Here is a 288,358-nt window from a genome sequence, read left to right as displayed (position 1 = left end):
GATAATTAAACAGTGAAATAATCTGGATTGGATTTTAAAAATCATACACATTCAAAATCACTAATTCCTGCTATTTTTTCTCCTTCTGTTTACTCTGTTTCTCTTGTAGAGGTTTTAAACGCCTCTTGTGCTGTTTTACCCACAGACTATATAAAATATAAAAACATAGCAATTTTCTGCAACAGTTAATGGTAGAACTTCCCTTTGTCTTGGAAGCTCATTTGCTTTCTAAAGCAAAGGTTTTTTGTTTCACTTTTTAATTTTTGTGTCCTCTCATTTTACATGATCTGATAAACTGTGCTGTTTCTCCCCTCACAGATAACTGAAAGAGAAAGATTGCATTTGTATTTGAAATTGTGACTGAAACAGCTAAATTAGCAACTCACCTGGACTAAGGGTAACATCTATAACTGGAGTATTATTGCCATCTCATATTTAGAAAAGAGGAAGTGTGAGGGAGGTTCCAGTATCAATGCCTTACTAGGGGCTGATCTATGGTGGGTTTATCACAATAATATAACAGAGAGAGTTATACTGAAGATGAGGAGATGGATGCAAGGCACACAAAAACCAGGGCTAGTAGCAGCCCAGAGCAAACAAGACTATTTCCTGATCAGTATATTTAGAGAGATTTTTTTTTCCAAAAAATGTTGAAAGGGATCACACATACATCTAAGCTTCTTAAACATGCTGCTTTAGTCTTAAGTAGCTACTCTATGATGAGATAATGGTGTGCTAGCTCTGAAATGTAGAAAATGAATATGCTCTTGATACAGCTATTTTTATAAAGTAGCACATAATTTTTTCCTTATTCTAAAAGCATGCATGAAACCCTTCAAAACTGAACATCTTTTAAGATGATATTTTAAGCTATTCAATCAACTGGGAAGTTGTTTTCAGAAGAAATTATTGTTTAAAACATAAGAACAATGCAATGTATTCATAAATAACTTGCTGCCATTGCTTAATCTGGTAGTGATTTACATGCAGAAGGTTTCTCTCTGTTCATGGTGTACGTTTCTAATTCTTCTTCTATTAGAGGAGGAAAAAGAAGCTAAATTTTGACTCAGAAAGTATATAAAATGATAACACAAATCAATACTCTGCTTCCAATTAGTGTTTCTAATTTTGCATCACTTTTCTCATCATTTGCTCCTAATGAAAAAGCAAGGATTTCAATGAGAGTTTTGTTATTTGTTTGGTGATTCAAACTAGCCAGGATTTCATGCAGAGATAGTAAATTTGGTAAAATGATAGTGCCTGCTATTCCTCTGGGGGGACTGGGAGACAGGGACCTTTTCCCCCTTCGGATTTTGGCAATGGGGGTCTTCTAATACTTTCCATCCTTCTCTCTCTTTTCTGTGTTCAGTCAGTGGAACAGAAAATAAACCAAAAAGGCAAAATGTGCTCCCTCTGGCCTGGGTGCTGGTGTCTGGGAGGGACCAAGGCAGGAACAAGAGTTTGTGTGTGTTTGTGAGGATGTTGAGTACTGATGGACTTGTGAAGGGCTGTGCAGGGGTGCAGGGTGCACATCCAAAGCAAACCGGGATCTTCGAGTTCTGCTTCTTTAGAACCAGGCTTCTTCTCCATCTGGCTTGCTCCCACCAGTTCCACGAAAGGTGTAGTGCTGATTGTTGCCGGCCCCCTGCACCTTCTAAGGAAACAAAAAGTCCTGAGATATTCGGTACCAATCCTGTTTTATGGCGGCTGCAGTTCGGATGCTTAATTTCAGACAAACTTTATAGATAACAAAACCTTTTCCTCGGAAGTCGCAGGGAATGTTGGTTTCATTTAGGACACCCACTAGAGGGAGTACTGATAATGCTTTAACGTTGAGGACATTTTAACTGCATTCGTAGCATTCGTGGAAGTCTGGGGCACTAAGTAAAGATCTGGGTTCCTGCCTCTCTTGAAAGCCCTATTACATACTAAATCAGGATTCTAAAGGTTTCTCAGCGCTCTGGAAACACTCTGGATAAAATGGTTTTGAAGCAAGGCTGATGTTTCCTTTCTAACTCACATAACTGCATCGATGAAAGACAGCACTGAAGAGTATTTTCAGTGATAAAATGAGCCTTAATTGCTATCAGGAATGACTTAGGGGTGGAATGTAAACGATTTTTTCTTCATGGGTAAGATTTGGGTGTCAGAGTGTAGCCTTTCTGATCTTCAAGAGTAATTTTTTAAAGATGAATTTAGAATTTTAAATTATGTTGGCAGTCAGATATTTGGGGTTTTTCTCTCTGGGGTTGCTATAATTTCTAGTTGGAAAAGAGAAAATAAATGAAATCTTTCTTTTCTTTTGAACTGATTTTTTTTAAGCAAACAGTTTAATATTTATGTTCTGTGGGTGAAAAAGCAAGGCAGCTTCTGAGGAGTGCCTAGATGCTGAGGGGCTTGGGGACTGCAATGCCTGAGTGTTTATGTTTGTTATGTGTGCATCCAGCCCTCAGTGGGAAAGCTGGCAATCCAACGTGGGATACCTTCACTCCACACGAGGATAGGGGAAAAAATGATGAATTCAAACAGGAGCTGTAAAAATCTGGGCAGTGACTAGGAACCAGTTAGCACAGGTTGTCAGCTGCACAGTGCTGGTGGGAATGCACACGAGTAGCTGTCACAATAATTCTTTCTTTCACTTGGTCGAAACCCTTTTACATCTTTGGGAAGGGTTACTTATGTGAATCAATTTTTATTGCACTCTCGCACTTCTTTCCCATCCCTCCATCCTTTGGTAGTTGTGTGAAATGTGACTTATATACCCACAGCTATAATGCCTATTGGAGTGTCTTCTGTTCTTTCTTTTTCTCTTTTATAATCCCAACCCTATGAAACACAATTTTATTAGTATAATGCTGAGCAATAAGTGTGATAGCAATAGATTATTTCATGAGACAGATTTCTGTATTTTTTTAGATGCTCTTCTACAGCTAGCAGATGGGGGGAACAGTGTAATCAGTGATTTCTTGCCATGGAACTATCTCTTTAACCTGTTTGATTTCCCTTCCCCTTTTCCCAGGCTCTCTTCCTCTCTTATGATTTCTGTCTCTGGCAGTGTGCAGGCAGGGAGGAGGGGATGTGGTGCTGGTTGAGCCGTGCTCAGCCTGGCAGACAAGGTGGGCATTCTCTTGGAGAGGGGCCCCAAAGCACCTTGCCATACAGAACAATCCCAACCCCCTGAAATTTGAAGGCAGCAGTCAGGAAGGTAGAAGTAAACATGACACGGATTTTCACAGGCAGTGAGAGATGGAAAATAATAATTTGCTTGTCCTGAATTTTTTATATTTAAATTAATAAAATATTTTATTGTGAGATATGGAACAACTTTTACATAGTTACTGGTCTATTTTTGACCCTGTATCAAAAGTTACTGGTATGGAATTCTGTAGATAATAGCAATAAGTATTTCTTCATGCCAAGGAGCTTCACCTTCCTGGTTAGAGGTGGGAGCAGCATCTTCTTGCTTTTGACTCTTGTTTCTTTGCAGAGGTTTAGTCTGTCACCTTTGAACATGGATCAGTCAACAGAGCTGCACAGCATAGCAGAACCAAGTAAAAGCTGAGGCTGGCAGGGACCTCTGGAGATTGTACAGTCCAAATTTTTGTTGAAAGCAGGGCCTTAAACTGACTTATGCATGTTCCTGTCAAATCTTGCCATTTCCAGCCAGGGAGATCCTATAAGGTAACCCATTCTGATGTTTATTTTTTTTCACGTTGCAAAATTTTTCCTTATCATATGGCATTTCTTCCAAAATAATTTGCATCTACTGCTCATTTTTTGTCCCTATGCACCCTTGTGGAAGGAATTTGTGTCTTTCCTCTATAATTACGTTTCAGGCATTGGAAAAATGTGATTAGATTCTGTCAAGACTTCTCTAGGGTGAACATACCCAGTTCCTTCAATGTTATTTCATCTGTCAAGCCCTACTACCCTCTCATTATTTTGGTGGCCCTTCCCTCTCCAAGCTTTTAGTGTCTTCCTTGAAGTGAAGAGTCCAAACCGTGACCTAGTGTTACAGGTGTGCCCTAATAAGTGCCAAATGGACTGGAATAATCACACCCCTCAATTAGCTGTTTGTCCCCTTGTTGATGCAACCTGTGACAAGGTTTGCTTTCACTGCTGAGAGGGCACCCCGCTGAAACACATCCAGGTTGCCATCCATCAGGATCACCCAGGCTGTGCCTTCAGCTGCTGTGTGGGATTGCTGCATCCCAGGTGCAGCCTTTAGCATTTATCTTTGTTAAACTTTGTGCAGGCCTTCTTGGCTTGCCTTTTTTTCACACTGTCAAGGTATGTCTATGAGGAGGCTCTTTCCTCTGGCAGATCTGCCTCCTCTCCCAGTGGGGTGTCATTTGTGCACTTTGTGCATCATAGGCTGCTATATGAACGTGTACCCTGGCAGGAGGGGCTCTGGGGTGCTCACAGGTGAAGGTTTGGTTGTCTGAGTGGACAGGCAATACCCAGCTGGGTCAGAGCTGTATTGTGTGGTACTCAGGTGTGAGTTTAATGCTCAGCTTCCCTGAGAATTGGGAGAAGGAAGAGAGCATTTTGATAAAAGCATAATGGCCAAATAGGCTTTTATTTTCAAATCTGACATAAAGTGACTCAATTTTGCAAAACCAAAATACTGTTTGATAGCGCTGTCTTGGAGAATAAACTGTATTAGTGTAGCTTTCAAAACCACTAAAAAGTGTGCCGTTTTTCAGCTGCCTTTGTAAATGTACATAACATCAATCTGCTGTCAAAGACTTCTAATCATGAAAAGAGAGAACATGATAGATGGGGAAAACAGCACTTGGGTAAGTTATAATTTGAAGACCAAAAAAAAAATGTCACCGATATGAATAGATTGTGTGCCCAGAATAGACCGAATAAGTAAAAACTGACTTTTAAAAAAAAGGATCCCATAACCAAGCGTATGTTTTTGCAACCAAATCTAAATCTTTGCACAAAAAGTGGAGCATTCTAGAGTTAATAGCATAATAGGAATAATAGCATTAGGGGTGTTACTTTTCACATTCTTCTAGAAGAGAAGAAGAGAAAATGAGTCTATATGTTCAAGCCTGCTCATGTCACTAATTGTTTCCTTACTGTAAATTCAATCTGATCTGAAAGAACTGTAATCTGAGTGTCAGGTCTGCATTTTGTCAGAATTGCTGTGTCTGTTCTTGGAATCCTTGGAGTGTATCTGGTGAGTCCTCATTCCAGGCTGAGTGTCCAGTTGAATGAATGGTACATTTACCAAAACCACAGGCTCCAGTTCAGGCATGGCGTCTTGAGATATTTACTGTTTAAATTGCAGATAGATAGCCTGGCTGTTCTCTTTTTATTCTTTGCTTCCTTTTTTCAAAAACTCTGGATGATGTGTGTGGACAGCAAACAGGCTGTTGTGTTGCCAGATGGCATCTGACTGCCTACTTCCTTATCACTGCAAGAAGACTGCAACTTTGTTAAATGAAAGGAACTGGTTAAAAAGAAAGAGAATTATTATGCATTTGGAGGAATAAAAAAAGGTTAAATGCAATATGGCCGTGTCAATTATTGAGCTAATGATGCAATAAAATCTTTCTGAGAAATCTTCAGAGTGGGAGAAGAGGGAGTTTCTAGTACATCACAGGTTTAATATGGAATGAGAAACACTAATACATAGTAATTGTTCTGCAGCCATCTGTGCATAAGCTATATTTTAAAGCATGAATTTATTTGCTGTGGGACTAGTCATGCACGAAAACACTCCCTCTCATCTATTTTCAGAACAAAACCATGAGACTTATCAAATGTTTAACACTGATGCTTTGTGCTTAAACTAAAAATTCTTGCTGTTGTTGCTTTCTTCTTCCCCAGCAGATTTCATTGCTGTTTTCTGCTTCTCCTTATGGACGAATGTTATAAAGGTTCTTGGTTGCTTTAAGAGAATTGCTGTTCTAACAATAATTTGTTAGTCATGGTCTCCTTGAAGTTTTGAATGCCTTTGGATAAAAGTAGATTTGAAGCTGGTAGGAGATTAAAAACTCTTGCTAAATGTAATAACTTTGATAAAGGAAAAACGCAGTCTGAATTATTGAGTGTTATTAGAGATTGCTCAAGAAATCCAGCAACTTGTAATATTTTTTCCATTCACCCACATAGGCACACAAGTTACTGCTCTTTTTTCTGCCCCAGATTTCTGTGCAGCTCTTCAGAATGCTTCTCTCCATTGGCTGGATGATTGTCAAGACTTCCCAAAGCGTTCCTGCCAGAGCAGCCTCCTGCCCAGCCAGAGGACCTATGTGGCACAGATGCACTGTGACATCTCTGCTTGGAAATGTGTTAACACATTTGTCTTGTTCACAGAAATATGTTCTCCACTACACTGCATTTTGTTTTTAGAGGAACATCATGGGCCTGCTTCTCACCTCATATGAGCTAACAGGTTTAAAATATACCTTTAAGGCAGCTGATCTCTATCTGTTACATGATGAAACTAGAGTTTTGGTTTATAGAACACAACAATAAAATTCTTCTAAATACTAGATAACACGTATCATCTATTTTCATTTAACAACAGGCCATTTTTAAGGTCTATTCTTAAGTTAGGGCTTAGTGAAATGCCCCATGGGCAGTAGTGAAAGGCATAAACTGTACTGAGTATGTTGATGAGATGGGTGGTAAATATGTCTTATCTACATGCTAGATCTTTTCCTCTATCTCTGTCTTCAACAGAACTTTAAATAATCATAACAAGGTGTAAAAAAAGATTTTTCCCAGAGAAGAACTAAAAATATCTACAGATCTGTCAAATTGCCATTGCCTTTCACACTGAAAGAAGAAATTTCTAAGGAGATAACTCTGAAGGATATGAACAGGTATGCTGAACATGTCTCCATGCTGCTTTTCAAGCAGCTTTCCTTGTTCCTGGTGGAGGAATAGGGTGATGGCAGGGTTGTCTGTGCTGGGGTTATAAGTCTTGTACAGTACTGTAGCTTCCACAGATGAGTGACATGACCTGAGCAACACTGAGACAGTTATTGCAAAGGGTATTGAGAGAAAAAGTACTGTCTCATCTCTCAGCCCTAGTACAAAGAAAATGTTTATGCAGAAGAATGGATTTTCTACCAGAAAGACTTTAATGATCCCGAAGTTATATTCTCAAACTCTCAGTCTCAAAAGGTAAAGTAACTGTGTTGTCATTTGCAATTGTGATTTTTTTTCCTTTACTTATGTAAATGTACTCCCAATGAGATGAGAATGAGGTGTCCTACAGTCTTTCTTTTCTGCCTGACCATCTTGCAACAAGTAATAATATATAACACAAGGTGGACATGCAGTTTTTCTCTGTGCTTACTGGCTATGGCTCAGTCCCTGTTGCTTCATAGAACACTAATCAGAATAAAGGCAGTACTTTATAAACAGAATTTATGTCTGACCAGGTCTAGATGGTTGTTGATTTTTTATTTCTTTTGGGGAGAGTAATAGGCTGGCAAAGCCCCTGAAAGGCAGTATAAACAACCATACTGAAAGGAAAAAGGTCCCTGACCTTTTAAAGTGTACAAATAGACTTTTGATACAGGAGGCCATGTTATTGACAAGTTGATGTCTCTTTACACCCTCAAAAGTTGAACAAGAACACTTACCTTTTATCAAATGCAGAGTTTGTCTTGTTCAACCTAAGGGCTTTTGGTAGTTACCCTTGATAGGTGTGAGTGTCAATTAGAGGATACCTCATACCACAGTTCTTGCTCAAGGTTTTCTATGATCTAATGGTTCAAACTGGTGTGTAAATAGAAGTGGAAGCAGGCTGTCTGGCTTTCTGCATTGCACTTGGAAATGGGTTTGTCCAAGGCACCAGCATGTCTGACTCACAATCACCCCTTGTGAGGATTTGGGGTACAATGAGCACTGATGAATTGTGCAGCACCACGCTGCCCCCAGCTCATTCACACATTTGTTTTCTGATGGATAACTTGGCTGCAACCAAATTCAGGTACCTAGGGGGAGTTTGCTGGTGGTGCTCAGGGCTAGCTCCCTTTATGATGGATGTGGAGGGTGTGTATTTTATCGTTCCTAGGGTTTCCTTGGCTCATCACAGGGGTAGGGAGAGGTGAATTCTACAAGGTTGTTAATGAGCTCAGACTGAGAGGGGATGGAAAATAAAGATTTTGATCTGTGTAGTTTTAAATGTTAGGTGCAGAGGAATTCTGGAGTCTGTCCAGAAGACTAAGTGGCTTTCCAGATACTTAATAGACTACCTACAGTTAAACTGGGGTATTGCCATGTACTGATTGGAAACATAAAAATCTTGTCTCTGTTCACTAAAGTCATCCATTATTGTCATCTTCCCATAATAGTGTCTTGAATAAATGAAATCACTATTAAAGGAAGGGGAAAAAAAAGATTACAGTACTACATGTTCTGTTTTTTGTTAGACACCTTTGAGGTGGGAAAATGTTAACAGTTAGGTAGATCAGGGGATGATTTATTTTAAAACAGACCTTTGGCAAATAAAGGAGTGACATGCCTCCTCTCATAGAAAGTGAAGACATGCCCCAGACTGACTCCCTTCTCCCTGTGAAGTTGGGGTTCCCATAAGATGTCTGTTAAATATCATGTGGAAGAGCTGCTGTGTTCTGCTGTATGGGAACACAGCTGTGTGTTCCCTATGCAGAAAACTGGATGAGAATCATGGAGATCTGCTGGATATGGAAGGAAAATTTTCAGTGTGAGAGCCATGTACTATCCAAGGGCTTTATAACTCCTAGCATCTGAGATTTCTATTAGAAAGTATTATAATATTGTGATGGGACTTGTAAAGGCGTTTACAGGTTGGATGGCCCCCCTCACCACTTGAGTAGTTAATCAGTGCAGCCATCAAACCGTAGGAGAGCCTCTCTCCAGAGCAAAGTGTCAATTTACTGTCTGCTTAGTTGATTCCTTATTAACAAAAGAAGTTTGGAAACCTGCTTTAAGGAGAGGGGCTGAAACTTGATCTCCATTAGCAAATCTTACTGGAAAAATAAAACAAGGTAAAGTCTATTTTATAAAATATTGACAAAATGCCCACAGAAGACCTTTTTATCCTCTATTCAAAGGCATCTTGAATGAGAATTTTGGAGGCATAAGTTAATTGAAAGAGACCTCCAGTGTAAGCTGTGTCAGAGTCTATACTAATACTTCTAGAACTGCTGGTCATCTCTTATAACCTGAAAGCTGCAGATTTATTTCATAATCAGACACTGAGTACACAGGCAGGAGGATGGTTGCCAGTGCATAGGGATTAGTCCTAGACACTGTAGATGGATTGTGGTACTGTTAAATTCATAGGAAGGCTTTTGACAGCTATCAGTGGCAAGCAGATCTCTCTCAAACAATTCCTGAGCAGGGACCCCTCTCAGTAGGCAGTTTAGGTGGGACTGTCTTGCTTTGGAGGGTGGGAGAGATCAAGAGTATAAATGCAGGTGCTCCTTTGTACATTAGACAAGCTGGTTTTAAAATACTGTTAGACCAAATAGTATTTTAAAACTTTCTACCAGATGTATGTTCACTTTCATCTTGGATAATACTAGTACTAATACTAACACTAAATACCTAGTACTACTACTACTGCTGCTGCTGTTCCTACTACTATTATGATTATTAATATCATTATAATTATTATTAAGCAATAAAAGTAAACCGTAATGTAAATTTCCATACATTATGATTCATCCATTTTTCCTCTTACACGTAAGAAATGCTTCAAGAAATGCTATTTCTAGCCACAAACCAGACTATATTCATTTGCTTATTTCTTTGTTCTGACATTACACCTGCACTGCACTCTTTAGGGAATTATGTCCTCCCCTCAAGCAGCTTATTGAAATTCTGCCTTGTGGCAGAAAATATTGCAGTATTTGGGTAAAAAAATTATATCTTATCAGGAAATAGTTTTGCTACTGGTGGGTTGCTTGTTGTCCCATTCCATGACATCTGGTTTCACAGTGTTAAGCAGTAACAGTTCTCTGCATGAACAAATGTTGAATTTTTTATTTGTTAACAGAGATTGTGAATGTGATTTGAAACATAAAGATCCCAAAGTGCAGACTTGTGACTACTTTTGCCCTTGATCTTTCTCAGTGGTTTTTCTTCATCATTTTGATGTGAAAGCCACATTCAGTGTTTCTGCAGACAAGATATGTCAATGATGTGCCCTTCCTGTATACTTCTGAATCTTTGTGGCATAAACTTCTTTTTTATCCCTGTTTTTTTTTTTTTTTTATTCAGCAAGTAAAAGATTGATTGAAAAAAGGAAATCTAATTGTTTTGAAACTCTGGTCAATTTAAACATCTCTTGGTTCTCTAGATGTCAAAAGATTGTGTATTTTGTTAAACTTTCAGCAGCCAAACTGTTTGTAATGTACCAACTTTTCATATCCAGAAATCAATTTAACAGAAGGCACATATAGGAAAGTCTGCTTGGATTTCCTTTTGTCACCTCAGTGAATTCTTCATTCTTTCAGCCATTTTTTTACTCTTCAAGCAATTTGTCTGTTTGTTTGTTTAGTCTTTTTCTGGTATTTGTGAGTATCAAATGGATTGTAGAATCCCTTCGCGATGGAGAAGTCCTGCAGATTATTATTACTTGGTTGTTAAAGAGGTTATAACTTCTAATCTGTCTGTCTAGAACCTTGAAACAATGAATGATGTCATATTTTTACCCAGTTTCTATGTGTTTTCGCTTTTGTGCAACCTGAGTTATGTCAGAGACAGAAAGAAATAATGTCAATATCCAGGCAAATAGAATATATGTGTTGAATGCATCTTTTTAGGTGGGAAAATGCTGCGTATCAAGCTTTTACAGCAAGAGCATTTGTACCTGCAGCTCTCCTTATTGTGAGAGCTTCTTATGAATTTCCTATTCCTGGTTTTTCCTCACATGCATAATCTCAGCTAAACTCTTTTGCCATCACACAAAAGTGCATGTATTCCTTCCTCTGTTGTTTAGAAACAGGATCCCTGTCACACCTTTAGTGCAGCTTGCCAGGGGTACAGCTCACGGTGCTGATGGGGTTCCATGCCAAAGGTGATGAGCTGGATATTTTCCTGTGTGTCCACAAATACGTGAGACCATTCAGAGGGGATGGAATAAACAGCTGCTTCCAAGCATCTCCCGGGCTGTGGGAGCAGCAAGCCCAGCAGCATCTGGCTTTGCACAGAAGTGGTATCCCTCAATCATCTGCTTGAGTGTTTTATATTATTATCTATGAAGTGGGTGATCAGCGTACATAAACGTGTAGTCTGAGGGGAAAACTGTAACTGTAATTATTGCTTTCATAGATCTGTAATTTCTGTAAGTGGATATTTAATCTGAAATATAAGAAACCCCAAACTGTAGAAAGTCTGTATCTATTGGAGACATAGGCATTGAGAGAGGAGGAAAGTTGCTGTAGCTGTAGCTGTAGCTGTTGAACTTTCCTTCACTTCCATTCACTGCTACTGTACTCTTTGGGTTTATTTAATGTTATTTTAAATAGAGAAAAAACAACTGTACTGGGTGGATTTTCCCCCCCAAATTGAGAAATTTGGCAGTGACAGTACGCTGGCATTTTAAATTGCCCTTCTAGCACCAGGTGCACAGCCTCCAGTTGACAAGTTGAATGGTTGCCAAGAAACACAGCTGGAAGGTACCTGCTGTCACTGTGCTGCTTGAGCAAAACCAGATGGGGACATGTGCTTTCGGAAACAAGTGTCTTTGAGCCCACTCATTATTTTCTGCAAGCCAGTACAGCCAACTTCTGGGTGGCATTTTGCTGTCTGTAAGTCTGACTACTGCCAGCTTCACTTTTTTCTTCTCTGCGGTGGTGTCTTGGTTGCCTATTTCCTGTCAAATGGGAGTTGAATTAAGCTAAGCCTTTTTAAGACAGGTTCTTGTCAGAATGGGACTGTTCTGAGAGAGAAAATGTCATCTGTCTATGCTTTGCTATCATTTGACTTTTCCAGAAAGCCCTAAAGCATGTCTGCTTAACACCTGCAAAATACTAATTATAAAGCTTTTGATACTCAGTGACTATTCTAACAGTGCACACATTCACCAAACGTTTAATTAGAACTGTTTTAGTGCAAATCCCTTGGTCACAGAAAGAATTCTAATGATCCTTGTCAAATTACAGGAAAAGCTATTACACTGTGCAAATATGACAACATGATTGAAGTCCCTCCTGGAAATGCAACAGGGAAAGCCCCTCTGTGTATTATTATGGTATCTACATTTTAACATATAATATTGTTTTACCATAAAATTTTGATTGGAGAAGCTTTTCATAACGTGCAGTTTTGCAAAATGTTGGTTTCTGATGCTACCAAGCTCTGAAAACAATTACACAAAGTACAAGTTTATATCTTTCCATTTTACTAATCTTAGAACACATCCAAAAGCAGTTTAGATGACAGTTATGTATGCAAATGTTGATTAACTGCTGCAGTTTACTGTGCATTTTACTGTCGTTATTGTCTCACTCACATTTACAATGTTAAAGTGCCCGAAACGCTAAACTGAGATTTTGGGGACTAGATGAGGAAACTCCTTGATCTTCATGAAACTGTTCTGTGATGCTGTCATGAAACAACACAAAGTGAGGCTAGGCAGCCATTTGAGCTTGTGTAAGTCAGCATTTCTTTCATTTGATCCAGCTGAATGTACCAGTTTGCTTGACCTTCTGTTCCATGCCATGTGGTTATGATATTTTAATTGCTTTAGTAGCCCAGTAAAACATTGTGGGTGGAAACTTGCATTAGATCTGTGTCTTGCAGCAAGTGTGACAAAACTTGAACTTGACACAGAAACATTCTTGGTCAAACATGAGCAAAGTTTGATCAATCTTTTGTATAACTTTTTGTAGTAGCTTCCACTGGAAAACTATAGAAAAAAAGCTGGCAGCTGAGGGTGTTAATGACCAAATTATTGATGATCCATGATTGAAATTATGATGAAGACTTAGGATTAACTTCCATGCATTGTGGGTTAGACTAATTTGTTATAGAAATATGTCTACCTGTGAAGGTATAAACCTGTGTGTAACTGTGGATGACATCCCAGTACCTTTTTCTAGTGCTTACTCTTGTGTCCTCCTACGATACTGTGAACTAAGTATATTCTTCTCCATGCCTGCTTAGTGTGGTGGGTGCTTCGGGCAACATGGTGTCCCACAGAAATATCTCACAGAGGAGGGATCTTCTACAGTCATAATCCCACTAGGACAGGAACACATAGACACCAAGTGGAAGCAAGGTTGTCAAGGACAGGCTGCTTTTCTCACCTGTGTCTCATGGGGCCACGTAATAGCCATGTCCATTTGCTCTCCAGATGGGGAAAGCAGTAATACCCATGCACTCTTGCTATACCTCTTGCTCACTCACCAGCACCTCTTTCCTTTGGTCAGTGTTGCTTTTCTTTGGGATTCATGGCTTCCAAATCAGGTGTGAGGAAGATTTACATTGTGAGATACCAGTGTGGTTTTGAAGGCAGAAAGGCCTGGTCCAGGTCTATACCTTTCGGCTGCAGTTCCCCTATTTGAAAAACAAACAAACAAACAAAACAAAACAAAACAAAGCAAAACAAACAAACAAACAAACAAAAACAAAAAACAAACAAACAAACAAACAACCCCAAAAAAACCCAAAAAAACACACACAAAAAAACCAAAAAACAAAAAACAAAAACAAAAAAAAAAAAAAAAAAAAAAAAACAAAAACAAAAACAAAAAAACCCCAACAAAAAACCAAAAAAACCCACAAGATTTCCTTTTGCTCTTTTATTATTTACTTGGTTTAGAGGGGATTATATTTCCTTAAGGATTGATGTGACGGATTTTAATTATCTGAGAAACAAACAGCTGCCTCCTGCATGTAGTGGAGTTAGTTATATGATCCAGGAGAAATCCCCGAAGTCCCAGTTTTGCTGTTCCATGACTGCACCACATACACCTCACTCCCTTCACTGCTGGGGGACTTCCAACCACATGGCAAATGGCCCAGAATTTCCAGTGCTTTCTGCGTGGCTTTCTGCATGGCAAGGCACGTGACAAACATCCCATCTGGGATGAAGGAAAACCTGCCACCCGTTTGCTCCCTGTCTTCTCGAACAGGGGCTGTGCAGTCCTGCAAGGTGCAACCCCCTTCTCATCCTCATGAGGCTGATGGAAGCTGTGAGCACTTGAGAGCACTGACACACGGCTGGCACTCCACGAAGTGCTTGAGAAAGAGACCAGCCCATCACAGCTCTGTTCACAAAACCTTCAGCTTTGATTGCTACAGATACAGATCTGGTATTTTTTCTTTTACTTTGAATTTCATGCTATTTTCCAATTTTCATTGAAAATCAGCACTTCAGGAGAAACTCCAAGTTTCTAGTGCCTTTAGCATTGACACAATAAATTGGCATAGGCTCTGAATCCTGTGAAGGGTCCCAGAGGAAATTCTAGACTGACATACAGCCAAAGGATTTAGAGACTGCCAGTCTGCAGCCCTAATTTTTGCACAGCAAGTATCAAAACACCACTGTTGGAAAATTGTATGAGGAAGTCATTACCAGATACTGTGATAAATCACACTCCCTTTGGTAGCTTTCACGTAAACTTTTAAATCAGTATGAATCTAGTGGTGACCCTACCACGTTGCTGGTTATGTTTAAAATATTACCTTCATCTGCAGTCCTTGCCTGAGCCTGTTTTCTATAACATTTGAGTTTGCACAATGACATATGGGACTGGAATGCTGGGTTTGACACTTGCCAGTCAAATCCCGTTGCTGCCATCACCTGTAATGAGGTGCTCTCTGTCAGCCTCTCCTTTTTGTTCTGTTGTCTCTGGTGTAAACTGCAGAACACTGGCACAGAATAAACAATAAAATGATCACCACTCTTGGCAGCCAGACTGGCATGTTCCCTGTGCCACAACATTGTGAATCTCTGCCATTTTGAAGAGATAGATTTGTCCCTGGAAGGACCTGAGGAGTGGCAGAGCTGAAGCTGGGGAGGAAGCGGGACCATATGGGCAGGAACAGGAAATGGTGTGCCAAATATGTGGATGCAGCATGGTTCTCTTTTGGCAGCAGGGAGCCCCTGTCCTGGCTCTGCTGCCTGCTGAGCCCTGGCCTGGGGGCGTGCAGTAAGCACCTGAATCTCTGCAAGGCAGCTAGGAGGGCTGTGTAGCCCGAGTGGGAGGGAAAGGCCCTTTCCAGCAGCAGCAAGTGTCAAACAGTCTCAATTCATTCAGCTGGTGGTCTTGAACTTACCCCAAATTCTCCCTAGCCTCCAACTATTTCATTCTCTTAACTGAAACAGATCTGCAACAACTCTGAGCTCAACTCCAATGAGCACCTCTCTCTGTTTTCCATCACAGGAAATCTGTGTCCCTGCCTCCTAATATGTGTATGTACACAGCATAGACATCTGTCAACTGCGCATTCATTATCTCTCTGCGTCACATCTGTCAGGCAGATTCAATTAAGCGAACATGCTCCCATCTCCAGCGGGACTCTCTGTGCATGCAAAATGCATCAGCGCCAAATGAGCCTTTGGTAATCAGAAAAATGAGCAGAATGAACCAGGGGAAAACGAGGAGTCCACAGAGCTTGTTACTGTTTCCAGGTTTGATGCCAGAAAGGCTGTGTCCCCAGGTTTTTGGAAGTGTTCGCAAATACTGGGCTGTACAATGTTGTGCAAAGAGAGGATGCTGGAGACCAATCAGACAGTTGGAAACATTTAACTGTTTATATTCTGTCATTTCCTTCTTTTGGTAATTCTTAAAAAAATGCAGTTTAATCTTAGAAGCTTCCTCTGTTAATGACTAAGTGCTGTCCATCCTTTTGAAGCCTGAAATGCAGGCATGGTTTCGGGTGCACGTGTATTTGATTTATACACTTAACAGTCCAGTATTCTTGTAAACCATTGTTAATGTATGAGGTTGTGCTCTGCCTCCAGGATCCTTTTCCAGATGACATGAAAGTGAAAACAGCCTTTGCAAAACCTCACAAGGCAATACATTGCAGGAACAATGCTCCCTCCTCTTGAATCACCTTCAACTGAAAACATGATATGAGAAACTTTGGCACCTGGCTGAGCAATAATCGCTGTAGGATCACCCAGGGAGTGTGATGGAGACACACCAGCATGCACAAGTTGCCTGTGATGAGCAGCAATGCAGAAGTGTCTCTCTACACCTTCAGCAATCTCCCTGCTGCTTGGGGTGGCCACTGGTGCTCACCCCAGAGCAAGGCAGAGCAGCCTGGGACTACCCCAGCTTGTAGCAGGTAGGCCACGTAATGCCATGATTTCTTACTAAATTAACTTCTGCCTTGAAATCTGAAAAGAGGGAAATGCAGCCCTGAATGTCTGAGGAAGCAAATGAGCTAACAGGAGTCAAAGGCTCAGCTCCCAGCTGGATTTTATGTGTTTTGCATACCTGCCTCTACTCAGTGTTATTGCTTTGGACCTTGAATCCTAGCAGGAAAGAAATTCAGGTAGCAATCCATGATTAGGAATGCCCAAGACCCGTAGACAATATGAAGGCAGAATTTTGTATTAGGAGATTGTGGGAAGGAATATACTTTGTCAAATCATAGATTAATTTAACTCTGCTGAAGTCCAGCAGTTTTCATAGGTGCGATAATAACATTATTATTGTTGGAAAGATCAGTTGTAAACTGCCTTATATTCAGGCTGGTTTTAAATACCTTCCTTGGCTTGGCTTCCATGTGAACAAGATAAAGGTGCCACATTTCATTCATTTTATAATTAAATTTATTTGGCAAGCCAATTTTGTGTGTTGTACAGTCGAACTCAAATATGGATGTTCTAAAACTCTTTTGTAAAACTAATTTGAAGATCTAGAACTGCCAGGAGGTTTCTGTTTCAGGAAAAATAATTTTGTGGCATCTAATTATAATGCAATCTTAGTATTCTTCTAGGACTAGATAACTACTCAGAGGTGGGCACGGTAACTTAATTAAACAGTTTTTCCCAGTGGATCAGTCATGAAAAGGTTGTTAATATCCAGCAGAAAAATTCCTTTTGAAGAGGAAATGTCATTTGGCACATTCTTACATTCTCCACTCAGCTGGGACTGGGGGCTGAAGGACAGAGGGGTCTCCTGTTGCAGCAGTAGTGTCAGGAACTCAAGCAGTGTAATCTGTGGTGGTCTCTTTTTAAAAATCTTTAGTCCTGTGGTATTTGGTCTAATATTTCATAGTGTTATTTTTAAAGTTCTAACAGCTTAGTTCATGTTGTTATGTGAAAATCTCAGTCACAGAAGAAGCAAAATGCCTCTTTTTAAAATTATGATAGAATTTGAAGTCTGAAAATGAAACTTAAAATCATTACCTGAACCAGAGACTAACAGCTGCACTCTTTTCCAAGATTTTACCATTTTCAAATGTTCACACTTTCCAGAGCTCTCTCAAATTTTATGAACAAAAAGAGAAAAAATCGAGATAATTAAAAAAATGAAAGCTTAGCAGTACTGCCAATTTTATCTCATCCAAGTCACAGTTGGCAGAATTCTTGCTCCTGAACATATGTAGGGTTATGCTAACCCACCCTACCTTTTTTGCTGTGGCACAAAGATAATTTCACTAAAATGTCCACCTGCCAAAAAGCTCAGAATCTCTGATCCTCCAAAAGAAAACAAAACTGTGGAACAAACTTGTCCATGGCTCAGCTGTTCCCTGGGAACTCTTGTCCTGCTCTTCCCTGTGTCTTTCTGCTACAAGGCTCTTCTGAAAGTTCACAGGAGCTTTTAAACACAGCTCAGTGCCCTGGAGTGGTTCCACGTTCATCAGGAGAAAGAGATGTCCCATTTTCAGCTGTGATTTTTATGTATGCAATGTGTTATTAGGTAATTTCAGAACAAGCTTAACAGACACTTGAAATCAATATAAGTAGCTGTGCCAATTTGAGCTAAGGTGTTTTGACATCACTCCCAGCTTCTTCTGTGTCTTCACAAAGTTTAAAGGCTTAAAATATGAAGCCCAAGTGTTTATTTGTTGTAGGAATATGCATGTGTTGTACATACACTCATTCCTTTATGTCTGCAGCTGCAGCCCCGTGTAAATTGCTGTTTCTTGAATTCTCCCATTCATGGTCATGGTGGTAGATTACACATTTCCTTTCTGGAGGACTAATTAAAGTCATCCAAATTCTGAACAGTTAATTTCTAGGTAGTCTCGAGGCAGCTGCAGCATCTATAACCAAAGAAACACTCTTTCCTTGAATAAATGGTCCGTATGCTCTTTGATATTTTATCAGGCTGACTTGGGAAAGGCAGATGTTTAACACTCAGATACTGCTCTCATGGATGGGGTTCATCTGGTCCCTGCTGAAATCAAGAGGCTTCTGCTTAATTTGTGAAAATGTGAGATTAAAATCACAGGAGGAGGTAAGTGAGGTGGTCAATTCAGTACTTTTTTTTGGCAGAGCTCTTCTATAGTGGCAGGATTAGCACTTGGATTTCCATGGCTGCTTCGAACTAGGAAGCAGACCTGTAATCAGAGACTTCAACTGCACATCAGCCCTTTTTTTCTGATTTTAAACTTGCCTTTAGGGAGAGGGTTTCCACAGTCTCTTTCATTTGGTAGGTGATTTGCTTCAGTGAAACAGCTGCCTTATTGCAGGTGAAAGAAGAGATTAACAGAAAAGTGCACATATTAATGTTTAAATTTAGTTTTTAAGTTTTAAAATGGGTATATTTTATGAACCCTGCTTGCATGTTTTCATGAGATTCCATTCATTTCAGCAGTCTCTTTACTTCATGTTCTCCATTTGACAACAGTAAAATACCTGCTCTTTCTCCAGCTTAGATCACCATATATTTATTTTCTTTTCCCCTCTCTGTAGTGCCACAGAATAAACAGGGAACAACCAAGCAAGCTGTAAAGTGGCCTTCCTTGTAGTACATAGTTCCACTGCTGGTTTTTCCAGCACTGCAGCTGAGAGTAGCCCAGTAGCTATTCCCTTCTTTAGGAGTGAGTTGCTGTGAGTCCAAGGAACAGACTAATGTTCTTCAGTTTAGCATTCAAAAGGTGAATGTCCAGATTGAGTTTTCATCTAGACTCTCTCCCTTGGCTAGGCAGAGAAAGGCAATTTCCAAGGTGATCCAACACATCCAGAAAGAGGAGGGAAAATTTTCTGTAAAGTTTTCTCTTTCCTGAAAACCTGTTTTTTTTCAGTCTGGATGTTGCATTTCCTACCAGGGTCGTATTAGCAGGACGAAGGTTTGTTCTGCTCAGTAGCCAACATCTCCTGGAAATGGAGATGTTCAGTTCCTTCAGTCCCCCAGTAAAACCTTGTTAGGCTAGATCTGTCATAGCTGAAAGCAAAAGAGGAACAAGAGAAACTATTTTGTTTACTGCATTAGTGGAAAAATAAACCCTACAACAGAGGGATAGAATGAAAGAATGTTTAAGATTTTCAGTTCAGGTTTCCCCTGTACTTGCACCACTACATTCATCAGTGCAATCAATATAACAATTTGTATGAACTCATCAGCAACAGCATCACAAAAATCCCCACATGTCAGAGCTCTTTAGCCTTGCCCTCTTCTCATCTAAGTGGGGATAATGGAGTTTAATTTTTATCACTATGTATTGACACTGATACACTCCAACATTGCTTATAGTTTCTAACACAGACTACTAGAGATGATAAATCTGCTGGGAAAGATTTTAGTTTTTCCAGAAGATTTGTGATTGTACAGTGAAAACTGTTCCAGGCAATATTGATGTAAGAAAGTGCCTCTTTAATACAGTGTGAGGATTGAATTTCCTTACTAGGATGCCTGCAAGAAAGGGGATCGATTGTTTGAGGCAGAGAAAATACTAAACAAGGAAGCATAAAACACAAAAATAGTAAATCTGATAGGCTGTTTTACAGGTCTCTCGAGGCAATTCCATCTTGATACACAAATGCTTTGACTGTGAAGACACAAAAAGTAGTTGGTTCAAATCAGCAGATCTCCACTTGATGAGGCCACAAATTTTGATCTAAACTATTGGAGAAAAAGTTACATTTGGAATAATTTGCATTTGGCAAGAGCACTGCGGACATGCCTGGCGCTGATAAAGCAGGAGTGTTAGCCATGGAAGGGGTCAGGTTGGGAGACCAGTGGGGTAGAATAGACACATGGAGTTTTTTTGTATAGGTCAGCAGGAGATCTGTACGAGCACGGGTGCAGGTGAGTGAGGAGTAGTTGCATTGCCCTCTCAGTTCCCAAATGTGCAGCACAAGATTACTTAATCTGTCTATGTGTTGGTCTGCCACTTGCAAATGGGAGATAGTTTAGTTTATGCATCTCTCCCCAAGGTCTGAATTGGGACTATCTGAAAGCCATGAGCTATGTGCACTGGAATGTCTTGGGTGGATTGTTTTTAAAAGCCAAGGTAAATGCAGAAGTAAAGTAAGCTGCTAAGTCTCTGAAAGGAAACTTATGTTCATTTTATGTATTTGTTTATTTCTCTGAATATATTGAATTTGTGCTTTGTTTTGTATTGCAGCTTACACTGGGGCATATGCTTTACTGATTACACCAAGCTGAGCCTGCAAAATTCATCACCTAACAGAGGAAGGGTATTTACAGCAAAGGTAAGAAAACTGGAATGAAAGGACAGATATCCAGGTTAGTTTTAAATATGTCTCATTGAAAGATTAAGTTGATTGAGAAGTTCAGAGAACAAATCTGAGCCTACTTATTAGCAAATCTATTTCAAAAGGCTGAGGCGAATTTAAAGAATTCAATCTCAAAGCTTTTTGGTAAGGTTGTAGAGCTGTGCAAATATTGGCACTTAATGCTTTCAGGGCGGACTCAGTGGACTGATTCCTTACCAACCAGATGATCAACAATTCTGCAGTGACAAAGCTTTAGTCTGGAAATGTGCACCAAACCATCACAGCAGTGTGTTGGTGGTTACTGTTCTGAAGAAAAAATTGTGTGGCCATTTATGTCACCTGTACATGCCTTCGCTGAGTTTTTGAGCTACGTGGAAGTGTTTGGTGCTGAAAGTGGTAGTGTTCTTTGATGTCAGGGACAGGGAGGAGAGGGATGGCTCTTTGGCAATAGCAAGAGAAGCTAAGCTGATGGTTTCCCAAGACCAGCTCCCTAAAAATTTACAGTGCCTATAGGTCATTATGGCATAGCTGAAAGCACTGTGAGAGGCTGTACATTGCACTCCCAGGACAGGAGCTACCAACTGAATTCTTGGCTCCTTCTTAAAGAAAGATTAAAACTTCCCTTTCTATGCAATGTGACTCACCTATTAGTATCAAACAGCCTATTAGAATTTCTTTCTCTTGATGAATATGCACTCAGGGTCTTTTAAAACAAGATAATACAAGCACTGTGCACTATTTGCCTGATTCTGGGTCAACCTAGCAAAAAGGGCCTCTAGAAACTGGTATAGTACTGGGGACAAGGTGTGTTGCCAACACTGAGGTGTTACAAGCAACCCCACTGAAACCTTCTGGCAGCATGGTGTTTGTTGTTCATTAGAAATGAATGCCATTATGCCCACTGAAAAATATTTTCTTTTTCCTTTGTCAAGGCCAAGGTATATGTTGGTGTAATTGAACTTAGGGGAATTAGAAGTAAATTACATTCCTCAAGTCATTGTGATTTGATCCAAAAACCTGAAGGCACGCATCAGTTCTGATAATTAGATGCATGGGTACCATACACTACTGGAGTCCAGGCACTCTGTCCCACTAGAGACATCCCAAGTAGACCACCAGCAGGTTATAAAACTGAACCATGTCTTAGGGTTTAAATGACACCACAGAATACTGCAGGGCTATGGCAAGCAGGGTGATTAGATAGGAGGAAAAGTCTGACCTCTCTGCCTTCTTTGCTGATTGCTGCATGTCCCAAGGGCATTGGGAGGGGACAGGGTTTCATTAAGCAACTTTTTTGTGTTGCTCCATTGCACCTTCACAGCACTAATTTAGAATTTGCTGTTTCTGGCCTTTGGTCACTGAAAGGACCAAGGGGATCAACAGAAATAGCATCACTTTAATTAAAAAAAAACCCTAGTGCTTTGCAGGAAATGCTAATGACTTGTATTCCCTTCAGCCCAGATTTTAAAGGTGTTTAGATGCTTACAGATACAGGCAGGTACTTGGAAGATTTTTCCAAAGCAGCTATATTCTCAACTCCAATTATTTTTAATGAGACTATTGTGTCTCCTTATTTCAAAGATGTCTGATAGGAACATGTGTGAGAGCTAAAGCACTGGAGGGCCTTAACAAATCTGCTACAATGTCACTGTTGAAAATGAGACTTCATTATTTAAGCATTACAAGACTGATTTGCCATTAAGATGATCTGTCGATTTTACTGATGCCTTTAACATTTTAGTGGGCTTGAGGCATCCGACACTGAGTAGTCAACCTGGAAAAATATTTGTGTTTTCCAGCTACTCAGAAGAATGTATGTTGCAGTAATGGTCTGAAACTATGCAACTGCAAAATGCTGGGGAGGAGGAAGGGGCATGTGTATCATAAAACATGAGAATTTGTTTTGTGAGAGGGCAGGGAGCCATTCGTGCAGCTGTCTGTGGAGAACTGGAGCTCAGGTTTGAAGAATCTCCTTTCAGTGGCCTGAAGGTGACACTTGGTGATGTGGTGCAGCCCATGGGGCACAGACTTGGCACCAGGAGAACCAGGGTTCTGCCTGATCACAGATACTCTTCTTTGCTGGTCCAACGTCTGCTCCCTTGGCAGCTGGTTTGAGATCTCCCGGTGCATGAAGTTACTTGCAAAGAGTCACCTTCCTGTGGCAAAAACAGGCAGTGAAACAGGCACATCACCAGCCAAAGGGGCCAGGAAGGTCTGGCTGTCCCCTCAAGCATGGGCTGTGAGAAGTCTGCCTGTGCTTACCCATACTCATGGTTCATTTTACACTCACACACACATACAGAGATATGCACGCATCCTTTTCTCACCCCGGCATGTTCCCTTGCATATTTACCAGTGTAAATATGAATTTTAATGCTAGAAGAAAGCTGTGCTGATAATGATGCCATTAAATACTATGGCTTCTCAAAAGCATGTTTTTTTGAATGATAAATGAAAAGCAGTGATGGAGGTGGGGAAGAAAGATGGTTAAAAGCAAACCATACTGGTAGAATATTAACTCATGAGCCTACACAGGAAATGTGTGCTTTGATTTGGTTCTAATTCTTTTGTAAGAAGGGGATACTGAAAAAGAAAATACTGAAATCCAAACCTGAGACAAACATCAATATGCAGTTGACTAATAACAGAAATTGTTACAAAGATCAGGTTGGTAATGGCAATTAATGAGATCAAAATCATTGCTTTAATGATTTCTATCATAACTGACTTAATTTTGATGTGACTTTGAAGCTGCCTGCCACATTTCAACCTAAAAAAAATCTTTTTCCCTAATATAGTGACTGTAATATTGTGTTGCTGCAGTTAATTACTTAGTCATGAGGTTGCCATGGGTGCAAGATGTGCTTACAAATGAGTGGCGAGGGCTGTGGTATCGGCGTATTAGCGCTGCATGTGCCTGTGTGGAATTCGGTGAAAATTTGGATCAAATAGCCTTTCAGTCTTAAAAGATGTGTGCTTTCAGACTAGCTGAAAGAATCTGTGCAGAAGTCAGTGAATAGTTTTATCTATAAGCAAAAATAAAATTGAAAGCAGAACTATGGCTCTTTTTAAATAAAAGCACTGCGATACAACATGTCAAAAGTGCATTCTTCACAGCCTGCACGAGTGTGCCCCTGGAAAAGAGTGTGAGACCCTCCTGTCATTAGTGAAACTATTTGATTTTGTACGAAACAAAATATGAATAATATGAACATATTGTTTACAATTTTCTATCTTGATGAAAGCACAGAAATCATGGTTCTGTGTGCCAGAGTGTGTGTGTATGCAACAACTGAATTAAACCAGGTTAATAAAGAGCAATGTCTTGAAAAAGAAGGTAGGAAAAGTAGAACCTTATGATGGCTTAGCTGATGCTTTTTGTGTTTTGATTCCTTTTTGACATTTATTTCAGACCAAACCTATTAATTAGCTATTCCTGATTTGCTTTTTTATCTTTTGTCCGTTATCTCAGAGAGACTGTCAAAATATCCCTTTGAAATATTACAGTGTAAAAATACCTTTATACTTTTTCAGCCTGGTTTTTGTTTTGATATAATTGGCATTAACAAAAAATGCAAAGCATTTCCATAACAACAGTCCAGTGCATCTCTTTAATTCCAAGCACAAGGACAGATCTCTTTCCATTTCCCAGGGAACACTAACTAATCATTAGTGAAGGGCTGGAGATTTTTATATATCCATTAGCAGTAGTTGGTAGTTTTCTGTACGGGTAAAATCTGAGATTGTGGGCATTTGAGAGCAAGTAGGACATTGGAGCCAAGTTAGTCTTCAGGCAGTATTGCTTGAAAGCCCTGTGAGATAGTGCAGATCATTGACCTGGTAGGAACTGACATTGCTGCGATCTGGTCTAAATCTTAACAGATATATGGCAGTTTACAGCTTACAAGGAAAGGCATTTGCATGTTCCCAAGATAGCAGTGTTATTCCTAAAGACAGTAATCTGCTTCTTGGCAAGCTGGAGCAATAAACTCTGTAGCAAGAGATTTATATCCAAAATTGGAGCTAAGCCCATGAACACCTATCTGTATGCCAGAGAAGGGGGCAGGCAATGACTTCTGAGATGTGAAGAATTCTGTCTAATGCTGTGCTTTGAGTGTCCATAGCACTCATCCAGACGATGCAAACCCACCACTTTTCCACTCTGAGAGCAGAAAGATCACTTCCTTTTGTGTGGGGGTGAGCTGTCCCTCATGTCCTTTACTGATTTTGGGCTTTGATGCAGTTCTTATGGAACTAAGAGGGACTTTATGATGGTAGTCCAGCATTGTAGACAATGATGTCTGGCAGTTTCCTCTAGAAAATTATTGAATTTCACCTGAAAAATGTGTCCTGGCTTCTGCTGGAAACTAGTTCCACATTTCTAGTTCTCTGATGATTATAAAGCTCTTTTTTTTCCCCAGACTGTTTACTCATTGCCATTTTGTGTCCGTTTGCCCTGTTCCAATGTCGTCTTTTAATTTAAAAGCTCTTCTTTTTGATGGAGAATCAGATGCCCCTTTCCTCTAGTGTGATTATTGAAAGTAATCTTATTCCCTCCCAGCTGTATCCTAACAGTCTTCAAATGCTTGATACCAGGTATGATTTTTCTATAAAAAGCACCACTAGTAGTCATTGCAATAAATGACAAGGAAAAAACAGTTGGGCAACTCAGTAGAAGAAAAGATATATGATGCCATTACGACCTGTTTGATTAGTTCTTCAGTTCTTGGCAGAAAGATTTTCAAGTTGGCCAGATGTCCAAGTGGATTCCTCTATTCCAGCCTCTCTCTCCTGCACCCTTTCTCCCTGGCACTCTGTGTGTCATGGACTAAAGCTGCATTTTGCTAGCATCAATTAAGCATTAAGGGTCCACTTAGATTAATATTTTTGTTTGGATCAGAGTGATGTTTTAAGTGAACCTCCTGGTTTCTCTCACTTCCTGCACCTAATTTTGTACTATGGGGGTGCCTTTAGAGCTCATGAGCTGTGTTGTTTCAAGAAGAAATGAAGGTTGAATGTGTGCTGGAGTGCAGCACTTCAGCTGCAAATGGACATCCTGGCCAGGAGGCCAGAGTAGAAAGGGTCTGATAGTAAACCCAAGCACAGTAGGGTTGGGAAATCAGGTCCTCAGCATCAAGTGTTTCACTCTACAGGCCCACCCACATGGGTCACATTCCTCGCCATTGCAGATGTGGGCTCAGCCTTGTGCCCTGTTTCCTGGGTCTCTGGTAGGTGATAAAAGTAGATCATGCCTGCACAAAGTTTTCTTTGCCCTTATATCATCTTTGGATCAATCTTCATCACTTTTAACCTGCTACAGGGGTTATCCTACCTTTAGGCAAGCAGATGAAGCTGTCAGAGGAGTGCAAACCAGATATTCCTGCCGTGCGTGAATGCAGTCTCACAGAAACACATCACTGGTGATCGAGATTAGGATCCAGCAACACATTTGCCTCCTTGAAACAGATTCCTTAGGATGGTATCCATTAGTAACATACTGACTCATAAATAGCAATTTGAGGATAAAGAAGACAATTGTACTGCTAAAACACTGAGGTGGATTAATATTTAAAGACTTGAATTAATATGACAGATTTAAACACTGCATTTGCATATATTGACTTTTCTTCCCTTGGTGCTGAAAGCATAAAGATTTGTCTTTAAGTCTTCTTTATTGGCTTAAAAATGCTCTTTTAGCAGAAAGAATAACAAACTGGTTATCTGTCTTTTAGTCAGGTGCATTTACCAGAGCATGGAGTAGGAACAGGTATGGTATTGTATGTATACAAATGTATACATGGTATTTATATATTTGTATGATGGTTTTCCATCTCATTCAAGATGAGCTGTTCTTGTAGTCCCCACATTTGGTGATATACAGAAAAGGGCTTGCCTGACTGCAGTGCTCAGCAGCTGCATTAATGTACTCTGACTTGAAAAAGAAGGGCTACATGCTGAAGGAATTTTTGCAAGACTTGTACTAACAGCTGATTAATTAGTCTAAGACAAGCCAAGGCCTGTGGCTCTGGTCCTGCACGTTTATCAGTTTGCTTTTCCTCTGCCTGTCTGAAGGATTTGTGATAAGGTTTAAATGGAGATTTGAGATCTGTGTGTGGGCAGGAGTTGGTATTCCTGTGGCAGTAATGACAGGATTGTTCTTGGTGTTGATACAACAGCGAAGACAAGCCTGAAGCAATAACATTTTATACTTCTCTTAATATAGCTTCAGTGTGGAATGACCTCCACTTCCAGTGAAAATGAACCCTAAATGGAGTACATTGTTGGCTGTCTGCAAAGTTGTACTACCGGTTCCTCTTTCTTTTAGTTTATTAAGTTTGTGAACTTGGTTATGAGATGGGAATGAGTGATTATGCAGGATACGAACAAGTTGTATACCTCCATGTATATTCTTGTTCATGTAACTTCTGCTAAAGTAATTTATTCTTGAATGCAGAGAGCATAGGCATGGCTCTCTATAAAATATCTTAAGTTATAAGTATTGCCCAAGGTAACATCATGTTTAAATTTTAGGCTTTTATACAACTCTGTTCTTGGAGTATGCTGTGTTTGGCACACTAAATCTTTGTAGATTTTATTTCGTTGTTAGTAACGCTTTGAAGGGGAAGAGTAAATACTCTCGTCATGTTTATTGCAGGGGCTTGTGACAAAGACTGACGTACATATTTTGAAGAGCTCTCCTCAAAATCATTAAAAAATAATGAATAAAACATGGAAAATATGATTGTTAATCCCTGAAAAACTATTTCTTTTCACTTTCTGACCCAAAGCTTACGCATGGGATTTCTGGAATTTTGCCTTAGGTGAGTGGTTTCATCTTCTGTAAACCTGAATTATTTGTAAAATGTTGTGTGAATGTCAATGCATTGAATACCATAGGGAAAGGACTCTTCTTGGATGACGTACTCCTCCCTGAGTATTGGTTTGTACAATTTATGGACACTCAGAGCCCACAGGATGGGCTCCCATAGGAACAGCAGTGCTGACTGGCACCTGCTTTGGGAGCCTCTCAGAGCAAGACCGCATCACTGCTCTCTCACTGCCAAAGGGGAGGCAAAGGAAGAGGGCACTGGAGTGAACCTGTCCCTTCCTCATCCCCAGGACAGGAGGGGCAGGGCTGGTGGGGGCTCTGTGGACCTCTGCACTCTTGTGTGTTGGCTTTGTGGTTGGACAAGGAAGGAAATACAGATGTAGGAAAAGAAATTCTTCTCCAGTCACATTTTCCTGGTCCTTATCTGGTTGGGAATGGTTTTGCAGAAGCTGCAGTGAAGGGGGAAGGGCCTTCAGGGCAAGCCATACAAGGAACTTGGTCTGTTCAGCCTGGAGAAGAGGAGACTGAGGGGAGACCTCATTGCCGTCAGCAGCTTCCTCATGAGGGGAAGTGAAGGAGCAGGCACTGATCTCTTCACCCTCGGGACCAGTGACAGGACCCAAGGGAATGGCCTGAAACTGAGTCAGGGGTGTTTCAGGCTGGATAATAGGAGAAGGGTTTTGACCCAGAGGGTGACTGGGCATTGGCACAGGTTCCCCAGGGAAGGGGTCACAGCACCGACACAATTCAAGAAGCATTTGGACAATGCTCTCAGGCACATGGTGTGACTTTTTGGGCTGTTCTGTGCCAGGCCAGAAGTTTGATATTATGATCCTTACAGGTCCCTTCCAGCTCATAATATTCTGCAATTCTGTGATTGCATGGAATTGTTAAAACAGAGACTGTTCCTCTTTCCTTAGGATACTTGTTCTGGTTTAAGCTAACTTTCTTTCTTGTATGCTTTTTAGTGTAGACGACATTAATTCGGAGGCATCTCTTTAATGAAATGTTTCTCCTCTTTCCATGTAAAGATTCTTTTCTGGCTACTATAATCCTGTCGTCTGGCAGTTCAGAGGAGAACTTATTTTCTCATCTTCTGAACAACCTCAAAGATATATCCTTTGGGGTTACTAATAGGAACAGCCTAAGAAAAACAAGAGGGGAGGGTGCTGGTGGAAAAGAAAGCCAAGTGACACACTGGAGATGATGTCTCCCAATAATTCCTAGTTGTCCATGGGCACTTGGCTACCTCTGCTGAAGTTGCAGACTCAGCATGGGAAAAGTCCCCTTGTTTCTTTCACTGTTGCTTTGATACTCAGACATTTAGAAATGTCTTCTCATGAAGACCTACCTTCAGTAATTTTTTTCCTCAACTGCATGCACTAATTACAGCAGCAGAATTGTGAAGAACATTGGCTAAATATAAATTATGGAAGGGAATTAAATAAAGCTCTCAGCTGAGCTTAGATTCCCAAAAAGTCTTTTAATGTGCTCGTCTGTTTCACCACTTACCATACTTGATAATTTTATCCTAAGCTATATGTTTTCTTGGAGTTCATCCTACTGCAGACTTCGTGGAAATCTTTGCTTTATCACAAATCTCAAGTGCAGACTCTGGCAGACATCCTGCCTTTTATTCCAAATAAATACAAATTTACCACCTTTACTGAGCTCTCTTTTTACTAACATTACTCAGTGTCCCTGCCTGAGTCTCACCAAGTCCTGGAATTGAAAGTGGCAACCCTCATGTCATATTAGTAGGAAAAAGGTTAGGCATCCATAAAAAAAAAAAAAAAAAAAATCTCCTTGAATTAATGATTCTGCCACCCAGATGTTAACTTTCCTTCTGCCCCCTATGCCTTACTATGGCTAAGTTCTCAGATGAAAACCAAGATTTTTCAGAACTGATAGGTGCTTTTTTAATTAGGTATGTTGAATTTAAGATGACAATTTAAAAGGAATTAATTCTCAATGTTTGGCAGTGCTTCTTGGATAGTTAGATTGTTCCCAGGTTTCTCAGGCTGAACAGGAAAATATAAGTATCTGGTTTTCTACAGGTTTCTCAGACTGACATTAGATTTCATTTGTGGAAAGCTTTTCTCTCTCCCTTGTCCTTATACACTGGCTTCTGAGATGTGAAAGAGTGCCTTGGTTTGGAGAGACATGTGTCTGCCAGAGAAAGCCGGAGCTTCCCTTGGAATGGAGAATGTAAACCTCCTCCCTCCAAATTATTATAATTTTGCAATTAAGGGCTTTCAGGCAAAGATATGGGAATAGGAATAACAGTTCTTTGCTAGGAATATTAAAAATACAAATGTAGTAGTACAGAAAAAAAACCCCAAAAACAAGCGAACAAAAAAAAAATCCTAGAAACACTGACAGTCAGAATAGAACCTGACACGCTGTTGGTCAGGGTGTTGGTAGAGTCCAGTTAAGTCCTCCTGGAGTGACAGATGTGGTTCTGTTGGAGCAGAGATGGTCCTGTAGAAGGGTGTAGTCTCCTTCTGAAGGTCTGGTGGTGATGAGTCCGGTCTTCCTCTGGGAAATCCAGGGGAAAGAGGCTGCCCTGGTATTTCTGACTCTCAGTTTTTATCCAGGTAGGAATGCTTGGCTCCTCCCACTGGGTGGAGCATCTCACAGTGAGATGATGTAATGTTTTCTGTCATGTAGTGAGCCTTAATTGCCCATTAACAGAAGATATTCCCCTGGAGGGAGGATGGGTCATGGAAGCAATAAGGACACTGCCCCACCTGGTTTTAACATCTGGCCCATTAGCAGAAGGCACCAGCCCCCTTCCCCCTGGAGTTATGAGGAATGGATTATACAAGAGATAAAAAACACTTCCTCAACCGGTTTCAACAGATGGAAACTAGAGTACACATTTTTGGTTACATATTGCAACCCAAGACAAAAAGATATTTTGTTTTTTAATTTTTTTTCATATTTATTGTCAGCTGGTTGATATTTGATTTGGCCCAGTGCCCTGAATTTTACTTGTCACATTTTCATTTTCATTTTCAATGTTTTGTAAATAAATTTGTTTGTTTATTCGCAGTGGAGCTATTTTAAGAAAGGTGGTCACATGCCACACAAAGGGACACATGGCCCTGCTGTGCAAGTAATCTTGCAAAGTAATCTTGCAATCTATTAGGAAATGCATTTATAGCAGTGGTATTCATGGAGGGCTGAGAGGGAGCAGAAGTCATCTGTATGAACCATCTGGAGCAAGTCCCTGATCCTGAGTGACCAGTGCTGGATGCAGCAGCTGCTCACTGCTGGGGCATCATGGAGGGCTCCAGTCTGGGGCATCAGGCAGCTCCATGGGCATGGACATGGGGATAGGGATAGACTGAGCCCAGTCTGGGACATCAGCCCACGCTGCATGTTGAGGACAGGATCGCAGGTCCCATGGCCAGGGTGTTCAGGGCTGTGTGGAGCTGAAGACTGGCGTTGCTACACGTTAGGACATGGGGTAAAATGGGGTTCTGGGCCACAGGCAGAGGTAGGAGTGTCACCAGGAGAGTCAGAATAAGACAAAAGGGCTGTTCATACCCTCAAGACTCTACATGCAGCTCTAATGTTATCAAGAGTTACAGAGCCATCAGTAGTTTGGGATTTATAGATGTTTGTAGATAATATACTGGCAGTAAATCAGGTTGAAATTTGCTAAAGAAGTTGGCCACTATTAATAACTTCCCTTTATCAAATTAATGCATTTCAGGATGATAGCACATGGTAATCTCTCCTTGGAGACTGTTCTTGGCAGGGGATAGATGCATGTAGCCCTAGTTTCTCTGTGTCTGACAGGATGGGATGGGTGAGCTGCCTATATGTGGTTATATTTGTATTCCCTTGCTTAAATGAATAAACCCTTCTGCTTTGAGTTTGACATATTGGTGGTATTAAAAGTGCCTTATAGTGCTGCCTTTCTGAGTCTTTCTTGTAAAGATTATCAGGCTGTGTAGCTTGCACCCAGCAGTTGCTTTTTGCTGTATACTTCTAAGCTGCTGCAGTGTTTCACCCCAGAAACTACTGCTCACTGAGCTCTGATAGAAGTGACCCTGCTGTGGTGTTTCACCTGCCAGAATGTACATTCATCCCTCTGAGCCTTGTGGTAAAAAAAGTAACACAGCTCAAGCCAAATGGGTGCTCAGAGATGTCCATAAGGGACTTGGTTGACTTAAATACATGGAGTCTTCTCAGCATTTGAAGGTTTCAGGCCGATCTTAAGCACTGCATGGCCATAGATTTTTCAGCTGGGGCCAGAAGATGAGCAGGCTTATGCATCTCCAACTTCACTGTGTATTTTGATTCTTTGTAGCCAAACAGATTGAGGGATGTTAGTTATTGCCGGTTTATTGCTTTGTGTTTATTCCTTTTCCAGGTGTGCAAGGAGAATTGCTCAAACTTCAGAAGGATCTGCTTCACATTACATCCAGCAGAAATGCCACATTTCTGGCAAGTGGGTAAATACATGCAGTACTTTTAGTCCTGTTTTGCTGCCTTAACAGGCACAGACGCGTTTGAAGAAAAACCCAAATGTTTTGATGCACAGCTGAATTCCAGCCTTGAAATTTCTGAAAGTTCACAGCAATTAAGCTAAGCAGGAGAAGGAAATGCTTGAGGAGCAAGACATCTGGGCTGACCTGGGCTGTCCATCTGCATCAGTAAGTACAGTGGAATAGTAGTGGTGGATCTGCAGAGGAAAAGAGCAGACACTGCAGCCTCAGCAGGCAAGATCCACACATTTCAGGGGGATATGCCTTGGATTAGTCTTGTCCTGTAGGGTCCACATCTGTCAGTGACTGGAGTGCCTGCCCTACGGGCAGCTGTGGAAAGCTTCTTATAGGTAAGTTTTGTTTGAAAGACACCCAGTTTGTGTTCTCCAAGACTGCTCAGCCATGTGAACCAAAATGTGGTAAGGGGGAAAAATTGGGAGGTTCACTTCAAAAGGGCACTCTTGATCCGAACTAAAAGGCTAACACAGGCGGACCTGTAATCTTTCCCTGTCTGTCACGATTTCTAGTAAGTACTGTAGGAAACTGCTGCACAAATCTGAAAGCTCTACAGAGATCTCCCATTTATTTCTTCTAACAGTGCTGGCAAAGGTACTATTTTTTCTGAGCTAAATGTCCAGTCACGGCTCAAGTACTGTATTTAATTGGTGATAAAACCCACTGTGTGTGTTGGGGTTTTTAGAAAGGCCAATTTGCTGCAGTCTAACAGCCCACACAAACTGTTTGCTTGAAAGCCAAATTACTGGTTTTATTCAAGTATCATTAAAGGCATGTGAAAACTGAAGGAATTTCTTAAGACACAGGGAGTAGAGACTCTGCATTAAATGAAATTTACCAGAGGAAGAAAATTTTGGTTTATGTTTTCAGTGGCACTGTTTCTGCAGTGAAATTTCTAGGGGGATTCTTATGGAACTGTAATCCAGAAGCAAATGGATGAGCTTTAATTGTGTTTTCCTGTGGAGCAGAAGCACAAGCTCAAACACCCTCCAGTGTTTCTTGACTGAAGCTTTCATCTGTTTTATATTGTGGGTTTTTTTCACCAGCTGAAGGTGGACTGATTTGAAGAAGTCTTTCAAAAGAGCTGAGGGAGGTGAATGGGATGCAAGGATGAATTAATGTTTGTGTGCTGAACTTGCAGGAGTTTTGTGCATGATTACAGAAGGTTATTCTTTGTGTATCATGGTCTAGGTGGTGGGAGGAAGCTGAAGCCACTGATCAGAATTCAAAATGTAAAATTGTTTCTCTTCTGTAAGTTCAGCAGGGTTTTGCTAATGGCCTCTGAAAGCCAGGATCTCATGGGGAATATTTAGACGGTTCAGTTGTGGTATGGCAGCTTGAAAAAGGTGAAGTTAGCTGGGAAAAGAAAGAGGACTAGAGATAAGTAATCCAGGGGTACCTTTTCAGCAAAGACAGGGAAGGAGTTTGGATCATGTGACAAGACACTTTAAGATATCAGGACAAATATGTAAACTTGCAGTCCTTCCTCTGGAAAGATGAAGTCATACAGGGACAGTCACAGAAGGGGCGATGAGAGGAACAAAGAGCCTGATGCCAATGCAGAGGACATAAAAGATATTTTTTCTTAAGCAATGTCATAAAAGGACATTGTTTCTTTAGCCAAACAATACAAAAACATGGTGGAACATTAGCATGTCATTTCTCAAGAGTGTTAGTTCCCAATGAGAAGGACAAATCTGAGACAAGTGACAACAGAGGCATGTGAACAAATGGTTATTAAAAAGCCATAAATAATGTGAAGATACAAATTGGATTCCTAACCATCAGAAGCATGAGGTTCTGAATTAGCTTTCTGACAGTAGCAGGGGGGCAAAACCCCATGTCTAAGACTGAGCTGGATAATACTTTTTGACAGGAATAGTATGAGGCTGTGCCTGCAAGAGGAGGCAACTGGATACAATGATCCTTCAGGATGCTCCTTCAAGTTGTATGTTCTGATATACAGCTGTTCGAATAAACTGGAGGGAAAAAAAAAGGGAAAATTCAACTCATGTAAAAACATATATTTTTACAAATAAACAGGTCAATAAATGCATTTCCTTAGGATCATGTTGTGAATGTGAAACACAAAGTAAAGGCAGTGTTATTATCTGTGCTGATAGAGGTGCATTATCCAATACAAGAGGTCAAATGATTATAGTATTCTTCTTGTGCATTACGTTTGGATATGTTCTAGTTTTACTTGCCAGGAATTTTTCTTGAGATATGTACATGTTGTAGCAATGCTGCGTGTGCCTGTAAACAGGAAGAGTAATTATTGCAGCAATATGGATGAGGTAATGGAGTGTGACTGTCAGCAGTGCAACTGGAGAGTAAACAGATAACAGGCTAACGACTGAGACCTTGTCAGAAAAATGAGAGTGCTGTGTGAGATACCTGCAGTATTGTGCACGGGGGATATGGAGGCTGGAAGTGGCCAAGCAGCAATTGAAGACACATGGTTTAAGGTGAGCACATACTGCTGGTTATGACAGAGGCTCAGCTGTGTGCTTAATGAAATGAAGCATTTTAACTAATGGGAAAGTACAGGATGCAGTGTTTGAAGATTTGATTAAATATATGTAGACAGAAGCTGTGATCTGGCTGCTTTCTTGGGTAGCTGCATCTGGACCTTCTTATGTGCTGTTTGATCAGGCAAACATAGAATCACAGAGTCATAGAAGGGTTTGGGTTGGAAGGGACCTTAAAGGCCATTTAGTTCCAACATGGACAGGGACAACCTCCACCAGACCAGATGGTTCAATGCCCCATCTAGCCTGGCTTTGGTCACTGCGAGGAATGAGACATCCACAGCTTCTCAGAACAGCCTGTTCCAGTGCCTCATCACCCTCACAGAAAAGAACTTGTTCCTAATATCTAATCTAAACCTGCCCTCTGTCAGTTTGAAGCCATTCCCCCTTGTCCTATCACTACATGTGAGTCCCTCTCTAGCTCTCTTGAATGCCCCCTTCAGGTACTGGAAAGATGCCATGAGGTCTCTTCTCTGGACTAAACAATCCCAACTCTCCCAGGTTGTCCTCATAAGAGAGGTGCTCCAGACCTCTGCTCATGTTCCTGACCTCTGTACCCAGTCCTAGAGGTCCACATCCTTCCTATGTTTGGGGCTCCAAAGCTGGATGCAGCATTCCAGGCTGGGTTTCACCAGGGCAGAGGGGCAGAAATAACTCTCTTGACCTGCTGCTCACATGCTAGATGTTGAACAGACAAAGTCTTTCAGGTGAAGGTGATCTTCAGGGAAGACTGTGGTTAAAAGGGACTGAGGATGTAGGCTCTATCTCTTGTCAGTGAGAGAGAGAGAGAGAATTGATCCAGTAAGTGTGGCTAATGGGTATGCTATGTGAAAAAAACACATTATTACACAGCTGAGCACCAAGAGACACTGTGGAAGTGATGTATCCATCAAAAAGAAGACCTTGAGGCACATTTAGTTTAATAAGAGTAGTTTGCTGTAAAAGATGGCTTTTGTTGTCTCTCAAGGTACCTGCAGTTTTGCACTCTTGGTGTCTTGAAGCTCAAAATACACATAGAGCTCAGAGAAGCTTGTACAGAATTAACCTATATTGAAGAGGTCTTTCCATGATCAGTACTGTAGAAAGAGCTAAAAATAATTAAAGTAGGATAATAACCTTTACCTCTGACACTAGAGGAAATACATGTCTAGCATGTTACATTGTGCACAGATTGGATTATAATGATTGGAGCCCAACACAAATCCCTCATCAAACTTGTTAATGAGAACACTCCTTTGATTGAAATTGCTCAGTAAAGTGGTCATATGGAAATCTTAACAGGCAGCATGGCTTGTAAAAGGTAAATGAAAAGATGCAAAGCTTTTTTATCTGTTGGTTTCAGACAAGTCTAGTGCAGCACCTCAACAGATACAAGTTTGAAAGTGGCAGCACTGTCCCAGTAGGGGCAAGGCAGCTGTTGAACTTTGACAGTGTTATTATTACATTGCAGTGGTCTTGTGTCTTGTTCCATGAGGCAGAGAGGCACAAGTTCCCTTAGGGAGAGTGCTCCCAGAAGGTTGCTGGAGGAGCCAGTAGGGAGAGAGCAGCTGGAGAAAAATTCAGCTGATAATATGTGGAGCTGTGCCAAGAGCCTCTGGGCCAGGAGGAATATTCATAGAATCATAGAATGGTTTGGGTTGGAAGAGACCTTAAATACCATCTATTTCCAAGCCCCCTGCAGTGGGCAGGGACACCTTGCACTGGACCAGATTGCTCTAAGCCCCATCCAGCACCACCCTACATTGTAGCAGAGCTGTCAAGTGAATTGCCTGAGGAGGCTTCTGCAGGTCCAGACTATGGAAGTGAGGAAAGTGAAAACAAGGGCTGTTTGGGCAGCAAACCTGCATATATACTACCAGCATAGCAAGTAGGATGCTGCCTAGCTCATTAAGAGGTGAGTTTGGAGGCCTGCAGGTTGGTGTGATGCTGAACAAGCTGCTTGCTGGGTCCCACATGCCTGGGGAAGAGTTGCTCACCTGAGATAACCTTGGTAAGGCTGTTGAGATCAAAGACCAACCCTTTTTCCAGGGTTCAGTGAGTCACAGCTTTTGAAGTTGTTATCAAATACTCCTCAGCTTACAGTCCAGTAAGGAGTTAAAGCAGAAAATCAAAGGAGATGCAGCTTTCCCTTTTGACCACAGTATATCTACCAAATTCAAATCAGAAAGAAAGTGTGTGTGTGTGTGTGAATAGGGAATAACATCTCAGATGCATGAAAAAAAACCCAACCTCAAAACTTACCTTATGCTGGAAAGTGGATATTTAGTGATGGTTTTGGTAGTTTGGGTTTGTGGGTTTTTGTTTTGTTGTTTGTTTTGTTTTTTGTTGTTATTATTATTTTGGTTTTGTTTGCCTTTTTTGTTTGTTTGGGGTTTTTGTTGCTTGTTTTTTGTTTGTTTGTTGATGGGTTTTTTCCTTTAGTGCCATTTAGTAAAGGCTGCTTTCTTCAGCTATGCTAGGAGTGACAGATGCAATAGAGGCGATACAGAAAAACACATGGCCACCCATTTGTGACTTGAGATGCAGTGTGGAGGGCATTTTTTTTCTTAATCTACTCCATTGGCCATGTAAAGATAGGAGAAGTCTTGTGTAGAGCACTGGGATTTGAAGCGGAAGGACCATGTATGGATCAAGATCCCTCTGCAGCATCTCAGACCCCTTTTGTTATTAAAAATCCACATTGCTATCTACCCTTAATTCCATTCTGTGCAAATGTAAGCAGACACCTCTCCAGCCTCTGATTAATTAATAAAATGGTGCTTGCAGTGTAAGTTACAGCAACAGATGCATTGCAGTGAGGGAGAGAGTGGCAAAAAACTCTGCTTCCCAAGAATGTTCTTACAGGTATAACACTGATTAACTAAAGAAGCAAAATCAGTAGTTAAGTGTGGGAACCAGTTTATGAAAATTTGCTCAAATACAACATCCTGAGAAGACTGCTGCACTTTCTTTCAAATTCTAAGTATCTTCTTCCCTCAACAACATATTCTCAGTTAAATCCATATCCAAGAAGGATGCGGCAACACAAGCTTTGTATTTCATGGTCACTTCTTTGTATTTCATAGTCAATACTACAAAAAGTGCAGCAAATTGCTTCCTGTGTCCGCTCCTTGAGTTGGTCACTCTAAGTGTTTACAAATCATTATCCTGAAAAATTGACTCAGTGCTATTAGGACTTGAATCTTTGAACAAATGCTGAAATTCTGAACACTTGAGATGCATAAAAATAGTGACAGTGGTCATTACCATCAACAAAAATAAAGAAGACTGATTTTACTGATTGAGCATTTTGCCTCAAGACCAAAGAAATAAGTGTGCTGTTGCAGAACAGAATGTTCTCTGGGCATTGAAAATGATGCTTTTTAAATAAGAGGGGGGTGTTTTCCCTTTATGTTTCCAAGTTAAAATTAATGCAATCTCTCATACAATTCTTAATGCTTAATATGCCTTATGATACAAGGTATGTCTCCTTAAATACCACACTGTTCTCTATATTCCCTTCTGTCTCTGGCAAGGGAGAGACCACTGTGTGCAGTACTGTTCATGCAGTTTGGTGGCTATACCATACATTTGGGAAGTTGCAGGATCTTTATGTCTTGGACACATCCAGTGGTCTGTGACTGCAGGTTACCAGTGGACTCAAAAGGTAAGAATTAGAAAGATGTACAGTCTGATTACAGATTTTGGCTTCTTTTTTTTTTTTAGCAAATCAAGCTAAAAGCCCTCTTAATTTGTCCTACATGTAACATTTAAATTAGGTATTTTTAAGCAACATTTTGAGCCCATGGATTCCTACCATGTTATAAAACACCTGACTGCAACATAGAGTGACCTGAAGCACACATCCTGAAGCAGAAATGAGCATAGGATACCACCAAAGGAATAAATGATGGAGTCTGCTAAGACAACAACAAAGACTCTCTGATGTGAACAGTGCTATGAGGAACCTCATGGTATTTTGTTAAAAGGTCAGCTGTAACCATCGGGTTGTTTCTTCTCCTAAAGCTTTATAAATGTCATTGAAAAAAAAAAGATAAAGAACAAAAACTGCATGAATATATGCATTTCATCAGATGTGTATAGTGGTCACAGATAGTAGTCCTACTCTGAAATTTGGGCAATGGTAGCACAAAGTTTTGTCTAACACACATAAATGAAGAGAGACATCCTCTGCTCATAAAACAAAAATAATTACATCACAGAATCAATGTTAAACATAGGTACCTTGAAAGTACAGTTAAAGAACTGAAATTTCTTTCTTCCAACTGTAAGATTTCATGAGCTTTATACAGATACCTCGATGCTCTGAAAAAGACTCCAGCCAGTGCATTGCAGATGAACCAAATCTCAATAAGCAAGAAGCGACACCAAGTCTCTGAAGCCACTGCTGAAAGGATGCAACTTGGCTATATCAACCAGCAAAAATGACTCTGTCCAGTCCAGCTATGTAAGCACATGTTGTTGGCATTTAGTATTATGAGTCTTTTTGAGGGGTAAAACAACTGAGCAAATAAAAATATGTTTTATCAGGCTCCTTAATTTTTATATGAATTTCTCAAGTACATTTCAACTGTGAAAGTCTTGTTACTTGTGAAGTTTAAAAATAGTCAAAAGACCTATAATATTTCCATTTTAATTTCCATCTGGTAGGTGAATGGGGACCGAACGTGAATCCATTAAATATGAATTAACTAAAGTCTGTGTTAAGCCTGAATAAACCTGAAACTGAACTCTTTCCTCCCTTATTTATAATCCCAGCCTCTGGATATCCTGGCTCAAGACATCCTGGCATTTATTGCTCTCCACGGGGGCTGTTTGCATCCTTGACTTCGGTAGAGGTAAGCTGGCTCCTGTGGCCTTCACTTAGCAGAGCTCTCAGAGCATTTAACAAACCTTGCATCGCTTTCACAGGGGTGCATAAACATGTCTTTTACCCTTTCACTGAAGCCAAATTAACTCTGTGTTTTTTGAGATTCCATACATGTAAGTCCTTTGCTTGGTCATATGCAGAAGGGTGTGCTGTGGTTTAACCCCACCCCAGCAGCCAAATCCCACAAACTGCTTGCTCACACCCCCACCAGAGGGATCAGGGAGAGAATGGAAGTGTAAAAGCTAGGAAAATTTGTGGGTTGAGATACAGGCAGCTTGATAGAAAAAGCAAAAGCTGCACACACAAACAAAGTGAAACACAGGATTAATTCAGTGCTTCCCATGGGCAGGCAGATGTTCAGCCATCTCCAAGAGAGCAGGGCCCCATTGCACTTAACAGTCATGTGGAAAGACAAACACCATCACTCCAAACATGCTCCTCTTCCTCCTTCTTCCCTCCATTTTATATACTGAGTGTGATGTCAGATGGACTGGAATGTCCCTTTGGTCAGTTTGGGTCACCTGTCCTGGCTGTCCTGGTTCCCAGCCTCCCATGCACGCCCAACTCCCTGACCAGTGTGGCGGTATGGAAAGCAGAAAAGGCTCTGTGTAATCCCTGCAATAACAGCAATTAAAAAACCTCTCTATATTATCAACCCCATGTTCAGCCCAAATCCAAAACACAGCCCCACACCATCCACTTGGAAGAAAATTAACTACCCCAGAGAAAACCAGCACAGAGGTGCTGGAAGGAGGTTGGTTTTCCCTTTTCTTACTTTTTTTTTTTTTTTTTTCTTTAAACTGAGCTTTAGGGTGAAAAGAGGACATTCTGTTCTCTTCCCTTCAGCTTCATTGTATACTGGGAACCATAAAGACATTTTCTTGTTGAACATCTCAGACTCAAAAGTTGCACAGCCTTGTGTCTGTAAGCCCAGCCAGTCTGGTTGACTGGAGAAGGAAGGAAATTCTTGGAAGTCCTGACTCCAGGTTCAACCAGCTGATTAGGAAACAACATGCCAAAACTTTGAACTGTGTGTAATAACTGTTGGCTTAGTGTTAAAGAAATGATGACAGACCACTTAGTGTTAAAAGTTGCTGACAGATAGCCAATATTTTTGTCACATCAGCCAATATTTTTGTCACATCCTTTTGCCCATACCTTGGTGGGAAGAGAAAGAGGTGGAGGAAAATAGGAGGGACAAAACAATATTCCATTGCAGAGAAATGATGAAAAGGTTATGTTTGCATCTTAGCAACTCACTCCAAGATTGATGCCTAGCTGGAGGGTAGCTGTTGACTTATGGCAGTATTTGATTTGCAGCACTGAATTTATGTTACTTGGCAACAGTAACACTCATTAAGTAGGACTGCAGCACACCTCCTTGGTTGGGCCAGCCTGCATCCCTTCAATCATGCACACCAGCATGTGAGACAGGTTGGATCTGTGGCTTCTGCCAAATTCCTTGTAAAATTAAGTGCAGATGCCTCTCACAAAATTAAAGGTCATTTTAACTACATTTCTTTTCCAGAAATACTTGTCATAACATGGGGAAGACCTTATTTTTTTTCAAGGACATGAAATGCTTAGCACATCTGAGTTTATAAGGTCTCTCTGCAGGGCACAAGGCATCGAGTGGCCCAATCTCTCAGGATAGAACTGACCTTTGATGTGCTTTTGCCACCTTACAGGAATTTCTACTTTCCAGTGCAGCTGAGGAGGGAAATGTTTCTTATCGTGTTAAGGGACATTCATAGATGTAGAAAGAAAGTCACATAAAAAGGAAAAGTAAAGAACTCTAATTAAGAATAGCTGATAGTTTGTTGAATGAATTTTCCTATTTTTATGTTGGACCAATTTGCTTAGGTCCTGTTTTTAAATTTTTTGCCCAAAGTAACAAACAGCAAGCAAGCTAAGTTTTAAAATACCCACCATTAGCAGGTACAGCTCAGAGCAAAAAGGAGAAAATGAGTCCCATGCATCTCTAGATGAAAGCAGGTAGAGCAGGATCCCTCTACCCCCCCTCCACTCATCTCTCTGCCTGTGATGGGTTGACCTTGGCTGGCTGTCATTTGTCCCACAAGCTGCTAACTTGTTCCCCATCCTCAGCAGAACAGAAGGAGAAAATAAGATGAAAAAACTCCTGGGTTCAGATAAGGACAAGGATGTCACTTACCCGTCACTCTCTTGGGTGACTCACCTTGGGGAATAGCAGTTTAATCAATTGACAGTTAATAACAAAGAAGGATGATGAGAAATAAAACATAATCACCTTCTCCCCACACCCCACCTCAGTCTTCCCAGGCTCAACTTCAGTTCCGGCTCTTCCACCTCCCCTTCATTCCCCAAGTGTCTCATGGAAATGGGGAATGGGGATTGTGGTCTGTTGACAACTCTTCTCTCCTCTTCTTCCCCCTCTCCTATAGTCCCTATTTCACACAGGGTTCCACCTGTAGGAGACAAACCTCCATCACTGTGTGTTCTCCCCACAGGCTGCAGTGCTTCAAGAAGTTCCCTAACACAGATCATTTCTAGATGTCCTCTTCTTTGGGAATGGACTGCTGCAGAGTGGTAGGTCCTCTATGGGCCACCAGTCCCGGCAGAACGGTCTGTGAGCAGTCTTTAGAAACAGTCCTGGGAAAGGGGTTGCAACCATGCACCCTTCTGGCTCTCTGCCACTGGTGGAAAAGAGCTGCCTGCAAGGACAAGAAAGGTGCATCTGACCCTTCAGATTGGTTCAGTGTGGCATTTAGGGCTGTACAAAAACATGCCTCCTTCAACAGAAGAGGAGATAAAATTCAGGAGCTTTAAGCAGTGACAATTTCAGCAGTTGAGTGTATCCATGTCAGAGATTTAAAATGAGTGGGCAGAGAAAAGAAATACCAAAAACCCCTTCCACATGTGGAAAAGAAGGGGTATCTTGCCTCTCAAGCAAATCTCATTTGAAAACATTTGAAAGCTATTTAGTAGAGTTGCAACCTTTACTAAAGAGGTTGAGAACTGCAGTTGAAATGGAGCAAGGAGTGCAGAGCATTAACATTTCTCTCTTGTGCCATTGCTTGAACAAACATATAAATAAACTACATATTGGCAGATTGGCTTATAGCAGTGATTTAGAGGAAATGGAAGAGGAAAGAATCATGACAAAACATTTATTTTGCATTTGCTTTGCAAAATGAGAAAACTATGTAGCAGTTTAATAACATATAGTTTCCATTATAATTAACTAAGCTACATTTGCATTACAATACAGTGCAGCTTGAATAGTTTGCATATATCCTAAAGATTTAGTGAGAAAATCGGCTTTTAACTAGCTAAGATCCAGAGCTCTACAGTTACACTGAGCCAAAGTTACATTGCCAACGCTACTCAGTTGAAGATTTCTGAATGTCATTCCTATTACTCATTGATTAAAAAGCATTGCCTTTCATTAGTAGGATTAAGCAAAGCACTTAAAAACCAGAAATCTGATGATTCAATCTGAGGGATCAAAGTATCAGAATTTCCAGAGCTTTGCTTGCAGTATCTCAATGAAAGTTGAGTGTGTCAATTTAGTCTAGAAAATTAACTCCTTTTTATTTTATTTTATTTTTCTTTCAAAGAAAAATTCTGGTTAAATTCTGGGCGTTTGATTTTATGAGGATGCTCAGTAAATAAAATAAGAGGAGCAAGACAATTGCTGTGACACACTAACTTAAGAAGCCTTCCCACCTCAAGTTAACCAGGAACACAGTGAGAAAAGAGGGAAAAACCAAAATGCACACCACCTCCCCCAGTTAATATAATAGCAAAAACCTGATAACAAAAGGTGCTTCTTGAATATGTTCTTAATCTAGCACATCTGGTGGAAAAAAACTCTGTTTGAAAAAATATTGCAAATATGATGTGATTAGACATAATTCATGTGGCTATTTTTTGCTTCTATTCTGCAGAAGGGTATTGCTATATAAGTTTACCATACCTTAAAATGACCTCCAGTTTGAAACTTCTAAAGAAAAAGACTGGTTAGGAAAACTACTGAAAAGATGATTCTTCATGATATTAGAATTAGATTCAGATTCAATTTTGAAGTTATGACTAGATAGCCTTTAAAATAATGGAAAAATGCCAATCTATTCTTAAAATACAGTGTCTTTTCTGATAATACTGTTTTCACTGTGCTCTTCCTTACTCTCTGGCTGACTTCTCAGAAACGAAGAGATCAGGATAGGGGAATGAAAGCTGAATAACAGAACATCTTGTTCTTTGGGAAAGATAAGTGAACAAACAGTTATAGACTAGCTACAAAGATAGGGAGGGGAAAACTGTGAGAAATGTGCAGAAACCTATAGCAAAATAAAACCAATTAAAAAATTTTATAAAATTAATTAACTTTCTACCTTTTTTTTTTTTTTTTACATTTCTGCTAGGTAATAGTTTGTAATTGGAAAATTATTTATTATGGTGGCAATTGGGCACCAACAGAAAACAACACAACATGCTGGTGAATTAAAAATGCTGCTGTGTTTCAGGGCAAATTAAATTAAATGTCTCTGATAAGGAGCTCTGCAGCTTATACAACTGGTGTGAGTTCTGGGAAAGCAAAATCATACTGAAGTTGTCTTTCCCTGCTCAAAATCCTGTGCCTGCCTACTTGCAGTGCTCTTGTGGAAAACTCTCTTTGGCCACTAGCACCGGTGGAACAGTGACATGGTGGCAGGGCAAGGGTTAAGAGGTAGGACTTTCAGATGTCCATGCTGAGATGCTTCATGGTTTCACAGCTGAGATGCCTCTCACAGCTGTCCAAGCACAGAAAGGATTCCCTGCCTCATCACAGAAAGTGTTATGTCAGAAATGTGCAATAACTGGACTGAGTGGAGGTAGAGCAGGGAATCTATGATATGCACAGTTTCATCTATTAAGAGTACATTAAGTGGTATCAAAAGGTGCTTCCAAATATTCTAATGGTGGGTTTTCTTTCATTTCTTGGATGGTTAGTTAATAAATCTTTCTCTACGGTGTTTATTACTATTATGGTGTCTATTACTATTGTTTTAAATTGAAATAGTGTGTTGATCATAGATGGAGGCATTAAGATATATATATATCTAAAATCTAGTGAAAAAAACATATCCATGTGTGTCTAAAACCACGGACCAGCAGTAGAAAATACGCTGGTTTTTGCAGGATGGAATTGTCACCTACTGAATTTATTGGAAACTTTCCATATATTTCAGAAGGGCCTTTAGCTTTTTTTTTTTGGTGTTAGAAGGTAATTAATATTTTAATTCTGTATCTCCTATGAGATGCAGATAAAAACAAAAACAAAAACAAAAACAAAAAAGGTCCCTAAAACCGCAACAAAACAAAAAGAAAAATATCCAAATCCTTACCCATGAAAAATCCAGATGAAGGATGAGGCTGTTTGCATAAAGAGAGAAGACCTAGATGGTGTCATGGATTAAAATAGCTTTTTTTTAGGAGTAAAGGAGTAAGGAGTAAAGGAGTAAAGGAAGTGGATATGAAAGTGATTTTGGGTAGCATAAAACACATGTGGAAGATGGAGGATTTTTAAATAGAATTTACAGCTTGGATATGAATCTGGAAGTTTGCTTTGTTTAGATTTCAGTTCAATATGTGAATGGAAAAGCTCTAAACTGAGTAAATTTGAAGTGAATTGCTAAAGACGGAAGAGGAATTAGGAAAGTGTGTCCCTTTCAGTACAAGACAGAGAAATTCAATAAATAAGGATTACTAGCCTGTCATATTTTTGCTATCAGCAACATTCCCTCTAAAAATTAAACAGTTCTATAATGATCTCTAATATTTCTGGGCTGCTTCTGGGTGCAAACTGTCAAATATGTACATAGGCTGAGACCTTTAAATAAAATTCACCATATTTAAAATGTATCCTGAGGTATAGCTGAAGAAAATTACAATAATGTTTCTCCTATTGGAAAACAAATCACTATTTGTTAAATTAAAATCAGATGCATAAAGTATGTCCTACTTGCAGGAAGGTCAACTGCTGAGAGCAGTGTCACTTCACCTAGATAATTTCAGTCCTGTTAGGACTGCCAAGCACAGACCATTTTTACAGCTCGGTATGAATAATAAATGGGTGGTTAAAAGCCCCAGACGAGGGCACAGCAAATCTCGTTGTCTTCTCTTTGCAGTGTGTTGTTTTGTGCAGCTGTTCAGAGCATGTAAAAACAGCTACCATGCCATGTTGTGCTGTACATCGCTTCTGCCGTGTGCCTGTAACGGGCTGATCAAAGCACCAACTGGTGGAGAGGTAATGCCTGATAGCTGGAGTGTGAACCTTTCTGTTCATCACAAAAGCTCTCCAGAATGCTGCATTGGGTTCTTTCCAGGGTTGCAGACAAGGCTGCAGGCTTTGGTGGCTGAAACCCTGCAGATTCACACACTGAATGAAGCAAACTTTGCTGAAGCAATTTTAAAATTGGGCTTGCTGTAATTGCAGCTGGAACGAGCTAGCATAGAGCAGATGTGCAAAATTGCCCTGAATGTCTTGGTCTTTAGCTAATTGTTCACAGAGAACTGAAAACATGCTAATCCTGCAACTGCTTGGTCTTTATTCTTCATTAATATCAATATCACTGATTTCAGCTGATATTGGAATAATAGGCTAAAAACCTTCTGAAGTTAATTTAATATAAAAGCATAGGAAAAGCTGCCAACAGAAATCTTACTTGGAGCCTAATTCTGCTCTGAAATGCACCCGTTCTTACATCCTTAGGTGTTGTGTCTTTGAGGGGAAAAGGTTGTTCATTTTATATTACCTACAGAGAACAGGATGAGCTTTCCTTAATTGCAACCAGAACATCAAGGTAATTGCAAACATTTTCAGGCAAGCTTGAGAAGAACATAATTTTTGTTCCCTTTTAAACTTCACTGGGTTTAAGGAATTCACATATACCTGTGTTCTTGAACTAAAGGATCAGTGGGAGAACTAAGCAAAGAAAAGCTATCAGCAGAGGCTGAAATTCACTGAAGACAGTACACAGCTTTACTGGAAAACTTCTATGGGGTCTTCAAACTGAAAAATACCAGTGGCTTACATCAAAGACCAGAAAACATTTTCTCCTGGCCATTTCTCATTTGATTCATAGGGTTCTGCTTTATTTCTGTGCAAAGGAGGCTGTGTGCTCAGATTCATTATATAACTGAGTCTGAAACTCATTTTATGACTCACACTTTGATGCTGACCTCTGCAGCTGCTTGGGTTCTCAACATTTAAAGAGGGAGTATGAGTCAAAAGGCTTTCATTGCAAAGATGCTGTCACATTATTATATACTCAGGCTGAAACTAATTTAATGAATGAGGATGCTCTGTGTATCAAAGATTGCTTCCCACGGTCAGATCTGTTACCTCACATCACCAAAGACCAGCAGCAGGAGCTAGTTTTGCTAAGCTCAGACTTGTATATATATATATATATATGAAAATGGCAAGGAAACCCGTGGTCCTTCTTGAGCAGAGAGCAAGCTGCCAGTAACACACAGGAGGTGCCTTTGCGTTTGTCTTAATAAATGGAAATTACCTAGAGGTCTGTCAAGTTATCTGTGGGAAGTATCTCAGCCTGTGCTAGTGCTGTGTCATGTTTTGTAGACTCCAGGACATCTAGGCAGCTGATTTGTACTGCTGAGGTGATAAAAATGTGTGCATCATTAAGGGACACTCTGAAGAGCCACAGCTCTCCAAGAACAAAGCAGCAACTCTCTTCAGTCTGGCATAAAGAAACTAGCATGGTTTTTCCTTTCTCTATTACTTTCTACTTAAATTTTATCCCAGAATTAGGGAAAAAACCCTACAAAAATTGATGAATGACACGTCAAGAAACATGTCTCCTATCCTCATGGCAGGACAAATTTATTCCTAAACCCTTCCTGATAGATTTTTCATTAGCTGAACTAGAAAAACTCCTGTGATGAGCTTAGGTTACATCCCCAGGCAACCTATCTCAGAGATTTCCATTGCCTTAGAACTAGAGATTTTTTTTTGCCCCTAATCTACACTTTAAATTCTTGCTGCAATTTGTGTCCATTGTGCATCATCCCTTCCCACGTTGATGGATTTGAGGTCTGATTCTGTGTCTTTCTTCACTCACTTCCTCTCCTGATTAAACTGTTCTTTTGTGTCTTTGCATAGGCCACATGCCCTAAGATTTTGAGAATTTTTACTATTACAGGTTTTTGTCTTAAATCAGTGAAAAAGTAATTATTTGTGTAAAACAATTGTGCTAAATATTGTAAAGACCAGATCCTCATGGCTTGATGAACAAAGCCTTTTTAATGAAAGTGATGATTATGGAGGATTCTTAAACACCCTAAGATAGATGCTTAAACGTTATTTAAGGCAATACAAATGCATGCACACACAAAATACATACAAAGAATCCCACACATATGAAAATCCCAGGCAGTCTGGAAAGATAGAGACCAAATGTATAAATTCAATGTATGATTCCTGATTGTCTTGAATTGTTGCCCTGGAAAAGCATGAAAATGATGGGTAAAGAAGAATGGCTTATCTGTAACAGCTCTTAGAGATATTTAAGTCTTAAAGCAGTTTTTCACCAGCGAAAGCACTTTAGTGGAAGTTGAAAAATGAATGCTTACAGGAATGCCATTTATGCAATCTGAAAGGAATGCTAATAGAGTTTATTTTGTCAGTGCTATTTGTTGTTATCAATGGAGATTGGCCTATGTGTTTGATGGCTTTATGAATTTCCCTGAAAACATTGTTTATCCTGTAGACTTGGATGGAAATCACCATAAATGTCATCTTCCTTTAGATCCTGACTGCAGAACATTTAAGAACATACTAAATTCTGAATAACAGCTTCATTTTCACTACTTCAGTAAGAAACAAATATGTACTTATCATTAAGCACATCTTAAAGGACTTTTGCTAAATCGTGGTGTTATTTTCAGGTAGTTTCATTTTCTTTAGCATTCAATGATTCAGTGCTGCATGATTTATTGCTTGTTACAATCCATCTTTCATCACTACCTTTCCTGCTCCTTTGTTGTTCAGACGTGCATTGCTGCTATAAATAATGCTGTTGTGTGAGTATGAAAAAAGAGTTGCCTCCAGCAACTATCATTGTATGCTGTCACAAAGTTTGTGAAGGCTAAAGATTAACGCTTAAATAAGGTACTTAATAATGTTCACATTATGCATCATATATCTTCTATGCACTGGCGTTATTTTTTCCTCTTTTGCTAAGGGAAGATGTGTTATTGAATAATGATGGTTGCAACAGCTATTTGAAAACACTGAACAGTTGTTTTATAGCTGCAAATGATTCAGACCTTTAAAGTCTGGACCATTTACTGAAGCTGATGGGCTTTTCTTGCTTTGATCCTGTCTCTTACATAGATTTTCTGGATGGAGAATTCATCAGTGTGCTAAGGCTCTGATGCTTACCTACACCTAAAGGAGGGGCTGCAAGTTTTAAGTTTCTTGCAGCTGAGAATATGTAAATGTAGCTGAGGTTTAAGTAGCATTTTTTCCTCTCAGTTAGCTCTAGTTTTATGCATTTTGGTTGTTGACTTTTAAGATCTTTGCTCTAAGCACCTATGTGTTCTGTCACAATATGTGTGGACCTTACCTGCTGAAATCAGTGCTCTGTGCTCTCCTAGCTGGGTGTCATAAGGGCTGATGGAGCCACGCAAAGTCCTCCTGTGAGTTCATAATTGCTCTGACAAAGCTTATTACTTTTATGCTTATTACTGCACTGAATAGGATCTATAGATGAGCAGATGTTTCCAGCAAACCCCTGATTTAGGAGATACTGCCTTTTATGGCATTGACATCTTATGGACAGTAAAAAGGATCTGGATTACTGACAGTCAGGATTACTGACTGACAGGCAGAACTTGACAAAACAGCTGCTAGTAAAGTAGGAGGTACGATTCTCTTTTATGAGAAGGCAGTGATTTATTTGAAGTATTAGATCTCTCACACATCAGGCTTAGTGTGTGTTTTCTGAATCCCAGGCAGTTCCAGCAGGACCACGCCAGAGCTTGCAGTGTCTCTGTTTGAGTTTAGGAAATCGAAAGCTCATTAACTTTTGGCTCTCAACAGACAGCTGCTCAGTGAGGAGCCCTGTCAGACCTTTGGCTTGTCAATTTGTACAAGAGTTTGGAAACATGAAGTGGAAGAACAAGGACTTGGACAGTGAAGGGAAGAAAGTTTCCATGAGCTAGAAATCCTGCTTTTTATCTTCCTCCGTTTCAAGCTAGGATAATGAAATGTGTCTGTGCAGCAACTGGAAATACTTGAAGGTGTAGGTATGCCCATGGATACAAGACAGTGTATCCATGGGCATACCTTCAAAAATTCAATGATATGGGAGGACTAGCTGTGCAGTAGTGTGACTAATACTGTGGTGAGCTTTATGTCATTTGTCAGCTGTGTCCTTCCTCCAGCTTTTTGCTGGAACCATCTGGAACCCCCAGGACAGGTGTGTCAGTAACCTGTAATCACCTTGAGAGACCCACCCTGCTGTCTTCTGCATCTCCTGGGTATTTTCTTCTGGTTTCACTGGGCACTATGTAGGCCTGCTGTTGGAGATACTGGGGATAAGTGCTGTTGCTGATTTTTAAATATCAGCAGAGACAGTTGTCCCTTATCTTTTACAGGTAAAACTCATGGAGTACCTGCTCTTCCTGCTGTCACTGATAGTCTGTCAAGCCTCTATCAGCTTTTCAAGGCAACCCATCAATGTTTTAACTAGTTTTTATACGCTGGATTTATCCTCAAAGTTCCACTCGAGTTTGGAAACAAACATGATGCCTCACACATAGGGAGCAGCTGATTTCTGCCTTTTAAAGTGCAGACCTTGTACTGTGTGCTTCATTTTCAGAGAATCCACCAAAGTGGTCTTTCAAAAGCCATCTGGAGGAAAAAAATTGCCACAATAATGCAAAATGCTAGAAGTTGATCAGCCACTTGCAAGCTGCCAAATCCAAGGTTTTTTATACCTGATTGTGGTAGTGGGCTTCTGGAAAAGTTGGTTTTTGTAGCATCAATGTACTTTACAATAAAGGCAGGCCATAGGACAGCTGTGCCCATTGATTTTTAAAATATAATTATGGGACAATGATTGTGCACAAATGAAATTTCATCTTGTCTCATCAGGCTGAGGATCAAAATAAGTTTTCACTGTGAAATGGGGGAAAAAAAATCACATTTGTTTTGGTCTCCAGAAAAAAGGTAGGTGTCAAGAGGGGTGAAGCTTCACTTTAAAGCCATACTAGTCACAAGCAGCCTTTTTCCCACTGCACAGGTGTAGGGATACACCAGGGCAAGCTTGACAGTTCCCCTCCATGAGTGGATTTGGTTTGTTTGCTCCTACAATCAAGCTCCCTGTCTCCAGAGAGTCTCCTCTGCTGTGGCTGAAACCCTGCCATCAGCAATCAAAAGCAAATGTGTTAATTAATGAGGAGTCTTAATGAAGTGAAGTATATCACCAGAATGTGGCCACTCGGGCAGTGTGGTCACTTTACAACCTGGCTCCACTATCAGGCATTGCCTTGGGTGCCTTTCAGGGTGCTCCATGCTGTAAAATTAACTGTTGCCCACCTCTTTCCTTTTAATTGCTGGTGTCAAATTGTTGGGTTCACTCTTCCATTTGAAAGGCAGCACTGAAGGTGCAGAAACCACTTATAGCTGAACTCATTATTTATCCACTTCATAGTGTTCAGGAGGGACGTTCTGTGGTTTAATGGTCTCTGCTATAAAAAAGGCGTTTAAAAACCCAGTCACTACATTGATGCTGCAGGTGGTGGCCAAAACCCCTAACCTATCTGCCATTGGAACTATATCCCTAACCTTGCATGGCTGTGTTCCCTGAGCTGGGAAACTTGAGCCTGCTGGGGCTCACCCAGCACTGGAGGTCAGCTGTGGGCAAAGGGGCTGAGCCCAGGTGAGAAAGGTGGGAGGATTCTCCCTCTCTGTTATCCAGCCCTTCTTCAACCAAATCAGCTTGACTGATACCTGGAACAGAGGATAGGAGGAAAAACATTCTGCCTCTGACCTGAACAGAAGGGTGTTGCTCTTAAGTGATGACACGCAGATAAGATCTGGGTTCAATTGCAGGCAAACCACTAAGAACCAGTAAGAGGCCAATGTGATAAAACCTTAATGGTGTTTTTGCTTTCACAAGCAGTGTTCAACTTAGCAAAGACTTTCAGCTAAAATAAAAGGTCAGAGAAATTTCAACTTCTGCACTTTCCCTGTGGAATATTTAATTTTCTTCATTTTACAAGTTTTGAAACATTACAGTTTCACCTACTTGTAATTAAACTAAAAAAACCTGTTACCTAACCTAAAGCAACACAGCTGAATTTTTCTATTTTCATCGCACTGTGAGAGTTCGTACCTCCTGTCCTCATAGTTTATTAGCACAGTTCCAAAAAGTAGTGTAAGAGAAAAGCTACAGAAGGTGAAATGCATATTCAGTTTCAGCTAGACAGAGCTATGGATATGCTATGATGTGATACAGACTGAGGTTAACTTTGGGCAGGTACCACAGATATTTCAGTAGAACTTATTTAATGGAAATGCTAGTATTGAGTTATCTAGAGAGTCTGGGATGAATTAATAAAATATATCTTTTTCCTTTTTTCTTTTTTCAATTACAAAAATGGAACGAGAAATTGCATATATATATTATGCATATGTATAATTTATAGTTCTATCTTTGAAGTCTAATCTATTTGACAGTCTGGAATAGTGATTTTAGATTCACCTGTGCCTAATTATTTCATCTTCTCCTTTGACTCTCTCAACCTTCTTCAAACAGAAGAGATTTATCTTTGGAGCATGTTGGGATTTGAACAGAACAAATTAGATGTTGACAGGACTTTTTTTTATAAACATAATCAAAATTCAGGACCAAGTCACACTTCCATACTTTTAAGAAAACATTTTACTACATTAAATATTTAATGCTAGGATGGTTAATCCATATTCATCTTACAGGACCATGCAGTGACTGTAGAATTACAGGCTACCAAGCCTTTCTTGAGCTCCTTGAGTCTATGATAAACATTTGGGCTAAGATTGCCTTCTAAAGTTCAGGCAAACACTCCTTGGAGCTGAGCCATGTTTAAGTCAGTAGACCAGATCATCTAATTCTGTTCCCTATTCCATCCAAGAGGTGCTGTTCCCTGCTATACTAACTATTTGGTAATTACCTGCCTGTGCTCATCAGGAGGAGTATCATCTGCTTTTTTTGGCCTTACCTGTGCTGTGCTGCAGGGCAGAGACCTTGGCCACCTGAGCAAGGGACACTGATGCTCTTCAAACAGGGCAGCAGAAGCTGACAAGCCTTTGCCGTAGACTTCATGCAGGATGAAAGACAAAAAAAAAAAAAATCCAACTGAGTTACCAGGCTTTTAAGGACATAAGCTGTACAAGAAAATGTGTAAAGTTCTCCAGTAGAGCCTTTGGTTTTGTTTGCTTCTTTAGATCTTACTTTCAGTTTGTCACTCTTTGCTTCTTACTTTCTTACACTTCTGGTATGGGTTATGCACCTATTACATAGATTTTTTGTGTGTTTGGGTGGGTTTTTTTGTTTGTTTTATTTTGGTTTTTTTTTCTTTTTTTTCTCTTTTTTCTTTTTTTTTCTTTGTTTGCTTTGTTTTGTTTGGGTTTATTTTAGTGTGGTGGGGTTTTTTGTTGCGGTTTGTTTGTTTGTTTGTTTCCAAATTATCCATTCATTGTATGTCAGTGATTTTAAATGCAGGAAGCTCTGCAGTTTAGCCTGAGTAATTGAAATTTTTACTAATTATATATATATATATACACACACACATCTATATAATATATGTATATATAAATAATTATATATATAATATATATATACATTTATGTAAATTTGCCAGATATCTCATTTTAAAAAATGGTACAGTTACAGGATTGTTGGTGTCAAACTTCTCATAAAAGAGAAGGATAGTTTTGAAAAAAAGTTAGGAGTCATAGCTTTTTTAGTCTTGATGGCTCACAATGAATATTTTTAGCATTTTTTAAAATTACATTTGTTCAGTAAAATACCTATTTCTTTCATATCAGTGCTGGAGGAAATTCAGACATGTCTAGCTGCATTTTTATCATGAAACAAATAATGGAAGATTTTTTTTTCACTGCAACTGTCATGGATTGCTGCTTTATAGAGAGAAAGAGAATGGAGGGGGCCAGGCACCAGCAGGAATTCTACGAGATGCTCTAATTTGTGCCATTCCTTTCACAAGGTGGTGAAAGACATCACCAAACTTTCACACCCTGAGGCAGGGCCAGATTACTTGGATCTTCATCCAAGTTCTCTAAAACACCAGCTGCTAAGGTCTGTAAATAAATTAAAAAACCAATTATGTTTGGTGTGCACGCTTCAGCTTTCTGATGACAATCGAGGCCTGTTGTGGAAAGAGAAGTAAAACTTTTCACAATATGAAATTAAAAATGCAGTTAGGTCTATCACTAGCCAGTAGAGTTTCTAAACAATTTCACTATTAAGCATGGTGAAATATGTAGCAAAAGGACAGTTTTCTAGTGATGTTTAAGCAGGATTTCTTCAGCTCCTAACAGTAGATTTGCAGTTTTCTAAACGAGACCCCCATGATTCAATTTTTATGACATTTTGAAGGCATGTTAAAATCCCTTCAGAAAGTCCTATGAATAAAAATATAAAATTATTCATTTTTTGAAGAAAAAGATATGAAATGAGAAGTCATCAAATACATTTCATTTCTGTAGAGAAAAAATTCAAAAGCTCTATATGCATATGAAATTATTTTGCTCATCACCTTCCCAAAGAAGACAGATTTTAATTAATCCTTTCTCTGAGAAAGATATTAAATCCTCATCTAATCCCCAAGCAGCAGTTCATATAAAGTCTGGAATCTTTCTGCATGTTCATAACCACAAAAAACATTATTTTCTCCTGAAGCAAATTGTGCTACAAAGCTTTGAACGCTTCATTGTATAGACATTTTCCTTTTCCTTCATTTAATGTCTCACTGGCTTGATACATGTGGATGCATAACAATAATTATTTTCCCTTCCAATTCTCTTTCTGTTCCAAAGATAAAACCTAAGGAACTCTTCAACAGTTTTGGTCTTTTTAAAAGTTCTGAAAACTTAGCTCTGAGCAGCAGGCGCAGTGAATGTCTCCCACACTGATTTCTGGTTTGCTTCTAATGACTTCAGCAAATTAGCTATTGTATTTGCTATTTCATCTATTCCGCCCACACCATTGTTATGCACTCGAAACTTCTCGCACTCCTGCTTCCTAGATGATACTTATTATTTTATCCTGTATTGCTTTATTACAAGAACAATATTACCTGTTTCAGAGGTATGTTTGGACAAGCACTGGAAATTTCTCAGCTAGCTAAAGGAGATGTTGTTTTCTCTGTGCAGACAGTAAATCATCTCTGCTTATACATATACACATACCATTACTGATGTGAAAAGAATCCACAGATTACCTCCCAAATGTAGCAAGCCAGATCAGCTGCTCACATCCTTGGGCACAACCTGTGAGGTGGAAAAGGCTGATCCCATTTATTAGCATGAAGATCTGGTGATGCTGGTCCTCAGCTTACTGCACGTAGGGCAGCTGCCCTCAGCCAGCTGGTGAGGGCTGCCTGTGTGCAATGCCATGGTGAGGATAATCATTCCCACTCCAAAAACAACACCCTAGTTCACAGTTCTCTGAGCATTTGTATCATAATACTCACATTTACAACGGTGAGCAAAGAATCATTACCATGAGATATCCACATCATTGTCACCTTATTGCAATGTGGACGATCTAAGACACACAACAGTCTCAAAATGTGGGGACATAAAAATACCAGATAGAGTTTATTTGCCTAGTTAAAATTTGCTGCTTGGACACTTACATCAGCTGTATCCACAGCCTTAAACTGGTTGCTAAATTTTGTATTTTTCTTTAGACAGACTGGTTTCTTTGAACTGTGCTTTCTGCTTTCAAGTCAGCATGTGAGGCAGTCCTGCTTCACCTCTTCGTTGGATTGGAACTGTACTTAGATGGTTTTATTTGTGCAGAAATGGAAATTATAGCAGTTCATTTCCACATTTTTAATGAAAATATGTTTCATAATGTGGTCAGGAACATCAATGTACTGCTAAAGAATATCAGGTAATATCCAGAGAAGTATGCCTGAGAAATATATTAGCAAAAGGTTGTGTTATTTTGGAAATGAAGGTGTGTATCACAACAGACTAATCTACATCTACATTATAGTCTAAAAATAGCTGGCTTGCAGAAGACTACTTTTTTATATACAAAATATATGTTATAGAAGTTTTATATATATTTTTGCCCCTGCTGAAACTCCTTTTATTATTGGTCGAACACTAAAAAAAGGTTTTAAAAAAGGAAAAATTTTTAATGGCATTTGGTCTTCTGGCCAACGTAAGTTATTAAACACCCTGCTTGTGCCAGTGTGCAGTGACAGATAAGCATGAACAAAGCCTTAGAGGTCTGAGCTGTGAGAGCTCTCTGTGAAGCTGAGACAGTTTCTTCAGTGATTATTTCTTCATGTCTCTCTGGTTCCTCCTCCTTTTCACTGCTCTGCAGTTCAGTGAGTCCAAAGTAAGCACTGGCACAAAGCTGCTGGTGTTTGAATAACTCAACCCTTTACTGCCTGAAAATACACGTAATCCCTCTTCATGGAGATGACCTGGGATACAATTGTATATGATGGCCAATATTGTCTTCTTTCCCCTGTCCATGTATTAGTTCTGGTCTGGATCATGTCATGTCATGGGTTTATTTTGTCTGCACACTGGTTCTGTATGAGAGAGCAGGGGATAAAGTGCATCTTTTTCTGGAGATGGTAAAAAACTCAGCCTCAGTACTTGAGGGCATTACATTGTCCAAACTGTTCTTCAGGTGCAGTAATGATAACAGTCCGTACATTTATTTTACTCTCCCTTAGGCTTTTTTAGAAGGAAATTGGGTGTAACTTGTTCCCCTTCCATACAATGACTTTTTTTTTCATTTCTCTGTGTGTGTGTGTGTGTGTGTGTATCCATGTGAAGGCAGTGAGAAAGAAGCCTGCTACTGCAGAGCACTTTTAGTCTGCTCTCTGTAATTTCTTCAGCCTTTTTATAAGAGGAATTAAACCAAAGAGCAGTTAGAATTCAACTGGCTGCTTCTATATTTAATAAATAATAACTCTGCCATGAAATTGCAATTGGTAATAAAAGGTCCCGCAATTCATCTAATGGCTTTCTACCTCTGTTGTAAATCTGTAATTCCCCTCTGCTGTTCATCGCCACAAGACAGAGTGTATTCATTACTTCAGGTACAGCTTCCATGGAAAGGAGAGCAGGGATGCAGGCATTTAAATTTCTTTCTTCCCACACTTTCTTTTCTTCCCACCACCTCTCTGTGGATACATTTTTTGGCCTGCTCTGTGGTCCATGCTGGTCTTTTCCCAAGCTCTTAGTGTTGATGGATTAGACTAATTCCCTTTGTTGCCCTCCTTGATCTCTGTAGCATCTGTAGTACTATTTGATCAGAGATTAAAAATGGCAATGTAGTCTGAAAACCTATTCTTATGTATTAATTACCATATTTTTGCGATGTTTTGAACTTCATTTTAAACTTCAGCTGGACTTGCATTTTTTTAAAACCTGCTCCTGCTTAGCACAGTTTTTGCTCACTGCTGATTTCACTGTCTCCAGTTTGGCATTTGAGGACCAATGGTGTGCTCTCTTTAAACAGAGAATCAGGTCCCTGCATATAGAGGGTCTGTCAAAAATTGCTGTCGAACACCAGCTGAATGCTGCAAGTGCTCTGTGTGCCCAGAGCTGGGGATAACTGTGCGGGCAGGAGCATCCAGGTGAAAGAGAAATGACATAAAGAAGGGCCTGAGTTTCTGTCACATGTTCACTTTCCAAAGCTCTTCCTTATGGGAGAGGAGACCTCTTGGCCATGGTCAGAATGGGAATGTGCAAGGTGCTTACTATCTTACCTGATAGTCCAAGCCTGAGTCATAGTCATTGGATCACCTCCTGGAGAAGAAAAGAGAGGTTTATCAGATCCAGGCATAGTCTGAAATCTAATCTAATTCTTATATCAATGCAGGCTTGAATGGGAATAATGGAAATGACCTCTTGTGTGCACTCACCAGAGACTGCAGACAGAAAGGTAAGAAATGGGAAGAGAGGAGTATTTCTCTCCCAAAGCAGATACCATGTGGTTATCCATACTCTGTAGACTAAGATGAATTAAGCATTGGTATAGAAGAGACTGGACTAGACTATTTTCAACTGGAAAGGACCTGCAATGATCATCTTGTCCAATAGCCTGTTAAATTTGTTTTGGCTCAATTAAACATGGGAAAAGGAAAGAAAACTGCTTCTAAGCAACCATGTGAAGACAGAATCGTAAAAGATTCCTGTTTATATATGTTAAATGTCAGTAGTGGCTAAGAAGTTGGCTTGTGAAAATTCTGAAGCCAATTTTCCTCCACTGGCCTTCCTGAACATCGGAAACAGAGCTCTGGGGTGCTGGGGTTCTGGCTTGTGGCTCAGGAGATTTCCCAACAAGCTGCTGATGCCAGCTGTGGACGAAATGGGATCCAGTACCTGGGACTGGGCAGCCTCCTGGTACCTCGGTGCTCCTGGTAGTTAAACGGGGCCTCAAGCAGAGGGAGGAGCAGGGTGGGACAGGCAGATGGTTGGTGTTTGTTCCCTGCACTTGCCTTGCTGATGAGCACACAGTGTGCCGGGCGTGCAGGAGGGCTGGCTGCAGCCACTCCTGCTGGCTGTGCTGCGAGCTGGCCAGGGCTCACCTGCAGCCACCGTTCCCTTTCGGCAGCTTGGCTTCATCTCTGCGCCTTTGTCCCTCTCCAGCTGCAGTGCTTTGAGAGGGGCAGACACTGCCTTGGCAACTGGAAGTGGAAGATTTTGAAGGAAAAACCTTTCTGGTGGTGATGCGAGCTGTGAATTTATTCTACCTACTTATTGGCATCTGTACACACAATTACATGCCAGCACCTGATGGATGCCATACATCCTGGGCACCTGCTCAACTCCTTAAAAGTTAGAAGACTTCAAGTGACTATGTTGACTGCCTCAATATTTTATAGGAATCCACACTCATCAAGCATCTGTTTCAGTTCATGGGGTTTGGCTCCTTTTTGTGGAAGTTACTTGCCATTCCAGTCACAGAACAGGGAGACATTCTGCTCTGCAATGTGCTAAATGAATGGAGAATCAGGCCCTTGCAAAATATATGATTTCCTTGATGGTAATATTGAGGGGAACTGAGTGAAGGGATTTGAAATCTCAGGGTGTCTGACAGTTCCACTAACACAATATTCATATTTAATGGCAGTCCTCTCTGTGTTTTCTTTTTCTGCTTGCTTCTTTTCAGAGATAATCCCTTAAGGATTTCTCATTCTTCTGCAAAAGTTTCTTAACAAGAAAGAAGAAATGGCTGTGTATCCCTTTTGCAAAATGAACCAATCTGGAATAAGACTACAAACAGTAATAAAGATGAGGGGAAATCTCCTCTTTAAAGAAATTGTTTAAATTATACAAAAAAGAGAAACAACCAACTCGCATTTTATCATTTATTATAAAAATGTTCTGTGATTTTTACAACTCTGGTGTTTTACTACGGGTAAAGTCTAAGTGTTTGCGAAAGTTCTGATTCAAAACTGACATTAAGAGGAAAATTGAACTTGCTGTTGGTTTGGGGATCTGATTCAAAGCTGGATAGGGACTTGACAGGTGAGAGATCAGCCTGGAGCACAGCAGAAAACAGTTATCTCATTCTGTGATGCTTTTAATGTTTCAAAATTAAGTTTATTCAGATTCTGGATGAAAATCAAACTCAAATTTTTCCATCAAAGGGAACAGCTTTTCAGCTGTAGTTGCTAGCCTCTAACTCCAGAACCAGTAAATCTGGGGATGCAGGGAATGCAGTGTGGTGTTGATTTGCCCTGTGGCCCAAGGTGATCCATACAGGGCAGATGTGACAGAGTCACAACCCCGGGGTCACTGCAGAGTGTTGCTGATATTCACACCTCACAGAGAGCATCCTGGGAATGGCCAAGTCTGGCAGTGTCAGTATGTTGCTGCCAGGTCCTGCTTTGGGATGCAGATCCTGAAATTAAATGCTTGGGAGGAGGTTAAAACCTTACTTTGATTCCCAAATTTTTAAAGCCTAGTTACAGCCACTTAATTCAGGAGGGTGGAGAATGGATATTAGGAGTTTCTGTCAAGAAAAAAAGATCATTGCTATTTCAAGTCTTGAAGATTTAGAAATTTGATGTCATCTCCACCTGGAGGGGCTCAGAAATTGTATAAATGTGAGTGCAAGTGTGTGGTGGAATACTTGCACCCTAAGTACGGCACATATGTGAAGCCCTCTGTTTCACACACAGCAGTGACCTCTAAGGGTCCAGAAACATGGGCATCCCTTCCCAGCCACATCCCAGGCACAGGGACCACATGAAGACATTTTTGGTTCCAGATTTGAGGGAATCAAGTGGGCATTGCCTACCAGTGATGCCCAGGTCTACATCCCTCTGGAAGAATGGTGCTGAAGGAAGCCAACGCACTTGCTTAGCAGCTTGGTGAGTCAAAGGAGAATGAGTTTCTGACAGACAACAGGAATTGTGTCACCAGTGTGTCAGTTCTGCTCTCCTGTGCAGCAGGGATGAGGGCACACAGCTGTAAAGTGGTGCTGTGCTGCCAGAGCCAGCAGCCGAGTCCCTCTGAAATGCCCCAGATGTTCCACTTGTGGGGAGAAGAGCTGTGCATTGGGAAGAGCAGGCTAAACTTTCTCTTCCAAAGCTGGCATATAAATACTTGAATAAGCATGTTTTTTACAGGAAAGCAATTAATTTGCTGCTCTTTTAGAAGTAAGAAATATCTCATTCTCTTTCTTCCTAAGTCTTATACCATTATTTGTTCTTTGCATTTAATATGATTACGCCCAACTACTCCAGGGTTCCAAAGCTCTACAGAGCAAAACCCAAATATTTTTTCAATTTTTTCTGAATGATGCCTAAATACAACAAAAAGAAATCTACCATAAAGTCTCAGTAAAAAATAATATACGCCCGAGCACACCTTTTTTTTGCCCATTTCAGATGTGCCTAATCTTTTTAACAATTAGACACATTAGAATATTTAAATTAGCTGACTTTTGGCAGGTTATCAACATCAGCACGAAAACACTGCCACAAAACTGTTTCTGCCAGGGAAGTCAAGATACAGAAATGGATAGCATAGGAGGAACCAGATATTCCTGCATAGTCCCTCCTCCCACAGCTGATTAGATTTGGAGAGTAACATCCCCTGCGATGGCACCTCTGCCTGCCGCGGAGCATCCACAGTTTGGTGTACAAAATGACCCATCTCCACCTATTGCATTTCACAGCTGTTGTGCAGGAAAGACCAGAGTTTTTGTACCTGATCTTTAAAAACTTCGATTCACTGCCTTTTGTTTTTTCCATTTTTTAACCTTTTCTTTCCATAGTTACCTACCTACATCTGCCACATCACATCACATCACATCACATCACATCACATCACATCACATCACATCACATCACATCACATCACAATCACATCACAATCATATCACATCATCACATCAATCTCCTGGTTTCACTTTCTGCAGTTGCACAGGGTTTTCTCTTCTTTTCAGTCAGGAATGCCATGCCACTGTGGGGAGATAAAGGATAGGCAATGCACATCTGCCCCCATGTTTCTGCACATGGAGGATATCAGTTTTGTTGCACACAGCAACCACAGAATACTCTCTTTACCTTTCAGTGGAACCACTTATGCTCTCAGGTTTCTGCTCCTTTGGTTCAAGGTTTTATTGAAGAAAACTAAATGTGTGTAACTTCTGAGACTGTGATAAAGGGAATGGCAAATGAAAAGGCCTCTAAAGCAAGTTCTCTCTATTCTTCTTTGAAATAACCCATTCTTATTGCATATGGATTTTTTCAATATCTTTCCAACTTATGAAGCATGCTGTGGTGCAGTGCTACAGCACAGTGATTTTTTTTTAAAGAAAACCACTCTAAAGGTTAAGAAGGAGGAAGTATTTTTTATTATACATTAGATAAAAAACTGTCTTACAATAATAATTGGACAGCATTTTATATGAAAGCAGAGAGAAGACTGAATTTCTCTCCCTGTAAAACTGTCTCAATCTCTTAAAACATTGAAAGTTCTCAGAGAATTTTCAAGGTCCCAACTGAAGGAAAAAACCAAAGTGAGTTACTGTAATCTATCAGCTATTCCTTCAGCACAAAGGAGTTTCTAGGCTCTGATCTTGCCTTTTGTAAGCTTTTGAGATTCAATCATAAAAGTATTTTATTTTGCCATTCATATCAGAATTTGCTTAATCTCACCATGGTGAGTGAGGTAGGGAAAAAAATCTGAACACCAAATCTCAAGGAGTTGTAATGACTTGTAGTGGTTTAAAAACAAAATATTTTGTTCTAGAGAACTAGCTTAATTCTAGATGTGGTGTCATGGACAACTCATGGCTTCAAGTTCTGTGGCCAAACAGCATTTTGACAAAAGCAGCCTTCAACAAAACATGGCAATGACAGTAACTGAGAAATACACACAGGCAGAAAAGCTAATAGTGATGGAAAACCTGAATTAGCCCTGTGTAGACTGGAGAGTGCTAGAGCAGGTCTTGGTATAACCTTCTGCAGCACCATGAGCACTACTTAGAGAAAGTAGGCGTGTGGTGTAGATACTGAAAAGCCTCTCAGTGCCTGTAATATGCTTGAGCTTGACAGCTCTGTAGGAATGAAAGTGCAAAAAACCCACCAAACCCAAAATTCCAGTGTAATAAATTTTAACTCTGGCTAAGAGAATTCTGTAAATATGAAAAAGAAAGATATGAGGAAGGAAGAAGAGGAGAAATAATGATAAAATGTTTCAAGAAGCTTAGATACTACCTAAATACTTCTTAACGGAGTTTCAAAGTCAACCTGTACAAGCAGTCAGATAAAAATGCAAAAATATTTCCCCTTTCTTTTATGTAATATATAAATGAGCATTTCCCCAGCAGTTTTCATGCAAATATTGTGGTTCTATAATGTTTCTTTTTACCTTTTTTCTTTATAATATTTTTTTTCATCTGTTTCGTGTTTCAACCCATGAATCATTTGTCACTGTTAAATATTGATCACTGGTGCATGTTAGTCAGAGTTGATTGCATCGTGACTGGCACTGATTATCTGTGTTGGTCTAGACTGATTCTCTCCTCTAAATGACTCTGATGACTCCAGCATCTTCTGGAGAGTCTGAAAATTGCTCAGACACTCAGAGGTTTCTGCAGTCTCTAGAACAGCCTGGTCCAAAGCCCTAGATCCAGGCATGTCCTAACTTGGGAGGGTTAGGAGTCAAAATTTGGACCTGAATTTCCCTGGATTTCCCTGAATTTCCCCTGCTAATACAGGCCCTGGGAGCTGGAGGGCCCTTTAGTCTCCCTTTAGGAGACCCCGCCCTTGCTGCTCATGTGGGCAGGGATGGGCACAGTTCCAAGATCGTTGTCCATGTCAATGTGGGCAGGTTATGGAGACCCCTGCTCCAGCACCTCTGGAGAAGGTGTGCTGTGCTAGCAGGATAGAGGAGTTTAATAATGCCTGAGCTCATCCATGGACATCTGTGCCTCCATAAACACAGGGCTGGGTTTTGTCATGAGCAGGTAAGGGGAGATTGAACTGAGTGTGAAACGCATCAAGTGCTGCTTCACAAAGCAGGACAAGTGCTCTGTTTACAAGTGCCTTTGAGCTCTGGTCAGGGAAGGTGAGTGCACTCTCATCTGTCACCTTGGTGTGCAGCTGGGGTGATGCCACTGGAGATGGGTAAAAACATCTAAATGAACAGAGGGCATGTGGGATCGGTGCCCAGAAAATCTGTGAATAGAGAGATAATTGATTACCTTGTTCTGAAGAGCCTTGAACCTCTAAGTATCTAGGAGCTGTGCCTCTCCAGACAGCTTTTCCATACAGCGAAAAAAGCAGTGCCTTTCTGGGAGTGCAGCACAGTCCAGCTCTTTGCAAGGTGAGGGAGAGGTTTATTCATGAAGTCAGGCAGATATTGACAGGGAAATTGTGATACCTTAAGCCTACAAACTTAATAGGGTTTTGTTAATATGGGAGAGCGTGTTGGTTCTTGTTTATGGATATACCATGAGACCAAAGGTAATCAAAATCATAGTGAGCTTGGCTAAAGTAAGTAAGCGACGCTGCTGAGTGGAATACCCAGGCACCTGGGCTTAGTGCAGGGAGGAGCTCCATGCTTCTCCAGGTGTGCCTGTCTCCAGAGCTAACAGCTTGGGGTGCAAGGCAATCCAGAGTCGACAGAGCACATGGCTGGGTCCATGTGTGCTGACTTTGATACTAGCTGTTGCTGTTGGATAGAGCATGTGGATAGAGCTGTCGTCAGAGTTGTAACAAAGGAAAGCTCAAAGGAATGCCAGCTTGGCTTTTTTTTTTTTTTTTTTTCCCTTATCACTCAGCTGCACTGAAGCCCGACACCTCTGGTAGCCAGTGAGAAGCTGGTTTTGTGCTGCGCTTTTACGGGAGAAGCCTGGCTGCATTAACTCTTAGTGAAACAAGAGCCTGGACAACTTAATCAATATCCAGTGATGGAGGTCAACTCCACAGAAGCCAGCAGCAGCTCCCAGGGAGGCACCGGCTGTCTGGATCTGACCCTTGTCACCCACACTGAAACGGTGACTTTCACAGAAGTGGTGTCAGAAGAGGAGTGGGGATCCTTTTACTATTCTTTTAAGGTATTTCTTTAAGGCATGCATTACTTTTCTCAAATGCTTGCAGCTTTAGAGCATTTTCAGCACCTGTGTGAGGAGGCAGCTAAGACTGTTGAACGTTTTTTTCCAGATATTGGTGGGGTTTTTTCCCTGCAAAGCCAGCTGACAGCATGTGTGGGTCATTTACTGAAAAGCAAAATACATGCAGAAATTGGACTTTAGATTTACATGTCTTGGCTAACTCTATCCCCTTCCAAGAGAGGACAGTGCTGTTTTTTTGTAGAGGTATTGTAATTATACATGCATCTTTAGGCAAAAGCTTGTGTTATTCTTAACACTTTTTTTAAAGTAATTTCTTAGAGGCATCATCTTGACATAGGGGATTTCTTTTCAACTTTCCAGCCGTAACAAACATCGTACACAAAGTGAAAGGGGGTTTTTGTTGTTTGGGGTTTTTTAATCATGAGGGACATGTTCTAATTAGTTTGCTTGCTTGCTGGTTTGTTTGTTTGTTTGTTAGTAAGTTGAGTGGGGGTTGCAGTGTCTCTTGAAATCTGTTATTAAGAATGCATCAGATGAGTCATTCAGTAGTGAATGCTGCTGAATTGAATGGGAAGTGTATTCAGTCATCTCCAAAACTAAACATCACCCTAGCAATATGTGAATGTAGGGAAAAGATTAGAGAAGTTCTGAAGTTCTTGTTTCCTTCAGGTTTCTATGCCTGTTGCTACTGCTTAATTTTGTTCTCAATGCCACGTGTCTCTTTACTCTTATGGTGTGTGGTGCAAGTTCAAGTCTTTGAAAAGTCTGACTGGGAGCACCCTGCCATTCCTTCTGGAGCTCGGCACCAAAGAGATCAATTTCAGCTGGAAAGATACAGGCATTTATATCAATTGACATCTGAGGTAAAAGGGGACATAGTCAGAAGCAATTTTTGTGTCTGTGAGATTGGTAGTTCCCTGACATAATGCTAGTGGAATCAGTGGAATACAGCAGGTTCCCAGCCCTGATACAGAAAGAGATGATCCATAGTGTTAGTCTTAGTTAATGAGGGTCTCTTTCAACATGCTGCTTATAACAGCTAAGGTAGTACTTCCTTCCTAGGATTTCAAGGGTGAAAATTATTTTTTATTCCTTTTTTTTCTCCTCTCCATATTAGACTTCTAAAATGCTCTTGAAAAAAAATCAGAAGAGACAAGAAAAATATTTTAACATCTTTCTCTTTATCTCCTGTCTTCTTTTCCAAGTTAGGACTGTAAATCTGAACAATGTCATGGGAGCAGTATTTTATAATGGTAAAAGTGACAATTAATTCCATGATCAGAAAGTCCCCAGGCAGAAAAATGCTCGTTAATAGGAGAGATTGAGTAAATTATGATAATTAAGAAACCAAGGATAGTCATGCATGCTCATCCATTGCTACAGGAAAGGATTCTGTGTTTCTCATTAGACTTGCTCTTGAGTCTCTGCCGGATGCCTGGCTCTGGCACATGTAGCATGAACTTTGCAAGGAAACTCACTGATTTCACATCAATTACTAGCTGTTGGTAGGCATGGAAATATTTTGACTCTAGAGACGAGTGACAGCTGGTGCAGCTGTAGGAAAGGAAGGAGAGAGCACCTGCTCTGATGACTTCAGTGCAGGGAAGACAGGGCTCCCTGCCAGCAATTTCAGCACTCTGTAAAACTCTTGTGTGGAAGGTGCTGCCGATACCTGTTGACTCAGCTGGCCGTCCTCCACCACCTCTGCCTATGTTGTGGCTGCCTCCTTCAGCAAGGCAAGCAGGATCATCTTCCTCTTTACAATGCTGTTGTTAAGCAGCTAAAACAATTTAAGTTTCAGTTTGGAACAGGATGAATGAATTTGAAAAGCAGAGTTCAGTGTTCAAAATGTAGGTTACAAATAGGGTTTGGATTTTCAAGCACACTGTCGCCTGTGGCTGACTGTAAAGGCAGGGTGGGTGAGTGGTCACTACACAAGCTGACCTCTGCGTGCCAGGGTGCAGACAGAGCACACAAGCTATTTCTGCTTGGAAAATGCAGGTGTAACCAACCTGATCAAAGCAGTCATAGGAAAACATGATCTAAACTGATAAACAGAGGCTAGGGAGTGACACCCGTCCCCATGTTAATGACTTTTTAATGATTTTACCCAATGACAGCTGCCAGGGTATCTCACATGCTCCTCAAAGCACATGAGCATATGCTGGTGTCTTTTCCTCCCAAGCTGCAGGACAGCCAGTGGCCACCCCAGGCAGTGTCTGTGTTATGCTGTGGTGGCAACGTGACAAAAGTAAAATAATGTGCATTAGAGCATTTCAGTGCTCTAAGTCCTATTAAAGGCTGAGCTCTGAATGTTTCTCTTTCAGAAAACATTGAGCCTCTGTCTGTTCCTCTGCTGAACAACTAAACCCTGCACAGTTTCAGATTAGAGAGTGTTTTACCAGTTCACGTTTTTGTTGTCTTTTTGGGCGAAAGGCTGGGGGGGATTTTGTTGATTTATTTTAGCTCAAAAAGGGAGCATTTCCTCCACTTAAAGGAAAGCAGATTTTTTTTCTGATAGTCATTACTACAGAAGGACCACCTGCTCACCAAAGCTTTGCTAATGAAGTCTGATTTGGGTCTGTGTGAGCTAACTGGACAGACTCTTGGTGTATAGAATGGCAGCTTTTGGGGCAGGACTGGGTGAGTTCATGCACCACTCAACAAACAAGATGAGCTGGTGCTTCCCATGGAAAAGACACTACCTAATTCCCACTGCCATTCAGATCTTGCTGCTGTGTTATGGCGAATTGTCCCTGAAAACCCAGATCATCTTCCTTCCTGGGTGCCTTTCTGTGGAGCATCCAGGTAGGTTACTGTCTTAAACTACGAGGAATTCTGATGGCTGTTTCAGCACCTTATTCAGAACAGATGTGCAAATTGGTATTAATTGCAGCTCTGGCCCCCCAAAGTTCATTATATCCCTTTACAGTCTCCTCCTTGTGTGCTTAATCCATGTCTAAAAGGGCTCTAAGTAAGCATCAACTGCACCTGCCAAATACAGTAGACCAGAAAGAGCAGAAATCAACCTGTAGCCTTCTTCTACTTTATGACCTTCTTAACTCTGCAAACCTGACAAGGTAAAAGCCAGAAACCTGCCTGGAGAAAAGCTGGAATCTCAGAATAGCTTTGGCCCAATTTTGCGCAAGGTTTGGGAGGTTTTGTCAGGACTGGAGGAAGCACCTCCTCCTGCCAGATACTAAACTAAACAGCCCAGAAGCTTTCACAATGGTAGTAGCATGTGTTTATCCTCGGAAAGATTGGGTAGGGATCATCTCTGTTTTAAGAGCTCTGCTGAGGAAGAAGATGCCCTGCTTTTATGCAGGAAAGTAAAGGTTGGTGTGCTCAAAAAGAGAAAGGAACAGCCACTGCAAGTTTTCTCAGGGGGACTGTGTTTTCACCATAATTTCCTACCTACCAGCAGAGCTGGGGATCCATCAAGTAGTACATTTTGTTTCCTGCTGTGTAGAATCCTCACCTGTGCAGCGGGACACAAAGGTTTTGTTGTTTACATCCAAAGTTGTTGGGAACCCCAGTGTGCCCCCTGCCAAGTGGGAGCCCCAATCACTGGTCCAAATGTTGACACGCCCCTGCCTCTGACCCCATGGGCCCTGGTCCCTGTGCCATCAGCATGGCAGTGACACTGAAGGGTTACAGCTCTCAGCAGGAACTGTGTGCCTGTCAAAACCATCACAAATTATTTTAAACATATGTCTTTGACTGTCCTCCCCCCTCATTGTAGCATTCCGTGTACCTGCCTGTTTTAGCTCATGTAGCTCAGATATTAAACAGGACAGCACAACCTAGCTCAAGTTAGCACAACTCTAAGAACATGGGCTGCTTATCCATGGAGCTAATGCTCCTTACAAAGGTCGGGGTTTACCATCACCAGTAAAAGAGCTGAGGGGACCAATGTGCCGAGAAGTTTTCTAGGACTATCCAGTCACATGGATTTAGCTCCAGGTGTTCTCAGAGACTGCTGAAGTCACACTCTGATGTCCCTATCTTTTCATCCAAATGTAGGAGTCACGCTATCTCATGAAAAGCATTTGCTTATGCTATTGCTCATTCTGATTTTCAAGCAAATATCACAGAGCACCTCATCATTGAATACATAATAGGAAAATAATAATGGGTGCTGTCAAATTTCTGGAGTAATGTCTGCAAATGCAATCACACATTTTAGAAAATAGACGTATCAAATAATTCAGAGGTAACTTTGCTATCTTTCAGTGGGGGGAGAGGAGGAGGATTAAGTTTACACAAATAAGGTGTCAGGGACTCCTGAACACAGCCTCTGCAATATGCTGTAATGACAGTTGCTATTCCTGAGATGCTGTGCTAAGGATGATCTCCTTGGGAAACTGCTACTGCAGTGCTTTTGGCCAGGGTGGCCTCGTCCAGCAGCTTAAACAGAACACAGAAGTGATCTGGCAGTACGGCAGCCTAACTGGGAGCAGCTCTGAGCCCATGATTTGGGCTGTTCTGCACTAGCAACCCTCACACTACTGTTCCTGTGCTCCACACATGCAGATGGTTTACACCTGTCTGCCTCTGCTAGATAAATATGCTTAGAAAGTATATTTTTAAACTTTTTTGAGATATTTTAATTTTACCGATAAGGCATAATTAATCATTTTAAGTGATTAAGAAAAACAACTCTCAGAGTTTTAAATAGGACTGTCAAAACCCATAAAATTATGGATGGACCTGTGAGTGACCTAATAATATCTTTCCAGATTGAAAATATTCTACAAGAAAATATAGATAGGTATACCATTAAAAACTTATGTTTCCTGATGACATTTCAATGAGGAGTATCTGTCTAATTCTGTGGAATTTTCCTAGAGTGCAATGAGTAAAACCTCCTGCAATAACTGAGCAGTAGTGCCTGCATTTATTATCTGTCTTGTACCAAATCACAACAGAATGACATATAAAAACTACTTGGAGATAGAACTGAATTAGTCACATATGTTGCTGACTGTCACCGTCACACCTATGGAGAATTTTGGGGCAGAGTGGGGGCTTGTTCAGCTGTTGAGGTTGGAAAGATCACTGCAACCGGCATGCATTAGATTGTGTGCACCAAAGGGACCCTGCTCACTCATGGTGGTGAAGTCAGAGCTAAGGAATAGGTTTTTTAAAAAAACAGAGGTTCAGAAAAAAATAAAACCCATACAGCTTTGCTAGATTTCAAAAAGATGAGAAAGTAATCTTAATAACAAAACTGCCCCTTTCCGTGAGAAATGGTTCTGGTGTAGTGAATAGACTTTCTCAGCTTGTCTGTTTCCTTAAGTCTAAAAGGAAGAAAATATTATAGATCTCTCCTCTATGTAACACAAAAACATTACAGACTATGAGTGGAATACCTTATTGACACAAGCTCGTACAGAACTGCTTCTCAAGTTTTACAGAACAGAAAAAATCAACTCGTGTCCCTTCCAGCTGTGTGCCTTTTCCAACAATAAGGACTCCTTGGGAAGTGACTGTTGCCAGCACGTGTGATATGTTGTGAAGGTTTAATGTGGCAGTGCATCCCAGCTTTGCCAGAATGTTCCATATCCCTGGGCTGGGAGGATAAATCAAGCAGTCAGAAAGCATCTCAGTGAGGCAGCCTCTGCACAGGGCTATCAGGAACAACTGGTAGCATTTAAATGAGAGAACAGCAGTCCCAGAGTCAAACCTGGGGCTGAACTGCTGTTTATACACTTTGAATCAGGCTCCATTCCAGGCCACACTAATTTAAAAAAAAATTAACTCCTAGAGGGCTTGTTGCCTGCCCAAATATGTTTCTCTCAAAATCAATCATAATGGAAGCATGTTCAATGACAAAATATAAAACTTAGCTTTGAACTTTGTTTTCTTCCAGTCTTTCTTACCTTCACATGAGTTTTCCCTGGGTTTTTAAGTGTCAGTCAAATTGTTTTTCCAAAATTTTCTGGATTATCTTGTGTGAACTCTGTGTAGAAACATCATCTCAGTTTTGCCTTGCTGGATGGAGAACCTTCTTTTGAAACATATTTGTGTTACAGGGGTGCAGAGTACAACTTGCTGCTTGTGACAGCTAAGGCTGAAGATTTCAGTTACCTTCCCAGTTGTTTGAGCATGTTTCCTTCTTACTGAGTCAAGGCCTATAGCAAAGGAATCAAGAGCTTTTCAGACATTTTTTTCTGCTTTTCTTTTCTTGAGCATTAGGAGATGAGTTAATCACCTGAATCTTCACATTCAGGTCACAAGCATTTGCTCTGTGAAGCTTGCTTCTAGCCCAAGTATTCTGTTTGTTGTGCCTCTTTTTGTAAGAAGTTTGGTGCCCCTTACTTTTTTTCCTTCTTGACAGTCAGAACTGTTGTCTACAATTAAAGTATACGCAATGCACCTACAGCTCTTCCTCAAGCAGATTGCTGTTAGGTTGTGGGGCTTTTGCACAACCCAACTTGTGTTGAAAGTTTCAACACAGGAAGAAATATGGATGTTTCCTTGGAAGTTTAACCAAGTTTGTTCTTTTTGTGTATTAAAAAACCTTTATTTTGTAGGTGGTAAGCATAACCAGAGTCATGACTTCTTCAGTGGTATCACACTTCATTTCTGAAAGCCCACAGTTGAAGCTGGTCACACCTGGCAGAAATTTTTCATCTTAGGACTTGAAATGAATATAAGAAAAATGCTATCTTATACTTTTGAAGTCCTTTTTCCTAAGACTAATATGTTTTTGCCATTTCCATGCCAGTAGCCTTTACACCCATATTCTTTACTTGCACAGCAAATTTTAATTTACATAAAGATTCCCAGAAAGATCTTAGCTGTTCATGTCTCTGTGATATAATAATTAATATGCAACATGTGCAAAGCACTGATCTGATCATGACTGTTTAAGTACCTTTTAGTTTTAAGAATATTCTATAAGGAAATAGGTCTTATGTATACTTGTGTGCATAATAATACAAGTAGAGGACTTCTGGAGGTCGCAGGAACCAACCACCTGAAAGCAAATCCAAATGATGCCAGATTCCTCAGGGCAGTGTCTGCTTAAGTTCTGAATATCTCCAGGGATGGAAGTCCCACAGCCTCTCAGGATTCCCATGTGCTTGACCACCCTTGTGAAGCACACTTTTCTCCTAATTTCTTACCAAGGTGTCCCAGGTTGCATCCCTTGTTTGTGGACCCTTGCCCTTTCATGGTGCACGTCAGAGATGAATCTGGCTCCATCTTCTCTGCACCCTTCCCCCAGATAATTGTTGGCAGCACTTAGACTCCAGAAGCCTCCTCTAGGGTTTCTGCTGTGGAGGAATCTGGCAGTATGGAAAAGAGGTGGTTGATTATTTTTGCTTTGTTTGTTTATTTTAAAATTCACTGAATTATATCAGAGGTTTAGCCAGTACCTTTAAAACTCCCTAACTGGGTTAATGGGAGTATTTCTTTGATTCCCTTCAGTGTCACAGTCCAAACTGCAATTTGCCTTAGGGCTAAGCTGATCATAAATCCGTGACAGAAATCAGTCCAATTGCATGGCTCCTCTCTACCTTTAAAAAAATTAGTTTTCCATTTTCCCTTTTTTTTTTTTTTTTTACTATATTTTTGGGGTAGTGTGTGGGGTTTGTTTGTTTGTTTGTTTGCTTGTTTTTAAGGGTTTTAAGTTTTCATCCTAAATGGGGGATTTTAAAATAGCAAATGCATCCTGAACATTTTTAGTTTTCAATGTTCAAGATTCGAGATCTTCTACAGTAGGATCAAAAAAAATTGCTAATCTAGACTGCTCCATTTTTCTACATGGTCTGCAATTAATGTGATTAATTTAGAGAATGAGAGAAGATTTTTCTCTTTTTAACCCTCCTTCAAGAAAGTGCAATGCAATGCAATGCTACTAGTGATGAACCTGACCATGAGCATGACAGTTACCCAATTTAACAAGGGGATTTATATATTCTTCTTGTGTGTTAAGAACACTCTTACAAAATTGTTTGTCTTGCTCCATGATTGCCGCTCTCTTACAATCTCAATTGCTGCAATGCTAACCCCATAATTTTTAAAATATACCAGAGGCAAGATCATTTGTGTATTCCCAGAGTTTATCAACTATCAAGAAAAAGCTGTTCAGAGACTTAAGCTGCTACTGGCTTGTGATATGAGGGATCATGTCTCTTCTTCACCCCAGGAGACAAAGAACACAGTGCAGAAAGTCACCAGGTCAGCAGGACCAAGAGTTTACACGAGGCCTGAAGTCCTCATATTAAGAGGCCAGTCAGCCACTCCAGGCATGGAGTATGTCCCCTTTTCTTTTTCTATTTGCTCATTTCTTACTTGGAAACCTATTTTTTCCAGGTTGTTTCCCAAGCAGCCTCAGCAGCTAGAGCTAAACTGTTTTAGATTGGGTCCCTGTTCAAGTACAAATAAGTATTGTCCAGTGATACTTGAACTTCTCTTTCTGTTAGGCAACATCTCTAATATCAGACAAACGCTCTTTTACCTCAAGACATGAGGAAGAGCACCTCCACTGGAATGGGCTATCAGGTATATCCCCATTCCAGAGTCACAGCTGGTGCTCCCCAGCAAAAGGGATACAAATCCTGAGAGAAGACAAAGTAAGGAAGTTGGCTGGGGAGAACTAGAAGGAGGGATGGCATTGTGGTACCAAAATGCCATCCTACATCTCCAGAAGGATTTAACCATGGTCTTGATAAAAGGGGTTTGCAGGGGTGATCTTTGCCTCAAATATAAAGCAGAATACACCTGTGGTTAGGCTTATTCCAGCCTCTGGATCCAGAAATTTTATTAGAGAAAAAAAATGACAAGTCTTTTTTTATAGCCAAAGGAAAATGCACACAATCTTCAGACAGGTTTTCAGGCTTACATTTCACCCATGAAGAGGTATTTTCTTCATTGACTAAACCTGGTTTTAATCTTGGAGAAACATGGCAAAACATGAATATGCTCTCTGGATGTCAGGCACTTCCATGCTCCAAACACAGCAGCCTTGTGGAACAGCAGCATGTGCAATTGCTCAAGTCAAGCCAAGGAAATCCTCTTGACTTTCATTTGTTGGTGACCTTAATAACGTCAACAGCACCTCTAGCTTTTCTGACCTAACTGCTGTATGACACTAGTCTTTCATGCCATTCTCATCTAGTGTAATTATTAATGACCATTTCAAAAGAAGACGTTGTCAACAGAGGTTTGGGAGATATTATCATCTTCCTTTTTATCAGAATGCTTCTGATGTTTGCACAACATGTTATTGAGGAATGTTTTTTGTAAATTACCTCATCCAGGATTGTTATTAAGAAAGGATTTTTGTTTGATGAATGAACAAGACATGAATTTAAACTCTTCTATGTCTAAACAACCTGAAGATGATTAATAAAGCTAGAGAAAATTCAGCTGGAGTGAAATTCAAAGAGCCGTCAGTTATCTCTCTAATCTAATAACTATTTTTAAGGCCTTCACAGATGAAAGTTTTACTGGCTCAGTCTCTCTATGATATATTTTAAAGCCTTCTTTGTCTTTTAAAATTTTCATCCTGAATTCTGTACAGTAGTTTTGATTTTTGTCCAGTCTGCAGTGGATCTAAAGAAGAGATTAGTCCTTTACATTTTTATATTAGTCTTTTTTGTCCTCAGGGCTATGTTCATCTTTTCCTGCAGTCGACTTTTCCTGGACTTAGCAGCTTGTTTCATTCAGTCCTTTTGCCTGACTATATCCTTTATATCAACCCATTTGTATCTCTCTCGAAGCACTGTGCCCAGGAGTGGGCATGTCCCAGAAGAAAGATTTGAGCAGAGGTACATGAGCCTGGTGTTGATCCCAAAGTGGTGGTGGCTGTTGCTCTCATGGTAGTGCGATGCCATGATGTTCTGGGGCACTTTTCTCATGTGCTGTGTGTGAGGTTGATGTTTTGAAATCTGGTCCAACCAAGTGTGATTTCACTCTCTACACTGCAGTCCTGAATGTCTCCTTGTTGGACAGCATGTTGCTTTTTTCCCAGTACATATTTCCAATTCATGAAGATAATTTTGAATTCCAATCCTAGCTTCTGAAAAGGCCTTTATCACAGTGGGCATCCCATTAATAACCATGGAAGTTTTCATTCTGCAAGTTAACACAGACTGAGAGAGGCGGCGATTTAAGTTGCCTATTGTTATGGCTCCTTAATCCCCAGGAATGAGATCTTTTTCCCTTTTGTCTGAATATCAGCCCCCACAAATAGATTAATAGAAATTTTGGCTTTATTTCTTTGTCTGCCAGACACCTCTATTTTCAGTGTTTGCATTTTTAAGTTATCTTTGCAGTCTGGTTTAATTTCTAGAGTCTAACATTGCTTAGCTGTTAGGCACTGCTTTTAAATTGGCAGAAGGGATTTAATCTGACCATTTGTGTTGTGCTCCTATGGTGGGGAAACATCCTTTAAACACAGCCTCTGTTGCTCCACAGCTATTTCTTCAGTGGGAATTGCAATGTTTGAGTGTAAGATCCTTGTTCTGTTCCTATCTATATCAGTACAGTACAGCAATATAATTCCTTTCAAGAAAATGCTCTTCTGATTTTATACCAAAGAAAATGGGAACAAGTCTAGTCCCTTAGTTATCTTTATGTGAGAAATATATTTTCTGAAATGGAAAAACCAAAACAAGCCCTGAGGAGAAATCATTGATTTCAAGGACAAAAGTGATGTGCAGTCTTATCTTTTGTGATTTTGTTGTGTTGCAAAAAGATATTTCCTTCCAATTCCGGTACTAAGAAAAGCATGCCCATGAAATAGTTTCACCGTATCCCTCCCACACATTTTTAGGAAATTCGTTTCCCAGAAGTTCAAGAGACTTGCAGATACCCCCAAAAGAGCTTTTAGAAAAAAAAGAAAAAAAAAAAAAAAATCAAAGTATCTATCCCACACAGGTAGTCTCATCTAGGTCACTCTACATTCAGTGGAGACAACCCATCTCAAGGTAGGTGAGACGAGTGGTGACTCATCTCTGAGACACTGCCATTACCTAGACAATACTACGACAATTTAGAATAGTTGTGCCTCCTTGAAACTTTAAAGTTACGTGAGATGACATGAATGGTAGATTATGCTGGTGAAAATCATCATGGTGAACGCCCTCTCTACACGGCCTTCATTGTTTGCTTAAACTCATCTCTGGGCTCGGGCACAGAGTGCGACATCAAATTGCTCCTCATCAGGTCTTGCTTTCCCTGCAGGACCACGAGATCCACGAGGCAGTGTGGCTCCCTACCTGGAGCAAAGCTGGGGCTAATTCCCAGGAGAGGCTGCCCGGGGGGGTGATGGGAGGGATGGGGAGGGACAATGACTGCTGTCCGGGAATGGGGCTAAGTGCTGCGAAGGCACTAAGGCTAATTCTAAAGCAAGAAGCTCCATGTCCCTGCTCCATTCCTTTCATTTCAGCTTCCCTCCCTACGCTCATGTGAAGTGAGCTATTTTCTTTGCAAGCAGAAGGAGCTTGCAGGAGGAGGTTTCTGCTCACCCATAGTGGCTTACAAATGCTTTTAACGACTGTTCTCCCTTGGCTTTTGCTCTGTCAGCCCAGTCAGGTAGGTGGGGTCTCACTGACAGCATCCTTCCCTCAATCTGTTCAGGACAGGTCCTTGAGGCTGGCACCTGGCACCCCTCCTCGGCTGCAGCCCTTACCTGCCTCCTCCATCTTCCTCGAACTCCCACATCGTGGGTTTGCTCTCTGGAATGGAAAGATCCCGAACGACTGCGTGGACATTCCCTAAAACTCATCCCGGTTGCTAGGATGTAAAGACTGGGTGTGCACTCACCAAACAAGCAAAAGTGGACACATACCCTGGTGATCTTGCAGCCAGAGCATCCTGATGCTTTGGTAGCACAAATAGCTTTCTTACTTTATTTTCTTCGTACACTCACCACTAGGGGACGTTTTGTCATCACGTTTCAGTTGCTGTACAGTGACACTTTTCCTTAGTGGGTCATGCTTCCCATTCAGTCGTGGTACATATCTATCTAGATCATGGAGTGGATGTCTGAATTTCACAGGGCTCGTGAAGGACCCAGACTTACCGAAGTTGGGAAAGAGAGAAGTATTTATTTCCCCCATTTCTCCAAAGGAGCCCATCTATCAACATTCCTTATGAAGTGAGGCAGCTGGTTATTTCACAGCTTGCTGGAGCAGCACAAGAATGCTGAGAGCTGACTCTCGTTTTTGCACTAAGTGCAGAATACAGACACTGTTAGTGTATTTTGTGAAGAGAGAAGTAATATACAGCCACTGTAAACCAAACTGGAGTGAACTTTGCTAGCAGTGATGCATGTTAAGTATTTTCTGAAACAAACAAGGATGTCTTTTAGGCTAAATAGTTGAAATCAAATGGCAAAACTCAAATTTCAATCTCATCTGTTTTCCATTCTCATCCTATTTGTCTGAGGATAAGTGACTGTCTATCCAACCACCCATCTATATGCTTTTTTCCCTCCTTTCCATTGCAGACAGAGCAGCTGGTGACCCTTTGGATTCTCTTTATTGTCACAATTGCTGGAAATGCCATCGTGCTCTTCTCTACCTGGAGGAGGAAGCGGAAATCTCGCATGACCTACTTTGTTACTCAGCTGGCAATCACAGGTAGTGTATGGGAGGGGAAAGGGCACCTGACCTGCACAGGAATCACTATTAAAATGACAAACAAGAAAATGTGAGTTAAGTGGTGAGGGATTCAGTTGTGACCTAATGTCCAGTTGCAGTTTTCCATAAAGCAAATGGATGGCTGCTTATCCTGGGGCTCAGTCTGACTCTGATCCAAAAAGATATTGCTAGACGTAGTAGCATGCAGCAGCTGCAACTCACTGATGTCACTAAACTTTGTCTTCCAGTCTGAGTGTGCATCTGCATTTCCCAGAAGGTATGTATCCAGCTGTTGTCATGGAACTGCTTAAATTAAACTACTTTAAGATGAATCTCTTGTGTTCTTCTACTAAAACTACTCCATCAATTATGCTCCTGCAGTGAAAAGTGAAAATAACTTCATGTTGTCCAGTTTAATGAAGTAAGGGAAATATAACAATATAAAGGTGGAGACAAATGCATTCAGATTTTTTCTTAATGGACAAAAGGATGCTGATCCAAGAATTTTGTAGTTTTTAAACAGAATGTGAAATGTACAGAAGCCTGGTTTGTAAAATGTCGGTCTCAGCAAGAAGGAAAGGAAACAAGTATAAGCAGCACATTCTTTCTCTGTGGTCTTGAATGGACTACATTTGTGGGGGTTTAAGTTTCCCAAGGGAAAATATGTGCTGTTTCTATAACAGTGTCCTGCTACTAATCCCTGCTTACAAGACATCTGTATTGTACTGTTTGTGTATATAAGATTTATTTATATGTTTTCTATTGCTTTTTTTCCCCCTAAGCTGTGGTAGGACTTACAGCACTTTTTCACTGAAGAGCCATTTAAGATATGATTTTCCAACAATACCGCATCCTCCTTTGGTGTCTGTTGTACCTGTGTATAAACTGGAAAAACAAAGCACTACACGGCTCAATTTTCAACCTGCGTTTTTGTAAATAGATGAACTCCATGGTCTCAACCACATCTGCTCAGGAGCATGTTCAGTTTGAGGAACTACTCTCAGCTGAAACAGTTAGACCAGAGTGTGCAAACTGATGCAAAGAGGCAGGCCTGTTACAGGTGGTGTAAGAATCCTTGCAAGGTGAGGAGGTGAAGGTTCGCAGTGACTCCTCTTCTGAAGTGCTGACAGCTGGTTTTCCTGTTTGACTGAGTCATCTCTAATAAATGGATTGACTTCTTATCTCAGTCATGACTTTTATGCCACTTCCTTCATGTGCCAGTGGTATTTTCCATCAGGTAAGGCAGATCAATACAGCCTCACCCCACAGCTTGGAAGCATCAGTCACAGATCAAGCATTACAGTGTGCACAGGAGTTACAAAATAAACAGTCTCTGCTCAAAGAGTTCCTGATCCCGGGTGAATGGAATGTACTCAGGTAGCCAAGCAGAAGTACAGGCAAAGAACAGAAGAGCAGATGAAGTCCCAGATGGACACCATCCATTTTCTATTTATTGTCAGTTGTACCGGGAGGCATCTACTGCTGTTGCTGTGCTGGATAAGTGGGAATTTTTCAATTTTGTACACATAGGAAAGAGGACGTTTTGTATTAGAATGGAGGTGCATGGAGATCTATTCACTAGGGGTTTAAATACTGTCAGCATGAAGGGAGTGGAAGGCATTGCAAGTGCAGTTTTGAGGGAGCTGAAAGCATCAATGACAGTGGCAAAGACAACAAGGCAAATATACCATTAGATGTGGGCAGCAAATAGTGCTATACGATGATGTTATAATTTGACTGAGATCCGTGTGTTCCGCTTGCTGATTCTTCTGACTTCCCCATCCCTAAAATTATCCTTGACTTTTAAAATTGCCTGAGTTCAACCGTCTGTTCCATTTCATATTACAAAAATTCACATCGAAAACTCACTTGACATTCACATCTGCAACATTAAAAGAAGTAACTCCAGCTTGAACAGCAAGGCTCCTTTCAAGCAATGTCGATTTCTTTTTTGTGATGCAGGAGTCAGAGCTGCAATTTATCTTTCCGCACCAAGACTGCTTGTCAGTATCTTGGCACAAGGAAATTACTTAATTCTGAAATGGAGCCATTTCACTTTCTTATCTTTAAAAATATTATTAAGAACAAAGCAAGCTGGCAACAGCCACATCCTTTCACAACAAGTTATGAGGTAGACACAGAACATTATGAAAACACTGACTTGTCACATTGCTTTGACATGCCAAGCATATTTAAATCCTACCAACTAAAGCCTAATCTCCTGGCAAACAGTTTCTGCTTAGTCAATATTACTACTTCCATCTATTTTGAGGTTCTTAAAATATTTATTATTTCTGCCCAGTAGCAGAAAGGAGAATAATGGATATAGCTTTATTAATGCAGGCACTTCAAAGCCATTTAAAAACTTTTTCTCTATTGATCTGTGGCTCAATAGTTGAGTGGTGCTCTCAATTCTCACATTTTCCCACTAATGTAGTACCAAAATGAAATTAAAATACAGCCTGCGTGTTAGAATAAACAAGGTATTCAAAGCAAAATTGTGCATAATACATGAATAGGAAGTGAGTGCTGTTGCTTTTCTTGACTGTTTGCCAAGCCGGATGCAGATGAGAAGTAACTAACTGATTGAGGCTTCTTTCAGCACTTACAGAATTCAGTGGTTCAACCCACTCCACAAATCTAGAGAAGACTCTTACTGATCCTTTGCTACATCGTAATTCAACATGGTGCTCAGGGTTGCAGGGATCTGTAGGAATGTGAGTAATCCCTTCAACTTCAGGATGCTTAGGGACATTCCTGAAGCCTGGATTCACAGTATTTCACATTGAATATACACTTACACAATGCTTGTTTCAGTACCACATTTAAGTCAGTTTGTGCATAAATCTCTTTGAAATTATCTGGGAATTAAGTACTAGAAATCAGCTAAGAGCTGACAGCTGAGCTGAACAATAGTACTAATCACTCAGCATCAGCTAATTTAACAAAGAGGAATATTGCCATATTTGCCTTGTGTTCAGTTTTCAGTTTGCCTTTGGGCATATTCATTTGTAAAAATGTTCTTAGAAACAAGTTCTTCTGTGCAGACTGAATCTAAAGCTAGGCTTCCTACAGATTTCTATCTCCAAGGTAATTTAGTTCTTCAGAAAGAGTAAGCTCTGAGGATTACCCTGTGAGGAGGGTATTTCTAAGCACTTTTCCCAAACAGATTTCTTCTGAGTTTAGCACAAGTTATGCTCATGGCATAGCTCTCTCTCCTGGCAGGAAATCTCTCACATCTTCCCCTACCTGATGCCATTTCACGTAACTTCAGAGTCTTTGTGTCTTTAAGATAAACATCTTAAAGATGTTTCAGCCTCTGACTGAAATCACTGAGTGGTTCAAGATCAAGGAGTGGGACGAATTCACAGAAGCTGTAAAAAGCTGGAAATATTAAAGTGAAATATTGTTGTTCTCAGAAAAGATGGTTTATCCACAGATTTATATCTGTATAGGTCAGTTTACCCATCTCTACGAAACAAAAGTCTTCTTAAATTTACTCTCAAAATATAAAAGCAGTGGACATAAAGCATATATCAAACCCAATTATTTGAATAATAGTGGGTAAGAAAGGTAATTCATGGGACAAAGAGTTAACACAGTAAGAACTGTTATTATCTGAGCAATTCCAAAACCAATCAAGCAATACATTAAAAAAGTCTGAATTTGAATTAAAAGAAATGAATTGAAAAGAATGAATGAAAAGAAAGAATTTTGCTTCTCATTATTTTCCATTCATCTTTAACTACTACTCCCAGAGGAATGTATTTATGTTCCTTTTATTGACCAGAAATAGGTAGTTTATTTAGATCTTTTTCTCTAAAAAACCCTACATTAACATCTGGAAATTTCAAACTTGAAATGTCATGACCTTTAGCTCAGTGTGTTTCTATTCCACCATTTAGCAGAGATCAATATTTAGGAACAGTGTTATATTTTGTCTATTGTTAGGGGTAGAAATACATGTAGGCACTTTACTGCATACCACATTTTAAGCTCTTGTCTGGCAGTCTTGTTTGGAAATATGTGCTCACATGGGTATTTCTGTGGCTGTAATGAAGGGAGAAAATAGAACACCTAACTTCTATGGTAGCTTACAGATAAACATGAAAACAAAATATACAGTCCATATTATGGTATACATACCAAATCCTAAGGGATGACTTGAGAGTGACATGAAAAATACAAGGAGGTAATTTAAAAAGTGATGTAAAGATATTTGTATCATTGCCACCTTCTTCAGTTGCTCCCAGAAATCTGAAGGCCTTGGTCAGCTGCACTCATTTTGTTTAGTGTTTGGTAAGAAGCCAACACACTGAGAACCTGCTGCGAGAGGGCAGTGCAAGCATAGAGGTGGAAATGGACCCTGCTAAAGCAGAGTGTGCTGCTTTATTTCTCTGCCCAGAGAGAGCATGACTGTGAGACTAAAACCAGCTGGGCTCAATCACTGACTTCTAGGGGGACTTTGGATTAGATGACTGAAGGCAGAGACTACCAACTAATTTTCCAGTTAAATGCACTAAATGAGTGCTTCTAACTGTGCAGCTACAAGAGCTAAACATGAACAAACTTTGTCCTTCTTTTCTTCTTCTTTTTTTCCCCCTACACCAAAACCAGTAGGCCACTGACTGCTTTAATGGACTATGCCTGTCCTTCAGTGATTTTCTTCATTGTTCTATGTGACTAGGGTGAATGAAGATGACTTGTTACTCCATGATCTGTAGAAAAGCTTAATATAATAACACCATTACGAAAATTAACATGTAGAACATGATTAACAGATAATGGTCTCTGTTCCAGCTTTTCATCTGGAAAATGATACTTGGAATATTTCTGCACTTTAGAGAAATCATACTTACAAATTCATCAGTTTTACAAGTACCTTAGACATCACAGTGATTATGAGCAATGGAAGTTAATTGCACAGAGCTAATTAGCAGCTAAATCAGCAAGTCACCTTAATGGAGGTGGACTGTTGGCAGCCAAAAAGTCTACAGAGTTCCCAGTGATACTGGAAAACTTGCCTATCTTGCCAGCTGGGTCTTGGCTGGAACCTGACAATATGATTTACACAATTGTCCACCTAAGACACAGACACTTAATGCACAGAACTAAACTAATTCCCAGAAATCTCTCTTCCTCCTCTTTCCACACTAATTGTCTGCTAATTTGTTGGAAAAATATGAAGGCTGAAGAAAGGTGAGAGGTTTCATCATCCTACCTGAAAACTTAAAGGAAGTTACAATTGTACTGCAGAATTCATTGCTAAAACTGGAAGAAGAACATGTACATTTCTTATATTCATTATGTTCTAAAACCTCTTGAAAGTGTAGTTAATGTAAGGAAACTGTCTCTGCTAATGGATCATCTGTGTTCTGCACTGCATGCTCCCATCACTGCTGAAACAGGTTTGTCAAGATTGGGAAGAAAGAGTGTAATTTGTTAATATTCCCTCAGGCACAGACACATAAATTTCACAGAGTGCCCAATGACATCCAAATTCCCCACTTTTGCAAGCACCTTGATTCCCAAACACCTAGCTGGAAGTCCAAGAACTCTGCAAATCACCTGACTGTACATATGGCTTGATGAACAGGGAAAGAAATAGATTTCATCCACCTTTCCTCTGTAGGCTATAGAAACTACAGCATTTAGTACAAATTCCATTTTGCATTCACAGAATAAATGTGATTCAATTTACCAGGAGCAGAAATGGTCTCTGGGAGTAAACACAACAATATGAGTCTTGTTTATTCAATGCAGCCCATGAAAGTGTATGAAGAAGAAAATTTGTTGCATGGCTGCATTAGTTGCCTGGAAAAGAAACAATCATTTTTCCATCCTGATTCTGCCAAGAAGACTAATTCAGTAAGAGGAGAATAACATGGGATTTACTTTAGGTTAGGTATGTATAAGTGTGCCCCCACAAACTGAGACATAATGCAGGATAAGATAAATGTGGCCACAGCCTGCAATACCCTGTGGCAGCACGAGGCAAAACAGATTTGCTATCCATTGCCATTCCTGGCAATTTAATAACATCTAGGAGAAACTCAAATTCTCCTTTGAACTTTTACTCAGATTTGAAGATGAGTCATAGTTCCCTAATTTGTAATATGCAACTTGGACACTAGTGCTGTACAATTCCAGCTTGATATTATGAATCATCTTTTACTATACTCTAAGATTTCTTATGTAAAGAGCCACGAGTATTTCTGCATTTCTGTATGTATTAATTTATCTCTGCATAAACAGTTAGTCAAAACATAGTTTCTATTTTCCCGAGGAAAATATCCAATACATGCATCCCTCTTAAAATGCATTTTCTCTCAAACCAGTCCTGACATAGATGGGGTAAAAAGTAGAATATCCTCAGAAGGTAGGAAAAGAACCCAGAAGTGAACTTCAGCATCAAAACTGAGAGACAGAAAGAAGCTTTATGTGAAAGGAGATATGTTCTCTTTAGGGGTATCAAGGTCTTTATTTCACAGTGTTTGGTCCAGCAGCGAAAGGAAAATGCTCACAGAAAATAGAGCAGATGTCATGTTTTAGAGGTGAAGTAATGAAACAAGAGGTCTGACATAGAAAACTTGGTGTCCTGAAAACACCTTGTTCTGGTCCAGTCTAGCAGTGTGGGAACATTGAATTTGCGACTAATGCTCAAACAATCCATGGAGTTACACAACTTCCCTGTGAGGTGTAAAGCAAAAGAAACTTCTTTTGGTGCAATATTTACCTCCTTGAAAAGGTAAAGTTATGATGCCACAAGACTGGGACTATAAGAAAGGAAGGTAACCATGGAGACTTGGCACTAATCCTGGGGTCTAAGGCAGTTGGATCACCTTTGACTTTATTGTACGTGCCCAAAAGGATTGGAGTCAAGCAAGTACGTGAGGGAAGACAAAGAAGCAGCAGTGGTGCAAATCTTGATGCAGTAACCAGGGAGTTTTAGGCCAGAATGAGGTACCCAAAAAGCTGGCTGGGAGCTGCTGTAGAGATGGGACATTTGGAGAATGCAGAAATGAGCTGTAGTTTTGCTGACAACAACTTCTGCTTTAGAATCCAATTCCAAACAGAATCCCAAGTGTTTTTTACCAGCCCAGAGATGGAAGCCTGTTATGCTATATTTATCTTAATGCTCATGTAATTTTATATAACTAAATACTTTCTCAGAGGCTCACTGGAAAGTCCAGGGCTGGACACAGTATTTGTGTTTGCTAAGACTCTGACCAATGCAGTGGGAAGCAGCAGCACTAACACACACACACACACACACACAAAAAAAAAAAAAAAAAAAAAAAAAAAAAAAAAAAAAAAAAAAAAAAAAAAAAGCTGATGTGCAGTAACTGTAAGAGTAGAATGGTACAATGCAGTGTCCCTCCCATTAGTGGCAATATGAACATAATGAGCTCCCCTTAAAAACCCTGTAATGACTTTTATTTATATAGCCTGCTTTAATCTTACAAATGCAGGAACAAGATGTCCATGATTCATGATTTGTAATTAATGCAATCACAACCCACTAGGCAGACATCCTTAAACCAGTGTTCTTCATTCTGTTTTCTGTGAACAGTGGTCTTCAGATCCCTTTCAGGTAGCAAAAATCACCCTGCAGCTTAAACCCAGGTACAAAGCTGAGGTTCACACAGGTGAAGAAAACTCAGGAAAAAAGTATTTTCTTTCCTCAAAGTACAGTACCTACATGCTGTAGTAAATTGTTCTGGAAGGGGACAGTTTTTCTGTTCCTCAAACATAGGGACTCAGAGTGGAATTTTCAGAGCACCTAGGGATATAAACTGTATCTCCCTCTGCAAATGCAAAACAGCAGACACACACACTCTGCTTGTCAGTAGTTCCAGTACCACTTTTAGTGTAGAATATGGTCATATGGGGTTTTTTTCACATCCTAGTGGACCACCTGGGACCTGAGAATTTAGCAACAAAGATTATATGCCCTCATTTCATCTGCATCTCAATCACTTTAACACTCTAAAGCCAGATATATTCCTTTTTTAATTTGTATTTTTTTTTGAGTTATAAAATATTTTCAGTAGATATGTTGATTCTTGTACAAAGATTTTGAGTATTTCCTTATATGGACTTTAGGGATTTAATAGGCTTTAGTTCATAAATCCTCTTGCTTCTAAAGCAGGGGAAAACTAACTACAACATGCCTATAAATATGCAATTCAGTGTGCAATGATTATTCCTTTGCAGTGTATGTGTTTGTTTAAAATCACAAGCAGGCACCAGACTGTTCCCAAGTCATCGGGAGTGTTTCTGAATGCCATGCCTAAGGTTTAGGGCCCTGGACATCACCTGAAAGGAAATAAGAAATATTAATGTAACATCTTAGTGACAATCCTAGCTCCCCAAGTTCAAGCCAAACTACCACACCCCAGATAATGTCATTTTAAACCAAGATGGAATGAGTTGTTCTGTTTGCTCTTCCTGGCTGATAAGTAACTTCTGAAAGGATTAAAAGTGATGAATGGACATTATTTGCCCTATCTTTATCAAAGGCATAATTTTCTAATTTCAACAGACACACACAGCCTAAACTTGATTCCACTTACCCACCTACAGATTTCCACATAGGGGGTCCACATTTACCATTTCTATTCTTTCAAAAGAAGCTGTCATTCCTTCAGATCTTTGCACGTAAATGTTTTTCTGGACTAGATATCTGTGTGACTGAAATGAAAGCATTTCCTTTCAGCTGTTTAGTTTTTTGCCAGTAGCTTTTTACCTCCCACTTTCACCTGCAATATAATTTCTCTAACCCTGTGCTGAGACTTGCTCTGTGCAGCTGAATTACTGCACTGTCACAGCTCTGCTGATACCAGTTGGGCTATGTAGAAATTATAAAGGTTTGTATGGGCAACTACAGCACTTTGAGGGCTGTAAGACAAAAATGCAATATGTTCTGGGCACATATGCTACAGCAGCCATGTCATATTTGAAAGAAACAGCAAAAAGAACAACAAAATTCTAATCTTGGTAAATTTGCTAGTCAGCCACATGAAAAGTGTATTAGGCAAGTATCTTTAGACACCCCCATTGTCTTTCAGCTGGGTGGTTGACTAGTAGACGACAATTTACATTTGCAGGTCTTTGACCAAAGCAAAGACCAGTTTTAATCTGTGACCTTCTCCACCTGAGGAAGTTACTGTTATTTACAACATTACACCTTTTGCTTTATCATTAATGATGACATTAGCTCAGCTGGTGAGAATTTGATGCTAATAATGCCAGGGTTGTGGGTTTGATCTCCTTATGGGCTGTTCACTTAAGAGTTGGACTTGGTGATCCCTGAGAGGCGCTTCCAGTTTAGGATATTCTGTAATTCTGTGTAACAGCAGGCAGGGTGGAGGGCAGATGTCCTGTTAGCCTCTTGCCATGTGTACAGATGTAGGTCTGAAGAAAGCCCACATCTTGACATCTGTCAGTCCTGGGAAGAAAAGTGGGACACAGCTGTCACAGAGATAACTGGATTAAGTCTCGTGACTGCATTCTTGCACACTGGTGTTCATTTTAGGGATTATTAATGCCATCTATTTTAGGCGCCTCACTATAGGTATGTAAGATACAAAGTCACCCTCCCCATGCTCAATTTATAGCCAATAGAGCAAAACATTCCAAGCAGCTCTATAGCTGAGCTTAAGTTTCACTGACTTGTGCAGAAGGATTCAATTCCTAATTTAGATCTCTAAAGTTGACTATATAAATCTTTCCAGTGTTCATATGTCACCAATATGTCAGGATTACTATTCACTTTTGAAAACTAAGAACCTAATCTTCCTCCATTTCAGTCAGGCCTCAGAAGGCTCTGACTCAAATCCTATCCCCAAACACAAAGTTTTACACAGAAGGTCCTTCTCAGAACCTTTCCATTTGTTTATTTTTAAGGCACAGCAACGTTACCTGATGGAAAGTGCAGGATTATTTCTTTTGTGTTTGGATTTGTTTCTTAATTGCCTTCTGGAATTTGTCCAAGATTTTCTAGGTGCTGCCCAAAGATAATTTTTTCATAGAATCACAGAATGGTTTAGGTTGGAAAAGATCAAGTCCAACCTAACACTGCCAACTCCATCCCTAAATCATGTCCCTGCACATCACATCTACATGTCTTTTAAATACTTCTAGGCATGGTGATTAACCCCCTTCCCTAGACAGCCTGTTTCAATGCTTGACCACATTTTCTGTGAAGAAATCTTTCTTAATATCCAAACTAAACTTCCCCTGGCACAACCTGAGGCCATTTTCTCTTGTTCTATTACTCGACACTAGGGAGAATACACTGCCCCCCAACTGTCTACAATGTTCTTTCAGGTAGTTGCAGAGATCTAAATGGGATATGGAACAAAACTGTAGTTTAAGTGACAAATATTACTCCAGACCTGGGCATTGACACTACAGCTGCATGATTAGCCATAAAGGAGAATCTTTAGGATCATAGAATTGATTAGGTTAGGAAAGAACTCCAAGATTTTTGAGTTCAGCCCATATAAGTCCTGTGCCCCACTGTGTTTGTGGGAAGAACCACTTGAAATTACTGAAGGCTGCAATGTGGATGTGATTCAGTTTCTGCACACATGTAATGCACACACATCCACACCCACCCACCCACCCACACCATAGACCTGAAATCCAAAAGAGACTTGCAGGTAAGTCACACATTTCTCCACTCCTATTAGGTTAGCAGGCAAGCAAGAAAGAAGAGTGAAGACCTGCTTAACAAGAACAGAATCTGTCAAAATAGAATAGAAATTACATCTGGAAAAATCTCCAAATATTTAATTTACAAGTGAAACTTTTTGTTAGTTCTTAAGGAATAGGGATAACATCACTGAAAAGCAGGAGTGGTTGACTGATTATGCCAGTTTCTTAGAGGTTACTGAGAACAAACAAAAGGATTTTTTCTTGCATGACATTTTTACTTTCATTGTAAACTAGCAAAAGAGAACAATAGACAAAACAGTATTCAAATATGCCAGAAACCTGAACACTAGAAGAGGGCAATAAGGGGTTCTCTGCATGAGGAAACAGTTTGTTTGAAATTGTGGAAACTTGAATGTACATGACAAAAATGAGATTTTTTTGTTTCCTAAAAAACCAAACCAAAAACAAAAACCCATATATATTTTGAGATGGTATTGGGTTTTTTGATGGACATTTTCTAGTCTTGAATGGAAAAATGATTTCTACACCTTTTCATTTTCAGCTCCCATAGTCAGGGACAAAATCAGGAGCTGATGCCACATATGGAAAGAATGAAGAGCCCTCTTAGGAAACCGCCTTTCCATGCTGCAGATAGGGACTGTACAATTACTGACTTTATAATGTGTTATGTGAGTGCTGGAGTTACTGCTATATTCCTAGTAAGTCCAGAGAAAAAACTTAAGGTATATTAAATATGGTAATTTCAATGCTTGTTATGAAACTGTCTCTCCTGTGATATCTGATAAACCAGCTGAAATACAAGAAATGCCATCTGCTGCTCGGTCATCTTTGTTTTCATGAAACATGCAAAACTTTTAGAAATCAAGGGGACATTCTCTCTTATTTAAATCCTTTTCTTAAGAACTCCAAGGTCACAGCAATTTGCTCATGAAAGTCGGTAGCAGATTCCCTCTGAAAGGGCTGAAAAGCAGAGTGGCTTTTTTCCCTCATCCTTAGCATGGAATCCAGAGTCACCACTCCTGAGGACAGCTTTGTACATAACCCTGGTAAAGTAAGGGCCTTTCAGTGTTTTGTTCATCTTTTTGAAAGGAGTATACGATGAACATTTCTTCCATCTTTCATTCAGAGAATCAGTGTAAATTTGGATTTCTGCTCATCGCTGCCAGAAACATATGCAGACACACAGCAAGCTTGACACATTTTAAGAACTGAGCTTGTTAGATGGCACACTCCCTTTGAAGTAATCCTCACATTACTGGATGCATGAGACCCGTGAAGACTCTACGATAGCACCAGCCCTCTCATGGAATTCATGCATTTGCAATCTCTGATGATCTGCTCTAATGAGGTTTTACAGTGTTGTGATACTCAAATATCAAATAAGTTTCTTTGTGTCAAAGAGTTATTAGTGGCAAATCTGATTGCTCTAAGACAGAAACTCTAATGAAACTTTAATGCACAAAAGACAGCACAGTGATAAAACTAGCCACCTGGAATCTTTGCTTTGCTAAGGTGTCTAATCTAATATTAATAAGTGACAACCACATCAGTTGCATATCAACCTAGTTTCTATGGAGTGTCCTTCCATAATATGCTATAAAATCTTCTCTCTCAGACACTGAAGCTTCTTAGACAAACGAATCATTTATGTATCCTGTGCCTTTGCAATCTGGCTGCAAGTGAAGACCGTCTCTGAGTCTCCCTATGTGGGCATGCTGGTACTTACAGCTTGCCAGGTTTAATGGGACACCACAACTTGGGACTCATCCAGTGCCTCCCAAGTTCCCAGTTTGTCTTCTTTGCAGTAAATAAACCCACTGGGCTTGTTCAAAATAGAGCACTTTTTGCACCCATCAGGTGTTTCTCAAAGGCAGTTACATGTCTACCAAACATTTGTTAAACCAGCTATTTTTGAGTAGTGTGGGCACGTAGCACCTCAGCTTGCTGGGACCTGGTTGTAGAATGAGTGAGACAAGGTTCAGTGTTGGCCATCTTCTGAGGCCTTGGAGAAAATGGATGGTTGATGGAAATGAGCATGGAATTGTTTTGCACTGTGTCTAGGGCAGGGAAAAGTGTGTGTATATTGCCTCAAGTATGGAATTTTTTTGTCAGTAATGGCATTAAAAGCATGTTTTTCACTCTGAAGTTACCTTACTGTAAATGCATAACATGTCCAAAGGCATGGAGCACGAAACAACTTGTATAATTAAAACTGAATTTCAGCCCTCTGCCTACTAGCTTCTTTTGGTTATGGTGGAGGCATAAACACCACCACTGAAAGTAACTTTCAAGTGCTCTTTCTGGGAGGAACACTCACACCAAAGTTATCCAAATTAAATATCCACATTCAGAACTCAAAGTGGAGTATGGCGAGGGGAGCAGTGGAGAAGAGGAAATGAAGGCAGTACAGTTTACTCACTATTAAAAAGGAGTCCCTAATACACCAAAATACACCAGAAGAGAAAGTAATTTCCATTTTAGCAGAAATCATGAGCCAATAGAGAAATTGTCATTTGGGATAAAGATCTTGAGGCCAACTGAAAAAATAAATAAAATGTTGACAATTTGATACTGACTAGAATGGTGCCTACTGTCTGTGTGAAAATCTTAGATGTTCCAACATATCCTGCATCCTTTAAAACTGCAATTTGCAGAAATATTTCCTGAGGCCACAAAACCTGCACCCTTTAGACAATATAAAGTTAATGTTTAGTTTACAAAAGAACTAGGCAAGAGAAGAAAATGATGAAGATAACAACACCAACATCTACAGAAAATAAAAAATGGTAGAAGAGTTCCTCAGCACACTATAAGGACTAGTAATACTTATTCAGCTGTTGAAATCTACAGCAAGTCTTGTTGCTCTTCTCTTTCTGGGGAAAGCTCCAGGTCACTTTCACAGGTTCTGATTTTGAGAGAAAGCACATGCTCAGATGTGCTCCCAGTTCTTCAGGTAAATGAGAAAACTCATATGTCTGAACATAACATTCAAGGATGTTGCCAGCCAAGGCTCAGACTCCTGGCTTCTTGAACTGGAGGGAGGGTCAGAGTCAAACCAAACCACGGTGACTGGCAGGAGAGCACAAGCTGTCAGCTGGAAAGCCACAACACCAACTCCAAGAGAGCACATCTCAATATATTACAATGCAGTTGAAGTATTAAGGCACTTCAGCTTGTGTAGTTTGGAAGTTATGAGCACCAAGGGCATTTGCCTTTTAATAATGTTTTTATGAGCTGCCTGAGTGGCTTGCAAGCAGTTCAATATCCACTGCTGCATACCATTACTGCTGTAGCTTCTAGAAGACTGCTTGGAAGACACAAGAAAGAAAATTACTGTGATCAAATTCAAATTGCAATACACAATTGCATTTCTGTGAATCCTCTACCCAACTAATGCAAATAGACTGGAAAAAATCAGTTCTACAAGATCGTTGGAAAAACAAAGCCATGCTTCCAAAACCATACCCCTTGGAGGTATGCTTTTAAATACCTCTGTGCTGCACTTACAGTTTATAATGTCAATGTGAATTTGAAAGGATCTGTAAAAGGAAATGGGTTTGAGTCCTTCTGTTGGACCTCTTTGTGGGCGTATACTATCACAAACAAAGTGTTTTGCTCTTGCTCGAGACTAATTTGATCGTTCTGAAATATCACAAATGAATGGACTCCTGCAAGAGAGTGTTTTGCATTTTCAACTCTATTTCCAAATCCTTAAACACTCACTCATTAATACACCAAATACATTTTCAATATGAGTGCTTTGGTAGGTTTGCATTGTTTTCAGCTAACAATATTTCCACAACACATTTTTTGTGCCTTGCAGAAAATGTTCTTGAAATTATAGTGGCTATAAATTCTTCATATTGCTGAATTTATGAAGTCTGTTGATTATGCTATTTATTCCTCACAAGATCGTTGCTAATCCAAATAATTCTAATTCTAAGATGTTTGTAAAAATAATGACACCCCTTTCGTGACCATTCATTGCTTCAGATGTAGATAAACATACTTGGATCTCTATGAATATTTTCCCACAGTTACATTTTGGTGTGAATTTTAAATAAACACAAAGCTTCATATTCATTCATCATTTGGGAAGACATTCCAATTTCAGAAGAACTTTGCTAGGATGTTGACTGACAGGATGTGGAAGAGGCACAAATCAATCGATTTTAGCTTTTAAATTAGAGTTGTTTACACTCTTTATAGTGAATCAATCTCAGTGAATTACCTCCGGGGAAAATCCAAGTGTCTGGTTATTAATCTCAAAGATGCTTGTGCATTTTTGGTAAGGAGAAGAAGCCAGACATTTTGAAAAAACTAATGTCTTTTATGATTTTAGCATGCTGAAGTTTCAATTTTGGGTTGTGATTGCAACCTTGGCACAGCCTCTGGCTGGCTGGCTTAACCCTTAAACTAAAATTTAATGAAATCCAAATACTTTTGACACTGGTGGGGAACTTTGACTCCATTATAGCAAAGCTCGTGTAGTGCTTGGAGGTTTTTTGTGCCCTCATATCAGTCTCAGGTTGAACCCTTTGGGAACCCAGGGAAGGAGTGTCTACATCCAGCACTGTCAGAAAGGTCTCACTTGGCCACACTGACAACATCTGGTGCACAGCTCCATGCAACACCACAGTCCAGATGTGGTGCATGGGGGGCACGGGCACAGCCCTTATCCAGATCAGTAACACAGTTTGGGAAAACAGAGCAGCAGCATCTCTAAGTCTGGCTGGAAAAACAATGGTCCAGTTTAATGCATCTTTTCACAAATTACTTTCTTCAAAACACCACATTTTTCAAACAAGGCAGAGGGCAAGAACTGGCGGGGTTTTATTATTTTTGCATGTAGTGAGGCACAGGGAAACATGAAGGGCAGGAGGTGAACTCGGGATTTTCTATGAGGCTCCAGAGCAAAACCAGACTTGAGAGTGGTTTAGGAAGGCTATTTGGATAACCTTAGGAGGGTTATTTTGATTGTCTTTCCTGTGGCCCAGTAGTGGCCCATAATATCTTTTGTAGATACACTTGACAGTCAACAAAATGAACCATGCATTTTCTACATCAGCAGCAGTCAGCTTTTGCTGTGCCAATTTATGTCAGTTTATAGGAAGCCTTAATTCTTGTTTTGACAGCTACAGAATTGTTATGTGGTCCTGAAGGACTGATTATGGTTTTCCTATCTTCAGCCTGTTTCAGACATTCAAATTCTAATGACAGTTGTGTTATGTTTGTTTTTGGTTTTGTTTTTAATGAAAGGTGCTTGGCAGATAAATTGTATGATCCTTTGGGTCCAATATTTCAGCATTAAGGGGGAAATGGATTTCTTTCTGAATTACTTGCAAAATATTACCTCTAGATTTTATGGATTCCTGTTTGATTCCCTGATGGATATCCAGGCAGGATTGTCACCTGAAATAGAGGACATTTATTTTACAGTTACTCTATGTGAGAGTTTGACTTCTATTGTTAAATATAGGTAGGTGTGGGGGGTTTGCTACCTGGCTTCTTCATGTACCAGCAGTAAATGCTGAGAAACAGGACTGCACGAGTGTGGTGCTGTCAACAGCATGGCCATAATGACTATGCTTTACTTGGAATCACCATTCAGGATCTCATTAGCTCCCATTAAAAGACATGACTCTAAACTTTTGACATTAAAAGAACAAATACATCCTCAGCACCTTTTAGTCCATCATCTGTACTGCAGCACATCTAGTTGCAATCGAACAGAAATTATTCTGGAAATATCCTTTGCATGCACTAAAGTTACATTAAGAAGATCAGAGTTTTTCTATTCCCCTCTTGCATATTAAAGCAGTGATATTTATTTACTTAGATTGTCTTTGTGTCACTAACAATAACACTGACACATTCCCCCTTACCCATTTTTGTGAAGGGCTGTAGGACAACACACCCAGCATTTTCACATGATTGTTCATCACCTGCCAATCTGTTCAACTCATATTCATGTGTTTTATACGTTTTCTCTGGAGAGTCACTTCCCTTAACTCCATTGCCTAGCTGGTTACCAAATGTTTACAAATGATTAACAGGATTTATGGAATTCAGGTCAAAGATATCATGTGGTGCTACAGAGACTTAGTTGCTCTATTCAGACAAAATGCTTAGAAGTCCATTTTGGCCATGTTCAGCTCAATTACAAGACTGAGATCCAGACCACATGTAATGAATTTTCAGCCTCTTCTGGGACTGCAGCATATTTAATGGAAAACAGCTCAGTTTGCCTGATCTACCTTTTCCACATGATGATTTTACATGGGAACTCACCAATAAAACTTACCAGAGTGCTTTTGTTCATGGTATGAGCAAACACCAGGGGAGACGAAGCAGGTACAAAAATGGGAATGAATACTATACTACAATTCTGTAATAGTAGATGCCTTGGGAAGGCTGACCTGAAGCAGAGACTGAACAGAGCTAGAGAATAAAGTAGATATTTATTGAAAGGCCTTTAAGGGTACACCTTGGGCAGGACAAGAGCCTGACCAGGGCTACACCCAAGGTGGACTTAAAATGGTCAAAAAAATGGACAACCAGTCACGAGGTCTTATACTTTTATAAGTTTTGGTCCATTTGCAAATTGGGGATTAACTGTCCAATATCAGCTTCAGGTTGTGAGGTCTCATCCTTCTTGTTTCTCCCTTCAGTCCACTGTTGTTTGTGCTTTTGGGCCTGCAAGTTGTACTCATTGTCCTTGGCCTTCAGCAGGAAAAGGATTTGTTTTTCTATGTACTCTGTGAAGAGAGCTTACTGGCACTTAATATGAGGCTCAGAACTACACCCCTAGGCAGCACAGAATCTGAAAACATGAAAGCTAAAACTTAAGGCATCAATGGAAAGCCTAAGCTTCAACAAAAAATTGAGCTGCAGCATGCAATGTCACTGCTTGAGCACGATGGGATTTACAGCTTGCTGTGAGGGAAGAAGGAAAGCTTTACCCTTACCACGCCTACTTAGACTAAAGTATCTGCATCAACAATATCTGAGCCAACTAAGGCTATGTTGGAAGAAGTGTGGGCAATCCATTACTATATTGACCTGGGCGCCTGAACTACGCCAACAGAAAATACTCCTAGGATAGTCCACATTTTTAGATGAGAATTACCACACAGTTTCTGTTGTGACCAAGATATGAACCTGCAGTCCTTCAAATACTGGAGGCAGAGCTGGCAAAAAGATCAGTATAGAGGATTCAGAAGAAATAGCAGAAGCATCTATATACAAGATGTTGGGGAAAGAAGTAATTAAAAATGGAATTGTTTGGTACTTGGTATCTCAGAAGGTGATTTTTTTCTGGAAAACTCTACAAGTACAGGCACTTGAAATATGCAGCAATGAATTACACACAGTGTGATTCCTTTGCCTTTTAGGAGGCATATCTTTGTTTTTCTGTGTTTAAGTAAGATAAATTGATCCACAGGAGTGTGTCTTCTGCATTTACACTGAGACTCATTCTCCTTACACAGAATGAACCACTGAACAACTGCATGCAACAAAATAATATTTTGTCTAGTAGACAGTGGCCTCATCTATGTGCAAGTAGCACAAGATGGGAAGAGGAAACTTTGTCCTAGGATTCAGAATTATCACCAACTCCATCTGCCCCTGCATATTCCCCCTAAGGGCAACTGCCAATCCCAAACCATAGTGTCTGCAGAGGTCTGAAGAAAGGGACATCTGAACAAACATTACTTCCCTTTACTGTCCTGACTGGTTCATAATACATCCTGGTTTTACAAGAAAACAATTCTCCAGTCATTTCTTCAGCTCTGTGGGAGGAACCAGTTTTTCTGAATAATGAGGCCACAGCTGGTGTGGTGACCAAGCCCTCCTTTCTGCTCACCCTGGCACTCTATTTGATGTGCTGCTGCTGATCCCTTTATCCTGCCCTGTTTTTGTGGGTACCATGCTCCTTCTTGGCAGAACTGCTGGATCAGTCCGGCCCCTTCCAGCTGTATCCCCAGAGCAATGGTGCAGTAGAAAATAATGGTAGGAAGAGCTATATTAATGAAGGCAAATTAAAAAAAACACCACTGTACCTTTCACAACGGCAGAGCACACTGAATTTTAATTCCTAGAGACCTGATCTTCAGCTCTCTTGTTAGCGTTGTTTCTGAAAAGGTTGGTATTTGCAGTATATGCAATTGTCAGCCTTTCATCTTTCAACCTGGATGAGCTATGGAGTGATGCTGGAGCCTCGCTGCATCCATCCCTTACAACATCCAGCCTAACAGGGCCTGCCTCATCTCGTGAGAAAGTGGATCTCAGAGCAGAAATATAAGAAATTCAACAAATAAATTAGATGCTCACACAGTTCAACAAAATTTCCTGTCACTTCCTATGAGTCAGAAAGAGAAAGAAAGCACCACTTCTGCCACAAGAAAATCCACATAGCTTTAACAGGTCAATTCAAAGGTTTTCTCTCGACAATTTTCAAGCGGATTTTGCTTCATACATTACATTAGGTGTTCTGTTTAAGGCTGCCAGGCTTGAAAGAGAAAATGCCCAAAAGGCATTTTGTTGTTTGACAGTACACATTGTTGGTACCTGTGGCAAAACTGCTCCTGCTCCAGTGCAAAACATGTGCTCCAATGCAGGTGCCACAATGGAACAAAGCACTTGTGGGTGTCCTTGCTGATTCCCCACAAAAACTTGGTGCACCCCAAAGGGACACTTTCTGCCCCTTTGCCAGAGATTCTCTGGCAGAGAGCTGGGATCCTTGCACTGCATAAGCACAATCATATCTGCTTCATATCTAAAAATAGTGCTAAACACTGCTAAAATTGTGAAAACCAGGACTGGCAGATTCATGGCAGCTCGTGGTGTTGCCAACCATCCTCCCTACTGGCCCTGTCTCCAGCATGGTGCCCAGATGCTCTGCAGTGCTGGAACAAGGGGCTGCAAACCACCATAAACTCAGACAAATTCACCTGGAGTGGTTGTGAAGAGGAGGAATAAGTTGTCAAAGCATGAGGGCAACTCCCAGGCCCCTGCACCCACCCTGCTCCATATACAGCCCCACGCTGCACCATGACTGCACGGAGAGGCCACGCACCAGGCTCTCATGGCTCAGCATTTAAAGAGTTAAAAGGTCATAATTTGAAAGGGCATCTTCTAAGTATGTCATAAGTATCTTGTCCTACAGATACCCAGATCAGACATACAACCTATTTCACTATCAGCTCCTGAATGAGAGCAGAGGGCTTGGTATATTTTTTAGAGAATGTGGTTACAAAATTACTTCTATTGCAGTGAGTACATGCAAAGCCGCCTGTGAAATTTTCAGTGTAAAGCACAGACTGTGGGAAGAGTGGGAGAAAACAGGCTGCAGGGGTGTCTGCAGCAGGTAGGGCAGCTTCTCCTGCTCCCTCTGCCCTGTGCCTGTACTAAAGCCAACATTCAGGACTCCTAAGAACACCTAATTTAAATTGCTTGCACCCACAGGCCTGTAGATATATCAGATATGGGTTTTGCTAACTTGAAAGGCAAATTCACAGCACTGACTGATTAGCTGACAGCACATCAACCATGATACACCGCAGCAAAGTCAGAGGGCAATGGCTGCCTCATCAGTTCAAAAATCATGGACAGTACCTTATTTTTGTCATAGGGCAGTGATGCCACTTCTGTTTTTAAGGATAGGTGTTTGTTTTTTGCGGGCAGGTGTTAGTGAACTGCTGCTTCTGGTGCTTCCAGAGGATACGCTCCTTGGGGAGTGGTAGGTGATGGCAACGTACATCACAAGATCCAAAGAAAACGAGCCATGTGAAATGCTCAGCCCTGACCAGGAGCTTTGTCTTGCCATGCAAAATGTTGTGTTGCCTTGTGCAGCTTGGTGCTGTCTATGAAGCAGAACAAAATATACCTCTGTAAGTGGCATGAAAAGAGAGAGGGTATTTTAGTAAGAGGCACAGCTTCACCAAGAAGTCATGGATCAGCACATCCAACTTAATAGAACTGTTCTCATCAGGGGAAAATGACACTCCAGCTGAGATGACATGTGGAGCTTTTTAACCCATCACAGCTTACCAGCAATCTGCTTTCCACTTCTGACAGAAAAGTCTTTCATCCTCAGGGCAGAGTGTCTTGAGGGAAGAGCGGTGTCAGTACTAATAATAAAATGATAGAGATATTTTCTTGTAGATTTGCTAGTGCAGATTTTTGTCTGAACCTCCTTAGCTGTAATGAAAGGAATATCCTGCAGTCTGCACAGGTACATCCCTTTGACAATACCATCAAGTCAATGAATTTCTATGAACATGCTATCTGAGAGGTTGTAACCTGTCTATTCCCATGCCAGATTGCTAATTACCTCCATTTGCTTTCTATAATGGACTTCTTTCACCTCCTGAACCAAGTCGTTCCTGGGCCCAAAAGTGTGGGCCTGATATTTCTGGGTCTGAGAGATTTTAGCCTGCTAGCAGCTGCTAACTTTTTCCCAAGGGAAAATTTCTCAAGAAAGCTTCTTCTCAAAACAATCTTGGCAAACAACTCTCCTTTCTCAAAACAATCTTTCTCTGGGTGGTGTTTTGCCTTTCTAGTTCTCAAAGAAAACATTTTAGCTGTTTCTCTAGCTTAACCAATAGGGTTAGAGAGGTGCCGTTCCTATATACCAATCATGTTACATCTGTATCAGAACACCTTATAAAAAGTAGTAGGAATTTAGACAATAGTTTTTTCTATACTCTTCTGAAATATTTGGAGTCTCTCATCTTTTTCGTGTCCTACAGCGACACAAAAGTGTAGAAGCAATGCCTGCACTCAGCCATGCTGTAAAATAATCCAAAGGCATTTTGCTGAATGTGATGGAAAGCTGGGTTATGTTGGCCTTTAGGGCCCAGGGTTTTCACAGGTTGTTTCAGGACCTGACATATTTCCCAATAACAGATGCTGTAGCTCTATATTCAGCATGTTTCAGTCTCCTCTGGGGACAACAGTGTGCTTCTCCTTCTCAGGCATTTTCTTGGCCTTTTTGATAAATGCTGTTTAAAAATGCTGCATTTTGAAATGCTGACGGGTTTGTAAAGACAGACACTAGTTCTGCCTTTGAGGACTGGCTGTGGCCATGGTGGTGACAGGAAGGAGGCAAATAAAGGTTTGCAGACCTGTCCAGTTGCACAAACCCCACAAAGCTGCTCTTCTCTCCCTCTGCCCAGGCAAAGCCATCTTTATTCCCTACCTCCCTCTACTTTTTATTACTCTTGAAATCTCGTGGAATTTTTCTTTTACGTTTGTCTATAGAAAATCCACACTCCCTCAAGTGCAAACTTCTTCCATTCTTATCACACTAGTGCCATATCCTCACTTCAACAAGGAACTGTTTCATCTGTATCCTTCTCTGAATATACATTTGGCTTAAAAGTCACAAATTATCGCTTGCTGGTATCTTTATTTTGTATCAAAAGAGAATATATTTCATTAATTGAATTTCTGCCTATTTTTCTGTGTAATTAAATGGGCCTATAACCCCACTGTTGCCTAGCAATGCTGACACAGTACCACAGTAAACACACCACTGCTTAGTAAAAAAAAAATTCAGAAGACTATGAAGAAGGCAGTAGCAATGACAAGCTTGCACACAGCTGTGAGTGGAGGTTGTTTAGGACAGTTTTCAGAAATTATCTTGGTGCCATTGGGCCCAGGAACATTCACCAGTGAAAGTAAAAGTAACACATGAGCCACCAGCTCTGTAGGGAGTGGAGAGGATACTCGATGTAATGAGGACACTGAGGTTCAGAGCAATGTATTTGCCATGCCAGTTTTCTGTACCTGACACTCATCACTTAGGATGGCACTGGTGCAATCCAGAGACACAGCTTGAGGTGTAAGCTTGCCAAAAGCAACCAGAGAATGTGTGATCTGCTGAGATCTCACTGCTGAAACCAGCTGACTTCCACGCACTGACCTCTACTACAGCAGTTCAAATTCCATGGCAAATAAGGATTTCAAGATGCTGTGGTCATGAATATAATTGCATCTAAGAAGATACAAGGGTGAAGAGGATTCATCTACAAGTGGCAAAAGGTCTGCTGGCAATTCATTATCTCTGTACCAGGTTCACAGTGCTGGCACGTTGGGGCTTTGTGTAAAAAGAGGCTTGCATGAAAAAATGTTGTGAGGGTGTGAAAAATACCAAGTCTAGTAGTTGAAGGTAAGATGAGCATAAGATAATAGATTAATGAGCGGCACATTTAGTGTCTAAATTACTAATAAAGGTTTGCACTAGGTACTTGTGTCTCTGGAGAGCATATAGCAATCTTTTGGCATGATTTGTAGGTTTGCTGCATTTTCCCTTCATGCTGTCTGATCACCGTCACAAAGCACATTATTACTTGGTGAGCCTATGTAAAGTCTGCAGGACAAAGCCTCGAGAAATGTGTGGCCACACTGAGAGAGCCTGGTCTTTTGCAGAGATGGGATAAGAAACACCTTCCGGAGCAGGCAGCAGAGGACTGAAGGATTCTCTGAGAAAAGTTAGTCTGGTACTTCTAGGATTGAAAAGACAAGAGATATTTCCAAAACCTGAGGAGGGCACGAGGGCATTGAATGTTTCTCTAAGTAAAGGGCATTGAGAAATCTGGCTAAATTTGGCCCACAGGTGCAGCTGGGAGCATTGGCTTTGGTACTCATGAGTGTGTTGTGTTCAGGGGCAAGTTCTTGGAGGCTCCTGCCCAGCCCTCCACAGCAATTCTGAAATTCAGCACAGGGAGCTCTTAACACCTACTGCTGGGGAAGAGGAGCTGAGGCTGCCAGCACAAAAAAAGCTGTGAAGTTTAAGCCTCATTGAAAAGCCTCTGCAGTCACCTGAAAAACCTCACTTAACAGCTCTCAAGGGAAAGACAATCCTGAGCTGTCTTTAAAGCTGCTGAAGTACTTATGGCTATAGATATATTTGTAGGTAATGACACACAGTGGGTAGAGACTCCTAATGTGAAAAAGGCAGAGCTGATATCCACATTCCATAGTTCTGGAGAGAGATCTGCTTCTACTGCATAAACTTTGCCATGGCTCCTGAGCCTGAGCACTGGCTGGTAGCTGCATGGTGTGAGATGCAAGGAGGGCAGCCCTGGAGAGTACTTTTGGGCCAAGCACCAGCTGAACAAAGGCTCATTCCCCTGTGTATCTCTGTCACAGAGTGAAGTGGGGGCCATCCACAGGTTAAAACCGCACTCCTGATGCGAACTGAAAAGCTGATGTTGGTGCAAGGTGAAAGTGTGTTGTCTGGGACTGCCGAAGTTCTCACCTGAAGGAAACCACCAAGATGCTGTCCCATCTCCCGCCACAGCTGCAGGATGCACTCTAAAGCACTCTCCTGATCCATTGAAAAGGGATAGGAAGAGGGCTGTGAGAAGAGGGAAATGAGGAGACAGCTGAGGTGCTGTCCCTTCTCCCTCTCTTTGCTCTTCAGAGCACTGAGATTGGCAGGAGGGAGGGCAGGCTCTGCAAAAGCTGAGCCCTGATTTAGCACCTGCTTGACAGATAGATGCTCAGACCATCAAAAGCCGGAGGATACCCTGAGGTGAAGCACTATTGATGTGTAATACTTTGAACCAATATATATTTCATTACTGTAGAGAGAGAGAATAAGAATCAATAATTCAGGAGTAAGAAAAGAGAAAGGGATAGGTTGGAACTGCTGCTGGAGGATGCATTTCACTTTTTGAAACACTTAAACTGTGTTTTTTTCAAAGACCACCTTTATTATATACCTACAGTCTTTTCAGTAAAGTCTTAAAGCCACTGTACTCATCAGAGAACAATAATTTCTTACCCCATCACCCTAATCAATGAACAACATTTAACTTAATGTTTCAAACCACCGACTGCCTCCTAGAGATTGTCTCTGATCCAGCCTCTCTCTGGAGGCAGAGGAAGAGAGAAGAGAGAGAAAATGGGGCTGGGAAATGCTGTGAGAATAAAGAGCAAACCAGTATTAATTGAACTATAGTCATAAGGAGGGAGGGAATGTAGTTACACTAATTTAATTTTGAACTGAGCCTTGAAGAGGAAGATAAATGAAAGGAGAAAATGAGGCAATAAAGGATTACTGATACAGAAAAAATAACTCAGATTTTCCAGTGAACCAAACAGGTTGCTTTTTCTGAAGCATTAAGCTGAAATCTCAATTTCCAATTAGAAATATCTGGAATTTCTGTGATTTCAAACGTCTTAGAAGAAACCTAATTTGCAAAAAAGATGCCTATTTGCTTGGAAATATTGTCCTAAATTGTTTATTTCTAAAAACATTTTTTTTAAATTGTTGAAATATCTTGTTTCCAAAGGGGTAAATTTCAAATTAAAATCTTCTAATATGGGGGTTAAAGTATCATTATCACACTAAAATTTAGAGATGGTTTTAGAATGTGTAAAATGGTGGTAGCAAAATGAAACATTTACCTTACCAGTTTAATTTTTTCTTTAAATATAGATTGAAACTTTTTCCTCATATTGCTTGGTTTAGTCCTGAAAAATTGCACAAAATGTTTTCCTAACCTGTTTTCTCCCTTTGTGGCAATCTGTGCAAGAAGAGCAATGTGACATGTTACTTGAAGTGGCAGCACATTGGACTGGTACCCATTTTCTTCTGTGGACTGCACTGAAAACATTCATCTTGTCCAAGTGAGAGAAGCTGGTTTTAAAGACAAAACTTTCTATCACCCATATGCAAAACAGGAGTACCAGTTCTTATGATTCGTTTGTAAAACCTGCATCTCTGTGAGCACTCACTTGTTCAATTAGAAACAGAACAAAGGTTGGAATATCTCTTTAGATTTTCTTGTGGGAGAAAAAAAAAGAAAGTGAAGAAGAGAAAAGAAAAAGACAGCCTGAGGTGTATTTAATTTGGCAAATATAAAAGTACAGGCATAAGCAGGTTAACTTTAAGCTGACAAAGCACAGTTAGTCATTAATTAATTAAGTTTGCAAATTAACTCCTGACAAAATATACACCAACTTTAGCAGCATTTGGTTGCCACTCCAGGTGATTTCGCAGGAGACATTTTAAAGTGAAATAACAGATAAAGAATAAAGGACGTTAAGTGGTTCAGTATTTGTCACAGCTGTAATCAAGCTGACACACTTAGACACTAATTGTGGAGTGTTTTCTGAGGCTTTCACAGCTCTTCTAGCATACTGAGCTGAGTGGTCATGGCTTGACCGCCCCTAGGACTGGGGAGCTGATACATCCCAAGGGTCCTACTTGCCTCTATGGTTCACCCAAAGTCATGTATTTGCTTCTTTCAATGTTTCTTCACTTAATTTCTTTGTAGATTCATTCACAGGACTCATCAACATCATGACTGACATCATTTGGCGCTACACTGGAGATTTTATGGCCCCTGATATCGTTTGCAGGGTTGTTCGCTACTTCCAGGTACAAAAACCTCGTCCTTTTGCCCCCATAGCAGTAAACTCTGGCAAAAACGCTGTGTAGAATTTTTTCTAGCAGCAAAGGTGTTAAATGTTGAAAATATTCATTTAAAGGAGAAACATGTTAGATAAAGCATATTAAAACTTTTAAATTTTGTGGGCAGGAAAAAGGAAAAATAACTGGGTGAATACACAAAGAGGGGTTTCCTTTTTTTTTTTTTTTTTTTTAATTTAATAAGGTTTGCAACATTCCTAGCTCAGAGTCCTCGTTGACATCACCTTCTACAACAGATGTGTCTCAACTGTTGTCTTGTGTTACTTTCTGCCCCAGGTGGTCCTTCTCTATGCCTCAACTTACGTCCTCGTGTCACTGAGCATCGACAGGTACCATGCCATCGTTTACCCCATGAAGTTCTTGCAGGGAGGTAGGAGAATTTCAGTACCCTGTTATTGCTACAGATATTATTGGATAATTTTTTAGTTTTCAAAATTCTTAACCTTGTTGCTATGAATTATTCATTCCTGCTCTAGCTACATTTGAACTCTGTTACAATTTCCAAATGACAAAGTAGCTGTGGTTTCAAGATTTATTAAACTCCACTTAGCCCTCAGCGGTTTTTATAAGTATTGTGTTAGCAAAGAATGAAATCACATTTTAAAAGTATAGTGGTTTTCACTTTATTCCAGCATTTTCAGAAGGTTTTAATGGACAAAAGCTATCCCATGTTCCCCTGTACTTACTGTAGGAGCTGCAACATCTATACTGTCTATTTATTCACATTAAAAAATAGCTTGGGTGGAGGATGTGGTACCGAGAATTCATATAATAGTTTGATGTATCTTCAAAAGAGATAGCATATAAATTAGGCTATCTATTGTTTCTTATAATTTCCTCTGTTTGTTTGGTTTCAGGTTTTTTACAGCACTCAGATATGTCCTGGCCTCTTAGCAGTACAGTTTAAACAAAATTATTTCTTTCCCACAGAGCCAAAGTGGGGCATTAAGTATGTTGCACTGAGTGAAGAAACAGAGCTAGCAGGTGGGGAGGAAGAAGAACAATTACGAGAACCATGAGGTCTAGAGGATGTGCTTTAATCAGATGCAAATATCGCTCTTGTTTTGGAGTGATGATGGCTTTTGCCAGACAGCTCTGTTCAGGGGCTCAGATTAATGGTCTTTCCTGGCCTTAAAAACCTGTGAATCGATCACAGCTGAGACAGCAGTGCTGCTTTGGCAGATGTGAAGGTCTGAAAGCTTCAAATACTTGTGTGAAATTTAGCTTTATATTCCCCAGGCGCAGATCAACTCTTTCAGAACAGGGAGATGGATACTAAGGTTTTCCCAGAGGCTTTGGGAGGGGTGGCATTGCTTTGCAGCTCCTTCAGGAGGGCTCGTAAACCAGGCAAGGCGGGGGCTCATAAACCTGCTGGCTGAGCAGGATGAGCTGTGGGACAGACCTGCTGGCATTTCTTCTTCATGCATGGTAGAGGAAAAGCAGCTCTTGTTAAATAACCACCTGGGTATAGTAAAGAATTTGATGGGTAATCTTTGAAAAGCACTTTGAAGTTGAAAAAGAACCCACAAAAAATCACATTGAATCTTCATAAAGGCCTTTTTTTAATCCCATTTCCTATACTCATACCATAAAGTTTTGTTTGTTTGTTTTAAACTGGAGAAGAGAGGACATTGTCCCCAGTTGAGGATAGCAAAGTCATCAGCTGGGTGCAGCTCTGGTCAAGGGAAAAAGGTCACAAGCAGAGAGAACACTGACAAAGCGCGTCTGCCTCTTGCAAGGTCTGGCGACACACTGATGCGCAAGTAAATACCACGTTCAAAGGAAAAAAGAAGGCAGCTGTAAACCCAAAAGAAGGGTCTAGAGAGGTATATTTATCATAGCAACTTTCTGGAATATACATAAAATAATCACCTTTTGCACCCAGCTATTCCTTGCAGAGGTGCCGTGTGGGATGCTTTTGAAATGCCCTCTTAGCTATTCTACAGATAGAGAACAAAGAGATTTACAAATCTTTGTCATTGGTGATGACACAGAGGAACTTCATGAACTGAGTCAACCTGTGGCAAATTTCTTTGCAAAATGAAACACTCATCTCCCCGAAATCCTTCAATCAAGAAACAAAAGAGTTCTTTCTTCTTACTGATTTGAAAAATTATGTTTCCATGTAACCTTGAAATATCATTTTAGAAAAAAAATATAAAACATTCCACTTTGGAAATGTCAAACTTTTTTTTAATTGTGGTTTAGCTACTAGCCCCAAGTCCTGTTAAAAAGTATTTGAAATGAGCTGTTCTTAGCATGTTTTTTAAGAAAACAAACTTCAACAGCTGAATGTTTTGTACTTTGCAAATACATGAATGACCAGAGAAAGTGCAGTATGGGAAAGAAATATGCCTTGTAATCCTAAAGCTTTTACTATGAGACATCTAATTCTACAACAAAACGGGTATTAAGAAAAAATTGTAAAATAAAGATCAAAAAGAAAAGAAATTGAGAAGTTACAGCAGAAAACATTTTGTGAATAGTTCATGTTGGAAAGGTACATGCAAGCAACATGCAAACTAAACAACAGATAAAAAAGAACTACTCATGTAAATGACAAAACTCAAAAAGGTGCAAGCTGATCTTTGTGTGGCTTTGGGCTGAAAACGTGCTATCACTGAGATTCTGGAACAGCTCTGCCCTCTCTGGATTTAAAACCTAATTTTAAGGTGGCACTCAATTTATCAAAGGATTGCATGGCATTGACACCCCTGATGGCAGGAAGCAAAGTGCCTTCCAAGAGGTGACTCCCTGCCCCACATTGCTGGGAGCAGAGAGATGTGCTCAAACCCATTGTCACAGTGCAGGGATGGTGGGAGCACAGCAAAGGGGACAGTCACATCTGTGACAGCTTTTAGGAGAGTCAGAGCCAGAGCTCACAGCTCAGATGCCCACTCCAACCCTGGGAGTTGATCTTGGCCACCACAGTCTGAAAAGCTCTAAAGGAAAATGCTCAGATGGGTTCAACAGAATATTGTATTTAAGAAGTTATTTGTTTGATTTAATTTAAAACTGATACAGCTCTAGTTACGTGTTTTGCTGGCTTTTAGAGCATATTAGAGCAACAATTAAAAATGCAGCATAAAAGAAGCCCTGCTGGTGAGGCAGAAAATTAACATTATTCTAATAAAACAAAAATCTGCTTACCAGATTTTTGCACTGTTCATCAGTGCCCTGTAAAGCCCTTTAGACTAGCAAGGCCATATTCTACCAAATACAAGGGACATTTAAAATAAAAATAAATTAACATTGCAGGAAAAGTATTATGAAACACAAAGAAATACTGCCCTTTCCCAACCCAAATTTCTCAGTTCTGTTCAATATACAGTATAAAAAAATAAAGTTTCTTTTGCAGTTCTGATCTTTTTCAGTTAGAAAAACACAGGTGGGCCCCACTGAGGCTTGCATGATTGTAGTTTAAGTGGTTAGCTCACATTTGAAATGTCCTTTCTGTCAGGAAACATTTTGCAAAATTTATTCTTAATATTCCTTTTGCTAGGTTTATTCTGTTATGCTTTCAGAAACTTCACAGTTCTCTTTTGCCTGTACAATATTTATAGTCTTAATCTAACCCTCTCACTTATGCAGATGTCATTAGAGTTCCCTTAAGCCCTAGATTAGCAAGACCATACTTTCCCAAACGTGGGTAGCATTTAAAAATGAGCAGGATAACTGAGTATTTGCAACTGATGTTTTATAAAGCATAAAATTACTTTTTGAATGTTTCGCCCACATGCTTTTGTATTGCTCTTTGAGCTTCAAGGAAGAAAGACATTCTTCTTGGTATGCATAATTTAAAGTGATTTTCTATTTCATACACAATCTCGGGTATTTTTTAGGACAATAATGTATTTGAACACTAAAGCTCCCCAGATTAAAAAAAAAAAAAAGAAAAAAAAGAAAAAAAAAAAGAAAAAAAAAACGAAAAAAAAAAAAGAAAAAGTCCCCATCTGTCCCTTTTGCAATCTGGCTGAGGAGGAATAAGTGTCACTGAAAATCATGGGTACTCCACAGATCACTCCTTTGCCTCCACACTTTTCAGCTAGAGCTAACTGGAGTTTAGCCAGAAGATGCAGGTTTTTGAAAATTAAAGCCTTGGGACTTTTTCTCCAACCCATTGATATTTACAAGATCTTGTGGGTGCCACCAGACATCCTTTCGTTTCCCACTTGTCTTTCCTCTCTTGACAGCAGCCAGAAACCAAGAGGATGCAGTCACCCAAACCTGATGGAGGTTTTGGGGTTGTTTAGCTCCTGTTCTTTGCCATGCAGTCCAGTAGGGATCTATTCCTATTCCTGTATTTTTCAGCAGATAAAACAGGGCTGGGCACTTGAGCACTGTCATCTGCCCACTCCTGGCATGGCTAATTTGATCCCCACCCTTATACAGAGAAGTGCAGGAGATGCCCAGGCTCTTCAGGCCCTTGTTTCTTTGGGACAGTAAAGTTGCAAATGGAGTCAAAGGCAGCTGGTTCTGCAGTCTTGTTCTGATCCTGAGCTAAGGCATTTTCTTTTTCCTCATAGGAAATGTTTTGCAATCTTTCTCACTTCGAGGCACATCACTAGGCATGCAGTAGGGCAGGTCTGAGGTCCTTTACAAGCATTAGTGATGTTCTCTCGATGGCATAGAGGTACCATTTGCATTTCATGTTTCTGACTTGCTGACCCTGACCAGTGCCTTTCTCATACTGTTTCAGATTCAACAGGCCCTAAGCCTCCTTAAATAAAACTTGCAAAATACATGCTCATAGCAACATGACAATTTATCATGAGAAAGAGATGAAATCCTTTCTCTCCTTTGAAGTCTTTTCAGCATCAGCCAGCTGCAGCCTAAAATTCCCTTTCTTCACAGAACTTCCTCCTCCTCCCTGCCTTTCTGTCAATAGTGCTGCAAGGGTTCACTTGCACCAGCAGCCCCACTGACACTGTCTGTTTGGCTCTGTTACACAGAAAGGCAGGCGAAAGTGCTTATTGGAGTGGCCTGGAGCCTCTCTTTCCTGTTTTCCATACCAACTCTGATTATTTTTGGGAAACGGCAGCTCTCCAATGGGGAAGTGCAGTGCTGGGCTCTCTGGCCTGATGACTCCTACTGGATCCCCTACATGACAGTTGTGGCTTTCCTGGTGTATTTCATTCCTCTGATCATTATCAGGTAAGTCTGAACCCCAGTCTGCACATGTGCAGTGAAAGCTGTCAAGTGTGCAATCAGCTTAATGCTTTAATTTCTACTCCTTCATAACAATTTCATTTCCATACCTGCTGCATAGATTCTTTGGTTTTTATCACATAATACATGGATTGTTTTACTTGCCCTGGCTGCTCTCTGTGTGGTATTAACAGCCAGAAACATTTTCTCTGAAATAAAGAATGAATCTCTAAGTGTGTCCACTTATCTCCACAGCTTCAGGCTTGAAAGATATCTTTATAAACCCAGTATGATTATTTGCCCATTATTACAAAATATAATTTTAATAGAGGAACAGGAAACTGCACTTAACACTAATTAAACTTAAAATTAGCTTGAAGTGCTCTTAAGCTTCACAGTACTCCACAAGTGTTCCTTCACCAGGGCTGGAAAGAAATCTCCCATCATTGAAGTTGTCAACTATTCCTAAAATATGAACAAATGTAATTCTTCTGGTTTTGTAACAGGAAATCTAAGCTGCAGATATTTGAGACAGATTTGAGACTGTGCCTCAAATCACAAAGACAATCTGCAGAAACTGTATTAAACTGAGGTCAATCAATATTGCAGACTGTGCACTGTGATCAGCCTCCCTCAAGAGCACTGCCATTAGCTGCTGGTAAACAGAAGTTAACTAGCCATGAGGAGCCACCAGTGCAAAACAGCAGACAAAATCGGATGTGGAACGGGAGTGAGGCTTCCCAGCTGCCTCAAAATGCTGCCGGTGGCAGTGACAGATCTCAGAGCCTTATTTTTCTTTCTTTCACCAGCAAGGTTAAAGTCATATTTCTTGGTGTCTATCTCTTCTTGTCAGCAGGAAGAAGGACTTGCTGGGACTTCTTTTTTCCTGCCATAATTTGGTGACAGGCTGCTTGGACTCTGAGAGAAGAGCTTAGTTTTGCAGTGTCCCTTAGATTTATCTCTTGGTCCATCTGCTTTTCCAACAAGTGATGAGCCAGGAGCTTCCTACTTATTGGTACCCTGGGTGAGAGTGGGGTGGGCAGAGGCCGACCTCTGCTAGGTGATGACAGGACTCATTACATAACCTAAATAAATGCCTTGAAGTTTATTACTGTTTTATCACAGAGATGAAGTTCTGCAGCTTTTAATGGCAACAAGTTTATCTCTGATAGAATCAAAACTATGTGGTGCTTGAACTCATCTCGCTGACTTTTTGATATGGATTCAAAATGGACAGGTGTTGCTCCTTAGAGAGAAGGGATGACCTTTACACTTTGCTCATAATATGTCAGTTTGCTAAACCTTCCATTTTTTGGTGCCAGATTGCATAGATATAATTTTAAAAAATCAAGAAAATTCTCCTTAAAGTAAGGACAGGGTGATGAGAGGAAAAACTGCTCCCAAGTTATCCTTCCTAGGTGGAATCATTTCTCTGCATGTTTTCCTGTCTCTGAAAGCCAGTCTAGTTTTCAATATACAAAAAAATATTCTTGGGAATATCTAAATAGAAATGTGGGTAGATCTGCAGCCCAGCAGTAGCAGCAAAAACAATAAACATACACTGTACAGAGAAAAAGCAATTTAAGAGTGAAAAGAAATGGCACCAGAAAATTTTGAGGCTGGCTGTTACTGTGAAAGGGGTTCTTTTATGAGCTTTCTCAAATAGCAATTGTGAAATTCCAGCCAGCAGCTTAAGTGTTTCAGGAAAAAAAGCCCCCCAGCCTGCCCAATTACCAGTCATTCCATAGGTGTGTGAAACATCTCTTTCACACTCACACCTACAGATTTGCATGGTTTCTGCTACAGACCAGCCACTCCTTTTACACGCCATCTATACTTGTTTGGCAAGAAAAGGCAAGCTACCCAGTAATAAATATTTCAGAGCTGTTGACATTATGTTCCCCTCCTCCCTGCCAAAGAAAGATATTCAAACCAGATCAGCTCTGTGACTTGCTTTACAGTAAATCCCCAGAAGCAAGAAGGTGATGAAGAACCAAGGGGAAAGAGAAAGGCAGTGAAACTGGCATTTCATGAGATTGCCCTGACATCTGAGACATGAATAAAACATCCTAAAGTTTTTTGTGGCTTTAACCTTAAGCAACATTCACACAAGAATTTATGGTAGGACAGGAACTAAAACCACTGGTTTTGGAGCCAGGGGCAGCGCAGTGTCCATCACCTGCCCAGAAACATTCCTGGTTTCTGTGTTTATTAACACAAATGCCCCTGTGTCCTTGCCAGCAGCAATCAGATTTTTGACAGGTCCAAAGTGGTGTCTGGCACTGGAAAGAAGGAAGGGGAGTGGTGCAGGGAAGGATTTATTTTGTTCTCATTCATTTCTAGTTGTCAGTGATACTATTTTCTTCGGAACAGAGAGGATTGTCGAAAACCACAGAAAAAGAGGATTAGTACCAGGGCAAGGTCAGCAGAGACATTATGAAAAAATGTTATGCAATTTGGAAGGAAATGGTTATTTTTTAGAACAGTTTTTTTAGTCTCAAGCATAAAATTGAAAGTTGCAACTTCCCAGCTGATGTATCTGTAAAACATCTGGCAACATAGTCTGAAGGTGTGCCATCTATTTCTTTAAAATTCGTTGGCAGTGCAGGAGTTTAAAGCTAATCCACCTGATGTGGCTGCAGCATACAAATACTCTGGTAAGCAGTTTGTGGCTCAAGAACAGCAGGAACGGCTGTTAACATCTCCAGGGATTCGGTGTCTCTGCAAAAATTTTGTTCCACCAATACTTTCAGATGCACAGGAGGCTTGATGATAAATGAGATGCTGTTTCATAAGGGTGAGAGAGATCATGTACGTTCTAGTTGTGTGTCCCTCTGCCAAGAGATTATTTATAAAATGAAAGGTGTTATTTAATAAATGTAGGAAGGCATTTTGTGATTTTTTTTTTAATTTAATGACCTTCAGCCGAAGATGTTATTTTAAAAAAGCCACAGCATAAAAATGGAGAGAAGAGCCATAAATGTGCAACTGAAAAGTCAAGGATCAGTAGAAGAAGCCATGAATATATATAAGCCAGAAGCCAAGGCATACACCACACTTAGTGAGGAAGCAAGGCAGGGTGCACACAGGGAAAAAAAATTAAACCTTTTCTGCAAGAATTCATATTGTTTGCGCAGCTACTTTATTTTTTCCTGAAGCACTCTGATTTAGCTGCATGGCAGGTGTCTGATGCAATGTGGGACACTGGCTGGCAGAGTTAATTCTTAATTAGTTCTGCTGCCTGAATCTGCTGAAAACCTAACCTCTAGAGCAAAGCAGTTCACTGATGACAGCACTTTTTCTGGTGCTGTTCATCTGAAGTGCATACAAAGGATAAAATCTTACTTTTCAGGTGCAGGACTTAATTCCACACTAGATATGCTGCTTTGGCTGAGCTGTTTTCACTTGTTACAGTCCAGACACCATCATCTTTTAAGCTTCTCTCATCCAGCCCCCAGCTCTCTCAGCAGAGCTGATTTCACATGTTCCTGACAGCCTTCAACAAACTCACAGGAGTTGTGTTATTCATAACACTGCAGCCCATGGAATGAATTATTTAGCTGATAACCTTATGCTCGCCATGGAAAACCCTTCCACTGACAAGCTAAACGCCCAGATGTGGTGTAAACCCCTACAGATTCCAAGCCAAAACATGAACCAGAACCAGAAGAGCACAGCATTCTCTTCCCCTCAGCGCCTGCTTTTAAAAAAATGTATATGCAGAAAGGTAATTTATGAAGAAAAGTGCAAGGGCCTGAAAGATTATAATATTTCTGAGATCTATTCCTACTACTTCTTCACAACTAGAGAATCAGCAATCAGTTATCAAAGAGCTTGAGGTTTTTCAGCAAGTTTTTTTTTATCTGATTATAATACCAGTGAACAAGACCTGAATAATGAAAAGTAAATGAAAAGCTATGATTGGTATTTTTAACCCAAGTGTGTGGATATCTTTGAGAGCTGAAAAAAGTGGAGAATATTTGTTCTTTTCACATTAAAATTTCCCTTGTCCCCACTGTCTCAGTGCTGTACAGGAAGACCCACAGATCCTGACTCAGGTATTTCTATACAGTGCTTAAAAAATTGGTCTGCTCCCTCTTATTTACATTATTCTACCACTTCTTCTGCAAATGATATTATTAACCTATGAAACCTCCCAAAATTCAAAAAGAAAATTAATTAGGGAACCTGCAGTAATTAGTTCTCTTCTCTTCTGGGACAAGTGTCATCAGCTATAACCAAAGCCTTTTCTCCTATTATGACATACACCAAGCAAAGCTCAAATGGTATCTGTGATAGCTGAAAACCTCTGGGGCACTGTTGAACAGAGGTTAAATACGGGTCAAATCAAGATTACAGGTCGTTCTCCTGCAAATAATTGCACCTGGCCCCCTCAGAACGTGTCATGGAGAGGCAGAAAAGCTACAGTGTTTCTATTCTGCATTGCTACTCTGTGCCAAAACCTAATTATGTCCTGGCACTTGAGTATCCAGAAATTCAGAGGTTTTTTAGCTGTTATTCATGATTGCTAAATATATTTTTGTATATTTTAATATTATAAATATAATACATAGACATTTTGCTAATATAATTACAAACTCATGTTTTAAAAAAACTAAAGCTAAAAGCTCCTCTTGAAGCACAGAGGAAGAAGATATCCATCTGCTGTTTAAAATCTGAACTCCAAAGAGAACATTTGCTTTGGAGCAGCTGAAAAATAATTAGAAGAGAAAAAAAAACCCCAAAATCAGCTAAGAGGAAAAATATGGAATTAAACCCAAGGCATTGCAATGAAATAAAAAAGAATAGATTAAATAAAAGGTATTCCTCTGAATTAAATCAAATAAAGGGACTGGAAATGCCATTAATAAAAATACCAAAGGTCATTTTTTGAACTTGATTCAGTGAGGCCATTCTTTTTTTTGCCTGCAATTTCCATTTCTAAATAAAAACCCTAGATCTTGCACATACGTTCTAATATCTGCCCATCTCTTCACGTACCCATTACATGTGCCTGCAATGGTTTGTTCAGATGAGGCTACTTCTCTCTTTAGACAAACAGTGCTGTAAATTAGGTGCCATAAAACAAAGAAGCTGCCTCACTTTGCACAAATAAAGTATAAGGAACAATAGGCAATACTGGGTGATAAATACAAGGAATTAACAGGGAGCTTAGGTGCTCTTTTGCTCATTTTACCAAAAAATACAGAGGCTGTGTGGGACGCTGTCATAGTGCAATTATTTACTTAAAAAAAATCTGCATTTAAAGAGTGGGCAGATCAATAACTCTTATGTTTGTTAATACCAATTCATAGCTTTACCATAAAATATTTTATTAAAAAAAAAAAAAGTGGTCTGTGAATTTAAAATACAGATGGAGTGTGATTATTCACAGTTGCATTTGTATGACTAACCATAACTTACATATTTACATGGATAAAAATGCTGTCATTACCAATGGGGCACATTAAACAATACCATTAACTAAAAGCAGGCTATGATGAGCATGCCTCTTAAACCTTTATAATTTGGATCAAGCTAAATTGTTTTTGGAGATAGGAAGAATTTAATTTCTCAGATACTATCACCGTGGAGGCCCAACCAGGAACACAGACTGGGGACACAGATCTGGGTGCAACAGAGCAGCAGGGCAGAAGACCTGCCCTTAGTTTATTTTTCCATTTTATATCTGTGTCAAGGTGACCATGGATTGGAGAAGGGTATCGCCACCTCTCCTGCCACATTGGTCCAGGAGGCTGTCATTCAGCCTCCCCTTCTCTTGGAGAAAGTATTCATAACATTGCCAATATTTACAAAACATGGTCCTGTGTTTACAATTCACCAGCGTGAGAAACTGCACGTTTCTCCTTTAATATGAACGCTCAGCAAACCAGGAAAATTCATGGCAACAAGATACATCCATAACGTGAGCCATATTTTTGTATTTTCCTGCCACCTCTTGAGATATGCATTTTATCAGAGTTAGAAAAATCATCACATTTTCAGATCAACAGCATGTCCTTGGTCCATATCCTATGGTCTTCAAAGCCTGAGTAGCTACTTTTTAGAATGGCTTGGATGAATTTTCCATCCAGGTTTAACTGTTCCACCTTAGTTAGTATGTTACATGGGTTGGAAAAAGAGCTTTGCTTTTAGATCTTGCCAGTGAAGGCTGAGCAGTTCAACATCCAGAGAGATTAGGGTATGGTTGGAATGGTGCAGACTAATTCCAAACAGTCTTCTGAATATCAGTTTGTCATCTATTCCCTGCTACTCTTTGCTCATCTGCCACTTCATTTTTCAAGTGAGAATTTCTTTGAGATTTGACCAGCCTCTCCATCCTCTGCCAACCACCTTTTACAAGAGAGAAGGGAGTTACAAAGGTATTCTGAAAAAAAAAAAGCTGCTTTCCCCCCATAAGAATAATATTTCTCTTCCGTAAGAGCCCTCTTTTTACTTCTGTGGCCTTGAAACACACATGCACTTGTCTGTTGTGATCCTGTGCTTTAGGTAACATGTTTCTGGAAAGTCCAGTGTCTCAGCTCCATGGCAACATTGGTGGGAAAAGGAAAAAAAAAAAAAAAAAGGGGGTTTGGCACGACTATGAACTGGAGTCCCAGAGAGATCAAATCATAAATGAATAAATGTGGCTGGCACAAGAGTTGCTCAGAAGTTTACCTGGCATGACAAGTGACTCGTCTTTCCTGACACCCACCCTGAGCACCTTTACACCACCTCTGGTCCACTCCTGAAAAGGAAGGCTCCAGTGGCTTCAGCTGCAGAGAAAAGAAAGATGAACAGACTAAAAACACCCACACAGATCCACTATGTTGGCATCACTTTATAAGCTGCTGGATGAAAACAAGAATTCAACTTTCCATGGGAGTTCTAAAAATTAAAGATTCAAATGAATCAGCATGTAATCTCATATGTGAAAACCCAATGAGAAGACAGATGCTGTAACTGTATCTGACAAAAGACATGCCCCTACCAGACTCTGCAGCCAAGAAGGCATGAATTCTGGGGTCAAAGGGAAAGCAAGTGAGAAGCCTGGCTTCATAATTCAATCCTTGTGGAATTTGGCTGAAAGTAGGGAGTCTGAATATTTTGACTACAGAGTTAGACTCCTTTGTCCTGATGCTTAAGAAACTCTGAATGTGTCCTGCTGGACAAAGGAAAATCTGCATCAGGGAGGACATTGTCTCAACGGCAAATAAATAGGTCAGGCTAGAGACAGCAGGCTAGGAAGAAAATAGAAACAGGACTTTTAAGAGCGAGCTGGTAAATTTTTTGAGATGACAACAATTATCATTATAATAAATTCTGATTCATTGGAGCAATCAAAAGAGAAACTGTACGTGAATTTTCCACCATTGTCTGTAAAAAGTACAAAGAAACTCTCAAGTGTATGAGCTGTTAAATAAACAGGCTCTTGAAAAGCCAGGAGATAAAAGGAAAATGTTCAAATCAGCTAGGAGCCAAGCTGGATTTTTGAAAGGATTAAGAAGAGCGAGTCGCAGTCCATGGCAGATGAGAGCAAAGCCCTCACCGGGCAAGGAGGCTACTGCCCTGCTGCACAGCCCAGACTGCACTTCGAATTCACAGCTCTCACCTACTGAGCCTGGAAACCAGATGGCTCAAAATTCCACCGAAAGGAAACCTCCAAACCTTCACAGTTTTTTGAGCACAAATTCTGCCTTTGCAAACATGTCTAGAAGCTGAGGGTGCTGTGGCAAAAACTCATATATCAATCTGAAAGGACTAATAAGAATAATGCCTCTTCTGATAACAAAAAGAAGCCACATAACAGTAAGACACATTTTTGCCTCTATAAAATACCCTGAAATTATGTCCTTCTTTGCACCTTTTTCACATAAAGACCATTAAGATTTATGGCAATTAAAATCCTCAAGCAGGATTCATCTTGAAGGAATTATTTTTATCTATTCTATATTAAATCAATAGAAGTCCAGATTGGCTATTGCATAAGCAAAGTCCATAACAATCCAAAGTTATTGTATACCGGGGCACTTTTCATCTTTCCTGTTGAAAGTACCTAAACCTCTCTAAATATGAAAATTGTGGAGGATCCGGTTTTGAATCGTCTAACTCTTGCCATTTATCTGACATTTCTGTCCTCCTTGACTTCCACCACAGGACCATGAGACCCAAACCTGACCACTGCTGTATTTATTTGCATTTGTCATGGATCTTGTCCTTATCAAATTCCCCAGGGTGAAATTTTATTCACCAGCTTCATACCCAAAAAGCAACACCAAAATCAAAGTGTACATATAGCAAAACCAGGTCCCTCCCTTGCTTCTTTCATTAAAGCTAGTGCTCTAGGGCTGATACTTAGATGGATTTGGTGTTGGCTGGCTCAAAATCACCAATGAGCTCTTGCCTGAAGTATTTTTGGCTGAATCACTGTATTCCTCTGCGCCTCAGATTTGACACCAACAAAGCCAAGTCAACCATAAGGACTTCCATAGTGAAAAGTCTTCAGATCTCCTTCTGAAAAATACTGTGGGAGAGTCTTATCATATTTATTAATATTATTGTCATTTACTGCTATTATTCGTATGCAGTCACACCATTTCTGTGAACTCCTCACACATAGAAAAGTGTATTCTTAGAGCACAAATGACCGGGTTGTCTGTTAAATTCATTGTGCCTAACATCAGCAACTCTTCCCCTTCTGTAGTGTCATATACTCAATTGTGATTCGAACCATCTGGATGAAGAGCAAAGCTCAGGCTGTCATCATATCCAGCTGTCCTGGTGAGTCTCTGCATACCTGTGGCTCCAGCTTTGTGATTCAATTCCAGCTGATCCTCACAAATCTGGGAGTGCTTGGACATGCAGTGTCACGGTGGGCCCCCATCGCTGCAGTGGGAATGGAGTTTTGGTGTTTATTCATTCATAACTCATTTCTACATTATTTACCTTCCTTTCTTTGGCACTAAATTCTCTTTAGAGACATAATAGGAAACATCTGTGAGAAAATTAATAAAAAGTAAAACCTACTTATTCTAGAAGTTAGAATTCCTATTCCTATAACTTTGGCCATTTCCAGAATAGGTTTTTTTGTGACATATACTCTGCAACACTTTTTCTGTGTCTTCGCATGTCCTTGCAAGTCTGAATTTCACTCAAGATCAGAAATTCCTGGCCACAAAAAGCTATAAAATGATCTGAGTATTCTGTCCCAAGGTTACACGTGCCTCAATGCTTTGGGAGGATCTACTCTGCTTACTTTTTCCCTCTGTATTTTGGGTGGCTCTGGTTTTGACTGTCTAACTTGAGCAGACTTGCAAGTGTCCAAATTTTAGGAACTACTGAGGTCCTGACTGATGCCAGGGAAAGATGGGATTGTGTATTCCTGTCCTGCCTGTCAAGGTATACACTGACACATCCACACACCAGTCCTATTCTTTCACTAGCTGAACTGTTCTTTTCCCAGGTGGCAAAACCTCCAGTGGCTACAGCAGTCGTGGGTTCATATCCAGGGCGAAGGTGAAAGCCATCAAGTACAGCATTGTGATTATCCTTGGTGAGTGAAAAGCCCCACAGCTGGCAGCTAGCGAGGATGCTGACATTAGGAAGCTGCTTTTCCTCAACAGCCTCTATCATCTGCAGACAAAGTAGATGGTTTGGAGAAGGAGCTTGACTCAGACACCTGACTTGCCTTCTGAACTTGTCCTTCCCCTCTCTCCTGGTGGATATATTTCTATTTTAGGAATCTGACATAAGCCTTAAATTAAATTAGATGCACAGTCTCTCGTGTGCATAAAGAAAGTAAAGAGACAATGTCTAAAAGGAACAAAGAAAGGGGTCATATCTTTCCTATCCAGACTGCCAAAAGATTTGGCAACTGAGTTGTCTTTTAGGCTTGGAAACTCTGAATGGCATGTGAGCTGCCGGGGTGGTGCAAGGGAGAGAAGGAGAGGTGACATGTGCAGCAGTTGTATTTGATGTCACAGGTGTGTTGCCAGCTGAGATGGAAAAAAATGAGCTCTCCTTTCCCAAGTGGGCAGCAGATGACACAGTGCAGGTGTTCTCTGTCTCCCAGGGAAATGACATTATTGTGATGCAATTAGGATGCTGATATTCTATGTCAATGAATAAAGGTAGCGTCACACAGAGCTTGTGATTAGCTGCCAGAGACATGCAGGAAAGGAACCAAAGCTGTTTACTCCCAAGGGCTGACAGTCATCCCTTGACACTGAAAAGGAGACTGCTTCTCTTTCCAACACTGTGCAAAATTCAGATTGGAGAATATTGTGATAACAGCCACTTGAGTAGCTTAGCTCACTGTCTAGTGGCAGCATCTGCAGACATGAGAGAGGCCAGTGTGATTCATACTTTTCATAAGCCCAAGAACAGCTTCTCTGTGTCTGAACTTTTCTGCGTGGCAGAGAAAGCTTTTGTCAGACACAACTACCATTGCAAGGCCATCAGGTCTTGAGAGCTCACATGGATGTTCAAGTATTTCAGCAGGCTGTGATAATATTAGGCCCCCAGCATCTCTTGATGTGTAAACAGATTGACGTTTGTGGATTTTTTTTAAGTCACTTCAAGTTCTGCACAATGAGTGCTATGATCCGCACTCTGACACTGTGTATTGCTATTTTGCATATATTGTGCATAGACCCTCCTGTCTGGTTGTTCTAGAAAATAGGAGAGGAGCTTACCTCTTCCTTTTAGTGAGCACTCAGCTTACTGCCAGCAAAGAAATTCTGATTAATGTGACAAGGAAAACAGGCACAGTTACTCTGCTGTTTCATCTGGGTCAGGATGTGATTATATGGGTCAGGATGTGATTTCACGATTACCCATATGTTTGCAACCCAGGTACTTATAGCTTAGTTCAGTGAACTGCCTGTCCCAGCATTTCTATGCAAATCCTGAATCAAAAGCCTTTGTGAGAAGAGATGGCACAGAAATTTGCGAGGGACAGATTAATTCCCTATGCCTGCAAATAAAGCTAGATCTGTGGCTAACCCTTTTTCCCTGCCACCTCTGAACAGAAGCAGAGGCTATGAGCAGTACAGTCCTCTCTTCCCTTCCTCAAATTCATCCCTCAAATGGCAGTACAGGAAATTAGGAGAATCTTCCTGCACACTCTGTGTACACAGCACGTCCAGCCAGCATGCCAAATGACGTGTTGGTATGCCATAATGCAGTGTGAAAGAGTGTCATTCCTTGCTCCTGGGTGTCTGAGAACCTTATTTTAATAGGTGGCTGTGACAGGCAGCACTGTCACGGAGCAGCACTTTGGCTGTGTGTACATTTAGATTGGCTGCTCACTCCAGGGACCATTAAAAGAGCACTTCACTATAACTGATGATGCTTTAACTGGCTACCTATTTACCCTTTATGTGTTGTGTAGTGTTCAGAAGTGTCTCAATATGTCTAGAGGGAGCACTCTAAACACTTAGAGAAACACACATAATATATTTTATAGGCATTAAAATAAAAATAAAGACAAATAAAAGCACAATCTAATAACTATTCTCTTAAATAAGATCCTGAATGGGGAGAAGGTATTTTTTGCATGAACAAATATTTGTGTGTTATGACAGTCACTCCATGAGTGTGTAATTACCTCCTTGAATTGCCAAACTATCCAGTGTCAAGCTGTTCCTCTCTGTCTCTTCTGCAGCATTTATTCTCTGTTGGAGCCCTTACTTTCTTTTTGATATCCTGGACAACTTCAACATCCTCCCTGAGACCAAAGAGCGCTTCTACGCGTCTGTGATTATTCAGAACCTGCCAGCCTTGAACAGTGCCGTCAACCCCCTCATCTACTGCTGCTTCAGCAACAGCCTCTGCCCCCCTTCTGAGTATTGCTCCTTTACTGTCACTCTGACTACCCTTAAGAAGGGAGGGAACACAGAAACACAGTCCCTAAACTGATTAACTATTTTTGACTCCTTTAATTCTGACCGTTCTTTATTTTTTGTAGGGAAAGAAGAACTCAGAGGCTGGGGGGCACTTTCCGGGACAGGAGCGACGGAGGGCAGGAGATGCAGGTCCTGTCGAAACCAGAATACATCTAGCACAGACAGTGTCCTGCAAAGCCACACTGGCACCTGTACAGAGGAAAACAGAGGCCTCCCACCAGCCCTGTGCACCGTGAAGCGGATGGACACTGACTGGCAAGAGCCCACGCCTTGTGCCCCTCACAGCACATATATTCTGGGTGGGCACTGCAGCTTCATCAGCTGCAGGCTGCCAGTGCCAAGATCAGTATGAAGGGTTTGCATGCCTCTGTTGTGAGGCTTCTTCTTGACCCTCTGTTTAAAGCAAGCTGTAATCTATGTGCTCCAAACAGAAAAAATAATTGTAAAATGGTATCTTTTTGACTCTGACTTCTCTCTTTGAGAGAAGTCAGAGTCTTCTCTCTTTTTCAGGAGTCACTAAAAGCCATCTACTGTATCATCTGGCTCTTGTAACTGATAGAGTGTTTGCAAGCAATTACAGAGCAAGGAACCCAGTTAAAATGAAAACACAGGCACTTTTCCAATGAGAAAACACCATTGTCACTCTCTGTAATTATATCTGGGTTTCATACAAAACCATTACAACCATACCCAGAGAAGAGGGGAATGAAGGGCTGGGATACTGCCTGCCACATCACCTGGCCCAGAGTCTCAGCTCACACCAGTGGCACTGTCCCTGTATCTCTTCCTCCCCTTCCAGTGTGATATTTCCCTGCTTTCCTGCCCTGGAACATCAGTGGCACCCCAGTGTCCCAGCAGGACTCACACATGACACATCTGGACAGCTATTTGTCTCTGGGCTACTCGTAAATGGTTCACCAGCCCCTCACAGACCTCATGGTGCACCCCATGTGCAGATCCTTCCACACTCCTGTGGCAAAGGCCCTGAGGAGCCTCTTCAGGATCCTGTGGGGTGCTGCCATGCAGGGCACTTAGCCAGTGCAGATCTATCTCACCACCCACACAGCAGCATTTCCCTATCCCATACCCCTGTAAATCATCCCTGTCACTTAAATTATGCAGGGAACCACACGCAACTTTGCACAGACTCAGAGCTGGAAAAAGACCCAAGTGAAACCACAAAACTCAATTAGAAGAAAATAATCTGTTGATGGTCCAGTCTTGTGAACTCATTGTATGTTTCACAGAGGACCAACGGTAGGCAGAAGTTTGCTGCTGAGCACCCAAGCACTTGGGCATCCTCTTTCCTCATCCCTCCGGGCGTCTTCCCACCACACTGTTCTCAAATGTAAGGAAAAATTTCCATGCAGGTGGGGGGGTTGATATTAACTTCAGTGTTCATTTTACTACAAAGCAGCTTGAAGTGTTTGTATTAAAAATGCACTCTAACCAGCTGTATGGCAACTGAGTTTGTTTTCTCTCAGTGAAAAAATTATTTTTACTTAAGCAAACTCAGTTTAAAAAGGGGTATTTATTATTATGATCTTTTGCAATGAGTTTGTTCCTTGCAAAGAAAGAACTGAATAAAATTTATTTATAATTGTCTATATTACAAAAATACATTTTCCTAAGTAGGAGATGTATAAAATCATGGGGCTTTATGTTCTCAGGAAAATAAATAAGGTATCTCTTTTTATTACCATGAAGTTCTGTTATTTAGACTCTATGTCTAAATTTTGCTACTGCTTAATTAAAACTATGAATCTGCAGCAGCCTTTACAGCAGCGACCTTGGGAAGGCTGCATATAAGAACCAGACAATATTTTTTCCCATGGGCATGTAATAACTTCCCTAAAATTGGACTGCTTTGTTTAAGCTTTATAGGTTGTAGATTTTAGCTTTTTCATCTGATAAATGTGCACTCACTACCTACTTTTGAACAATTAATGGAGTTTTTAGACTTAATACTTGGAAATCTGATAACATTTCTGAGCAGTACTTTGATTTGCAAATTTAGTATGACTCAATCCCACCAAAATTTACATAATATTCACTGAGGTCATCACATGAATTATCCCATCCATCTAAATTAAGCATATGCATGAGCTAATGTAGGACTGGACTGAAATAAAGTCATCATCCATTTATTTTCTAAGAAACAGCTTTTTGTTTCATTCATTACTGTACTACGTACCATTAACAAGTTGTTCTTATCATTTTTCCTCTGGACATGATTGTGACGCCTTTCCTCATATGAGAATCCTTCAGTTGAAATGGCCTCACACTGCTTTTGTCTGCATCCCTTTCAAGTGTTTAAATACTGGAATAAATAATTCATCTTATTTTCTATGCTGTTTCCTTACTGTGCAAGAGATGGCATTTTACTACCATTCTCTATTCTCCACATCTTCTGTTGTAAAGCTGAGTTTTTCCAGTAGTCGGAAAACATTTGCATGGTCCTCCTTTGTCTCTGGGGAGAGAGATTTAGGGAATTTCATCTGTCTCTAGTTAGCTTCTTATTCCTTGTCTGCAACCTGTTCTACATCTGTTGACTCTTCAGTTGTTTAATGGTGCCAGAGTTGTTCTGACAGAGCCCACGCTTAGGAGGGGGCAGTGAAAGTCAGAGTCAAGGTCTGATTGCCCAGAGAGGGGACACAAGAAGAGGGCACCCAGCTGGCTTGTCCACAACAGCCCAGGAGGAGATCCGGTTTTCAACAGTTTTAACACTTCAAGGAGCATCTGTGAGATCCTTCTGACATTCCCGGAGTGAACAGAAATATTCATATGCATGACTGCTAGGACATAAAGCCTTGTATGATGATAAAGTCCGATTTGACTGTAGATTCCTGAGAAGCATGAAAAATCAGATACTCATCCCCTCAGAGAAGTCACATCAAACAGCATAGGACTAGGATACTTTTCCAAACTAACACTAATCCAAGAAAACATGTATGCTTTCTGTGCAAGTTTCAAATAAAATCTGAATGAGAGAGCTATTTAATTCTCTTTTGGATATTTTTGACTTAATTTAAAGTCCAGTTATCTTAGACCAGATTTCCATCTCTTGCTAAAAGTGTAAAGCAGCATTTTGTCTTTCAAGTTGGTTTTGCCTCAGAAATTTCTGTCTCCTCTTTTTGTTTTTACTTTGAAAAAACTAATGCAAGGCAGCAAAATTCAACCTTGCCTATTGTGACCACTGAAGAACATCAAAGCAAAACTTTGCCTAGAAACATGTTTCAGCCCCCTGCACACTGCCAACTCAGCACTTAAAGGTGCAGAAATTACCAGTCCAATAAAAGAAAAATATACTACTTTGTTCTTTATAGGTTTGGGGTTCCTATTAAAAGATATTTTTCATGGACAAAGAATTATACTTTTTGAGATGACACAGAATGATTTGACTTCCACAGAGTAACAACAAAAAAAATTTTTATTACATATCTCCCATTTTTGCAAAGCATAAATGAATGAAGGTACATACTCTACAAGCTACCTAAGAACTTAAATATGAATTGTTTTAGTGGGAATCAAGCACGTCATTATAGAAGTGGACTTAAAAAACATGCTTTTGGAGTATAAGGTATTGCAAGCACCAGACCCCTCCTAATAGCAGTCTCTAAAGACACATAAGCAGAAGTAACAGCAAGTCTAATATTTATTTTAGTTCAAGCCCTGACATTTGAATACCAGAAATCTTTATGTCTATTCAGGTTTCATGTTTTCTTGACAATATAAGATGCAGGAAATCAGGAAAATCCCCTCTAAAGCCATAGGGCTCTATGAAAAACATAAGAAAAATAACCCAACTGAACCTCCCAAGTAGCAAAGAGTTTCTCAAGAGATGAGGACTTTGGGGTATCTCTGAGCCAAGATAGCTGAGAATAGTCTCTTGGCACTCTTGACAAGGAACATGCTTGCTGATAAGAGGCCTCAAGTTCAGTGTCCCTCCAGAAGTCCAAATTCTCTGTTTGTGCAGATATGTTTCAGACAAGAGCACAGCAGGCGCCACGCTACCTGCCACTTCACTTTACCCCTCACAAAGACTGCAGGTACTTTTCAGAAACACTTGATGGAAAAAGAACAACAAAAGAAATAAATTACAGAAAGCATACTAAAAAGAATTACTGTATACATGTACGCTGTGGGCACAAGTGCCTTTTGTCAAGAGAGTAATCATTTCACAAATAAAAATAAAGTGGTGTAGAAGCTATCTATGTGTACCTTGCAACACAGAGCCTTGGTGCTTACAGGAGCAGAGATTTTAGTTTATTCATCAATCTTGACAAATGGGATTAATTTGTGGAGTAAATGCAATTTTTAGTGAAAGGTAAAATATACTTCATTTTCTTTAGCATACTAATTTATTTTACACAGAGTTTAATTAAGATAAGCATTATGGCTGAGTGGCTCATTAGATTGTCATTTTTGATGGCATCTTATTCTGAGTATTTATAAAATATGAGGGTAGAGGGTTAGGCATACAAACATATGCATGAATTTACAAATAGACATCGCTGATTCCTCAGACTGAGTTGGTTACAGTGCTACATAATTAGAATCTTTGTTGGTTTAGTCTCAAGCAAGGCAAGTGAAAATGCGTTAAAATTCAGCAACTTTAATAAACTCAGTAAACACGAACAGAGTCTGAGGCATCACATTGAAAGATGATCTTCAGGACCCAAATAGCAGAAATGTGGTAAGTACAACACTGTGTTAATAAACAATTACATCAACTACAAGAAAATCTATTGTAAATTGGGAACTCATCAACTGGTGGTGTCTGAAGAGAAGAAAGCCTTGAGCATCCTCAGCCAGAGGATGCCTGGTTACTGACACCACCATGGCCAGCGGGGTCAGGGGGCTAATATGATCTCCACAGATGTCTGGTGAAGCATTTGTCAGAAGAGCTCTGAGACCATGTGAATGTCACTGTTGCTTTCTGATGAGACCACTCGGTGTTAAACAAGAGAAAGAGGGAACGTGGAAAAGAACAATCTGAGCTTTTGGTTTGTTGAGGCTGGAAAACTGAAAAGGGGTATTTCTGCTGCCTGTTAGATAGTCATGTTAAGGAAATAAGTCAGTGGGAAAAGGAAGATAAGGAAAAAACTACTTAAAAACATAAGTCTGCAAAAAACTCTACCCTCTGGAATAATCTCACAATAAATAAATTTGAATAAATTAATCTAACACAATGATCAGCTTACCCAGACCTTGCTGCATGGGTTGGAAGCAAGCTTTTGGGTTACAAGAGAGCTCTTCTGGTTTCTGCTATGGCTGTTTATTGAGATCTAAATCCACAGCAAGGCAAGGCTTTCTCTACAAGCTTATCAAGGGGACCAGGAGTTGTCCCTCTCATTTTGGATCTTGCTAATGGCCGTGCCTCTTTAATGGTGCAGCCAGGAGACCTAATATGAATAGTATCAAAGGGGACTCCTATTTGGAGAGATAATACCCTCTTCAGTCAAGCTGAGAGAGCTGGAAAAGCCAATGAACTTTCAGGCATGAACATGCTCTCCCCATTGCTGCCCCGCCAACTCACATCACAGGTTTCAGGAAAGTACAAGGTAGCAGCTGGCCTTTTTGCTTGTGTTCAGGCTTTCAGGCTGAAATCAATACTGATGAGAGCAGAGTTATAAAACCAGTGCTTTTTGAAGTATAATGCTCTGCCCTCTTTGCCCAAGACACCCCCAGTCTTTGGTCTCACATGACAACCTTGTGTTGGAGCAGCAGCCCACGGATGCAGTGGTGGCTTGCAGACAACCTGGATCCACTCACCACTGTCTGGGTTCCCACTCTACCTTCACACGTGCTCATAGTTTTACAAAGAAGTGACTAAAAGCCTGTAATTGTATAAGTTATGTATGGAGTGACAGCAGAACTCAGCCTCCTGGGCAGGAAAGACTAATGCCAAAGGGAAAAATTCTTGTAACTGTAAATTGATGAAGTGTCCTTAACTTAAAGGATTTGGGTCCCTTAAATGCTTTACACAGAAAATTAAAGATAAGTCAGACTCCCCTGATCATGCTAAAAGCTAAAAGGCACTTCATGTAGCTTCTAGGGAGTGAAAGGAGATTTTAAAGTGATCAAGTAGCAAAATATCACCAAGTCCCATTTGGTCCTCATGGCTTAATCTTCTCATTGGGAGGATTATTCCAAGAGAGTTTTTAAGAACCTAGACAGAGGATTTATTGATTTGTATATATGTAATGTAGGTGGAAGAAGCATGCTCAGTTTTAATATGGCACCAAACCAGCAATTTAAAGGTGACTCAGCATTATGGTGTTCATGAGATGCCGTGGGTGTCAGACAATTCACAGAGAAAACGTCATCAAACACTTGGCAATTCCCAGAACATTCCCCAGAGAATAGGCTGGTAATGTGGGACAAGGTGTAGGGCCATCTGGAAATAGTTATTGTCAATCAAACTCTCTCAGCAAATTAATATTTTTGAGAGAATTTTGAAGTTTTTCGCATGAAAATAACATTTCTGGAATAGGGAGGAGAGTCAAAAGTAAAACTTGTAGGGCTAAGAACAGTTCAATAATTGAAATGAAGTAAAATATAATAATAATAGTAGTAAATTGAAAAAGAAAGAGAGAGAATGCCCAAGAAAAACAAGTGATCCACAACAGAGTTGATCACCAATGTCAAACCTCATCCTCACAACCAGTAATCCTGTCCAAGGCACTCCCCCAGCCTAAATACTGGGCATGACATTCTATGGTACAGAGCATCCCTTTGGCCACTTGGGGTCAGCTGCGCTGGCTGTGCCCCCTCCCAGCTTCTAGTGCACCTGCTCAGCAGTCAAGCATGAGACACTGAGAAGGCCTTGACTCAGGGTAAGCATTGCTCATCAACAGCCAGAACATCACTATGTTATCGACATCATTCTCATACTAAATCCAAACCACACCACTCTACCAGCTACTTAGAAGAAATTCATCTCAGGCAAAACCGGGACAAGCTGCCTCTGCTTTCACAACCCTCTGCAGCTCCCCCCCTCGTTCTTAGCCTATCTTCCCTCCTACACCAAAATTTCCATGTGGCTTGGGGTTTCTTGTTGAGTGTGGAAAAATGCCTGCATTCTTATGAAAAGAGAAAAAAAGAGAGAAATTTCATGCAAATGAGTGTAACCTGGTTTGAAAGGGAGGAAATGGCTCTGTCTCAGTTTTCTTAAAGAGCACTATTTGGCCAGGAGGAATCACTGGAACACACCATACTGCATGACTACAGAAAACACTCATTTCAAATCCCAAAGCTGTGGGTGAGATACCTAATTAACAATATATGGAGGCAAGCTGTTGATAAGGCTCACGCAGGGACTCAGTGAGATATCAGAAAGGGCCTGGTGGGAATTCAGCATTACACACTTCAACCTGTTTAATATTTGGAGCCAGGTTCTCTGTTTATGTATCTCAGCAGGTCTTTATCACCTTTCATTGAAGATATGGTAGGTTCATTAGATGAGGCCCACATCCAAATATTGAGGAATGCGAGTGTGAGCCATTCTGAACCATGATCAATCACCAGAAAACAAGCATAATTTTAATTTTATAATTATGAGAATAATTGCAAAAGATTAGTAGTCTAGCCAGCTGGAGACTTTGCAAAAGCCTGAAGGCAATTAAGCTGCTCTATTTTGAAAGTATCTAATCAATTTAATTTCTTTTCTTAGATAAAGCAGCATGAACTTCAGTTTGCATTGTTGGAGGGGGCCTATTGGGTGATGAATAAATATTTCTGGTAGATTAACCCAGTGCTATCACAAGTCAGGAAGATTCTTTTTGTTGGTTTCAGTAGGAGTTGATCAGGCTCTGTTCAGGAAGAGCACAAGACCTGTTTAATGTGTTTACATTTACTATTTCAGGCAGGACTGAACTGATTTAACTGCCACCTCAAAACAAACTGACATTTAAAAAACAGGTTGCAGAGACTTCTTTTCAGGTCGGCCAAGCAGAATGCAAGGAGAAAAATAGTGCACACTGACATAGAATTATCTAACAAAACACCTAAGAAATGGGATGGGAGGAACCACTGAAAAGGCGACAGAGTGGTGAAACAAGTAATGCTCCCTTCCTATTTCACAGGTCATTCCTATTTCTTGAAAAAATGCCGATATCCTACTGAAATTCAGTGGATTCAAATTACACTACAGACAGGAGAGACAGGAATGTCATACAATACTGACAGTCTTGAAACAACATATATTTGATGACACTATGGGACACAAATCTTTCCAGGATTTTTGCATGAATCTCAGACATCTTCTTGAGATTTTTATGTGTTTGGCAGTGGTATTACATAATTCCTGGATCGCCAAGTATGCTCAGAGTCACATCTATAGGAACCAAAGGCAATCTCAGGGAAAATACAACTCTGTCTAGTCAAGATCAGAACTCTGATGAATTTTATTCCTTTCCACAACAAACTGGGATTGAGCAGCATAAAATCCATGCTTGAAAGGTCCCAAAAGACAAAAAAGTCTTAAACTCAATAAAATGTGCTACCCTGCCCTCATACTGTGACAAAAAGTCACAGATAGACTTTCAAAAGTGGGCTTGGAGTATTTCACAGGTGTCACTCTCTTAATGGAGAGTTTGGGCATTCATTGTCATCTTCTATTTCATCTTCTTTCTCATCTTCTCACCCTGGGGAAACCCTGGTTTCTGTGGGGTAACTTGTACCATGTACTTGCATCTGCAGAGAGAAGGAATCAGACTGGAAAAAGCCCAGGAAATATTTATTCATGGTCTAAAGCCATGTCCAAACCCATCATTTGAGTAGCCCTCCATATGGCACTCTTGTGCACGCATGAGGTTACAGGCAAAAAGCCAGAGGCCACAGTATCCTGGTCATTCTACTGCATATTCAGAGCCAGTTTAGAAACCTGTGCATGCTGCTGCACCCAGCTGCATCCTTAGACACTGCCTCTGCATATATACCACCCTTCTGTCTAGGAGACAGCCACACCAACTCTGACATCTGTCTTTTTAGCAAAGGAAAAGCTTTTGGATAAAAGACTCAGCATGCCTGATTGCTTTGCTATTTGTTCAAAGAGAAGGTGAGCTTCAGGGTAAAAGTGGCCTAAGTGCTTGTCTCTGCCAAGACATTCTCATTTAAGATTAACAGTATAGCAGTCTGATTTTAATATTTCTATGGTGTAATAAAATCCGCCCACCACTCCATTTCTGCTTCACAAAGCTAATATGACTCAGATAATTAACTCAAAGACAAATGATTATCAAGCTACAAGACATTCACCAGTGGAGTCATTAAACCATTTAAACACAAAACCACTGCTCTATTGAGTGACAATATTTATATGATTAGCTGAATTCATTTCATGATCTTTTCAGCCAGCAGCACAAAATACGACTGCAGTTTCCCAGTTTTCCTCTTCTGAATTGCTACATTAGCTGCCTCTGAAGTTTGAATCACAAGGATTTGTGAAGCTTCTGCTGTTATCTATTATAGTGATTTATGGTTCATACTATTTCAGGTGGCATACCTGAAAGCAGAGACAGAAGTGGCACTTCTGCTCTAAAACTGCTTTTAAATTCTTTTAAGCATTGCTGAAAAGCAAAAAGTCTTTTCAAGTAGAGTGACTATCAGGAAAGTTTGTTTACTACAACCCACAGCTACGATCAGAACTGCAGCATAACATTTTTGCATACCAACCCCCCCTCCCCTCCCCCCGCCCCATTTAGGGCTTTCTCCTGCCATCCCATTGCAGCTTCATAAATCCCATACAGTGCATCAGAAATTCTCCTGTCACCATGTTGCAGTGTGTTGAAATCCAGAGCAATACCCACACAATCCCTGATGGCAGGGGTCTCCTTTCCATCTAATCCTCCTGCTCCACTTGCTGTAAAGAAAAGAGACCGGAGGAAATGTGGGGGATTTGAAGGGGACAGGCAGATCTGGCTGCAGGTGCCCTCTGCCAGGACTGTGCAGGCAAGGAGGGCATTGAGGAATCACCTTCCACTGAAGGTCCTTTCCCCAGGGCTCTTGCAAATGCTTTGCTACCAAGTGTTATGCAATCTGAACCCTGTAGGCAGATCAGAAAAGAAAGTGGAGAAATATCATATTGATCTGATTCAATATACTTACCATTGATTTGAAAACATAAAGGAAATCACTTCTGCTAAGCTATGCAGATGTCAAACAGATAAACACTGATGGGGGCTGAATGTTCACAAAAGCAGGACAAGGACATTCAGTAAATTAGTCCTATACAAAAGGTGCATGAGTACAATCAAGCACCAAACTATGCATCAAGGGGAAAAGAATGCCCCTCTATCTAGGGAAAGTGGTGCTGTGGATGCAAAAACTAAAAGGACTAGAGATGATAATAATAATGAAAAACAAAGCATGAGCTCCCAGTGTTATCAGGGGATCAAAGGAGATCAGGGAAAAGAAACAAGGGGTCATTCAATACCCTTCCACACACAGTGGGAAGGACACACATAAAAATCACACCTTTTCCAAAAAACCTTTACAGATTTGGGGTGTTTTTAACTAGTGGAGGGAATTACCATGAGGAGGAAATACTGGATTCCTCATCTTGGCTGTTTTCTTATCAAAGCTGAAGAACTTCTTTTTTGTAAGCACAGTTCAGCAAGTCCTCTTGGTATTTGAAAAGCAGTTATACTCTGCATGGCTTTATCTCATCCCTTCTAACAATAATTAGCCATAATAGGTAATGGAAGAAACAGAGATAAAATGGTTGTCCAGCTTCCAACATGATTTTTGCATCCTTGGTTTGGGATAGAAACATAATAGTGATTATTAATACAGAACCAAAATCAGTCAAGTGACCCAGTATGTGTCTTCTAGGACATGTTGAAGTGGCACAGGGAATGCAGTGGCTGGGTGAAGTCTGGGTAAAGCAAACTCCTAACCTCGTCCCAGCAGGACACAGAGTAAACAGAGCATCTTAACAGAAGGGATTGAAAAAGACTGTGGTTGGGTAGCAGGAAGAAACTCATGGGACTATGAAGGAGATTTCCTGTTCCTATTGTCATCAATGGAAAATCTGCTGTTGAAATCAGAAGGAACACACAAATATTGTTTAGTTTATCTGGGAGAAAGCTAGAATTAGGACAACATCCTGATACTATTTATGCACTGTTGGGACAGTTACCTTATGAGACCAGTAATAAGATATAAAAAAGAGAGACAAAGAAAAGACTATGAAACCAGGTGCCTGAATAAAATACACCCTTCTTAACACTAAGTTGATGTTAAGGAGTTTTATTCCAGTTTTCAGAGATTCGATGACACCCCTATCTATTTTGTCTCATGGCCAAGGAACAAAGAGAAGTGGATTCAATGAAAAGGACAATTACACTTGTACACAATCACTACAACTGCATTATCGTAATTAGCATATGTGCTGGTTTTTGGTATCTGGAATTCATCACTCCTCCTTAACACTTAATCAGTTTAAATCTTTGTAAATTCTTAAATGCTTGACTGAAATGAGCAGTACCTGCTGTTACTGTAGCTCTGGGTGGATTTCAGATTAAAAATACCATGATTGCTATCTTTGGAAGTAAAAAATATCACAGAAAAGTGGTGAAATACCACTCCCTGCCACATTCATCTGTGAATGAGTGCCCTGTCATATATTGCTTTTGAGTCTGTCTCCTTTTTCCTTTTCAGATAAACCCAGCCAAGATCACAGTACTGGTGAAACAGGGAGTTGGGGGAGATGGTTTCTAATCCCTTTGTGGATGTCAGTTCCTCCTTTTCCTCTTCTAGCGACTGTTCTAGCTTGATGTAAATCTTTGCATGTGGTACTTTGCACGTAGCAAGTAGGAAAAGAGTGATTTTACATTTTCACAGTGCCGCACAATGATATTACCAATTGCAATTTTAATCTGCAATATGGACTGCTTTTGGCTCTACAGCTGAGTCACTGTGACTGCTTGGATCTGCTTTTGTAATTTTGAGAGGGATTTATTTTTCTAAAAAAAAAAAGAAGTGCAGGGAGGGAGGAAAGGACTAAACTGGCATATTGGTGCTTGGCAAACACCTGAGTCTTTTTCTCTTGAATGGAGGATTAGTGGGCATTAATCCTTCCTGAAGGCAGTGTATTCAGCTGATCCCCATGGTCCACTGTGAAAATTGAGATGTACTGCCTCAGAAAAACTTGACAACTGGTCTTGTCTAAGTGCCAGGATGCCTGTAGCCAAGCAGCAATGGGCTAGGCTTCCCCTTGAGACAACCCTGGCACTTCGACCAACAAGGAAAAATCTATTCCCTCCACCACTCCAGAAACAATACTCGGGCTCCAGAGTGCTTGAGTTAGGCTCATGAGACTGGCTCTCTTTGAAAGGACCTGTATGTCTGTCATCATCTCATGTATGGGAGTGCAAGCACAGGACCTGCAAGCACCAGGCAAGCCTGGTAAGGATCTTCACAAGAGTTAACTGATATTAATATTTCATTCAATTTTCATCTCAATTTTTTAAGATCTGAAATTGGAATCACACAAACTAATGGCAAAGTTGTAGTAGAAACCAAATACAGAATTAACCCTGTTTTCATTTTTTCTAATTGGATCAGGGAAGAAATATTGTGACTGTTCAGGGTTTTTTTTTAAATAATCTCTCTGTGTTCAACTGCATCCAAGTTTAGTTTAAATATATTGCTCTCTCTTCACCTCCAAGCTCAGATGGTGGTATTTTTTGTTCAGTAAGACAGATGTGAAGATAATTCATTACCTGATGTAACACTGGAGGCTGAGGAAATGCATTTATGAATGCTTTAGGGAATTTGTTTACATGCATTCATTGTCTGTTTTACCCAGACTGAATGTCCTTTTTTTTTATTCCCAAACAAGACATTTGGAGACATTTGAAGGTTAATTTAGCATTTCTCAAATGTCACCTAAACTCTGACTGATAAAATTGATCTAATTTTTTTTCCACCCTTCACCACAGCAAACTCTTAGCAACTTATTCACTTAAAAATTCTTTGGGCCGTAGTCTCTGCAAACTGCAGGCATCTAGAAGCATGAGCAGAAACCTTGGCTGTGATGGAATAAATCCCACTTCCTTGTTTTCCTTTGCTTTCTTCTTCATTATTTCCATAGAAGATAACAAGAGGGCAGACAGTTCCAACTACATCTCCACTTACAGACAAGGGTGCTGAGAAAGAAGGGATGGGCATCCTGTGACAGAATTTAGGCTGACAGCTTGTTAAACCTTTGGGCAGCAACTCTCTGTGGGGTTTGATGCCAATGGGTTTTCTCAGCTGGAGAGCCTGGTGACAAAATTTCTCCAACACTGCAAGTCTAAGGCAGAATCAGGCCCCAGTGCCACTTCAGACTTCTCCAAAGTGAGCCTCTCACTCTGCGCAGGGTCCATCTGAGACCAAAGCAGTGCATGAGACACCAGCTGGTGAGTGTATTGCTCTGACCTAACCAGAACTTCCCACCACAACTCCTAAAGAACAACTTCACTGCTGACAAACCTGCCCTGAGGATGGGGAGTTTTGGTCCAAAGGCTTCTGAAACCACTGATCACCACAATTCAGCTCTCTGTGCTTGCCATGATACATCTGCAGTAGTCCAACAACATCAGGTCATCACCATTGCAAAAAGAGAGTCTGACTTCTTCATCTGCCAATACAGAGTGGTGGGAAAGATGAAATGAAGTTGCCTTCCCAACATGTCCGATCCATCCAAAGGTGTACTCAGGCAAGCTGGCCTGAAACAGATGAGGGCAGATGGTCAAACTTCAAGTTTTGGTTATTTACACATTTATCAGAAAAACTCAATCCTCCCAACAATTCCTACAGCAAATTCCCAAACAATATTTCTTTTGCTGTTGAATGTGACTTTGTTTTATTTGGAAATATCAACCACAATGAGCAAGCTCTGAAATACCAGAGTCAAACAATAGCAGGATGAAGGGAAGGAAGACATTCCAAGTTACCAGAAGGGACACTGCAATTTTCCAATCAGCTCACGAAACAGGGTTCACTGACACTCTGACAACTAGAGCTTCAATCAGCCTGCAAAGTCTATTTAATCTAATTTGCTGATGAGATCAGGCCAAGCCTTCCTATTCGTTCTGTTCCTTGATCTAGTGCTAACTACACATATTGCTGTAGCTTGTGCCATCCACCCCTGCACCCTTGGGACTCTCCAAGAACAAGTGTGCATATAATGCCTGTTACCCTTTGGTGGTAGCACAGAAAAATCCCTTTTTTTACAAGTCAGTGCTAGTCTAAGCAGACCAAATTAATTACCAAAAATGCAACAGTGATAAAACAGCCTTACCATGGCCCAACTTTAGAGAGAAGGGGGCTGATATTGTCTCTGTAACTATATTTACATAAGAGGCATGTAAAGCATCAACATAATTACTCAGCCCACACTGTAACTGTGCCTTGGAATCGCACAAAATTGACAGAAAGAAAACAAGTAAAGGGTCACAACAACACACGCAGTTTCCAGGTGAGGTACAGTCAGTTACTATGTAAAAGACTAACAAGGCAGAGCAAAGAGAATTTGCCATGGGGAGGTCAGACCTTGGAAGATTTGGGTCTGTGCCACATTCCCCTCCCAGATGGGAAACTCTGAGTTTGAGTTTGACAGCTCAAAACTCCCACAACCCTTGTTTAACCCAGTGCAAATGATGGCAATGTGGTTTATCCCCTGCTCATCTGCTCTCCTCATTGCCAGGCAAGGAGGGAGAGGAGGAAGGATCATGAGCACATTGCCAAGAGGACATTGGACATTGCTCCTTGCTGGCTGTGTTTTTCAAAGTGAGCCAGACACTGCCCTTCCATACATTGGATCAATGCAGCACCAGCAGAGCTCTAATTCAGACGTAATTAAAAATGCAACTTTATCTCACCAGCTACCCTTTCTACAGAAGGTCATGCTACCATCTCTCCAACCCCATCCTCCTGCATTCCCTGGGACATTTGCTTCAGGGGGATAAGGTTTAAGAGCAGGGACACTCGTTTGATATGGTGGCATGAAGTTAACTGCATTGTCTGTAACACCACTGATGCCAAAGGCACATTTAGGTGTGTATTTGAATGGAGACAAGGCTGAGCACCAAAGTGCAAGTTCAGTCCACTGGTTCCACATACCAGACAAGGAGTTGTCTTCCCTGGGGGAGCCCCTGCCTCTCCCTCACCCTTCCAGCCCCCTATCCACAGCACACTCTATACCCCATGGCTAAACATCTCCCAGAAAGTGAGGAAACCCCTAATCTTGCTAATCAGAGAGCAGAAGCACAAAAGCAAGAGCAGGGACACTTCAGGCAGCTCAGTAAGAGGCTCCATGCAGGGCTGAAGGAAAATGGTGCCAACAACACATCTACAGAAAATCCTATCAGCCTCCTCTGCCAGGAGCTATTTTTGCTCTGCCACGTAGACTGTGACTTGCACAGAATGCTCTGAATTCCATCCTCAGCTTTCTTTGGGACACGGATGGACTTTCCTAGAGGTTTGTTGAGCTCACACAGTCACCAGTGTTAATGGAAAGCATCCAGAAAGGGCCACTGTCCAGATTGCTACACCTTAATCCACAGAGCAAGAGGGTCAGTTCCACCACAGCCCAGCTTCCTCAGCTGGGAGTGAGTCCAGAGCAACATGAGCAGAAGCATGGCTATAAGAAGCAGATTACTGAACTTTAAATATTAGATACCTTTGTGAAGCAATTTTTGACCTTCTAAAAATGTCATTTTTATTCATTCAAGCAATTTGCAACATGAAAGTTTAAATATTATTCAGGGGAATCCTTTGTCCTTTTCAAAATGCCGTTATATTCATCAAGACACACATACTTGTTATTTATATGCCGCTTTTAAATTCTATTTCACTGTAGTACTGATAGCAAAGTTCATGACCTTTAACTACACTTCGAATTCCTCTTTACTTGCATTGCCTCAAGAATTTACACCACACTGAGCTTGCTGCAAGGCTCTGAGGCTGTTCCTTTACCTTGTTTGGAATATACTTGTCTAGAGGTAGGAACCAGGGCTGTGCTTCCCAGCCCCCTCGCAATTCCCACAATGTCGCCAGTTGTTCTCTGGGCTGCAGGACATGAGGGACCCTTAGCCATGCCTGGGCATCCCTCTGCCCTCCCTCACACTGACAGAGCAGTGCTAGGGATGCAAAAACCGCTGCACACATGCACAGGAGGTGGCTTTTCATCTGACCGGGCAGGATACCAAAAGCACTGCAACTCAGAGGCGAATCTGCCTAAATATTCAGGGCCAGCGCTGCTGCAGCTACTTTGCCTTTGTCATTCGAGCTATCGAGATGAAAGCTTTACACCTCTGCTTTTATGCCAGCTACGATCTTTAAATCCCTGTCTGCAGAGTCGATATGCTCCCAGCCCTTTACCTGCCCCGTCCTTATTTGTGCACAGGCAGCAACACCACGTCAGGGAGCATCAGTGCTGCAGGTTTCAGGCTCACTCCTTGTCTCTAGCTGTAAGCCAGCGCTTGAAAAAAGAGAGTGCTTAAATCAGCCTAAATCCAAAGGAAAACAACTATTTCCAGAATGGCAAAATTCCATTATTTTTGCATTTCCATTTAAAGTGAGAATCCTTTTCTGGGTTATATATTAACATCTCATCTAGTTATACAGCTTACAAAGGATAAAATATTGACATAAGAAATTTTACACTGAAATGAGCTGTTTCTGCAGTTACCTGAGCAAAAACATATGGAGAATATGAAAAGGCAACAAAAGCAATTTTCTAGAGCTCTGATATACTGAATTAATACAGATAACAGCATATGAAACATCCAACTGAAAACAAACCCCAGCCACTTTGGACCATTACTAAGAGCCCTTGGATTTAAGTTGCTGATGCACATTCCCTCAGTTCAGTGTTTCCAAATTCCTTGTTGTGCTGAGCTTCATTCCCAGTCAATTAGCAGATGATACACTATGCTGCCAAGTAACAAACTGATAGCAAATAAACACTCCTTCAATCAGACAACTGTAATTCAGGTCTTCCAGGTGCCAGGTATCCTGGATGTGCAGGATGCCAGAAATTCCTTCAGGCCTTTGCATAATAGGAGGGCACTGGATCTGTCCCACTCCATATGAGCTGCTACTGGGTACTGAGTCATGTTCAACACATCAGTCATTATTTTTTCAGCACTTCAGTGTCCAGGACAACAACTGCTAAGATCTTACAGCTCTGTGCTAGGGAGGTTTAGATTGGATACTAGGAAAAATTTCTCCACTGAAAGGGTTGTTAAGCACTGGAACAGGCTGCCCAAGGAAGTGGTTGAGTCACCATCCCCAGAGATATTTAGAAAAGGCATAGATGTGGTGCTTAAGACCATGCTTCAGAGGTGGACTTGGCAGTGCTAGATTAGTAGTTGGACTCAATTATATTAAAGCTCTTTTTCAACCTAAAAATGATTCTGTGATTCTAAACCACTTCTGCCCCAGGACAGACACAGCTGAGCAGTGCCAGGGCTGGCAGTCTGTATCCAGTACCCGTCCTTCTGAGTGATACAGGTGGCACCTACCCATAGCACTGCAAAGCCTGCTTGCTTTGTTCAACACAACCATGTACCATAACCAAAAGGCTTATTATTCCCATACTTCCTATCGATTATCTCCTGACTCCTCTCCAAATCTCAAGCTATTTGAGCTGAAGACTGGAAATTTTCTTCTCTCATATTTGGCACAGTTCAATCACTTTGCATTTTGTTCTGGATTTTTATACCTATGTCAGTGTTAGCTGTTGACAGCACATGAGAAGGCATAATGTTGTTCTCCCTCTTTTTAGCCATTCCTGCAGTCTAAGCCTTTCCTTTACAGGTCACAAAGTTGTTTTCTTCTTTTTATATCTGAGGAAGAGTAGGGGGGATGCTAAATAAAAAGAAAAACCTTTACCTTAGACAAGGTATCTCAGACACAGATAGAGCTCCACCCTACCATTCAAGCTCATGCCCTCCATCTGTGTGTGCACACTCAGGCTGGTGACAGCTCAGGTGATGACCTGCTATGTACCTTATTATATTTGTCGTGCACCTCTCTGTCTCCTCCTAATCAAAACAATGTGAATATAACTTTGATCAACTGTCATGAAACATTTTATAAATTATGGGAAAAAACTATCTGCAGCTCTAATGTGGAGTTTCTCTCTTTGCAACAGGAGAGCTCTCAAGCAGAGCTGGTGAGGTATTCAGCTGTGGTCAGTTCTCTACCCAGGACATATTCACAACCTCACAATGCTTATTTTCACCGATACCCAACTTTGACATCAAAACCAGTCCCCACTTTTCACAATGTCAGGCTTTAGGGTGTGACTTTGTGACATGCAGCAAATGTAATAGAGGGCTTGCTAAAGGTTTTCCAGAGTGCATTTTTCCTTTACCTTCATCTCCCAGCCCTTGGCTGCACATGTCTACACATAATTTGCACAAGCACTTCAAAATTAGCTTTAATTTCAGCAACACTAAGTATTACTTTGACCTGTTCCTATGTCCTGTTCCCCATAAAGCTGCAGGAATGCCTCAGCTAACCAAAGGAGAGGGTGGAGGAGGAGAGCCAGCAGACCATGCTTTCTGGCAGCAGCAGCGGTTTGTGGAGCTGCTGACATTGGCTTTGTACTCAGAAAGCAGGCAGCCTTTCGAACTGCCAAAGCTTTCCAAAACAATGGTCTGGTAAAATGTACTCTGAGGACAAAGCACTGTGGGGGTACCATGAACGAAAACTCTGATCCAGCATTGTGTCTAACAGCAATCCACTCTTCGGGTGCCCTCGGAGCACACAGCACATGTGTGCACGCCTAGACCTTGGAAAACCCACAAGTGTGTCAAAATTAATGCAAAACTAGCACAAACCAAAATTAAGGTTGTATGTGAAAGCTAATTTATTCATTCTTTCTGCATGTGGACATAACATGTCATAGAACAGAATTATAACCACAAAGTATATTTGATTTATACAGCACATGAAATAGGCTACTCTGATTAATTCTATTTCATTAGTTTATCTTATCCCAAATGTTCAGTGCATGGCCACATTCTTTGCTCCACACTTTTCAGATATGCTGCCTTTGGTTTTTATTTCATATCTACCATTACACCACAAGTTTTCCTTAGACACATCAATGAAATTCTGTCCCCAACACCCTTGTGTGGAAGCCCATCCCTCCATTCCTATGGACACAGAGGAGGAATCTTGTATCACCTGGTCTAAACTGAAAGTTTCCAGTCAAATTTCCTAGTGGCTTCATGGACACCTGCAAGTGCTCAGCCCTTTACAGCAGATTCTACTCGCATGGGTGGAGGGGCCTGAACTGGGAAAGCCTGGTTCACCTTTCAGTTTGGTTGACTTTGTTAAACTGTCAGCAGATAATAAAGGGGATGAGATACAACTAAATCACACCTTGGGAAATAACCCACTACATTAGAAAAGTACACATCACTGCCTCCTCCAGTGCTGTGAGATTCTGCAGGTCAAGTGCAGACACAAACACTTCACATCCTTGCGATCTGCAAGCCAGTCCCCTTGAACCTGTGCACCTCACAAGACCCACAGAAATGCCTCAGCTACACAGCTGCCTTCCAAGCCTGTGCTGATACTTGTGCCTGCAGGCCTACAGGACCTTGGGCTGGACCTACCTGCAGCCCCCTCTGGCTTTTTGTTGTGCCCTTGGAAACAGGACTATAGTCCCTGTATGCCAGAGAGTGATTTGCTAGAGTACCCACAGCTCTTTAAACAACCTTCAGACAGCCTCCTTGGTGCTCCTTGCAGCAGGTGCTGGTCCCACCTGTGCTGACTCAGGAAGGGCTGGGAGTGATCTGTAAGGGCAGCAGCTGGAGCCACCACTTCCAAGCTCTTGAGCTATGGGGGTGCCATGAAAGGGGCAGGGATGTGCATACACTCCTTGAGCACAGCCTGCAGCTATGGGGCAGGAGAGGGGCTTTTCTGTCTGGAGTATGCGGATGGGAATGATATCTTAAAATCAGGCTGATGCAACCAATATGCCCTATGGATACCTTGTAGGCATCTTGATCATTCCAGTGAAAGGTCTTTCTCTGCCTCTTATGTGCAGAGCTGTGGGAAAAAGCTCTGAAACGTAGACACTTTCCAAAGGAAAAAACCTAATTAATAGCCCTATAAGCAGTAAAGGCTGCTCTCCTTAGCTTTCCCTCCTTTACCATAATAACCCCCTTTTCCCCTGTCCTCACTACACCTGCACAGGGATAACAGTGTTTTGGACAGAGATACTCAGGCAGCTGGGTTCTGCTGCTTTTGCAATGTAGAAGGAAACACTGACCTCTTTTGCCTTCCTCCTGTTTACCAGTTTCTCCAAAACCTGTACAAAATATCCTATTAGAGCTCCACCTCCCCGTCAAATTTCACTGAACTTAGGTAAGAGCTCAGGAGTTTTTTGGTAGCGCCTGAGAGAGCAGGGCCATTCTGAAGGTCCAGCATCCCAGGCTTCTATCAGTCTTCTATCAGTACCAGCCACTGAAAGGCTGGTTGACTGTCTGTGGATTTCTCCATGATGCCTTTTCTCCTTGGTCATTTGAAGGTTCCTGTTGCAGTCTGATGAATGAGACTACAAACTCAGCTGATGTTTAAAAAGTACATTTATTTTCCCAGATGAGTTTCATCTGGACCAATTCCTGATCTGGTTTATGGCCTTGACTGCATGAAATTTCATGCTGGCATGCAAGCTGGCTGGGGGACAATGAATTCATCAGTGGCACTCGTGTTTATGCTGTCATGCATGTGGAAACACAGCTTTAGCCAGACTAAATCTTTCAACCATTTTAATACCACTTACCTTAGAAAGGCTTTAGAAGAAGATTGTATTTAACATTCTCATAACTGTATTTTGCATCAGTCGTTCTCTCAAATCAGCTTTTAATTTCTTCAAATGTTCATCCTTCATATCTATTGACGTTTTTCTCTAATTGAATGTGGTTGCTGTGTCTCTCCTCAGCCGTTCAATTTTTCTCAGTCCCAGAATAGTTCTGGGAGGTGGTATTACAGCTTGTACAAATTGTGAGTTTAGACTTCAGTAATCCCGAGGAAGTAGAAAATCTCCACCTCAGGGAAAGTTTAGTTTATCCTCCTCTAAATCCTTCCAAAATCAAACACACATGCTAGTAAACGGATAGGGAATTTTCATCCATGAGATGAGACTGAACCCAACTACTCATGAAGCAAAGCCTGAGTAAATGGGTTCCTGGATACTGGAAATGTAGACTAAAACCAAGGGCAACCTCCCTGAAATCACTGAATAGTACTTGAATGGCATCTCACCTGGCAGTGATACCTGCCTCAGATGAAACTTGCCTGAACTTTGGCATGCCAGCTGTGCAGGTCAGCACGCTCCATGCCAACAGCCCACAGCACAGAATGTGACTGCTCTGGGTGTGTGTCCTACATGGACCTTGCTGGTCACTCTCTGCTACCCATCTTGTTCTCTCAGCTGTGATTTGGGCAGTCACAAAGGAGTCAGTGAAACTCATTTATGGAGTCTGCGTCCAAGGGTGTAAGTAATGTCCAGAAAGATTCCCTGCAATGGCCCTCTGCCACTGACTGTGCAGAAACAACAGACAGAGAACTCAATAAGCTGAGCCAGGAAGAGGCTTTGGCTCCTCTGCTTTTTACCTTGAAATTGTCTCTCTGCATAAATACCCTCTGCTATCAGCTCAGATGGCAACAGAGAAGGGTGCCCACAGTTACGCAGTCACCTTACGTAAGACAGTATGAAGGCCTATCAGGAGACCAGAAACTGATTAAATGTGTCTGTCCTCAATTCTATTTCAAAACTGTGTGCTTCCCTCATCCTCGGTTCTCAACAAATGTAATCTGACCCACCAAAACAGATCAGTGTCATCTGAAACACTGTCAGAGAATATCTTCTGACATTTTGGCCACTTTATCAGAGGAAATTGCCCTGATGTGTGAAGTGTACAGTAAATTTTTCATGTGTGTTTTCTGTAATTTCTTGTCACAAATCTGGAGAAAAAAGTTCCATAAGGAACGGTAGGCATTTACAGAGCGGTAGCAACATCAAAAGGTTCACCACTGTTGTTACTTATTTGTGGAATTTAAATAGGGGAGCACAGAACAGGTAACCCACCATTGTAGTTGCCTGCTCTGCACAGACAGCAATCCCTTTAATCCCTTTAGTCACAGTGTGGAATATTACTTTTAATACAAAAGGTGAAGTGCAGTGGTAATAAGAGGGTGAAAACAGGTGGGGGAGGAAGGGGAAAGCACTGTGAGGCAATAGGGAACAGAGGTCCTGTGCCTCATCTCACTGACAGCAAAGGCGACAGCAACCATGTGCTAAGAGGGTCTACATGATTTGAAACAATTCAGAAAACACACCTGTACAGAGCTAAACCAAGCAGTTAAACTGGTAAACAATAGTGCTATGAAGTGACATCACCAACCACAGACCACTCCAATTTTGTGGTTTTAAACACACTGGACATGTCCTCTCCTCTGTTTCAAAAACTCTGGCAGCAGGAGTGGGCATTGCATAGGTCATATGTTCCTTAAGCACAGCTCTTCACAAAAGCTTTCCAACTGAACTGCTTAGCACAGCAGAGCAACATCCTCCTGTTGCTTCTTCAGTGACTTGTCTTAATGTGCTTTAACATCAGTCTTGGAAAGAGAACAAAAAAAGGAGCCTCAGAGTGGAAGGATTGTGCATTTCTTCATGTGGCAGCAAAAGTCAATGCACAAACACTAGTCCTACATCCAAAGCAAAAGGGGAGCTTGAAGCTGTGATCATTGAGGATCAGGCAATCTTTTTAAAATAAAAAGTTATTTCTTCCTTGAAATGCTTTCAAGATTTACCATTACTACTACTCTTTGTAACAACTATTATACACATAGCCTGGAGTAAGCTACTTGTAGGATCTTCCTTTTAGGGTGGAAGCTTCAGTTTAAGTAGACTGTTCTGAGTGACTGATTTGACCAATACTTTTTTTTCCAGAAGTTGGGCCAGGACTGCACATCCTAGAATGAAGGCACACAAAATAATTCACAACTTTAGAAAAGCCATTCCTTCACTTCTTTTGTACTAAGCTTTGTTCATTGTGTTCCCAGTGATTAAGAATCCAAACAATCTCTCATTTTGTCCCAAGTGCCTCCTCTGTACATTGACTTGGTCACATTCATTAGTCAGACAAAGTCATACTCCTTTCATAGGACTGCACCTTGACACAATATATAACATTTGTCCAAAGTGCTCTTAAGATGAAATCAAAGTCCTCGAGAAACTTGGTCAAACCACCAGCCACTATGGCCTAAAAAGAGATGTTATGCAGATTTCCAGCAGCCTGAAGAAATTCCTCAGTAAAGCCCATGTCTGGACGTGCTGCTTAGGGTAGTAGCAATGCAGTCCTCCCTAAGAACAAATCCAGCTCCTACTAACTCACCAGCTCAAAACAGCACAGAAGACCACAAGCTCTGATCATTGGCATGAGCCAAGCATTTTGACAAGGCTTACTAAAACCAGGTCACTTTTGGAAGATACAAACAACTTCTCAGTTTCAGCTATACAATTTTTCTCAAGTCTATTCTGTTCAGTTTTATCCCATTTCCCAGCACCGAAGAGAAACAGAATAAAATAAAATGGAACACAGGAGGAAAAAAAAAAAAAAAAACAAAAAAACACACCACAAACAAACAAAAAAACCCCAAACAAAAAAAAAAAAAAAAAAAAAAAAACACACAAACCCACACCCACCAAAAAACAAACAAAAAAACCCCACCACCAACCAACCAGCCAAAAAACAACCCAGAAAGAGACATTCCAAATGAAGTCTGACTTTATTGAAAATATGCTTCCATTTGACAGTCCGCTTGCCCCTCAATATTGCAAATATTTATGCTTTTCAATTTATTTCAATTGGAACTTTATTGCTTCACTACTTCATTAAGTGTAAGGACAACCTTACAAAACAAGCCTTCAGTGCTGACAGGTTTCTTTCTAAATTCAAATAAGAATTCAGTTGTGCATCGAGGGTTCAAAGGAAGGCAGTGAGACAATACATGTCATAAGCTCCTAATTCAACAGCTTTTTTACAGTATCTTTTTATTTCAGGCAAAACCTAGTGGATGAGACAATTCTGTAGTTCTTCAAGTAAATAGCCAAGACCTCATTAGCTTAAAATGAGTTACAGATTCTGTAAGCACCACTTGCTAAGTAAAGTTTCAATCGTTTTAACCATGGAAGGTAGTAAATTCTAAAATTAAAGTTCTGAATAAAGAAGTTGTGGAATACAACTTCTTTTGATCATCTTGTTACCATTTATTCTTTCTCAAAATAATTGTTCCTTTTTCAATGTCAGGCTGGTTGAGGCTTTGAGAAACCTGGACTAGTGGGAGGTATCCCTGCTCAAGGCAGGGGGTTGGAATTGGATGATCTTTAAGGACCATTCCAACCCAAATCAATTTATGATTAAATTATGTAGTAACACAAAAATAGCCAAAGTGTATCAAATCCAAGATTCTGTATGCAGCAGCCAGTAGCATAAGTGCAGCTAAATCCAGCAAGGATCTAGAACAAAGAAAATTAAGGTTAAGGAAAACAGCTACACCTTGTGCTTTTATACAACTCGTGCTTTGAGTCGAATGGCGTTTGAAATACTCCAGGAATGTAAAAATTTCTACTCAATGCATTTACTAAGCTTGATTCTAACTTTAGCTTTTTCAAATTTTTTTTTTTAATAAGCAGTGGAAGATAAACTTCTCCAACTATAGTTGCACTACATTTTAACATTCCAAATAAAAGCAAGATAGCAATTCATACACCATCATAAAGCTAATTTAGGAAAAAAAAAAATAGAAGGCATCCTACTCTGAGCTATTTTCAGGCTTTGCTACCTTGCTTAAGCCAAGAAAAAAACAGGATTTCAGAAATAGTTGAACTATAAAAGCCAATACTTCAGAAGAGGCTAGGATTTATTTTTTTTGCAGAGCTCAGGCAGAGATACCTACACCAAAACACTAACTGCCTGCAAATAATGTTTGCTAACAGCATCTCGAGACACTCCAGGGACTCGTAGTCAGGGAAGCTGAGCAACCGGTTGCTCAGTAACATGAAGATGATACTGTTCAGGTGCTCGAATGCAGGAATTACTAGTAATGGAAGAATTTGGTGCACTGGCTTTAAAAATAAGCTTGGTCAAGCCTACAGAATGAACCACAGTGATTTGTCTCCTTTCAGGTGAACACTTAAAGGAGTGAGCTTTTCCTGTTGCACACTCAGTATCACCTTTAAATGTGATCCAGTCAGTGTTTTCCTACCCTTCAGGCTAAAATCTGAATCTCATCCTTCCTACCAAATGGGCAAAACAAATGCTGCTTGCACTCAAGACTCAATTTAAACACTTATAACTTTGACAGGGTGGAAGACTGGCCACAGGGATCCTCCCTGAGTCCTCAGCCAGATATGCAATCAATATTACTCATTCACTTTGTGTTTTCTACCCATATCTCATGATCTATTGGCAATAAGTGTTCTATATATGCTGTAACAGGAAGTAATAAAGTTGTTGAACTATTACATGATGAACCCACTCAAACAGCTGATGCTTTCAGACATTATATGAATTACATCAGTAATGGAGAATTACAGCACGAGATCAGAAACAAGCCAGTTTACTGAGAAGGAGATTCTGCCTTACCCTGTAAATCCTCCTATTACTCTGTTCCAACCTAAAAGGTCAGCTTAAAGCTCCACTACAAACAGTTCATTGGAACACTCGACTTTGATTTTGTACTGAAATAAAAGTGCTTATATCCTACAGCTACAGCTGAGAACTTATTATAGCACTGAGAGGTTTCACTACCCAAGCAAATTCTGCACAGCTGACCAGCTGTCATATTTAGAACTTCTGCATGCCATGCAGAAAAGCGATGCTGATTTCTGACAACCCTGTGTTTTACTCCTCCTTACATATCTGCTTTTGCTAAAGGAGTTTTCTTCACTTGGAGTGAGTCCTGTGTTTTGGAACTCCATGTCTTAATCATATAAATTCAAGAGATTGATTCAAGTTCATTGTTGCAACTGAAACAGGCAAAAGAGCATTTTTTAATGGTATATGAATAGAATGAAGTGCAGGGCAGTACTGAATAGGATTTAGCACCTTCATTTCACAAAGGTGCTTCATTTAGATTCCATACTGAATATTAAGAAGTTAATTATTTAATTAACAATTATCAGAAGTTTGATACCAAATTGTATCAAACTTCTGATAATTGACAAGCCCATTGTACTGAAGAAATTTAATGCAAAGCAAGCAGTATTTCAGATTCTAACAGGCAAATCAGGCAGATTATCATGGTTTAACCTAAGCAAGCAGCCAAGCCCCATACAGGGATTTGCTCACTCCTCCACTAGGACTGGGGAGAGAATCATGAAAGCAAAAGCTAGAAAACTCATAGGTTGAGATACAGACAGTTTAAGAGAGCAAGCAAAAGCTGCACACACACGCAAAAAACCAAGGAATTAATTTAGTGCTTCCCATGGGCAGGCAGGTGTTCAATCACCTCTGGGAGAGCAGGGCCCCATTACACACAGCAGTGACTTTGGAATACAAACACCCTCACTCCAAACATCCCTCCCTCCCTCCTCCCTCTCCCCACTTTGTTACACACTGAGCATGATGCCATGCTCTGGAATGTCCCTTTGGGTCTCTTGCCAACCTCCCATGCACTCCCAACTTCTAGGCCAGTGTGGAAGTAAGCCTTGGCTCTGCCAAAACACAGCCCACAGCCAAAACCAGCACAATGATCCAGTATTACTAAAATGTAATGGAAACTGTCCTCAGGTATGGAAGTAATTCAGTCTTGTGCCTAAATTACTTCAAGGTCTGCATGTATTTAAAGCTGAACTCACTTGTGCTACACACTTACTGATTAGGATCTTGCAAAGAGAGAAGCAACTTCAGTGAGAGCTCAGAAACCTCCAACTTGTGGTTTCTGGTTGAGGTTGCAGTGATAAGCATAATGTTAACATGGTGCTCCTATGTGTTAAATGTTGTGTTATTTAAACAAAAATTCTTTCCTTTGAAACTGAGCAAATTACTGAGATGACAACAAATTCTTGACATGACACCTGATCCAAGAATTCACATATTTCCTCCTCACAATCATATACACCATTTTTTACTCTGTATTTTTTCATTACTAAATTTTATCACATTAGTATCAAAAAGATGAAAATAATTACTTGGGTTTCAGAGCAGTTCAAAGAGAGGGACAGCATAATATCCCTGGTGAAGAAAATTTGCAGTGTCTGGCCATGTACTGAGTAACAGTCACCTTAACAAATGATGAACATTTTTACTAAAGCACATCTTTGAACCTTGACTTTCAAATGTTTCTTCATTCCACCAGTCTTTTCAAATATTTCTGCACTGATATTTTGAATAAAAAGGAAGCCAGAAAGAGGTGTGTGAGTTTGGTTTAATCATCTGCAGCCCTTCTGTGCATTTCTTTAGTTCAAAGTTCAGCTTCAATCGTATCTGCTGTGGTAACCGTGTTAAGCTTCAGTTTAACAGACATAAGAGAAGTGTAACACCTACCGGAAACATGAGAACGATTTCCATCTTTCTCTTTTTTATTTAACCACGTTAAGTACATGTCAACAGTTGGCATAAACTTCATAAAAATACAGTACCTTTTTGTGCCGAAACGCTAGTCACAATGTTTATATAAAGACTTTTTTCCTGCTTCCTTGAATTCAATTAACATTTTAAAAAGTGACTTCCCAAAAGCCCTTTTTTTGTGAGTTTCCTTATAGAAATTTTTCCAAAATCTATTCTGTAAAAGTTAAAAAGCTAATGCGTTTTCAGCCATTCTGCCTCACTCTCTCAATAAAACAGATTATAAAAAAATAAGACGTTTTAGAATACTGATCAGTTGTTATACTACTACTTTATCACAGGTTCCCATTTAACTGACACTGTTACAGGCGTGATGGATGGTGTCCCTATAACATCCAGGATCAATCATCAGATGCTATTAGGGCTAGAAAGACCAGTCACAGCAATTGACTGATGTGAACAAAAAACCGGAATTGAAACAAATCCAAACCATGAATGACACACGGCGAAACATCAGACCTTACACGTCTTATGATGCTGTAGAACCACAATTACTGTGATAGCTCCCAATGGCAATAAACATACAAAACTCTACCAAGTCAGTTAAACTACTAAAGGGTGTTTTTGCACTGGGTATCTCGGAAAGAGAGTTCTCTATTATCTAGTTATAATACTGGTGTGACACCAAGATGACAGAAAAACAGCAGAACCAGTCTAATAGTGCTGGAGCAATTATACCCACACAACTGACTACACCCATAGCACGACTGGGATACATTTCATTTTTCTGTAATGCTGATGAAAAAGTCCAGGATCTAATATATGGGGAACGGAAAAAGGGCATTAAATTTTGAAAGTAATTTCTTATCAAGTTAGGCGCTGAAGGTCTAGTTAAGGCAGTGAAGGATTTATTTTAGTATCTTTCTAAGGCTATGACAGATTTTTCCTGAATAAAGCATTTTCCCTTAAAAATTTCATGTATATTATGCCAGCTTATTCTGAATGCATAAGAATGCTAAAAACCCTTGGACACTGAGAAGCTAAACTATTGCTTACTGCAAATATTATCCTTATTAGTCTTCTTTTTTTAATATCAATAGGATTCCAATAACATGCACCAAAAAATGAAGTTTCAAGTCCACCTATGAACTTTCCCATAGCTACTTTTAGCTCGTTTTGGATCAGTGTTAAATAAAATGTGCAAACATATAATCATTTGCATAGCAAATCTCAAGGGACTGACCCTGAAATAGAAATCCAAACTGTTAGGTTTAAGATATTTCTATAATCAGAATTCACTTAAAATGGTAAAAAATAAAATACATATTTTTCCATTTTAAGTCTAGTAAAAAAGGTATTTCTGACTTCAAATTCTTACAGTTACTAGTTTAAACATTTGAAAGACTGATGCTTCATTGCATTGAAATGTTATTCCTTTGGAATCTTCAAGACTCTGTAATTGCTATTTTCAAATACTGTGATGAAATATGGCCTGGAATCCTTGCTCATAAGGGTACATAAAGGAATTTTTCCTCTATTAGCAGGATCTTCGACATCCCAAATTTCAGGCATACTGCAGCCAGGCCTAAAAAATAGGAACACGAAAAGAGAAATGAAGAAATGTCATAAAAAACCCATGAAGCTTGTTTCAAGTGCCCCATGAATACTTGATTGTGCCATCTGTATCTTTTTAAGTTTGCTTTTATAATAGGAAAATGATCAGATTACAAAATCAATAAATATAGTAGCAATTCAAAAATAGTATTGAGAATGTGTAAAAGCATCTGGCTTTTGTGGTTACATAGTTAATAAAGAATTAATTTGGAGGAGGAAGCACATAAAACAATGCAAATTATGCAACACATTAGACATTACCAGGGACCCTTAAATCTTCCTATAAAATGGAGGGTGATATACATATTACTAACATTTCTAAAGAAAATTCAGGAAATAAAACACCTTAAAAAAGTAGTAACTCCTTGCTTTTTATAAAAGATCATAGCCAACACAAATTCCCTGTACAGCTGCCTTTCCAAGTTACAGTAACTGAGAATTTTCTAATTTTATCAATGATAATAGCAAAAAAAATTGAACAGTTACATTTTATTTTATTCTAAATGAAAATAAAATAAAAATTGTGTTCTGGAGGACAGAAAGAGAAACCAAGGAGGGAGGAGGGAGAAGAAAAAGCATACCTCTTTCTGAAGAACACGTTAAATGTGACAAAATTTTTAGTGGCTATTAGTGGTCATATCATTTTGGTGCTCCTACAATCTTTTACTCTGCACCTTTTATTCATACTAGGCTTTCATTACACACACACACACATCTGTTCTTGCCATCAGAGAACAATTACTTCTTTCTTTGTAATGACTTCTTTCCTTCAGTGTTTTCCAGTGAAGTTTAAAAGCCCATACAACATAGCTTTCCAGGTTCACACAAAGAACATGGGGCTGCTAACAAGGGTAAAGTCAATTATACCAATTACTATCTACAGACGCTGGACAAAAATGTATTTTAGACACTTCTAATAAAGAAAGCACAATTCAACATTCCAAAACCTGATATGAATCTTAGACTACATATTTGAGGGGAGTATTATTCTTGTGAGAAAAAGGGAGATTACTTACTTTTTTCTGCTTACACACAATGACTCTTCAAGGATGTAGTAATTCACTCCTAGTTTTATCAAATCTCTTTTTACTTGGCTTGCAGGTTTTCGACTGTACATGGAATACACTACTTTAGTTCTGGCCCTTCAAAAAGAAAAATGTGAGGGTTAGTGGCAATAGAGCATGGAAATGTAAGCTTTAAGCCTAGACTGGAGAGGAGGGCTTTTTATTTCACAAGGTAACAATGCTAAAGCAAATTTTGCATTAATAGTGCCATTTGCTTAAGGATGATTATGTCTTCACAAACATAATGCATCCAAGAACAAGCTATACAGCTCTTCCATTTTTCTGTAGCAGGAGACAACTTTGCACTAAGACCCATGGTTACTGTGAACTGAAAGTGTAAAGATGTCAAAGCAATGGATTCACTCTGTAACACTCAAGGCTAGAAATGACCTTGCTTGGACTGGGCTGACCAGGAGGAATCTGCTGAGTCTCTCCACAACGGATCCCCGTGCATGTACAAAGGTTCAACAATGCTACTAAAAGCCCATTCATTTTCTGATCCTTAATATGGGTATTGCCTGTACCTTATTTTTCCCAAACATGCCCTGTCCCATGATTTTGTAACTAGGACAGAACATTTCAGTTGAAAGGGACCTATGGTGACCATCCAAGTCCCACCGTCTGACCAATTCAGGGCTGACCAAAAGTCAAAGCCAGTTAATGCCAGGCACAGAACTAAGGACATAAGGCATGTAAAATGAAACCCTGCCTGCCCTTTCTCTTTTATCCCTCTCTATCTTGCTGCTTTCTTGTAGTGTTGGATTTCTTTCAGGCAGTTTCACCAAATTAACAAAAAGTGCTACATATTAGATTTAGTAAAAGAAATTAATGACCTTTTCAGATAAATCAGTTTCTATTTAGGCAAATATCCTGATTTTGAAAACAACATGAGTACAAATCTTAGCAACTCTACTACAAAATTTCAGCTTCAGTAATTGACCATTTATGACAAAAAATGACAGCCAATCACAGAAAGCTAACAGAAATAAATACCCTGGCTGTCTTGGAAAAAAAAAATGTATCTCTCTAAAATGTCAGGAGTAACTAGAATGAAGAAAGGATATAACTGTACAGATTCTTGTATGTAACTTGGAAGCCCTATCTGTCCCTAGAGTATATCCTTTCTGATGAACACAAATCCTCAAGAAATAATGCATGTGTTTTCAATCTGACTGAAATAACAAATCCAGTTCTATGAGGTTTTAACAAATTTTACAATATAACACAATGCCATTCCTACTGTGTATTACAATCATTACGAGAATCAATAGCAGATGCAAATAAAACTTCAACTGCAAAATTTACCTTAATCCTGCATCTTCATAGTGAGGATGATTTACAATTGGACGAAGTGTAGACAATTTAACACTTGCCATTGTAGGCATTGCTCCTGCAAAAACTGCATCTGAAATACACAAAGGCATTTTTTGAAACCAGGAATCAAACAGTTAGAAAAGCAATTCAAATACCTGAACACTAACCCTCTAGAAAAACCACGAAGAGGGTAAGGTACCCCTTTTAAAAAGGTTGTATGTGACATCAACAGGAAATCAGTGTTTTAGTTTGGGTTTTTTTAACCTTGAATATAAGCCATTAGATAACTAAGCATCCAAGAATGGAGATTTAATGCATTTTTCTTGAATTGATAGAATAACATACTCATTATAACAACACACTTTTGTCACTTCTTTCATCAGTGTTAAATGGGTAACAAAATCTCAGTCCACTATGGTTTTAACCTATTTTCCTTCTAAAAGGTAACTACATTTCCAGGTAACTGGTTTCCTACCAGTTTTCTGACACATTTTAGGAAAAGGAGGAATGCGGCCAACAACACACAGAGACATTTTTAATTCTCTTCTTGCAAAATGGTGACCATGGACCCACATACAGGATGAGTGTCATTTAAGACCTATTTTAATTGGACTTGGCAAGATGCTTGAAAATACTCCACCAGTGGTTAGAACGTGCAGATCATCCCCGGAGTCTAACAAAGCCAGCTTTTTGTGCTTTTTTTCATTGGACACAGCTTTTATGTGGACAAGCAGACATGCCAGAGCCACAGATAACAGCAACACCTCTGCAGTCATTTGTGACAGGTTCTGTGGTTTGACCTCACAATAAATGGGGACATCCTACATTATTAAATAGTTTACCTTGTCTGGTATTGACTTTTATCCACTCTAAAAGTTCTTCCTGTGGCAAATTGCTAAATTCTCCCATGATGTTCCACTGAGTTCGAAGGTTTGCAGATCCCTCTATTGTCATCAATGCTAAAATAGCAAAGACCAATGTTTTGGGCTGGATTTTATAGAAGAGCCATCCAAACAACTGAAATGCAAGAACCAATTAATTCCAAGACAACAATTGTGTAATATTACATGCAGAACAATTAATTTTTATTTCTCTATGAAGAACCTAACATACACTGCACTATGAAACATCTCTGCTATTTCTTCTCCACTAAACCTCAGATTATAATTCACAGTATTACAATACAGTTCAGAATATAATAATATATATTTACAATACATATTATATTTCAAAATATAATTCCTAAGTATTATTCATGTTGAACAAATATTGCAATTACATTTGCAATTCTAAAGAAACAGAAAAAGAATTAAAAAAATCACATTAATATGAACTTTTAAAGTTGTAGATCAAATGTCAAAATCTGCAAGTAAAGATGATTCAATAAAGCTAGCTGGATTTTTACAGTATTTTATCTCCTATTTACATCCAGAGCTTTTCTCTGTAGCACACAGATCTGAGAACTTCTAAAACATATTAGAAAAACATAGTACTTCGAGGATAGTAAGTTTAATGCTGCTTTATATCCTAATCTTTCCTTTCTTGAACTGGTGCTTGCCTTGTTTCCTAAAGAAAATCAGATGGAGGCTCTAAGCAAATATTCATACATGCATGAAAATGGGCATTTAAAAAAAATAGTACTAAATTTGCTGTGTTGAAGCTTAGTTTGAGCAGGAACATTTTATCTCATCCATATCTGAACTAGAACTTAAATAAGAAAGTATAAATTACATTTTTCCCAAGCTATTTTTAATTAGAAGGTTTCACACTTCAAAAATATCAAACCTGCACTAAATGAATACATTCCATTCATTGTAACATTACCTGGATTTTTTTTAAATTAAAGCCTGAAACAGTAAAATCAAATCTCTCAGTAGAAGCTCCCACTGACTACACCAATTAGGTAATGTGTGTTATCTTTCTTACAAACTAACCACAAACTACCTGAGATTATTAAAATTCTCCAGTCACCTCTTCAAAAATACAGTGTACACTACTCTCATCCCTCAAGACTCACTAAATACACTGAGAATAGCAATACTATCCAGGGAAAGTTAATATCCCAAACAGGCCTGGCCATTGTGTGGATCTGGAAGGATGAAGAGAAATGAATTCATTTGTAGGCTGCTCTGCATGCACAAACCTCCTTTTTACCAACAGTTACAAAAATGTCACTTTATGGACATGTTAGAACTTTGACATTCCACAGCTTTTAAAATCAAAGAAAATTACATTACTGTCACGCTTTTATAAAACCTCATTCATATTCAAAGTCTCTGAATTTAGCACTATTTTGTTTACTTAAATAGCCTAGAATGTTGAATACATATGCACTGCAAAAGAAGCATTTCTTTCAATGGATGCTGCTCCTTATGTATTTTTTTTTTTTATTTATCAATTCAAGGTTTTGGGTTATTTTGTGGGTTTTTTGGTCTTTTTTTGTCTTTTCTTTCCAAATGAATACTTTAAGTCTTTCTCCAGCTATTTTATTTTGTTGTCAAAATTTCCACCAGGACAATAGGAAAAGAAAGAGGAAATGTGTGGATGTAATGGTCAAAAGTCTGAATAGAAACAACAGCAGACATGAGTCTAACTTGAAGCACGAACAGTAAATTAAATGACAAAAATGAACTGATCTCTTATTTGATTACTCCTCTTTCTTCAGCTTAAGAGAACACAAGGTTCCAATCAGAGGTTTCTAATACTTAAAATGCAGTTGTACAGAAGAAGGAAGTTAGTCCCTTTGCAAAGATGCAGCTACTTTATATTTTTATTTCATTAAAAAACCTTTCTTGAAAATATGTTATGAAGTGAATTACTTTCCAATGAAAATCAACATTAGGTCACTTCTTTCCATCAGAATGCATTCCAGATAATGAAAATATTCTTTATTAGAAAAAGAACATTATCATTTTTATTGCCCATCAGCTGCCACAGGCTGCTGGTAACAGAAAAATGGAAAGTGCGGGGATTCATGCAATGGACTGAAAGAACACAACGTACAAAATTTCTTTTCCGTGTGCAAATAATGATTTTTAGCCTACAAATAAATTAACACTGCAGACAAACTTTCATGTTCTACTAGATGAAAGGCTAGTGTTGACCTCAATTACAATAAGATAACCACCTATCTTCAATTTGCTTAAATTTTTCTTGCTTCTGTAAAACCAAATTGTCACTTATTAACTTATACTTCAGTCAAACATGTAAAACTTTATCCAATGATAAAGTGTACTAAGTGGTAATCAATCATTTGGTCACAAATCCCATCTTCCTCCACCCATGAAATTCTGGATCAGTATTGCACATACAGTTGGATTTTTCAGCCTCAAAAAACTAATTCTCCTTAGCAGCAAGTAGGATAGAAAAAGCTCATTAAAAACCACTTGATATTTTCCTGCTCCTACAAAAACAAACAAACCAACCAAAATAAAGAGGTTTTCTTATTGCTTGCTTAAGTCTTAGAAGTGATCTGCTCAGCGGCGGCTCAATAGCCTTATGGGCCACTGTTTCTCTATCGTGCCATACTGGTTTGGCACAGCCTGGTTTTGGGTAGCAGGGGGCCACAAAGATGCTGGAAGCTTCCCACCATGTCCAGCAGAGATACTGGCTGATGGTTCTGAAGATGGACATGCTGCTGGCCAAAGCTGGGCAAACGAGAGAGGCTGGTAACGCCTCTGTGATCACATATTTAAGAACACAATCAAACCAAAAGTCACGGGTTCTGCTTCTAGTCACAGAAGAGGAGGGGATGAGGACATGTGAAGGAAACAACATGGAGACAACCAAGATCAGTGGAGAAGGAGGGGAAGAGGTGCTCCAGGCACCAGAGCTGAGATTCCTCTGCAGGCCATGGTGAGACCATGGTGAAGGAGGCTGACCCCCTGCAGCCTGTGGGGATCCATGGGGGATGCAGAGATCCACCCACAGCCCGTGGGGATCCATGGGGATGCAGAGATCCACCCACAGCCCGTGGGGATCCATGGGGATGCAGAGATCCACCCACAGCCCGTGGGGATCCATGGGGATGCAGAGATCCACCCACAGCCCGTGGGGATCCATGGGGATGCAGAGATCCACCCACAGCCCGTGGGGATCCATGGGGATGCAGAGATCCACCCACAGCCCGTGGGGATCCAGGGTAGATGCAGAGATCCACCCACACCCCACAGGTGAGGTGCCCATGCCAGAGCAGGCGGATGCCTGGGGAGGCTGTGATCCAGTGGGAGGCCCAGTGGAAAAAGGGGGCCCCGCTTCCAGGCTGGAGCAGCCTGTCCTTGGAGGACTGCAGCCCGTGGAAAGAGAGACCCATGGCACAGCAGTTTTGGGAGGGCTGTGTGCCTGTGGGAGGGACTCACATTACAGCAAGTGTGGCATGGCTGCTGCTGGTGAGAGTGGAACCATGCTGGGGCACTTCACGGAGAGCTGTGTCCCGTGGGAGGGACCCCGCAGTGCAGCAGGGGAAGGACTCCTCTTCCAGAGCAGTGGAAGAAAATCTCGGTGATGAACTGACCAAATCCCCTATGCCATGTCTCCCTGTGCTGTCAGTGGGGAAGAGGGAGGGGCTGAGGAGGGAGAAGTTGTTTTAAGGGCTTATTTTACTTCTCATTATCATCCTCTGATTCTGTTCGTAGTAAATTTCACTTTGTAACTAAAGTTGAGCCTGTTTTGCCCTTGAAATATTTCTCCTGGTCCTTATCTCACTCATGAAGCCTCTGTTAACTTTTTTCTCTTTTCCCTTCCTTGCCCAGCTGTGGCAGGGGAGGGTGAGCAAGCGACTCTCGTGGGTGCCTGGCTTTGGGTCAGTGTCCAACCACGACACACACTGAAGCCACTTTTGTATTACTTGGAAGATTATCAGCCTCTCCCTACTAAAGCAAGCACACATCTCTCAGACCAGAAAAAAATCCAGCTTGTCTGGATAGGTACAAATCAGCACCAATCTAGGGAACACACAGAACCAGCCAAAGAACCTTCATTAATAATAGGACAAGAAAATCGATTTTATTTTCACTTACGCTGTTCCCCTTAAAGTTGGGCTTACTCAAACACTTCTCCTAAGGCCCAAGCCAGGGCTAGGATATTCCCAGACTGTATTATATAGGGCTGCTGGCTATACATCCTCTTCTGCCCAAAATGTCTGACCTACAGCAATATAAAGCCCTTTCCTAGCACTCAAGACCTATTTCTTTCAAGCGAACTATGCTTCCATGATGCTGCAATAAAGGAAGGAAAAGTCACTTGACCAGAGTGATCTGGTCCAACAGGGGCAGCTCCCAGAACAGGTTATCATCTGCAATTGCAGCCCTCTGAGAAGCTTACTTTCAACTCTACAATAGGAAACAGCAGAACAACCAACGGGCCAAAATACAGTTGGAAGCAGCAGATAAAAAAGTATTGACAAAATACTCTGAACCTGTCCTCCCTTCCAATATTTACAACACATGGCTTCCTCTAAAATCAAACACACAACAATTATAAAAAGCACCAGCATTCACTAACTGGCCTGGTGACCTCAGCTGCAGTACTAAAAACCCCCAGCAATCCACTGAAACGCTATTACTGAGGCGCTTTAAAAAAAATACCATGCAGCTAAAAAAAATAAGTATAGATTTTACAGAAGTACAAAATGTATAACTACTTTTAGTTCTGAACTTCACTACAAAACTGTACTACTACAACAACCAACAGGGCAGAAAAGCCCATCAAGAAACACACAGTCAAAAAAAGAAGTAGGAACAAATCAACTTTGGACAGAATTAATTTAAATCGTAATTGTTATCCAGAAATTGCATGTTAAAAGAACATTTTTTCATTTTGTTTTTCTGACTTTTGAAAAGCAGCTTCATTTCAAATTATTCAGAAACATGTTATGAAAGTTCACTTAGAAAAATAACCAGGGCAACTGCTATTGCTTAAACAACCAACTACAATGATGCCAGCATTTCAAGAACAAGGAAGAGCTGGAAAACCGAACGCCTGTGAATCTTCCAGAATAGCAACTATGCAGAGGAAGTTCCTAACTCCCAGTACTCAATTACAAGGTGGCTAAAGAAAGAGGTTTTGATGATTTGTTAACATTTTATATTTTACCGGTACAGATTCATTTGATGTTGGCAAACACACAGCACTGTCACCTAGGCCAAATAAATCAGGCATCAAGAAAGGGATGAGCACAACATTTAAGCAGACTGGTACTGTGTAACCTGTCCAGTGTTATAAAGAACTGCGCTTCTTGAGAGAACATTCAGCAATTCAGTTTCCTGGAAAACAATTATTTGTTCAGCTGGCCTAACATGAGACAGCTTTCTCCTCTTTGCATAAATCTGTCTCATTCACTCATCCTCCAGTTGTTTGACACAGGTATCAGTTGTTCCACAGACAGGAACTGCCTTCACCTTATCACCCTAAATTTCCCTTTAGACACTTTCTACAAAATCACAGCACAGTGCAGGGTGACAAGGACCTCTGAGGATCCAGCCCTGCTGCTTGAGCATGATCACCCAGGCCAAGTGCCCAGGTCCATGTCCAGACAGCTTCTGAATACCTCCAAGGATGGACACTCCATCACTTCCCTGGGCAACCTGTGCCTTCCTCAGAGTGAAAAAGCTTCCACATATTCAGAGGGAATTGTTTGCATTTCAGCATGTGCTCATTGCCTCTAGTCCTGTCACTGGGCACCACGTGAAAGACCTTGCCATTCCTCCCAGTTTCGTACCATCAGCAAACTCGCTGGGGCTACACTCTGCCCCACCGTTCAGTCCATTAACAAAGACCTGAACAGTCTTGGACCCAGCACTGGTCCCTCAGGCTACTGGCTTTCAACAAGACCTGGCACCACTGATCACCCCTCTCTGGGCCCAGCTGTTCAGACAGTTCCATCCACCTCCCTGCCTGCTTTCCAAAATAAGGACTACTTACCCTACTTTTGCTGCATGTTCAAAACTTCTAAACTAGCTATTTAAATAGAGATTTAATCATACTCATGTCTCAAAAACACAGATAATGAAACATGGAAAGCCTGTTCTAAGACCTTTTTTATCTGGTGCAAATCTAGTAACATTTGATGTTATAGATGATTTCAAAGTAGAAAGATTAAATCTCAGTTAGGCATATGAGTTTTGATTTTTAAGACAGAAATGTTTTCAACATGCAAGACTTCAAACAAAACTTCTGGAAAGAATTAATAGACAAAACATATGCAAGGCAATCAGCTCTGAAGAGCTGTGAAAACACAGTGTAAACAAAGACAAACACTGGATAAAATTAATAGTCAATAAAACTTGCAGTGGCATAGAGGTGTGCAAACACAGTAAAATCTAAGATATGTCTCCCTGTGCTCAGGCTCAATACACAGCATATTAAATTGTGTAATAATGCAGTTGGACAAGTTGCATAAAGCAAGCCTTTTGCTTTATTTGGGAAGAAGGGAGAATGGAACCATTTTTTGACAGGCAATATAATCTGGTTTATTTTTATCTGGTACCCTCAGATTCAGCAATTACACACGGAGAAATCTGCTTTAGGATAAATATCTGTGTAAGACTCCAAGTACTGAGACAGCTACAGGATAGAAGAGACCTTACCTGTTTTGAGCACACCAAGGAGGCCATAATACACAAATGTGGGGTTAAAAACAGTTTTAGTCTCATGATTAAAATCGCTAGGACACTGTATGCCAACAGCTGCAATGCATGGAATACCAGCTGAAAAGAAAAAAAAAGAAACCACAAGACACAGAAGCAAATTTTCATACTTTTCATTTCTGCCTTAAACACATTACTTCATTTTCAATATAGCTTAAATGACGAGCTTGTCTGAAAGAGTTCAAGTCAAAGTAAAGATATTCATATTTCAGATGGTGATAATGACTCTGTTATTTTTTATCTAAAGTGCATGTAGTATGCTAAAGAATGGAATAACAAGAAGGAGAAACATCATCAATAAAAGAAAAAGGAGCCAGAGAAGCAGCTAGCTATTTAAAAAATCCTTAGACATTAACAGTCAATTATATATGTAAAACTTCTTGTATAACCTCTTTATAGAAGTAACAAGACCCTGCTTTTTAGTGCCCAAAACACCCAAGTATGGAATAGAGGAAGCAAAGATCATCCTTGATAATCACACAATCAGAGGCAGCTTGCTTTAGTATTCTAAAAAGCATCAGATATGCCACTCACTATTCCCAGCATTAATCTATGTTACTTGTCAAAGTGCTAAACCAGAGGCATTTTTGCAATCAGTGTTTTTATCTGATTGATTATCATAGGTTTGAAAAAAATCTCTAAGATCAAGTCCACTCATTAATCTAACACTGCCAATTCCACCGCTAAACCATGACCTCGGTGCCACATCTACATGTCTTTAAATGCCTTTGGGATGGTGACTCAACTCCCTGCGCAGCCTATTCCACTGCTTGACAACACTTTTGGGTATTTTTCCTAATATCCAATCTAAACCTCCTCTAAGGCAACTTGAGGTTAAACCATGACAAACATCTACCAACTCTCTGGGCCACCTGATCCCAGTGTTTCACCACTCCCATTGTAGAAAGAGTTCTTCCTTATAGCTAGCCTAAATTCACCCGATTCTAGTTTTAAGTCATTATCCCTTGTCCTGTTGGAACAGGCCCCACTAAAAAGTTGTCCTGGTCTTTTTTACAGGTCCCCTTTAAGCAATGAAAGGCCCCAATAAAGTCTCCCTGCAGTCTTCTCTTCTCCAGGCTGAACAATCCCAACTCTCTCAGCCTGTCTTCACAGGAGAGATGTTCTATCCCTCTGTTTTTGTGGACGTGCTCTGGATCTGCTCTAACAGGTCCATGTTCCTCCTGTGCCGAGGGTTCCAGAGGGGAACACATTTCATTGCTTTGCAGTTTTACTAAAAAAGGCCATGTGTACTACAACATTCATCAAGGCATATCTCAAAACAGAATTTGAACATTATTGGATATGTGAAACCTCAGTAAAGGAACAAATCTCCTTCTCAGTCTCTATGTGAGAAATGGAAGGTCCAGCCTAATTTCAGTGTCTTTTGGAACAGCTACAGTAAAAGCCCAAGATTCCTCTCTTGCACAGTCACCCCCATTAGCCAGTATATTCCCTTGTTCAACATTTCAGAGTTATTCTGGTTAGCCAGCTTAAGATGAGGGAAATAATGATGCAAATACCAAGCTTCAAATAAATCACACGTATCAGCATCAGCCCATTGCAACCTGCATTTCAATACTGAGTATTTGCATTAACACAGGAATAAAATTTTGCAGAAAAAGGATCTTACCTCACCATGGTTAAAACGTTCTTCTCTGAAAAAAATAACCCCAAATCCACCATTATTTATGTACTACAGAAGCACTGGTTTTATTTTAAAATCATCTCTAATGGCATTAGACAATGCAACTAATCAAGTAAGTATGAATCAAGTGTCAGAATTTTTTTCACCATTATGCAAGTTTTGAAATAAATTGCAAATCATAACTAACTTCCTCAGTCCCTGTATCTATTTGGAAATCCTGAGTATTGATTTTAGCAGGTTTTTAAAATTACTTTCATGAGATAAAACTCATACTCAGGTATCTTTATAACCTGGAACAAAATAATGGGGAAAAAAGAATTTGCATTCACTATTTATAGTAAAAAACACACGTAAATACTGGTTTAGGAACAGAGCACAAAAGTAGATCATTAAATATAAAATCTAGGCATAAATGGGTTAAGATGTCTAAAACAGGTTTAGCAGATAACTTTACTTTTAGTTATAATATAAAAATACCATTTGTAATACATCTATTCAGTTACTGAACTACACGTAACTAATCCTTCAAAAAGGACTTATATAATGTAGAATTTGGAATTATGAAGCATACAGCAAATCAAATGAACTTCCAGCAAAAATAACCAGTTTTACATTAAAAAAAGAAGACAATACTTACTTTTCGTTTCGGCCTGTGTGTGATAAGGACCACAGAATATATTTAATTGCCTGAAGAAAACAAGAGACAACAAAAAGTATGTACATACTTTCAAAGCCATTTTGAAGCATTTTCAACATTTGCTAAATTAAACTAAGCCTGGGTAATCTCATTTTGAGATAATGCTAAGATAAAAGACATGCAATGTTTTAGCTAAAACTTCTTTAGAGGATGTTTAATTAGCCAGGCAGTTAGTAGTTATCCCATCTGTTCCTGTGCAAACTGTAAGTTTTCACACAAATCATACATAATCAAATGTACAAAAACTGTTATAAACTCCAGTTTTAGTATTCATCAGCTAAATAACAGAATTTCTTTTGGTATTTAGCATCAAGTTTTATCACTGACTCAGGACTGGACCTTTGCAAAAATCTTTGTGAAGAGAATACAGATTTTTAAATACATGTTTTTGAAAACCTGTATTTTTTCTGACTGTATTGGGTTTACATGCCAAGGTTTCAGTAGCAGGAGCATTGCAGGGGTGGCTTCTGCGGGAAGAGACCAGGGGCTGTCCCCATGTCAGAGAGAACCAGCTCCAGACAGCTTCAAACCAGGTCTAACACTGGCCAAAGCTGAACTCATCAGCAACAGTGGTGGGGCCCCTACTGATAACCTGTTTACAAAAAGGTAACTCTGCAGCAGGTTTAAGACAGAGCCCTAATAAAATTAGGAGTGAAATGACCCTGAAGCCACCAAAGCCAGTGAAGGAGCGGGAGGAGGTGCCCCATGAGAACCACAATATTGCAGCTTTTGGAGAACACCACGGTGATGGTTTTTTTTTTCCCCCTAGAGGCCCTTGAAGGATTATGGTGGTGCAGACAGAAATTCACCTGAGACCTGTGCAGGACCCCATGGCATAGCAGGTGCACACGCCTTGAAGGATGCTACAACCCACAGAGAGCCCACAAAGGAAAAAGCTCCTGGCAGGAACTGCAGCTTGTGGACAAGAGCCCCCAAAGGAGCAGGTTTTCTGGCAGGAGCTGCAACCTGTGGGGGACTCACTCTGGAGCAGTCTGTTTCTGAAGAACTGCACCCCATGGAAAGGAGCTATGCTGACCCAGTTCTTAAAAGAACTGCAGCCTACAGAAGGGACCCATTGAGCCTGGGGATGAGGAGAAGACGGTTTTAGTTTGGTTTTGCTTCTTGCAGTCCTACTCTATTTTTAATTCACAAAAAATTAAATTTATGTTCCTCAATTCAAGTCTGTTTTGCTCATGACAGTGAATCAGAGTGAGGCCCCCATACTTATCTTGACCCATGAGCTTTTTCTACTCTTCTTTCCCCATCATACTGAGGGTAGGGAATGGCAGCATGGCTTGGCAAGCACCTGGCACCCACCACATCAATTTCTTCCCATCTCAAATAAATAAATAGCAATCCCTTAAAAAACCTGAAATGTAAGTTCAAGGTAAAGGAGACTCACTAAATCAACCACTTACCCTTTTGATGATTACCCCAAAAACCACCAGAACAACCGGTAATAGCAGAGTCTTTGTGTATCTTACTGGTGTCTAAAATGGAAATCAAGTTCATTAATTGCTTTCCTTCATCTATAATTATTTCAATAACCATTTTAAAGATGTAAGGAGATCTTCCTGGAGTAAAATGGAAATGTAAACTCCACCCAGCAATCATACTAAAGACAATACTAGGGGCATCAGTTAATTATTTCCAGTTCTTTGGCAAGCCATCCAAAGATGAGAAAGAGATTGTATCTCATCTGAATTTGAGCACTATGGATTGACTAACCCATAAACATTCTAAACGCATATCTAGGTACTGATAAATTAAAAAAGGCTATTAATGCCACATTATGAAGCTTCAATGCTGTTCTGTAGTCTAAACCTATCACATAAGGCCCTTGCAGCTCTCAGTACAGTTTCTATACACTCAAAACCAGGTACTGAGAGCCCCATAAATTCATGTTTGCAGAACTGTAACCTTTCATTTATTCCTGAGGAAACACTTCTTTCATTCAAGCAAGCACATTTTTTAGATCTAACATCAAAACACTGCTTCAGTTTAAGTTCATTTAAATGCAACAAACCCAATTAAATTTAGCTTTAGTTCATTAATTTCTCTTTTCACAAGTATGCACTTGAACTTATGATGCCAGTAGGAGATGTGGTTCTCAAATGTTTTAAACTACAAATAGAGATAAAGCAAGAAGTTCCCTCTTCCACAATCACATATTTTGACCAAATTACCTCTTTTTCCATGAAGTCAAACTCGGCAGCGCAGGTGTACATTAACGTATCAAAATCCTTGTAGCCAATAAATTTAGACTTCAATATATTTCCTATATGAGCCTGGTAGGATATACAGGGAAGAAATACCATACTGTAAGTAAGCAAAACCTGTCCTGTTTTCCATGACAAAGTAGTATAAATGTGAGAAATTATACTGTATTGAGAATTATTTTTAATTAGAACAGAAGTTTATACCACTTACAGTATTGTTACAAGTGCACCAAAAATCTACTTCCAGTGCATTAAATAACATCTTTGAGTCTAACATAGATTGTACAGTGTTAAATAAAAAGCAGAAAACAGCAGAAAAAAGGGTCTTACCATTGTGATTGTATTCAACAAGAGTATGGTTTTGCATAGTCATATTTTAAGGCATGACCTTCCTATCTTTTACCCCTAGATACACATCTGCAGACAGGTTTTTAACAGTAGAATAAAGGGGCTGAAATACAGCAAAGGCTATACTTGTTACAACAAGCATTTCCAAATTGTCCTGAAAATTAGTTTCAGAGAAGAGTGAACAGTCAAACTGAGTAAATAAAGGTGCAGGTAGAAGATACCCAAGACAAACAAAGCCCTATAAATCCACATTTAAAAACAAACACATAGAGCATTCACTAAGACAAAAGTAAAGATATTTGTGTTTTCACAAATTTTGGTAATAACATCTCAAAGTGATAATACATAATGAAAGAAAAAGCAAACATACAATCTCTCCCACTTTTGCAAAATAAATTCTGGAAATTCAGGAAAATGTAGCAGTAAGATGTCAATATCAAATATTAGGAATGATAAAATATTTGAAAGACACCAACCAGATACTCTGAGAAGAGAACTTACATCATCAGCTATTCCAAACACAAGGGAAGTCAGGTATTTCAAGGTGACTGTCCCAAATAACCAGGCACATCCTTCAATGACCTTGAAAAATATATTTAGAATGAAATGGATATCTTTAACTTTTATAATTTTTTTTTCTTTTTTAAAAGGCTTCTTAAATGTAGCTACTACTTATAAACTATCCTATGTCACAGCTGAAATAATTTTGTGCAACTGATTTACACTACAGCTGTACCACTGCATAGAACATTGTAGCAGAGGCAGTACCAAAGTTAACTTTAAACAGGGGCAGCCTCACTGTCTGTTCTATCTGTTTTGCACATATCAGTGTGTAGGGATTGTTTTTGGACAAGAGCTGCTCCATATTATCACACTGTGTTAGCTGGGTAATTCAAATCTCTGGAGGCATTTGCTGATTTATAGCACAGTCTCAAGATGATCTAAGGTTAGAAGTTGATGGAAATACAAGCAAAATATGTACAGTTACTACTTTTAGTTCTGAATCAAGTTTATTCCTGTAGCAGGAAAGGTTAAATTCTTGGCAGTGTAGCTTATCTAGCTAATACTTTATAAAATTGGATCAACTGAATAGGACAACCTGTCTCAGTATCTTGTATTTAGGACTCACAGCAGTTGCTTTCAGAGAGAATGCAAAAAGCCCTGATCTTTGCCCTAATGTAACCAGGGTTTTTATGAGACCATGGGCTCTTCTAATGGCTGCTAAGAAACCTAAATACCTAGGAGGTATCCTAATCCTTTACTGAATGCCTCTGGGTTTTTTTCTTCCACAGTAACTTTCTTATTCCTTATAAGCTTACTGCTGCTAGCATAAGGGACACTAAAAAAACTATAATTATACTCTACTTCTATTCACTGGTTTTGTCATATTTACCTTTATTTTACAAGAAATAGACTTCTAACATATTTTAAAATCTCAGCTATTTGGTGAATCTACATTAATAATTATCTTCATACTCAACTTAATGGTAATAGATTTTGGGGGAAGGCATTCTAGTTTTTTAATCTTAATTAGGTAAGACACATTGACTGAGACTACATGCAGTATTTACAATGTTACACATGGACTTACAAAATAAAAAAAGAAATTCTGCTTTCTCTACAGGTCCTTCTCTGTGATTTCCATCAAGTATTTTCCTTTCTGGTGCCTGCTCAGTAATGAGTTTGTGTGCTTAGAGAATTTTGTGTAAGAATACTGAGATTTCTCTGCTGAATGGTAGCACCTTATTTGGGATCAATTATTTTATATACGCTTTTAGGGTCGTGGTGATCTTTAGAAAATTTACCATTTAATCCCACCCTTTGTTTCTGACCTTCTAACATTCATACCTCATCTCATGGAGTTTAATTTCTTTTATAGTTCCAGTTAGACAACTTCTCCAAAAAGTTCCTGAAATTATGTACATTACATTTACCCACACAGCCTTATCTCCATCCTTCAGAGAAGTCAAACACCTTTGCAAGGCGTGACTTCCACAAAGGCTGCACTGGATGTCTCTCATTATGCTGCACATACACACAGCTTAACACTTTCCTGATAGTACAAGTTTTTATTCTTTTACACAAACCCAGATTTATTAGTTTGCCATTCCACAAGTGCCTTGGATCTTTATTTCAGAAAACTGACATGAAATTTGCCTACACTCTGATTTTCCCTGGTACTACAGCCAGGCATGTAAACATTCACTGCAGTTTGCTATAAATATTTTAATTCCTTTGTATTCTAGTTCCTTTATAATAACTGTATGAATTTCATCCAGTTTTGCTAACAGCTTACCCTTCATTTAATAAGAATGCCTGTCTTAAGTCTGGCATAGTCTTGGCTAGGCTCCCATTTCAGGTGTTTTTACATGTTAACGTTATGTCTTAAGCAGCAAGTCACTTCTCATGTCTTCTACAGTGTCACATTTTATTTGTAATAGTTTTGGGAGTGTTCTCTCTGTTTGGACATGACTTCTACTGCCCTCCAACCTCACCCACACACCCCACAGTGTTTCACTCTGACTTGCTTCCCTATGTTATTTTAAGATGTTTGCTGTTGTCATAAAAATATCTTTAAAAAGTTATATAGATATCCACATTTTAGTGAATATCTAATGCAGTACCTTAATCTCCATTTCTGCAAGCACTATTAGTCTTTTACTTGCTTTTTCTAAATCGACCTTTAATTTAAAAGGATTTCCACACAGATCTCCATACAAATTTTCTAAACATATCAAGTTAGCAATTAAAATTAAATTTAAAGGCTACTTCAGCTTTCTGACATAAATGTGTATTTATGCTCTCTTTATTTCTTCAGGAACTCAAGACTAATTGCTGGGAACACTGACAATTTATTAAAGACAGTAGTTCAGCTATATTCCTTGATTTTCAATTATTAGAAAGGAAACCAGAAGTTGTTTCTGAATTTGATATAAACAAACAAACAAAAAGTCATAGTTTTTCATGAAATTCAAAATATACGAAATTCCTTACCCATACATAGACTTCTCTTTTGCGCCTTTTCAAAACTTTTGGACTCAATTCAAGAATTCCCTAATAAAAAAAAAATAATAATGCATATTTTTAAGTAATGTATTAACAACAAGTTATTCCAGTACCCTGAATGAGAGGCTTTTCCTTTGGTAAGCCTACTGCATCATGTATTTATTTATTGAAAATTCTTCCATAATTAATGCAACCTGAGATATGAATATATATATATATAGTATGATTTCACCTTGCACTGGCAAAACTTGCCAACATAAAAACTCTTACTGCAGTTCGAGTACAATTAATGGAAGAGTACTTTCTCCTGAATGAGCAAGGAGATTCTGTATAATTCAGCTCTAAGCTTCTTTAAATCAAAACCTATGGGAAAATGAGTTCTGTCTGCTTCTGTGAATGACAAGAGGCTGAAGCAATAAATAAATTACTGACATAATACAAACGATTTTCAACTAAGGCAGCAGAGCACGGGGAGCGGTAGGAGTCACTCCTTTCTGTTTCACACTATGTTCATTTTATGACATCAGGAAGATCCATTTTAGGCTAATTTGATGAACAATGTAATTAAAAGCTTTTGGAAATCCAGTCCATACGTGAGGCTGAGGTCAACATAAGCATCCAAATAACACACAAACAAGAAACACTTTTCAAAGCAGAAAACAGGCAACAAACTCAACAGGTTGAGAACTCGACTCAATCTGTACTTAATATATAATTACAAAAGCTGGTACGAGAAATTAGAATAGATTCTGTCTTGGGTAGAAAAATGTAACCAAAAATGTGTAGTCTATTTTCATCTGTTGAAGCCGGTTGGGAGACATTGTTCTTTATCTTTTGTAACTCAGGGGTGGAAAGAGGGTGGATGTCCTCTGTTAATGGGACACCTGATAACACCAGATAAGGCAGTGCCTCCTTATCTCTTCCTCCACCCATCCTCCTCCGAGGGACATCACCTGTTAATGAGCCTCTCATATGACTGATAACATCACCTCATTCCATTGTGAGATGCTCCACCAAGTGGGAGGAGCCAAAGCCTTTCCACTGAGATAAAACCAGCAATCCCAAACAGCAAGATAGCCTGTTTCCACTGGATTCCCAGAGGATGAGTGGACCCTTTCTTGAGGATCACCTCTACTTCAACGGAGCCACAACTGTCACTCCAGGAGGACTTACTTTGGACTGCTTCCAACACCCTGACCAACAGGGTGTCAGGTCTGCATTCTGACTCTGTCAGTGGTCCTTTATACTATTGCATTTGTCGTATTTTATTTTTACCCTTTTTGTTGTTTGTTTCTTCTCTTTCTATTAAATTGTATTTCTGACTTGGAGTCTCACTGGTTTTGCTTTCAAACCAGCACAGATTCATAATAAGCAAACTATACTACAGCAAATATGCAGCCAAAGCAGTTTACTGTTAGTATAAAAGAGAAATTGCCCCACATTTGCTGACCAACAAAATAGAAACAGGTAAAAAGAATCAGAAATTAAGATGGCTTGCAGTAAGCTAAATAGGATCTGTTCACAACACTTTATCTCCTGTATCTTATGTATGTAAATCCTTTGTGAGGAACTATACAAAACTGAAAGAGGTTGTGGCGTTTTTTCCTATTTAAAGAAAAATTAAGAGAATGAATGGTGAGATGATGCAGCTTCAGTGAATAATTTTGCTAACACAGCAGTATGATGTAGCAGTTTCCAACAGTCTTAAACCACTGTTATATATAGTTTAGTCATTTGTTCTGCACTAGAGGATTTACTATCAATAAGAATCATTTAAATGAAGCTTCTCTTTGCTCATGTTCTTCTTTTACAGTAACTCACATTGAGACAAAAGTTTGACTGTTTTACAGTCAAAATTACATACATGGTAAATTTTATATTTTTATGAAAGGAAGGGAACTATAAAAGTAGGAGAGCTGAGTCTTAACTGAATTTCTGTTACAAAGAGGTTCTGGTGTAAATCCATGACTTCTTGAATTAGAATTTACCCTTCCACCAGGTACCTTTATGGTCTAATTCTGTTTCTCATGTGAAAGGTTTCTCATCTGTCTGGTAATGCAGCAGTTTCACATTTTACATCAATACATATATAACAGTACAGCACTGCAGTCTTAGCACAGCTTATGATTCTTAGGCAACTTACCGAGATAACTACTAAAGATGCAGCATAATATGATGTCAGTAACATCGAATTACCAAACATCAGAATAAAACACACCAGAAGAGATACCTGAAAGAAGAAAATAAAAATTATTCCATTTAAAATAGAAAAGGTAAGGATTACCTAATGTGTTAACAGCTTTAAATTTAAAAACACCTACTTTACAGCAAAGTGCAAGCCTAATACTCATACTTGCAGATTTGTTCTGAAAACACTGATTACAAAGACTTAATGGCAGCAGGTAGCCAAGCATAGATCACTGTTTTAATTTATTTATTGAAAGTATGTAAGAACAAAGTCTGGTCATAGGGTAAATTTATGTAATACAATTTCTAACTACATTTCTGAAGTTATTTCTAACATACTCAGTTTTTTTCTAAATTACAGTATGAGTTCTCTCCATCCTGTTTGTTACCTTTTAGAATTCTGGACAAACATAAAAATGAATAGAATGTTTGATGTCTTCTTTCTTCCTGACAAACATGTGTTCAAAATACCATCACCATCAAAGTCAAGGAAGCAGAATTCTGACTGTTTGATCATATTCACCTCATTATACAAGTTCGAAAGTCAAGGTTGAAATACAACTTTTATCCACCATCCTCATCTACTGTGCTCTCTTTTTTAACAGAAGGCAATCTGAATTACATTTTCCTATTTGGAGAGCAAAAAAAACAATAAGCAAGCTCTGTCTTCTTTTATACATAGGAATAAGGAAAAAATAACAGTGATTTTCAGACTTTTCTATTCCCCTTTTCACATAGTTAAGACTTTTATTTTCCACAGGATGAGGGTAGGATGGAGGCAAAAACTGAAAACATCACAAAACAGACTCACTTACAGATTACCCAGACTCACTAAGCTGTCTCTGTAATATAACATGACTGTTTATCTATCTGAAAATGAACTATTTATGGTACTTCAGCACCTAAATTATGCTATAGCTATTGACATAAGCCTGAAAGCTTAAGTATGTCATCCTGCTTCTGTCAAAAACTACCAAACAAATCTGCTTATTTTGTCCTTGCTTTATATGAGAAATAAGTCACATAGAACTTACCACTGCCTTTAGTTTACCATTTACAGTGTTTGAAAAAAAAGTTTGCAAACATAGGAAATACAATTTAGTTTCTTTTCTGGGAAAATATTCTCTTTTCGCTCACTGAGTTCGCATAGTACAATTTTAGCAAAAAAAAAAAAAAGAATCAACTTTTAAACATCACATTTCTTAAAAAAACTTGTCTATATCTTTCTTTATATTTAAAACTGTAATATCACTTTAAAAAGCCAAGCTTGATCATTATCTCAACTTTACAGATTAAAATCAGGTATTATGAAGAAACTTACACATCTTTTACTTATTTCCCTTCTTTCCTGACTTTCTCACTCAGTGTTGAAAAAAAAAGAAAAACTGGGTTTCAACTTAAAAGTTTATTTTCTTGTCCTTCTTTCTGAGTATCTCCCCAAAAAGTTAAACCACAAGATCTTTGCATGGTCAGGACTCCAGCAGTTTTCAAACCCCCATTTTAGTTCCAATCCAGACTCCTCCCTCCCTTATCACTGCGTGTTTTCAACCTCTGTGCAACTAAGGAAAACACTTCAGACAAGTGGTCTCTTTTCATGCTTTGACCAGTTTGAGAAGACTTAAGGTTTTTTTAACAAAGCATTACCATATGAGCAGACAGTATCTTCTGTAATTTGCTGGAGTCAATATAACCCATAATACACACTGCAAACAATGAAGCTATCTAAAATCAAAAGTGAAAGAGAAGTTAGAACAATTTGCACTGGTGTACTCCTTCATCCAAAAGAAAAGATTATTCAAACAATCATTAACTTTTATTGCTACGTTTTTCTAAGTACTTAGGTGTTTCATAATTACTTCCTTCAGAAATCCTGTTGTGGTGCTCTGAATAAGAATTATCAAATATAGTTGAATATTTAAGAAATACGTATTCAACTTTATAAAAATGCAAGTCACCAAAATACAGTACTAACACATTACCTTTCACCTTTAAATTTAAAACACCAAACACAAAAAAAAGACCACACCAAAAAAACCCAAAAAAACAAACAAAAAAACAACAAGCAAAAAACCCCAAACCTACCAAAACAAAAAACCCCAAAATATATAGTCAAAACCACAAAAGAATTACTCATTAATTTTAAGTTTCCAGCAAAGTATGGAAACATCCACACATCCACACATCCACAATTTGCTCCAGAGGAAATTAAGACTTGTTGACTTATTGAGTAGACAGCCACTTAAAAGTCATATGGGAAATTAATGAAATTATGAAGTGAACCTGAATTTCCAAATCTCAGGCTCAGCATCTTTAATGGGTTATAGGGATGAATTTCCCTCAACATTTTACAGAATTTATTGGTTTCCTCTTATGCAGTTAGAAAACTTGCATATCACAGCTTACATTGATTGTTTAAACTATCAACTCAAATCAGGCAGCATCTGCTTCAAGTAAGGCAAAAAAATGAAAAGGTCTGAAGACACAGATGGATTTCAGTCAACATTTCAACCAATTCAAACACTAAGAAAGTTGCTGTGTGACAGTATCCTACTATCCCAATTAGCATTCACTAGATTTCATTGCTAACTACAGTTACCTCAACTATCCAAAATCTCAGACTACAGCACTACTCACAGAATCTTCACAATTATATAGGAAATCATGCAAAATCATGCCAGATATTACATGCCATGCAAACACTGGTACGCTTAAAAATTTGTAACAGCCTGAAGAGATGCAAGATGAATGCCTTTTTTTATTTATGTCCTTCAAAATACAAAGTTTTTTTTCTTGTTCTGATGTACTGATCTCAGGCTAGAGGCTTCTTATATGGGAATAGTAAATCTTTTTAGTCCTGGAGACATAACGGTAAATGGTGTAAATGGGCAACTTCTAAACTCAAGACTAGAAAAATACTGATGTGATAAATGGTGAGACTCTTTCCTGACAGCAAGAATGAAATCCAGCTAAAAGGAAAGCACTGGTATAGTTGTGAATTCAATGGCTATTATACAAAGCAGTCAATTTGTCCAGGTTAGACAAAGAGGCTATTTAGAGGTAAATATGGACTCACCTGAGTTAGAAGAACAAACTGAGCAAACTGCCAGGGAAGCATGAAAAAGATATTAGAAACACACAGTGCAATCAAGCTTCCTGTATTAATATTCGGAATCCTTGGGAAAAAGAGACAGAATAGGCATCAGTAAGTACAATTACACAGGTGTTTGCATATAATTGAAAAGTACAATAGAAAATGCAATAAAAACACAGTTACCTTGGAATATAGCTAGCAATATTGATCAACTACAAATAACACTGCTCAAGTAAATTTAATATCTTTTCTCTTGAGTTTCCATGACAACAGCTCTGATGTTTAACATCCCTTAACTATTTGATGAGTCACTGACTACCAAACAAGTCTTCTCCTGGCAGTACGCAGTAGAGCAGGCCAAAGTATGTCATTTGCAAGTGCTTCACCTTCTTGAGACAACTCTACAGTCAAGTCACAACCATCTCCATTTCAGCTGAAATCACACTGTTTCAGAATGGTTTCTGCATTTGAAAGTTATTTAACTCCTCTCTCTCACATTTCTTCCATATTTACTTTCTGCAACTTTCTGCTAGCAGTCCTGAGTGATGTTTCAGGGAAGGAGGCAATGTCAAATACATGAAACTCATCTGTAATTGAAACCCCAGTCTATTCTCCGTAGAGAATATTTCTTCATATTCCTATTTCTCTGAAATAAATGATATTTAAAATATTTAATCCTGTGTTGATTCAAGTTCAGTTCTGAAACATGTCGTGTTTCAAATTTCACTAAATTCCAGAGTACATATCTTTTCCTCATATAAAAAAACCACAAATTAGTGACAAGCTTGAAATACTTTAGCTTTAAACATCAGTAACTACAAATCAGTATGACCTAATAAAGAAATATTGGTGGTTGTAAGTACTAAGTTCAACTAAGTCATAAATACATTGTAAATCTGATGCAATGGAGTTGGTGGAGAAGCCCTTAAGTATGAATGGTCATGCTTATTTTCTGAAGCAGAGGCAAGACAGTAACATAATCATGTTGCAAGCCAGAAACAATCATGTAAAAGCAGGGCTAGAGGATCCCTGCCTTAATGTAATTAGACTGCTCTAAATCATTGAACTAGTTAATGAGACTAGTTAATTAGTCATAGAAAACTGCAAGAACATACTAGCTTATGGGTGCCTATAGCATCCTCTGTTGCAAAGCACAGGCTTACTCTACGTGCAGCCAACATACCACTCTCCAAGAGGGACAAAACCAATTGATGGAGCATCAGCTTGTTTCTCATGGGAAGGAGGGGACATCAACCAAAAATTCTGATTTTTACTTTAGATACGTATCTGCCAACACAGTAATTCTGATTTTTATGTTAATCATGTCTTCAAGTTGCAAAGTTTTTCCTTTTAATAAGTGAGTAATATGACTGCAGTTCTACTGGTGCAGCGTCTGCAATGTAACAGCCACAGGAAAGTTTCTCTGTTAATGATACCATTGTTACAGCATATGGAGGCATTTAAATAAATGTTTAAATAAAGGCACTTAAATAAATGCCCTGTGACATTCAATTTTTTTAAAGCATTGTAAAGACCCAGTATAAACTGAGAGTACCTGAGAATATAGGTCAAAAGCAACATCTGCATCACAAGGAATGGATACGAGAAACTTTCACGAAGAGGTGGAGTCCACATGACACGAGTGCACTAAAAATAAGAACTGGGTTAGATGGTAACATTCACTGACACATTTCCATAAAACCAAACATTTGTATTTCAAAATGAATGATTACAGATGCTCCAAAAAGCAAAACCGAAACTATATGAGGTTTTAGTCAGACAGTTAAAAAAACAAGCCAAGAAGCAGAAAAGACGAAGGAAAAGGAAGTGGCTTCCACACTTGAGGCCTAATACACATTGTTTAATTGAAATAGATCACTTCTTTTCCAAAATTAAATGTGGCAACTAGAAAATATCCAGGAAAAATACTGGACACCAGCTACCTGTCCCTGGTTCTCCTGAAATTATCAACTCTTCCAGGTAAATCATTCTCAAATTCATGCAGTGACTTGCCACACTTAGACAGAGACACTATGTGGGGACACAATGTGAAGGATAAACCAATATATTCCTCATTATGCTAAAGTTCTTTAGGTTATCAACACTTTGCATGTCTAGTAGCAACAGCACATTAAATATAAAATCTGAAGCTGCTCTCCAAAACAGGCCAGTACACTAAACTCATGAAATTAAGTTCACACAGACCCTATACTACTTATACGTAATTTACGTATTCCACTCTTTAACCCTAATAAAGCAAAGCATAATACAGTGAAGTCAACTGAATAGTTTTTTCACTATTTTTTTAATTAATGGGGTTCATGACAAATAAATACTGGGCCTCATGGCAAATGGCTCAGCTACAATTGTTTTCTCCAATGTTTATATTCAGCTCTTTATAAAGTGCTTGCACTGACCATCAAAAAAGAACAAATACAACTTTACAGGAGAACTTTGACATACAAAAAACAGGCTCAAACTGGCTATCAAGAGATTTGCATTAAAAATCAGAAATAGGTTCTTTCAAACTATAGGAGAAAAATGTAATTGAACTTAACATGGACCATAATGAATCTATGAAAATCTTGTAGGATACTGTTGCCAGGATGTTCCTTCTCCTTTGCTTCCTAGAATCTTTAAACCATCTTTTTAAAATATTGTTTTACCAAACAAGTCACTAAAATCAACATATTCTAATTCCTTGCTTATTGTGTCGCTATTTCCCAAGTATGTTAAATTAATAGTGTAAAATAAAAGCAAAGAACAGAAACCCATCACATTAATCACAGTCCCTGACGTCTAGAAGCACTCTTTGTAAAAGCTGCACCAATTATCATTAAAATAAACCTTTCATAAATATATGTATTAATGTGCTGTCCTCAGTTGACTGCACAGATGTGATGAGTTAATTTTTTTTAATAAGCAATAAATATAATCATGATTATTCTAAAGCAGTGTAGTCATTTTGAATATTTTTCAAGACTGCAGCAACATTTGGTTTACCAAATCTTATGACACTGGAGAAAAGACAGGAAAAAAATGATGAGCATTTACAACCATAAAAAGGAAGCATTATCTTAAAAGTGGACTAACGGGGCCTATGCTACTTTTCTATATTTGGAATGTAATGCTAAACTCAATCATCTGTGGATGATTTATCAAGGCTGTAAACTCACTCTGCTGCAGGTAGAAATAGAGCAGATTTGTCTAAGTTTGAAATCATTAAAACACAGTAGCACAAGTGCAGCACAAACAAAAACATACAGCCTTTAGGGTCACTAGCTCAAAGCCAGGGAGCATTTTTACATACCACTTTTACATAGCATTAGGGCTGAGACACCAAGGCTTACAGATCAGGCTTACTCGTGTAGCTCAGTCCTATCCTTCCCAAACAGGAAAGGAAATTTTTAGCAGCTAGTCTAGCTCAACTGTGTGCACTGTTGACCCACACAAGATGATTTGCACATAATCGCAAGTGCATCGAAGAGCTGGGCATTTCTAACACACTGAGGCACACCCCCAGCATGGGATTCAACAGGGCACCCAGTGAGGAGAGCCCCCCTGTGCACCTGTAAGTAAGGTACTATCATAACTTTATACACAACAATATCAAAGGAGTCTGAGTGATTTCCATCAGCTACAGTCCAAACATCAAGTGCCAGCTGAGATCCAATGCTGCACCTCTGCAAGTATTTCCTATTGTTCTCCATACAGAAATCCATATAGTTCAGCCTGAATCAGGGTCACCTTCCTGAAGCCCTACCCTAAGCCCAGACTACATCTGTGTACAGCCATGCAGATCTGATTTCACATCATTCTCCAAAATACATTATTTGTGCCTTTTCCCCAGGTCAAGTCATTCACAGAGAGAGAGAGAAGCTCTCCTACAGTCACCTATGGGTACAACTGCAGTGTACCACAGTGAGATAAATCGTTCCCCTGCTACCACTACCTTGAAGTTTTCAACACGTTTCTTTCTGAAGTTACACTTACCACCTTCACAGACTTGGCAAAACAGTGCCTATTCTATTAGCAAAGGATGAAATATCATTTCACTCCAGGGTGCCATTTAGAATAGAAATCCACACAAAATGCCATATTTACACTTGCAGAGCACAAGAAAAGTTTAGCAACTCTATTGTTTACCTGTTCTCAACCAGACAATTCAACATCCACGGGTGACAATACTTTACTATGCTTCAATTCTTTAAATATTTAAAGGCATTTCAAATGCAACTTGAAAATAAAATAGCTATTTCATCACACAGATTTTTGTTTTCTAAGGGAACTGTCAAAGCTTAGTGAATGGAAGCATCTCTAATTCTGTTATGTACAATACACGTTCTAAAAACTCAGTGTTCTCTACCAAGTTCAGCTCAGTAAAATAAGAAAACAAAACATAAATTCAACCCTAAACTAAATTATAAGGTAGTTTCCATTTAGAAGATCTTTACAAATTTCCATTCATAAAATGAGCACTAAGGAAAAAAAAAACCCCAAAAAAACCATAAACAAAGCAGCCCAAGGGAATCAGAATGAAAACTATGAATTTTCTTCCAAAATATGAAACAATGACATGAACATGGGAAAACCAGGAGATGTTTTAAGCGAGTTTCTTTTTTTCATCTTTCCTGCGATGCAGCCTACTCAAGTTTAGCATTGGAATCCTTTATATACACACAGTATCTCTACATTCTGTGTATCCTGGGTATAGTATATAAGTAATACAAAGGTTTCTTTGTACTTCTCTTTGTATTGATGATTTTCCAATAAAATATATAGCAATTTAAAGAAGCTTCTGAAGCTTACTCACATGGTACATGTAGCCCAGTTATGCGTGGTATTGGGCATGAAAATAGAGTGTTCTGATGTTTTGAAACTTGAAATCATTGTGCTATTAAGTTTCAATCTCAGGACCAATTTACAATATATTTCCTTTCTGATTTTTTATTTTAAGCACTAAAGTGACATTGGACTGTGCTATATATTTTCCAGTCATGGTCTATTTTGCTTTCAACTGTCTTATTCATTTATTTTATTTGAATTTAAGTTATTTAAATTCAATCTCAAATAAATAAGCAACATCACTACATTTAATGAAATGAGAATTAGCTTAAACTTCAATAGTAATTAAGAAAAAATGGTGGGAGAGGGAAACCTACCTCTCCATGATTGAAAAAGAAACACAACACAGTAACAAGGCCTCCTAGACGACTCCCACTGTGAAAAGAAGAAAAATAGGTACAACAGAATCTTATAATGGTCAATGTTGCTTAAAAAATGTAAAGCAGCACTTGTGTACAGCTAAGTTTAGGGGGAAGGGAGGAAAGCTTTCAAGCATCGAGGGAAGGCAATCAACTGAATACATACAGTATTAAAATATTAGTTAGACAGTGCTTATTTCAGAGCAAATTAGTCCTTCATACATCAACCTTTTTTCGCAGAACACCAATTTTCATGTTAATAACTTGGAAAACATTTACTCCACTGCTCACAAATTTCGGCTTAGACCATTACATCCAGTGCTTTTAAAAACCAGGCAATATAAATGCAGTACTTCTTCCCTGAGATGTTGAACAGTAAATTTAAGAATCTGCATGCTCAATCACCCAACAGGAAATGTTGGTCTGGATCTAAAGAATAATTTAGGGTATTCAAATCAAGGGCATTCAAAAAACATACTTAAAAATTAACTCGTTATATGGTCAGTGCAAGATACAATTGAATTTTCATGTGAAATACTGCAATGTTAACATGAGGAAGCTTTTTAAACCCTTAAGTATTTTTTACATTTCCATATCAATCAAATTCACCTACTGAACAAATAGCAAAAGTAAACCCAAAGACATTACTTAGATTTTTCCCATTTCCCAGTACATAATAATGTTCCTATTTGTTTGAACAGATTTGTAATTACTCAACTTATGTGATATAAAGCAAAGAGCATTTTTGTGCACACAAGTTCACTACTACTCTGAATGACAGATGATACCATTTTTGCCACCGAACAAAAGAAGCAGCCAGCTGTTAAGATTCTTAAAAAAAAAAACCCCAAACCAAACAACAGAAAAAAAAAATCAACCACACACTAAAAAAAGCCAGCCAAAAAAACACCCCTTCAAATCCTCTCAGACTCTTCACCCATCACTAATACACAAGTCAAACAGAATCAGTAGGTTCTGGGTACAAAATCTGAGGATTAAAGATACCGAGCACTAAAACAATCTCCAGGAATTTGTGCATTCTTGCACATAAAACTCAACCTTACATCACATACATTCGAAAAGCTTCAAGACTAAAATGCAAAATGACAGAAAGAATATTAAAAATGTTAGTCCTAGAAACAAAAATTAAAATTTGCCAAAAAACACCCCAAACCAGAAACAAAACTCAAAGTCTATGCTTTCTAAAGAAAGTAGTGAGAAATAAAGAGCTCACTGATTTTTCAATTACATTCATATATAAAACGTGGATTTCTGTATAATTCCCTTAAAAGAAATATTACAAGTTAATGACACAAATATTCAAAGTTTACCTACTTCCTCAAAACACGCACTAGGCAACTTCCTGTTTTTACTGACAGTGTATATGCCATGGGCTATTCCTTATTTTAATTATCAGCACATGCTTGAGAGAGAGAAAGAAGAAAACCCATGACAATGAAACCAGAAAATGAATGAGGGGGAAAACCAATCACATCTCTCAGAGGAAAATACAGCTGCCTTTGACTTTTTGGCAAAACCAATACATGAAAACAGATGTAAACAGAAAACGTATTTCCACTTCTGCTTTTCTGCAGAGTGTGGAATCTAGTTTTGTATGAAAGTGTATTACAGTTCCTGAAATGTAAGGACAGATACTGAAAACACAAATCTGTAGAAAAAGGGAAGTGCATACAATTTGTCCAAAAGCATGCATTATGTCAAAAAAAATTTTGCCTTCTCAGTTAAGTTAAAATGGAAATACATACAAACATGACTTGAAGCAAAGCACTGGGTAAACACCAATCTTGGTTAAAAGACACTGTCATTCAACTTAGCATTTAAAAATGAGTTACGATGATAATTTGAAGAGCAGAAATATGTCAAAAGCTGTTTAAAACACATACAGCATCTAGTTTTATCCACAACACAGTGGAATCAATGAGATACCACCTCAATGAAACTTTCCACAATTTTTTTCCAGCATCATCATTTTTTTAAGCAAAAAGCTTCTTCTCTATTTCAGTAATTTTTAATGACAACATATGTGTAAAAAAAAGCACTACTCTGTACAAACAAATAATCAATATCCCATAAAAGTATTTTATGCTCACTTTTTCAAATTTTGTCTAAAATCTGCTAATAGCCCAGTCTCAACTGCCTTACCTGAGGTATGTACCGTATAAGAAGAACAGTGACATCATGAATCCATTCAACAGAAAAATCACAGCAACATAAAAGGAAGCAGGGTCTCCCAACCCTAACAAAAAATGGTTAATATATGTTGGCAAATATAGAATAAAGACCACATTGGTTATTTAGCACCATACAATCAGTATGCTATCTAAATAAATCTGCATTATATATAAACTCTCTCAGTATAATATCTCAGTGTATCTACAGAAAGAGATAATTTTTAAAAAAGTAAATGTCATTATAAGACTGTTGTGAAGATTCAATCAAGAGACCACAGCTTTGAAAAAATCCAGGAAGAGTAGGGATAGACATAACACTGGGGCAGTCAGTGACAAATAAGCCAAGAGGGATGCATTAACTGCAGAGAAAAACCTCTGAGGTTTAGAAGGTAGAAGTACTGCTAAGAATATTCTCCAGACTACATTTTGACTTCATAGAGCTTTTTAAAACAGGTTTGTTAATCCTAGACTCTCAGTTCCCACCTCTTGCAGGAGTAAATCCATCTATAAACATATCACACACAACGCTCTTTGCTTCCTTTGTTTCATTATAAGCCAAGATATTTTCCAGTAACGCAAGTCTTTCAATTTATTCATCACTTCTGCGCTCGCTCTTCTGCTGTTATTCTCTTTCCCACTATTTCTTTAAAACCTCCTGGCTCTAATCATTCCAGCAACACAGCATAAAAAGCCTTATTCATTAAAGTGAATGGCAGCAAAACTTCATCGTTTCGTATGCAGAACTGATTATTCCCCACTGCCGAAAGTACAGCAAGACAGTTTTCTAAAGTAAAATGATGATAGGCTCACCAAACACAGCAGTCACAATAGCTGGTGCTTCTGCTGGTTTTGTTTTTACAAAAAAGAGGAATGAAAGGTTGTACACTGTTTACTGCTTCTTAAAAAATTAGAGAAAGTGAACCATTCAAGCTCTGAAGTTCTTACAGCCTTTGTGCAAAGGAAAAATACTACCCTGTCATCACACAAAGGCATTCTAAATGATAAAATGAAACAACTTCACAAACTACCATCTATTATTCAGCTTAAACTGACTGTAGAACACCTTGAAAGCACTTCTCAGTAAAGTACTTTTATTGTTTAAAACTTACTTGACAAGCCAATATTTCAAATATGAGGGGGGAAGTAGCAGAGTCCTTGCTTTGGTATCAAAATCAAGATAAAAGGTTAAAATTCTTATGCTGAAGAGTAGCTCATGAGAGGAAGAGGATTTTTGTCAGCAGCATCACTACGTAAGGTTTCTCTAAAAAATCCCCAAAATTGAGGGAGGAAATTTTGAAATGTAGGAACTTGGAATGTATTTGGGATCCTTCAGAAGTTACTAAAAATTAATACATGTACAGTAGGCTTCCAATTACATTTAGGACATCTTATTCTTTGTAACAATCCAACATTATGAAGGCTCAAACCGTAACTGTGAAGTTTTGAAGTCCAGGACAATCTAGGCAGGAGGAGTTATCTAATAAGCAAACCCCACATTTTCACCCTTATTATTTCTGAAATACATAAAGCCACAACTGTATGCTTCCAAGGAGAAACCATGGTAAAACAGAATTTACCTTCACAGCTTTCAACAGGACTGAGCCCTTTTCCTCTGTTTACAGTCCAACACGTCTTTGTTGGTACACCAAGGAAATCCATAATGGTGGTATATATGCGGTACCAGCTGGCAAGGACCACCTATGGGGAAAACAGGATTAGAAGTTTCTGCCCAGAGTAACCTCTCATGACAGCTGACCCTCATCCAGCATAATTTTTAAACTCAGGATTTATCTCAGCAACCTAAGCACTTTTGACCACAATTTCCTAGAGGCATCTAAAAGACCAAGTGTTCATTAACAGACTAAAATTATGCCTATTGATATTTAGATGCTTTACGACAGAAATAATTTCATGCACCGAGCTGCAATATTCAGGAAAAAACCCCTACGTATTCCATTGTCTGGAATGTTTCTCATTTGAGTATTTTTGTTTATCAGATATTAAAATCACAGATGCTGTTGACAGAGGACAGCTGACCAAATTGAACCCATTCAAGCCAATTAATTTTTTTCCACCTTGCAAGAATATTAGTGGACCAAATCTTTAGGATTTTAAGTCTGTTAAATTTTGATAGGTTAATTTTAAGAATGAATTACAAAGAACTTCCAGATGCAATATAAGAGAGCATTTCCATTTTCCATGCAAAGGTTGTAATGTTCTTATAACAACAACTCAATTAAATCTCAACACCTGACACAGAAAACATCAGTACTTTAAACACAGCAAAAATGACAACTCATCTCACAGCAAAGTCATTAGTTAATAACATTACCAAGCTATTCTGTCAGGATATAACTGACTTTATAGAGTTCATAAATGAGTAATGTGGCCATTCCGCTTGAGCTGCTTTGAAAGTTATAACCCAGGGGTTCCCAGACTGACAATATGTTTTACCACTGCAGTATTAGCTGCCTCTGCCCTGTGTCACAGAGAACATATATAAGAAAGATGATTCTCTCTTCTCATTCCCCATATAATTAATAAAACTCTTTGTGTCACTTCTATCTTCAAGAAGGGCAAGAAGGAAAAACAGAAATGCGTGTGAGAATGTGATGGAGTAAATCCTCCTGGAAACCACTTCCAAACATACAAAGGACAAAAAAGTGATTTGAAGCAATCAGCATGGATTTACAAAGGTGAAATCACACCTGCCCAGCTTTATAACCTTCTGAGATGACTGTCTTGATTGATATGGAGACAGCTGAGGATATTCTTTTAATCTGGTACCAATCTGTTCTACATCCTAAGACTAGATTTGAACATTCTCAACTAGTCTGCAGGATAAACACTGCAAGGATTGACTCATCCTTGTGCTGCCATTCAGAGGGACATCAAAATGCAGGAGAAATGGGCCAACAGGAATCTTCCCAACAGGGAAATAAAAAGTCCTGCACTGGGGATGAACACTACCGTGCACCAGTACTTGGAAGCTGACCAGCTAGAAAGCTTCTCTTGCTGAAGAGAACCTGTGAGTTCTGGTGGACAATTTATACCTGAGTCAGCAACAAGCCCTTGATGAAAAAAGACAAATATTTTATCAGCTGTATGTCACCAGGACAAAAGAGGAGACTCTTGCCCTCCACCCAGCACTGCTGGAACAATATTTGCAGTGCTGAGCCCAGTTCTGGGCCGCCCAAGACAAGAAGGACACAGAATAAAGATGACCGAGACAGATTCCTTTTGGCTGACAAGCAAAGAGACAATGAGCACAAATTCAAGTACAGGAAGTTCCACTCATAAACAGCAAAAAAACTTTTTTAATTTGGGAGCGGTCAAACATTGGAACAACCTGCTCAGAGATAGTGTATATTCAAATTGAAACTAGAGATGACTCTGAGCAACCTGCTAGTTGACAAACTTCTAGTTTGAGCAATGTTGAGACCAGTCAGTCTTCAGACAGCCCTTCCAACTTCAACTGTTCTGGGAATCTAAAATTCATGAATTTTTAATACCAAGCCTCCAATCATCATGGCTCACTTCATCTGTGGCCTTCACAGATGTATGTACATCCTCCCAATGTGAATCCTGTATATTTAAAATATGACTACATCTTCCTGGACCAAGACTCTGTGCCACAACATTGTGCCTTACAAAGTATAGTATCCTGAATTCCTGGAAGCATTCTAAACATCTGTGCCCTGGAGCTTCTGGCAGTGCATATGTGCATACATGAACCAGATACCTGCCCCACCATCTCCAGACAGACATCAATAGGCCCGGAAAACCAAATCAATGTCTTTCTTCTTATCACCTGAATGTGCTCTGTTAGGGACATCTGTCGGGCATATTTGCTTCACCAGCCCTGAAGCTGACGTTACCCAAGCACATAAAGCATTCTTGCCTAACCAATGTTGCACCAAAAAAAAAAAAAAAAAAAAATCCAATGATTAATTTAGCAACTTAACCATTTAACCTGTTTATGCCACAAGTGCCTGTGTCTGCTGCAGATTTTACAAGTAAATACTCCCTAAAAAGGTATCAGGCTAGGTACTTTATGCAAAAAAACCCCATTTTTTGCCAGAAGCTACTTCACATGAAACAGTTAACACAGGCATAAACATGGAAACAAATCAGAAAGCAGTAGGAAAATTGCTAGGTCAGTTGGAGCACAGTGATGTTTCTGGAATTTCTACTGGAATTTCAGTATCAGATAAGGCAGTAAACACAGAATCTGGAAAACAAAAGCCTAGCTTTCAGACCCACAGAGCTCTGTGGACCGGACCAGGCCAGTCCTTTGCTGTAAAAGAAAATGTAGAAAATTCAAGCCCTTTCACTAGTTGCCTTTGAGTGTGCACTTTAAAGCCAACTACACAGATCTTTGCAATACACTCCTCCTTTCAACTCACATTTTCATTATCACCACCACACACAGAAATATCAACTGTTCCATAACAATGAACATCCAGAGAGCAAACTCAACACATTATCTCTCCACCACAGAAATTAACACATTATCGCTCTGCTGTTTTTCGTCAGAAATGAAAACACCACAATTACTAGAACAACCTGACTATGGAGCAAATACTTGGAAAATCAACTTTATTTGGATTATAACACTGTACAGCTACAAGGACTATCTTGTTGCTTTCGATAGGTTTTTTACTGCTTATATGTGTAATTTACATAAAAGATGTATTGATTGCCACAGACTCGCTTTACTTTATTTTCCCTTTTTTTAAGTGTTTAAGGCTAGTACTGGCTGTACATGCAACTGAATTGTTTTACTTTTCTTAATTAATTTAACATCCTATTTAGCAATGGGATTTCCAGATTGGTTTTGATGAATTTATTTTTAACATCCACTAAACAAACAAACATTTTATTAGAATTTGGCCTTAATGCTACTAATGTGCTGAAAGAGCTGGAAAGATCCCAAAATATCAAACAGGAAATGAAACACTTTCAGGAAGTATGACTGTATACTGAGCACCTGAAAGAAAAAATTTACTGCCAACAAATAAATCCACAAACATCTTCTTACCACCCAGACCCATTATAATCATGAGAGAATTCTACAAATTTGGACAATGTTATTTCAAATATCAAGTTGCACCTATGGACAGTTTTGTCAATACAGTTCTGTGGAAACAGGAGTACTCAAGAAATACACTTAAAAAAAACCCCAAATCACATTTACAGGAAGGCTAGACATTAAACAGTAAATGGCTGAAAGGAGCAGAGATTATCTGTCTGCTTGGCATGCCCACACAGGCACAGAAAAAAAATGAATTAATTCATACATTATCACCAATTTTTGCAAGCCAGTATAATCCTAGAAAACTGAATGAGCAGACAAGCCTACACACTTTGCACTGTAATCAATCTAGTGTTCTTACAGAATGTCAGCCACTATACCTGATTGTTCTTGTTTTGATTTCATTATCTAATTTACTTAATCATCTTTCAGGATGATACTGATGAGTCCTTAAGAACAAGTTCATTTGACCAGTAATCTTTGATTTTTGAAAGTCAGACTATAGCTAAAGTCAATAAATCTTTATCAGCTAAAGGAACTAACTCTTTAGTATTCAAATGATGTTTACAATGGGGCATTTCTAGAATTGAATTGCAATCCTTCTGGAGTTAGAAAAAAAATCCAATCAAACCCCAAACAAGTGAGAGGGCAACAAAAAGTGCTCATCTATACAGCATTTAGTTCTTCCAGAGCAAGGACTTCAGAAGCAAATGAAACCACTAGGTGCAACTTGTACAAATATGTGCACACCAAGAACTCTTACACATACAGTTCCTGAAAGCAGCTCTGCTCCAACAGAGTGGGAGAAGGAGTATAAAAGCTAGTACCGAACAATCATAGCCATTATTAGTTGGTTCTCATAAAAATAAACTGCTGCTGACACGTGAAATTACAGAAACATACATTAACCAAAGGAATCCTCCCTTTGCAAAATGTTTGGGACACACTGGCAAAATCTTCAAAGACAGAAACCTCAACATTTCTTGTACTTAAAACACTTGTTCTTTTTACTGACAAAAAAGCAGAGTAGGAATATGATCTAAACAGGTAACAAGTCCAACATTAATATGTACAAGACAACAGCAGTCAATCCTCTACCGAGGAAGTTCCTCTATACATCTAAGTAAACTATTACCACTCGTGGATTTCACAGCCACTGTGAACTGTGCTTAGTTCTGTCAGTTTTGTGTGTCCTACACAAAATGGAAAACAAAATAACCTCTTGCAACCTGTATCACTGCAGTCATTATTGTCACATACTACATTATTTCATACATCTTATTTCCTGAAGTACATAATGCCAGCAACCTACTTGCCTTCAGGGAAAAGAACAAAAAAAGGCAGGAAGTACAGAATTGGTCTGCAACTTTTGGGCACAAAATTCTAAGATCTAGGAAGGTTTCACAGTTGATTGAAAACAACTGAAGTTTGGAAATTGATCACAATGTATGAAGTAACTTTCTCATTTGAAATCTGGCACTGAAGTACAATATTTAGGCAACACTTCATCAGTCACTGTATCTTTACAACCACATTTTCCAGAGTAACTTTTCTTACAAACTTGTAGTCAAAGCTGAAACAACCAAAGATTTGCAGAAGTTATTATATTTAAAACATAGCTCACCTCTGGGTAAAGATTGAACCTTTGTAAGGTGTTAATCACTAAAGGATATTCAGTCAGTTTGTCATTCATAACTGCGCATACTCCACTCCAAAATGATGGTGCCTCAATAATGATCTTGAAGTAGGAATAATAAAGACCCTACAGGAGAACAGATTTATTATTTACAATTAAAGATGTCACTTCTGCTTCATACCAGCTTAATTTTTAAACAAATTTTGTAACATAACAAACAGGACAGGCTTATTGAAGATGACTATCCAGCTTTCAAATCTCTTGTACTACTGCCACCAAAACAAGCAATGTGGCTTTCCTTCCACTTTGTTTCACAGCATACCTGGTAATCAATCTCTCATTTGGCCTGGTAACTATGCATTTCATAGTGTTTCACAATTCTCAAAATAAAAGCAGGGAAAAGGTGGGGGGTGTATGTACATATATACACACCAATATATATATTAATTGAAAAAATATGTAGGAAAAAAGGGTTCATAAGAAAATTATAACTGAAAGCAAGGTATAAGGTACTTGCAGCTTTGTATTTTGGGTCCTCCAGAACCATACTTTTAGATTATATTTTAAGTGACCTGTGAAGTGATACACTCATAGGGATCAGCTGCAAGTCACACAAATACTTTGCACATGCAAGTGCAATGCACAGTAGTTGTAAGAGATCAGTATGTATACTTATGCAGAATGTATTAAGAAATTTTGGAAAGCCTGTGATCAGATTACAGACAGGAGTCTTCCAAACACTGAAACATAATCTACCATTTCCGTGCGAAAAGCCATTTCTCTTTCTAGTGTCGACAGGTGAGAAAAATGACGGTCATTTTCAAAAAGAGTTGTTATGTGACACCTGCCAAAATATAATAACAATTAAAATGGAATAAAGAGGTTTAGAATATGTGGTAAGTCATAGATACCAAAGAACATCCAATGAATACCCGAAGTTTACTTACAAACTGCTACCGTAATTTACTCCAATACCAATATTTTCATCTATTCAGATAATTTTAAATTGAAAAAGTATGAAGACAGAGTATTTATTAAAGTTTGTTATGGCGTTAGCAATAATACTATAATGCTATCTATTAAATATAAAACTGTATTTTAATATGTAACTGTATTTTAATTTAAGTGCAGACAATTAATGATTAACCAGCAATTTTTCGCCTGAAAAGCAGGCTTCACTCTTCTGTGAGCAGGCTTAAGGAACCATTCATGTCAGCCTCACAGGAACAGAATTATTCAGCTCAAAGATAATTTAGTCTTGAGAGGAAAGTTCTAAATATAAATTATCCCAATATTGTCTCTAAAAATAACTAAAAATTATATTTTTGTTATTTTAAAGTACTATATTAATCTGAAGCAATGAGTTTAACCTTACCAATGCAGGACTCCTGCAAAAACAGCTGTAAAGGAAACAAAAGGTGCAAAGTTACTCAAATATTTAAATAACTGAACATGAAATCGTGTTCACTGCAGTAATTGCAGTACTACTTCAGAGATGCATAGAAGGAGCTCAAGACCCCAGCAAACAGAAGAATAGGAACATCTGAATTAACCTCCACAGCCAGGTCTTGGAAAATTTTCTGTGGTATTCAGCACTAGGCAACATCTTGCATTTCCACCTACATCTTGCATCACTCAAGCTGTCCCATCAAGATCTAATGCACACATTTTGGTTATCAACAACAAAACTGAACTACAAGCATTTTTTCCAATAAGCATAAATATTTTTAGAATTGTTATGACACCTACTGCGACTGTTCACTCAACTCCTGCTCAGATTTTCACTAACTCATGCTGAGGCATGAAGCACACTCTGAGCAGCGCTGCCAGGTCAAAGCAAGGGCAACCAACATGCAGGACCAGGTGGCCTGAAAGGGCTCAAGGTCACTCTAGAGCCATTATCACCTGCAGCCTGCTGTCTCCTGCAGCCATCTCCTGCACCTCCTCGTGTATTGATTGTCTGGCAGCTTCTTCAGAATCTGCTAACTCATGGAAGCGCTACAGACTAAACTTTCATGCTTTAAGGTGAAAACACATCAGCTTAGCCAAAAAGTTTCTGAAGCAGACCCAGCAGCAGCTGGACTCCTGAGGCTTTCTTGCTTCTTGGTGTGATACAAGTGATAGAGCATCATAATGAAAAAGGAATGATGGACACTCCCACCATCATCTAGGTAATTATTTTGCAGAGAGGTGCACAACTTACAAGTTTCAAGTTGAGCTATGAACTAGGGAACTTCTGAGTTCAAAACATCATTCCTTAAATGATTTAGTGAATTCCTGTGTTAGACTAGCCAGTACAAAGTGGACTGGCCCTTGTTTGTCACGTTTATTTGCTTTCTTTCCTAATGGACTCATAAAATAAATTAAAATAAATTTTAATTATAGAGCACACTGCGCTGTAAATATGAGAAATCCAAATGGACCGTGACAACCAACACAAATCTAATTGAGACTGTAACTGCTAAAAAGTGATAGACTCTGAATACATTAAGGTTCCATTTGAAGAACATCTGCACTGCTGCCATGCAGGTACAGAACACGGGAAGGTAATCTGAGGGACAAAGGGAAGAGGCAAATGCTGATAAAGCAGTGGGTTAACAGTCTAGGTCTCTGAGCTCTTGGGTATGACAGGATCCAGAGAGCAGGAACCACTGCATTTTGTTTGAGCAGCACTGACAACATATGCAGCTTACCACAGAAACAAAGCCTGCACGAAGGAGGGATAATGGGAAGGCATTTAGAAGGGCCACAGTGCTCCTCCTAGACTGACGGTGTCTCAGTTGCCCTCTAGGCTCTCTGCCACAGAAAGATCTGTCAGACAGCTGTCTTTAATCCATGAAAATCTTCATGGTTAATGAGGAGCCCTCTTATTCACACAAGCTGAATGGAGCAGGGAGAAAGTGGAGAGGACAACCACCCTCAGTGCTTAGAGCCAGCTGTGGCCAGAAAGGTGCTGAGCAACAGTCCCTCTCCAGGGTGCTGACTGGCACACACACCTTCCCTCATTCCGGCACCCAGACACTGCTGGTGCCTGTCTGAAGACGTGGAATGAGTCATGTTGCTTGGACATTGCTAAAACACACAGCAATGCCTGCACAGTGATGTAGAATACAGCCTGAGAGTTAGTGAATGTACATTTGTTCAGGTTGCATGTTACAAGACTAGGTTGTCTGTTTCTGGAAAGCAGCAGGGATAAGAGAAAGAAAAACATCTTTGCAAACCCACTAAATTTCTGTGGAATGGGAGTGGACTTAATGTACACTTCATGCCCTAGTATATATACAAAATATATATATTCCATAGAATTTTTTTTCCACATATTCCTCCAACACAGAGCCTGGAAGTGCTGCTGCTGCTGACAGTACTTATTATCGTGGTCACAACAAGGTTCCTAACTGTAGTGTGTTACATTATGACCTAATTTTAAAATTTAAGTTTTGTATGTGAAGAGATCCAAGGTGAAGGTGGGTAAGACAAAAAATAAAAATAAAATTTAAAAAAAAACAAAAGCAAAACAAAAAAATTACCACCACAAAACAAAAACACACACACACAAAAAAAATCCTAAAAAAAATTCTAAACTAGCTGCTGGTACAATTTAATAACATTGACCTCATGCTAAGCACTTCACACAGCAGGTGAGGTGATGCTATACCACACTGAAACTTCCCTCAGCATTTTACAGCTCCACTTCCATCACTGAAGTAGGTTTTTCAAAAACAAGCCTGTGTTCCAGTTAGAAAATGAAGACCACAATCTTTCAATTAAAACTTCACCTTTTTATATGCTTTCTAGAAAAAAAATCACCAAAGTTGCTTGGTGTAAGCAGAACTTAATGTTTTTGGAAAAGTTCAGGAGCTGCAGGGGTTATTTTTATACTAAGGACATTTACATTAGTTCTCATGGAAAGCTGCAGATGTCTTTTTCAGAAGAGCAGGTATTGATATGACATGGAATTCCAGGTAAGTACATTAGCTCTGTCAGCAAAGCAGCAAACAATATTCCATACAAAAAACATATTTCGCAGCAATTGTATGGAAAGCAACAGAGCATCCCATACCTTTCTTAGTTATTGCTTATTGAGTAATAGTTAAATATATACACAAGGCATTATTTCATTTCTCAGCAACATTCCCAGTAAGATTAGATCCTGAAATATGTTTGCATATACACACATATCAGCTATGAAAAAAATAAAAATTTTAAGACATATCACATGTTAGGTAAGGATATATAGTAAAGTCCAATGCATATTAGTAACCAGGACTGCTCATTAACTCAGATTCATGTGGTTCCAAATAAGGCAAATATGCAGTATTTTATTGATGCAAATAAATTATCTATTATTATGGAAATTGCATTTCACATCCAGACATACCACTTATTTTATAGAGGAGACAATGTCTTTAAATCTGATTCTTCCCTTCAGTAAATGTTTTATTGAAAGTCAATGCAGTAAGTGTAAATACATTCACAGTTATTTTGGAGAATTTCATATACACTTACACAGTAGCATTCTATTATAAGTACAAAGTGAAGACCTTTCATAATCACACAGAAATTAATGTTAATTACTCATATTTCAAGAGACAATGGGCTTAATTCATACACTTCCACTCTAAGTCCAAATCAGCATTTTTCAACAGACTGCACTAAGCCAGTTTCTGATGGAACACATGCAACTCAGCTCTGTTAAATTACCACCCTTTGATCTCAATAATGTCCTCACTGGAGAGGGAATGAAGGAGGGGACAGGAAAGGAATACTACAGTCCTAATGCTATAGACACTTACACAGCTACTATGTACTTGAACTTGCAGATGCCATTTTCTCACCCAGCCTAAGAAGCCCTAAAAGCAAAGCATATGAAAAGATTTTTGCAGACTAGGGCTATTATGTAAAATCTGATAGATTTCCTATTTTTGCCTGTGTGTTATTCTAAGAAAAGCAATATGAATGGCATATAAAAAGGTTTCTTAGTCTGGAAATTAAATACTGAAGAATACAGCCATTCATTGGCTTTATTTATCAAGAGAACAACAAATGCTGAGACACTATAATCCAACAGGACATGAAGGATACAAAAAACTGATTCATATTTTGCAAATATCCACAGAGTGACCAGGTAGAAGTACAGCAGAACTGGAAACAATGAGGAACCTGAAAGCATTGACTACTTCTGCAGCTTAGCCAAGTTGATACATTTTGAGATTCTGTGCAATGTAATAAGGATGTCTTCAGGAATAAGGCCTCAAGTCAATGGTCATTATGAGAAAAACCCAAACAACATAATAGGGCGAAATGTTGTATAAGAACATCCTTGAAACTCTGACATTACTGCTGCACATAAATTTGAGATCATTGGTAAGAGAAAAAAATTCACATTCTATAATTAAACAAGCTCCAGCTGTGGGAGCCTCTGTTTTTAAAATACGGGCCTTAAATCTTAAGCAAAGCAACAACAAAAATTCAAATTCCAGTAAACTTAATCAAAACTCACTATTTCATATTTAGTATATGTACGTTCTCTGCTACTGCAAATACTGTATGCTAGTACATATATAACTCTGCTATTAACGTTTTACTCCAATTGGAAAAAACCTCCCTGAAATATTTAATAGGTTATCTGGGTTTCATGGACAAATTCAAATTCCAGAAATTATAAAGCTCTCTCCATAATCTACTCTCAAATTTTAATCAGAGGAAAACATCTTTCAATTCTGACCATCATTTTAGCATTTCTATGCCATTTAAGTAACTAGTCTAGGAAATGCTGAATAAACAGATGTAAGTAAAGCAATTCAGGAACACTTTGTTCATTAATTAGTTTGCAAGCTACGGGCTGTTTCCCTGCTACTACTTTGCAATGTAATTCATCAAACTGAAGAATTTCCCCCCGGCAACCAGGACTACTGGTGATGTGATTAACAGTATCAGCATCTTTGGAATACCCTGACAGTCTTTCAGGTATTTAGGTATATATAATATAATATACCTTTAGGTATTTCGAATGGTGCATCTGACAAATATGCTATTACTTAACATTAGTTAACTTCAGGAATGCATCTCTTAGCTAATAGTTTAGGTGGTTTTTTCCAAGACTTTGGTCATTAGCCATTTTATTGTTTAATCAAAAATATTCCCAAAGACAGTAGCATCCAAATTTACATCTCTCTACAACTGTATGTACTTCCACTCATAATTCTTCCCAAACAAGGTGTTGCGATTACATTATTTAATAAGAGTTGCTGCCTTTTTATTTTTTTCTCTAGAAATTAATGACTGGATAGGAGAAATCCATAAATATCTGGAAATTTTTTTCCCTATAAATATTGTGATACCACATCAACTGCTACAGTAACAGCTTTACAAAAGTTACCAGGTAGGAATTTATTTCCATTAGCTGTTTTTTTTGTCTTTTTCCAAGTTGTATTTCCAAATATATTTTGACACAATTCACTATTCCAGAGAAAGACAGGTAAAAAGATGGGTATTTCCCCCCTCCCCCGCGATGTATTCCTTCTACTTACCCAGAAGGAACGTGAGCCATATCTTGCCATCAGCTTTTGTGATGAAGGCCTTTCTGTCGACAACAAATACTGCCAAAAGAACACAAGCATCTTAAGCATCACTTAAGCACAGCGTCTAAAAAAGAAATCTGAACTCTGCAACGTTAGTTTTATATGAAAATCTTACTTAGACCTCAAAAATGCTGAAAGAAACTTCATACAGCAAGTTCATAACTACACACAAAAGCTTTAAACATCACAGATAGACTAATAAGTTGACTATATAAATCATCAGGTTTTTAATTTCTGAAATAACTTTTACAGAATTTACTTGTCAAAAGGGAATTTCTACATAGCTATGTTACTGGCAAATTTGCTCCAGCAGAAAGTCAGACTTCTAAAGAATACACAGCCCTCCATGCCTTCCAGCAGAAATAAGCTGGTCATGCCAGCACCGCAGGCTGCGATAGTCAACACCACCAGTCAGTTTTAACAAGAGTTAGTTCCACAAACAGCACGTTTCCCCACTTCTCCCCCAAAGGAGGCTGAAGCGGTAAGGAGCCCTTTCCCTCGCCCCCGTTTCTCGCCGATCCCTGTGTGGGTTTTGTCAGCTTTTCTCTCTCTTTGCCGTCCCCGCGCTGTGACAGGCTGGCGCACGGGCCCGCCGGGGCGGGAGCGCGACCCCGCCGCCGCTGCCCCGGGCAGTGCCAGACACCGCCCGCCGCTCCCTGCCTCCTTCCCGCCCGCCGGAGGCACCTTCCCGCCCGCCGGACCCCACCGCCGCTTCCCGGGGAAAGACGTCCCGGCGCTCCCCGGCAACAGCTACCCTCCGCCACGGGGCAAGGGTACCGCCGCTCGCCGGAAAGAGGGACGGGAAGCGGCGCTCAGCCCCACCGCCCTTCCCGCGGGCGGAAGGGCTGGCTCCCATCCCAGCGGGGGCAGAGCGAGCGGGGAGGGCGCAGGGTTCGGGGCAGGAGCCTCACCTCGGAGCCGGTCTCCGCAGACGCGCAGGAGACTCAAGGGGCCGCGGCCCAGCACGTCCCGCTCCCCGTCCGCCGCGGGCCCCTCCCGGTAGGGTCCCCGGGGGTCGCCCCTGGTTCCCCGCCGGCCGCCGCCTCCCTTCCGCATGGCGCGGGCCCCGCCGGAGACCTGCCTGCCGGGCGAGTGCGGCCGGCGGCCGCGGCTGGGGCTGGCGCCCGGCGACTGCTGCTGGTGCTGCTGCTGCTGCCCGGGCTTGAGCGGCGGCGACTCTTTGTTCCTGCCTCGGCTCGGGACGACCATCTCCGCATAGTCCCCGCCGGGGCCGGGGCGCCGCGCCGGAGGGGAGGGGAGCCGAGCCGAGGGGGGCGGTGCTCGGCGAGGCGCTTCCCCCACCCCCTGGCAGGGCCCGGAGGCCACGGGGCGGAGCCGCAGCCGGCGGGCTCGTAGTAACGGGGCGAGGGGGCGGCCGGTCCGCGCTCCGCCGCCGCCGCCCGCTCCGCCCGGCTGGACACGTGGGGGCGGGGGCGGCCCCCGCGGCCCCGCTCCGCCCCGCGGCCCGCTCCGCCCCGCCGCTCACGGACGCGCCGCCCCGGGGCCCGGCGGGGAGGAGGAAGAGGAGGAGGAGGCGGGAGCGGGGCTGTTCCCGCTCACTTCTTCCCTGTTCTTTCCGAGGGATGGCTGAGGTTCTCCCGCCGGTCCCCATGCGGGCGGGCTTGCCGTGCCTTCCGCGCTGCTGCGGCCTCGTCCTCCGGCACCTCTCGGAGTTTCGCTCAGTTGCTTTGGTCGTCCCTGGGCCCTTCAGTTTTGTAACATCATCCGCTTAAACTGAGTCCAGCCCAGAAGTGCCCGGCACCTCTCCCCCCGCCCAAATTCCCAAAATTTTAACTCCCAGAAGGTAACTTGTCTGTGTTGCTATGCCCTATATGCTTCCGCACCACAGAAAGCACCCCTTCTGCTCCTTGTTCTGGAGTGTTATTGTGAGTCTGCCTTTGCAATGCGGCCTCTTTGCTCACGAGCACCCTGCAGATCCAGCCAAACCCTTGCTTTGGGTCCAGAGGTTAAAAGGCCCGTCACACACAAACTGTGTAAGGCAGACCCTTAAGCCATGAGGTGTTTAATGACTTTTCCAGAGCAATTATCTTGAGGAGCTCCCAGTTGCAGTCCCTGAAGCTCCTGCTCAAACCCACAGCACAACCGAGGAACAAGACCCAGCTACAGCAAAGGCACTGTTCCTCCTTCTTGTGCTCTCTGCTCAGCACAAAGAGCACTCCAGCAGCGGCTCATCTGATAGGGATGTAATAATATATTAATTTAAATACCATTTTTTGATAGTGTTGATTAACTGTAGCAGAGTATAAACTCTTCAGTAACTGCAACCTCTCCAAACAGATCCATTTCACCCCTTCCTACCTGATGTCTTTTTATTTTTGTCTTTCTTGACTGTATCTATTCTTTGCCTCCCAGGTGCTCCTCATTGCTATCTTCAGGCTTTTCTTTATCCCTCTGCACTCTTCATTTTGTGTTTCTGCTCCCAAGTTTTCTATGTTTGAATTTTCCGTTCAACTCTGTTTACTTTTCCTAGCCTTTCCACATTTTTTCCTCTGACATATGTAGGTTTCTTCTATAATGTTTACAACCTCTTTGTGTCCATCTCCTTTTCGTAATTATTTTTATGAATCCTATCATGTAGAACCACAAGGTTTGAATCTGTGGCAAATGCTGGACTAAGCATTTAAAAAAATTGTTTAACAGATATATAACTAGCACATTGTAAGCACAGAAAAGTAATTTTGGTTCAGATTCAACTACTGAGGCAATGGAAGTGTAAGAACAGGATGTCTTTTGCTGTCTTTGTGGTAGCAGTAAGGCCTCTTACACCCCAATAAGGGTGTAAAGATACAAACTGGTACTAAACAAACCAGCCTGTGGGAGTGACAGAGATCCTGTGCATCCACAAGCTCTCTTGGCCCAGTATTTCTTTCCTTGCTGGGGGAGAAGCACCCTTCTACCACTAGCTGTTTTGGGGGGATAACTGCAAAGGACGTGTATTACACTGATCTCAAAAAAGCAAGCAAGGAAGAAATACAATTTTTCATGTAAGACAGCCAGTCTCCTGAGTACCCAGGCTCTTCTTCCAACATGAATTATGTGTGGCAGTTTCATATTGCAAGAAACATTTATCTGTGCTTATTACATACTAAATATAAATGAAGGCATAAGAGGAACACCCTTCAAGTGTTTGAAGACTACATACTATTTTCTCCACATGCTTTTCGGGAGAAAAAGTCCCACAGTCTGCTCTTTTTTGTATTTGATTTTAATTGAGTAGCCTTGTTATAAATTCAGTAACCAAAGGAGTCTATTGTTGCTGTCTGAGTGATTGAAGGGTACAGGCTCCAGAAGAGTTTTGTACATAACCAGCATTGAAAAAGAGCAATAGGATACGTTCTGCTGATTTTTAACTCCTGTAACCCATATTTCAATTTTTGCCAAAATCAATAGTGTCATGGAACACTTAGAAACTTGAAGAGTTGATATTATTAAGGTTCATAAAATTGCTGTGGGATGGCTCAGCCATTGAGATTAACTGGGCCTGCTCCAGCCTGCAGCAGATCAATTACCTTCAGGCTGTTTTCTCTTAATAAAACTCTTCAGGCAATTTATTTCAATAGGTACCACCCACAGAACCTGCTAACAAAGGCACGTACTACTAAACATTTCTAAAGGTTTTAAAAGTTACTACAAGTGTGCAAAAACAGAAGATCACATTCTTAAATGTAAAGGTGCCCATATTTAGCAACCTTGAATTGCTGTAAGAAACCTCCAACAATACTTCAGAAGAGCTGCAGTAGAGTACACCTCTGAAAATAAAATGGCATTTGTTTCAATCTATAAGATACAAATAGTAAGAAATACAGCCTGGGTTTATATCCTCACAGGAATTGCATATTTTTTTGAGAAGTGCAATGTTTAATATCCAGCATCACGTTTCAGACAGTGTAGCTTGTTGCTACTCCTGCACATCCTGACAGGGAAAAGAGTGATTCCAATAAATCAGCACATATTTTTCTAACAAAAAAGGAAGGGAAGAAATATATCTCTGAAAATAAATTTTAGTTTTCTCAACTCTTAAGGGTGCTGAAGGACATATACAAGTACATAGGAGAGACATCATCTTAATCAGATTCTCCTAACTTCTATTGTCCAGGGAGAGCAAAATCCATAAGATGTTGTTCCACAGTTTTCTGCTGTCTGAGGACAGGGCACATTCTGGAACATGGTATTTCTGTTTCTGCTTCTCTTTCTCTTTGGTCACACATTTTCTATGATCACTGGACTGTCTCTTCATATATCCGAATCACTCTGACAGTATCAGCAATCTCAGCTGGGTAGTGGTTGTGACACACTGTCAGTGGAAATAATTCTCAGTCCTCAGGTATAAGCCCCTGCTAGTGAAGCACATTGGCAGTTCCTATATATTCTCTAACTGTATTCATTCCTCAAGACAGTAGATGGGCACACCTCCCTACCAAACAGTCCAGAGCTTGCTTTCTTCTCCCTCACTCATTCTTATCTTCTGGATTGTTTCATTACCCCAGTTCTCTCTCCTTATCTTGCCTCAAGTGAGACCTTTCTAGTTTATTACCAGTACCAACCTCTTCTCTCTTCAGTCACCTTCAAGGTGATCTGAATAAGGGTGCCTGTAGAGATTCCTTTTTTTCAGCCTGTGATGATGTTTCTTGTACTGCTCTGCTTTGTTCCAGAGGCACTGCCTCAGAGCATATTCTGCAGATTTTGTGACAAGGCTGCCGTTTCCACCTACCACAGGGCTTTGCTTCTGTGAAGTTTCTGTTGATCCCCCACATTTTCACACTTTCAGCAGCAGACTTAATAATAGCAGGACTGCATTGTAGCAAGTTAGGGAACTTCAGAATCCCTTCCCGTGGTTGACTTAATCCAAGGTTAGCATGCAATGAAGGCCTGTTCTAGAAAGTATGTCTCTTTAGAAAAGCGCTGTGTGACTGCTGCATGGTTAGATGTTTTCAACCTAGCATTAAGTGAACCATTTTGAGTGCTGACAGCAAGAGAGCTGCAGCAATGTGGAGCTCAGAGCCTCAGGTAACTAACAGGGACGTGTTTGGAGCTCCATGCCATATGGCCATATCTGACTTAACTCATTATTTATACTACTTGAGCTTCAGTCACAGAGCAGACAAATTCTTACTTACAGAAAGATCTTTATGAAAACAGAAATAGGTGGGACCTCTTCCTGTGAAGACCAGGCTGAACGTAAGTACAGAAGACAAAGGAGTCTCATAAGGCAGAAGTAAAGATGCAGGACTGCCATTGGAGTTTGTGCATGGAGGAATTTGCTAGGGAAAAACAAAAACAGCAGAATGCAATGGCATTCGCTGTTTTATTATATACTATATATCATTATATATTATTATAGTGTGTTGTATTCAAAACACTATAAGTTGTTCTATTTAACAGCTTTGTGGGACCAGTTCACTTTCTGCAGGATACAAATGTTCCCCCTTGATCTAACCCCTTTAAACATATATTGCCTATATTCTGAGGGGGGGAAAGTATGCTCCTGATAGGTTAGTAATCTGATCGCTATTTGGACATGTCTGCTCATATGTATCTTCCCTCACTTTTAAAGTTGCAGTTGCATTTTAACTTTTATATATACATATAAACATGTAGAACTGGATTATCTGTGTCTGTATGGCTAACTGCTCCCATAAACAAAACCTTGTTTCTACCAGAAACAAATAAGAACAATTTACCTAGCTTGCGTACCCTGTCAACAACAACAAAAGAAACAAAAAAAAATCACGTCTTTTGTATGAGAGGTCCTGAAAGCCCTTCTATCTTTGACACAGAAATTACTTCCTTTGTTTTTATAATGTTGATTATAAGTCTCAAACTTCCTGCTGCCAGAATAACACTGAAGAACATTAGTGACTCAGAAAACCTAATTAGTCTCCACCAGAGTTCTTCTTTCTTTGCTTTTATTTTCCAGTACCATATATTCATGCTCCCTTAAGTGCTTCCCTGCAGCTCTGGAAAAAAAAATTAGTTAAAAAAAAAAGGCAGCACTAAATACTGTGACTTCAGAGAAGAAATTCAGGCTACACTGAGAACCTTTTAGGTAGTTCTAACATATTTCCAGTTATCCTTCTTTTTTTGCTGCAAACAGAACAATGGAAGCAGCAGAGGCATTCATTTGCCCTATTGACCAGCTGACTGGGGATTTGGCAATGCCCCTTCCTAAGGAGTGTGATCATCTCCTCCCAGCTGAGGCCTGGAATGTTTCTATAATGCAGTGTTCTGAGGACTTTTAACTCCCCTGCATAATCTCCTTACAGATTTCAAAATGAAGATCTCTTGCTATACTCACCACATTCTTATTGCGTGGCATTTGGCCACTGTGAGTAGTCGTGCTAATTTTGCAGAGATGCCATGATTCACAGCCACAGCAACTGCATCTCATTATGTTTCTATTTGGAGGAGCAAATTATAGAGTAACTTATCCAAGGACCACAGAACTCAATATTTACAAGCAGGAGTGATAGATCCAGCTTCCCCTAACCTGATTTACTGGCCACGGTGCTTTGACTTAATTTTTTATGGAGTCAGTGTTTATCTGCTGTGTCTCTAAGTAGCAGCTGCCAAAAGATGCATCAGAGAACACGGAGGAAACAGCTTGCAGCAACAAGCAGAAGCTAAGTGATAACAACAGAACAGGACCATATGAACACGGGCTGAGCTACTACTATATCTCATGGCAGATGCTCCCTGTGTGAGATTGAGAATATAGACACAACTTATGGTGGAAATACAGGAAGGCCAGCAACAGAGTTAGAAGGAAAGCAATGATCTGGAAGTGCTCACAGAATAGCTTTTCAGTGAACAACTGGTAGAGCAGCCAGATGTGAGAAACTGTGGGGCTCTTGAAATGTGTTGCCATATTGAAGTCAGTGTATCTGCATCAGTGGAGATTTAGTGGCAAATGTGTTTTGGCAAGAGAAGCTTGTGGACCACTTGTATTTGTGAAATACAAACAGCTGTATCACAAACAGCAGCAGGGTCTAAGTTTGCCTATTCAGATGTTAGCAAGTTTATTTCTGTTTCACAATTTGCTTAACCTGATTTTCATTTCAGTGGGGATTCCAGAATGTGCTTTGCTGCCCTGGTTACTGGAGGTAGAGAAGAGGCACATTAAGACTGTAATAAAAAGTTCCTCTGGCAAACTGAGCAATATGGCAGTCAAGACAAGATAGTCCTGCACATCAAACACCCCTTAAATGACAAACAAAGTTGTGGCTTGGGAGTGCTGTGTGCTTCCTGTATATGACTGAGAAAGGGTGAATTCTTTATGACAAACTGAGGTGACTAACACAGTTATTTTGAGGGTTACAGAGCATCCTTTCTTGATAAATCTGGTCTTTTTGCTAGATGCCTTATAAAGAGGAGGACAAAAAAAGATACTGAGGCTACAAACCTTTAATCTATACTCATACAAAACTAAAAATGTGATACAAATTTTACACAGAAAAATTTTGCAAATGATACTTGGAGTCCCTGTTGGTGACTAAAAATAGTAGTTGTATCTTCTCATCTCCTTTCTCACCTTTTCAACTTTTTGACAATCTGTCTCAGAGCATGATCCTAAATCCTTCATTATACATTCTTAAACTTCGTTAAGAATAGCACCAACTCATGCTTTAAAGACTGTGTTCACAAAACATTATGTGCCACAGAGTGAAGCATCTTGATGAAATTAATCCCTTTTTTCAATTTGTTCCTGTGGAAATTTGTAGTGATCATGCCTTTACAACAATTCCACCCCCCCCTTGCTTTCTGATATTATTTCTCTAGTCTCTAGAACTACTAAGAAACAAACAGAGCTCTTTTTCTGTTGGAATGGGGCATTTGTCTGTGTCTGATCAGCTGTGCTCACAAAAAGGCTCCATTACAGCCCAGCTTGAAGCTTATTTTTGAGGTCACAGTGCCCTCTACTGTCCAGTGCATCCTCTCTGCTGCTGCATCATCATCATTAAAAACTGCAGCAGGTGAAATAACACATTCATTTGTGTTTCAATATACTCCTTCCTCTAGGCTAGCAGGCCAAGTCTGGGGTTGTTTGATTGATTGAAAACAGATTTCCCGGGCCATTATAATTTCTTGCTGACTCTAATGCTGCTTTGTCAGAGTTGCTGATAATTTAAATTAAACCACTGTTCTATGCAGATCTTGAATCACACCTGACTTGTAAATGTTGAGTAAGTCTACATAAGGAAGCACTTGAAGATGCATGCAAAGTAAGAAGAATCAGGGCTGTGTTTCAAATACAAATTGTAAATACCTCTGCCACAGATTTGTATTGCTCCAGGTGATCATTCCAGCTCTGCAGATACAAATTACCTGTTACACACAGAGGTGTTCTTTACAAGCTCCTCTTCAATTTGTGTTTGCCTTCACTCTCTCCATGAGTGGTGTGTGGCAATGTTGGTAGTTTCACTTCCCTGTGAGTGTTGCCTGGAGCACCACAGACTGAGAGAGAGAGAGCCTGGGACTACTCCTTCTCTCCCACCAACCACCGCTCACAAGTAACCACACACCTTCGGTAGCACTCCTTCTCTCATCCCAAAAGCCCCATTTACATTTATAGAAGGCATGGACTGCTCTGCCCATTCCAACCCTACCATTAGAAAATCCTACTTACTTTTGAAGTTACCAAAAACAATTCAAAAGTATCTATGGGCAACAAAAATCTCTAGCCTCAACCACTTCTAAAGAAGCATGCAGCTGTTAGCATGGAAGGGATTATGTGAGGGGAGGGGGAAACCTTCTAAAATATACTGTTTGTTTCATGTTCTCAATTTCTTTTTACTTTGACAGAACAACTCATTATGCTCAGACAGCAGCAGCTGACTTATTGTTTCACAAGGCAGGTGCAACCATTCCACTTCCCCAATGTGCTACAACTTGTTTCCCAGTAAGGAATCTTGTAGCACGGCTCCCTGTGGCAGGACACGTGGGAGTTCAGAGGATTTCCCTTCCAGAGAGATTACACTGATGATATATATCAAGGTATATATTGATGATGGATTGAAACCTGAATATAGGATGGCATTCATTTTCTCCTGCTTGCCCCACAGCAAAATGAGGAGAATTGACTAAACAATGCACTTTCAAGTGTGCACATACAAGTGTATGTGTTTGCATGCATGCATATATAAAAAGCACCTATAAAATACTAAAAAATCTTGCACTGCTGAGCATGGAAGGCGTATTTCACAAGACAAACCTGTCTTTTGCCATTTCTCCTATGCAGCTGTCACATCATAAATTCACTGAGAATTTCATTGAGTAGAGCTGTGGTTCCAGAATGAGTTCCAGGGCTGCACTGCAAGGAGACTGTGGCAGACTAGTAATCCTGGGTTTTGCTGAAGAAATATTTCATGGGAAGGATGCTGTTAAAATTGCCACTTACTGGAAGGAGAAAAGGATGTCAAAGAGCAGAATGACTGTCAGAAAAACATGATAAAGTTTTAAAAGATATCTTCTCTTTAGAGAAAATTTCCAATCTGTTGAGGTGGTATTTGGAAAAATTCTATCTGCCTTTCATACAGAAAGAGCTTCAATGCCCACTAACAACTCACAAACTGCCTGTACCAGTTTTAAGGTAGTTTCATGTTAGCACACCATATGCAGAATTCCTTTTCGCAGGCAGCAGGGAACCTCCACATTTCAGCTGTTATTATAAGCCTTATTGCCAGCATTGTTAGAAAAACTGCAGAAAAAGAATACAAAATAAATGATGACAGTCTTACTTTGCAGTAATTTGTTAGCTTTGGTTAGTACTGGGGAGAGCTCAGTTAAAGGGATGTGTCCAATAGTGAACGCTGCACTTCAGGAAACATGTAGACCCACTGAAAGACAGAGACTTTTCCTAATCTCCTTTATCCCTTGCTGTCATCCTTATTTCACATCAGCCATTGTAGTTGCAAAGCAGATTTCCCCCTCCACCAAGCACATACACACAGCAGAAAACACCCCTGAAGTTCTACACAAGGAAGATGTAAAATGTAGCCCGGAGAAGAGTAATCAGAGGGAATGTAATATCAGTTTTCAAATAGGCAAAAGGTTGCTACAATAAGTGAGAGAAGCACTAGATAAGGAGTGAAGGGCTAAAATTTCAGTCTGGGTCAGGTTAGATTCTAGGGCCAATTTCTAAAGAAAGAATAGTTAAGCATCAGAATCTTTAAAGGATCTGTGGAGTCTCCATTGCTGGGGGCTCTAAAAAACAAATAAGATAAACACCTTCCAGAGGTGGTTCAGTTATAAACTGATCTTGGCTTGAGTCAAGGAGATGATCTCTGAAGACCTCTTCCTGCCCTACCTATTATTATTATATACTGGCTAATCCCTCAGTGAGTATTTATGAAAAAAATTCATCCCAACTATACCCTGACCAAGCTTTGAGCTGGAGACCACCCAACTCCTAATATACCAAGGAAAAGGTTACTTTTACCCTGAGATGCCATGAAGGCTCTACATAACTTGGAGATTATCAGTCTTCAACAGTGAACTACATTTGCAACACCTTTAGATTTTGCCAATACCTGAAATAGAAAAGAAAAAAAAACCAACAAAACAAAATCAACCAACCAAAAAACCCCCAAAAAACAAAAAAAAAAAAAAAAACCAAAAAAAACAAACAAGAAAAGAGAAAGAACTCTGGAAGCACAAGAGCAGGGACAAACCTGTCATATTTGCTTGGGCCTTTCTTTCGAGGTGGGAGAGCAGAGGAAGAAAAGAAGGAAGAGGTAACACTGAGTTTGCAGTTGAAAACTAGCCCGGATCTTAAAGAAGCACACAAGTTTCACTACTGGGTCTGCCACAGAGGTACTTTGTAAGTACAGTGGATGGTCTAAAATGAGGTGATAACAAGGAAGGAAGAGAGCTGTGACAATAATTGATTATTAGTATTGAGAGTAAGGGATGTGTACGCAGAATGAGAATGAAGAGGAGCAGGCAATAAATGAAGAAAATGAAAAGTCAGAGGACAAAGAAGGAAAGAGGAAAGAAAAGTCTTCATGCTGGAAAACATATATATATATATATATATATATATATATATAAATATATATAAATAGATAAAGTTATATTGGAAAAGAACTTAATAGTGCAAGTGCAACAGAGGCCTAATTCCAACAAAGATGCTATGCTTTTCAGTGTTTTATATGTTTTTAAAGGAGTGCTGCAGGTTGGAAAAACATACCTAAGTGCTGGAGTGAATCTTGGTCCTGGAACCTGGATCCCCTGACCTGCTGCTTATAGTAGATTAGAGACCCTGAAACCTCACAGTCTCAAGGACTTGTAAAAGCCAATCAGCCATGGTTAGATTTCTCATGTAATCCAAGAGATTGAAAAGGTATGTTTGTATGTACCTTCTCTACAGGTTACAGTAAATGTTGCTTTCTCATGGAATCATATCCACTCTATTGGCCACGTTTGAGAGTGGTTCTGTCTGTCTTTTGTGTGATGGATTTTTGCTGCTGTCTTCTTTTGAACTCACTCAAGGTTTCTTCCTCCTCAGAATTTCCAGAAATAAGTCCCAAAGGTCTTGTGCAGACCTTTGTGAAGAGCCTGTTTCTGGTCCTCCCTCCTCATTGTCACTACCTGAATTGGAATCATAGAATGTAGAAAATGCTGTGCTGGAAGGGCCCCATCGTGATCATTGAGTCCAGCTCCTGGCCCTGCACAGGACACCCTGAGAATGACACCATGTGCCCGAGAACATTGTCCAAACACTTCTTGAAATCAGACAAGGCTTGGTGCTGTGGCCACTTCCCTGGGGAGCCTGTCCCACCGCCCAACCCCGTTCTGGATGAACAGCCTTTTCCTGACACCCAGTCTAAATCTCCCCTGACTCAGCCTCATGATGTTTCCTGAAGTCCTGTCACTGGTTATGAGAATGAGGAGATCATTGTCTGCCTCTCTGCTTCCCCTCGTAAGGAAGCTGTAACTGCAGTGAGGTCTCCCCTCAGTCTACTCCAGGCTGAACAGACCAAATGACCTCAGCTGCTTCTCACATGGCCTCCCCTCAAGGCCCTTCACCATCCTCATTGCTCTCCTTTGGCTGCTCTCTAACAGCTTCATGTCTTTTTTGTATTACGATGCCCAGAACTGCACACAGAACCCAAGGTGAGTCCCTTGCTTGGCTGGAGATGCTGTCCCTGATGCCCCCAAGGTTGGCTCTCCTGGCTGCCAGTGTGCTGCTGACTCATGTTCAGCTGACTGTCAGCCAGGACCCCCAGGTCCCTTTCCACAGCGCTGCTCACCATTCCCTGTGCACACAACTGGAGCTGCCCTGTCCCAGGTGCAGAATTTGGCACTTGCCCTTGTTCAACTTCATAGAAGAACTGCACCCCTTGTGCAAAAAGAAAAGGAAAGCTGAAGAAGGCAAAGAACTTCACACCCACCTTGCCAAAAGAAAGATTGCAACTGCATCTTCAAGTTTTTCTTAGACTTCTCCTGTTGTAAGGTCCTTAACAAACACTGTCAAGTTTCTGTACTATCTCTGCTGTACTATTTGGAGTTACTCTATCCTTGTCTTGAAGTCCCTGTAATTTTAGCACTAATGGAATTGGAATTTTTTTTCTGGGGTTTAGCCCTTCTGTTTCTAAAAAGTTCTCTAAATGTGGCTTGGAAGAAGGAGGAATTCAAACTGAAGACCAGTCATATGTCTTAACTCCTAGAGATGGCAGGGCTATGGCAGACACATGCTTTGGACTTCAGCATTTCCATTAAAAGAGAATTATTCCCATTTCACTAGGGAGTTCAGCTGAGACAATCTGATCCTTTTGCAGAGACTGTATTCATCCTTTTCAGTGTGTGATTCCACTTCTTTAATGGTGTCCTCCTGAAGACAAAATCTAAACCCATGAAGATTAAAGAGGAAAATAAGTCCTTATGCTCATAATTTTTACTCAGTTTCCTACAGAAAAAGGCATTTGGATGTGCAGATATGAATTTGTCTAATTATACGAAATGATTTTTTACTATATGGCCAGTTTCAACTTAAGTCAACATTGCACTTTAAAATGGTAGGGTGTGGCTTTGTAATTTGATTGCTTCTGTATTAATGACAGTTTAGATCCACATAATCAGTGGAAGGAAAAGGGCACAAGACGCTGAGACTGTCAGCATGCTTTCTGAGACCCGAAGTGAAGGGCTGCAAATGTATGAAAATGATTGCCACAAAAGAAAACACATTCATCTTTATGCAAACATGCAATCTACATAGTTTTGCCCTGAGTAAGGTGTTAGGTGTGTCATGCTTACCCGGTTCAGCAGCAGCAAGTCCTGAACAACTATTCAGTTACACAACTCTGGTGTGGAGAGAAAGCTCTAAGTGGGTGCAGACATCTGCTTTAATCCTTGCAAGGCTTCCTGAGCTTTATAAATTGGCTTTTGTGTAAATGAAAATCAGGCTGTGTATTTTCTGCCTGGTATGGTGTTGAGTGCATGTTCCAAAACTATTTAAAGATTACTTCTTTGTTAAGGTACAGAGCAGAATACTTGTTTTGTCTACCTGGAAGAAATTAGAAGTAGTACATGTGGATACAAGCTAATTCTTTTCTCAGGTTCAGGCTCATTTGTTGCAGACAACAGTAATATTTCCTGAAAATAAGAGAGTAAAAAAAATTTATATCTTACCATTCATAATCCAGAAAGACATTTATGACTTGCCTGGATGCCATCCAACCAGTAAGTAGAAAACAAACAAACAAAACTACTGAGATAAAAAACAAAGCAGAGAAAAGCCTAATCAACTTAAGAAACATAAATAGATAACCGATGCAGGCCAGCACGCTTTCACTCACCATGTGGATTTTCCACCTGAGGACCTGGTAGAAAATCTGGGAAAACATACCCGAGGCAGACTGTGTTACATATTGTGTCTGGGGATAAAAAAGGCTATCGCTGCTTGAAAAACGTCTGAGGCATTCCCGTGAAATCGTGCAGCAGTGGCAGAAGAGGTTCCCGGGCAAAGAGCTGTGTCACCACTGTGTTTATACAGGGGCTCGAGGTCAGAGGAGGGGGGACAGCGGGAATTTAGGCAACACCAGAGGTACTGCACGAGGGGCGCATGGAAGATCTTACGTAGACAAATCCCTCTTTCTTCCCCCTGGCTGTTCCCCCTCGCCGTTCGCTGTCCCGCATCCTTCTCCGGAGGCGCGGCCGGCAGAGGGCACAGGGCGCCCGCGGCTGCGCTCCCGCCGGGCCGGGCCGGGCCGGGCCGCTCGGGCTCCAGGTGGGCCCTGCCCCGCAGGTGTAACCCAAACACCATCAGCTTCAGGTTAGCAGCAAAAAACTCCTGCTTCTCTGTACCTTCAGAGTGCGCTGAGCGCTACAGTGAGAAACTCACTGGTGCATGGTAAGAAATCATGAAGGTGGTTGCCTGCCTCTTTTTCTTTCCTTCTTTCTTTTTTCATTTTTTCCTTTCTTTCTTCCTTCATGTATCAATAAAGGCCACGATGGAGTGGCAGTGTGTAATACAGTAATAAATTAGGGAGCCACATGAGGGAGCGTCTTAGGACCCCACATGGCCAAGGAGTTCAGTGATGAGCGCGTTCGTCAAAAGAAAGGTCTGGTTCCTGGAAGAGGAAATGAGTTCCTAATTCAGACCAAATGATTTTCAGCTGGAAATAAAAAAGTGGAAAGTCTATCACAAGTTGAAAATAAAAAGTTATTGGATAGGTGATAAAGTGTTTTAGTATTTCAGTTGCAACTGATGGAAATTAGTAAGTAACAGAGTTGTGTTTAACTAGAGGACACACAAATATTTTTAGTGAATATGACATTGTGCATTTACCCAAAATGTGTGGGTCTTTTTGTTCTTCATTTAAATCAGCCCTTTATACTCCTCCAAAATTGCTTTTTGCATTTTCATTTAATTCTGAATTCTTTCCCCCTATTTTTCCAGTTCATCAGCCAATCAAAACCATTTACAAGCTCTTTCTTCTGGAGTCCTAAAGGCTGTGTAAAGAGTGACAGTGAAAAGTCACTTTGCCATTACTGTTTATTTTGGTTATGTAACTGGAATAAATTATATTAAGAAATAAATTTATTTGCTGATGTAGCAACAACAGCAAAAGTTACTCTGTTTTCAGTCCCAAATACTAGAAAAAGAAAAAAGTGTCCAAACAAGAATTATAAGGCAGTTTATTTATAAATATCCTAAATTTTGAAAACATTTATTCCACCTTAGTTTCCTCCCATCTTTTTTATTTTTAATGGAAAGTGGGGTTCTCATGAAATTCTGTTTCATGTCCATGCTTTTAATAACAACACAAAGTGAAACAATACAAAATTCACAGTAAAATTACAAAAGAAAAATCAGAGGATGCCTTGGAGAGGAAAAGGTTGGCTTCCCTAATGCTGAATTAAAATGTTTTAGTCTTAAAATTAGATTATGGGGAATAGCCATCCCATATTAAAATTTAAATTTATACCTTATTTATACCTTTTATAATTTATAAAATTTTATACCTTATAGCTCTACGTGTGGATATCCAACACATGTGGGCCTGGGTGGAGCAAGAAGAACAACTAGTTTGTAATGTTTTGTATATAGAAATAAGGATATCCAATTAAAACAGCTGAAACCACACTTGTGTTAAATGAACGAGCTCCCTGTTGTGGTCCTTTCCATCACAGACATGCACAGTACCTACAGAATCACTTTTATGCCTGAACTTTTTCATGTCTAGGAATCATTGTTCTCTTTACTAGCAAAAGTGCAGACCATCCACGAAATATTTTTGCAAAGGCTTGCTTTTTCTTTCTTTTTTTAAACTTGTGATTTCCTCACAAGCTTGAAATGTTTCATTCAAAAGCTAATTTTCAAAGTGACTTCACAGGGAGAAATCTATTTTAAGGCATTCGTTAATTCAACATCAGTGAAGTGTGGAGAGAAACAAAAATGAAGTCATTGTTCATTTTTAAATTATTTATGTCATATTCAATGGCGGGGGAAATTTTGCAGACCTCTCTTTCTTTTCTCAATTTTATTCCAACAGATTGGTGCACTTATTAATTCTTATGGCTTTCATTAGTTAAATGAAGATGATACACAGTTCTGTTTCCTTTTCTGGGGTCTTTTTCGTCTTCTCTAAATAATTTCTCCATCTGGATACATGTTCAGCACTTCCCATGAATCCCAGATAAAGCAGAAATCCATTATTACCATCCAATTTGTTATCTTTTTGTGTTTGGATAACTAGTTTAAGACACAGTTGAGCAACTTATTTTATGTGGACATACTCCAGAACCAAAGCAGTAAACAGGGAATAGCAGTGTATTCTCACACAAAAATTAGAAAAAGCATTCATATTTCCTGTGTTTAGGCATGCTTACACTGGTGCTTTTAAAATTATTTTTCAGTTAGAATCTGGTATAGCTGAACTTTGGAATTATGATCTGGTTTTCCTTCAGGTTACATGTTATGGAAACCTTCTTTCTAAGCTAGGGTTGTCTTTAACCATCCTGCAGTTTTGTTTACGGTCACATTGCATGTGTGACTTTTAGTATTCTTTTTTGTGGTTTGCAATTTCTCATGTGATTTTAGGTTATAAAATGTCTGCCCTATTCTCGTGTTATCATGCAATGCATAGTCAGTGCAAAGTTTTGTGCTTGGCACATAGGGCAATTCATCTCAAAATTACATGTTATTTGCTTAATTTGGTATTTCTATTTACTCTAACTCTAAATACCCACTTGGATCTTATGATCAGCTTCCAATTTATTTCTACTGTTGCATCCGGACAGTTGCTATTTACATCTTTCTGGATTTTCCAGTGTGTCCGTTCTGGTGAAAATATCCATCTCATCGCAGCTGGGCTGCGGATTCACATTTCCAGGATGATACAACCGTTAAAAATATTCTAAGCCATAGGTTTTTATGTGTGTGAAAGAGAGACTTGTACATTGCAGATCTTAGGTTCCAGGCTCTTAGATCCACAGATTCTAGGGGAATCCACAGCCTTGAGTGGCTCTAGGCACAAGCTGACGATGAGCTTCCTCAGCATCAAATACTCTGCATATTTATATGTTTGTGGGCAAGGTGGGGACAAACCTGTCCCAAACCTCATGCCTGCTTTGCTGCCTATACCAAAGCCCTGAAGAGGAGAACATTTTACTTTTGCTGTTGGGGAGATTTTGCATGCAGAATGGCAGCAGCTGCTCAGGAGCAGTGTGGGAGTTCCTGACAATGGTAAAAGCCTGCTGATCTGATGCTTCTCCATGTCATTTTACATTCTGATTTCTGAGCACATCCCTCAAATTTTGGACAGCAAAATTCAATTTTGTGTATATTGTCATGATGGCAACTCTGCCTTAGAGACAGATATATAGACTATACTTCCATAACCAAATCAAAAAAGAACTAAGCTCTGAAGAATAGGATCCAGAAAAAAAACCCCAAAAAACAAAAAACCACATCCAGAACTCCACAAAGAAAGAAGAAGGTAAATTAACCTCTTCAGCTCACATGAATTATCTTATTATCGAGTTAGCAAATGAAAAGGAAGTATCCATGTGTTCTCTAACAGTTTGGCCAGGGTTGAAAGAACAAAAGAACAAAGGCATGACATTATGGCATGGAGCAAAAGAGGCTTTAAAATAATTCAAGAACAAAAATTAAAATGTTTGAGCTGGTCTCTGTAAAAAAACATAAACCTTTTAAAATAACAAACATTTTCTGATAGCAGAGTTTTTTAAAATAGCAAAGACTTTCTGAACAGGACTCAGAAACACAACTCTTGCTAAAATTACTGTGAGCTGATCATCCACCTTTGTAATGGCTTTTAAATCTCAGCCTATAATATTCCTTGTTAGTCTTTTCCCTCTTCAGGTACAGAGGAAGGAAAACATTTTCTGTGACTGAAAACACAAGTAGTTGTCCATCCAGAACTACTGGAAACCATGCCAAGTTGTCTTAAGTGCTAGATAGACTCTACAACACTCACTAATTCATTTAAGAACAACGCAGAAGTGTTTAAAGCCTTGTAAAGGAAATTATGGGGCCACAAGTGTTAGGCTTTTCTGTGTTCAGTCAAAAATGTACAAGATTCCTAGTTCAGTGTAAAATGAAGGAGCAAGGAAGGCCAAAGTCTTTAACCATCTGAAACAATCTAATCATCTTCTGCAAATGCACTGTTTGAGGTGACTATGTTAAATGAAAATGCAGAGATTAAATAACCTCAGGCTGATAAATCCCCTGAGTACTACTAACTTGTTTGTAATATCGTTGGAGATGAGCAGTATGACTGGTGTCTCAAGTCTGAAAGCTATGACATTCAGAGGGAAGGTAATTGAAGCCTGCCACTCCAAAGCCCTTGGTACATGTTCAGATATTATCAATGCAAATCTTACAGCCAAAAATTTGCATCAAGATAAAAAGTAATTCCTCCTTCAGCTGCCTTGGGATCAATCCATGAGAGAGCACAGGAGGAAATAATAATTGATTTGTGATGATGTATCAACCGTGTCTTTAAGATAAACAGAAACATCTCTCTCCCACACTCAACTTTTACACCAGAGTGAAGACCAGTGAAGACCACAGAGTTCCTGTTTCAGAAAATCATGTAATATTTCAATAGGAAAACCCCTGATTGAAAGCAGCCCAATTTCAGTGACTTCTGTTAGGCACAGACTACCAGTTTAAGCATCACAATTTACTCCACCCTCCGTGAGAACTCAGAGGGTGGTTTCTGATGACACCAAGTACCTAAATGATTTAGTATTTATACACGAAATTATGTATGCATTGTTCCTAGAAGCTGACTGGAAGACAGTGCAGACTAGCAGTAAAGACATTGTGAATTTCACCAACTCCATATAATGCCTTTCACATAATTTAAGATGCCTTGAGACAGACACCCAGGTAAAAAGTATAAAAATCATTCCAGTTTGAGGTGACAAAGCCATATGAATGCGTTACCTTTGAAAGAGCAGATAACAGACTTCTGACACAGAGGACAGAGGGAGTTTTTGAATATACTTTCTTTCTTCTATGACTCTCTCAGAACAGCTGACCAAAGTTAAGCATCTAAATAGACAAAAGCCACAGTTGTTCAAGGAACTGTAACCACCTCCACCATTTGGGGGATTATTTGTTCTAAATATCATCAATTACAGATTCAGTTGCAAGCATTTTCCTTTTTTAAATTCATCTTGCTCTTTCAGCTATTCTGCAGTTGTTGGTAATTTAAACAGACAAAGAGCTAGCTGAGTGCCCCTTGCATATCTGAAGGACAACCATTCAGCTCACAACCATTTCAGCAACTACCCTTCTCCAAACACAGAACACAGACAGTGTAACATGAGTACCTTTGAAGGAGGTACTCACGAAGTTTGTGAAAACATGACTCAAACCCAGGAGATTCTCTAGGACACAACACCCTAAAACCACTCAAAATTACTGCATCTATTTCTGCTAGGCTTCACAATGGGAATAAAAACAATTCCAAGTCAACCAAGAGGCAAAAATTGTTGCTTGGGAAGGGTGGCTTGATTTTAATTTATCAAATTAGTTAGTCAGTGCAGTTGCTGCAGTAGACCTATTTTCCATCCTAAAAAGCCTTAAAAATACTGGATTTTGATGTGTCTGCCTGTCAAATTATATTGTACATTAATAGAGCTAAAAATGCTGCAGTCGTGATATATCTAATATTCTAAATCGGGAGAAAATATTATCCTACTCTTCAAAAAGACCTCTCTGTCCAGCTTTTCTGGTAGGCATCCCCATAGGTTTTTCTTGGTCCCTCTGGTTATTACTCTGGAGAACAAGGACCAACCTCTGTACTGCCTGTAAAGGTCCCTAGAGCCTCACTGACCAACCCTGGTATCAATGACTAACTTTAATAAAGATCTTGAACATTAAAACACAGGCAGTTTAATTTTTAGAGTTATTATTAGTAATTATTGTTAGTTTTTATATATTGAACTGTTGGTGTATAGTCTAAATATTTTATGTGTGTTTGAAATTATCTTGATTCAAAATATAGTTTATTGCTCTGTATTTCAATCATACTATTAAATCATGCATTCATTGTGCTCCTGCACAGGAAGTTTAGAAAATAACATTCTCCAAATAATTTGTTTTCTGCACTGCTTATCTCCGAGACAGATAATTTGGATGTAAATCTGTTTTCTAGATGTGATACACGAGGCAACCTACAGTCATCATGACTACTTATCAGTCTCTTCAAAGTAACCCTACCGGGAGACAGTTCACAATCTCCATTCTCTGTTTAATCCCCCTGTTTCTCTTTGGAAAATAGCAAATAAAGGCTCCAATTATAGGGGTGTTTGTTGCACAGACAACTCTTTCCCAAAGGTCTTGATTCTGCAAAGCACAGGAGTTTTGCTGTTGCAGAGCCACTGCAACCCTTAAGCACTCGTTTATGTTTACCCAAGCAAGCCTGCTGGTTTCAGTGGGACCATTGGCATAGCTGTGTCTTGAACCAGTGTACAGCCAATAGTTCTGGTTCAGGAAAGTGCCAGTGCACGTGCTTGGTGTTACTTGCAATCAAGAAAGCCCCCTTAGCCTGAGGTTAACCAAAAGACTTTCACAGCACTGAATATCCATGAGAGAATGCAGGTGTTTTTGTGACCAAGATGCCATAAAAATATAATACAGAGACAAAAGGCATCATACTAGTTACCAACTCAGCCATCTATCCTAATTTTCATACATTCCAAACGTTAATGAGATACGTTAATGAGATACATTACTGCATGGTTGCAATTTAGCATAGTTAGAGGTAGATTTGAATTACCTGGGCTGCCATCTCCTTGCTTTTTCAAAGCAAGACGATGCTGCTGCTGCTGCTGCTGCTGTTCCTTAGAACCTCACAGCTCTTCCATCCCTCTGAGCTTCTTTGCCAACCAGGGACCTTTGACCCACTTGCAAAAGACCCAGCAGCTGATCTCAGTTTGGGGACAAGATAAACTGTGGGTGCATAACAAAAACTTTTGGAGCAACATGAGAATTTTGTCAGAAGCTGCTTTAAGTGATGGGTCTTCTAGAAGCTTGGAAGCACCTCAAGAGATCATTTGATTGTCCTAAGGCAAGATTAGCTTTAATCACATCATTCTTAAGTAGCGCGTGTTTAACCTGTTCTAAAAGACCTTGAATGATAGGTATTGCTCCTTATACTCTCTAGGTAATCCTATACTGTGTGTCACTATCTTTCCTCTTTGAATACCTTAGAGACAGTCTCAGGTAGCTCTCTCTTGCTTTAATATATGCTATTGCAATTGAATTAAAATCCTTTTAAATAAAAAGCCTACAGCATTTATGGAGAGGAATTTACTCCTCATTTCCTAACATTCTTTATTTCTCCTGACTTAAGAGACCTAATTGTACTGTCTTCTTATACTGTGTTTCCTAGCTCTGTACTTACTGTCTTGGGGATCCTGAGAACCCCATATTTCAGCCATTTATTTGGATTCTGCTGGCAAACCCAAGAATTTTTATGAACATAATTGCAAAGCATTTTGAGAAAGAAATAATTTGTGTAACTCCATACAAACTACACTTGTATTTAACTACAGTACAACTGTCACTCGGTATGAATCAAAGACTTAGACTACCTTTTATAGATGACCAGTCCTAACAAATTTTGTGTACTCTCAGAAACATCTGTGACTGGTTCCACTGCCCTCAGCAACTTGGTTACAGGAAAAAAAAAAAACACAAGCAGGAAGAGTTGGCTAAATAAGAATGATATATCAAAACACACAATATTTTAATGAAAGAAACTGAATATCCACTCATTTGCACTTCTGTACAGTTTTTGTGATATATATATAATTTTAAGCTGTTTACAAATAACATTTAATGCTTCAAATATTACATAATGTTGATATTATATTTCTAGCAGAAATAAATATATTGCACTTAAAAAGAAACTTTTCGTTAGATGTTGCTTCATAGTTTATGTTCACAACTTTTTTTTCCATAAAAAGATTTCCCTCTACCCCCACCCCATACACACAAACACACACTTGAGTACATGGTGAATGTGCTCACGCAATGCATTATAAACAACAAAGTCAACACAGCAAACAGAAGAACTGTGGTACATTCTGTTAAAGAAACTACATCCAGTTTTTTTACCTTCCTTATTTTTAAACCAAATCTTTCCTCATGTTTCTGAAGGTACAATTAAAAAAAAAAAAAAAGGATTGTTTAAGTGTGCTAAAGGTAAAATACAGCAAACTGTATTTTTTGTCCTTAAACTATCATAAAATGTTATTTCAGAGCTTATTTAATTTACTGCCTAGTTTTCTCTTAAAAAGATAAAATAAAGAAAAAGAAGTTGTCATTTGATAGTCTAGAGATTATATGCAAGGACATTTGATTACAGAGTAATACATAAATACCCTGCTGGCAAGGAGGTGGTTAGTAAAGAAACCACATCTCCTGCAGCAGAAAATGCTCTGTAAAGAATATTGAGAATAAAATCTCACTAAAACCAAAATTAATCTTGCAGTGAGTGTCATCTTCCTGCAGATGATGAGTATATGCACTGTGGCCTCAAGACAAGAAGCCATAAGTGTTACGCTGATCTCACTGTTGCATTTACCCTTATCTAGGAATAAATTACCACAATTTATATTGACTTCCACTTTTGGAAATTGTCCCAACTTTTTGAAAAAGTTTTCATTGATTTTTCTGTTTCTGTATGGTACACACATATAAAGAGGATTTACTACATAATCAAGTTGCCAGCCCAACGCTTTTCAGTTAAAAAAGGTTCCTTTTCAAGTGCCAGTTAGTGTTTGCTGGATGTTGGAAACAGCAATATTTTACATTGTGTACATATTGATGCAGTGTCCCAGCCTTAATGGGTAAAATGGGAGAAATTCTGCAATTGCATTCTGATGGTTGTGGTACCAAGCATGTTAGCTACCATACAACCTACCATCCTTGGACTCATGAGGAAGCATTTCCACTAGGAGCTCTACCTTTATCTACTTGGGCTATGCTTGTTATTCAGTTTACACCCAGAAGAGTATGACTGAAACCCAGTGACATTGATCTGCTTGCTATCTTTTACAGTTCCTCAGGCCATATCAAGCAATGCTGCAAACAAAAGAGATAAATTTAAAATGGGAAGTTTTATGTTTAGATTCTCAGGGCTCCAAAAGTAGAAGAAAAAATATTCAGACAAATACATCCAAATCAGTTTTGTTAATATATGGAGTGCTTTTGTTGGATTAGCATCTGGAGGGTATTGACGATAAAATGGTAATTCAGGAAAAACACAAAAATACTTGGAACACTTCCAAGGAAAATCTTATCGTTCTCTTTGAAAAGTATATTCAGGTTCTTCTTTAAAAAAAGGCAAACAGCTCTGCCCTCCAAAAAAAAACCCCAAACAAAATCAAACAACATAAACCAGTTCCATTTTTCTGAGCCAAGAAAAAAGCTCATAAAGGTGAAGAGCACTTCTCATGGGATATAAAATGTGAATTGTATTTGGAAAATAGATTCTAGATTATATTGGGCATTCCTAGCCCATCTAGCAACAACAGATGTTCTGTCCTGAAAGTGATATAATTTTGACAGCAGTACAGCAAGTCCTTAAATAAAATACTGGGTTATTGTCAAAATGGTGGAGATAATTTAATTTTTTTCCTTATTTTTTTTAGAAAAAGTGATTTCACTCTTTAACCAATTAGTTACAAATTTGCATTAATTTTCTTCCAGTTGTGGGTTCAGTGCTAAAACTGATTTGTACTTGGGTTTTAATCTTTTCTGTACTGTTCCTATATTGTTGCTGTCATTTAAGTCACTGTTCTTACTGTCAGACTTATTTTTAGATGACAATGTGGAATGAAGTCCTGCCCCCGGTACAGTCAATAAATTTCCATTTGACTTCAGCTGGGCAGGAATTTTATTCCTGGAATCATTCCCGTGCTTTCCTGGGCCCACAGGAAGGTGAGAGGGACATGGGGCAGTAACACTGTGAGGTGGCAAGACCTCTTCACTGGATGTCCTGTGGCCTCTGTGAACTTATTCCCTTTAACCTCAATTCTGTGCAACAGGTTTTGGAGGTAGGACTGTGAGGGCAGAGAAGAGGAAGTGAGGAATGGACATACCTATTTGATCTAATCTCATTTGCCAGGTTCTCATTCCTGGGTAAATCTGTCACAAGGTGCCTTCATTCCCTTGCTTGAGACCTGCCTGTGATTCTGTATGAGTGGGGAACCCAATGGGCTTCTTGTGCAAAGGAATTAAACCATCAGAGAGCAGCACAAGAAGGGATGAGCCCACTGACAGACTTGGTCTGACTGGAAAAATCAAGCTGTGGATTTTGACAGATAATTCTGTATCATCTGTAATGCAAAATTCATTGAAGAGAATCTGGATGAGGAGTTGGCTTTATCATGTTTTTATACTGAGACAGCCTACTGCCGTGTTATTTCAGCTATGAATCGCACTTCATTTGTAGTGGAAAGCATTTTTCTTTCATTTAGAATTTTTGTAAGTGAAGTTGTCAAAAACCTGTTTCATTCTCCAGAAAAAGCCTGGAGAATTTTCTCTGAAACTGTATCAGGGGCATTTCTGCATGCCAAATCTTGGTGTTCTCAGAGCAGGGACTGGGACTGAGCTGAAAAGATTGTACAGTTTATTTCTCTGAATTTGCTTTGTGAAGGAAGGACATGTATGAGCAGCCTTTATGTCATGTTTTGACCATGCCTAATTCAATCCGCCTGTTTCAAACCTGTTTCTGGAGTCATGTAAAGGTTGCCTACTCAGCTGACCCTTTCCTGATGGAAGTATCAGCAGTAAAACTACTGGCTTGAATTCCAAACCTAACCATATCCCCTGCAACTCCAGATAAGTTAATGAAGCTGCAGAAGGAACCAGATAAAAGAAACAGATTTTTCTCCACAGGCTTTAGTGCATGTCATCCTAGGGTGTTCACATAACTTCAACATATAACTCTAACATCTGAAGAGAAAACTTTCTTCCAAACCTCTTCTGTAATTGTTTCTGTAGAGCCATGTGTACTTGAAGAATTACACTCTTATAGAGTCAGTATCACCTAATTTCCTGAAAAAATAGGGGTTTATATCAAAACCAGTTATAAGTAGGCACAATTTTGCAACATGCATTTTTCCTGTGAATCTGACAGCCTACAGCAAAATCTAATATTTGGGTACACCAAGACAAATTCAGTGTCTGATTCGGAGCCATTTAAATACTGCAGAGCTTGGCCTGTTATATTAATTAATGGAACTCCTTTTGGCAGATCTGAATTTTATATAAATTTTCATTTTTATTTACATACGGAGCACAGGAGTTGAAAATTGGCCAAGGTCATGTTTCACCAGTAGGTCAAACATAATTAATGGGGAATTAGGGTGATATAGCAGATAACTTGGTTGAAAAGATGATTGCAATGGCCAGCTTGAGAAGATTTGAATTCAGCTGCTAGAAAATACATAAGGATGGTCTTTTTCTATGGGATGCATGTGCCTTGCCTTGCACTTTGCAGAGACAGGAATAGGTAACTCAGTGTACTGCACTCTGCTTTTTACCATATGATACCAACACAGAATGGTCAAAAGTAGAAGACAATAGTGAAAAATAAGTCTGTTTTGTGTTCCAGCTCTACAGAGATCTGTAATATATGAGATTATATATGCTAGTTCTTTTTTGTCAGTAGATGAGTTATCATCTGTAGCTTGGATGCAACTCGACACAGAAACTCTGTGTCAGCTTATCATTTACAGTGGAATCCCAGCTCTTGCCACACAGAAAACCAACATCACACTGGTACTGTTTCCAGCAGGGCAAACAATTTGTGCTAGCTCTCTGCAGACAATGTAATTTTTTTCTTATGCCTCTATAGCTCCACCATTGCATCAGACACAACATACTAGAAAAAGGGGACAGCACTTTGAATGAGAGCCCCAAATACTAACTGAAAACAAGTCAGACATGAATTTAAAAAAAATTTTTTGTAAAGTTCTGTACTGATATTTTTGCAAGGAAACTCCACCATTCTAGTGGGGCATGAAAAACTGGTAGAAAAACCTTCATTTTCCTGGCCAAGGAGCTTGTATAATAACAGACATGACCAAACCCAACAAAATCAGAAAAAGTGGAAAGATACTGCAATGCCACTCATACCAGTCCATTAATTATAGTTTGATCCAGAGAGTCTATAGACTGATCTAGCCTGAAATTGGTTTAACTTGGTAAACACGTGCAGCTGGAAACAGGTCTTCAAGGGCACTCACAGTAGCAAACAAGCACTGCTTTAAAAATTGAAATCTTGGGTTTCTAAGTTTAAGTAACTGACTTTTCCAAATCAAAATTTTTCTTCATTGTACCTTAACCAACAGTTAAATTGCTCCTCCTTGGATATAGTACAAACTTCCTTTTAGACTGAAGGACAGAATACTTTACTACTACTACTACAGTCCTGTAACACAGTTCTTTTCTTGGAACCGATAAGTGTTTTGTGAAAGAAACAAACAAAGAAAGACTTGTTAATAACGTTCTCTTTGTGATTATAGTAGCAACTAAGAAATCCTGGTTTTGGTGAATATATGCCAGTCTTAAAAAGGACAGTGGTCTTCTCCACTTTGTCCTGTTTTCAGCAAATGTATGCTGAGATAACCTAAAACATGCTCAAAGTTATAGCAATACATTTTTCTGTTTAGATGCTCATCAGTCACAAGAAGAGATGAAGATGAGTAAGAATATTGCCTTTTTAGAATTCACCTAGCATATGAAAAAAGGACCTATAGACAATTAGTTTGTACACTGCTGCTTAAAGATAATCTCTTTCCACTAGGTATAATGCACCTTTGGAACAAGCTGCACGCGACCAAAGATCCCTGGGGACTTTGGAATCCATTTTGGCTGTGTTACATAGATCTGTGAGCAGCTCCAAGCTGCATGCGCTCTTCTTGTGATCCCTCAAAAGAGGAATCTGTATCCACAAGGCATTTTCTTAGCTGGTTTGTTATGAGTTCGGCACTCCTGCCACAGGCCCTTCGGGAAGGTCCCTTGTATTTTTCCTAGCAAACTTGCACATTTAGAACCTTGTGTTCCTCCTGTCTTGTGTCACTCATACGAACGGTGTCATCACTGCGGAGGAGTGACGCAGTCCTTGGATAGCGGCATAAGGACCCTGCTGAAAGTAATGGTGGTACCTTGGCATGTGGAAGGACGGGAAGGTGGGGCCGCTGCCTTGCATGGAGCTGGCTATAGCAGAGGGGGTGAGGGGCATTCCCAGGCGGCTGTACGGAGGCAGAGATCCTTGGATTGGGTGAGGAATGGGTGTAGCTATGGATGCAGTGCTGGTACCCAGGGCACTCAAAGACTGTGGATGCTGAAATCCTGGGAAACTGGTTGAAGAGGAAACCCAGGAACTGAGGGACAGGTTATCAGATGTTGTAAAGGCTGACCCTGCAAGCAAAGAGAAAGAATACCTAACGTTGGCACTGTGACACACAAAGCTGGTAAAGTAGCAAAAAGGGAGAAAATGAGTCTTTCACAGCAAGCCTGGTTTCAATGACCAGCTGACCAATACTTCCCAGATATTTCCATCTTTAAAACGTTATTTGGTGGTTACTCTCCCTTATCACTACATCTTAGACAAATTTCCATTTTCAGAAATGGAAATTTGCAGTGGTTTCAACAGTAAAATCAGATCTGCACATTGAACATTCTAGATATTAGACACTGAAGCACCTTGTAATGCTGCCACTAAACACTGAAATATCTACTCTGATGTGGAAGCTCACTGTATTACATCCCTGTTTTGAAGACATACTGGTAGATTTTTACATCAGATCCTTAGTAGAACTGTTGGTTTGGGTTTTTTTTCTAAAATTTCAGTGTGGCAAAAATGAAAAAAAATCTAATTTGCACTACAAGATTCCATTTTTTTTATTCTAATGAAACCTATCAACATCTCTCCAGTCAACCTGATTCTTTCCATAATATATAACAAAAAATTCTAAAAACATGTCAAACTATTTGTTGTTTTTCCAACAGTGTACAGTACTCTAATAAACAACACTGGTGCTAATTCATAGTAAGACCTGCAGAACTTTTTTGATGGTAATTATTTACTTTTGATCAATAGAAGTGTTCTCTTTGTCATTTTGTTTCGGCTTTGTTTAATTTGAAAAGTTTCAAAAACTATTTCCACAAATCTTCCAACTCTTTAAAATACTTTTTTTTCCCTGAAGATTAAAGAATCATTTAAAAAAAGAAAAATAGTTTCTTAAAACTAGAACTAATTACTTATTTCATGTGGACAGTAAAATTTTGGGGAAACAATAATTTGTTTGGATAATTATATGTGGTCATTTTCAAATAATCTGATGACTGCGTTACTCTTCATCTCTGTAGTTCCTATATGCATCTGGTCATCATCATTATGTCTGATTTTTAGAAATGAGGAATACAACAAAATGGTATAAATAAACTCTTTGTATTCCTCTTTAAACACTAATTTAACTCTGGTCTCTTAAGTATTTTCTTAAGTGACCAACTTTCTTACTTTAGAAAATAAATTTGTTGGCAAAAGTATTTGATAAAATATAATTTCAATTCAGTATTGCAAACAATTCTGAGACAATAAATTTTGTAACAGGTACTAGTTTCATCAGTCTGATTCAAGAAGGGAAGTTCATCCAAACTGTAGAATGAAAACATATGAAGACTTCTATCCTCAAGGAAAACTTACTGGAATTAAGTAAAGTAACCAATCCCAGCCACATACTCAAACCAAAACTATAAGCAAAAAACAACAGAACTAAAAAGTACACATTGCTGGGGTTTTTTTAAATCATAAATCTCTTGTGGGATGTATTCTCAAATCATGAATTATTTTTCCTCTGCTTAATGAAACAAGTAAAATAGCCCAGTAACAGGAAAAAGAAATTGTGCGAATTTAGCAGTGGAAATAAACTTGAACCAAATCCTGGTCCTACCACTGAACCAAATCCTAACTGCTGGGAGATTAGGATCCACAGCCAAACTCTAAGGATGACATATTACTCACAGACCGCAGCAAAGCCCTTGACAAAACAGAGGGTATCTGAGCATTACTGCATTTTGGGAAAGCAGGGTGCAAATCTGGATTTGCCCAGAAGGTTTGCATTTGTCTCTGTTCCAAGTGGCTACTGTGAATCCTGTGTGGGCATGTAGGCACAGAGAAATTATGCATTGAAGAGTTTCCATTGAATTTATATATTTCCTCTTTGTTAATTCCTATGGAATTAGATGTCTTGTGCTGTAGGTTAGCTGTTTCCATCTTTAGATGGCTGAAATTGGCCAAGCAGAGAATGCTCTGAGAGGGCGCTGAAGTAATTACAAAGTCTATCACTGCTATTTATTTCTTTGCTTTATGCAGAAAAAGGTATGTGATTCTTTCTCATGAATAACTGTGAAATGATTGTAGGGCTGGAACACTTCTCCTATAAGGAAAGTCTAAGAGAATTTGGGTTGTAGAGTCTTGAGAAGAGCAGACTTTTGGGACATCTAATTGCAGCCTGTCATTGCTTAAAGCAGGCCTATGAGAAAGCTGAGAAAAAATTTTTAGCATGATCTGTCACAACAGGAGTATGGGCTTTAAACTGAAAGTGGGTAGACTTAGATGAGATATAAGGAAGTAATTTTTTACTATGAGAGTAGTGAAACACTGGCAAAGGTTTCCCAGAGAGGGGCCGGATGTCTCATCCCAGGAAATATGCAAGGTCAAGTTGGATGGGGCTCTGAGCATCCTGATCTAGTTGAAGATGTCCCTGCTCATGGAAGGGGATTTGCACTACATGGGCTTTAAACTTCCATCACCAAGTATTCAGTGATTTTCACTAGGAACTTCCTCAAGCATCCTTTCCTGCTCCAGCTGATTTGGTCTCTAATTGCAGTTTAGTAATCCAAAAAGTCTCACATACCACTCTTGCCACTGTCAAGGGAATTAGTAGTTCTGAGGCAATCAAGGTCTCAAAGAGCTTATAACACACACTACCCAGTAAGGCATATGTATTTGGCTCTCAACTCTTATTTTTATGGGGGAACATCCATCAGTTTTGCATGCAAGGTAATCTTAAAATTCATCAGCAGAAATGAAAATATCTATGGAATTTCAATAAGAGCATTGTTCCTCTCCTTGTATCTTGGAGGACTTTTCCTTATTTAAGGACACTAGACCTACAGAGAGAGCAAAGGCAGTACCAGTTACTCATGTGTAAGCGCAGTATGATTTACCCTCTGTGCATGTCTCTGGCTGCCCAGAGTGCTCACATCCCATGTAGCATATGGCTCCCAGATTAGAAAAAAGTTCTTTGCCATGATTCACAATTTTCCTCACTTACTCATTTGCCATATTGCGAGCAAATGCAGAACTGTACCTTTTTATTACACATAAAATTAATTGTAATGAAGTAGTATATCCCCCATGACACCTTTCTAAGGACTCTCTTCTGAAGAGATTTAACGGCCAGCTCTCATACTGAGGTTCACCTTTTGTCACTCCCAAGGGGCATCATACTAGGCAGAAATTTAATTCCTGAAGAGAAGGTGCTTTGCTCTGAGCACTTCCAACAATGAACAATTTAATACTGTCTTCAGCAATAGCTGGCCTAGGATCTAAGCTGACATGAAGCAAGGTAATTCCCCAGAACTATGTGAAAGGATGGCATCATACCAGGTGAAGAGTTCCTTCAGAAAACTCCATAATGTAAGGACCTGCTCTTAGAACAGATGTGTAAAAACAAGCCCACCTAATCACATTTTGCTGAAGAGCAACTCATGGTTAAAAATAAGTGTGTTTTCCCTGCACAAGTCCAAAGAGCTCATGACCAGAAATAATGCTCTTATCTTAGCAGCACTGTATGGAGTTAGAGGACAAGACAAGGGCACTGCCAGTCGGAAGACAGATAGAACGGCTTTACCTCAAGTGGCTGTGGCATATCAGGCAGGTCACAAAGTCAACATGCAAAGCATAATGCAACACAGGTTTATGCTAGTCAGCAATCCTACAGGAAGGGTTAGAGATCTATTTGCAGTGGTAAATTATGACATGCAGTCTCTCCAGTAGGTATCCGCACAAAGAACATGTCTGTCTTACTGCTACTTTTGCTACTGTTAATGCAGACAAATTGTTTGATAAAGCATTTGGGGCTCATTGCTTCAGCAGGAACAGCCCCTTTAAGAGACTAACAGATAACAGTTAGGCATAAATTTTTCAGGCAGCTACCAAATTTGCTTCCTGATGAGGCAAAGTGGGTCAACCACAGGCTGGTTGAAGATGGTTAGAGCTAAGTCCTCCGTTCACAGAAGGCTGGAGGGGCAGCAAGTGGCACATCTACATGGTACCTTATGAGTAGTGTGGAGCCCAGCTAGTGAGTCCTACCAAGAGAAGGGGAGTGTTAACTTGTTCTCAGCACCACAGTAATGAAGTTTTCTCATTTGCAGACATCTTGAAGAGGAAGCAGAGATAATTCTCTTCTGATGGCAAATGGTTGTCTCTAGAACTGCCTCCTGAATTAAACCACCCACACCAGTGCCATGGACATATCAGATGTCCCAAAGAGCCAAAAGGTAACAAGTATTCTGCTTCATTATATGACTTCATGGCAGAGATGCATACCAGAGAAATGCTTTAGAGTACCACAGTACTGCCTGTGGTCCTGCTTTTCTCAAGCATAACTGAGTCACCACAGTTACCATCATGAGCACATTTTCCTACCTCTGCTTTGTGTTGCCTGGCTGTCGTCTCCGAGCTCATCTTCTCCTCCATAGGTCCGAATGGGGGATCGGGCATAGGAATGCTTTTGGATAAGGCTCTCCACACTTTCTCTGTAAAAGGAAACAACCCAATGTATCAATACCATCCTAAGCAATATTCAAATTCATTAAGATAAATACAATGCCTTTTCCTGTCCAGATCACTGCTTACCAGCTTCTTCAGCAGAGTGAACTTCCTACTGTGTTTCCTGGATGTGGTCTCAAGCACTGAATATCAGACCAGCACTCTTCATAAATTTGAAAATGCAAACTCTGCAGTTATCTGTGCTGAGTATGGGTTCAAAAAGACACCTGCGGTCCAGCTCCTTTCAAACTAGATTTTGCATGGCACATGACTGCCTCATTTTCTGCTCTCCCCTTTTTCCGAAAGCAGGGGCAAAGACAGGTGTGGCCAGAGACAACTCAGCTCTGACTATGCTCTCCCAGCATCAGTCAAGGGCAGTTCGTAGCAGGAAGTCTGCAGATACTATTGATCTCATGCCATGTCTATTCTGGGAGGATAGACGTGTCTGCCAGGCCCCTGCCTCGCTGGTAGCACAAAGTACTGAACTCACCCAAACCATTTTTAAATAGAAGGAAGGCATATCTGCACGATAAGCCTTAGTAGTTTGTAAGGAAGATCCAACCTTACACATTCCAAGCGCATTTCCATGTAAGTAGGTGGCATTATACCAAAGATGAAAATGACCTAGGCACATTTCCAAAATGGCTTTGACCTTCTGTTCCTGTTTAAGAAACCTAAGTAGCAATAGTTGTTTAAATCTGCTACTTGATGCAGGTTTTGTCTGAATTTACCATTTGTCCATTCATACTTGCTAACACCCTTCACTTAGAAAGTGTGCTTGTTCCAGAAATTCCAAGGAAAAATATTTTTCAAGTAACATGATAAATCACAGTGGCACATGTTTTCCTTTCCTACAGAAAGTCCATTATGGTCATTTTGTCCTTGCTCTATCACTGGCATCATTACTTATGCTAGTCTCCTCAGAAAAAAATAAATAAAAAGAGGATCTTATCAAAGTGATTTACTTGTGTCAGGATTGGAAGTGGACTGAAAGCAATGGCAGCTCCTACATAGAGGATGATATAATTGGATTACTGCCTTTTAAGTGATTGAAAACAGTAGGCATATCAGGGCTATCTCGAAGAAGATTTTCTGAAGAAAAAGACAGATGGCATTGTTTACATTATGTGCTGAATGCCTCTTGAAATCTTAGGCTTTCTTCTGAAGCAGAATGTGAAATGCAAAGAATTTTACTTGACCAAAAGGACTATTTCATAGGAGTACAGCATAACAGAACAACAAATTAGGCCAGTGTTGTGTGAGTGATTTAGATACTGCTATATAAACATATTCATAATCAAAAATTGCTAGTCTGTCAAAGTCTGAAAAATAAATTTAATACAGGTGATTGTCTGTATTGTCTCTATTGACTTTATTTCTAGTAAGGGTCTGCTTATAATGGCAGAGATTACAGCATGTAATAATATCCTGATGCAACAAAAAATACAGGCTGTAGTTTTAGCTCAGTGGGCCAATTTCACCTCTAAAACATTGGATCCAATGGCAGCTTGGGGATAAACTCACCCCAATAAATTTACATCTGAATTACCTACAGGGATTTAAAGCTAAATCAAATGCCCACAATTATTGGAGACTAAATTCTTTCCAGATGGGTTTGTATGCTAGACAGAGAACTCTATTATTCTATATGGTTGTCTTCTTTTAAAGAAAAAGAGAGATGACTTCTTAGTGAACCCTGAATCAAAGGGTTCACTAAGAAAAGGTTTCAAACCAGGGAACTATGTGGTAGGTTTATTTATTTATTTTACGATGTAGTGTTGCAGATAGTATGCAAAAGGTTTTGGAAGATTAATCTCATTCATCAGCACAAGAGGCAAAGGTTTTTATGGCAGAGGGAATATGGAAACTTGGATCGGGAAAACAAACTAATCTCACAGAAACACTTCCTTTTGTGCAGTTGAGATTTAATATTCAAAACTGTATGAGCTTATCTTGACTAACCATGTTGGTTGCTTATGCTATAATCACAAACACCTACTGAATTTTAATTTTAGGGGTTGAGGCTGTGACTCTCATCATGAGCACAAAGCATTGACATTCCCGCCAGAATTTAGGCACCTGCCCCGCAGTCTTCAGGTAGCCCCTCTTCTTTCCACATACAACACATGCTGCATATAAACCTCCAAACAGACCTACAAAATGCAGAAGGCTGTGCGCACCTAAGTATGCAAAAGGAAATATGGAAAAAATAAGAAATGGTGCATTTTCTCCACTCATAAACCATGTTTCTGAGTTATCCTCCAAGCACTGTTTCTCCCACTTAAAAATATGAGAAGTCTGCATTTAGATTTCTTTCCTTCCCCTGGTGCTTTAGAGGAAAAGAGTGTGGTGGCCTCTGCACCATGCTGCAGTATTCCATCCTCAGATCACTTGGAGTCTGGATAGAGAAGACAGCAGTTGCAATTTATTTAATCTGTGAAAACGTTTGGAGTTTCCCACATGGGTTGGAAAGAAGAGATTAAGCTCCTCCACCCTTTAAAGACAAAGGTGCCTTAGGACTTACTCCAATGCAGATACATAGGAGGAAGCAAAACTTTAATAGCAAGATTTAAGTGCCTGTGAAATCTAGTTCAAAATGCAGGAACAAAGCTGGCAATCTGGAACTCAGATTCCTTCTTATATCCTTGTTTCCACTGGGTACAAAAGGACTTAAACCTCAAAATCTTTCTGAAAATTTTCTTTATGGAAATATGAACCCTTTAGGTTATCCCAAATATGGTGCTCTGGAGAGTGGATTAATAAAATGCATTTTTCCAAGACCCAAAATATTACACAAACACTACCAAAAGGGGAATACATTATTACCTCTGGCTTTATAGTTCTGTATGCTACATCAGATATTTCAATGTGGTTCAAAGGACTTATGGAAATAATTTTATAAATTACTGAATGATAAATTAATATTTACCACTTTATGATTCTATGCTCAATTTCAAAAAATAGCAAGTGAAGAGTATGGTGGAGGGTTTTTTAAAGCTGTCTTTGCATGTTTTTCAGCACTGTTCCACAGCAAATAGTCAAAGAACAAAGTTACTTCCAGTTACTCAATACCCAGTTTCTGTCCTCTTGTTTCTTTGTGATCAAAGACTTATTATCTAATACCTGGACCTAACAATTTTTATCTTTTAACGTGTCTTAGAACTCCATAGTTTGTTCTATTAGCAAGAAATTAACATTAAACTTCTGAGAGAGATCACAAGCTGCCAATTGAATAAAGGTAAACTGTCTTCTTTCTATCAGGTATTTTTGTGTGGTCTACCAACAAATTTCAGTCTTTCACACTGTTCTTCAAAGCACAGATATCTTGGAAACACCCAGAGGAGGGAGAAAAGCATGCATATACACACAATATATTACTGTGATTAAGCTGTGCAAGGTGTACAACTGGATAAGAGTAGGAGATGACAGGCTGGAGAAGAGCAAGTTAGGGACTGAAACTGCTTGAGAAAAAAGATCCATGTGCCAAATGGAAGGGAAAAAACTAAGATCGTATTGGCAAGCACACTCACAGAGGAGATGCTGAGGAAGGACAAATGTGAAGAGAGATAATAGGAAAAGGAGCTCAGCCTGATCCCGATAATCTGCATTCCAGCAGAAGCACACTTTGAGCCCAGCCCTGTCAATAAACCTTAGTATGAATGAAGCACTTGTCTCCTTTGTCCAAGAAATAAAACAAAATTTGAACCTGAAATCAAAGCGTGTGAGAGCCTGAGAGAGTTCATCAATTAGAAAGGGTTTAGGGTGCATGGGGAACATCTTGCTATTCTGCAGGTTCTAAGCTCTTGATTAAACATTTCACTCTTGCCTCTGCTGGCAACCAATTCCAAAACTAAACTTCTGGCTAGGGATGCTTTAAAATGTCATACAGTTCCAAGCTGAGTCTTTGGCCTTGTTTAGCTAACAGTGCCCTGCATGTACGGAGTAGCCTCAGAGGACCAAAGGAAGGTGGGGAAATCCTGCTGTAATTGACAAATGATTCACTAACACTTTAGAGACCAAACCCAAGATTTGCCGTGGATTTGAACTAGGAGAGGGCAGAAAATAGAGTTGGCTTGGTAAGAAGCTGAGGCTCTGTGTGAGGGTGCTCGCTTTCTTTTGCTGTCAACCCAGGTTATAGAAATTCTTTCAGGAGATGATAAAGTCCCGGATTATCCTGAGCAGGATCTTTAAACAAGATGAAAGAACAGGGCTTCTTTGTAGGTGGGAGCAGGACTCTCTGATGTCATTTCTCCTGCTCCTTCTGCTATTGCTCTACTTCAGCTGTGCATGCACAGCAGCCTGGTGATCACCATGACCCTGATTCTGAGTTTGGCAGGAAGGAGATGGGACCTTCTCCCTTTGGGACAAGAATGCTTACGACAATATATTTAGCGTTGGTAAAAGTGTCAGAAGAGCTGATTCAGAAGTAGCTTGCTGGAACCAGGGCATCCAGTATCTATCTTGGATCTATACCATGGCTACAAAGAGGATGAAGTTCGATATAAGGGACAGCCATCCCTTACAGTGGGACCCAGGTTCAAGCTTCTTTGAAGACAGAAGTCAAACTAAAGTCAAACTGTGGTGAGAGAGAGCAAGTGGCTGAGCCAGGCACTCTGAACTTACGTCTTCTACACAAGTTACTGTTTCAGGAATGGCTGCAAAAGGTGAAAAATTCAGAGCAGAGCTAAAAAGCCTCTTAGTATTAACTTTTTTTTTTTTTTTTTTTTTTTTTTTTACTCCTTACTATCCAATTGCTAGGTATGCAGAAAGGTAAGGATATTCCCAGAATCTGCTCCCTCTTCCTAGTGTCATGTTTGTTTTTTTCAACATTTTTCGTGTTCTTTGCAAGGAAAGGCAATGTCAATTAAAAAAAAAAAAAAAAAAAAAAGGAAAATAATAAAACTGACAATCGTGTTTTGCTTGGCCATTCAGTCCAACACAAAGAAAAATACAGAACAGGATATAAAGTATATGAATTATCAGTTTGCAGCCTGAATGACTTCTTTAGTTCTGCATTTCAAAGGTTTCCTTTTTTTGTAGCTGCCAGTTAGTATGTTTGGAAGAAAGCCCAGATAACAGAAGATGTCAGAAGTGAGGTGAGGTGAAGACAGATGGAATAAATGGGCTGAGAAGGCACAAAAATAAACTTGTCAGAAGTCGCACTGTAGTAGAACTTTTTTTAAGGGAAAAGATGACTAATTTGTCCAAGACGCAAGTGCTAAAAACAAGTCTGTAATAAAAAAAACCAAAAAACCCAAACAAAAAAACCCAACCAATGAACAAAACTCCCCCCTCAAAAATAATAAAAACCACTCACCTCCCCAAAGAACCCAAACAACATAACAGGAAGAACAAATACATTTCTGTAACAGCAGGTACAACTGAACAACTTACATTGTCAGAACCATTGTTCAGATATCACTCAACCTTTATGTTCCTGTGGCTTTATTTACTATTTTATATGCTATATATTTTATATTTTATATGTTTTTTTAAAAGCATATTTTATGTACCTGATTTGCTATATTTATATGCACAAACATACAGACATATTAATTTTCTACATATACTTGTTCTTACTGGTAGAAGAATATTAGAGGCTAACCATAGGAACATAGTTCAGGTTATAAACGGTCCATGGTATGGACCAAATCCTTGAGAAGAACAAAGCAGTTCTGTTCCACTGCTTAGATTAAAACTGAACCAACCAGGGACAAAACTAGGCCCAGAGGCTACAGTGGCTCATGTGACCTGGCCCAAAAGCTAATCCACAGCCCCAAAACACTTCTACACAAAGTCAAAACTGTTGGGCAAGTGTCGGATGGATGTGTTACTGCAAGAACATATGCAAGAAAGAAGGGACATGAATCTTAAATGATGAAAAATCTAGGGTTTGATGACTGTAAAAGAACAAGTGTACCTCCACAATGATGTTTACTGTCACCTTCTCAGTAAGAATCCAGGACTTGTAAATGGGCTGTAATATTCATGGATGCTACAAAGCCTAGCTGAAGCCAGGCTGGGAAAAGTAATGACATTTATGAAGAAGGGTCATGAAGTTATCAATATACTCACCCCACTTTTCTCAATTGCAAATAGAAATGAGAAAACTATCTTACATGACCAGCCCCATGGATCTCCACTTCACCCAGTGGAGCAACCATTTCTTTCTGACTGTAACGAAATGATGACAGGTGAGTACAGAGAAGTCCTGTGAAATTGTATGGGGAAGTCCCTGGAAAACTTTCACTGGGGTAGAAACCATAGATCTTACATCATGCCCTTCTGTTATGCACACACTACGTCTACATAAGGCCAGGGGAAACAACTAGAATAATATTTTTATACTATTTTGCACAAGTAAGAAGGTGGATAACAAAAAACCTAAGTGGAAAATGAGCCAGAGTATGACTGCTTAAAAACTTGAGAACTAAAGAGAATTTAAGTGGCACAGGGGACTTTCTGCTGGGTGAAGAGGAACAGTTGCCTGGCTAACAACAAGCAGTGTCAGATGAACCAGATTTGAAGGGAATAATTCAGGTGTTTAAACATAGGCAGGTAGTGCTTTCAAAGTCCCAGATTACCCTGAGCAGGTAAGGTTTGCTAAGGCATCCAAGCTACCTGCAGTGTTCTGGAAGGGATGATGCAGAAAATACAGACAATCCACCCACACATCTGGAGCAGCAGCTGAAGACTGGAGTAACGTCAGCAACATCTGGAATGGCACTAGATTCCAGGTGTTTAGATGCCAGAGTCCCTGGTATTTCTCCCTAAATTCAGGACTTCTTTTCTTCTCTGAACCTAAACACCAGAGATGATATCTCATGGCTGGTTGCTGACATTCACAGACTGACAACTAGCTGAGAATAAAAGATCAGCTGGCAGTTTGACTTATTGGAGAACTATGACAAAGCCCCGCTTAACCATGGATGTGGGGATAGGTCATAGAGCATGTATATATGGTAGGGGGCTTTCAAGAGTCTGGGAAGTTCTCCTGGACCAGCAGTAGGCAATAGGAATGGGGAAGAAGGCAGCTCTGTGGGGTGAGCAGGGATAGGATGGGAGAGAGGATGGCTGCGCTCAGCCCATCACTGAGCACGTGGCTTTGACTGATCCTTCAGCAGGGAAGTGCCCCTATCCAGCCATTAGCATGAGCTTTGCTTACAGCCTTGCAAGCCAGCATGATGTATTTCCACATCTCAGAGGTGAAGCTCCTCAGGGGAAAATCTGGAATTTTATTACCATGCAAATCCAGTTGGGATGCTGCTCTCTAGCTTCCCCATCCCCCATCCTTCCCTTCTCTGCCTAAAAATTACTTGGGTGTGCAACTATACTTTTCCATATTTCCTCTTGAAGGATCCCAGGAGCATTATTGGACTTGTGCAGATGGGTATACTCATTTTACTCTCTCCTTAATAGTTAAAAATCCACACCCCGAACTTACCTATCACATATTTGGCTCCTGCTCTTGAAATTACCACCTTTTTCACTGGATTTTTGAGTGGTATGTAATTATGATTTTATTTATCTATTTATTTTCACAGGCTAATTCTTTGCAACAACTCAAAAGAAATTTAGACTCAGGATGAAAAAAATCATCTGTTGGGTTCTGCCCCTGCATCCTTTATGCCTCTGGCAGTTTCTTCTTCAGCAGAAATGCCTCATTACTCAATTTGGCATCTCATAGTCAACATCACAGTATGCTAAGCTCCACATTCTAGTAATTGCTGCTAAATGTTCAATTTTTTCCATTTACAACCACTGTGGGAGCTTTTTTATAGTAGAGGATATGTAAATACCACGTAAAAAGATCAAAAGGTGAGTCAGAAACTTATCTAAATCACAGTAGCCCCAGATAAAGTCTGCCCCATTGCTATAAATGGATTAAAAGTAATGTAGGGAAAGGATTGATTGTGAAAGAAACCTTGCATCCTACAAAAAAATCAGTATATACCAAACTCATCAAAGATTTTTTTCAATAGTTACAAGGCTTGCATATAGTTGTAAGTACAGGGAAACTATTCTATGGTATTTATACAGGAACAAAAGAAAACACAGGGCATTTCAAAAGTTTTGCTGTTGCCTCCTCTACTCTTGTGCAAATTTAACTATGCTTACATATATTATTTCAACTCCAACGCATACAATGCCAACAGATTTAATCCTAAAGGCATTTGCAGCTTGAATTTCTTACATAAGGATCGTAAATCTAGAATGGGAAGCCTGAAATCGTTAAAGTCACATATTTATAAAATCATATTCAATTAGGTTAAAAAAGTGCAATTTCTGTCATCATGTCATAAAAAGATGTGTTTTTCTCTCAGATCTACTATAAAGAAAAGCTCCCTATATTGTTACAGATAGAGGCTGTTTTCAATCAGTTACAAGAAGCAATCCAATTACTGGATGGTTTAGTGCAGTAACTGACTCCAGACTAATTTAATTTCTTTAGGTCTCTAAAGATCAATTGATCTGATTTGTTTCCCTCCCCAAAGGCTGTTTAGGAAAAAGCAGTCTTAAATACTTGGAAATGAAATACAAAGCTCTGTGTGCTTTCACACTACTTAGGTCATTTGGAAAAGCTGGAGCTCAGGATAAATGAGTGCTGTCTTGGCCCCAATATCATGGGATGCTTTACGGGAGGCCATTAGGAGCACCATGCCACGCTGCAGATTACACACGCCTGCTGAGGGAGCAGGGCAGGAGTGTATTTTCACAGCTTCTTGAGAACTACTCAGTTTCTAAGAGCTGTGCAAGTATGTTTTGGCCTTCACAGTCTTTTCCCTGGAAAATGAGTATTTTTCTCCAGCAGTGATCTTATAGTTTCCAATTAGACTGAGCAAGAGTTGTGATGTACTATTCAAGATTCACCTGTTTGCAAATAATATTGCAATGGACATCAAATAAGAAATTCTTTCTGTTTTCATGTCTCATTTTGATATTTCCTTTGCTTTATTTTGAATTTCTTTAAGTGATTTTGCTGGTGCTAAGATGAAATCTATAGAACCAATGGGGACTTAGAGAATGATGTCTTCACCTGCCTGAGTATTTTAATGGTAGAACCGAATAAACCCCTTGATATTTCTGCACTATTTGTATAACTTAGGCAATTCTCAGACAATCTCTTACCAGCCCACTTGCATGTTACACTTTTGTTATCTCATGACTTGATGTGTTGTGCAGCAGGTTTTGAATTTTTAAATACTATTGTAATAATAATCAGGACTAAGCTTTCTAATTTAAGCCAAAATCAGACCTGACCCAAACTTGGGCTCTGAAATCCAGAGTTTTAATGTAAGTTTAATACTTTTTACATTCTGGTTCTTTTATTTATTGTAGGCTTCATCTTTGTCTGCCTTATCTTTCATGGCAACATTTGTGCCTGGGCTTGGCTGCCTGTCTCAGGCTCTATTCTTACACTTATCAATAAACAAAAGGGCACTGCAGTTTATGCTCAGCATTTCTGACTCCATGCCATGTGCTGTTATAGTAAGATGTCCTCTGGAAAATTTCCCTTCCTATCCAGCACCACGATAGTCAGTTCATCTGCACAGAGGTAACTAAGTTTTTCTCCCAGCTTATCTGTTCTGACTCTTTCCGCCCTTGCAAAGCTGTGTTGTTAGATGTCTCCTGTCTGTAAAACAAGGAAACCTCTTCTGACAGGTTCTTCCTTCACTATTTATTGCATACTAACCTAAGCTTTGGATGTTGTTTGCCTCGGTATTCTGTCAATAGAGCAGGCCATGCTATTTTATTAAATTTGCCTCTTTTTTTGTTTGCTTTCGTTTTCAATGAAGGCTTTCACTTAAGAAACAATTTTCAACAACTTTCAAGTGTGCACTGCAGCCTACAAGCTTTCTTTTCCCAAATTCTTGTTATTTTACCCATTTACTCAACAGATCACTTATGATCCAGTCACTAGTAAGGTGTAAAGGATACCACTATTTCCCATCCATGGGTGGGCTTAGATAGATGTACTTTTGAACTGCTGTAAAGACTTTCTCTAGCTCTGTGGCTATGACTTCATAGAGCAGTTTGTCCCCTGTATGCATCTGTGAAAAAATGATTCACAGATACATCTGGATATCTCCATATAGGAGCCTGGAGGGTTTTGGCCTCTCCAAACTTTCTTTCATGATTGTGTGCTCATAGGAAAAAAGTGGATGTGCTATATCCATCTCCATCGAGTACTCTTCCAGCTTAAAGGACACAAGCAGCTTAATTTGCTTTATTTGCCAAGTTGTTTGACACGATATCATAAAAATGTAATGTGCTGGAAAGCTACCAAGAGATTGAAATTTATTTCCTAACTCAGCTGTGGGTTAATGCTTCTGTCCCTATGGCAGCAGTTGCTTGTAATGACCTGTACACACACAAAACAATTTCCAGATAAAGCTTTCCCCTGATGCAGCTTGTAATACAACTTTGGTGAAACAAAAATGGCATCTTTGTTGTCAGAGTGGGAGTTATGGGAGCCGTCCTGATGGCGGTAATTGCCAATGTGGTGTCTGGAACTGCTGAAGTGAATTTTGGGAGCTCTTCTCTCTCTTTTCCACTATGTTGAGCAGTGGGGAGCTGTAAAGATGTTTTTCACAGGACCACTGCCCTTGTTTCCCATTGACCCAATTCACAGCTCTCAACAGGATTAAATGGCATGATAAGAAAAAGCTTTTCATTCTGAAGTTGTAAAACTGACCCTCTTCCTCCTTCAAGAAGCCCCCTGAGGAAGACGAATATATTGGCCTAACTGGAACAGATGTCAAAACTCAAAACAGCTCTTTCTTCATAAAGTTTATAAGTATTTTTAAAGGATGTGGAGGAGTCTTACTATATGTAGCAAGATAACGTTAAAATGCACAGGTTCTCAGGAGTTGAAAGGATGCTTTTCCTACAAACTCTCTCTTCTCTTTATCTTATCTGCATGGAAAGTAAACAGAAAGTCCCCATTACCTCTCGATATCAGTGAGTCTGGAAGAGTCACGGAATCCTTTAGCAAAAGGGTTGCTGTCAATTTTCAGCTTGGTTATCTGGGAACACAGAAAAGAGCAACATTACATGAATACAGTGTCAGGGTGCTGCAGCGTACAAAGTGTTAACCAATCCATCCCCTGTGATTTCACTGCTCCTTTTATCCGTGCGCCCTGTGCGTGTGCACTGCTCCTGAGACACTGAAAACCCGAGGAGGCAAACCAGGGTGCACTGCAAATATGGCAGTGGAGAGACCAAAGGGCACGTCAGGCCCAGCCTTCCTGCTGCCCGGAGCAGGAGGAACCCACCCACGGACAGCATCACAGCTTCCAAATACTTTACCAGCATCAGTCAGGTTGTCTTTTCCACTAGCAGTACAAATCATCCCCCAACAGCTGAGCCTTGGTGGAGCTGAACATCAACCACCAGCCCTAGTGATATGAAGCCATGGTTTCACTTCACCACCACGTTTTTTTTACTGGGATGGAAATGTTCTCAGCCAGGCCTGCCAGCCACCACATAAGGGCAGTTTAACTGGTTTTGTATGAAAAGACACTGAGGAGGGGAAGGAAAAATGTGGGGAGAACTCAGATTTAAGGTGACAGAGCTTGGATTGAAGGAGTGACCCCTCTGAAGCCATCAGAGACTTGAAAAACCAAAGATCATGAATAAAAACTTTCCTCTCTTTTTCAAAGGTAGCTATAAACCTGCCCAGTCAGTCAGCCTTTCCATTTAGATTGAGCAACCCACTGACCAGGAATCCCTCCTGCCCCAAAACATCTGAGCTCCCCTTCGTGGTGAAACTTTTCAGGCGTATATGGTGGTGGCTTTCAATACGTTTTTTTGAGGACCAGAAAAAAATGCACCATTGTTCTTGTGAAATTTTCTATCTATCCAACCAATTTATATTTGGTGAATAAAACCTGAGACATTTGTATTTGAGACATAGTATTTGGATTTTCCAGCCATACTTCTTCCAAGAGCTAAAAATAAAATTGTAAGTGGGAGTTAGAGCTTGATGAGAGAAAACACAGGACCTATCCTGCAGGGCAGTGAATGCCATCAACTTTAACTTAAGCACATGAAAATCAACAGCTTTCAGCATTTCGTATTAAGGGACTTTGTCACCCTGACTTCCCTCAAAAAAACCAAACAAAAACAAAAAAGCCTGTATTTAAGATATTGAAGAGGCTCCAACCTCATTTTTAATAACAGGGCCTCAAGACTCAGGGAAAAAAAATGGGATCTCTTCCAAATCCTCAAACAATGAACACTCTCATCAAACAAATATATTTAAAAATGGGGTGGCTTCTCCCCCAAAAGATAAAAGAATAAAGAGGACAAATATACATTTATGTAAAATATTAAAAAAAAAAAAAAAAAAGAGGACAAGTGGACCCAACTTTTAATTCTGAGCAAGAGGTCTTCTGAGGAAAAAACAGAGAGGAAGGGACAGCTGACAAAGGGAAATTCTGAGGTTTTAATTTATGGTCTGCCGGTGATCAAACACTGTGGACCTGAGTGCTGGTGGAGGGTTTGAAGCTGTCTCACCATTCAGGTACAACTGGTAGAAACAACCTTGAAGCCTTGTCACAGGGACCTTGAAACAGCTCAGAAAGTTAGGTTTGGGCTCATTCCACTTCCAATATGCCCATAAGCTCTCAGCTCATGATGATGTTGCAGGATGGTAAGTTAGTGCCTCACATCCAGTGAAGATTTTTATGGCAGGGTTTTGAAAACCATCTTGAAAAAAGACAAGCTCTAACTAGTTCCATTGACTGAGATCACCGACACACCAAGCCAACTGCACTACAGAATAATAAGGATGTCTATTCATCTCTCGAGCATATTTTCACCAATCAAACTTCCATTTTCCTGATATTAAAGTTTTGGTATGACATCACAGGAGAAACTTTTCGTATCCACCAAAGCCAGATGAGACTCACAATCATTTATGGCCATATTTTTCCTGAGAGACTGTCTCACAAACAATCAGAGAACATCTGCTAGAAAGCATTTTAAAATGAAATTTGACCTACAATTCAACTCTGTGGCAGTGGTTTGACTGTTTAAATAAATGCATGCCCTTTAAATCTTAAATTATGAGATAGTTTGTTGAAAGTGTAATGTATTTAGCTTTTATCTAATAACCTCCAGAAATGTAATCAATCCCTCCTTAAAACAGTTCTGAAAGAAATGGCAAAAATGAAAAAAGGCTCCATTTTCATTAGTCATAAATAAAATGACAACATCAACCTCTAGGGGTTCCGGAGATGTTCCATTGAGAAATTTTCCAGGACTCAATGTATGTGCTTTCAGAAGGTTACTTTAGAAGTATCTCTAGTGTAAATATCATCGGTAGACACAAATCCATCCTACAGAAATAAATTCTGGGTTTAGCTGGTTTTCTGCCTGTTACTATTTTGCTGGTTTCTAAAGAAAGTTACATGGAAAAATTTAACTGCCTGTCCAAACATTATTTTCTTGAGATTTCCAGGTGCTGAGTGTGTTTTGTACAGCATTCAGATACAAATCTAAGTCTAAATCAATACATTAAAGCCTTAAAGCAGGATGTGGGGTCTGTCATAGAGACTGACTTAATATTACTAATATTATCTTCAGAACTTCCTTGGCATCCTATGCATTAGTTTAATTTTATTCATAGCATTTCAAAATTTCTTTTGCTTCATATTAGGAAATGCCTACTTCTTTAAATAATCCAGCAGGTACCTTAATTCTGTGATGCTGCCTGCCCACATATTTGGACAGTGTCTATATTTTTCTCAACTTGAGGGAACTAAGGAACAAAATAGGTGGGGGTTTTTTAAGTACTGTAGTCCGTAAGCCCTCAAAGCACGCTCTGAATCACACTGAAGGCAAGAACATATTTCCACTGACTTAACTATTAAAGCCTAATCCACCGTCAAGCAGAGCCTCTGTTCTCTGATTGTTTATAGACTTCCTAAAATTACTCATTAGTAATCTATTGTTATGATCTCCTCATTTTGTATATATTATTCACTGGCATGCAAATTGAAATTCAAACATCTGGATGTAATCTGGGCAGCCTCTGAAAACTGTATCTCTGAGTGATTTTCCTTACGTTTGAGCCTTACGGCTTAATTAGTCAACTTTTTAAGCCCATGAAATCATCATGTGCAAACCAGAATCTCTCTCAGCTCATAGCTTGTGGCATGAAAGATCACTGCAAATAAGAACAGTTCTTTAATGAGCTATAATTAGAAAATGACTAAATGTTAATAGGCAAGCGGCTTTTTATAGACGGGAAGACAAAAGAAAGCCTCTTCCTTGCCATTTTTACTCTCATGAATAATCCTTACTGCTCTTTGAAGTCTATACTACTACTGTATATTCAGGAAATACTCATGAATATGAATAAGATTGGCATGGAAAGGTAGGTTATGGCAGGAATTTTCCTAGTTTAGATTGGGCAGAAGAGAATTTTCAGCAGGATGGGATCCATTTACATCTGTGGAAATTAGCAACTTTACTCACCAACTGATTCTGGTAGGCAGTAACAGCAGTAAAAACTGTCTCTGGAAAGATGAATGTTCTGAACTCTTCTGATTTCAGATTTAGCAAAGAAGCTGTGTGATCCTTCTTCTTAATGATGTGGACCCTTGGCTGGTACTTGTGCATGGAGTTCAAAATGATCTGCAAGGAATAATGACAGAGCACTGTTCTGAGAGGAAGGTTGACAGGGCCCTCAAAGGCAGTAAAACCATGGGGGAGGGGGGAAGATTTAATTAACACGGCAGGGGAAGCATCTGAAATCTAACCAGCCAGGACCTGGTTTTCAGAGCAAACTCTTCAGCTCCTTTGGGCAGTTCCAGGAAATGAAGGTGGAAAAGCAGGCATCCCAGGAGCTAGTCTCCTCTCACTCCTACACCACTGGCGAGCATGCATTTCTTGAGGCGTAAATACCTGTTCCTACAGGTGAGGTGTTTTACATACAGAATTAGTCACTGCCACAGTGTGCTCTGGCTGGCAGGTGTGAATAAATAACTCCTGAAAACTAATGGCCAGGAGTCCCCACTTGCAAAAATGCTCAGGTGCAGAATGAAAACAGTCACAAATCCCTCAGAAAAAAAAAAAAAGACGGAAAAAATTAGACCCATCCAAAAACCTACCAGCAGCAGCACAAACCGTCCGACCAAAAGTAAAACTCCACGTAGCCTTTCCCTGTGGCAAACCTTTAAAACAAACTCCTTCAGAGGCGCTCTTCACCGCAGACTACCAAAATTGCAAGCAAGGAGGGAAACCAGTACGGAACCCCCAAATGACTGGGTTTTGTTATTCTATCCTCATTAATAATTGTTTACGAGCTCCCAAAACAATTCTAAACCTAAGGTACCAACCAACCAATTTCAACGTTCACTGGAGTCAAACCAAGAGTCCCCCTTGCTTCAGTTACCGCTGGCTGGAGGCCTGTTTGGCGGCCTCTAACCACAGTATTACAATATACGAATTAAATACAGAGCTCAGCTCACACCAGCCCTTGTTTTGGATATAATCACAGTCACAAGACAAAATTGGCAATGGTGTGGGTGGTTCTATTTTGCAGGGGCCATAACGACATTACAGGCAGCTCTGTACATCTGGAATAGCTAATGTGCATTCCTCAGGAAGCGCTAACTTCAGCTGAAACATAGCAGGGGCAGTGCAGTATTTCATGCTAAGTCAATGAGAAAGGTTGGACATTGAATTGGAGTGGAGAGCTTAGAGACAGCTCTATCATGGCTACAATTTCCATCAGTAGTTTTTTTTGCTGCTCCTTTGGGGCCAAATATTGCCACGACTCACACTGGGACTTTGTGGGGAGGCACACAGCAACAAGACATTACGATGACAGTGAACCATTATCCTGAAAGTGTTGCATGTTTGCTTTAACCAGCTCAGGTCCTTTTTCAAAGCACTTCATTTTATATAGGAACACACACAATGGCCATGGACCTTGCCTTTAATATCCTTAGCACGTTTCCCTCTCTTTGAAAAATTTTGTCTTGCCATCCTAGTGACTTGGATTGCTCTAAGCAGATGGAAAAGACATTTTAAAGCAGGGTGTGCAGATGGTGATGAGCTTGCTGAGGGGTTAGCCCACAGACCTTGGTGCTTTCCATTGCCTTTCATGGCCATGATGTCCACACCAAGGCATTACATCTGAGCAGCAGTCAGGGAGAGGGAGCAAAAAGTTGAGAGCAGCTCCCACGCATGCCCCTTCCTTTCACTCCTCTCTGAGTGCAAATTATTATAAAAGGAACTACATTTCTCAAACAAGACCATATGATCCATATGAAAATTTTCTGAAAAATGGAGTGCCCATAGATAACCTCCCTTGTTGTGGTACTCTACATTTCTCATTCCCACGAGAGGCAAGTCTGGTCATTCTTGTACTAAACAAGTACTGAATGCAGCCAGGAGGTCACAAAAGACCCATGACCAAGGTAAATGTCACCATTTCCTTCATGTGAGGGTCTGTTTGTGTAGTTCTCCACCTGAACTCCACACAAGCTGCTGATGACACCCAAAGACTCCTTAATATCCATGCAACTTCTTGTTTTAGGACCATATAAAAATGGTCCAAAGAAGTGAGATCCACAGGGTGTTCCTCACAGAGCAGCCTCCAAGTGTGTGGAGTGGCCTCAAAGTGTGGTCTCAAAGTCCAAGCAGTCCCCTCCTGCATGGTGTAGCTATCAGAAAATCCCTTATGCCAGCTCAGTGACAATCCTGCTGGCATGTCCCAAGAGGTACATCAGGTGCCCATATATTCGTGGCAGCCTGCTGCACACACTTGCAGGCAGCTAAGGCTCCCAGCCACCTCATCCACCTTTGTGCTGACAGCCTGAGTCAGAGGAGATGACCAGAATACTTCCTTATAGGATCCTGATTGCTGTAAGGTCAGGCAGGTTTGTGAGCGTCTGGCTCCCACTGGCTACAGACCAGTCACCAGAGGCAATCTGGATGCCAGCTGCAAAATTCCAAGATAGTTTTGAATTCAGGAACTGTGCTGCGAATGCCACATCCATATTCACCAAATTATAGCATTACCATGTGAAGTTTTCTTTCTGAAAGCACAAAGGTTCCTAACTTCTGCCTGGTTGACTAAAAAAACTTGGGCATAACTCCTTGTGGCTATTCCACGGCCCTTGCTTTCACAGTTATTTATTAAACATGTTCACAGGTTTGAGTTTTCATTTGCATAGATTCACGTATTTGAGTAAATGCCAAAAAAACAATTACAATAATGTGTACACTCATGGCTCACCTCACTGTAAACCAGAAATGATGGCACTCCAATGAAGGGCAATGAAAAGTCCTGAAGAAAGCACTCTGTATGAAAAACATCACTAAAAAACTGGGGGGAAAATGTCACGTTCATAAATATTTCACAATCAGAAAAATGGCAATTACTTGCTTGGCTGTAAAAATCTAGAGATAGGAGCCATTTCCTTCCTCTGGTAAGGATATCTGAAAGTGTTTCCATGGAGTGAGCTGTATGCCATGAACACAGAGATAAGACTTCTGCCTGAGGCTTGGGGAGAATATGTGCATAACTCTGGGGTTACACATGCTGCTGAAGGTGCACAATCAGAGAAGCTTGCCAACTCCAAAAGCCTTGGAATAAGAGAAAACAAACATATGCTAGAAGAAACAAATGCCTCTCTTCTCTACGGATTCCTTTTCAGGAAGTGAACCACCCTACAAATAAACCACAATTACCTTAACACTCAAAACTGTCTTCTGGACGGTGAAGAAAGCAAGCAACTAGAACAAACTGGAGTCAGGTTGGGACCATTTTCCCTACCTGTAACTAGTATTTAGAGGCATCTTTTGGGTCTTCCAAACTTCCTCAGGAACCAACACGCCTTATCAAACATAATTAAAAAGTGAAGGCTGGCTCTTTCAAACTGAAGGGAGAGATTTCAGGAGGTGTTTCAGTTCTTCTCTACTTTTCATAGACAGGAGTTTGGAAATGCCATGGACCATAGCACAGTAAGCCCTCCCTAAAGGCTCCAGAGGACTGGTTTCTTCCTTAATTCTACTGATGATCCAATGATGGCATTCACATTGCTTTTGGTAAGGCAGCACATAAAACCTGACATCCTGATTTGGAACATAAATCCCCACAAAATATTAAAAAGAGAGTGCTCTGTTAGGGGATAACACCTGTCACTCAAATCTCGACACAGGATCAAGCCTTCAGGGCTTATCCTTAACTGAACACACAAAACTTTCCATTGTCGTTGGCTGTCCAGAGCCTTTGTGTAAAGAATGGGATCGATCTCTGTTTCTCCGGAAATTATTGGGAAGGCTGCGTCTCAAACACTACGGATCATTTTCTCCTGCTGCCTGTATTTGAGACGATTACGTCTTCTTGCTCTGCCACATGTCTCTGTTCCCGACAGCTCCTCAGACCTACTTCTTCTTCCTACTCCTCTGGGCTTCTGGGAACTGCAGCTCTCCTAACTAGCTTGCAATATACTGCTGCAAGCCCTTTATTAGAGGCACACATGGCCCCTGTTATGATGAAAAATGTTTCTTTGTAAGTGCTCACGTATACTGCTCTATCATCACTCGGTGATAGAGCCCACAAATCTTCAGCTTTGCCCTTCTACAGATTATGAAATAAAAGAGAGGAAAAAAGCAAAACCATTCTGCAGTAGTCCTGAAGGGAACAACGGTGGGAACCGGGTTCAAGAAAAATATACCCACAGATGACTCTCTACAAAAGAACAACACAGAGGCATCTATCTGGGCTTTCTTTTGTTTATTTGTTTGGGGTTTTTATCTATTTTTGATGCTGCTGTTTCCAGAATTTATTTTAAATGATCATAGCTGTGGTTCAAATCTCAGGTCTTGAAATGAGCGAAAAGTCTCTTTTGGACGAGAAACATTTGCACAGAACACAGCTGAGACAAATGGCCACTGTCTCCCACAGTCCAGGCGATAAATACCACACCAGGAAAGGGATTTCTGAAACACTGTATTCTGCTATTATTCAGCTGAACTAATTACTTACCCCTACACATGCTTTAGAATTCAAAATCATTCCTCTCTTCCTGACACCTCATTGACTAACAACGCCTTTATGCTCACCCTTCTGAACTGACCTGCCCTGTTCTCAGCCAACAGTTTTTTCAAATCTGTCTCCTTGCTCCTTCTGCCTTCCCTGAGAGAATCACCAAGTCCAGAGGCAGCAAATTTAGCTCTTTCTTTGCAATTTGGAAGCACTACCTAGTCGTTCCTGCACTTCACAGGCACTTTTATGGAGAGGACAGGACAGATGATATCTATTCTAATCACCTAACGCTAGGCACTCAGATAACTAAAGGAGTTGTCCCCTCCAATGGAGCATGGCAGGAGCCCATGGCAAGCAGCTCTGAGTCCTATTTACCATCTTCCAGCCTCAAGACTTGTGACAACAAACTGGCACCAGTCAGAGCTGGGAGCTGCCTCCTTCAGAGGCCCAAGTCCCTGCCTGTGGCACCTTGACTTGCGGTTAGCCTACAGTTATTGCAAGGGCAATTGAGGCACACCAAAGGTTTTATAATTCTATAGACCGTGCTGTGGTGTCAGGTCAGTATTTCCTTCTGAGTCTGAGCCCATGCTGGGATGAGTCTGGAAGTAAGAGTACTTATTGACAGACCCAACCCTAACATGTGGCCTGAAGTGACCTGTGGGGAGCTTCCAAGCACACATATAAAAAGCACATGGGTTTGCTGGCCACAGCACGTGGCGGAGCACACTGCCAAATCACAGCAAAATGCAAGCAGAAGCACAACAAAAGGCTCATCTGCCTTCCTTCTATACCTTGCTCTGATGCTCACCTCCACCTGAACTTGTCGCTGATGGATGTTTTGCCTCTAATGGAAGTAGGAGCATGATTTGAACCATTGATCCAGGCTCTACCTTATGAAATACTACAGAAAATCCTGACTTTGAAAGTTGCCTGTTCCTCAACAACCAAAGAACCCAAAAGGACCCTTAAATGTGTTAAACCAAACACATTCAAGCTTCACACAACATCTTCCACCACTGTGCTATGAAGAGCTGGCTAAATAAGGTGTACCATGGGGCCCATGGCAGCCTTTCCCCATGGCAGTCTCTCTCCCATTTAGCCCTGTGGCGCGAGCAAGCAATTCCTTGGTGATCTCTTTTCCCTTTCCCACCCGTAGAGCTACTCACATGGCCATGCTGATCCAGCTCGTTGTTGGTGAGTTTGACTTTTTCGAAGGACACCATCTGCTTCAGCAGTTGCTCTCCTGTGAACGGGGAGTCGGGGTGCACATACAACCTAAAAAACACAGGGAAAATGCCTGCTCAAAATAAAATCTCACCTCTGGGTTTGTGTGTGGGCACCACCTCTGTATGAAATTAAAACATACACATCATTTTGCTTTCAGGATATGCAGTGGCTTCACGGGCATGGACTTCCTGAGAGCTTAGGGTAATACAAATCTGCTGGTAGAACATGACACCACCTCCCTCAAATTAATGAATTCCTGAAATTAAGCTATTCATGAAGGACAGTAAGGCAGATGACTTATTTAATTCACTGGAACATAATTGAGAATCCTGTGTCTGAGTGCTAGACTGCTCCTTAACCATACCTATTATTTTATCCCGCTATCTAAAATGGAGACATTAACATTCCCTGTTGTGTCTTTTCCCAAAAGAAAAATTGATCATGTCTTTCCCCACAGCTGTACTAACAAGCACTTAAAATAACAATGACTACAACTCCAAGAGAAAAAACATGGTGTCATTACAGAGATAATGGGGGAATGCAGATAAAAATGCATTTTTCTTTATATGTAACATTAAGCCGTGATAATGATTTTAACCTGCACTTGATCACACATTCGCTGTGGTGACGTCTGTTTATAAGAGGTTGAAGGCTGCGGTCCAGCACAGTGGTCTGACATGAAAAATTAGTTGCAGCTCTGCTATTAACAATCCTACACTTGGGAAATTAAGCAGAAGAAAAGGAAGCAAGAAGACATTCAGATACAATGATATATACGTTATGAGTACACTAATTACAAATGCCATGCTATTTAAGAGCAAAGATTTTATAGGAATAATGTATCGCTGAAAATTAACTCAACTGTTCTTTTGTGATGGCAAATTGGCTAGCCCTTCAGCTAGTGCAAACCAGCCCTGTTCTGCTGCTGCCTGCATTTGGTTATCACTCACTGAGCGCCTGACTCTCATTTTGGGTGATGTCTTTGGCCACACAAATGACTTTTCTTCCATTAGGTGGGTGGGGCAGCACTGAGCTGCCAGGTTAGGAAGATAAATATTTGTCCTTGTTGTTGAGCTACGATTTTAGAATGGAAAAACCACTAAATGGTGGGGCGTAACTCTCCAATAGAGCATGCAGATCCCTAATCAAGGAATGCCCATACTAAAGAAGCTGGGGAGAACAGCCCTGTTGCTCAGAGGAAGGAGATTTGATCCTGTATTCTCTTTTTGCCAGCAGAATCCCCAAGACAGTGAAACTAAAGTTTTACCAGCACAGCTAGCCTCAGATGTGCAGGATGTTTTCCTTACATTGATCTAAAGCACAGCTTGGCTGCTCTAGCTATGTCCATGGGAGGGATGATGCTGAGCCAGGATTCCTGTCACAATAAAATATTCCTAGCATGCAGGCATCTCACTGCTATCGGCCCTGCTGATTGCACTGCAAAGCTCATAAAAAATGATGATGTATCTGAAATCCCAAGACCTGGAATCACGTTATGTCAAAAGAATCTTAGTTATCATGAAAACTGACTTTGCCTTCCTCTAAAAAACTGTGAAAATTTCAATATTTAGAGCCCTGAATTAGGGAAGGCAAAAAAAGAGTCCCAAACATGCCCTGCAACTTTTCAGCGAGTCTTGGGAATTTTTTTTTTTTTTTGGAGCCTGACTCCTAGTTTTGAATGTCTGGATAGCTAATAATGTTTACTGTGATCACAGTGTCAGACTCAGCAAAGTTTGGCTAATTGGGACCAAGAAGCCAAAGTATTTCAAATATGTGTGGGGAACGAGTAAAGACCTCCCTGTGCTGAAAAACTGAGCACAATTGTTTTACACCATCGACGGCAAATGCGTGGCACTGCTTTAAAACAACCAAGTGCCTGTAAGCAGAGTGCTAAGAGGAAAGTCCCTGAAGGATGGGCACCAGAATGTCAGTTACTGAAAAGCAGTAATAGACCTCACTTTTCTTCACCCATTTGCTACACCCCAACAATCCCACTGCAACACGGGGTCTCACGTGGTGAGCTACACCTTTTTCCCACACTTCTCCCACAGCCTGAGCTCACACACCTCAGGGAGGAGGGCTGAACTCTTGACATGGTGATTTCTGGAGCAGAAGTGGTTGGCAAGACCATGAGTGCGCCCGAGCAAGCAGGTCAGCGAGATAAACGTGCACATTCCAGCACGGCACACGAGGCTCTCCCAGAAGTTTGCCTGGGATCTGCTGCCTAAGGCCAGCCAGATGTGAGGGGCTCCTCGCTTGCATTCACAAAGGATTTAGGAGACATATTTGGGTGTGAGTTTGCTCTGCAGTATATAATGTTTCATGATATGCGCAAGCTTTGGGTACTGCTTCTTTTTTGTGTATTTTGGAATGCAACACTGCACTCCCTCTATTTAGTTTAATGGATGGTCTGGTCCCACAAGCCCCCTGCATGCTACTTTTATTTACCATAATGTCTCAAATACCATTCAAAATATAATACCTTTTAAAGGTTTCCTGCCTAGAGTTCTCTGTAAGTCTGTAAACACTAAGTTTATTAAACAAATTATTGTAGACAAATAGAGTTTAAAAAAAAATAATGACAATTCTTTTTGAGTGAAAGAAATGAGGGAAAAAAGGAAGAAGATCAAACAAAGGTACATGCTGAAATTTACTGAACTGATGTCTCACACAGTCTTAACAATGTGGAAGACAAACACAAAATATCACATAGGAATTCTATCCCCAGATACCACTTTAGAAGGTTTACAAAATACCTTCTGAAAAGTATTTTTATTTAAGTGATCGTTGCAACAAACTTGTTCATTGCAACACAATCCTGTCTTCAACATTGACAGCAGGAAGACAAGGATAAAACTGGTTTTAATAGGAAGTTCCCTGAAGGGCTAATCTTTCAAACAGACACTTATTAATTTGAAAAAATACAAAACCCAAAAAAACCCCCGACAAAACTGTCGTAATGTAGAAAGTTATTTTGATAATGGAAAGACTAAAACCATCAAACTGGTTCAATCCTGCAAAGTCTTAAACTCAGGCACAATGTGGCTCCTGAATTATTCCCCTGATGTCCCTGTGCCTGGGCAGATGCAGGCAATGATGTGTGCGGGGAGTAAGTACCTTGTTACCAGTGGCCACACACGCCTCTTACTGACACTGCTCAAGCAGGGAGAGCTAAACCCCTGTGTTTGGAGGACAAGGAATCACAACTTCATTAAGGGTTTCTGTTACTGAAGCAGGACCAAACTCATTTCAAGATGGGAGGAGAACTACTTTTAATCTGTTCAAGCAAGACTGAGGCCTCCCACCCAAAAAGATGCCTTAACACTCTAGAAGAAGCACAAGTAATGCAAACACTGGAACACTGAACCTCTTGACATCCTTTTTCTCACCAAAGAGAAGTATAAAGAGGACAAAGTGCATAAATGTAAGTACTGTCCAAAAAAAGGAAAAGCTATCTCTGCCCGTGCTCTGATTAACAGTCTGTTTAACTAAGCATCCTGAAAATGAAGCAGGAAAGGTGTACGTTCACACACAGGGGAAAAGCATCCTGAAAATGGAACAGCACAGATACACACAGGGGCACTGATCTGCTGAGGGTTCCCGAAAGTTATCACAGCACAATAAAAATAACTATTAAACTTCAAGAAGATTTTATCCAATACTCAGTAGGGAAATTGCTAATTATTCCAGTCTCTCATCTTAGGTTCTTGTATTTCCTTGTTGAGCGAGTCTATGCCAGAGAGAGTGTGAATTAGAAATCTATTTAAAGGTATCCCAAAAGGGGCGTGAACAGAAAAATAAGAAGGGGAAATCCTGCCTTAAAACTATTTCTGTTCTTCTGTTATTTCTTCTTTTGATGCTGACTCCTTTGGAGCAGGATCTGTGTTTTTTCTTTGGGTTTTGATCAGTGCCCATTACAATACGTCAAATGAAGCCCTCAGACGTTAACCACACTGCAAGAAGGAGTTTTTGGCCATGAAAACAAAGCAGACATAACTCCTAGGTTGCTGTCTTTAATCACAGCTTCTCTGCTTGCGCTTTTTGTTTGTTTACTTCCCTGAACAGCCTTCTCCAGAGATCACCAGTCACCAAGATTCCAGTTCAACTATTTATATAAGGAAATCGCACAGAATTTGGTGCCTATACTCACACACCAAAAAAATTTGTTTCCATTCCTTGTGTTTCACTTATAATTTCTGCCTCTGTAATAAGCAAGTTCCTAACCCTGGGCTAAGCCACCTGGAGCAGATCTGTGTTCTCTTGCACGGAGCCCTCTGCAAAAGTTTCTTTGAAGCCAGAGAGACATCGGCATTATTTCCATATCTCCGGCTCTGACTCAGCAAAGCCTTTCGACATGTGCTGCAGTCTTACTGGACTTGGGGACTGAAGTAGGTACAGAAGTGCTGGGCTGAACACGATGAAGTGTGGGTCTCCTCTGAAGTGCCCTTCCACTGCACAGCCCAGCGCTGCAGCTTCAGTTGCCCAGTGCTTAAAGGAATCAGTCATTAATTACATTAATGGAATGGCTTTGGAAATTAAATTTCTAAAGCATTTGTTTTGGTAGAGAAAATGGAATCTATTTTAGAGAATTTATTTTCCTGATGTCCCAGAATATGTCATGATTTCTTAACGAAAGGAAAAGTAACTGTGCCGAGGAACTGATCTGTACTTTGCGTGCTGCCTAAGACCTGATTAAAATCAAAAATAAAATCATTGGTTGGCAAATGCTGGATATGTTACAGAAATAATATAATTTCGAGCATAAACAGCAATGAGCTGCAATTTATTTCTATTTTGGCTTGGCTGGTGGTCCCTGGATTGCTTTAAATTATGAGATCAAATCCAAGAGGCAAATCAATTTTAGGGGTTTTTTTTTTAAGTTTTCTCATCTGAATCATGACAAACTTCATTACAAAAAAAAAAAAATAAAAATAAAAACAAACAATATATATAAAAACTCTTAACCAAATTCTGCATGTCTTGGGATATTCAGTATAAATCAAAATCAAGCAGAGATTCGAGGCCAGATTCTGCAACACCAAAATTGTAATCAGAGTTTTGTAACCAGCTTTGCTGAACATGGACTCAAAATCCCAGAGCACTGTTTGCAAACAGAGTGGAAAGATTAATACAAGATATTTCTTGAAGGACAAAAAAAGCAAAGAGAAATAAAAGACCAGCAATGAAATCTACAAACCTTGCAGGCAGAGGAGGGTCAGCTTTTCCAGCCACTAACCAGGAAGACCTGTGGTAGGCATATCTATATCTTTTATTGTCCACAGGAACTATATCCATTAACACAATATACTTGGCCTCAGGATCCACTCCCGAGAAGGAAACCCTGATCGTAGGAAACATTCTCCTGAAAAGAAGGCAAATCAGAAAATAAATATTTGGGCAGAGAACATAAATAAGAGCGCATCTGAAAAGCTGATAAAAGTAAGAACTATATTTAAATCCCCTGAAAAAAATCTTACAACATCTATTGATTTTGTTTCCACATTATGGGAGTTAAATCTTGTGTCTCTCTGGTAAGGAGACAAAAAGCAGCTTGAAATCGAAACGATATTTGAGAAGCAAAAAGAAAAATATGGTAAAAGTGAAAAAGTAAAGGAAAATATACTATTTGCCTGTTAGTTAAAAGTACACAACGATTTCAGCAAATAGTTGCAGCTAAGGTACATAGATATTTAGAAACTTGGACTTTCTTTTATTTTTATTTTTTTTTTATGGGATCTGTACTACTGTAAGGGAAATATTCCAGAAATTATTTCCGTTGTTATTCTCACATATTTTAGATGAGTGTTTTCTTAAGCCTGCTCACAATATTTTTGAACAGAATTTTCAAAACTAAAACATTCCTTTTCTGTACTAAACTTTTGTCAAAACACAACTTTAAAATGTAAGGTTATCGTGTAGACCAGAAATTAAGTTAAATAATTTTTGACAGTTTAAAATTTTGAACTTTGAATTGTATGTTTTAGATTGCATGGTTTTTACCGATTTTTTTCAAAAAAACATATACCGATGGAGCTCACCAGTGAGAAAAAAAATCTTCGGGCAAGTAAATTAATAAAAAGCAACTTGGGGGATTAGAAAACTTGAAAAGACATTTGGCTCCTCCGGACTGCGTTTGACTGACCCAAAACCCCCAAGCTTTACTGAGGAAACGGCGTAGTTTGAGGCAAGAATAAAGCCTGGAAATCTTTTGCGCATATTTGCAACCGAGAGAAAAGAACAAACCAAACCAAGCTCTGACAGAATCACGACCCCGCGTTTCCTTCGGTCTGTACCGACCTACCGCCTCAAAAATCACCGCGGGATTTTAGTCACAAACCTGATTATCAGGGAAACAACACTTCTTCCCTGCCGCCAGGACGCCGCGGGTGCATCGCAGCCGGCCCCGGCCGCTTCTCCCCCTGCCCCAGCGGGGCTCCGCGCCCCGCACCGCGCCGGGCCCGCCGAGGGGCTACGGCAACTATGGGGCTTCACCCTCCTCCTCCTCCCCTTAACCCAGCCGTGCTGTTCTCCCGACACAAAAACCCTGCCGGGCTTCGGTAACTCTGCCTTTTTTCCCCCTGTCCAAAGCCGCTTTTCGAAAGATGCCCAGAGGGAAATCCCGGGGCTGCCCAGCCTTACCTCCCGGATTTGGTGATGATCATCTCGGTACCCAGTTCGTGAAACTTGTCCCAGAGCTCTTTGGTCTCCAGGCTGCAGGAGATTTTGGCCATCTCCTCGCTGGGGATGATGGGGGTGGTGGGGATGAGGGGTTCGGTGCAGAGGGAAGAAGGGCTGCTGCTAAAATCCCCGTGAGGGTCCAGACTGGATAAATCACTCAAAGGCTGAGCGCAGGAGGATTTCTCAACGAATTGTTCTGCAGGGTTTTAGGAAAAAGAGAGAGAGAGGAAGAAAGAGAGAGGGGGGGGAGATTCAGTCAGGACAATGCGACCACCGAGACAAGCCATTTAAAAAAATAGATATTTTTATGTATAAAGGCATAGATCGTTCAGCTGCCCCCGCTCTGCCCCAGCACACCCGCAGACCCGGCCGATTCTTTAGGCGTCCGCTCATCATTCGAGGGCAGCAGTGGTGATTTTCGGAGATGAGCTCCGGGAGAGCCCGGAGCGGCGTCGCTCCCCAGAGGCGCACCGGGAGAGGGGCCCGGGGCGCGGCGGGAGCAGCACGGCCCTGGCCTCGCCGCCGCCCGCCTGTGATCCGCCCCTCGGGGCCCCCGCCAACCGAGGGGTTCCACGGAGAGGTCACTAATTCTCATTAAAACGGGAGCGTTGGGCTCCGAGGCGCTGCTGAGGGCCAGGGTCACGCTGGGGGAGCACGGCAGGCTGCTCCTGGATTGCGCCGCTGGCAGAGAACGCAACGCAGAAGGAGCCCGAGCGCGGCCGCGCAGGTTCCGCGCTTCCTTAGCAGGGAAGCGAACCCCAAATACTAATTAAACAGCGGGCACGGGCTCGCCTCCCAGAGAGCTGGGTCTGCCTTTCTCCCAGCCGGTTTGCTGACACTGAACCCGCTCCTTTGGAGAAGCAGGCTCCGGGGAACTGCGTGCTGCCGCGCAACCTCCGCGGGTGCGGTAGCTGCTGCCGGCGCTGGCCGGGCTCCCGCCGGCGCTGCCGCCCGCCCCTGCAAGCCCCGGGAGGCTCCGGGAGCTTCGGCAGCTCCCTGGGGAGCTTCCGCCGGAGGCGAGGCCGGGAGGGAGCAGGGCTGCGAAGGCTCTGCCCGGCCCCGCGACGAGGCACCGGGATGCGGTGACGAATCCGGCGCCAAAGAACTGGAGGAGCACGAACGCGTCCTGCCCCTCCAGGGAAAGGTTTTGCCTGAAGCTCCTGTTAATAAAAACCGAGTCCCAGATAGCCCTTTCCCTTCGATTTTTAGTTGAACGACATGAGAGGAATGGTTAAAAAATTTTGGAAAGTTAAATGAGCATTTTCAGGGAAAAAAAAAAAAGGAAAGGAAAACCAAAAAACCCAAACCAACTCCACTAAGTTTAATATACACTCATGTAAATATGCCGACCGGGAATGCTGCAACATTCTCGGCCTACATTAGCGCCCAGACTTAAAACTGAAGTTCACAATGAATCCCTAGGCTATGTGAAATCTTTTGAGACAGTTGATTAGGTGCAGCAGACACTGAGGAGCTGTCTTTTCTAAATTCTTTTAAGATTGAGTGTAATCCTGTTCATTGGCGCCCTGAAAGCTTAACACATATTTTGTCGTTTTCTGCGAACTCCTGGATACACGCAAGGATGACAAACCGCAGAAACTTGGAGGAGGGGAAGAGGGGAAGATGTTCATGTTTTAAAAAGATTTTAGGATTCTGAATCGAGGCGACCGAATAGAAGCGAAGTCGTTTACCCGAAAATCGCAAGCGCTCACAAAAAACCTCCTCCCGGGCTATGTAAAGCAAAACAGCCTATATGAGCCTACATCGAGGAACTGTGGAGTGAAAGGATTTTTAGCTCTACGCACAAGTTTTACTACCCCTTGTAAGCCTAGGCGCGACAACTGAGCGTCTCTAATTTTACTTCAGAACCAGGGTGGAATTACAATAAATATTTAAGAGATTCATTTCATGTCAGCGAACAGAAATTGAACTACCTTGGAGTGTGGGATTATTCTACAAATGGCGAAGCTGGATGAATAAGAGGCATAACTGAAACTGGAGGAATTTAGGAAACTATTTATGCTATAAGCAGCTTCGCCTAAAAACGACTGTGTGTGATGAAGACACTCAACCTTCCAAGATTAGGTGGTGCTGCTTTCCCCTCTGCAGGGGAAACCTTCGGGCAGGGGGGACGCGCCGTTGCCCGGCCCGGCTGCCGGACCGCAGAGAAGGGTGAGCCAGGGCGGACAGGGACAGACGGACAGGGTCAGACGGACGGACGGGAGCTCCGCACCCCGCGGACACCGGCGGCCACCCCCGTCTGCACTCACCCAGAGGCTTGATAGTGCTCTCGGGGGACTCCTTGTCCTTGGAGCTGCCGCTCGACATGAGGGCGGCGATGGAGAAGGCGTTGGCGCGGGAGGAGAGCTGCGGCTTGGGGGGCGGCGTGTACTCCATGGCCACTGCGCGGGGACGCGGCTGGCTGCGGCGCTGCCCGGACGGGGCGGGCGGGAGAACCGGCCGGGGCTGGCGGAGCCGGGATCCCGGGAGCGCTCTGCTGCCGGCGCCGCGCGCTCCCCCGCCTTAACGCGGGCCCGCGGAGATCCTATCGGCCGGCGGCCAATCGGCGCCGGGACACGTCAAGGGCCCCGGCCCGGCCCGGCCCGGCCGCGGGGGAGGGGGCGGAGGCGGGCAGCGGCAGGAGGAGGGACGGACGGACGGGCTGAGGGAGGGGAGGGAGGGAGAAGAGGGGAGGGCTCTGCCCGCCCGCAGGGTGGGGAGGGGGCGGCCGGGCCCCGGGACGGCTCCCCGCAGCCGCTCCCCTTTTGGGCACCCCAGCCTCGGTCCCCGCCGGGGCCCCGGCTGCGGTTCGGGGAGCGCCCTCCGCTCCTCTGAGCCCTGCGGGCGGGAAGAGGGGGGCAGGCCGCGCGGCCGGGGATGCTCCCGAGAAGGTCCCTAGGCTATTCGCTTTGCCGAGGCAAGAAACGGCGGAGAGGCGCTTGAAAGGATGAAATGTAATTGTGGATATGTTTTTTGGTGTGTTTTTTTGTTTTTGTGGGGGGTTTTTTTTGTGTTTTTGGTTTTTTTGTTGTTGTTGTTGTTTTGGGTTTTTTTGTGGGTGTTTTTTTTTTTGTTTGTTTGTTTTTTGTTTTTTGGTTTTTGGTTTTTTTTTTGGTGCGTGCGTGTGAGTGTCAATTTCCTCTGTTACATTCAAATATTAAAAGACCACAGCTTTCAAAGCAGCCGTTTTCGTCGTTGTGTGCTTTCTGTTGGGACAGAATGTTCCTTAATGCTGATCGTGCCCTCGGTTTTCCTGCACCGGATCCCAAATATTGTCATCCCGGTGAGATGTACTCTCCCCCCACCAGCTCCAGGTGAGACCCCTGCAGCATTCCCTTCTCAGCCAAACCAGTGCGTGGGCCGCTGATTGCGGAGTTTTCCTCAAATCTGTTTCATCGGCTGCGCCAAAATAGATGATATTGATCAAGCAAATAAGACAGATAAAGTCGGGACGGACTGGTGGTACCAACGAGTAGTTTATTCCAAGGCAATGGTTTAAGTAAGTTGCTCATCAGTACTCTTTCACATATACAATATAAACATATTCTGATTAATAAATTAAATAAAGAAAAGCAGCGCTTTATTAAATTCCTTTAAATAAAAACATTACTGAAAATATTAACTCTCTAGAACGACTCTCAAGAGTGCGTGCTACTTTGTTGCTGAAGTTCCTCCCACCTTTCAAACCTAGAACAGAGTTCAAGGGCTCTTGCTATGCAGGACTCGTGCCAAGAGCCATACATACCCGGTGTCGCTCCCGTTCCTACTACACTTAATTAATTATTATGGAAAAATAATTGTTTGGGCCACCCTTCTCAGCCAGTGGAGTGTGGAAGACGAAACAGTGCTTTATCGCTTTGAGATCAGCGAGAACCAACTGCAGCTTGCCCCTTTGTTAACTGAATTTCCCTAATAGATAGAATATCTATCGCAAGGGTGACGTGCGTATTTAGAAGTGCCTAAAGCGTCTGGCAGAGGATTTCGGCGTGGCCCACAGCGGTCTGGGGGCCCGGTCTCTCCTCAGGCATTAGCGGGAGGAGAGGGGCGAAAGGGGAGAGGCCACCAGCCCCGCGGCCGGCGAGCCGGGAGGGTCAGCTCACGAAGCATGGCCTCTTGCTTGACACAGGGAAACAGAGACGAGGGGTTCTGCCAACATCAATCTTTAAAAAACAAACAAACAAACAAACAAAACAAACAAACAAAAAGCCCCTCCAACACTTTACCACTTTATTCCGAGCGACATCCCGCCAGCTACGGGTCCGGTTTTCCTGCGGGACAGCCCCGCTCCTGGGACCCCTCCTGGCGTGGAGGGGCGGCAAGGATGGGGCTCCCGAGCTCCCGGCCCTGCGCTCCCTTGGCCCTACCCGAAAAGCAGGGTCCGGCCTGCCTGAAAAGAAGGACAAAGGAGGGTACAAACAGCCTGGGAAGTTATGCTCTTCACCTTTCCTCCGGTGGTAACAGGGATGCCTGAGTCTCCTTTGGTTTCCTACCTACTGTATGCGCCGTGCAAGTAAGGAAACTCACAGCTTCCCGTCAAAGTAACAGCGCAGATCCTACAAAAACAAACAAACAAAAACCAAAGTAAAAACCCACCAAACCACCACCAAAAAGCAACCAATCTCAACCCCCAAAAAGCAATCTCTCTCTTTCCCTTGCTTATTTCCGTTCCCTAGCAGTGAGGTCGTAACATACCTATCCCTAGCAGGGGCTGTCCATAGGGGCTGAGGGGAGAGGGGCGGTGGGTGCCTGTGGGTATTTCTGCGCGTCCGTCTGGGAAACACCGCCTCAGCCCCGGCAGCTGAGGCAGCTCCGGACCGATTTCTGCTCTTCCTTGCCGCGGGATTTCCAGCCCCGCAGGGCGAGCGGTCATTGCCCGGGCCCGGGGCAGGAGGGCTCGGGAGCGGCGGGGGAAGCGCTGCGCGGTGAGCGGGGCACGGCGCACCGGGGCGCGGAGGGGAGCGGAGCGGCGGGCGAGGGGGAGCCGAGGCCGCGGCGCGGCCGTGGGGCTGGGACGGGGCTCCCGGTCACCTCTGGGCAGGAGGTGTCACCCCGGGGAGAGGAACTGGCTTTGGGAGCTTGACGGTCTCTGCGCGTACCTTGGAGGTTAAAAAAAAAACAACAACAAAAACCCCCCAAAAAACCAAAACCAAAACCGGGGTGGAAAGCAACCAGGAGCTTCGTTTTATTTTAATTTAAACGAGTCCGTCCACATGGGATGGCTTTTCTTTTGCTTGGTTAAGCCATGAAATTTTTCGCTCTATCCCACGATAATCTATATATTTTTAGGCTTTTTTTACCCTCGCTCCGCCTCCGATAAGGAAATGAGCCTTGTCTAGACGCCCAGAGCACCCCCTCCTTCCCCGTGGGCAGGGAATGGGTCTCAGCTCCGGCCGCCTTATCCTTGCTACGGCTCTCTCCCCCGCCGGGGCCGAACTGGGCAGACACATGGATCAGGCAACCCGAGTGGGAAAGGGTGAGAGCCCGGCTTCCCCGGGCTGCTTTGCCGGCCCTGCCCATGACCCTCTCCGGCGACAGGCCGGCTTCCAGAGACCAGGGGATGGCAGGGGAACACACTGGTACCTCCACGCTCTTGATTCCTCTCTGCTTTCCCAGCCAACTGGATGTACTTAAAAACGTCCGCGCGTTCTTCCCAGGGGATGCGAACCGGAGCTGACATTCCTCACCGCACCCAGGTGCAGAGCTGCTGTCACCACCGCACCGACCCCCTCCCGAGAGCAGAGCTACCACCCTGCTGCTCCCCAACAGGGCGGTTGCCTCGTTTGAACCCGTTTCAGTTAAACCCTTCCTTATTGTTTATCTGTATATGAAGAACACGCAATCTACACTGCAGTTTGGTTTTAATCTAGCAAATATATGTGATTGTCGCTAGTGTCAGCCTGCTGTGGCAGAGACGTTTCATTAGGCTTCATTATTCTTTCAAAATACTTCTTTTTTTCCCTCCACCTTCCTTTGCCTAAAAAGCTCCTTACTCTCTTGTGCACCAGCAGAAAAACCAGCGTGCGGTAATCGCTGCACACCTCACCGCACTCGCTCGGTTCCCAGCTTTAATCAGGATTAGGTCTCAATTCGCCGTCCGGTTTCAAACAGGGAGCTCGCACCCTGCTCCAAAACCCCTCTCTGATCCCTGAAAAGCCAAGGAGAAAACTCCATCCCGTGAAAAACCTGAGCACCGCTTCTTCCCGGCCCTTTCCTCACCTAGACAGAATCACGACGGGAACGACACACGAGGGACAGAAAACCCGCAGGAACCCGCCGAGCACCCGAGGCTGCAGGGGGATGGTTTCAGGTGCGCCTTCGCTCGTGTGCCAAGAGCTCCTGCGCTGCGCGTTTGTGCGCGGCCGCGCAGGCCCTCGGGCGGGCGGGGTGTGCGGAGAGGAGCTCACATCGGGCGGGGAACCACGCTCTTAACCAACTCTTTCTCGTAGTGATGAGGGGCTGTTGCCTTTTTATTTTATTTTGTTCCCGCAGAAGCCCCCACGCCGCACGCTTCACGCCGCAGAGACAAACCTGTGCTGTGGCATCCGCGCGGCTGCGCCCCGATAAGGGGCCCGGCACCGAGCCGCTCTTCTCCCGGCTGCCCCTTAGGATAACCTGGCATTTGCATCCCATCCTCCTCCTCCGTTCCTTCCCTGTCTCCCCTCCGGATCCATAGCCTGTGCGGAGGGCAGGGACCACGTTTCCCTTTAATTAGGAGCCTAGGGGTGCGGGGTGCCGCTGCCGAGACCCTCCCTGCCGCCGTCCCACCCTGACCGCTGCGCTGCTGCCCGGAGTGTGTCTGACCTCCACCCGCACCCCCTCTCCACGGTAACAGCACTCCTTTGGGACTGAGTTTACTCCTGCCTCGGGAAGGAAGAGTTAAAATCTTTTGCTCTTTTTTACTGTTCACCCTTGTAGGTGAAAACAGTTAGTCCAGCATAAAGAATGGTGTTTATTCGCTTGGGCAGGATCTCTGGCTCGCCCGTTCGTGCCTTGCACCGCTACTTTACAAAGCCAAGGCTACCGCGCAGCCCGGCTCTGATTCCGCTCCCCTGCAACCTCACGAGATTATCAGCCCTCCTTTCAGGAGCTTTTTTGTCCTCGGCTGCACGTAATTCTCTTGCTCTGTCCGCCGGATTCTCCCTCTCTTTGCGCTCCCCGGTTTCGGAGCAGCCCCCCTCCCGGCGCTCTTGCTGCGGGGGGACATCGCTCCCCTGCCGCCGCCCCGCGCTCTCCCTGCGCGGAAAGAGCCGCGCCAGCAAGGCAGAAGCCCAGGTACACGAGATCCAATTTCACAACAAAAACATCTCAATGTCACCTACAGCGAGAAAGTGGCCTACTGGAGCAAAATGCGAGGCATTTTAAACCTATTAGGCATCTCCCAGATGCAAATCCAATGGTGGAAAGAGAAAGGCTCTATTAAGACCCGAGGGCTGACAATTAGATTATAGTCCAATTGCCAGTGGATAATGTGCTAAAAGCTTTCCCATTTAGTGTAACTCCTCGCTGAAAATTATTCACACTTTGCAGGCTGCCGCGCTCCTGAACGGGAGACGTCTTTGTCCGCGGAGAGCGCCAAGAGCCGTGTACGGCTCACCACGGACACACGGACAGATGCATACGCAGGAGGATCATTAAACACATCCTTCCCGACGCGGAGCCGTGTGGCAAATCTGTGTGTGGTACAAGCCGAGGCGCCGGGATGAGCGCACCCATGGCACAGGCACCCACTGCAGCGTGCCACGCTCGGTGTGCGCAGCCTGGTTTGTGGAGAGCAGGGCTTGCAAGGTCAGCCAGCTCTCACGCATCGCCGCATCGGCTGGACACCATTAGGTTATAATGTCCCTTCACTTGCAGAAAATACACTGTTTTCCGTATAAACCTGAACTTAATATTTAATGACAGCCATGACATTTTTATTAAAAATAAATATCTGAGTTTGGCTACTCCACGGATTATTTTTTTTCGGTTTAAAACTGTCACTGAAAGCTGACGAAATTTTCACTGAGGGCTTGAACTCCTAAAGCTCTGCAGCTATTATTTGAAGCACCACCAAGTAATACACGACTTCGGATGTGATAATTTAATTCCAATACTGCAAAATCTTTGTCACGGGGTGAGTGGGTTCGCAGCTGCCGGTGCTGTGCCTGCCCCAGGGGTCGTGGGGACTGTGAGCCTCCCTCCCCGCGGCGGGGACAGGCTCTTGCATCCCCGGGAAGACGATGCTCACGGCGGCCAGGCAGCACCACGTCCTGCCCCAGGAGAGTCTGTCCTGGACCAGAGGGCAGTGGAGGGCAAGGTTGGGCTCCTCACGGCGGGATGGGCTAGGCAGAGGAGGCAGGGCCTTCCTGACTATTCACTGAAGGAACCTCTGCCTCCTTTCATGTCACACGTACCAAAAATCGTGAATCTTTGATGTTTTTCAAAGGTGTATACATATAAATAATTAACACACACGTTTGTCTTGCTCGTTTTTCCCAACATCACTTAATTGAAAACTAAAGCAAAACAAGTCACTCCCCCAAATACCCAGAACTGCCAGGATCTATGCAATGCACACCAGGCTCAAAGGGACCAAGTGCCAGCTTTGGATTTTGGGGCTTAAATCAATAGTAAGAAGCGTGATGAAAGCCACGTCTTTGATGCTCTATTTTTATACAACCATTTTGTGCTTAATTCAAAATCAAAGTCCTTAGGAGCACTTCCACCTGTTTTGCAGAGTTAGAGAAAATATTAATTAACTGGCAGAATTAAGCAGAAAGCCTGGCATGTTAGAGAGAAAGATAAGTTCAGAAAAGCTCCTTCACAGATCTTTAAAAAGACAACAGAGAACACAGAACTGTCTGTCCAACTTCTTCATTGGAGAGAACTGCATTTCAATGACTTGGAACAGAATCTGTTTGTCTGGTTTCTTTACGCAAAAAGTATTACTAATTTCTTTACTCACAAAGCATTTCAGAGCACTTCAAAATTTTATAAAAAACAAAATGTGACTTGTTTACTTAGCAGATGGGAATATTATTCAAGATGAACAAAATGTACTCGTGTGTACACTTTTCTATAGACTTACATACATCTGCAGTACCATACACTTAAACTTGCCCAGTGGTGCTTTTCTTAGTTGTCTTCCATGAAACAATACAAGAAACCCACGGTCTGCCACAGCACAAGATTTACTGTAAGCTGAAACCACTGCTTTGGACAAAAATTTAAGTGGAAAACAAGACTTCTTTATTTCAGTGCGCATTTTAAAGACATAAAAATTCATGCCAATGATATGGAAGCAGTTTGCTGCAGCTTCGGAAAAATCTCTTCTGATTCCTGACTTTTGAAGTCTCACTGGAGTTAAGATATCCTGACAAGCATATGTATGTCTATTTGTCTGTCTGTGAGATAGGATGGAGCTTCTTCTTAACTTTCACCTTGATGATGGAAGTCAAGATGCAGTTTCTGGCAGACTGTAAGGATGTTATGGCTCTCTCTCCTTGATCAGGTACAGTGGTCTACCTGGAATTTTGGGCTTGCAGTCTTCAGGGAAGCTGTCACTCACATTGTTTTTTGATTAGAGTAAATCTCTGGCTAGTGTGTGACTTGATTGTGCATTTGAACTGCTTGGAAAACGTTCCTCAAACATTCCTCAAATTTATCCTGAAACAATATTTATGTGTTCATTTTTCTTGTACCTGTGACAGATATTTTAAGTGAACCTCTTTTATTTTTATTTTCTTTCAGGCCTTTTTGTCTTTTTCCTCATTTCATATTTAATTTTCATTAAAGAGTAATAAATCAGAACTTTACAGCTTTGTTAAGCAAGTGAGATTTAAACAGCTAATTTATTTGCTGTTTGTTGGAAAATGCCTGTTAAGGAATACTAATTTGCAATTTAGAAGTATTTACAACAATTTCAGCTAAATAAAAAAAGTCTCAAGGAGCATTTTTAGTTAAAAAAAATCATTGGACTTTACACAGCTCTAAAGATGATCATGTGCACATTTATGAGAAAGGGCAAATTTTTCTCTTGACTTTTGCAGCCCTTGGATTGGTAGGAGAGTTTCAGAGTTGCCTGTAATGGCAATATGAAAATAGGAATAGTGGGAAGCGCTGGGAAGAATAGAAACCTCAACACCAAGAAAAAAGTTTCTGGAAAATGTTAAAACTTTTTTTTTTAAATAAAGAGTCTGCTTTTGGGTCACCAGTTTGAGATGTCTTGGGTGTTACTTACTTCATCTAGATTTATAGTTCCTTGCAATTTTTTCTGTTGTGTCCAAAGTTCTGTCCCAAAATATCCAAAGCTAAGGACCTAAAATTAGAGACTGCCTTTGAAACTGCTGATCTCTGCATATTTTCCCTCTGTGAACATGCAGCAGTAGAATACGCCCAAAGACAACGAGTAAAGAAAACGAGTTTTGCTTTGAGGGCCAGTGGTAGAAAGCATTAAAAGAAGGCTATCAGCTGCTTCCCAAAAACTTCACTAGTGGTGTCTTTTCCGTTTTTGCTCAGTGATGTATCTGTAATTTGCATCCCTCTCTCCTGGTAGGTGTAAAGAAAAATGGTAGTTTAAAAAAAAAAAAGGAAAAAAAGGAAATGAAAAGCTAGAAAACAAGGAGGAGTAAGGTGAAGATAGAACAAAGAAGGTTTAATTTCTGGCCTAGTGAGCTTAGAAAGTGAGAAGTGCTATGGTTACAACTCTCCCAGCTCATGCAGAGCTTGTAACAGAGCTTGTGATATGGTCTGGGAGCAGCACTGCTGTCACTGAAGAGCTGCTCCAGCAGCCTTCTGCTGCCTGAAGTCTCACAGCCATGATCACAGAAACCCAGCGGGTGACGAGAGGGTTCTGCTGCTGGCACTGCAAACACCAGACATTTCTGGCTTATTTCCACATGGTAAGGATGGAGGGAGAAGAATTCCCACTACGTGGCATGGTGAAAGGCCTTGCTTTTGCTTATTTTAACAGTATGGGCAAAAGGACTAGGGGTGTTCTGGCTTAAAAAAGGCTTTTCTTTTTTTTAAGCCTGCAGTTTTGAAAGCATTTGGGATTAGGGCTTGAAAAACATATTTCAGTACCCATAACATATCGCTGATTTATCTGGCAACAGCTAAGCTCACAGAGGGAAACTAAGCTTATTTGAAATAATGTGGTCGTAAATAAAACTGGGGGAAAACAGTTCACAAGGCTGTGTAACTCCCAGCACACCCCTTGCTGGAAGGCTGACACCGAGAGGGTTTTCATTTCAGCAGCGTGAAGACAACCCTACGAGGTGAGCACTTCCTGCCCTGCCTGCACGGGTTTGCAGGAGAAGCCAGCTTGCTTCCATTAGTTATATCAAAGTGAGGAAACCAATCAACCTGGAATTTGCACCATATAAAAAAGTGGCTACAAGCCGAGTAGGTTGCCATCAGCTTTCAGGTGATCAGAGGTGAAATTATGGCCCCTTTAAAGTCAACAGTTCATTTAGCATGGATCAGAGAAGAGCTTGAAGCAATATTTCTTCAGTTGAACCTTACCAGGAATTTTTGGTTGGTTTTAGAGCCTAACTTATTGTTGACCGTAGTACAGTATTCATGGCTGATCTTACAACCTTCACCAATAATGAGTGCAGTAATGAAATACAAATCAATTAGGCTCCTGGGTGACATAGAAACTAGCACTGCCCTATGGCAGACATGAGATTATAACAGTTTATGTTTAATACAAATGAGAGTGCAGTTTTTGCTAATGAAGAACCATTTTGGTCTTGTAGTGCTTAAATCTGGCAGTTTAAAATATAGCTAGACAAGAATATTTGTATTATTAGTATTATAAAACAATGTGTTAACCTCAGGCATTCTTGCAGGATACAAAGTTGGGCTGGGTTTTTAAAGATACAGGAAAGGTTAACAAAATTTGAAAGAATTGTTACTGCTGTTGCTATGAAACACAAATGAAACTTAACTAATCGGATAATACTTTGCTGCTTGTGCTGAAGAAATCACCAAGAAATACAATCATAGATATAGTTCATAAATGGGTGTAAGTCATATACATTGGATATCTCAGGGATAAAAACAAGGGGAATTAAGAAAGTGTGAGAACAGCTTCTTTCCAACAAAAAAGAGACAACACTTACTAGCTATCATACATCTTATTTTTTTTTCTATAGCAGAAAAATCGATTTTCCTGGGCTTTTATTTAGATGACCTTTGGTTACACAAGGATTGAACTACCTTTGCATTACAGTGTGCTCTTTTGGCCCAACATTAGGGATGAAAATGTGAAGCTTCCAAAAAAAAACAAAAAACAAAAACCAAAAACAAACAAACCCAAAAACCCCCACAACAACAACAACAAAACAACCAAAAAAACCACCCCAGAATCATTTAGGTTGGAAAAGATCTCCAAAATCATCAAGTCCAACCTTTGACTGATCACCACCTTGGCGACTAAACCATAGCACTATGTCCCATTTCCAGTCATTTCTTAAACACTTTCAGGGATGGTGACTCCACTGCCTCGCAGTCCATTCCAACGCTTGACAACCCCTTCCATGAAAAATATTCCTTCCAATGCCTAAACTGAACCTCTTCTGGTGCAACTTGATGCTGTGTCCTCTTGTCCTGTCACTGGCTGCCTAGGAGAAGAGGCTGACCCCCACCTTGCTACAACCTCCTGTCAGACAGTTGGAGAGAATGATAAAGTCACCCCTGAGCCTCCACTTGTCTCATATGATTTACTCTCTGTACCTTCTGCACCAGCTCTGTTGCCCTTCTCTGGACATGCTCCAGCACCTCAATGTTTTTCTTGCAGTGAGGGCCCCAGAACTGGACATAACAATCAAAGTGTGGCCTCACCAGTGGTGAGTACAGAGGGAAAATCACTTCACTGGTCCTGATGGTCACAATGTTTTTTATACAAGCCAGGATAACTGGGCACTCTGCTGGCTCATGTTCAGCTGGCTGTTGACCAGCACCCCCAGTTTCTTTTCTCCTGGGCAGCTTTCCAGCTGCTCCTCCCCAGGTTTGTAGTGCTTCATGGGTTTTTGTTGTGAATCAAGTGCAGGACCCAGAACTTCACATTGTGGGGCCTCAGCCCACCGATCCAATCTCTTTAGATTCCTCTGCAGAACCTTTCCACCCTCCAGCAGATCAGCACTCCTGCCCAACTTAGCGTTATCTCCAAACTTACTGAGGGTGCACTCAACCCCCTTGTCCAGATCATCAGTGGAGATATTAAACACAACTGGCCCCAATGCTGGGCCTTAGGGAACCCCACCAGTGACTGCTGGGCAGGAGAGATTCCTCTTGTGCAAGGTGAGCATCAGTGGAAAAAGACAGCTCACTCCTCCTCCATTTCCACTGCCCCCAGTCTGCCTGCCAGGATACTGCAAGGACTGTGGAGCAGGATTTGGCCTTTCTATCCATAGTTACCCAATATACCCAAATCCTGCCACAACATAGCTGATGATTAGTAGATAAGGCAGCCCTGTGTTACACTAGAGATTGATTTGCCTCCTTGTCTTCCCCCATAAGCACTGCTGAGGACTGTGGACAACTTATTTTTCCTCCACTGTAGTCTCTTGAATTTAGGTTAAACAGTTTGTCTTTTTCTCTTTAAGAGGTATTTTTGTGATGAAAGTCAGCCTGAAATCACAGGCTTTAATTCCATCTGTATATGGATTTAAAAGAAAAAAATTATATTTGTCAAATAAAAAACCACATTTCATTAACTGAAACATTTTTCCAATAATGGAAATGATTATTTTAAGCAGGTTAAAGCAGGATATTTCAAGTTAAGAAATATGTTTTACATTGTTGTTTTTTAGCAAATTAAGAATTTGATCAAGAGCTTAGGTCTTACACAAACTGAAATGAGTGCGTTCTCTTTAAAAGTCTATGGCATCACTCCTTTTCATATACCTGAGTTCACATCCCTCTTTCTGCTACAGAAACTCTAGAGCAAGTACGGATACAGAAATCTGTCATGCATCTTCCGATTTCAAAGACAGCAACAAAAATACAGGCCAAGAATTTGAATATTTTTTTCTTTCTAACACCAGGAATGCTTTAGGTGCCAGTGCCAAGACAAACTCTGTCTCTCAGATTTGAAACACTTGTATGTAAGTGATCATGTGAGAAGTGATATTCACCTTCATATAGTGTAGAAAACTATTAACTGTGATTAGCATGGATCTCCTAAAAAGGTCTAGAATAAATGAGAATTGAAGAGAAAATTCCCCTTAGCTTACTAGAATAAATCATGTGGATTTATTAAGCAGATAGTAAAACCAAGGCTGCCACCATAAAAGAAAGATAATGGTGTACAGTAAGGCTGTAGGAGGTATAAAAGGGGGAAAGTTGGGATATAATTTAGTGAGTACTTTACAACAGGTGTTTTATGTCAAAAAGGGAAACCCAAGGTTAATTCTGGCAAAATAAATAGACATGTAGACATATCGGATATTTGGTACTGGGAAAAATCCTAAGACCAAAGGTTTAAGAGTGAGAGAGTAAAGATTTAGTGCTAAGTTCCGGGGATGGAAATGCTAGGAAAAGCACAGCTAAACTTTTACAGCTGTAATGACAGCTTTGTAGCTCAGGTGATGCCTCCACCCTTCCTTGGCAATGCCACAATTGATCTTGATCAGTACAATGGGTAACTAGAACACAAGGTCAGAATTAACTGGTCTTAGACTCCAGCCCACAACTGCAACAGCTCTGCCTTCCTGCTTTGCCTTGCCCAAACCCAAGTGGAGTGATACCAGCCTGCTGCAGAAAAGGCATCAGAGGCTGCTGATTAAAAGCACCACCTAGAGAGATGATGTCAGTACTGGCTATAAAACAGGACACTTGGGAAGGCACCTTGATTTGTAGACTCTTTCTGAGCTTTCACAAAAAAATAGAACCTATTTTTAAACTCGATCTTTCTACCCACCAACAGCTAATGACACAATCATATTCAATTAGGTCAGTTTTCAGAGAGGTTTTAAAATATTTTTGTTAACAAAGCAGCCAATACTTGAACTCTTTATTTTCTTAATTCAGTTTCAAAGGATTGTGTGCCTTTTGCACTGATGTGCTCCTAGGGATTGGGAAGAGCACTTCTGTGTTTAACGTGCACTCATGTTCCCAGTGAAAGAAAGACTGCATGAAATCTGTCACTTAATATCTGAAACCTGCATGGTTTCCCTTTCTTCAGTTTGACAGGGGAGATTATGCCCACAAATAAACATTCCCAATAGTATATTTGGGCTCTTACCACTTGGCATCTGTCAAACAACTTGCCATCAGCTTTCTAAAATTGACAGTTTCAGTAGATTTCTGCTAAATGTTGAAAAATAGTTCTGCTGACCTCTTCTTTGTTAAAGATTCAGACACCAGCTGAGGCAGCTGTCCAGTCTGCAGTATGATATAAGAGAAGAGGAATTAACCCAACAGCAATTGAATTTGGAAATGTCTTTAGAGAAACTACCGACTGCTGCAGAAAAAGGAGTATTACTTAGTCCTGCTGTCACTACAATGGATGACATCTGCTAATCTACTGTGACTGATCCTTCTCTAATGTTTGACCAGAGCACTGGAGAGCTGAATGGGTGCAGGCCCAGCACAGGTACAACATAATGGTCACCATCGCTTTGCTTGTTTCCTCCACTAAAAACTGAGTATATACAGTTTTGAATAACATTTTAACCTTGTTGTTTCTTATCTATTTCTGGACCTTGCTCTTTTGCCTTAAAATGTGTGTCTGTTGTGCTTTCTGTGGTGGTGATGGTGGAATTGCAGGAGGAGCATGCAGTTTTCCAACCAATGGTGGTGCAGGTGGTAGCGATGGTGGGACTGGAGATGCAGCCACTTAGCAGAGAGTGGGATCTCAAGTGTTTCCATGTCACTTATCCTGTTTTTGCTCTGTTAACACAAATGTGCATTCTTGAAGATGCACTACGTTGAAATCCAGAGAGTCAACTGTCATGGAAATGAGAGGGCTTTCAAGGAAAATGGAGAACCAAAAAGAACCAGCTTTTGAGTGCGTCTGAAACATATAAGGGAGAGATGCATGGGCTACAGAGGTAGAGAGGGAAGGTTGTGCATTAGAGAAACAGAGGAAGTGAAAACCATCTTTTCTTTTTCCTGTCTTTTTTTCAGCAAAAGAATTTTCAGTTTATTCACACACTGCCTAAGTCATCTGAATGCTATCTCATGTCATCACTGGCAGCCTACAGTCCTTGACATCTGTAACTCACTTTGGTTCTCATTTTACTTCAGACTTTTTTCTTTTTTTAAAGAAAAGCAGTTTCTGCTGTGAAATGCCAGCTCTTTTTCTGAGCACATAAATGTTGATGTAAAACTGAGACACAGTCACATTCAGCCTCAGAGGCAGAGGAGTTAATAAACAGGATCATTCTGCAGTGTTCCTCCTGTGGTGTGTCACTGCTATACATTCTTGAGCCACTGTTCAGATGGATCTTTGCTAACACACAGTTGCTGCTCAACTTAGCCCAGCTATCCACAGGAAACATGCCATGCACCTTCTAACAAAGACAGGGTCATTTCATCAGTTAACCATATTCCTGAACTTAGTTCTTGATATCTTAAAATAACCTCCCCTCAAGGCCATAAATCAGGGGGGAAGGATTGTAACAAACTTTTGCAGCCAAACTCAGAACGAGTCATGTTAATAGACTGATTATAACCTGGTCACAGCATCTTTGTTGACTCATAAAACTGACACCAGAAGCTGCAGTTCCTTGCTAGGCTCTTTACCTGGGTCCTTCAATGTGCCCGTTTATTAACAGGTAGTGGGAACATGAAACCTACTTATTCCCATCTGTCTGTAGTAAAAAAGAGGCAGGCCTGACCAAAGCACTGGTACTTTGAATCTCCTGGGGGGATGGAAGGGACATGAGAGGCATAACAGAGCTGATGAAACTTTGAGGACACTGGTGCAGGCTTTTCCTGTGAAAGGAAAGACTTCATAGCTGGCTCTGCATATGGAACCCAGATTTTACAAAAGCTGGGTTCCCTTCTTAAGAAGAAAGACAGAAAACAGATTTACTATCTGTTCAGCAGATTTGATATTAATGTGTCCCACTGATACCAAATAGCTTAAGACATGTCTAGGTGAGGTCCTTTCTGAAGGCTTACAGTGAAGCTCCTAACAAGCTTGTGTAGTCATCCACATGCTAGGGACTGGAAAAGGTATAAACTATTATATATGAGACAGTAGCACATGCAAAACAACTAAAGTTTGTTTTGCCTCTTCTGGTATAATTTGAATTTACCTTTTTTTTATGTTTGTTTGATTGGTTTGGGGTTTTGTTGGTTGGTTTTTATTAACAGGAGCTTATTACAAATGAAACCTGTGTAATCAAAGCAAGGAAGAACATGTCAGAGCTCACAAAACTCCATGTGCTGGGAAACCAGACCAGTTGCTGAGGCTCAAGGAGCAAGACTGCTGGTATATCTACCTCATGCTCAGTTTGCTGGGAACCAGGCTACTCCTCTGTGATGCAGTGGAGCAGCACTATGTGCAAATTTAGGTACAGTTTATCTGTTGCATGTATTGAAGAGGACATAAGGAATTATTTTGATTAGTAGTAGAAAGCAGTAGAACCTATGAAGGCTGGTCATCCATGACTTTATGTCTTGTGATAAAGTTTGCTATGTCAATAATTTTCTAATTAGAGAATCAAGCCATGCTGTAATTCTTCCGTGAATGGAAGTATGACGAGAATTCTGGCCTCATATATTAGTCTGTCTATAATCACAAAACAAGTAGACATTGAAATTCGTTGACATCCTGTCCTTGTTTCCAAATTAAATCGAAATTACTCAAGTAGTTCAGAGGTTTTGTTGGAAAAGGGGTGGGATAGGAAGAATTGCTTCAACCTTGTTTCCTGAAGGAGAATGGGTTTGAGAAACAGGCAACAAACATAGCCTCCCCATGATAACATCCCAACAATGAATCATATCTGCTTTGCGTCACATAAAGTCAGTTCTTTGGGTCAAAAACTCAGTGAGAGACATTAAGACGTCTTGCAAACTACCTGTGTGTTCAGTCTTGAAGATGAAGATCCTGCAGGTGAATCATTAGATTAGACCTCCCCCAATTAAAAGAGAGTGACAGTAAATTGCACAACATCCACGTCAGGTGAGTATAGGAAGAAACAAAGAAGCAAAAGGTCCACCAGACATGCCAAGGGGAAAAAATCCTGGCTGTTACTTCCCCACTGTTTCATATCCTACACTTCTGGGGAGCAGACCAGGCAGTGTTAAACACACAATACTTCAGGAACTTTCCCTGCTTTTGCAGCTTCTCCCGCATCTGGTTTAAAAAAAAAAAAAAAAAAGATAACAAAAAGCTGGTATATGTGGGAATATTTTGCCCTTGGCAGCAGTGAAGAAACTCATATAAATTATCTAATGTGTCGGCAGATTGTTAGCAGCAGACGTGACCCCAGTTGGGTGGGTACTACCTCTCTGCAGAAGTATAGTGGTATGGAGAGGAACATAACCAGAACCAGGCTAGGATGCAGCATAGCTCACATGGAGAGGGGCTTTCTTTGCCATCACTGCGATGTGTCAAGGAAGTGGAGCCTTTTGTGAGTCAGCAGCAGCAGAATCGCTAACGTTCCCTCAGAGGGACACTGCCGAAATGGCTAACAGACCTGAACCAGAGCTGGAAAGGATGAAAAGGACACTATTATATCATCTGAAACCTTCCCCTGTGAGCAATGGGAAGCCTTTGCTCACTCTCTGGTTTTAAATGGAGCTTTAGAGCATTTGGGAACCAAATCTGCTGTTTCTTCTCCTCCTTGCAGAAGTCCTCAGAGCTTTGCAGAGCAGCAAATGCCATAATACACTAAGTAAGGAGAGTGAGCAGATAAGCAAAGACTGCTTTGGACAACTACCTGTTAATTAAAATACTACTTGCAGGGCTGATAAAACACCAGGAAACTAGTTACCAGTTCATTGTATGACAGACGTCTTTGATATGCAACATACATACTGCTCTTTCCCTTCTCTCTCAGTTCTTGTCCACAGCTAAATATATTAAACACTTGACAATGTGGCCATTTCTCTATATTTTGTGCTCTTATGGCAATGGATTTTGGCAGAGTTCTTTGCTGCTGGTTCATTAGTGGCCCCCACGCCCAGTGCTGTGCAGTCCATTGCAACACTGAAGTACCAGCTGCTAGAAGCAGCACAAAGGAAAGATGATCAGAGCTGTAAGTTCAACAAACATTGGGCACTGCCTATGCATTTTCTACATTTCAGTCTATGTTTCACCAAGCACAGGAAGTCAACAGTGCACCATGTAAAATTGTAAAATTTCAGGGCAATGTACACATAATTCTTCTCTTGGTGATCCAGAAATGCATAGTCACAGAGAGATGATACCTGTATTAGACAGCTCACACCACTGAACTCTGCTGGAAGCAGAAGTCAGCTTTATGGCTGAGCAATAGCATTAGGAAAGTATTTCTATAACAGGGGCAGCAGGGTAAATACTATTTATGACTCACAAATATTTTTATGAGGAAAGATCACAAAACACTTTTCTTCTTGCTACTGGCACAAATACCTTTTCTTTTTTAATACAGTGAAGTTCTTCCTTATGTGCGAGTGTAACAGAAACATGTAGCACTAAGGCTAGCTAAAGCAAACATTGGTGTTTTGTTGAGTATATACAAATACTGAAGAATTTGAGTATAAGCAAATACTGTACCCTCTAGAAAGCAGAAATGCAGGACAGGAAGGAATGCCTAGGAAATCCACGAGAACAGCACTTTGTGTTTCCACCACCCATAGACCACAGTGAAATTCAGCTGAGCTGGAACCACACAGGTGATCATCAAAACTTGCAGAAAACCCTGCCTATCAATATTCATCTCGTTCTGGGGAACTGGAAAGGGATCTGTGGGAAAATGTTTCGTTTGTTTGTTTTGCAAAAGCACCTGCTTATCCTCTCCAGGTAAGCTGCAAAAGCCAGAGGACAAGGCTGGCAACCTGTATGAACCCACCATGCCAAGGACAAGGGATAATAACAAAAAGGGTCCCTAACAAAACAGCTAAGTATTCCCACAGCACTGTTCAGAGAAAGTGTGCCACCAAGTGTCTATTCAAATACCAGCTGCTAAAAGCAACAAGTATCTGATTTCAGTTAATTAATACATGGAGCATCTGCATGAACAAAGCAAAGAGCACTTTTTAAATGCTGGGGAGATGCAGCTTCCCTGGCAGGCATGTGGCAGTGCTTCTGAATCAGTGTGTCAGAGGAATTGACACCCACACCCTGCTACACGAGGAAACAAGGAATTGAGGTACAGAGTCTCAGGTCCTGGGCATTTCTTCTTAGGCACAGTGGTGCTCCTCATGAGCCCATACTTAGCTCAAGCTGGGGTTGCCCATGCTTCCATATCAATAGTAATAATTAATGATGAAAAGGCCTTCTATCACACTTTTCAGTGGGACAGCTCAAGTTCTTTGCAAATAAGTGTATGATCATGATAGATAGGACAGGAAAAACTGCATAAACTGTTCCAGCTTTGTTCCCTGAAGTACCAGAAGGTAAATGTCATGGTAGGAAGTGTATGCATGTCTCCCAAGACTCAGCCCAGCATTGTATGAAATAAAAAACATCTGTGTTCCTTTTTTGGTATATAAACAAAGGAGCAACCTGAATACAGATGCCTAGACCGGTACTGGTGTTCTGCTGCCTTGCCAGAGATCCAAACCTGAACATGCAGCTGTCAGTGTCCTGTCACAAACAGGCAGCCTATGTAACTTGTGGGAGCAAAGCTTCTCTGATGGCTCTTTGGCAGCCCCTACAGAAGGAGCAGAGAGTTTGTCTGAAATGACAGATGTATCAGTGAAACTGAGGCATAAAGCACTTTGGAGAAATAGGAGAGAGAGAAAGAGAGAGAGAGAGAAAGAGAGAAGCAAGCTCAGTCTAGGTTATGGTCTGTATGGAAACCACAGCTGAGGGACTTGCAGCACATCACTATATAAAAGCTCAGCAGATGCACTGACCAAACTGTGGCAGTGGTGGTGATGTGTTTCTTCTTTTCTTGCTATGTGCATGTAGCACCTATGCAGATGTTTCTTTACCTCGATGCAAAAGTTCTATATGTCCAAGTAGCTTATTCCTTTTTCCTTTCAGAAATAAGCCACAGCACTATAAAACATACCTTATGTTCAAGAACAAAATGAAAATTCAGAATTGCCAGCATGCCACATACATTCTGCAGCCCACATCAGAAAAGTTTCAGAACATGGTAAAAGCATTTTTATTTCATCTCATTTGCTTCACTTACAAAGTAAATTCAACAGAATCACAGACTAAGATGAAGGACTTTTAAACTCTGAGTTAGGAGTTTAACTCAGGAATTTAAATAACTAATCATAAAATATACACTTTAAGTTAATTTGTCTTGTTCCTTTTCTTTGTGTCTCCGTCTAGACAAGCTGTTAGTCTGCGTGAGCTTTGGTTATCACCTTCATCACAGAGTGAATGCAACAGGATCCTAATTTCAAGCTGTTAGCCACTATCCAAATCCTACAGCAAAATTAGCAGTAATAAAAGTTTTAAGTTATACTTATTTTGTCCTTCATATTGTAGTGGATCAAGGCATGTTTGGTTCATAAAGAAAAAAAAAAACAAGTCAGACACATGGAGTCTCCTCTCAACCAGCACAATTCTCTGAGATTAGGAGACTGTCATTCAGCTTTCATCCCTAATATTTCCCCTTGCTCATTTTTCCATCTAAACAAGAAAAGTTATTAAATCGAGAAGATTAGCAACATAATCAACTCACTTTCTTTTTTCCCCCCTGTATTTTGCAAGGAAGGAAACATCCTGCAATCACTTGCAAAGCACATGGTCATAAGCATGCTGCAGCCGCGGATACGGGTGTGCAAGCCGATCCTGCAGCTGAGCCTCCAGTTGCTTAAACAAGCAGGGCTACCTGTTCTCAACCTAATTTCAGTATTATGTTAGGGAGAGAAGTCTCTTTGTATCAGATCTGACAGGCATGTGTTCCTGAGGAAGTGGAGGGGAAGCCCTCTGTTCATATGACTAATTAGACAGGCTTCACGCTGGGTTGCTCTTTTTTGATGCTGATCCCTGTGCTAATTGTCAGTTTGTTCCTTGGGAAGGCAAGGTTGAGTTCAAATGCTGCAGTGCCTTGTTCCCCGTTAGCTTTCCTGACCTTAAACTGATGCGAATTGACAAGGAACAGACTGGGGGAGAGAGAGCACGGTCCTTTCCACTTGTGGAGAGTGTGTTTTGGAGCCACGGGGAAAAAAAGCAGAAACAGGAGGACAATTAACAGGAGGCACTTAGACAAAACAGGCAGTCGTACCTGTGAAGCAAGAGCACCAAGAGTTTAAGGAGAAAAAGGCAGCACTATCGTGATCACTGTCACTTCTAGCTGAGATTCTCCAGCTCCCTTAGGAAAGTGTAGATGGTTCAATTTTTAACCAGATCTCCAACTGGATTTTTTGCTCTGCTTTTATTCTGGTTAGCTCTGCAACAGTTTAAAACCAAGCTACTACAGCTGAGCCAGGCTCACTTCCCAACAGCTGCCTGCCTTTTCTTTTTTTTTTTTTTTCTTTTCTTTTCTTTTTTTTCTTTTTCTTTTTTTTTTTTTCTTTCTTATTTTATTTTTGCTGAGGCTGTTTTAGCTCTGGTCAGGCTTTCATGGCAGGAGAGGAGGAGGGGGGAAGAAAAGGGGAGCATTTAATCAAATCTGACATTCAGGAGCTCAATCCTGCAAGGTACTGAGCTCATTGACCTCAGTCCAGCAAAACAATATACATAGGACTTCAAAGGGGATACTCACATGCTTAAAGTTAAGCAGATGTCTAAGTGGTGTATTGGATTTGGGCCAGGGAAAGCAAGGCCTTCCAAAAAGCTCAGGCGCTCCAGTGCGCTCAGGTCTGCAAACCACCACCTTTATTGGCTCAGCTCTCCGTGTAACTCCAGAGCAGGTGTTACAATTATAGCAAGGGCTGAGATGAAAGGGGCCCAAGGGCTTGGCTGCAAAGACAGGAGAAAACTGGCAGTTTTCTGGGCAGTAGTTCCTGTTCTTTTCTTTGCAAAATAGCTGCTCTATTATGCTATTTCTGATTTAGGATGAAATGAGGCAGCCAAATGCTCCGTTCCCCAATAAAGTCCTAAAATTCTAATTTACAATCGAGGCATGACAACTCCGCAAAAAAGAGAAGAAAGATTTCAATTTTGTTGGTTGGGTATTCTTTTTGATGCCTTTAATTTTAGTAAAATGGTTCAGGAGTGGATAGGCACAGCTTCCTGATTTTGAGGGAAGGCTGTGACTACGGAAATCACAGTATGTCTATGAGCCTCCTTGGAGCCTGACTTGAAAAAGTGAGCATTGTGCAACTTTAATAGACTTTCTACCCCACTGAGCATAGAAATCCTAGGGAAACGGGAGTTTTTAGCCAGGTGAGGACTCTCTTGGTCTAATTTCAGACACGATGGTCTCAGGAGGACTTCAGCATATCTTGCAGGTCAAGAGTGAACAAGACCTGGTTCTGTGACATTAACAGCAAGAAGAAAAGAAACTCCAAGCAGTGACTTCTACCAGAAATCTCTGTTTGAACTCTATTGGAAAAAGTACTGATTATCAACTGCTCTGCCCCTTTCATCCAATGTCCTTCAACTAAATGTGCTCTGCACAGGTACATATGCACTCACCTATATATCTTCCAGTTCTTAATCTTCTGCTTGGTAGAATTTGAACAACCAGAAAGCCTATTTTTAGACACAGTGCAGATATATTCCTGTCCACCTTAGTGCATGGAAGCATAAGCTAGTGGAAGGGATACAGACAGAATAAATTAATTCTTCAGAAGTTCAACTGGCTGGACAAGAACTATGCAATTTTTGAAGATCTATGAAATTCCAGCCTTTGAAATGTCTTTTGAGCTATGCTAAGAACATGTATTAATCAGTACAGAACGCAAAACATCAGCTTTCTCTTAAAAGCCACTACTAAATTACAAAGGCTTTACACAGCACTAGCAATGTGATTTTCAAATTTTCTTTCAAGATCTGACATTTGAAAAAAATTCTGCTTAGGATATGACTCCCTTATCAGTGAGACTGCCCAAACAAGTGAGAGACAGCACTCCACAAACAGGTGGAAGAAGCCAGCAAAAGGAGAGTCCATAGAAGTGAAACACTATCATAGATCCAACCCAATCTTAAATCTCTGACTTAGGTAGGAGCAAATGTATATTAAAAACCCCAGCAAAAATCAATTAATACACCCCACCCCACCACACCTTTCTTCATACTTCTTTAGATCAGTTGAAAAGAATCTTGCAATGCTGTTTTAATACCTACCAGCACGGCTAAGATTATTCCAGTACTGTTTTCTTGTAGTACCTCAAGAGAAAAATGTCACCTCAGTCTTTCAATTTCTGGGGTTTTAAAGTAAAAGCAGACTTTTTCAAACTTGCTAGAAGCATATATATTAAGGGCTACCATATAACAGACTATACAGGCTTTCTCCTGATACCCTCTCTAGTTCACTGTGGATGATTGTCTGCTCTGGAATAAAAGGAATAGAGCAGGTGAAAATTCACCTCAGGCGTCTTTCACTTGTGACATGGGAAGTGACAAAACATCCTTGGTTTCATACTTCGAAAGTGCAGGTTCTCTATTTTAGCACTTCAGCAGCAAAACAGCTTCCCTGTCACTGAGTGCATCTGCAATAGGCCTCATTTACATTTAAATGATATTTTTTCAACCTTCTGTGCTCTGGACTTTGACTATGTAGGGGAAAACTGTCTCCTCAACAATTTTCTCCACATTCACATCAGCACAGAAACTTTGCAGGAAACTTTTCTGCAGAACATTATCGATGTATTAGCAATACATGTCAGAAAACTCTTTTTTAAAAGAAGGCATGAAAAAGAGAAGTCATAAAATGTCATACCTGGAGTACCTATTCCCTCTGAGCACAAAGTCTTTGAAAACCTGAGCAATGGGCTCCCCTGTTCAGCCGTGACATCTGTCCCTTCATCTCCTCATTAATTGCTTCCCTAAGAAAAGAGGGGACCTGAAGAATACTAGAAGGCACTGTCCTATATTAAGTTTGCATTCAGAAGTCTTAATCGTCAAAGACTTTATTCCAAATCCCGTCAAAAGCAGCCATTACAAAGCCTTGGATCAGGTGTTATGTTTTGGTTCTTCAACTTTTCCTTTCAAATAAAAAATAGTGGTTTCTCTGAGCTTTTTGATGCAGTCAGAGGAGTCAATGGTAATCTCCCTCCCATCTCTGAAAGAGCTGGTTACTTGTGTCCTATTCCTGCATGTTTAGATAATGTTCCAACAGCATGGATTGAGTAATATAGATAACTTGGGCATAACCACAGTTCTAAAATCTTCTGTTTCCTCAAGTCATCAGAGACACAAATGCAAAAAGGCAGAGATGCTGTCCTCCTGTCCTAGAGTTCCTACATGTGTAATGAAAACTGTCCACGTACCAGAGCTCCAGATAACAGCTATAACAAAAACACCAGAGTACAAATGGCACAGTATTTCCTCCCCATCCTCTTCTTTTTCACATATAGAAAATTAAATAAGGCAAAGGGACATAAACCAAAATGGTAACACAGCTTTAATAACAGTTTAGGTCTACATCATGAGGACTACATCAGAACACAATCAATAGGTTTGCTAGAGATTGCTGCGCAAAGAATCTACTGCAGCATCAACTCTGTGCCATGTAGGCCACCTAAGCCACAAAAGAACAGCAGGGTATCTTTGCTGCAGTTCAAGGTTGCTCGTAAATGTCTATTGAAATGAGTTTCATGAAAACAGCACCCTTGATATCGCAGAGGTCACCAGCCCAGTCCTTGGTTTGTCGACATAACAATAATTATTCCACAATAACAAGCTTAGCTGCAACAAAGGGGGCTGAGTATTGGGGTGGTAGAGTTTACAACCTGCAATTTTCAACCTCATCCTCCCCATTCAGAGTGGAAATCACAGTGTGTGTGGCATGCCCTCTGACTGATGTACAAGGTCACTGAAAGCAAAAGTGTAGCACTTGCTGAAATAAAAGTTTAGACTAAACAGTATGTGATATTGTCAGGACTTGAGCATGTGAAGGAAGCTTTCATCACCAAATAGCATTTTACCAGATGTTCATGAGCATGCACACCCAAACTCACAATCTCTTGTCTCTCAGGAGGAAATTCACACCATTTTCCTTTGTTCATTACAAAAGGATCCTATTTGAACTAGGTTTGTAGGAATATTTCAACATCTAACAGCTCCCATTGTAGACAGCTGGGAGTGAATATTTGAAAACCAAGTTCATCAGCTCTAATTGCTGTGGGAGACAGAGGGAGAGCCTAGGAGAGCTCACCAAACACTCTGCTACCCACTGTTTTATTCAAAGGCTGCCACACTATGAAATGGGTAAGGTGAGGAGAGGGGGGCCTTGGGGTAGATGGTCGTAAAATGTCATGGTCTGTTGGGGAAGAAACAGAAAACTCTGTGAGAACAGTTTGGGAATGGGGAAGGAGCTTGAGGAATGGGAGCAATATGCTGGAAAAGTGTCAAAGAACTTGGAAACACTGGGGTACTTGAACTCTGGGACAGAAGGATTGAGAAGTAGAAGATTATGTTCCCATCACCCAGCCTCTCATGCTAAATCAGAAGAAGAAGGGATTATCTTTGGTTAGAGATAAGCAGACTCATTAGGAGTCCAGGACACACAGAACTCCATCTAAATTTCTTTTGCACTGTACTATCAGGATGCTCCCTTTTTAACAGTGGAAAGGGTCCTAGCCTTTCCAACCTCTCCTGGACATAGGGTTGGTCTGTCAGAATTTTTTAAGCAGTTTTGGGTATCTTTCATTTCGTGCTCTCTTGTAAAAAAGCTTCTTTCCAATAGCCAAGAAATTCTAACATGTCATTAGTTACCCGTCTAACTGAGATGATGCATTTGTTCTGGTCATAGCCAAACAACAATTTGCAAAAGAACCCAAAACAAATAACATCCCCTTAACTACTACTCCAAGAAAACCAAAGTCATAATGTTCACAACAAGCACCCCTCAACTCCTGATAACTGCAAACTGAAATGTGGGTTGTGAGTAGTTTCTTATGCTAAAATCCTTTCAAAATTATGTAAAAATAGTGAGTAGTCTCTTTGCAAGCGAATCTTTACAAAGTTTTCTACAGGCTAACACGCTTTTTTTAATGAAAGGATATAATAAAAAATTGACCATTTTATATCAAGGAGCAATGAATTAATCTTGAACACGGTGCTGAGTACCATTAAAATAACTTCTTTTTGGAGTACTTTAGGGGTCTTACTCAGTTTTCTCTCTGTTTCTTTTGGTCCCCACCTTTCACTAACACGAACTACTGTGACACTGGAAAAGCCAGTCCCCCATTTCCTGCTATGATGTGCTTAAGGCCCTTAAAGACCTCCTGAACATCTCCAAGTAGGAAAAGGTGAAGCAGTTCACTGAAGTACAAAACTGTTTATTTCATGAGCTCCAAGAACAATTTAGGTCAGAAAAGACCTTTTGAGGTGCTTAAGCCCAACCATCAGCCTAGCACAGCCACCACTAAGGCATGCCTCACATCCCAGGGTCTCCTCTGGGGCTCCCATGCTGGGAGGAGCTGACAGAGGGGGCTTAGCATGATCGGTGCTAACAGCTGTGGGTTAACTTGGCCATGCCCAGCTTTGGAGGTGGCACTGGAGCAGCTGGAGGGAGCCCTAGGGCAGGACTAACAAAGGGAGCTCAGACAGGCAGAGCTTGGATCACTGTTCACCTTAAAATCCAACACCACGGGGTTATTTGAGTCTCTGTACCACATGACAATTGGTCAAATGAGCTACTGAAAAATCTTCATTTCAGCTACAGCTCGCCACATGTCCCCTGAATGTGTCACTGCCTCACAGAAAAATTGGTGTTCATTCAGTGTTGTTCATGTTGGGGCCCAAGTAAGGGACAAGTGGAATAATTTAATTTGAGGTAGCTAGGATATTTCACCTTTGTAAGTGCAAAAACTAAATTTCATTAGTTCTTCCCCCACCCCTCTTCACCCAAAAATGAAGTTCTGGGAGATAGTTTATTTGCTCCTATGATCTACAGTAGTTTAACCTCCAGCCTTATTGAATCCTCTCACAGTTATAAGGTCGTGTCCTCGTGTAAATGACACCATCTCCCTGATACAATTTTTCACAAGTGTGAAACATTAATACAAAGATAAATTTCAAAGCATATGTTAGGATGATGAGCACAACATCAACTGCAAAAGAACTGAAATAACAATGTTACTGAGGACAATCCAGACAGAATGTAATGGAAGAAGGGTGTAGCTACACTTTGACTTCCAGCACATAAAAACATAGGTAAAACGAAGTCCTCCAAAATAACTCATCAGAGAGGCATCAAGAATTGTTTTCTTTAGTAAAGCAGGAGTTTTAAATAATATTCAAGAGTAACTGTGCCTAAAAATGGTGGATGTCACACCAAAAACTAATGAGTTGATGGTATTTGCCTCTCATAAAGCACTTGAAAGTGTAGCTGATGAAATTCACCCTGCATCAGTCCTAAAGGAAAGGAAGTACTTTTTCATTCAAATAGTTAAATTCTGGGATTTATTGGCACAGAAGGATGTGAAGGTCAGGAGCAGAAAAAGAGAAGAATTAGGCAAACCTGTAGAAGATAAATCCATTCCTCAGTGCATATTCAAGAATGAGTGGTCCTTATGCCACTAATGTTTTTAAGCTGGAAAAATATGCCAGAAAAAGGATGCCTCTCTATTTGTTCAGCCAGCTTGTAGGACACAACTAACAGAGTATTTGCCTGTATGGATCCATTGGTCTGGTTCACTGTAGCCGCCCTTATGGAAATGAAAAATAGAATTAAAAATCTTTTATTCCCCTTGTTCACCAACATATTTTTCCATTTCTTTGTTCCCACCTATCTGTTTCATCATCATACTATTTTCAACATCAAAGCCTGTTGGTAGTGTTCTCCTGCCTATATTAATAATTAATAAGTATTTGAAAAACAGGTATAAAAGAGATTGTAAGAAAAACCACCATCTTTAAAACTAGGGACATAGTGTATATGGTAGATCAATTCAGTATTCCAGAGTCTGTGTTTGTTACCACCTCTTTCAATATTCTAGTTTAGAAATAATTTAATCCTAATAGTAGTTTAGTGTTTTAAAATTTCTGTACTAAGATTTAGCAACTTAAAAAATCAGATCAAACCCCAAGAGTAATCTGTTTTTAAGGCTATCCTCAGAAGGCATTTCTTTCACCCAAAAACATATCCTAAAAAGTGTGCAAAGAAGGAATATGGGAGATGAATAAGTTGGAGGAGATCAACATCCTGACTAGAAACCAGAGACACCTCATATGGTGCATGATTTTATCATGATAATACAACAAAAATTGTAGTTTGTTATTTTTCCAGTGAATGACATTTTTTTCCTAAGCCTCCATGCTACACTCAGTCATCAATTAGTTAAACAGAACTCTGTTAAAACATGCAGCATCAACTTGAGTTTTAAAAGGCATTTCTCAGGAGAGAATGTTGCATTTCTCAGCTGTTAACCACAGCTTTAGAAGCTGTAACATCACTGCTTGCAAGCACCTCAGGTCCAAAAAGGACAATTTTAATAAGGGAGAATGAATAGAGCACCACCTGGAAAAAAATGGCATAGCAAGGAAGGGTTACCTGTGTGCAGCTGTCCTTGGAGATGCTCTGTGGGTACAGGAAGCATGAATGCAGAAGTAGATGACTGCTCTCATGAAAGTTAGATATTTTATGGAATTTTTACTCCTACACTGATACCCCCTTCCCTATTATTTCAGGAATCTCCTCTCCACTCACCACTGCAAGTTCCAGCAAGCAAGTGGTAGTTTTCCATGGCCCTTCCATCTTTGGCATCATTAACTCCACAGGCAATACAGAAGTTTTTCAGCCCTAGGACCTCCAGATGGACAGGAGCAAATCAGTCCACCTACTTGCTAACCAGGAAATTGGCATTTCACAACTTCTCTACTTTTCCCAGTTGGTTGTAGCAAGGCCAACACCTGCCCAGGGTACCTAGAATGAAACCATAAGCACCTGAGAGCCCTTAGCAGGTTCCTTGCCCTAGATATGCTCTCCTGTGCAGGGAAGCATGTCTTTGTATGCAGGTGTTGTAGCTCCACACCTGGTAGAGGGATGCTAGGCACTGATTTTTAGTGCCATAGAGTTGCTATTCGTGATCTAGAGCAGCACTGCAACTCTTCTTCTGTATCTTCATTGGTGATAGAGAAAACAGCCTCACTGACACCTAGAACTGGATTACTCAAACAGCAAACTGTGATCTGGATTAAGACCACCCAGTGGTGGCAATTTTGCCAGCTGGATCCCTTACCAGTAGTGCCCACGTCTTGGTGGAAAAGGTGACTGTGCTCCTCACAGCTTTCCTGCTGTCTTAGGGGGCTGTTGTGAAGCCATCACACACAATAACTGTCCTGGGACCTGGGTATTCTGGCATACCATGGCTCAGCAAATATTAATTTAGTAGCTGTGCCCTCAAGCCTTGTGTTTTAGGAGTTAAATAATCCCAGAGATAAGAAGCTATTTTGTAATCACCTCAAACAAAGAGTTTATATAACCCAATGTGATACAATACACATTCTTAGCAAAGAGTTCAGCATCAGTTCTTCTCACTTCAGCAAATTCAATCTTTTTGAAGGCCTGTCTAAAACTGGATAAGAGAGGTATTTTTCATTCTTGCCTCCCTTTGCTTCCTTAGGGGTTTTTTTTTTGTGTTTTAACAAAAAGTGTCTACCAATAGGATCAGTGATTTTTGAAAGACAAAAAACCTGTATGAGAAATGAGAAGCCCACAAAACCAAACTGACCAAAGCACTGTATATCAGTGTCTGTTACTTTGAAAAGACATTTTCAAAACATTACATTAGTTGGCTTTATTACTCTACCAACTCTAGACCAGCACATAAACCAGCACATCACTTAATTACATTTTGAGCAGTATTTAAAGTGGGATCAATAAGTTAGAAGATTAGGAGCAACCCTCTTAGTAAGGGACAAAATATGCTCCTCTCCACCATGGCATAAGTTGCTACCCATTTTCTTTAAGAGAGCCAGTTACTGTTAGAGAAAGAAATAAGAGATTTTAGAGAAAAACAAAATCAAGGCCTTAATGAACTGAACTGATAATGATTTCTTTCTTTATGGTAAACAAGTACTTCTGTTCTCTGAGAGTGGGATCCAAAATCTGCTGAAGGTTATGGAGCCTCTCTATTGATTTAAATGGGCTTTGGATCTTCTCTAATTTCCTCCTCACAGTTTTATCTTATTTCTAAGGGGCCAGATGCTGGGTCCATATCTGCTCAAATCTATATTTTGCTAATGGAGCTCAGGTTTCTGTAGAAAGAAATGTAACCGGGTTCCCTTAATCCCCATGCTGGGTGTCTCTAAAAGAGAGACTTAGTCCACCCTGCGGTGGCGAGATAAGAATCATATTTTAAACTAACCTACTTTAAATGAAATTAAATAGCTGTCAGTGTTAATTGAGGACACTTGTCCCTGGAACCAAAAAGAAAATCTGATTTTTTTTTTCCTTGTAAAAGAGCTACACTTATGTCTCCAAATGGTGAGCTTAGGGTGACCTCCAGAAAAAATTGAGGAGATGTAAGTATTTGTGCAAGCTGCTTATAGGGAGAGAGAGATTCTTCTCTAAGTTTCTGTATAATTTATATCTTACTCACCCTCTGATCAAATAATAAATAATGTATACTTGGACCTTTTAATAATAACTTCTGGGTGTTTGTGAGCCATGAAGTATCTTACATGTGCAATGTTATACCCAAATGAAAAATGGTAATTATAAAAACAGTACATGAAAAAAAAAAACCAAACCACTGCAGCTGGGTGCCCTGTGCCACAAATGATCTCATGCATGTGACATGGCATTTCACATGCTGGACAATACTCTGGGCTGAAGCAGGGTCACAGAGCAGCAAAAGGGCTGTTCTGTGGTTTTATCTATAGGTGGTATTATAGACCACTCTTTCTTGATGTCCTTTCTTTAAAATGTCATACAGATTAATAAATAAATACATAAATAAATATGAAGCAAATGTGGAAAAAACCCCACAGTTTAGTTTTGATGGTAATTGTTCATCAAAATATCTCTTCTTTTAGAAGTCTAACAACCTGTTGTGTTTTTGCCTTTATTTCCAAAAGTTTCTCTCTCTCAGTCCACACAAAGCCCTTTGCCAAGGTTTGATTTTCTGTGTCTGAACTGTACTAATTTGACAATTTCACAGGAAGAGACTTTATCTTTTAGCAGACCAGCAAATATATATGGAAAAAATTACAAGTTTTTAGATTAATTTGTTCAGACAAGCCACACAGTACCACACTGGCTTATTAAAATAACGTGCAACCATTTCTAGAATTTCATAAGGAGATTTTCCTTTTAGTCATGTTGAAGTAATTCCTAAATTGCCTCCTTTGAATATATATACTAAAAAAGCTCCATCACTCAAACCTTTGCAAGAAGCTATCCAGAAAAAGCCTAACATGGGAACAGGGAATTCACTCAGAGAAACACATGAAAGTGTAAAATTTCTTTTGGGATCCATTCTCTTTGTCTGATCAAAGCCGCAGACCCTAATTGCAGAAATCCTACATGCAAATTGTCTCTTCTGCTGTCTTTAAGATCATAAAAGTCATTGCCAGCATGATGATTTCCTCTTAGATTGGAGCTTATCCCTTTCTGCTTAGCTAGCCGGTGAAATGCATCCTGCTGTACGTGTTGCACTCTGGCTGGTGGGACAAGCCAGGAGGCAGTGGTCCAAGACTTGCCACTCTAGTGCTAGGAAAGTTCAAAATTTTTTATATAGCTGTTAATTAAACTAAAACTTTCTCTAGCTGCTAAACCATATCCCTTTACACGTACCAAAACAGATCAAGGGTTGAAGATGTATAAAATGATCAAAACTGAAAAGACAAATCATCTATGACTAAAAAGAGGCATAAATTAATCTGGGTACAAGCAAAGTGGAAAATTCAGTGAAATATAAAAAAAACCCCAAACCCTGAATGATGCTACTCCTTTATATTTAAAGGAATCAAAACCATTTGGTCCACTGGTACTTTGGGGAACAGGGTAACTGCATTTTGTTTTCACACATGGAATGAAATGCAGAATGTGCTGTATAAAGGATGAATACTCAGAGGGGTTTTTCTTTTCCCAGTATGGTCTCTGCTTTTTTCTCTCTGCTTTTCCCACCTCTTCTTGCCCACCCCTAGTGCTTTTATTCAGAAAAACACAACATGAATAAATAAGACCACCAGCAAGAATGTGAAATAGAGGCAGAGGAATCTTGTCATATTTCATTACTGTGGCCCCATATAGAACCTGATTAAAAACTAATATATGGCACATTACCCATTATACTTTACTAACACCCTCCTCCCACTTTCAGTTTCTCCATTTGATTTTCTCAATTCTGGGCTTTTATCACCACAGTGGTCTGATAAAAGTCCATCATAGTTGTGTGACACTGCAAAAAGGATTGTACTCAAGAACATTCTCACCATTTCTGAAGTATCCAATTTTTGTCTCACTTGTACGGAAGAATACTTGTCCCTTGGGGTGTTTTCAACTCTACTTGAGTGCTGTGGTGTTTACATTTATACATTTAATCCAGCTATGTCATTAAAATAATATTTAATGGATGGCATTTCCCCCCACCTGACTGGGGGTAAGGTTAGATGAAGTCCTGCTGCCTGAACACCAGCAATGAAGGTTAAAGTTGTTGATATTGATTCCTATCACTGAGGAACATTAATACCTGAATGATTTATTGTACTGGGAGTACTCTCCAGGGTTTGGGACTGCCAACACCTGTCCACAACTTCGAAGGATGAGTGCATCTGTGTCAGGGCCCTGGGTGGATTACTTCATCCTGGGGGTCTGGCCATGGGAAGACTCTGCAGGTCTCCACTTCTCTCCTGATCTACACTGAAGCTCAGGCTTCCACCTTGGTCTGTGCCTGAGCCATGTCTCCAGTGCTCAATCTCATATTTCACCATCCCTGACCCCAGGGCTAGAGGTCCTGGCTTGGCTGTGGACAGGCTTTACCACCACGGGCTCCTTTAGTGACCTGGGCTCCTCTTACCTCTGTCTGGCAACCATCCCCAGACATGCTCTGCGTGCAGCTGTTGAATACCATGGGACAGATCCCAAAAGATTCAGCAATTATGGGCTCAGAAGTATTTTTCTGATAAGGAATGAGCCACAGCACTCAACCTGCGGTTTGCGCAGATGACTTCTGCAAGCATGAATCTCCATCTGGAGATCCAAATTCTGCAGAGAGCATGGAAATATTTATTTAAAGGTGAACATGGTGGGGAGGGCTGTGCTCACACCTGGACTTGCTGATCTTAAAGGTATTTTCCAACCTCACCAATTCTACGATTCTGTGATTTCAAGACTTAGCTGCATTATAAGATTTTAAGTTTGGCTTTACCTAGAACCTTCAACCTGGAAAATTTGAGGGGTGAGACCTTCTGTTCTCCCCAGGATATTTGGAGCTTACAAATTCCTATCAGCTGAGAAACAAATGCTGAGCAAGACATTGGTGGGGATATGGTTTTGCCAAGAAAAATGCTTGCCACAAAAAGCAATGTTTTAATGAAAAATAAGATATTTATTGAAAACACATGATTATTTGGTGGCAAATCAGTACCAGTCTCAAAACCTACAAGCAGGATTGCCTTAGACTTTCCTATTCTTTGCTTTTCTTGTAATTTCTCTGTTGCTGTTAGGTAAACCACTTGCAGCTGTTTAAAATTTCCACACAGTCTGGAGTTTGGAAGATAAGAAGAGACCATTTGGACTCAACAGGACCATTTCCATAACTGCTCAGAAGTGCCAGAGCCAGTGACTGCAGTGGCAGCAGGAAAAGACTGCCAGGGAGAAAAGCAGCGTTTTGCCTTCATTCATGAAGATGTTATTGAGCTTTGGTACACAGACTGCCAGCAGAGTGTTCCTTTTCCTGTCTTTTCCCTGCCTGCTTCCTTCTCCTTTCCTCTCCATTGCAGCATGATGAGAGACTGGCAGGGGCATCTCCATGGCATGGCTCCCATCCTTGCTGGGTATGGGGAGAAGCCAAAGGGAAGTAGGAGAGCAAAAGGGCCGTGCTGAGGCACAGGCCATTTGCTTGGGTTGCTGTCTGCTGGTGGCTCCAGCACAATGCCCAGAGCCAGTCTCAGAGAAAGGAGAGGGAGGGCAACACAGAAAACCCAGGAGACAGAGACACGAGCAACCTGTGTTTCCCACCAGCACTGAGTTTTTTGAACCTGAAGTGCTTTACAGCTCTGCTCCATTAAGAGCAGCAGGGTGAGGAGACTCCAATCCATCAAAGCCACAAAACAAATCCTGCCTTAAGCCATCGGGTTTCACATGAAAAAAACCAAAAAGAGAAAACAGAAGCCAAAAACGTTCAATAAAACCACAGAGACAATAAATCTGCCCAGTTTCGTGCAGGCGAGTTACCTTTGAAACATCCTCTGGCAAACCTGATGAGAGCTTCAGGTCCCTAATGAAACCCGAAACCTGTGGGCTTGTGTTTTAGCTGTTAACTCAGCACAAGTCAGGGAAAGAACTACAACTGGGATAGGGGAGAGACCGCTTAAAACACCTTTGCCTCTTCCTTATTCCCAAGGCATTCCTGCTTTCTGGTGCTGCCAGTAGGAGACAAATCTTGCAGATTCAGTGGCAACGGGTGGGAGAGAGATGCTGCCCACATTTCTGAGAGATTTGGGTCAGTCTTAGGGCTTGCCCTGTGCCCAGGAGACAACACCCTGCCCCAGGAATGAGAAGAGTGGTGCTCTCCATCACCCACTTTTTAACTGTAAGGATGCACGGTCAAAGCACACAGAGTGTTTCCCCGCGGCTGCTCAGTGAGTGATACAGGGATTTCCTCTCCAAACACCTTCAACCCCATTTTTACTTCTTTTCCAGCTAGTTAATATTATTGCCAGGGCAGAGTGTTTAGCAAGCCAAGAGAAAGTGCCAAAATCGCTACTTGCCTAGGGACAGTGGGTAAAGGGCAAGACTGCCCTGAAATTAGCAGATAAGAGCAGACCTTAACTGAAGCTTTTATCGGTTGTTTGTGTTCACCGAGGCCAGATGATTTTCAAGGAGCCGCTTAGAGATTTAAAGCGCTGATGTGACAAGAACTCTTTGATTTTAGTGTTCCTGCTCTCTTCTTGCAGCCAGTGTTTATGTAAACTTGAGAAAAACTGCCACTACTGTTCATCTCCCTCATTTTTCAGCCTTAATGGTAATTACATTCCACGCATGACAGGAGACTCAGCGTTGCATTCAAGACAGGGGCTGTAACTTTGCTTTTGACATGCCATTACTTTGCATTAAGTCACGGTTTCATAGAGGGGGAAAAAAATAACATGTTGCAAAAGTGGGGGTGTAATGACCACTGCAAAAAACACGTTGTTGTTGTACATAAATGGTTT

The 288,358-nt window shown here is 40.4% G+C and overlaps 3 protein-coding genes across 4 annotated transcripts; 1 reads left to right on the top strand and 2 right to left on the bottom strand.

Moving 5' to 3' along the window:
- The first annotated feature begins 63,501 nt into the window (after positions 1–63,501).
- NPSR1 (neuropeptide S receptor 1) lies at positions 63,502–120,376 on the top strand. 2 transcript variants are annotated; one of them, XM_063406657.1, is made up of 9 exons: positions 63,502–64,185; positions 76,667–76,799; positions 102,776–102,879; positions 103,207–103,300; positions 107,883–108,084; positions 116,783–116,859; positions 117,542–117,631; positions 119,744–119,924; positions 120,047–120,376. In XM_063406657.1, the coding sequence occupies exons 1-9, from the start codon at positions 64,039–64,041 to the stop codon at positions 120,138–120,140; spliced, it is 1,122 nt and encodes a 373-aa protein (XP_063262727.1). In that variant the 5' UTR covers positions 63,502–64,038; the 3' UTR covers positions 120,141–120,376. The 2 variants fall into 2 exon arrangements, with proteins under 2 accessions (XP_063262727.1, XP_063262736.1); XM_063406666.1 differs by lacking the exons at positions 102,776–102,879; positions 103,207–103,300.
- A 27,191-nt stretch (positions 120,377–147,567) lies between these two features.
- Positions 147,568–194,472, bottom strand: DPY19L1 (dpy-19 like C-mannosyltransferase 1). Its single transcript, XM_063406643.1, has 23 exons — positions 193,962–194,472; positions 193,000–193,068; positions 187,845–187,869; positions 187,226–187,313; positions 186,458–186,595; positions 181,376–181,496; positions 179,770–179,863; positions 177,565–177,622; positions 173,958–174,049; positions 172,385–172,484; positions 170,956–171,033; positions 169,268–169,354; positions 167,113–167,172; positions 164,620–164,700; positions 163,738–163,839; positions 162,970–163,041; positions 161,492–161,541; positions 160,840–160,864; positions 159,150–159,269; positions 152,406–152,580; positions 151,555–151,654; positions 150,202–150,327; positions 147,568–149,156 (listed from the first exon to the last, which is right to left on the bottom strand). Exons 1-23 carry the CDS (start codon positions 194,257–194,259, stop codon positions 149,000–149,002), a joined length of 2,316 nt encoding a protein of 771 aa, XP_063262713.1. The 5' UTR covers positions 194,260–194,472; the 3' UTR covers positions 147,568–148,999.
- Positions 194,473–220,142: 25,670 nt separating this feature from the next.
- On the bottom strand, positions 220,143–257,516 carry TBX20 (T-box transcription factor 20). Its single transcript, XM_063406630.1, has 8 exons — positions 254,088–257,516; positions 251,779–252,013; positions 250,337–250,501; positions 245,079–245,187; positions 239,388–239,546; positions 235,854–235,930; positions 224,781–224,890; positions 220,143–220,483 (listed from the first exon to the last, which is right to left on the bottom strand). The coding sequence occupies exons 1-8, from the start codon at positions 254,212–254,214 to the stop codon at positions 220,143–220,145; spliced, it is 1,323 nt and encodes a 440-aa protein (XP_063262700.1). The 5' UTR covers positions 254,215–257,516.
- Positions 257,517–288,358: the final 30,842 nt, after the last annotated feature.

Source organism: Prinia subflava, chromosome 1 (assembly GCF_021018805.1).
Source record: "Prinia subflava isolate CZ2003 ecotype Zambia chromosome 1, Cam_Psub_1.2, whole genome shotgun sequence".
In the NCBI taxonomy this organism is placed as follows: Eukaryota; Metazoa; Chordata; class Aves; order Passeriformes; family Cisticolidae; genus Prinia; species Prinia subflava.
This window is presented reverse-complemented; position numbering and strand designations above follow the sequence as displayed.

What these genes read in the sequence shown, in the direction of transcription:
- TBX20 (XM_063406630.1), bottom strand. Translation starts at nt 254,214, where the DNA reads ATGGAGTACACGCCGCCCCCCAAGCCGCAGCTCTCCTCCCGCGCCAAC. An exon ending in ATCATCACCAAATCCGGGAG is followed by an intron (nt 250,502 to 251,778) that starts GTAAGGCTGGGC and finishes CCTTCTTTTCAG; the next exon opens with GAGAATGTTTCCTACGATCA. An exon ending in AGCTGGATCAGCATGGCCAT is followed by an intron (nt 239,547 to 245,078) that starts GTGAGTAGCTCT and finishes TATTCCTTGCAG; the next exon opens with ATCATTTTGAACTCCATGCA.
- DPY19L1 (XM_063406643.1), bottom strand. Translation starts at nt 194,259, where the DNA reads ATGGTCGTCCCGAGCCGAGGCAGGAACAAAGAGTCGCCGCCGCTCAAG. An exon ending in AAAGAGAAGTCTATGTATGG is followed by an intron (nt 164,701 to 167,112) that starts GTAAGGAATTTC and finishes ATATTTTTCAAG; the next exon opens with GTCATTGAAGGATGTGCCTG. An exon ending in AAAAGTCAATACCAGACAAG is followed by an intron (nt 151,655 to 152,405) that starts GTAAACTATTTA and finishes TGTGTATTTCAG; the next exon opens with ATGCAGTTTTTGCAGGAGCA.
- NPSR1 (XM_063406657.1), top strand. Translation starts at nt 64,039, where the DNA reads ATGGAGGTCAACTCCACAGAAGCCAGCAGCAGCTCCCAGGGAGGCACC. An exon ending in CATGAAGTTCTTGCAGGGAG is followed by an intron (nt 103,301 to 107,882) that starts GTAGGAGAATTT and finishes TCTGTTACACAG; the next exon opens with AAAGGCAGGCGAAAGTGCTT. An exon ending in CAGCATTGTGATTATCCTTG is followed by an intron (nt 117,632 to 119,743) that starts GTGAGTGAAAAG and finishes TCTCTTCTGCAG; the next exon opens with CATTTATTCTCTGTTGGAGC.